The following is a 288358-nucleotide window of genomic DNA, read 5'->3' on the forward strand; positions in this document are numbered from 1 at the left end:
GCATCAACTGAAATATAGTGTCTAGGTCAAGCAAAGTAATAGTACGACTTTATTCTGCCTTGGTCAGACCACACCTGGAATACTGTGTCCTGTTCTGGGCACCACAGTTTAAGATGGATAATGACAAGCTGAAGTGTGTGCAGAGGAGGGTGACCAAGATGCTCAAGGGACAGGAAACCTAGACTTGTGAGGAGTGGTTGAAGGATCTGGGTAGCAGCATAGAAAAGAGGAGACTGACAGGACATATGATAACCACCTTCAAATATCAAATGTGCTGTCACATAGAGGATGGAGAAAGCTTGTTTTCTCCTCCTTCAGTGGGGAGGACCTAAACCAATGACTTCAAGTTACAAGAAAGGAGATTCCGACTACACACCAGGAAGTATTTTCTGACAGTAAGAGCTGTTAAAGACAGGGGGGCAGTCTCCCACGGAAGGTGATAGACTCTCCATCCTTGGAGGTTTTTAAGCTGAGGTTGGGTGACCATCTGTCATGGATGCTTTAGCTGAGATTCCTGCATTGCAGGGGGTTGGACTAAATGACCCTTGGGTCCCTTCCAACTCTACGACTCTATGATAAAGAAGCAAGAGATTTCTATTTCACAGACTCATGGTTTATTGTTTCACGTGAACAAGGCTAATTTATCTCTCTCTCTGAAAGTGATGGGGGAGAGCGTGTGTGTGTGTGTGTGTGTGTGTATATATATATATGCAGTCTCTTTGTATTCCTGCATTGCAGGGGGTTGGACTAGATTACATTTGGAGTCCCCTCCCTCGTTCTATGAAAAACGTAGTAGGGCGAGACTTTTTATCAGGCTGACCAGAATACCGAGCACGGCTTCTGAGTTTGCGGGGGGGGGCAGGTTGCGTAAACACCGTACATTTAAAGCACATTCCCACCCCGACCCCGTCAAGAATCCTGGGAGCTGCTGCTGCCCTGGGTTCAGGTGCGCCGGCCGCTCTCTGAGGGACTAAACTACAGTTCCCAGGATGCCTTGGGAGAAAGACCAGCCTCGAATGCATGGACGGCCTCGGCCATGCTGGCGCTTTACTGCAGGGGGAGCCGCGCGGCCTCCTTTGCCTGCTCCGCTCGCCTCTCTTGCCTCTTGCCGGAGGTGGCAGCTCCTCGCCGGCGAGTGGGAGGGCCCTTTCGCGGCTGCGGCGGCGGCGGCGGAGCTCCAGCCCGCCTGTCTTCGGCTGAAGGGGAAGCCGAGCGGCGCCTCGCCCCACCGCGCCCCTCCTCTTCCTGCACGCCGCCCCATTGCCGCCCGCTCCGCCACGGCGCCTGCCTTTCCCCGCAACCCGCCGCCGCCGCCAGCAGCATGCAGCTTTTCCAGTACCCCGAGGTGTACCGCGAAGAGACATCCGTGAGTAGCTCCCCGACCCCCATCTCCCGCCCCCCGGAGCCCCCCAACACGCCCCCCCCAGGAGTCCCGGGCAGCTCCCGGGACCCGGTGGCTTCCTGCCTCCTCGCTTCCTCCTCGGCCACCGGCGACCCGGTGTGGAAAGGCTTCCCGCATCTATCACACCCTGCGGGCTTTCCCCGTCAAGCCTGATGCGGAAATAGAGGTGTTTGAAGGGATGGGTGCAGGTGTGATGCAGGGCCGTGTCCTTTGCACACCCATCCACACACCAGTCTTTCCAACCTGGCCGGTTTGGTCTCCAACCACCGGTGTCATTTATCTCCTGCCTCTCTCCACTACTTGAGGGTGTGGGGATTGCTGGGGACGGCCGCCGGGGGTTATTTCGGCAGGTGTGGGCACGCCTGGAGAGGATCGGGGGCCACTTTTGCCACCCAACGACACAGCGTGAGCTGCAGAAGTTTAATGTTGGCACATATTTTTGTCTTGCACAATCTACGAGCCCCAAAAACAAGCACCTGTTGCTCAAGCAGGAAGACATAATTTCCTCAAATCAGATTGGCCAGTAACCAGATTGGCTTGCCTGTACAGTATATGCCCTGTAAATAGCTTTGTGCAGCACAGTGGGTCTCCACTGGGGGTGCACAATGGGCTGGGTTAGAATAATAAAATTATAGAACTTTAGATGGGAAGGGATGGTTGTGCAGCTGGGGCTGGTGTATGGATAGTGCTGCTTGGGAATTCTGAAAATCAAGTGGTATATAAATCTCTAAAAGAAACAGATGGTGTTTCCTTGCAGCAGAAGAGAAAGGACTTAACCCACACTTCCTCTTGTCCTGCTGCTCCCCCCCCCCCCAACTGGTGAAAACCACACTTCAGCGCTCAATCAAAGTAAATGGCAGTTCAGGTTTTTGATCAGGTTTTCCCTTGGAAAGGAGCAGGGCAAGGGGAAAACCAATCCGTGCATAGAAAGCATGGGGCAATCAGGAAACTCCTCAGACACATGCTTTCAAGGCATGGCACAAGCAGAAGTGTGGGTGAGCCCTGATTTAGAGCAGGTGTTGGAAGCTGTGACCCTCAAGATGAATATTTTGTTACAAGTCCTGTCATTCCTGACCATTTGCCTTGCTGGCTGGGACTGATGGGAGTTGGATCTTACAGACCAAAGATTCTCAGCCCTGGTCTAGAGAAACTACCTCTTAATTCTTTGTAGCACAAGTTCTATTAATTTGGGAGCTTCCGCTCCCAGCTTACCATGTTCTTGTAGTTTTGTGTTGGAAATCTTAACTGGAAGGTTGACAAACAATACCTGTTAACAGCTTTACTTTTCCATGATATGGAAAAAGTAGTGCATTTTATGAAGGAAAACAAAAATGATAAAATAACCAAAGAATTTGACCAGCCTTTAAATTATAGATTTAATTGTACTCCCCATTTCTTACAATCTGTGACTCTGTTCCAATTATAACATTCTCAGGCTAATAGGCTACAGAAAATAATACTTTTAATCAAATATTTCATTAGGCAGAGAAGGGTCAAGCTTGCTCTGCCCTGTGCTGGTAACAAACATTCCAAATGCCTTTTGTAAATAAAATTGCTGATCTTGTTCAGAAGTCCCTCCCAGAGTTTTACGTAGTAGAATTTCACTAGCAACAAAAGAACTTCCAGCCGTACTGCAGTCTTTTATAACCTGTTAGCAGAATGTTGCTCATTTCTTTAGGCTCTCTGTGTTTAAATTTACAGCTAGATATATCTTCCCTCACTGAAGTACTAGCTTTTAATATGATGGAAGTTGGGAGTCCAATCTGGAGAGCCACATGTATAGGCTTTGCATGAAGGACGTTCTCCCAAGTTCAGGTGCTGACATCTTCACCTAAAACATGAGTGGTTAACCACTTGCTCTCCAGATATTGCCCAACTACAACTCCCATGAGGATGATGGGAGTTTTGGTCCAGCAATATTTGGAGTCCCCATCCCTGCCTAATGTCCTTTCAGACTGCTATGACACCTGAATCCTTCTAGTGCTTGCTGTTTAGTGCTGTAGCACCAAACCAAGAGCACAAGCATTTTCCCTTGCAGATGCACCCAGATGTCCTGTTCCAGCAAGTGTGACTTATTTCTGGAATTCGAAATCCCTGACCATGTCTACTGTCTTGAGAGCACAATAGGCAACTAGTTAAGGAGTGAAAATACAGTACATCCAAAGAGACACCTGTGGCTTCAGTATAGCGATTGCAGAAGTCCTATCTTTGGTTTCTGTTCCAAACTGCTGTTGTGTTTTTAGAAGCCGTTAATAGTATTGATCTCCATTTCCCATCTTTTTTCCCATTCCAAGTTATAATCCATGGCTGAGAGTTCTCTCTTTATTAATAGAAACAGAAGGTCCACAAACTACATCGGCACATAAATTCTCTGGGTTAGTTATGCTCGATTAACTTAATTTGTTTGGAAGAGGCTATTATTCTGCTGTCAGGGCAGCTTGATGAAATTAGATGCCTGTTGCATACTCCAGCTTTCAGCAGTGTATTAAGCTGTAATAACTTATTTAATGGGACGCGGGTGGCGCTGTGGGTAAAAGCCTCAGCGCCTAGGGCTTGCCGATCGAAAGGTCGGCGGTTCGAATCCCCGCGGCGGGGTGCGCTCCCGTTGCTCGGTCCCAGCGCCTGCCAACCTAGCAGTTCGAAAGCACCCCCAGGTGCAAGTAGATAAATAGGGACCGCTTACTGGCGGGAAGGTAAACGGCGTTTCCGTGTGCTGCGCTGGCTCGCCAGATGCAGCTTTGTCACGCTGGCCACGTGACCCGGAAGTGTCTCCGGACAGCGCTGGCCCCTGGCCTCTTAAGTGAGATGGGCGCACAACCCCAGAGTCTGTCAAGACTGGCCCGTACAGGCAGGGGTACCTTTACCTTTACCTTTAACTTATTTAATGCCACTCATAAAGTGATTGTAAAGCATTCTTTTAGAAAACAAATTTCTCTGTATATTTTAAAATCAGGTGGACGACTATCATGGCTGTAAAATATGTGATCCATACAGCTGGCTTGAAGATCCTGATAGTGAGCAAACAAAGGTAAGCCTTTCTTATAATTCTGGACATCTTGGGGCAAATGCCTTTGCAGTGTAGAGGTGCAAAGTACCGTATTTTTCGCTCTATAAGATGCACCCGACCATAAGACACACCTAGTTTTTAGGGGAGGAAAACAAGAAATAGGAAGCCTCCTGAGCGAAGAGGTAGCACTCCTCAGGAGGGGCTATCCTCAGGAGGCTCTTGAGGGCTTTTCTGGGAGGTGGGGGAAGGAGCCGCATGCTCTGTCCCTTCCCCCACCTCCCGCAAAAGCCAGGGATAGCTGCACGAAGCCTCCACAGGGCAGTGGGATGAAGGCTCCCCGCTGCCCTGCTTAGGCTTCGTGCAGCTAAGCTAGAACAGCTAGAGGAAGCGCTGCGCAGCGCTCCCTCTCCCTGTTCTGGCTTCTGGGATAGCCCGCGAAGCCTGCATTCACTCCATAAGATGCACACACATTTCCCCTTACTTTTTAAAGGGGGGAAGTGTGTCTTACAGAGTGAAAAATACGGTACTGTTCAAATGTGATACTAGTCTCAGGTAAAACATTAGTTCAGGCAAAAACTAGTTTTCTGCTAATGATCATCTTACACCAGAAAGGTTTGTGTTTGTAGGAAGTCTTACTGGTCCACAGGCAATTGCTGTGATTGGAGTACTGTGGTACCTCGGGTTACAGATGCTTCAGGTTACAGATGCTTCAGGTTACAGACTCCACTAACCCAGAAATAGTACCTCGGGTTAAGAACTTTGCTTCAGGATGAGAACAGATATCGCGCAGTGGCAGTGCGGCGGCAGTGGGAGGCCCCCTTAGCTAAAGTGGTACTTCAGGTTAAGAACAGTTTCAGGTTAAGAACGGACCTCCAGAACGAATTAAGTTCTTAACCCGAGGTAGCACTGTAGTGTTTTTTGTTAGTTGTGCAGGGTAGAAATGTTTGAATGACCCAAGTCCCTGGTTCAGGACCCCTAGTATTTACAGTGGGGTAGCTTCCCTAGACTGTATGTCTCACAGCTCATGGTCAGAGCACAAGCTTTGGATGCAGTGGTCTCGGGTTTGGGGCCTTGGAGCTCTGGCTGAAAAGATGGGACGGGACTGAAAGTCTCAGTGATGGAGCACATGCTTTGCTTGCAGAAGGCACCAGGTTCTATTCACTACATCTCCATTTAAAAATACTAGGGGAGGATCGAATGTCATTGAGAGAGCAAAGGTCCTAGGTCCAATCCCTGGTATCTCCAGGTAGAACTGGAAAAGATTTATCTGAAACCCTGGAGAGCCACTCCCAGTCAGTGTAGGCAATACTGAACTAGACTCGGTGGAACAGTGGTATGACTCAATGGCCATATTCACATGTAGCGAGAGTGCTCAAGATACAGTTTGTTTCAGCCTTAATGTGCAAATGTTTCACGTTGGTACATGTATCACTGAGCTCTTGCACTTTGCTCCCCTCTGCAGGGAAACAAACCATGGAGCAATTGGTTTAGTGTTGTTTCTGAACCAGAGTTTGTAGCTTGTTTCTCTCTCTAAACAAGGGACAATCTGAAATCCAGGTTTCTTTGTGGGTGCTGTGGTTAAAACGAAGCATACTTTCTGGCTTGCTGTTACATCTAGTAACATCCATGTTACGTATTGATCTGTATAAGCTATGACACTGTTACATAGAATTGGGCTTGATGTTTCTTTTATGATCACTTGTGGGCATGGCTGAAGGGTGAGATTTTTGGCTTGGAAGATGCAGTGGCTTGAACTGAGCAGTTGTATGCCCCCTAGAGGCTTCTGCATGCGGTGACTTTACAAACATCTTAAAGAAAGGACCTTGCTCAGGATCCATATCGGTTTATGGAAGGTGGGAGCTGCCTGGGTCAAATGGGTCAAATTTTGTGCATGCGCTGGAAAACAGAGAGGAAGTTTACATGAGTAAGTGACAAAGTTGGCACGTGCATGATCTTCACAAGTAAATGATATTTAAAATATACTAAGGTATATTTTATATAAGTATAAGTATATAATATATAAGTACAAGCCATAGACAGGATACTTACAAAGCAGTGCAGATGTAGTAGTTTTAATCATTTAGCAACAGTTAAGATATTTGGGTATGAGCTTGTGGACATTACCCCCCACCTTACCATTGTCACCTCTCCAGTGCAAATTCTCTTTCCCTTTCTATACAGCCTTAGCTGTGATTTAGTATTGCATCTGCACCAGCATGAACCAATACTGTTCTCATAATCTGGGTTTGAACAGCATTTGCAAACCTTTAAGGAGAAAGCTTGTTAGGATTAACCATACAAACACAATACTAAACAATGGATAATGCTGGGAATGTCACACTGGACAGGGGAGAAGCCTAAGTCTTCATACCCACTTCATTAAGTGGTTGGCCCCATTATGTCTCAACCAGGCTCAAGTATGTTTTGATTAGTTTCAAGGATAGGTAGAGTGCATTTGCGAGAGGGGCTGTTAATCACCTTGAATCAAAATATTTCTGTGAACCTTGAACTCTTGGTGTGCAAAGTGCTTAAACTGAACCCTGATACACTCCATTGCTTGTATTAAAAGTATCAAACATTTGGCTGTTCATCATTTTCAGTTCACAGGTTCACATGCGTTTTGTGTCTCATTATTGCAGAAAATTGTTTGAAATTTACCTTTATGACTTTATTTGAGGCCTTGAACTGGAACAGTAATACTGTTCTCTCTGGTGAGCTGTTAAAATAAATTGATTTTCTTTAATGCTATGGAGTAGTTTGCAGAAAGTGCCCATTTGTTTTATCAGAGCTAATAGATTATGTCCCCTTCTGGTCCTTTTATTCTCTGTTTCTCTTTGCTAAATTTATAGCTAATTTTTTATTATTAAATTTCAATACAGTACAACCCTTCATCCGAGGATCATAGGATGGTTTACAATATAAAAACACAAAAATATGTAACATAATAGCAAACAAAACAATACCCACCTTGCCCCAGTTTAAAGACCATAGGTTGTTTAATTAGCCAAAGCCTGGGAGAAGAGGAGAATGTTTTCCGCTGACATCTAAAGATAATGTAATGAAGGTGCCAGGTGAATCTCCCTGGGGAGAGCATTCCGCAAACTAGAATCTGCTTGTATTGATGCAAACCAGCATTCACTCACTTGGGACTAAGCCTTATTACATTCAGCAGAACTTACTTCTGAGTAAATTTTTATTGGAATGGCCTTTCTATCCTGTTGGCATGCACGGGATCAGCCTGCACAAAAGCTATAGCCCAGCCTTGCTATAGAGATTCTTGCAACTTTTTCATCAACAGTTATGTTGGCTCATTTATTAAGCCATCCATTTATACCATTCAAGCAGCAGTAATCTGCCTTCGCGTTAATCTTGGAACTAAAGTGCTTCACTTTACTGTTCATATATCGCTTCAGTGGTGGTTGAACTGTTTGTCTTCATGGCATCTTGGCAATTTGGTTTAAACACCAAATGAGAGAGTTTGCATTTAGATCAAAGAGACCCATAAAGCTCATCAGGACTCATACCTGTGATGACCGGCTTTTTTGACTTGTTCAGCCAGGGTGTGGTGACCAAGTGGCAAAATAGTTACCTCTTTCTGTGTTTGAATGTATGATGTGGTTTCATCCGAAAGCTGCTTGAGAGAATCCTTTGATGACCTGCAAAGCAAGTTGGCAGACTGTAGACTTCTCTCTCAGGAAGAATCCATCTCAAAAGTCACCTTCCCCTTTTAATGCAGGATGCTGAAATTAAAAGTCAGTAATAGGTGGACTGGACAGATTGCTATCATGTTTTGAATATTAGAAAGCCACTTTAGTTATCATGTTATTATGTGCCATTGCCACTTAATGAAACGAGCAGCAGCATTCCTGCCTGAAATAATGTCTGTGGTATGCTCAGTTCTACTCGTAAGACTGTTATGAAGTTGCATCCAAATCATTGCACTCTCTAGACCGGGGGGGGGGGACGGGGACCTGTGACCCTCCAGATGTTGTACTCCCAACCTGTGATCATGGGCTATTCCGCCTCTGTCTGGTCAGGTAGTTGAGAGTCCAACAACATCTGCCAGTTCATCAGCTCCCCATCCCTGATCTAGGTCAATACAAACTGTTGCTTTATAAAGCCCTTGTTTTATTTCATTATGTTTTGTTTCTTCTCTTTCAGGCTTTTGTCGAGGCACAAAATAAGATAACAGTACCCTTTCTTGAGCAGTGTGCTGTCCGGGGACTATTTAAAGAGCAAATGACAGAACTCTATGACTACCCCAAGTATAGTTGTCATTTCAAGAAAGGGAAAAGGTATGTAAAGGACTGTGTGTGCCTTTGGATTATTGCAGGATGGTTTATAGCCAGACATTTTGTAGTGGGGGTATCATAAATTATGTGCTAAGCGTTCACACCAAGTGATTCTCAGGTCAAATACACACACACACACACACACACACACAGAGAGAGAGAGAGAGAGAGAGAGAGAGAGAGAGAGAAAGTTTCTACTAATTAAATCTTGAGCCAGGAAAATCAACAGCCAGCCCGCCCAAAAAAATAAATAAACTCATGACCAACTGCTGTAATAATTAAGGAAAATACAGAAATCCTACCTTTTGTTTTGTCAAGCAGTGAAAGAGGACATGTCTGTTTCTGTGACTTTTCAGCCCAAATCTTGCCTTTGCTTACATTTACTAGAATACTGGAAGTGAGAGAAGGTTTGCTAATACTTACTGAGCAATTGCTTACTGCTTCTCCATTTTCCTTAATATAGAGTCAGAAAAGGGTTTTTTTGTTTTGTTGTTGCTGTTGTGTGTGTGTGTGTTTTAATGAAAGCCGAAAAATTCAGGAAAAGGCCTAGAGGAGGCATGGTTCCCTTCAGATGATGATGGATTGTCCAAGCCTGCTTTCCCAGTTGTTGGTGATATTGAGAGTTGTAGTTCTTTATCATCAGAACAACACCTTGTTGGCTACTCCTGGCTTAGAAAATCCCTGGCAGTAATTAAAGGCCTGGCTTAGAATTAAAGGTCTGAAGCAGAAAAGGACAAAAAACCAGTACGCTAAAATATCTATTTAAGATTACTCAGTTCACTAGTCCTTCATCACATCAAAGTGGGGAGGTCATTTTCTCCCCTTCAGTACACAAGAAGAAGAAAAATCCATCTGGCAAGGATAGTTCATCTCCCAACTCCACAAAGTTGTCAAGCTCCTTTTCCTGGCAGATGTGGCTATCTTGTGATCATCTGCTTAGAGCCAGAATTGGAGCCCAACTAGGTCATGAGCTCTTAAAGGCTGCAATGTTGTCCATAGGCTCTTGCCCATTGTTTGTCTCTCACCATCTGTCCTACGGTGCTACACTACTTCAGAGAAACCTTTGGGCAGAACAAAGCACTAACTAGGGTTCAGATGACATGCCAAGGCAAACCATGGTTTAGCCCTGGGTAGCGTGGCAGCAGGAGGAATCGGGAAAGGAACACAGCAGTTGTGATATCCTCTCCAGAAACCCACACATTTGCTTGTTTACATTAATGCTAAGCCAGATAATGGCTTATGCTTAAACTGGTTCAGCAGCATTGAAGAATATTTCATAAAAGTTGTTTACAAGTGGCAGTTTGGAACCTTTTTTTTTTTAGTTGAACTTGAATGGTTGCCTGTGTATATGGCGATAATGCATTTGCCAGTCTGTATATATTTTGGGTTGTTATAGCTAAGCTAGCAAAATCTCTACAAAAGTGAGAAGTTTAGACTTACTACAGGGATTGGGAAACTTGTGGCCGCACTGCTTTTGTTGGACTAGAGCTTCTGTCATCACTGATGGTTGGCCACACCGCATGATGGGAATTGTAGTCCACCTGCTCCCCATTCCTGGTTTACTGGCATGATTAAACTTGGTTTACCATGTGGGTGACACTTCATACAAACAGTTTCCTATACAGAAAAGTATGCCTGTGGTTTGTCTTTGTGGCAACCATGTCATTGGTATTATGTGTTCAGGGCCTTAGACTTACAGTGGTGCCCCGCAAGACGAACGCCTCGCAAGATGGAAAACCCGCTAGACGAAAGGGTTTTCCATTTTGGAGGCGCTTCGCAAAACGAATTTCCCTATGGGCTTCCTTCGCAAGACGAAAGCCCATAGGGAAATCTCCGGGACAGCGGGGAAGCGCAGCGCGTCTTCCCCACTGTCCTCGGAACTCCTCCGTAGCCTGGCAGCGGGAGGAGGTCTCTCCGCCCCCCCGCCAGGCTTCGGAAGGCTGCTCCGAAGCCTGGGGGGGGAGGAGGTCTCTCCGCCCCCTCGCCAGGCTTCGGAAGGATGCTCTGAAGCCAGGCGGCGGGAGGAGGTCTCTCCGCCCCCCCGCCAGGCTTCGGAAGGCTGCTCCGAAGCCTGGCGGGGGGGGGCGGAGAGACCTCCTCCCACCGCCAGGCTTCGGAGCAGCCTTCCGAAGCCTGGCGGGGGGGCGAAGAGGTTTTTTAAAAACCCTGGGACAGCGGAGGACTTCTCCGCTGTCCGGGGCGATTTTAAAATGCTGGTGGGCCACAGCGAAGCCTTCGCTGCTGCCCACCAGCATTTTAAAAAACCCCGGGACAGCGGGGGACTTCTCCGCTGTCCGGGGCGATCTTAAAATGCTGGCGGGCGGGAGCAAAGCCTTCGCTGCCGCCCGCCAGCATTTTAAAAAACCCCGGGACAGCGGGGGACTTCTCCGCTGTCCGGGGCGATCTTAAAATGCTGACGGGCGGGAGCGAAGCCTTCGCTGCCGCCCGCCAGCATTTTTAAAAACCCCGGGACAGCGGGAGACTTCTCCGCTGTCCGGGGCGATCTTAAAATGCTGGCGGGCGGGAGCGAAGCCTTCGCTGCCGCCCGCCAGCATTTTAAAAAACCCCGGGACAGCGGGGGACTTCTCCGCTGTCCGGGGCGATCTTAAAATGCTGGCGGGCGGGAGCGAAGGTTTCGCTGCCGTCCGCCAGCATTTTAAGATCGCCCCGGACAGCGGAGAAGTCCCCCGCTATCCCGGGGTTTTTTAAAATGCTGGGGGTGGGAAGAAAAGCCCCCCCCCAGCCTTCAGAAGAGGTCGGGGGACAGACTGTCCCCGGACCTGGTCTGAAGGCGGTTTCCATAGGAATGCATTGATTGATTTTCAATGCATTCCTATGGAAAACCGTGCTTCGCAAGACGAAAAAATCGCAAGACGACAAAACTTGCGGAACGAATTAATTTCGTCTTGCGAGGCACCACTGTACTTCCTTAATGCCAAACTGCTGCAGTATGACATTCAGATGAAGAAGAGGATTTTTGTTCCATTTTTTTAAGTAAGTGCATGGCTGAGAAATCTTAATGATTTGTCTCGTTACATACTGCAGTAATGTCAAAAGCTCTAACTGTTATAATGAACTATTTAACGTAACTTGTGAGTTGCTAATTGAATCTGATGTTGACTTAATGCAACCTGATGGGTGAAATTGTGTGCTAAATTACTGAAATGAGGCATTTTTCCATCAGGAAGAAGCTGCTTTCCTCTGTTATATAAATCTGCCACTCCTCTTGAAAGTCTTAGCCTGCATAATTCTGTATTCAGTCTCATACTATAGTTGAAAATAAAACCCCCCAAATAATTATATCATTTATTCTAGGTATTTTCACTTTTATAATTCTGGACTTCAGAATCAACGAGTATTATATGTGCAAGATTCCTTGGATGCTGATGCCAAAGTATTTTTGGACCCAAATAAACTTTCTGATGATGGCACTGTGGCTCTGCGAGGTCAGTGTAGCAGATTTTTCGAAAATGCATCATTTTGGAAGCCAACATAAAATTTCTCTGTTTTGAGTTATACACATCTACGTGTGAAAATATTAAATTGTGGAAAACGTAAAACATGCTTTGAGCTGCTGCCTATATGGTGAAGGCAAGTGTTAGAAGCATAAACTATGAAAGTAAAGTTTGTAACTAACGTAAACTAATACACAGCGTGTTCTTAATCACCAGGTTATGCATTCAGCGAAGATGGCGAATATTTTGCATATGGCTTGAGTTCCAGTGGGTCAGATTGGGTAACAATTAAATTTATGAAAGTGGATGGTGCTGAAGAACTGGCAGACACACTGGAGATGGTAAAATTCAGTTGTATGGCTTGGACCCATGATGGCAAAGGCATGTTCTACAACTGCTACCCAAAGCAAGATGGGAAAAGTGATGGTGAGTGGCATACAATCACCCGTCTCATCCTCAGGCCTTTATAGCCTTTATTAACTTTAGAATCCTTTATCTCATTACTAGCTCTGCTTCCTTCTTGTGGGTATTTTGGGTCAGGGTTTCCCAAACTTGAGTCTCCAACTGTTTTTGCACTTAGATTCCCATAATCCCTCGTCACTGGTACTGCTAGCTAGGGGTGATGGGAGTTGTAGTCCAAAAGCAGCAGGAGACCCCAGTTTGCTAATGGTAATGGGACAGGTTGGTTAGAGCCAGTATCTCTCAGTTGCTTAGTTTCTTTGGCTCATGGGACTTCTTATTCTGCCTGTCCACAAAATGCTGTCAAGTTTCAAGCCAAAGTAACATCTCACTTCCTTGACAGGGAATATTACATATTGCTGGAAGCTAAGCATAACATTTTACACAGACCAAAAATAAAAATACAGTAACTTTAGCAACGTATCTCAAATTAGGTAAAGAACATATTATTCCAAATGTGTTATATTTATATAAAGAAAAATAATGCAAAGAAAAATGCATGGAATAATAGGAATAAAAATTATCGTTGTAGATATTATCTAGCTATATACTAGTCGTGAGGACTAGTATTTCCAGAAAACATATGAGTTATTAAATCTGGTTCTGCTACCTTGTCAAATAAGAAGCTTCTAATATGTTAAGGTTTTGAAACTTTCAGGTTGTTAGAACTAATAACAAGTCACAACTTACATACCTGTAATTAAATATGTTGATTGCCCCAGGCACTGAGACGTCGACAAACTTGCACCAGAAGTTGTACTATCATGTCCTGGGAACTGACCAATCAAAGGATGTTTTATGTGCTGAATTTCCTCATGAGCCAAAATGGATGGGTGGAGCTGAGGTATGGTGCATCTCACCTTCTTTGAAACTCAGTAGATAATAAAAGTGAAAAGTTGGTTATAGGCCCAATCCTTTTTTGTTAAATAAGGTTTCTTGCTGCCTCTTTTTACCTCTATTGCACTACCTAGGACCAATATATAACACATTATTTTAAATATGTGAAAATGGTGACTCGGTATATTGGTGAGAACTCTTTGACTTCTTCTACAATGAATTTTTGTGGTGATCAGTTTTCAGTAAGAGCCCTCCTACACACACCCCTTCCATTTTTCTCCAACTTAACAAAATAATTTCTGTTCTCAGCCATTGTTCCTTTGATGTGATGCTATTGTAATACCACTTTTTAAAAAAACTTGAAAGGGCAATGAAAACAATATTAAAAAGAAAACTATGTTTGCTATGCACTGGACACACACATTTTCAGCTTTAAAAATATGGTGGAATTAACATTTGTAGAATTTTAAAACATGTTTTTTAACTTCGTTACTGTCAGATAATGCTTATAAACTTATTACAGTGGAACCTCAGTTTTCGATCATCTCCGTTGACAAACATTTCAAAACTCGAAAGCCGTAAACCCAGAAGTAAAATGCTTCCGTTTTTGTGCACACCTTGGAAGTCGAACTTCCGAGGCAGCTTCTGTTTTGAGTTTTCCATATCAATTTTTCCGTTTTGAGGCTTTCTATTGAGTTTTTGAATGTTTCGTAACTCGAATGGTCTTTGGGAACGGATTACGTTCGAAAACAGATGTTCCACTGTATTTCTGTAAGTTGTACATACTTCCATATATTTGCTGTGGGAAACCTAGTGATAACTGTGATGTATACACCACAAACACATTTGCCACATCAAGGTCTCCTTAATCCAAGTCCACCTTCAATCCACCGTACCATAACAGGCCCTCTATGGCAGGGATGGGGAACCTATGGTCCTCCTAATGCAGTTAATTTCATGAGAGTGAAATCAACTTTTGTGCTTTTGGGTCTCTTGATTGGAACCGGCAATGTGTCCAGAATTTGGATTGTTTTTGATATGGGTGTTTCTTCTTCTTTTTCTTTCTAAAATAATATTTATTAAAGTTTCAAACAAAATTACAATAATAATAATAAAAAATACAAAAATGAAAAACAAAATACAAAAAAAACAAAAAATAAAGTAACAATTAAAAACAAATCAATCTTTCCATATCTTGTCTTTTGTTCACTTGTTTCTCTGACCTCCTCACACCTCCCTTTTTTGCATCCCAGTTCAGTTAATTAATTCAGCAAATCCTTTCCCTTTTTATTCTTATCTTAATCCTTTATCTTAGTATATTATTACTTCAAATTCCCATCTATTAACAATCCATTTTTACATAAACCTTAATAACATTGCTGCTAAAACCACTTAACTTCATTCCAACATCATTCTAACATTCATTATTGATATGGGTGTTTCTGTCCATGTGCTGCAGCAGTCCCTTCTGCATGCAGGTGAGTGGTTTGTGCAAAAACATATTTCTGCATGAATCCTCTCTGTTGGTTGGATTTCAAACAAGTATGCTTAGGTTCATGGCCTGACAATGTGATCCTGCATGTGCTTACTCATAAGTAAGTCTCACTGAATTCAGGAGATTGTAGTGTTAGTGTAGTATGATAGTGTTTTGACGTACAAAACACATTTCACCATCAAACTTAGGGAGTATGCCTCATTGTGCTATATAAAACAAGGTCATAAATCTTTAGTGACAGAAGCTCATAAACTTCTCAAGGTGCTTGTTTGTCTGAGGAAATTAATAACTTTTGATTACATATCTGCAGGAGGCTTCTTACACCCAGCATCTGTTGTTAATTAAAAGCATTTACCAGCTTTGCCTGCTGTTTACAATATTTTATTACTTTTCCCCCCCTTACTGCTGCCAGTTTCTGGCAAATGACCTTGTGAAAATAGTTTTTAAAAGCCCACAGGATGCACAAACCTATATGATTTTGCTACCTTTAAATATCTAATATATTCCTTTTATTGTAGTGGGGTCGAGTTTTATACCTTTAGAAACATTTAGCCCATCCAATCCTATGTAAATGTTGTTAAAAGTTGCTTCTTGGTTTCTTGTATTTATTTATCATTTTGAACAATATGCAGGTTGAGTAACAAACAATCTTGAGCCAACGTGAAAGGAGACAGTTTAGTCTTCCAAACGTTTAGAAATTAAGAGAGGTGGCTTAGGAAGGAGTTACCAAAAGAGTTAACAAAAGCCATCCCCTTGTTTCCTCATTAAAATTAGCATTTCTTCTCTTAAAGCTGATAATCCAACTAATTCATACTTGGAGTAGGCCGAGTGAAATCAATGGGCTGGATTCAACCATCCTATTTTGCTAGTGGAATCCAGAACAAGGACTCCTGCTAGTGCAACAGGACTTCCCTCCCCCCCCCCCCCCCATGTCACCCCATAGCTCCCACAGATATAGTTTGGAGAGTTGGGAGATCCCTGCTCCCAGAAGAGCATGCAGGGGACAAGCAGAAATACCTGTGCTGATCCTTAGTGCTACATTGAATTCCACCTAATGGAATTAAGTTACTTGGCAGTATCCAACATGCCTCATCAGCAGAAGGATTTTTACTTGTACAACAGGATTTTCCCCTGTGTACACCCTACAACCTCCCTAAATCTGCCCTGGAGGATGGGGGAATCCCTGGAACAGATTTAGGTTGAATGTGAAGGGAGGAATGGGGGGGGGGGAGAGATCCCATTGCACAAGTGGAAATATTTGCACTGGTACAGTGGTACCTTGGTAGTCGAACGGCTTGGTTCCGAACAAATCAACTCCTGAACGCCACAAACCCAGAAGTGAGTGTTCCAGTTTGCGAACATTTTTTGGAAGCCAGATGTCCAACACGGCTTCCGCGGCTTCCAATTCAGTGCAGGAAGCTCCTGCAGCCAATAGGAAGCCACGCCTTGCTTTTTGAATGGTTTCGGGAGTCGAACGGACTTCCGGAATGGATTAAGTTCGAGAACCAAGGTACCACCGTATGTGTTACTCACCACTACTTTGAATACACCCCTAATATCCATCAGTTTCAATGGGCCTACCAAGTATGACAAACCTTAGATGTCATGTCTAAGACAGGGTTGCCTAGTGTTTAGTCGGTCAGATTAGTGCTGGGGAGACACAAGGAGGAATTCAGTGTCGTGCCCTTCTGATTGTTCCTTCAGCACAAGCATGTCAGCTTGCCATGGGGAATGATCCCTGTCTCCTCTCCCTGTGTACTGTTCTGGGGGTTCTCCTGACAACCACAGAGCCAATTTTGGGGGGTGCGTGGAGGGGGGGGAAAGCCCTGTTGCACAAGCAGAAGTCCTGGTGCAGGGCTTCCACTGCCATGTCTCATTCAGTGAATCCTGTGTCAATGTTCACTTGGCTGTGACACTCACTGGATGACACTGGGCCAGTTGCTATATCTTATCCTTGTTGTGAGGGTGCAAGGGAGGGAGAGGAAAGAGAGCAGTGTACACCTCATTAAGCTCCTTGGATGAAAGGTAGGGTGTTATTGTGATAGGTAAATGAAATAAAGAAACCAGGCCAAACTCTCACACTTCTTCCTTCAGCATGGTGCTTCTACATTTCAGAGAAGGGACTAAATTTCATTCCATTGGCAGCCATCCAAGGCACCCCCCCCCAAGCCTCACCCTCCGTCCCTGTTCCAAAGCAAATGTTCTGTATTTGCATCAATTCTAACTAAAACCAGAAATGCCATGGCCCTGTTTCCCCCCTATACGCTATATCCAGAATTTAGAATGGAAGCAGAGGGAGCAAATTTGTGGCAGTTCCCAGAAGAGGGCACTATAGAATAATGATTTGAAGCCATGTGTGTGTTATCTGAGTTAAGTGGGGAAAGCAGTGATGATTTTAAATGGACCTGTGCTGCACACGTTGTTAGAACCAAGTTCCCATGCTTGGGGTAATAGAAGAAATGCCATCAAAAGTATCAAATTAGGAGATAGATAGATGATAGATAGATAGATGATAGATAGATAGATGATGATAGATAGATAGATAGATAGATAGATATTGCATTCCGCACTCCCTTCAAAAATAACCAGTGAACACAACAGCAGTATAGGTGGCGTGTTTTGCTTCAGAAGCATTTTAAAGGTTTCTGTTGCAAAACTGCTTTCACTTTCAGCTAGAGGCACTTACCTGCTGCACTACCTAGATGAGCTGACCTGAAGGATCACCTTTGTGCTTTTGCTCAAAACAAATCAGAACAAGAACTGCTGCAGTATCTCGATTGTAATGTTCTGTGGGATTTGCAGCAGTTGAAGTCTGGCACGAGCTGCTGTGAAGCACTGGAATCTTCACAAACATCCTGAGTCCTGGAGACTGAAAACAGGCTGGAGGAAGGGAGATTACCAAGGGCCCACTATTATTATTTAAATGTGTTTATTTGCAAGGGCCTTTTTATCTGTCTCGTGTTTGGAGGTATGTCTGACCTTTGGGGCAGGGATTATGAGAATCACTAGTTTTTATTCTCTGAAGATCATTTTGTATTTCATGGTGCCCGTGGCAGTTTTTTTAGATTTCTAACTGTGCCTGCCCCTGGGACCAAAAATTTAGGGGAATCCCTGTGATAATTACTGAGCAGGCAACCGTGCTCTGACATATTTTATGGTAGGAAACAGCTCGCAGGTTAAAGAGCATGACTTCTTGGTAGTTCTGAATCCCAGGATCTATCTTAGAAATGTGGCCACAGGGCTTCCTGCCTAGCATAATTGGAACGGCTATTTTATAAAGGAACGTGATCTTCCCAGATATGCTTTATGTAGAGTGTAGCACCCAATACTATACACCTGCTTCATTTGACTGCATTATGTGCTAATTACTGCTTTCCTCTTGGAAAACATGATAGCGTTTGAGTAGGAACCAGCATTGCTACTCAGTTTAATGCATGGTTGATGTGTTTGGTGCCCTCCATATGTTGTTGGACTCAGACTCCCATCATCCCCAGCTGACTAGCATGGCCAGTGGTCAGGAACGATGGGAGTTGTGGCCCATCAACATCTGGAGGGCCGTAGCTTCCCATTCCTGGTTTAATGGTTTTGATAAATTAAGATTATTACAAATACAGGAGTTTGGCAAGAGTGGTGGCGGTGGCTGTGTACACCTGCAAGGAAGTAATTAATAAGGTACAGTGGTTAGAAAGTGCACACAGGTTTTGGGCATATGGATTCAAGCAGTTCTGCATATAAGGAGCTACAGGCTCTTGCAAAAAAGAAAGGTTTTTAATTGATTGGTTTCTCTTTCTCAAGAGCACTGGTTAAAAAACAGACCAGAAGACAAGGGAGTGTTGTATTATATCAGGGAATTTCATTCCAAGAGACAGTGGTTATGAATTCTAAAAACAAAAGGGACCCCCCCCCCCAATACTAATTTTGTATTTCAGAAAAAAGACCCAGATTGGCACTAAAAAAATACTATAAAAACCAAAGGGATGGAGAAAACAGTATAATTTCAGTTCTTCCGCTGAAATTGATAGGATATTTAATTTAATCCTTCCCCTGAATCAAACTACATTTAATTTGGGACCTGAGTGACTCTGAAACCTGTGGACAGAATACTGCTTCAGCATAGCATGAAATGCAAATTGACAGGGGTGGCCATCCAGCCCCACAGAGACAAAAAAGCACATTGCTGGGCCAGCGGCTGGCAGGTGAAGCAGGAAAGAGGCTATTCTGTCTCACATTGCGCCCTCTCTCTCTCTCTCTCTCTCTCTCTCTCTCTCTCTCTCTCACACACACACACACACACACACATACATACAGACATATATTTGTCTTTATTTTTCTCCAGTAAAATATCTGATGGTGTAGTTTTTGAATGCAGCTGCCAATAATGTTTTGCTTTAATACTCTTGAATTCCTTTGAGTTTTGAAATGCATTGATGTAAAGACAGCTGTAGCAATGAAGACAGACTTAATTGGCACCCTACCCGTAATGTGTGTTGGGAAATTAGATTAAGAATGTGTTCTGGGAATCGCATTAAGCAAACTATTATCAACTATTCACCAGTCCAGCGGGGAATGTTGAGAAGCTCATTAGATATGCTCAAAATTGCTGCTGTCAGGGGCTCTTGTTTGCCATCATGCAAAATAAAGTTTCAAAGATTGCTTTTGCTTTGATGGAGTGAAGGCAGTAAAGATTCTCAAGTTTGTAGTATATTGACATTAACTCAAAATGTTGGGTACTAGACAGGGAAGGTGCAATGGTTGACCACTTCCTTGGCCTTCAAAAGGTTCCAGGCTTAATCCATGGCATCTTCAGGTAAGGATGGGAAAGAGCAGCTTTTAGTCAGTGCAGATGATACTAAGGTATATGGAGCAATGTGTGTCTTGATATAAAGCTTCTTTGAAAGATGGAACCCATGGAGGGAAGAGGTCTAAGGGTTTGAAAGAACTCTGTATTTTAATGCTGGAAATGGTTTTGTTTTATACGTGTAATTCCCCCCCCCCCCACAGCAATTATTTTTTTTATTTTTAAAAAAAGATATAAAGCTTCTTTGGGACAGGATTCGACTAACAAGCCCCACCAGCAATAGCCTGTGTAAGAACTTCTGGTGCAGTGGGACTTGGGCCCCATCTCCTCTCCCCTCGCACCCACCTCAAGTTGGTTCTGAGGGAGTCTGGAGAGGACAGACGGAGTTATCTGCCTAGCACCAAGTTGAATTCCACCCTGGATGCAATAATAATAATAATACCCCGCCCATCTGACTGGGTTTCCTCAGCCACTCTGGGCGGCTTTCAACATTTTCAACAGAACATTAAAAACAGAATAAAACTCCAAACATTAACAACTTCCCTAAACAGGGAAGGCTATCCCTGAGCCACTTTCCCCCCATGGCAGTTTGGGATGGTACCCCGCCAGCTGGGAACCCTAGCAGTCTGTGCTGGGTTCCTAGTAAGTTTGCTTCTGAAATTGTGCAGCGGGTTCTAGCCACTGGCTTTAATAGAATTGAAGTGTGTTTTTATTTATATGGTTTCTAAACTGCCGTTCATCAAGGAGATCCCATGGTGGTTCACACATCTCTACAGCTAAAAACTCAAAATAATGTAACAACACTAAAACATAAAATTAAGAAGCAAATAAAGGGTATTTGGTTGTTTTTTTAAAAAAAATCCAGTCAATTGAACAAAGCAAAGAAAGATGCCAGAAATTGTCCTTGGGACCTTCTGCATGCAGAGCATGTTTCGACTCTTGAGCTTCCCTCTACAAATATTTATGTGTTATACAAAACAGATATTCTTTGCTTTTGTATTTTAATTGTGTAAAAATCCAAGGTATCAAAGCCACACACGCAGCAATAACGACGAACACTACCAACAATGGCAGAGGGAGGGGAAGGGGAAGAATTAGGACATGGCTTTAAAATATTTGCACCTGCTGATCATCTAAAAATTTGTATTTAAGTGTTGATATAATTAATTTAGGATGCTTTCTGTAGAGTGAATATATTTAATAAAGATCTGCCAGTATAATTTTTGACACTGTCTGCTGTCACTTTGCATTTAGCACAACATCATCAGCTTGGCATGACTTTCCATAATATAAGGGCTTCATAGATGAGAGGGATTTAAAATTCGTTTGGCTTTAATTTCAGGCAGTTGTGCTTCTATCAAAATATACTGGGTTGCTGCTTTTCAGAATGCACTGTTGAGTCGAAACACTGAATTTGACATTTGCTTCATATTTTGTATGTGTCTGAGACATGGAACGGATTTGAAGGACTAGGCGAATTTGTGGCCCTCTAGATGTTGACAGACTTGAGTTCCCATCACCCCTTTACAATTGGCCATGTTAGTAGCGTCTGGAAGATCACAGGTTCCAACACATCTGTACAAAGCATATCAGTAGTCCTACATATGTTTGTAACTTGATAATTTGACACACCTGTTTTGCTTTTGGTTTGGTTTGTAAAATGCTTTTTGGGGGGAAACAAACCTTTCTGAGTATTGTTAGTAACTTTTTGTTTGGTGTATGTCAATATTTATGTTGCATTCATTGTAATACATTTTAGGTATCTGATGATGGGCAGTACGCTTTGCTGTCCATACGAGAAGGATGTGATCCAGTTAATAGGCTGTGGTACTGTAATCTACAGAAGGAATCAAATGGTATAACTGGTAAGCGGCTGCTTTCGTCATGTCAAAGTAAAATGACTTATTTCTGAATACATTGCAAGTTTACGTATAACAGTAAGTTACAAATGTTGTACGAAGAATAAAAACATGGGTATGTTCCTAGTGGCTGCTTGAGCTGCCCTGTTCTCCAGCCAGTATTTGTTAAACAGAGAAACCACACATTCTTTCCTTAGGCTGCATACGGGACTTGTCTTTAACAGTCACATTCTGGATTGCTACAGATTTTCCTTCTGTTGTTTTAGGATTATTCAAGCATACGAAGGGGTAGCTTGGTACATATTCCACCCTGTGTGACTCGGTCTGCACTGAAGGTTGGGCCCAAGTCAGGAAGCTGAGTTCTGGATGCACGTGTATTACACCTGTGCTGAGCAACTGATAGTCAGTACAGTTGGCCAGCAGACCATGCTCACGGTCTCAGCAATAGCATTTGCAGCCCTGAACAGCTTGGGACCAAGTTACTTGAAATACCTCCCCCCCTGTATAGACCTGTAAGACAGCATGGCCAATAGTCAGGGAGGACTGGAGCTGTAATCCAGCAACATTTGAATTCCCCACCCCTGCTACAGAATTTACCCCTTCTCTTAGAATGCTTGCATTCGAAGCAATAAACTGTTCTTGGGACTTGTAGATTTTTCTCTTTCCCCCCTTGCTTTCATCATATTATTTGCTTGCTGCAGAAGAAGCTTTCTGAATTTGTCTATGCATGTATTTTCAAAATTGCATTTATGGCTGCCACTGTAGACTACTTCCCTTCCCCACGATCTGAAGTTCCATCAACTTATCTGATTAAATAACTCCCTACTACAACCTGAGTCGTAGAATTGAAGAGTTGGAAGGGACCCCAACAGTCATCTAGTCCATATATTTCTCGCTCTCCTAAGGCAACAATCCCTTGCGATGTCATCTAGCGGGCTCAGGGGACAGCCCAGGGGACAGCCCATCATATATTATACAGATAGATAGAATCAGTGAGAAGACTTTAACCAGTGAACTTGATTCAGAGCATACTTTCACTGTAGGCTTGAAAACATAGATAACTTGTTCAGTGTAAGACCAAAACAAAAAACCATTGAGCCTCTACTGTATATTTGCATCTTTTTGTATCATAATTTGATTTCATCCTAAGAACATTTCTAACCTTAGATAGAACTGCATGAGAAAAAATACGTGGGAGAAGGATGTGGAATATTATCCAAGTCATTTCCTCAATCTGTCCCTTTTTTTCCAATGGGGATTTAAAACCCAATTCTAAAATAAGCTTTATTTCTGTCATGCTGTGCACATGATAGCTAATTAAAAAATCAGTACCTCTCATACGTTTAATTCATCACCTTTCCTCATCTTTTCTTTAGAGCAATCCCTTTATACATTTTCACAATTGCCAAAAAATTTTGTGTGTGTGTCTGAGCACAACTGTAAGCAATGAGTAACTTCAACTTTGCTTTCTTTTCTTTAATGACTGTTCAGGTTGATATCAAGGACCACAGTTGGCTTCTGAACTTAAGAGTGAGACTGACAAATCCATTCATTTTCATACTAAATTTAGATCCTGCCTTTTCTCCAAGGAGCTCAAGGCAGCTTCATAGTTCTCTTTCTGTCCCCCATTTACCTCACAGCAACCCTGTGAAGTGGGTTATACTGAGAGTCGCCCAAAATCATCCAGTGAGTTTCATGATGGAGTGGGAATTTGAACCCTGGTCTTCCAGGTCCTAGTCTGACACTCTGGTTCTGCATTTAAAATGTGGAAGACTGGTGTGAGTGCAACTTGTACTTCAGTTTCCTTTGTTTATCTGTAAAATTTGGAATAGCTCTAAAGGCAGCTGAGGTCTTCTGGATGATGTTGGACTCCCATCATCCTTAACCATTAGCCATAGGAGCTGGAAGCTGAAGCCCAACAACCTGCTGGGGGGTAAGGATAATAATAATAATAGTAATAAATACCTTTATTGTCAATGTACAACCTGTGTACAATGAAATTAACCAAGCCGCCCTCCCCGCCCAACAAACACTCAATCTCACTGCACTCTGTGTGCTTGTCGCACAACACACCAACCCCGAAAGTCAGTTGCACTATATTATTTTCTGTTCAGCAGCCTAACAGCCCACGGATAGAAACTGTTTTTTAGCCTGTTGGTACGACTGATTATACTTCTATATCTCCTGCCCGAGGGTAGAACATTAAAGAGGTGCTGGCCAGAGTGTGAATCGTCCCTGAGAATTTTTCTCACTCTCCTAAAGCAACGATCCCTTGCGATGTCATCTAGCGGGCTCAGGGGACAGCCCATGATATCATGTGCTGTGTTCACCACCCTCTGTAAAGACTTTGTCTGTGGCTGTCAAGCCATTGTACCACACTGTGATACAATATGAGAGGACATTTTCTATTGTGGACCAGTAGAAGGAGGTAAATCAATTGTTGTTTAACATTGTTCTTTCACAAGACCCTGAGAAAATGAAGTTTCTGTTGGGCCTTCCTAACCACTTGAGTTATATTGTTTTTCCAAGTGAGGTCTTCACTAAGGTAAACTCCCAGGAATTTAAAGGAAGAGACTGTCTCCACACAACCCCCCAATATACAACGGGGCTAATTCCCCTCTCTTCCTCCGATAACTTCTGTCTGCCCTAAAGTGCTTCAGACTGTTAGCTTTTAAGTTGACTTCCAGTCAAACGTTTCTGGCCTTTGATGTGGCAAGAAAAGATGAAGTCAGCACCACTAGACTTTGGGTGAGAGTCAAGATGAATGTTCAGCATCTATTCTACCATTCTCCTACTAAGCCACAAGGAAGAAGGTGCTGCATCCCAGAGAATGCTGGTGCTTAAACTGTACATTAAAGTGAAAACTTTACTAACTCTACCAAAACAATAGGCATAGCTGTTGCTTGTTAATTCAGACATACCAAGCCATGATTAGCCAAGCCATAGTTTGTAAACCCACATTACACTACAGTTCCTTGCCCCCTTTTCTTTTTCAGCTTATCACACACTGTGGTTTGTCAATTCGGGCATCACGCCAAACCAAAGTAAAGCATAATTAATCATGGATTGGCATGATGGCTGAATTAGCCCAACATGATCCTGACCCAACAGAAATGCCTGTTGTTTTCTTAGTGTCATGCATTGTAATATCGCTGAGCATTGGCAGTACCAAAAAAACCCCTAGAGTAGTAGCAAGTATTGGCAATAGCATTTCTGATTCACATTGAAATAAAGGGCAAAAGTAAAAAGATTCCTTGTAATTACTGTTAATTTCTTTGGGTTTTTTAATATTTTAGCCAATTTCGCCCATCTTTATAGAAAAGTCAATACTGCACAGTGTATATGTAACTTGAGTAATTTCACTGTTGTGAGTAGATCTTTCTGCATACTGATGATCTCAAATTCTAAAAAGCCCACAGTAATTATTTTTTCACACAAAGAACCAACAGAGATGTGATTTTCCCTTTGCTTAAACCATATAACTCTTATATTCCAGTGCTGGTTTTGTAACTGGATTTGTAATGGCTTTTAGTCAAATACAATAAATGATTGATTGATTGATTGATTGATTGATAGAAGTCTTATGTGAACTAGATTCAAATTAAAAGGAAGCAGATGTTGAAAAGTAGGAATATAGAGATGGGAATCTAATCAGTTTAATGTCTTGGTTACGATGCTTTCATTTGATAGCCTCTGAAACAATGCTGATCTTTTAAACATAGATCAATTAGCAAAGTGTTTGGGCATTCTCTAAACTGGATTAATAAGCATCTAAAATATACTCTGTGATTAGGTATTAGGTTTTTGTATATTTAACCATTGGAACATGCAAATATATCACCAGATGGTTACCACTGAGTGAGTTAATTATACCCATAGACCCTTGACTTAACAGCATTGTTGAGTCTCCATAGTCTTTATACTCTGCTGAAAACATCCTATATTCTGTGCAGCCCATTTCCCTTATGAAGATTTTTTAATATATAATTTATTGCTGTGAGTTAGGACGCTGCCTTATAGCAAGTCAGGCCTTTGGCCCATCTAAGTCAGTATTGTCTACACTTACTGGCAGCAGCTTTCAGACTGGGAGTTTTTGTGTCTGCCATGCCTTGCCTGCTTTGCAAAGCTGTCTTGGCTCTTTTGCCTTTTAAATTGTTGGAAGGGAAGGGAAGGGTGTCCACCATTAAAGGCTCCAGGCAAGTGTGACATTTTATTAGTTCTACTGTAGAGGAGGCAGCTGTGTCTTGTCTGTTCACTGATCCTTGATGTGCCTGGGATCTGCGAAGTTGACTCATTCTGTCTCTGGTAGAAAATGGATTTGACTCCTGAGATTAGGCTGTGCGCTATTACCTTTTAACTCAGTGTCTGCTAAAGCAGCGTGAAATTTAGTTGTAACCCCCCACCCCCAAACAGCCGTCGTATCCTGGATGTTAAAACGCCCAGCCAAAGGAGGAACAACCATCAGTCAAATTTCTTAACCCTGAATTGCAAGAGAGTGAAGTTTAACTCCGTGCCTTTCATGGGATGCCCTGGTCCTGAAACGAAAGTGAATCTCCACCACGATACTTCTGTAATGGCTGCTGCCATCTGGGTTGTTGTTGTTTTTTTGTCTGCTCCAGAAGGCTGCAGCTCAGTGTAGAGCAAAGCTGTTTCACAAGCACAGCAGCCCAGGTTCAGTCTCTGGGGTCATGGGCTAAGTGTGGTGTAGTGGTTAAGAGCGGTAGACTCGTAATCTGGGGAACCAGGTTCGCGTCTCTGCTCCTCCACATGCAGCTGCTGGGTGACCTTGGGCCAGTCACACTTCTTTGAAGTCTCTCAGCCCCACTCACCTCACAGAGTGTTTGTTGTGGGGGAGGAAGGGAAAGGAGAATGTTAGCCGCTTTGAGACTCCTTAAAGGGAGTGAAAGGCGGGATATCAAATCCAAACTCTTCTTCTTCTTCTTCTTCTTCTTCTTCTTCTTCTTCTTCTTCTTCGAAGAATCAAGTAACATCTGCCCTTGAAGAGCTGATGCCAAGCGAAGTGCCCTGTACCCTGTGTCTGACTCAGAATAAGGAAGGATCTTATGGTGCTGATCTTGTTTTTAACAGCATGTTCTCTTTCTTACTGGCCTGAGAAGAAGAGGTGTAAATCTTTCCTACTCTCCTCTCTGCAGTGTGCTCTGTTCAGCTTTCTTCATTCATCCTCTGTGTTATCTGCCTTTCATTGCAGGCTTCTGGCAGTAGCTCAGTGCCAGAGTACGGGCTGCTAGACAATCTGCAGCATCTTTTCAAACACCTTCTCACTCTGCATGATGTGTGACCCATCACACACACACACACACACACACACACACACACACACACACATTTGCATTCCTTCCAGTGAGAGATTCTGCTGGAGGAATTCTTTTCAACACAGCAGCCTCTTTGTTTTCTGTCTTCTGTAGGGAGATACAGTACCTTGGCAACTTTCTGTGTTAACAATTTCTGCTATCAGGCAAAGCAATCTGGTTAACTTTTCTGAGAAGCTGTGCCCCGTGTGCTCGCTCTCTCTCCTCACCCTCCAGCTTCCTGTTGCTCCTTTTGCTTAGCAGTGGCATGGCTGTGAAAGGCCTGCAGACGGAGAAAGCAAAGCTGTCCTGCATGGGGTACGTTGGGGCATCTGAAAATTCCTTATATAGCTTTTGATTTTGAAAACCTTTTCATCTGAGAACTATCTTAACAGTTGTGTGAGGCATGCGTGTGGACCGGTGATGGTGGGGGTGTACAGCTATTCAAAAAGTGCCGCCTCTGTTTCACAGGCCAATCCTTGGTTTACAAAAGTAGGGCAGCAACTTCGGCCAAGTTCTCTGATGAATAAAATATTTGGTCCCTGGAGGGGACTTAAACTGTACTGCCGATCCTTCAGTGAGCAGTGGTTGACTTAACTCTTTTCCAACCTCCTTTGAGTCTACAGCAGTGCACTTGATTTTGGTTTGGGAACCTGGCTTGCAGGCAAGTTAAGATCTGAGCCAACTATCGTCTGCTGTATTCAGAGGCAACAGCAGACAGTGGTTTGCCACTAAGTGGAAACAGAAGCTTCTAATCTCTCCCGTTTGGGGACAAGTAGGAGGTAGCACACAAGCCCAAGGCTAGTTGCTACTCGTGTCAACATGGTTTGACGGATTGTCTGAATGCGGCTCTCTCTGCACTCCAAGCAACATTAGGCAACGAAGCTCTTTGCTGTCATGCACAGTATGATAAGATTTCAGAAATGCTGATAGACAGAATAAGATTAATTATTACTTCAGCATATTTGCATGTGTCAGGACTAATTAGTATGTTCCTTTTTATTAAGTTGCAAAGGAGTTCAAGGAGATGTTGAGTTATACTTGACATTTCTGTGCCATACATGATTATGGACACATATGCTTCTGAAAAGGAACACAATTATTGTTTCTGGAGCAAAAGAGCATTAACATAATTAATTTCTATAACATAATTCTAATCCTTGTAAGGTTTTCCGTATTGTCCTGTTGCTGTCAAAATAACATTTTACTTTGTTACTTTTTCAATTACCCTGGACTCTTTTGTGAGGAAAGGTGGGGATAGATGATAACTGAGGATTTTGCCAGACATCAGGTCTGGATGTGTGATTGAATGTGTGGTTAAATATTAGAATGAACAGGACATCCATAATGCAAGTCCTCCTTTCTTTAGAGCCAACAAGCTATGATGCTTGCAGGAAAAAGAATCTTGGTGGGGTCAGAAGAACATTGAGTGGTAGTCAACCAAGTTACTCATGGTCATTAACTTAATGCCCTACTCTGAGTTAAAGTTAGTTGAATGCAGCCCATTGCTATTAAATATCCTCATCCCGTATACTTGGTTTTACAGTTGTAAGTGCTTTCCTTTTTCTCTTAATGTAGGTCTTCTGCACTGGGTGAAACTGATAGACAACTTCGATGCAGAATATGAATATGTCACCAATGAGGGAACTGTGTTCACCTTCAAGACAAACCGTCATGCTCCAAATTATCGACTAATTAACATTGATTTTAGTGACCCTGAGGAATCCAAGTGGAAAGTGCTGGTTCCTGAACACGGAAGAGACGTTCTGGGTAAGAATATTAAGTTACAAAGGAGAAAGAGGCCACATACTAAACTTTGTCATAACTGGGAAGGACTTTCACCTTGCACCAACAGTCTCTTGAGTTTAAGAAATGTTGTGAGGCGGAATTTCACGTTGTCTTTAGCAGCAGTTCTACAACCATGGCATATGAACCACAAACAAGTAGCGCACAGTGAAACAGAATACAGTGGTGCCTCGCAAGACGAAAATAATCCGTTCCGCGAGTCTCTTCGTCTAGCGGTTTTTTCGTCTTGCGAAGCAACCCTATTAGCGCTATTAGCGGTATAGCGGCTTAGCGGCTATTAAAGGCTTAGCGGCTAAAAGGCTATTAGCGGCTTAGCGGCTTAGAAAAGGGAGGGGGAAAGCGGAAAAAAATCGCAAGACTCGCAAGACGTTTTCGTCTTGCGAAGCAAGCCCATAGGGAAAATCGTCTTGCAAAGCAGCTCAAAAACGGAAAACCCTTTCGTCTAGCGGGTTTTTCGTCTTGCGAGGCATTTGTCTTGCGGGGCACCACTGTAGTTGTTTTAAGTTGTATCTGACTAAGTAATACTCAGGGTAGGCCCATGGAAATCAATGTGCTCAAAGTATGGCTTATCTGGATGGTGCAAAGATGGGGCAGTGGCGAGGCTGAAGTGATCTGGGTGCACCAAGAGAGCCAGTCCTGTGTGCCTTCATAATCCCAACTTCACCACTGCCCATCCAGGTAAGCAGCAGCAATGCTGGTGTTGGGAAGGTGTCCTTACAGCACCGCACCGCCAGCTAATTCTCTTTTAGGCACTGTGGGGAAAATCTTCTCCCACCCAATTGCTAGATTCCTGTATACCAGAACTGCAGAAATTATAATACTCAAGTTGTGTGAGAGCGCTTTATTCCTAAAGAGCAACTTGTCTTGATGCTAACAGGCCAAGCTGCCGTTGTGTCACATTGCTTTAGTCTCTTCCCTGATTTGCCTTGGAAAGAAATAATTATATCAGAAGGCAGTTAATAATTTATCACTCTGAAGGCTTTGCAGTCAAGTTAATTTTTGATTTTACCTGATAAAGATGACATATTAATGAAGTGCCTTCTGCAAAAACAAGATGTGTAAGAATTCAAAGGTTAAATGGTTACTTAGCATGAAGTGATTCATTGCCGTGGCTTAATCAGCACTTGACACCACTGCTCTCAAATTCTAGATAGCACAATGATTGTAAACATTCTTCTTTAGCCCTTTTCTATGTATATTTAAGCACACAAACTACGGCTTCTTTTTTCTCGTTTAGCACTTTTAGGAGACATCTGAAGGCAGCCCTGTTTAGGGAAGCTTTTAATGTTTAGTAGGTTATTGTATTTTAATATTCTGTTGGAAGCCGCCCAGAGTGGCTGGGGAAACCCAGCCAGATGGGCGGGATATAAATATTTTATTATTATTATTATTATTATTATTATTATTATTATTATTATTATTATTGAGAAACATGAAAACTACTCCTGTGCCACTATTTGGAAGTGCCTTGGGTGTTTTATATTGTGAAACCTTTCCCACATCTCAGGCAAAATAAATGCAAAGTAAATACGAATGGAAGGCCTGCCAATCTGCAATCCAATCCTAAACATGTGTACTCAGAAACAGAGCCAACTAATGGCAGACCTAGGCCCCTAACCAAGCCAAAGTTAGTAGTGGCCAAATCCCATTTAAAACAGTGGAACCGATGTCTTCCATTAGTACTTGTAGCTGTGTAGCTCAGACAAATCCACCGTATCCATTGTTGGGACTTACTCCTTAGTATGTTTAGGAATGAAGTTTTGGTCTTTGCTAAAAATGGGTTTTAAGACTGATTCACGCGAAGATGTTTTGCTCACTACTGGATCAGTCTTTGGTATGCTCATGTGGGCACACACTGCATGTGAACTGGAAAGTTGCAGCCACAGCCAGGAGCATCAGTTCATAAAAAGTCACTGTAAGCCAGGTCAGGCCACTTCTCCATCTGTCCCAGTATTGTCCACTCTGAAGGGCAGTTGTCTGTCCATGATTTCCAGGAGAGGTCTTTCCCATCTCCTGCTCCCTGATCATTTAAGCTAGGAGTGCCAGGAATCCATATAATGTTTGCCCTGTTCATGGAGGGAACTTCTCCAGCTCTTTTCATTGTGGGGAGTTCTGCTGACTACAGCAGTGATTGCCTGGCTGACACAAGATATTGTCCTCATACCTGAGGATTTGGGGAAGTGTTTGCATGTAAAGGATGCGCCATCTGTGAACCAGCCCTTGGTGAGAGTTTTCTATTAAGTGTACATTGCCATGTTTCAATGGGGCAGGTATACTGTCAGTCTTGTAGTGGTCTTGATTCCTTTCACTTGATAAATCTAGCTTTGCATCACCATCTCCTGTTTTCTGTAGGCTGGGCTGCCAGCAGCATCAACACAGAAGTATTACCTCCCCAATCCTCCTTTTCCCCCCAAATAGCGTTGCTTTGATAACAATACACTGTTGTTATGCTTTGCAGTAGCTACTGCTGCTGAACAGCATAATGTTTAGGCAAAAACTGCTCTCATTGATGAAAGTGTAGAAATGGCAAAAATATATGCCAGTTTTCTCTTTCAGCTGACGCATTGTTATTTTTTTCCTACCCCAAAGCACAAAACAAGAGTTGGGTTATAAGGAGAGGTTTCACACAGAGTTGAGATAAATTTAGAATGCAATTCTGTGAATTGAGAAGCGGGGGGAACCGTAGATTTTGAAAGGCAGCTCCAGGATATCTAAAATTCATGAAGGTCAGAATATTTGTTCCTTTTAGAGAGCTTTTTTTAAAAAAAGATGATTGGCATTATTTTCAGATATTTTTCAACCTTGCTTATTTATCTAAACACATTAATACCAACAGAAGCTGTTAGAGAAGGCTCTGCCTGCAATTCTCTGAATAGGCAGTGTTTTCTTGTTCTGCAGCATAATTTTTATTTGTGAGTTGCTTTTATCAATACAATTTGTGACTAGAGATTAAAGCACATATTTTTGGCAGGTGTATCTGTATCCTTCTACTTGCCATTCTGGATTTCCATGCCCATGAAACTGGAACTCTCTGAAAATGAGGAGCTCCTGAATTCAGACAACCCCTTGTTCTTGTACTGCATCCTGTGCCAAGCCAACTTACTTATTTGTCTGTCTCCCTGTGATAAATAAAATTGCCTTTAGGCAGGTTCTCCTGCTGTAAGTAAGGAGAGATATGGGCACAGCCGCTGCAGTGATGTCCTGTGTTTAGAGCTTATGGTACTATAAAAAGAAGCAATTATTTCCTTTCCTTTCCCCCATTTTGTCATTATAAAACAGCCTGTGTTTTTGTTTTGTAATTCTTTTTTCTTTTTCTTTTGGTTGGTCTGGTGGGCAAAAACGCTAGTTGAACTAAGCCAGAAATTACTGCAAAATGTTTTGTATGATAAGTTATTTAATGGAATTGGTTGAAAAGAAAATGGGATAACTTGCTTCAGCAGTAGCAGTCTTTAAGTAAATAAGATGTGGTTATGTTTTTCAGTGGTCTCTGTCTGTCTCCCTTCAATCTAACATTCTTAAATTAATAATCTGATTTAGCTGCCTACAGAGTCTTGATGTTGCGTGGATAGTATATAAATTTAAAAAGAATTAAAGTTTTTAAGGCTCACTGGAGAATTAATGCTACCAAATCCTGAAGGGATCAGATTTGGGCCATGACAGTGTGTGCTTCCTGTCTGAGAGATGTGGTGCCCTCACCATCCATAGCCATGGTTAGCCATGTGAAGTGCACTGACGTTAACATTGCTTAATGTCAATAAATCCTCTTTAAGAGTGAACCCTGGTTAGTGCAAATCCCTATTGATGTAAGAGGCCAGCTGTGGTTAAGGGTTGTGGGGGAAATATTTTGACTTACCTTTCACTCCTTCACTCTCTGCCATGAGTAAGGGGTGCACCAAGAGTGCTAGGTATGTGTTATGTAATCCCTCTGTGATATCAGTAATGCAGATCACAATGCATCTTTGCTTCAGTTGTTTTATGAGAGAACAGATGTAGGCTCTTTCTACATGCTGAGTATTCCCACAAGTTGTTAACTTTGCCGGACCCAGATGGGTTATCTGAAAGTTTCATTAATAACAATGTAGAATACATACAGACAGTCTGCCATATGCTTGCTTACAAGCCAACATTTCATGTTCTTGCTTACGGTACGTAAAACAACTACATTTACGGGTCTGGAAAGCTTTCAGAATCTAATTGAACTTGTGTTTTTGCTTAGGGCCAAGCTACATGCTACACTTAGTGCACAGTAGACAGCTTTCTCTTTTTCTTCTTAAATACAGGCATGCCCCCCCACCCCCACAATTATCAGGATCATGATGCCCAAGGAAGGGAAGCTTATTCCTTCCTTCCTCAGCTACAGCCCCTCCCCAGTGTAGCTACAAAGCTTTGGCACCTGCTGGAACCTTTGCTCTAAAGTCAGAGTCAGACCCTACATTAAAGCACATTTATACTACTACAACTATCATAGCTTGCCCCAGAAGAATTCTGGGAACTGTAGTTCACCCCTAACAGAGCTACAGTTCCCAGCACCCTTGACAACAATTCCCACCATCCCCAGGATTCTTTGGATGGAAGCATCAGAGTGTTTTAAATGTAAGGTGTGGGTGTGACCTAAGCATCAGAAATGTGCAGGGGTTTTTTTGTGGGGAGGCTGGGGAATCATGGCTTTGGCGGGGGGTTAAACCCCTCCCCCTGCATTGTAATGCTGTTCAGTTGGGTCCTCCATGCCTGTAATCAGATTAAAACAAATGATCTTGTGCATGAGGTTTAAAGTGTTTGGCCCTTGGATTTAAGAGCTAAGGAAACCTATATAACTGTTGTGCATTTTTAAACAAAGTGACTTTAGGTGTGTTCTGTTATGGTGACGTTTACTGCTTATTCTGAAATGGACTCTTTCCCTTTCTGTGGGCAGAATGGGCAGCTTGTGTCAGATCCAACTTCCTAGTCTTGTGTTACCTCCATGATGTGAAGAACGTCCTGCAGCTTCATGACCTTACAACTGGAGCTCATCTCAAGACACTCCCGCTGGACGTTGGCAGCATTGTGGGATATAGTGGCCAAAAGAAAGACAGTGAAATATTTTATCAGTTTACTTCCTTCTTATCACCTGGTAAGTCTGTTTTGCCTTTCCATTATGTTCTGGGCAGCTTCACACATGACACTTCCCGTACACAAATGTTAGTCTAGTCTAGGGAAATTCTTTTTGCAAGAACCTATTTCACAAGTCTCTTTATTTTGGAACAACTTGTTTCACATGCTTGGTGGAGCATGGCAGCAGGTTGTCACTGTGTACATGCAGCGTATGGAGTGTTTGCAATACCCAAAGATCTTGCAGAATTGAATCATGTCTGTGTGGCAAATAACCCTGCCTTTTACTGAATGATATATTGAGATATATATATTGAATGATATATTGAAAGGACCTGTACTTAAATGGTGCTCTCATTCAATCTATTGTTCAGATTAAATCAATTCTATATTAAACTGTAAGATTCTTATTCGACCATATGGAAATCTGGCTTTTGTAAAATAACAAGTTTGACAATAGAATGATGACAATGGAAACAGTTTGTGTGCCTCTTGAATGTTACATCAAGGATGACTGTCTATAAAGTCTAAACCACCAATGATTTATGCTCGGTGTTTATTGGGGACCAGTTACCATCTTCTTAAATAGTTTGCCAATTAGTGCCTTGTGCAATCTTTATTTTTCATAGCTTTCTGAAAAGCTTTATTCATGGTGATTTGTTAATGCTTCTTTTTAAACCCTGTAATTAGTTTTACCATATTAGTTTTCAATTTAGAGAAAAGCAAAAGGTAGTGAGGGAACTTAACCTATTCTAAAACCTGCTTATTTACATTTTTTGAAGAAGGAGGTAGTTTGATGTAAGGAAGTGATGTGGTCATTGGACAAAGTGGCATGGCTTGTTTATAAAGTCAGTCAAATAATAAGATGAAATTTTGATTTTTAGACAATACTGTTTCTTCCTGTGGGTGGGATATTCCAAGTTCAAATGGCTCCCCGACTAAAAATTACAAGCCTCTCTGCACATAGCATGCCATGGAGAAGGGTTCAATATTTCCTCCTGCTGTTATACTTTCTATATGCAGAGAGATCTTTGTGTGTGCACATAGAACAATTTAAACAAGCAGTTTCCCACCATTCAGACGAGCAGCTCGAAGGAGTACATTTCAGATAAGGTTGTATAACACCACACTGCTCACTATATAAATGGTTGTCCATTTGTAAAGAATTAAGTGGCTGTCTCCAAACAGCTCTGGGGGCAGTTATTGTGAAACTACTGCCTATACAAAAGATGCTACATAAATGGATAAAGGGGCTCTTTCTCCAGTATTCACTTCATAGGTAGCCATAATACCTTGCACTAGGCTTTTGTAAACAATCGTGGCAGTGGCCACATTAATAAGCTGGAAGATGTCGACATAAGAAAAGCCCCAGTAACCCATCTAGTCCAGCATGCAGTCTGTTCCCATGTGGCTTTATCAGCATAGATTTTAAAGGACCATGGCTTTTTAGCAAGAAAGCTTACTTTGTGTTTTCAAAGCCCAGTAGTAGGATCAGTGCATGGACTTTGTTCTTTTAACACTGTAATTTACAGATTAGTTCTTGTGCCAAGGGCATCTGAGCAGACAAGCTTGAAAATTGCATTCTTCTTCATTCTCCTGAATTGGTTGGACAACAAATTTGTTTCCTGTTGATAGCCTCAAGTTGTGGTTCCATTTCTGGTCCCCTTCAGATAGGGGGTGGGAAGGAAAAGAGAGGAAAGAAGTCAGGAAGCTGCTCTTAGCTGACTGCAGTTGTGCCAGCAACATTTAATAGCATCATCATCTTTCTTGCACTCAGTTTCTGCTTTGCACTTCTTGTAGCTGTGTGTTTCAACACTTCCAGAAGCGTTACGGTGTCTTCTGTTGTTTTATAGAATGATGGCTTGTGCTGCCAACGTTGTATTCTTGAACATTTTAATTTTACGTTAGTAAACTGCCTTGAATGTTTGTAGAGCCGGGACTCTGACATTCTGGTTCCAGCCTGGTGTCTTGCAAGATACTGACTACCAGCAGCTCTTGTTAACTGTGAAGAGCTCTTGTTCCTTATCACCCCTTGATACTCAGCCCTCCCTCCCCCACAGAAAGCCAGACAGAAGCTAGCAAAATGCTCAGAGTTAAGGAAGCATCGTAAAATCAAAATACATCAACACACAAATGAGGCTGTGTGAAAATCACTGCAGCCGTGAGAAATGTAACTGCAAGCAAAGAACTGTATTAGCAACAAGATATTAGTTGAAAGGCAGTTTTCCTTAATTATGGTCTTTTAGACAAAGGTGGGTGCCCATTTCAGGGTCTAGGGCCACATTCCCTTGGGAGAAAGTGGTTGGGGTCTACCCTGGGATCATGCCTTGCAGCACACCCTATAAAGAAAGTAAAAAGTATGTTATATTGTGATGTTAAAGGGAGAAAGGTGCAGGGGGAAGTGGACAGGTGATCTAGGACTCTAACAACACAACTGATTTCACATAATAATTCATTGTTGGCTGTCTATCCCTCCCAACTATCAGCACTCCCATTCTTTCCTCTCTAAGATGGAAACTGAAACAGCCATTGAGTATGCTGCACCTAGTAATGTCCTAAGTTAGTTGTTCTCTTGTTTCCCACTGTCTGTGACCCTTCCCTCCTCAACTGGGCAGATGACTAAATGCAAGCCCAGCATACAATAAAAAAGAGGACAAAAGCAGAGTGAGGCAACATGTTCTAAGCAGGAATGCCCATCTCTTGTGTCTGTGCCAAAAACCTCTGCTGTTGACCTCGGCTCTGCTAAGGGAAAATCAGTTGTATGAGAATGGAAGTATTTTTTAATGCCACCCACCCATCCATCCTGTTTCCAGGACAGTTTGCAAAGCTACAGACTGGAGAAGCTAGATGAAGTAGGTCTGGGGTGGTTGGCTTATTGCTTGTAGGGATGCCCTCCTCAGGCCCCTCAGGAAATGTGGGTTATGAATCTAAATTCATTTATTTATTTTTATTTACCACCTTTATATTCCAAGGATCTCAAGGTAGTGTACATGGTTCTCTTCCTCCCCATTTCATCCTCACAACAATCCTGTGAGGTAGCTTAGACTAAGAGATGGTGACTGGCCCAAAGCCACCCAGTGAGCTTCATGGCTGAGCGGGGATTCAAACCCTGGTCTCCCAAACTACAGTCCAACACTCTAACCGTTGTAAATGGTAGAACGCCCTTGTTGAAATGGTTAGTTTACTCTTCATTTGTTTGTGATTTAAGGAAGGGCCATTAATAAGGAAAGCAATTACAAAATTGGCCTTACTTTAAAAGAGTATTTTTTATCATTCTTTCTTCATGTAAAGTTCGCTTTATATAGACAAGTATTAAGTACATTCGACTGTGAGAGCCTTGTAAGCAAATGGAATTTATTCCAAGGAGAAATGTCCATGTACAGCAAGTTTAGTAATTACTAAAAAAGGAAGAATAGGAGCCCATGATTACATTTGCAGTGCATAATCCCTCCCCCCCCCCCCAAGTATGCAAAAATATAGCAAGGCATTTTTGATCCCTAACAATCTGTGTCTTTGCTGGATCCCTGTACATTGCTTTGAACTTACTGTTAAACTTTGGCAATTGAAAAGCCTGCTGAATCGGAGCTGAAAGACTGTGTGTCAGACCCTATTTTGATGAGCAGTTCTGTCATACTTGTAGCACAATGCACTCTGCCCAGTTTTGTGTTCAGAACAAAATAAAAATAAAAAGGCAGCTTATTCACTATGTGACATATCACTGTTCGGGCAATTAAACACAAAGAGTAGGTACCAGCTGTGTTCACAGGCCACATTAAACCATAGCTAATGCTTCACTATGTTGTAGGAAATAGGAAAAGGTTGACTTAGTTTGGAGGGCTGAGCAGGGAAAGCTCAGTCACCTGAGAATTCTACAGCAAGATGAAAGGTCACAACTGAGTGTGCATTTAATGGCATATCAGGAAATTTCAAAGGTATGCTCTACTCACTTTTTGCAGTGTATGTCATTAAAAACATAGCATCCCATTTCAAAGCCTTTCGTTATATGAGGCCAAGGAAGATTAAAGGTGATATTACTTGATGGTGAGGATACAAAGTGTTGATTCCTAAGTGCATCTTATGCAAAAGCCAGAACGCCTTGGGGCTTTCTAGAGGGGACACGAGTGTTTCAACTACCATTTAATTATAAAGAAAGAAAGGAAAATTTGAGCTACTTTTTGAAATGCAAGATTTCTAGCAGAATTCATCAACTAGGTCCACAGGGGAAGACTTTGCATCAGCTAAAAAGTTAAGCCTTGATAAATTATTATTCATTTGTATTTTCAAAGCTTCATGTGTGTGTGTGTGTGTGTGTGTGTGTGTGTGTGTGTGTGTGCATGTGTGCATGTGTGCGCATGCGCGCAAACACACACACGTGAGTATTGTAGGTGATGCTTGGTTGCTTATACAGCCTGTTCATTGGTATACCAATAATAGCTGCAGACTCTTGTGAATTCTGTTCATTGAAGAGGCACTGAATCAGTAAGTGACCAACTTGAATCACGTTTTCAGGTATTATCTACCACTGTGATCTGACCAAAGAAGAACTGGAGCCAAGAGTTTTCCGAGAGGTCACAGTGAAAGGATTTGATCCTTCAGCTTACCAAACAGTGCAGGTGAGTAAAGAGCAGTGATCCTTTCTTACAGATTCTAATCAACTGCTGTAAAAGGCTGACAAGAGTTGCTGTTGGTTACAATTGATTTGAATTTACCTTTTGGTCGATTTTGCATCCTTACAAGTATAGTTACAGGATGGAGCCCATTAACTGACAGGACATTTTGATCTCATGCTGATGGTGACAGTACCCTGTGAAAATGAATGTGCCACCTGGGCAGACACCCTAAAGTCCATACTTTGTGATCTGTGGTGTTAAGAACAGTAGCTGGTGTCATGCTTCACTATCCTAAGAGTTTAATCTCAAGTGTCCCTAGCCAATTATAGTGACTTAAAAGGGAATCTGGTGAGACTCCTTGAGAACAGGTACTGAATTTGAAGCATTTACTTGGAATTTCAACAGTGCCAGTGCCAGAGGGACCCTGAGTCTACTTTCCATTTCCACCTTCCCAGCAGCTTGGACTGCTCCTTCCTTCTGTTCCCTTTCTGACGCAGGGCAGTATCCAACTGAACAGTTAGGCTGCTGCAGCAGCTTTTAAGCTGTGCAGTGTAACTTCCTCACTCTTCCTGTGACACCCCTAAATCTGCTCTAGGAGCTTCCCCAACTCTCTGGAGTAGATGGGGCAGAGACATAAGGCCTGCAGGGAGAGAAGAAGGCCAGGAAGTTACATGGTGTAGCTGAAAAGTCATTGCGCTAACGTAACAGTATGGGTACCATCCCCTCTTTTTTCGGTTATTAACGTCCTTCTGTTGCCCTCCACCTGAAATTCTCACTACCCCCCTCCCCAATTGGAGTCAATTGCCCACCCAGGGAAATTAGGCTGCCCATCTTTCTCTGCGCCCCACAGTTCCTTCTTCAGCTCTTAGTAGAAGCCTTATTGGCTGAATCCTTGCATAGGTGAAATTATGTTAGAATGAGAATCCATAGCAACATTTTCTTGCAAGTTCCACTTGACAGTGGCTCTCAGCCATGATGGCTGAAAAGAACCTTCATGATGCCACACGCCATTGACTGCTCCTTGCTGGAGTGGGGAAAGGAGACAGTGAGGAGAGGGCCTTGCCTCCATGTCTATTTGTGAGCTTGTATGGAAGCACCTGGTTGGGTACCGTGAGAATGGGGTGCTGGACTAGGTCAGGGACGGAGAGACTGCAGCCACCCATCTTATGATTCCACTGCAGACAGATGGGCAAGAGAGATTATCAAAGGTGCCACCATTGTTCCTTAATGCAAGCATACTGTGTACATGCACTTTTGTGACCCATCTTGTGTTTTTGTAAAAAGGACATGGGTGTGTAACCTTAATAAGTATACAGTGTTCCTACATTCAGTGAGATGACAGTAATTGAATTCAAATACCCGTGTAATTAAAGTGTTTCAGTGGGAGGAAAAGCTAATGGGAATTTTAGGTGGAAAATGTTTGTAGAATCTAAAATCATTTCTGTACTTGCCTCAAGTTCCAGTGTTAAAACCACGCAAACATTTGAAGAATTCAACATCAGTTCTTTGAGATTTGTTTTTAAAAAGGAACCAATAGTTCTGTCTTTTTGACTGAAGCTTTAAAGTCATCACTGATGTGCAATGTCAACATTTTTATGGCTAGGCTGTTTTCAGTACATTAAACTAGGTATCTCTAATAGGACTAACAATATACTCATGTTGCTAGAACACACAGTATTATTGATAAGCATAGTATTTCTGATAAGCACAATTAAGCCCATCATTGCTAGCATGGCATATATTAGTGAAGATTAAAAGATGTACTGTGATTCTGTTTTATGTTGATGTCTGTTATTTGAACGCTCAGAAAATCTTTGAATATGTGTATGAGTGTACAGAACTGGCATCACTGTTCCATAAAGCACTGAGAGTAGACTAAACACAAATGTACAATTTGAACAAATTATTCTCAAATACGATTGGATTTTGTGGCTGGGTGGTGGTGGTTGGTTTGTTGTTGATGTTTTTGTGCTTTCATCTGGGTAGAAGAAAGCAACTGAGACAACTGTTTGGCTTTACCTGCTGTGGCAGGGATGGTGAGCTCGATATAAACAGTGGAGCATCCCCAATAAACCAGATTCGACTGTTGGGTGTGTCCGTCCACCGGTCAATCGCTTTATGTCACAAATCCAACCAACATTCAAAGCACCGACAATGAACTGATATTTGGGTCTTGAAATGCCCAAAATCACTTTGCAAGATCCAAGTTAGCTGACGGTTTGGCCTCGCTTTGCAAGGGGCTATTCTGATCATTGGGTCCTGCAAAGTGTTTTGCAGAAGATTTTGCATGCATTGCCAGTTGTGGGGGGGACGGGGGACAGTTTGAGTTCAGCTGTAATGCTAAGCCAAACCATGTTCTCCTTTTAACTACTGTTAAGCTTAAATGTGGCTTAAAGAGACAAGCCAGCCAGGCCTTTGAATACTAGTCCCCTACTCCCCATTATTAACACTGTTTTCCTCCTTAAGTTTATTTAGGGACAGAGACAAGTTCGCACAGTTCTGTTTAATTGAGCTTTCTTGTTTGGTATTGTAAATCATTCATATGTTTCTTTAGGTAAAAGCTATGCATTTTCAGCCCTTGTGATGAGCCCTGTGCTCCTCATATTTATACCCTAGAGTGATATTTCATCATAGATTACACCTCCAGCTGTTCCAGTTCAGAATTCAGTACATTTATTTTGGCAGGCCAAGATTACAGGTGCTGAAACGGTGTGGTTGAGACCAGTTCAATTGCTCTTAATGCCAGTTAAACAGATACAAAATGATAGGCTCCAGGAATTGTCTGGGCAGTTGTGAACTTCTATTTAAAGGAAAGTTGCATGACAGTGTATTCTAAGGAATAGCATAGATTAAGGGCCATATTGTGAAAATATAAGAATATCAGAGACCTGCTAGATCAGACCAAAGGCCCATCTGATCTAGCATTCTGTTCTCACAGTGGTAAGCCAGATGTCTGTGGAAAACCCTCTGAAAGGTCTGGGTTGTATAGTGAACTTAGTATAGCTTCTTTCTTACTACATTTAATAATGTAGACTGGAATATTTGTTTATTCAGGAGTAGAAACGAGAGTAAAATAATCTTTGCCCCTTACACAGAATTGTATCAGGTACAGATGTGGTAATCTTGACAAGATTGAGGATGACTCAGAACTGAATTTAATTGGCAGTTTGTAAGAGAAATTTCTTCACAATTATCTTCCCACACCATTCTTGGATCATGCTATCCTTACTGGTGTGACACTTTGTGAGTATTAAATGTGCAAACTTTTTTTAAATGAAAATCTTTTTTCCATTAAAAAAAATGTACTAACCAAGTTCCTGATTGCCCTTATGGGGGAAAATAAGAGATTCAGATCACAATTTTCAAGGGAGAATATATTGAGGGTTCTTTTTCCTAGTATCTTTCCAAATAAATGGTCTACTGGGATTCAAAATTGGCATGTTCAGTGGTTCTGCAGTCTTGCTAATGAGCATCACCCTTAAGATGACTGAAAATATTCGTATTTCAGAAGAGCTGTGCCTTGCTCTGTTCTTTAGGAAGTTAATATTCTGTTGGGAGCTGCCCAGAGTGGCTGGGGCATGAATACGAATAATAAAAGTATTATTATTATTATTATTATTATTATTATTATTATTATTATTATTATTACTATTATTCTTAAATTGTTTTCTGTTGGTGTTTCAACTGTACCTTTTAGAGTGAAATGGTTACCTATAGCCTTAAGTAATAGGCATCTGCTAATTTATTTTTAGCCAACTTATAATTATTGGTTGCCCCCCTCAAACAAGTGGTCTGGTTTTACAAAGGAAGCTGCCTTATACTGGTGTATGTCTCCTACGTTGTCTACATTGACTGCAAGTGGCTCACAAAGATTTCAGACGTGGTTCTTCCCCTGTCCTACCTGGAGAATGCTAGTGTTTGAACCTTCTTCACCTTCTGCATGCAAAGCAGTTGCTCTACCTTTGAGATATGGCTCAAATTCTAGTAATAGTTATTATGAATGCAGGTTTAGGATGCTGCCCTGTATGCTCAGGCTTGCTCTTTGGAGTTCTGCCAAATATGGTAGTTTTCAAGTAGAAATTAATTGTTATAGTGAGAAACGTTTTTCTCTGCCAAAATTCACCTCTTTCCCCCCTCTCAATCCTGCTCGGCCTATCATATCTCCAGTTCAGCTACTTCTTCAGAGAATTTTTTCCCAAGCTGTTACTGCTGCTCCAATCAGCCTTAATTAGTCCTATGGATGATCCTATCCATTGGAGATTATGCACTCTAATAATGCTGTGCGGCCAATTAGATTTAGCCATCACTGAGGGGGGCAAGTGAAACTGAGGGCAATCTAAAATAATGCAAGTCACTAGAGGAAGGCAATGCTGAAAATGTGTGCAAAAAAAGAAAAAAGATTGTGAGTACTTTCAGCGTAGTGCTACTTCCATCCATTTGGGAACAGTTGGGATGTTATCTTCTCTTGTTGGCCTTGGTGAAAAATACAGAAGGCTTTGCCTCTTAGTGTGTGCTGAGTGTTTTGCTAGCACAGGAACAAGAAATAAGTTTTCTCTAGAAGAAAATTTATTGGTTGGTGGTTTTTTTTCTTTCTCTTCTTCCCCAATTCCGGCATCTAAGTGCTTCTTAGCCTACTCTTTTCTTGCTGTTGCCTGTTCCTTTTTCTGGTGAAGACCTGTGATCATAGACAAGACCTGTGAACGTAGTTTTCCTATTCATATTTCTTCAAGCAGTGCTACGACTTCCAAGTCTGTGCCAGTGAACTGGTTCACACATAACAATAAGCCATAAACGATGGTAAGTCATAAATGGATGGTTTACTCTAAGCATGCAGTTTACTGATACATGCTGTTCCTTGGTGCCCACCCCTCTCCTCGCTGCGCCAACTGCCAGGCCAGTAGGAAAGGAACCAGACTGCTGGTTTGGCAAATGGCATTTGCGGTTTGTTTCCTTCAAACCACAAGCAATAAAGCAAACAATACGCTTTGGCTTCCATTCGTGGTTTGTTTGGAGAATAGCAAATTATAAACACTCGTCTGCACATAATGCAAAAGAAGATGACTGGTTTGCTTCTTCCCAGTGCAGCACAGGGAGGAGAGAGGGATGCAGTTGAGCAGCAATCCGTGGGTTTGTTTTGGACCATTCCTTGCCCTTATGTACAAATAAGACCATTGTTTTAAAACAAATACCAGTAAAAACGCCTGGAGGCTTGCAGCCCAAATTAAAAGTAAGGAAGGACTGGTCTCTTCATGAATTGTTGTTGAACGTGGTTTTCTTTTCAAACATCTTGAGGCCTGGGGTGCCCAGATAAAATGGAAGATACAGATAATATCAGCATGTGCAGCTTCTCTTATTGTTGCATAAGGAGTTGTACCCACCAAACGTCACTCTTCTGTGCTGCTTTAAAAGTATGAATCTGCTTATCCTGCATTGCAGATGAGATGTCAGAGCACTTTTGTGAACAGGTAATGTTGGGCTGCATACCTGCATGCAATATGTTGTGATAGTTTGGGTAGTATTTCCAATTTCCCACTTGTTTCCAGTGAGTAGTGGAGATCTTGACTGATGGATGAGGACGTTGCAATCTGAGGCTTCATTCCAAACCTTCAGATGCCGCTTGTTAAAAGACCGTCCTGAATGGAAGGAGATCTGCTTCAATCCATACCCATTGATCCTATTGCTCTACAAATTGCTTACTACGCAGGAAAAGCCTTTTAATGGCAATTTAAATGAAAGCTTTTCCAGTCTTTAAAGTACTCTGAATAAAGATGTATTTTGAGTTTTACTGTAAGTAATTGAGTTCATCTTTACTCATGGGAAGGATAAAGTCTATTTGTCCTTTCTTCCCCCTCCAGTATCATTTCTGAAATGGAGCATGGGTAAAACTTTCATCCTTTTTAATTGTAGTTTTGCAGCTAACACAAACATTGATCTAGGAATACAGATTGATCTTGCCTTTGTGAGTTAACAATCAACACATTATTTCACATATTCCCAAGATAGAGAAGAATTACTTCCTCTTACATTAGCAAGTGGATCTCAATTTATTTTGTTTGACAGTTCAAAATGTTTCATAAAAGTGGCAGAACAAAACACTTGCTGATGGGCATCTGGGTAATTAGGAATATTGCTCTAGGCATAGGATAACTCATGTGGTGCTCTCCATATATTTTGGTCTACAACTCCCGTAATCCCTGACAATTGACTATGCCAGCTGAGGCTAATGGGAGTTGTGATACCCTCCAGATGTTTTGGAGTATATTGCCAATTCCTGCCCTATGATGTCTTTTTATATAAACTGGAATGAAAGCCTTGTTACTTACTCTGAGGATCCGCTCTGAGGGTGTATACACCTCAGTTCAGAATTAGACTCCCTTCCTCCTCCACTTCCCCTGCAAGCCAGATCCAAAGGATTAACTGCATCCTAAGCACAAGAAGCCTTCAAAGGAACCCTGGAAATTGTATGTGAGGCTCCCAGGTACCTGGGATTCTGACATGACAACATTCAGGAATGAGATGGGTAGAGTGAGATGCTCACCAGCATGGATTAAAATCTGAGCCAGAAAAGAGCTCTTGAAAAAACGATGCTAGAATTATAATGCCATTGAGTATTATGAACATGATTAGTAGTTTGTACTTGGAATTAGAATTAGAATTCAGTAGTTGAGCGCATCATTGTGAGTTATTCCATGTGAATTGAAGGAGTGTGAATCCAGACTGTTCTGAAACCAGTGCCAAAAACATATCGGTGTAAATGTAGCTAGAATATCATCTTGTTTCTCAACTTTAGAGGGAAAAGTTTCACCTCGACAGTATGGTGTGTCTGAGTGATATGCTGTAGGGGTTTCTTTTGAATTGGTTTTCACAATTTGGATACCACATTTAAAGTAACACACATTATCAAAATCCATCCAAAAGTAGTTTTAGGAAATGTGGAGCCAGGGAAAGATAACCTTCTTCCCTAGTTTGAGGGACAGAAAGAGCCATCTTGGGACAGCTACACATCTGAGCAGCGCAGAAATGGGCTCCTCAATTATAATTTGGTCAACAGAAAGGTCTTTGTCTTGGTTGGGGTTAAGGTGTGTGGCTCCATTCTGGATGGGAGAAGTAATGTATTACGTTGCAAATCCCATTAGAGATCTTTCTTTAAGAGAAGATAAATTATAGATTGGCTTCTCTGAACTGAGTTCAGTAGTGTTATGCCAGTCCAACAAATAGTATTAAATTAGCGTTAGAATCTAGCGTAACAGTACCTCTTTAATAAAGAAAGGTGATATGCTCAGAAGGGTTAATTATGCCTGTTAAAGTAAATTAAAAGCTTTTTGGGTTTTGAAATTAGATCTTAATTGGAAAGTAACAGTCTTTGTTTAGCAGAGCAACTCAAGTTCCAATCATTTGTCCCAGCTGCTTACAAAGTGTTTATAGATGTCAGTTCCCTGCATAGTTAATATAATCCTGCACTTGAAAGAGTTCTATTTATGCTTATATCGTACTGTGCATAAACAGTTTATTGAATGTCTTAAGAATGCCTTCAATTTATGGGTAGGCATCTATAGACAACTATGTTCTCTACATGGTTCACAAAAAATGTAAAACAATAATGACGCCATGTTGTAATTAAGGAATCTTGAGTACCACCTGCCTTCTCTCTTAGGCTGATGGGAATTGTAGTCCAAAACCTCAGGTTGGGGAAGGCTGTGTTTAGTGCTTTCTGGAACTAAGCAGGGCACTTCCTCCATCTTGTCAGGATTCAGCTTAAGTTTATTGGCTCATCCAGCCTCTAACCAAATCCAGGCATTGATTCAGCAAAAACCACAGCTTTGCCTGACGCTGATGACAAGGAGAAATAAGAGCTGGATGTCATCTGCATACTGATGACCTCGCTTCAGATCCCAGAATGACATAACCCAGTGACTTCATATAGATGGTAGAATGCATAGCGTATAAAATAAAACCTTACAGGACTCAAAGGTTATTTCTTTGCAAAAACACCTCTTACATGTAACTGCGATGATCTCCCATTCAGTTGTAGCTACATGTTTAAAATGTGTAGAGATTTCATGGTGTCGCCAGTGGTTTGTATCCTGTGAAATCGTCCTGTTCCTACAAGGATTTCCATTTACACAGTGGAACTTCCTCCCCCCACAGTTGTTCTGGGCTTCCCCCACAACCATCCAGAGCATATTTGGTGATAAATGGAGAGAAGGAGGGGAGGTTCTGTGGCACCAGCAGAAGTACTTTTGTAAATGGGACAGCTTTTTTTGATACCATCCAGTGTTTCTACTCTCAGCATGAAAAATTAAATGAAATGGGGTGAGTTTTGTAACTTTGCTGTAGAATTAGCTTTGATCTAGGGTGGAAGTTGTCATTTTTATTGTTGTCCTGTCATTTCTTACAGCCTGACGTTGTTTTTAGTATAAAGCACTGGGCAATTTTATTACAGGGATGTTTGCTTTCAGTTTCACCTGGGGAATTTACTAACTTGAGCTGTGAGAAATGTGCCTATGAGTTATTCAAAGTCAGTCACCTTTCTCAGGCTAATTGTTACTCCTTTGTCCTTGAAGCATCTCTCATGAAACTTACAAAGTAGGGTGACTGCAGAAAAAAGTCGTTATTAATCTCAACACAACTCCTATTTCCCTTTCCCACTTTCCCTTTCCCTAAGATTAATGATCATAAGCCATAGGTGGCCTCCATTGTCATAGACTGATGTTCTTCTTGGCAGCAGCTACTATACCATCTAATAAATAGGCTGACAACAAAATCACTTTTTCAAGAAAAAGATTGTGATGGTTCTTGAAACAAAGAGTGATTTAAAGAGACTTTTTTTTTTAAGCATAACTAATTAAAGGAGAAGATCCTGGAGAGCCGAAACCACAACTGGATGTGCTTGATCTGGAAGTTTCTGTTAGTACACAATGCTGCAGCATGATTGTTAACAGGAGTGAAACCCTGTCAGCATTTAACACCCCTGATCAGATACCTGCATTGGTTGCCAGTCTGCTACTGGGCCAAGTTCAAGGTGTTACTACTGGTATATAAAGCCCTTAACACCTTGGGACCAGTTTGCTTGTGATCACATCTTTGCCCCATGCATGCCCACTCGACCACTTTGACCTGAGGAACTGGCACTGCTGCAGATGCCCCATACTAACTTGCTCTGTTATGTATGAAATACAGTGGTACCTCAGGTTACAGATGCTTCAGGTTACAGACTCCGCTAACCCAGAAATAGTACCTCGGGTTAAGAACTTTGCTTCAGGATGAGAACAGAAATCACGAAGTGGTGGCAGCAGGAGGCCCCATTAGCTAAAGTGGTGCTTCAGGTTAAGTACTATTTCAGGTTAAGAACGGCCCTCCAGAACAAATTAAGAGGTACCGCTGTAGATCTTTTAGTGTGACAGCACCCTTGGAAACCCCCTGCCTATTGACAGCTGGCTTGCACCTTCACTGTATCCTTTTTGGCAAGTTGACTTGCTTATATCTGATCCCCAGCTAGGAATGGAAACTATACAGTATAAGGTAAAATGTTTCGGGCAGGAGGGGTAGGAATTATCTCTGCATAAGAGGCTTTGGAGTGTCACTGGCAGCCAAGGTTGACACTACTGGGCTGGTTGGTCTCTTGTGATACAGAGAAGATGCTAAAAGGTATTAGCACATTCATTCAATTGTTGTAGCTTCCAACTGGGAAACTGTTAAGAGCACTCAGTGTCAGAGGTGAGAAGATACTGGGGTGGGGAGGAAGAAGGGGATCAAGATTCCAAGCCACAGTTTAAACGACATCCATTATTTATATTGCAAAGACTTCTGTGTGTGTCAGTTATATCGTTCTCCTTTGACACTTTCCCCTTTGCTATCGACTGTTGTTTCAATAATTGCCTGCATCACGTTGTGTTCTGGCATTAAGGGCTACTTTAATGAAAGGGATCTGACTTTAATTTCTCAGGTTTCCTAGTAATGCATTCAATGAGACACCTTTTCAAAAAGTATAAGGAATGCTCACTGATCTTCAGTGTGCTCTGCAAAAACTCAAAAAGAATAGAAGTGCAATAAAAGGACTGCCTTCAAAAGCTTTTGATTAACCCACTTTGCATCAAACCTTTTTGACATTTGATATTTGTGTGGAGGGAATTAAACTATTTTCCTTACTTGGTTAAGCAACAATAGAAAAAAAACTTTATTCTATGCCTTCGCTGCAGGATTTCTGTCAGATTTTTTATTTTTTTTAAATTATATTTTCTTCCGCACCTCTTTTTCCCCTCTCTCCTGCCACCTGGGGAGTTCCTGTGCAGCAACCATTTGCTACTCAACTGCAAGGCTCACTAACAAGGGCTTAAAAAGAAAAAGAAAAGACTCCTGGCACTTTTCTTTTACCAGCATGACACTGCTGCTTCATGTCCCTATGGGTGGCTGGTGAAAGAAACTTACCTGAAGTCTTCCTTGATTATTTATAATTCTTCTGCTATTTTCTGTAACAGCTTTTCTGACCATATCTAGGTATATGCCTCCCTTGACAGAAGCCTTTATTTACCTGCAGGTTTGGCACCAAGGCTGGCAACATTAGGTCAGCTGTTCTTTCATTGGTTTAAAGCAGTAAAACAGTCCTTGGGGGTCCGTCGTGATCAGTTGGTCAAATGGGTATCCAATATACCTGAGTTCTACAGGACAGGTATAAAGCATTGACTTGAACTGAATTCACACCCCTTTTTCCCTGGTGCTATCATATTCAGATCAGTGCAAGGAAACTAATATTATTCCATATTGAATGGAGACAAGATGCATCCTTAATAGGGGACAGATCTGCTATTTTTTGCCATGGAAGGTGGTTTAAAGAATCTAAGAAGAGCCTGCTGGATCGGGTCAATGGCCCATCTAGTCCAGCATCCTGTTCTCACAGTGGCCAGCCAGGTGCCTGTAGAAAACCCACAAGCAGGATTTAAGCACCAGAGCAGTCTCCCCTCCTGAGGCTTCCAGCAACTGGTCCTCTGAAGCATCACTGTCTCTTGACTGTGGAGGCAGTTGATGGTTATCATGGCTAGTAGCCTTCTCCTCCGTAATTTTGCCCAATCCCATTTCAGAGCCAGCCAAGTTGTACTGTGTGAAGAATTAAATGATTGTGAAAAAAATGCTTTGCTTAGAGGCTACCAGTTGATTTATTCCTCCTCTTTCTCCATGTCCACTTTCTGGTACTGCAGCCAACACTGGCTCAGTTTTATTCAATAGCTCCTATCACAGGCATGCATGGAGGCTGTTATTCTGTGCAAGCCTTTGATGCTGATTTATGGAAGTGTTTATTCTTGTGAAAGACATGTTAAAGCAGGCTGCTTTCAGGGCTGGAAGTGTTTGTCGTCACCTGTTGCATGCAGTGTCACTAAATAATAGATGCTTTGGAAACCTTGTTCCATTTCCCGCCGTCCCCCCCTTTGCATTCTCCGCCCCCACTCCAATCTTTTGAAAGCACACACACACCCCCCCCGGTGTAGCTGTGATTGAGCAGGAGCTAATTTAAGACACTGTAGTGGTGTTTGATTTTACCAACCGTGGGCACAGTGATAAATATACTCACTAAATATCATGTGGGAGAGAGGGATCGTATTCCTCTTGAAGTTGTCTGCTAGCTACAAAAATAGCTCTCCCCTAGTTTTCTGCGTGGCTTATTTCAGCAAAGCTGTCTGTGTGTATCTTTATAAAGCATTAAAAAAAGAAGAAGAATATTGCATTCTGTTCCTTAATTGCTGGGAAATTTTAGTTAGCAATTCAAGGTGCTGGTTTTAAAGCCCTAAATAGCCTGGATCTTGCCTGCTTTAGGAAGTACTTCTTCCTATGTGTGATCCTATTGCTCATTAATATAAGCAGGGAAGCCTCTAGTCTAGGTATCAGTTCCCTGTAAAGCAGGGGAGCGGAATCTGTGCCCGCCCCCCAAATGTCATTGGACTCCAACTCCTATCACTTCCAACCAGCACAACCAATGGTATAGAATGATGGAAGTTGCTATCCAATAATATCTGGTTATAGGTTCCCCACCCCTGCTATAAACTAATACTATCATAAACTAGGAACAGGGTCTTTACAGTGGGAGCCTCAGTTCTCTAGTGAAGCCCGCCCCCCTTGTTCTCATTTGTTTTGGATTTCAGAGAAACACTTGTTCAAGCAAGCTTTTGGAATATAATCTGAAAACTATCAACCCCCACTCTGCTCCATTCATTCATTTAATTGATTTATATCCACTTTTTTTGAACAGTGTCCAAAGTGGCTTACAGCAGTGTTTTTCCCCAATGGGTGACTTAAAAATTGCTGAGGGCATCTGGTTGGACAGAATACTTGACTCAGTAGTCTGATTTAGCAGTGCTTGTCTTGTGTTATAATTCTTGCGTCCTTCCTAACAATAAAAATGTTATTTATTTCTTTTTCCTTTATAAATTAGAATGATTGCCTGTGGCTAAGATCCATCCAAGCAGACTGACTGTACCAATGATACACATATGTTTTTTTTCTCTGTCCCAGGTTTTCTACCCCAGCAAAGATGGTACTAAGATTCCAATGTTTGTTGTCCACAAAAAAGGAATCAAATTAGATGGGTCTCATCCTGCTTTCCTTTATGGTTATGGTGGCTTCAACATATCAATCACACCAAGCTACAGGTAAGCAGAGATGGGGTGCTTATGAATATTTGTCAGAATAGTAATAGTGCCAGTAATTTTATATTAAGAAGTTGTGCAGTGTGTTATATAGCCTGAATTTGCAGCTAATGGATACTGATACTGAAACTTAAACCCAGTGGAAATACCCAGGTCAAGGGAGTTCCCAAAACATGAGTGATCATTTGCTAATTAAGCAACCTGCTTTGTCACCTCTTACTGGCTCTTTTCTGCTTTCAGATTTTTGTTGACCACCTTTTGTTGTCTCCTTTAACATGCCTATAGTTCTTATTTTTCGTCTGGCAGAGTTTCTGTGCTAGCTTGAAAGTCATGACCAAACTACAAGTCACACTCCTTTTCTTACATAGATGATCTCTGTGTGTTTAGGAGAGAGAATCTGACAAACGCAGAGGGTGCCAACCCTGCTGTGCCCTAAGTAGTACCTCTACACTGCCCTGAGAACTGCTTTGAGCCATAGATCAAGTATACATTTCGAAAATAAAAAAATAAATGGGGAAAAGCTTCACTTAAATTTCCAGGAGGCTAGCAGAACAGTGCTGTAAATGTCACAAATAGGTTCTTATACATCTCCCATGGGGGTGACATTAAGTTGAAATTATTGAATCCTTCCATGCCTTAAGATCCATGCTCTCAGTCAATGATGTTTAGCAAAGACAATCTCTTGCTCTGCTGACTTGGATTAAGAGCCATTGTTACGTCTATGCACAACTACTACTTGCCAGTTATTCTTACCCTTCTCTTCCCTTTATTTCACTTCCATTTACTCCTAAAGCTTTGCTGTTTTCAGCGTTTGTACACAATTCTGATTCTTTCTTTTTTTAAAGCCTTATTATAGTTAACTTGTTTTATTCTAAGTTCAGATATGAAGTTCCCTTTGTAAAGAATTTGGACAGTTTTTTAATGCAAAAGTTCAAGTTTTCAGGCCTTGAGTGTTCCCCCACCAGATCCTTGTGTTCACTTAGCAGCTAGAAAAAGAGGTCAGCCTTTGAAGAAGGGGCTGTTTTCTAGCAGATGGCTCATAGGTACTCAATACCATGGAAGAGAACACTTGAAATAAAAACACACTCTTTGCAAGATTCCAAGAACAGGTGACCAGGGGAAAACTATCCTCTCAACATCCCAAGGGCTTTCTCCATATTTTGCTGTCATGTCTTTTATTCAGCAGCCAGTCACTCAGCTATGTACCTTGCAGATGTGACCTGACAATAAAGCCCAAATGAATGAGTCATAAGTCCAGAAGCAGAGAACCAAAAATGCCTGCTTAAATGGACTTTAAAAAAAACACAAAACACTTCCATAATATATAAGCTTCAAACCTTTCCCATTTTATCACTGAGCTCAGCTTTAGAATCAAAAATCATCTCGGTGCACACAGTGATCTTAGTACACATAACAAGCAGTGTGTGCGGCATGTGTGTAAGTGTCTCTCGTGTAGCATCGCTGTGTCGCAGACTATTTGTTTTTTTTGTTTTTTTTATAATAAATTTTTATTAGTTTTCCATAAATAAAGAAGAAACAATAACAAAAACGTAGACATAAACAAACAGAAACACGACTTCCCCATACCACCCCTTTTCTGCATTCTTGTTTCAAGATTTTTCAGCAACCCTCTGAACATGTCGCAGACTATTTGCGGCCACGTTTGTAAAGTCAAAGATCATAGTCACTTTGGGCACATGAAGCATTAACTAGCAGCTCACCTGTACCTTTCAGTCTTAGTGCTACCAGGTTGGCTCAGTGTAGATGTAGAATGCTGGCAAATGGAGGTGGTGTGTTTGACCAGAATGCAGTCTGGGATAGGAAGCTTGGCCTTTGACCATGCTCACTTGGAGCTGATGGGAGTTGTATCTCAGCAACATCTGGACGAACAAACGTTCCCCGTAACTGGTCTAAGGGCTGGAAGCCAGTGTGGAAGTAGAGCTGCTGGCCAATGGAAAACAAGAACATCAAAAAGGCACCCTAGCCTTTGTTTTGAGGGCCATACATATACATAAAGGTAAAGGGTAAAGGGACCCCTGACCATTAGGTCCAGTCGTGACCGACTCTGGGGTTGCAGCGCTCATCTCGCTTTATTGGCCGAGGGAGCTGGCGTACAGCTTCATGTGGCCAGCATGACTAAGCCGCTTCTGGCAAACCAGAGCAGCACACGGAAATGCCGTTTACCTTCCCACCAGAGCGGTACCTATTTATCTGCTTGCACTTTGACGTGCTTTCGAACTGCTAGGTGGGCAGGAATACATATACATACATACCGTATTTTTCGGACTATTGGACGCACCGGTCCATAGGACGCACCTAGATTTGGGGGGGGAAATAAAGGCAAAAAAATTTATTCCCCCCCCCCGCCAGGCGCGGGGCTGGGGCGGGGAAGCCCGAGCTTCCCCCTCCCCCAGAACGGGACCCAGAGCCATGCCGAAGCTGCGCGCAGCTTTGGCATCGCTCTGGGAGCTTGCGGGGCTGGGGGAGGAGGAAGCCTTCCGCCAGCCTCCAAACCATGTCGGGAGACAGCGGGATGGCGCGCTGCGCCTCTCCCGCTGTCCCCCGAGTTTGCGGGGCTGGGCCAGCCTTCTAACCAAGTCGGGGGACAGCGGGAAGGGCGCGCTGCGCCCCTGCCGCTGTCTCCCGAGTTTGCGGGGCTGGCGACGGGGAGGAGCAGGCTTCTCCCCCCGCCAGCCTTCTAGACAAGTCGGGGGACAGCGGGAAAGGCGCGCTGCGCCTCTCCCGCTGTCCCCCAAGTTTGCAGGGCTGGCAACGGGGAGGAGCAGGCTTCTCCCCCCGCCAGCCTTCTAGCCAAGTCGGGGGACAGCGGGAAGGGCGCGCTGCGCCTCTCCCGCTGTCCCCCGAGCTTGTGGGGCTGGCGGTGGGGCTCTCCTGAAGCCTGGAGGTTGTGGGGCTGGTGGGGGGGAGAAGCAGGCTTGCTTCTCCCACCCCCAGCCTCCAGATCAGGTCGGGGAATAGCGGGATGGCGGAGCGCCGCCATCCCGCTATTCCCCAACCTGATCTGGAGGTTGTGGGGCTGGGGGGGGGGAGAAGCAGGCTTGCTCCTCCCACCCCCAGCCTCCAGATCAGGTCGGGGAATAGCGGGATGGCGGAGCGCCGCCATCCCGCTATTCCCCGACCTGATCTGGAGGTTGTGGGGCTTGGGGGGGGGGAGAAGCAGGCTTGCTCCTCCCACCCCCAGCCTCCAGATCAGGTCGGGGAATAGCGGGATGGCGGAGCGCCGCCATCCCGCTATTCCCCGACCTGATCTGGAAGTTGTGGGGCTGGGGGGGGGGAAGCAGGCTTGCTCCTCCCACCCCCAGCCTCCAGATCAGGTCGGGGAATAGCGGGATGGCGGAGCGCCGCCATCCCGCTATTCCACGACCTGATCTGGAGGTTGTGGGGCTGGGGGGGGGGAGAAGCAGGCTTGCTTCTCCCACCCCCAGCCTCCAGATCAGGTCGGGGAATAGCGGGATGGCGGAGTGCCGCCATCCCGCTATTCCCCGACCTGATCTGGAAGTTGTGGGGCTGGGGGGGGGGAGAAGCAGGCTTGCTCCTCCCACCCCCAGCCTCCAGATCAGGTCGGGGAATAGCGGGATGGCGGAGCGCCGCCATCCCGCTATTCCCCGACCTGATCTGGAAGTTGTGGGGCTGGGGGGGGGAAGCAGGCTTGCTCCTCCCACCCCCAGCCTCCAGATCAGGTCGGGGAATAGCGGGATGGCGGCGCTTCGCCATCCCCCTATCCCCCGAGCTTGTGGGGCTGGGGGGGAGAAGCAGGCTTGCTTCTCCCCCCGCCAGCCTCCAGATCAGGTCGGGGAATAGCGGGGTGGCGGCTCTGCGCCTCCCCGCTGTCCCCAGCTTTTGGGTGCAGGCTGCTGCCCGCAAGCCTTGCGAGCCCGCGGGACATCCCGCCGGGCTTGCAAGACTTGGGATAGCTTCCTGAAGCCTGGAGAGCGAGAGGGGTCGGTGCGCACGGACCCCTCTCGCTCTCCAGGCTTCAGCAAAAGCCTGCATTCGCACCATAGGACGCACACACATTTCCTCTTCATTTTTGGAGGGGAAAAAGTGCGTCCTATAGTGCGAAAAATACGGTATACAGTAATATGCACAATTTAAAAAAAAAAAAAAAGACTCTGGACCAGATTCATCTAACCAGCTACATCAGCAGAAGCTTTTGCAAGGACTTCTGCTAGTGTCACAGGGCTTCCTCCCACCCTCTACCGCTGCCCCCAATTGGCTTGTATGGTGTTCATAACCACCAAAAAGAAACACATCTTGTGCTGCCAAGCTTCCTGTTGGACTGACTGTGCCCAAGTTGCAGGAAACTATCCAAACATTAGTTGGGTGAAAATGAAGAAACTGAGATCAGTTTCCTAGAGTCGAGCTAGAACATCTAAATACCTCCTGCCAAAAAGGGATCATTAACTGGCAGGCAGTATCCTGAGTATTAAAATGGCATTAGAGGTTCTGTTCCTTAATATCACTCATCTTTTGGCTTTTTTAATTAACCTGGCGTGTCTTTTTTGGAAAACTAGCCGGACTGAATAGCATTTAAGACTGCATTCCTGTGATCCCTTGGATAGTGTCCAAGGGCCCATGGGAGATATTGTGTCTTCCTTCCTCACAACTGCAAAAATCTCTGGCACCCTGGGCCATACATCAGAGCCACTGACGTCATAGAATATGCTGTAGGAAGACCAGGAAGTGGCTTGGTTCTAATCCAGCTGCTTGTCTAAATGGAGGCATTGCTGCTCAATGGCAGATCACCTGCCTTTGCATGCAGGAAGTCCCAGGTTCAATCCCCAGCATCTCCAAGGTAGGATTTAGGAGAGAACCTGGTCTAAAATGCTGGAGAGCTGTTGCCAGTCACTGTGGACAATTTTGAGCTAGATGGACCTGTAGAATAAGGCAGCTTCCTATGTTCCTACATCTCTCATGTTTCTTTCCTTCCATGAGAGATGGTGGGCTCTCCTTCCCTGGAGGTTCTTAAACAGAGGTTGGATGGCCATCTACCATGCATGATCTTGTTGAGATTCCTGCATCGCAGGTAGCTGATCTAGTTGACTCCCCGAGTCCCTTCCATTTCTTTGATTCTATGAATGGAAACATATTCCTCCTCCAGCTACATTTTGAGCATCATAGACCAAGCACTGAAAATATTTACCAATTAATTGTCTTTGCAGTGTATCAAGACTCATTTTTGTAAGACACCTGGGTGGCATTCTAGCTGTGGCTAATATCAGAGGAGGTGGTGAATATGGAGAGACCTGGCACAAAGGTAAGAGTTCCTTGGTGCAAGAACATACGTAAAGTGCTTTATTCAGTAACAGTCTGCAATCCTGGACACGTACAACTCTCAGCAGAACTCGCTTCTGAGTGTAGTCATGTAAAGGGTTGCACTGTGATTGTGTTTCCACAAGTCAAATGTTTGCATGTCTCCATGCTAAACCATTGCAGAGGTCTGGTTTTGTTTTCGTTTTATTACCTTAATTTGACTCCGGAACACCATCACAGATTTATTTGAAAATGTCCATATTTCTTAATTTACAAAATAATTTTCTCCATTACTGCATCAGTTTTGTTCCTCATTATTATTTTAATTACTTCTGTAGTCTGGAGTGTTTCCCAGTAATTGGGGTTTTCAGAAAGAGAAAACACTGTATTACTGCCCCAAAACAAAGTGCCCTTCAATAACAGGAAATTAGCTGTAGACCTTTAACGAGTTCTTAATTAAGTTAACCTTTATGTGGGAGGGCTCTGGTTTTTCTGTTTCTTTTGCACACAAGACTGTGTGTTGGCATTAGGTTGAAGTCTGCTGTTTCTTAAGTGTCATGGGCAGCTATTACTGATATTCATGGGGCTTGGCACTGTGGCCTGAGCTTCACCTGGAATGTCCAGGAAACTCCAGACGTATGGCAACCCCTGTCCGAATTTCCTTTTAAAAAAAACAAACCTTTGTGTCCAGATTTTCACTTTTTGAAATATGGCAACCCTGACTTATATTAACCACTATAAATTGTAGAAATTTTCCTTGATCGAGCCACAGTAATTGTTTTTGTGGCTATGATCCAGAAAATTTACTGACTATGTTAGGATATTATAATAAATTACCATTATGAGAACTTTCCTCAGGCTTATGTACTCTTTTTTATTATTATTAACTTGAAAAAAAACCCTATCTACTGAATGAAAAGGAGGGAATAAAATGTTTGCCAGATTTGGAACAAGGAAAGGCAGGAGGGTAGGCAAGAAAACAAATCTTGCTGCACGGCAAAAAAAAGCACACTAGCTCTTAAACACCTCTTCATTCCTATACAATTGTGTCTGTCATAGTGCTGTGCTTTTCTTTGCTTTGGTACCTTTAGCTGTGCACCTCAAGTTCTGTGTTGATCTGCGGTAGGATAAATGCTAGATCTCAAAAGGAAGATATATTTCTCTAGCCCTGATCACCACATGAATGAAAGATTTGTTGTTTTTAAGAAAAGCGCTCATTTACCTTTTTTTTTGGAACTATTAATTTTATAAGCCTATAAGCTTAAAATACCATAAATGAGCTGGATGCTGTCGATTTCCCATTAAGACAAACCTCAGTCAGAAATGCACGTGACCGTTTTGTCTGCAATCTACAGCGATCAGTTATTAGGAACATTACCTGGTCTGTGCTTTCCTTCCTTCCTCCCCCCCCCCCAAGTCTTTATCATAGGTATGTATTATTCAAGCCTTCTGAAAGCATTAAAGGTACTGGCAAGACCATTTTCTGAAGTCTCTGTTGCACGTGATTTTCATTATGTTTTTTGTGTTCCTCAACTGCATACATTATTAAAATACTTGTGGAACTGAAAAATTCAATCCAAGCAGTTCTTCTTGTGTGTACATACACCCTAGAGTACATGTTCTGAATCGGCAATATCAAAAGTGTGCGTATCTGTGTGTTTTCAAAGGGTTAACTAGCTTGTTTTCTTTGTTTCCATTTAGGTGGTATCCTGGCCAATAAGCAAAACTGCTTTGATGACTTTCAGTGTGCAGCTGAGTATCTTATCAAAGAGGGGTATACTTCTCCAAAGAAACTGACTATCAATGGAGGTTCAAATGGGGGTCTCTTAGTGGGTAAGAAGAGGCTGTCTGCTTCCTTTTCCTTTTTTTTTAAATGACAAAGCTAAGTGAATTTAATGTCAAGTAAATGGAGGACTCAGAGGATAAGCTCTGGAAGGACGTTTCCCTCCCCACACAAGTTGGACATTGCACCATTTGTTAACAAACTGGAGTAATTAGTGCAATACCCAAATATTGTCTAAGCCTGCAGAATACCAATTGGCCATTTAAGAAAACATCTGCCTTTATGAGCTGCACACATAATTACTGCACTGAGGCATCTGTCTTTTTCTTCCTGTAGGGTAGAACTGGCTTCATACAAAACACTTATTTTAGTTAGGGAAGGAAAGAGCAAATTCATATCAAAAAATAGCTAGTAAGAGCTGATTTTTGCATCACTGGTTGCCACTAACTCTGTTTCAGCCCACACTCTCCTATTTTGAAGTATTTTGTCCTTATGTTTATCCAGGACCAAAGCCTTGATACGGCAATGGTAGATTATATCACCTGTTCCCCTTTTCATGCACAGTGGAACACTGTGTTCTTGAAAAAACACCACCACAGCAACAAGTGGACCTTTGCTAGAGCAGCACATACACAACAGGCACTAATTGGGTTTAAGCGTTGCAGTTTTGAGTTCCATTCTCAGTTTTTCTTTATTTCTTATGGGTCTAACTGCATAGTCATGGAATTACATTTGAAATGTGACTGTAGCATATACCCCAAATCCACACCACCTCACCATTTTTAAGCCTACGGCAGAATTTTTAGGGCTTCATTTAGAAAACAGTTCCAAAATTAGTGTGAAAAATCTCTTAATACAAGAGCCTTATCTCAAAACAGTCATCTTCTGCCAAGTCCGTCTCCTTCCCAAAACCATGTTGATGGTACCAAGAAGTCTGTTCCCCTTCCACCTGAGACATTCATACTGTTAAAGTGTATAATATTCTTTGTGATATAAGGCACGAATGCTTCCCTGGAGCTGTGTATAACTAGGGACTGATTCATAAGAAGATCCTGCTGGATCGGGTCAATGGCCCATCTAGTCCAGCATCTTGTTTTCACAGTGGCCACCCAGGTGCCCATAGGAAACCCACTGCTCACACAAGTGTGTTTTTCTTCCTGACCACCCCTGCATTCCATCCCATTTTGAGAAAATTAACCAATCTGGGACTGTCTCAGGTTTTTGTTTTAATTTCAGTAAAACAGAGTCTGTGTACTGGCATGTTTACTTCATGAATTCTTGGCCTGCAAAATGGCTTGTGGGTATTTAGATCTGCTCTGACACTCTCCAATATTTGGGCATATCAGTTCCCCAGAACCTGAGCATACGGTTCCAGTTAATTTACCAGCCATTGAAAATGTCTGAAATCTTGGAAGGCCCATAACCCCTCTCTTCTCACTAGACTTGCTGCTCTAAAAATGCTGCGTTTCCTTAATCTTTTGTTTCTGTTTCAAGTTCCTCCTCTTCAAGTCCCTGGGAAACACAAGGACAAACTCTATTTAATAATAGGCTTTTCAAATGGCTGTTCAGTGTCGATGCTTCACTTGTTGAGCTCAGCACACAAAAGGCAGCACTGATTATCGGCACTGCTTTGGACTGACTCCACAGAACTTTGCCACTAAAGTTAATAGGGTAACAACTGGATGTCCAAACACATGAAGTTTGACAACATCTGGAAGGCCACAGGGTCCCCATCCTTGGAACAGATGGAGGAAGAGTTTGCACCATCCCCGTTGCTCCTTGTCTGCATGAAATTGCCCTTCCTTCCTTTAAGTTCAGCAATGGCCCCCTTCTAAAACATGCAGATTTGTTTTTGTCATAAAGCCAGCTTCATGGATTCCACTTCCCCACAGAATGGAAGCAGGTGTTCCTGCATCTCATCCTCTTTCCCCCCTAATAAACTTCTGCCTTAGTGCTAAATCAACAAACTGATCTGTTCCTATGCAGCTTTGCCCGTACGTGTTTCAAATGTTGACATCCTCTGATTGCCATCTTTATAACTGCTACTTGTAGATATTAGCACTGCTAGCTGCTTTAAACATTAGATTCAATTTGGGTTGGGTGTGTTTTCCTCCACTCTCCAGCTGCTTGTGCCAATCAGCGTCCTGATCTATTTGGCTGTGTTATTGCTCAAGTAGGAGTGATGGACATGTTAAAATTCCACAAATTCACCATTGGTCATGCTTGGACAACAGACTTTGGCTGCTCTGATTATAAAGAACAGTTTGCCTGGCTATACAAGTAAGTAAAGTTTTGTTTTCTTTTTCCTAGTTTATATTCACCACTGCCTTCTTGAATAATAATATAGAAGCTGCTTGTTTCCCACCCGCCCCTTATATTCTCTCAATAATTGAAAATCACATCGTTAAGTGACATTATAAATCCAGGATGCATTCATTTATACGTTATCTCTTGAGTTCAGTAAATTTCTCACATGTAGACAGCTTAGCTTGCAATTCTGAGTACATTGACCTGGAGATAAACTCTGTATGATCAGCAGAAATTACTTCAAAATAAATATGAATGGTATTCCCAATATGTTAGAAATGCAGCTAACATTTTAACTCCACTTAGTTTTACCATGGGGGTGTGTTTTACGGCTACAACCTTTAATCAGCTATGAAAGCCAACAAAGTGTTCTGAACAGCTGGTGATCATAAGCAGTTTCCCCTTTTGAGATGTGGTGATCAGAACGGAACAGAGTTTTTGAAATGTGGTCTTGCCATAGGGCCCTACAATAATGGCAGTTTTTATTTCCAGTGTCATTTCCTAGCAATCCCTGGAATAAAATTTGCCACTTTAACCCCCAAGTTAACTGCCCTGTGTACTCTTACATCCTCCTCTTGTTCTCAGCCATATACACACACAAAAGGGAGGAGGCGGAAGCTACCATAAAATTTAAGGAGCCCCTTTCCTTTCAGCCTTTCCTGCCAACTCTTGGATTGGAATGAGTATATGTCAGTAGGCCACATGTACCTTCCTTTTCTAGATCCAGACATCCCATTCCTCAACAAGAACTAATTCTCAGAGCACCAGCACATAACTTGGGTGCTTAAACGTTTGCACTAGCTGCCCATGTGTCACCAAGGCCAGGTTCAATGTTCTTGCATTAATTTACAAGGAGCCTAACAAAATGGCTCCAGGATATCTTAAGGGCTGCCTTAGCCATTATATCTTGGCCAAATCACTGAGATCTTTGGGGAAATCTCTGTTGGTGGTCCCCCATGGCTCAGATGCACAGCTCAATATAGAAGTCGTTCATACAGTGTGATGGGCCCAGGCCAGTGGAAAACCTCCCCAGCTGAGATTAGTCACCATCCTCCTTGCTCAACTTTATGCAGGTGATTAAGACTTACCGTATTTTTTGCTCCATCAGACACATTTTTTGCCTCCTAAAAAGTAAGGGGAAATGTCTGTGCGTCTTATGGAGTGAATGCCTACAGACGACGATGGTGGGATCCCGCTGCAGTCGCGAGCAGAGGATCCATGGCTCCCCTTCCTTCCCTCCTCATTTTAAGATAGCATTCAGTTTTGTGATAATTGTCCTATTGTCTCATTTTTTGGTGGTTTGTTTTTATGTTTGACACCACTTACAAATGCAAATAATTGGACGGTATAGAAATGTCTTGAATGAGTCCATCATGTTCCCAGCCCCTAGGATTCCTTATTCTTTTCCCACTTTCCTGTCAACTGGCAGAATTTTATCAAGTCTCCAACAAATGTGTGTCCCTCCAACAGGTATTCTCCACTCCACAATATCAAAATTCCAGAAGGAGAAGGAGTTCAGTATCCTGCCACCTTACTTCTAACAGCTGATCATGATGACCGTGTGGTGCCTCTTCACTCCCTGAAGTTCATTGCTACTCTACAATATGTCGTAGGCCGAAGCCCCAAGCAGACCAACCCACTACTAATTCACGTGGACACCAAGGCTGGTCACGGGGCTGGGAAGCCCACAGCCAAAGTTATAGAGGAAGCATCTGACATGTTTGCCTTTATAGCAAGATGCCTAAATCTTGAATGGATAGAATAGGCCGTTACTGTCTCAGTTAAATCAAGGGCTTGAACAACCTTTTAAAACTATACAGGAGCACTTGGTGTAGTACTTACATTTAAGAACTGCCACGCCCAGCTTCCCATGAACTCTGTCTCTCTTCTGCTTCTGTTCAGTGTTTACTCTTGGCTCTTCATTTTAGTTCCAGTCATACCTTTTAAATAGCATGTTTGGATAATTAGGCAGATTGCAGATGACGCTGTTAACGTGAATTCTTAAAAGTCAAAGGTGTTGGTGGTGAAAAGGTTTTAATGTGGTTTTTCTCCTTGTAAACATATCCAACGCTCTCGTAATTAAATGTAAGTACTGTTCCAGTATAGACTGTCAACTCGTATTTTCTTTACAGCCACGACGAGTGTTGGGATTATTGCCAATGCCTCTCCAATAAAATAACTATATTACAAATGCGGAGTAATTTCAGGTTGTGTGTCAGTTCTTTTAAAGGTCTGGCTTTTATGCAGCACTGCTTTGAATCAGTACGCAGTTGCGTTGTTTCGCACAGTGCAATACACTCACACCTCTTTCCTTTTAACATCTATTTTTAACCAGTCTTGTTAGCTATAATCTCTGGGCTGTTACAATTAAAAGGAAGTGCTGCAAATTGAATAGCAATGCAACTGGAAGAGCCTCTGCTTCCCTTGGCTGAGTTGGTACTTCAGGCCTTTTCTCAGAAGATAAGAATTTGCCCTAGTTGCCTCAGACCATTGATCCATCTAGTACAGTATCGTTGGCACACTATTGTCAACAGCAGTCCTCCAGAGGGTTTTTCCAGTCCTTCCCGAAGATGGCAGGGGTTGAACCCAAGACCTGTGTGCAAAATAGATGCTCTGCCATTAAGACATGGTCTTTTCTCAAGATATGCCTAAGTTATACAAACTTAAATGCTAAATGAGAAGATCAGGCTTTCCCTTTAATATAATGAAATATTTTTTCAATGTCTGATATACTCTTGATTGACAAATAGTAAATGCTTTTCTCTACAGTAAAATCTTGATTTGGAAATGTCACCTGTCCAAGGCAGGGCACTGTTTTTCCTTTCCTTTTGTTTGAAATACCAAGGATGTAAATAATCTTTGGAGGAAGAGAAGGGCAAAAAGAAAGGAGGATTGATTAGCGCCTGTCATTTCTTCTGCTTTCTATTGTTCTTTAGAGAATATGCTTACAATAATGACACATTATGACCCCATAACTTTAGGTATGCCAGAACTAACCCCCACCATGGTCACATCAGATATGTCGTAACTGCACTGACACACTAATGCACTGCCATACCAGGTCCGCTGTGCTGTCACTTTCCACTAGCCAAAATGAGTGGAGATGGTGGGGCATGGAAGGAGCAGAGTTAAGCAAAATTCTGTGCACCCTGAACAATACTGGCAAAACTTTCCACCAGCTACAGAGCTAATGTAAAGGAAATGTTCGCCATTCAACTCAATGGAAAGGAGAAAGAAGGGGGGGAATCCCCTCTCCCCTGCCTCTTGTTCCACCCGTGTCATATGCTGTTGAATCAGTCGACACCCGATTTCAGTAGAGAGACACCATAACTCCAGATAATGAGGTAAAGGTAAACGGACCCCTGACCATTAGGTCCAGTTGTGGCCGACTCGGGTTGCAGCACTCATCTCGCTTTATTGGCCGAGGGAGTCGGCGTACAGCTTCTGGGTCATGTGGCCAGCATGACTAAGCCGCTTCTGGCGAACCAGAGCAGCACACTGAAACGCCGTTTACCTTCCCACCGGAGCAGTACCTATTTATCTATTTGCACTTTGATATGCTTTCGAACTGCTAGGTTGGCAGGAGCAGGGACCGAGCAACGGGAGCTCACTCCGTCACGGGGATTCGAACCACCGACCTTCTGATCAGCAAGTCCTAGGCTCTGTGGTTGAACCCACAGTGCCACCCGTGTCCCTTAGATAGTGAGATGCATTGACCTATATTTATCCAGCCTCAGATCATGCACACTTAGAGCACACAAGGGTGATGGGACACAGCACTTGCCAGGTAACCAAGTGAATTTGAAAGTTTTATCTCCTGCAACCATCTGCTCCTCCTCATAGCTGTATGCGAATGCTGTGTCTTGTCCAAGCTATGGCTATAGCCGCCAACAGCTGGGAGAAGTGTCTCTCTTCAAAGCGTATGTACTTGCCATGCTATGCAGGTAAGTTCCCAGGGAAGACCAGGCAGTCTAACCATTACCACTGCCAGCCAAACACTCAATGAGCAACTTTTCCTTGCAGGTCTGTAGCCTGGACACAGAACAAGCTATCCCCTCTCCCCCCCCCCCACCAAAGATCCAGTGCAACCCCCCCCCCAAGGGGTAAGGGAGAAATATGCTGACAGTTACTGTGGTTTCCTCCTCCAAAACTGCACCACGTTTATCTCCACAACTTGAGACATCATCCCCATGACATCACCACACTGGATGTTATTGGTGGGCACTGGCGGTGTTGCCATGGACACAGGGTGGAAGCTGTTACCACTCTGCTTTTCAGAGCACTGTGACTTCCCCCACCTGTTCTGGGATGGATGTGTGTAGGATAAGGCAGCCATATTGATAGGATATCTCTCCCCTTGATGTATTGGGGTATTGGAGGGCGCGCCTGTTGCCCACCAGCTAAAAATAAGACTTCCTCCTTTTGTGAGGAATGATTATGCATTGACTGCCAGAATAGATACAATAACGCTGCGAAACAATCGACCTTAGAGCACCATTTGATCTAAAGCTGACAACAATACAACTGTGTTTTACAAGCAACTTCATTTTTATATACTGACATGATCCTTTTCTCTGCAAAATCACAGATGCTTATCTCCATGGAAAATCTAGACCTTTCATATTTTCTCTCAAAAGAAATGGATTGTTAGATCTTAGTATCATACTCCAAAAATTTGAATATTTATTTGTCTCTGAGGCATCCAGGCCACTGACTAAACCTCGCTAAGAAAACCAAAAAGTCACGAAATATGTCAGTGATCCAAGATACGCTACCACAAAGCACATATACAACTCTTTAACACCCAGTCCACCATCACTTATCTTGCCTTGTGACACGGTAAGGTTCTCTTTACCATTTGGTAAATGTTTTTTTTTACCATTTGGCATGATTTTTAAAAAGCCTCTAGTGGGGTCAAGGAGTTTGCTCTGGGACCAAAGGTGGGCAAACTACCCCAGAAGGAACATGGTCTGCCCCCCACCAGAGCCACTGCCCCTCCCCTAGCACCTTCATACACCTCAAACAATCATATCATAAAAACAACACCAGAAGCAGGAAACCAGCTAGGGAGGCAGTTGGATAACAAAAGAGTGAAAAGTGTGCTAAAAGAAGAAAGGAAATTGCCAAAATGGCTACATTCATTGCTGTGTCGGTTTTGTCCTCTGGCGCTGCCCGCACCAGCACATGTCCCTCAGAAGGGAATGTGGTCACTGGGCTGAATGATGTTCCCCCACCCCTGACTCACAAAGTAGTCGTTCCGTGCCTGCTGCTCTTAAGTTACCATTTGACAAATGGTGATCTCTAGCACGTCCAGGCCGGCCAGCTGTGAAGAGCATTAGCCATTTGTCTTGCTACTTTACCACAAACTGAGGGAGCTTTTCAGAATGTCAGCTGGCAACACTTAAATGAAGAACAGCGCTTTCTACTTCATTACCCTTTTTACATTACTTCCTAGCATGAGGCAACTTGTCATATCGGTAGCAAATAACAAATGCTGTTTTAATGGGGTGGTGAAGATGTGTCCTTTTCTCTCCCTCCACCCCAGTATTTTCTCCCTAAAGCCTGATATTGACGGAGTTACACTCCCTCTGAAGGAGCAGGTTCATAGCTTGGAGGGGGCGGCTTCTGGATCCTTTGCTGTCAGGTGGCCTCAGTGGAACGGAGTGCCTTCCATCAGCTTTGGTTGGTGGCCCAGTTGTGCCCCTATCTGGACAGGGACCTATAAAGCCTTAAACGGTTCTTCTTAACCTAAAGAGTCCTAAATGTGCATTGGGAAGATGGAAATGTTTGTTGTTGTTGTTTAATAATAATAATAATTTATTTTAATTAGAGAGTTTTAAATATTATTCAGAAATGCTTTTAAGTGGTATACAAAAATACAACATAAAAACCAGTAAAGGCATATTATAAAAACAGAAATGCAAGTGACAATCTTACATGTCAGAGAAATAGGTGGTGATTAGTAATAAACAACATAGTATAATTGTGTAACTGCTATTTAACTTTCAAAACACCTTTCTTATGTGGAGGCAGCTTGGTGTGCATGAAAAACACCTGGAAATTGTGAGAACTCAGTTTATTTCTTTGCTTTTACATTTACATTCCACCTTTCCATGTGGAAAATGAGCTAACATATATGTGCTCCCATGATATTCAGGGACCAAGGCACCATGGTGCCAGGGCAGCTCCCTTCTTGCAGCACCATGGAGAGCTCCTTGTGGACCATGTGCTCCAAAAATGGTTTGACATGAAATAAGGCAGTTTGAGCCTCTGGCTCCCATTCACCTCTCCAATGCCCCACCTCCTTTTGGAAAACTTATTAAAGGATCAACTGTCTGACATGTAGACAATCATTGTGTTACCTGGCCACCCACCTGGTGCATCCACTGTGCCATTGGAATGATGAGGTAGTATGGAGGCCCTCAGTTCCTTAGACCCAGGGAAAGGTGCTCTTGGTCTTTGTTCTGGTCCTACATGACTCAATGCTGCAGAATTTAGAAAAAGATTTTGCAATGTCACCAGAGGCAGGAGGTTTACAAAGGCGCCCCATAAAGGGACCGCATAGGCCATAGTTGCAACCACTTTTGCACTATAAACTTTTAAGGCGGATGGAACATACTGCAGAATTTAGTTCAATAGGTTACTGCTTGCTGGCTTCATGTTTGGTGTCCTCTTCTCACCAAGACTGGGCTCAGAACAAGAAACCCAGTCTGACCTGTGACGACAGATGCAAGTTCAGTATCCTGATCACTGCTGGACCAGCAGTGTCCAAAAGAATAAACAGTATGAGAATAATTTTTGGCACTGCAGCCCACGTGGGAAAACTGTTTATTTTATTTTATTATGTGTTGAGTTTATATACTACCCTATACCCTGAGGTCTCAGGGCGGTTCACAAAATAAAATCAAAATATAAAACCACAAATGCATAATCAAAATAAAAAAACAACCCAATAGCCTCCCCCCAAAAAAACACATTTTAAAAGGGCATAGGATGTCAATCAAATCAACCAAAGGCCTGATTAAAAAGGAACGTTTTTGCCTGGTGTCTAAAGGTGTATAATGAACGTGCCAGGCGAACTTCCCTGGGGAGAGCATTCCACAGATGGGGAGCCATGGCAGAGAAGGCCCATTCTTGTATTGCCACCTCCGGACCTCTCGAGGGGGCACAGTAAGTAGGCCCTCAGAAGATGATCTCAGAGTCCAGGTAGGTTCGTATGGAGAGAGGCAGCTTGTTGCTGGCAGATCCATTCACACAATGCTTCTGTTGTCCGGTTAACAGGATATCCAAGAGTTAATAGGAACAGGCGAGTTCTAAGCCAGTCAATAAACTGCTTCTCAGATTATGGAATGTATGGAGACCAAGAGAGTTCCCCCTGTTTCTCTTCAACAGAAAGCCTGCCCACGATCCAATCCTCAGAGCAATTTCTTTTAAGCGAATGTTTGATGGCTGACAGTAGTAGTATGCCAATGTGCATGCCTGAGAGACGCCAGGGGGTATGATTGTCTTTTCAAGTTGGCTGCTCTGATAAGCTGTTCTCTCTCCGCTTCCTCCTTACAAAAAATAATACACCATAAGGTTCAGAGAAAGAAATACGCTCCAAGGAAAAGCTGACAACTCTTGTGTTCACTCTGAATCATATTCCCATTCACGCACAAGCCTTTTGTGTATTCATGATTGACTCTGAGTGGGAAGCCGGTTTCTCTGATGCAGACATTTTAAAACAAGTCAGTCCAAGCTGCCAGCAAAAACATAGGAAGCTGCTTTAAATGAGGTGATGCTCTTTCTTCTTCTAGCCTGGTACTGTTTTATTTGATGGGTGGTGGGTCTCAGGCAGAGAGTTCTTTCCTTCTACTGGACATGCTAAAAACGGAACCTGGAACATGTATTCACAGCATGTGCTCTGTCTCCAAGCTATCTACCTCTTCATGGTTTTATATAGCTCTCCAAAACAATATGACACAGAGGTTTTTTTGCTGATTGGGGATCAGTGTAGTACACACAAGATGCACTGAATGTTCAACATGAGGCTTGAATTTGGAAGGCACTGAGTCACCAGGCTGGCTAGCTAGAAGGGGGAATGCCAGCTTGTTTAAGATAGGATGGACCAGAGCACTCCTGGACCTTAAATTGTTTGAACTGGGATAGCCATGGCTCTCTCACGTATCTAGTTTGTCCTTGAATGGTGTTGGAGGAAAGAGCAATGTTTCTCTGACACATGCAGTGCTGCCATTCAGGGTCACGTAATGAACTGGAGAGCCAGGGTTGCATAGGAGTTAGTATTAAACTAGGGTTGGAGAGACCCAAGATCAAATCCTTACTCAGCCATGAACCTCACCTTGGGACAGCCACTATCTCAGCCTAATAAGTCCCCCAGGGATGTTGTGAGGATAAAAAAAAGGGGGGGGGTCAGGAGCACTACCTAGAGTTTCCTGGAGGAAAGGCAATATAGAAATGTAATAAATAACATTGGATTGCCAGCAGCCAAAAGAATATATTCTTCACAGATTGCATAATTAACTGCATATGTAGTGGTGATGTCTATTAGCTCAGAAAGCCATTAGTAGAGCTATGGTGCCTAAGTTTAAAAAAGGTAAAGGACCCTGACAGTTAAGTCCAGTCACAAACGATTCTGGGGTTGTGGCTCTCGCTTTACTGGCTGAGGGAGCCGACGTTTGTCCACAGACAGTTTTTCCAGGTCATGTGGCCAGCATGACTAAGCTGCTTCTGGCGAAACTAGAGCAGTGCATGGAAACGCTGTTTACCTTCCTGCCAGAGCGGTACCTCTACTTGCACTTTGACGTGCTTTCGAACTGCTAGGTTGGCAGAAGCAGGGACCGAGCAACGGGAGCTCACCCCATCGTGGGGATTCAAACCGCTGACCTTCTGATCAGCAAACCCAAGGCTCAGTGGTTTAACCCAGAGCGCCACCCACGTCTCGGTGCCTAAGTTAATCTACCCTGTTTTAAATTCTGCCTAAATTTGTCTATTCCATGGTGGTTAGGTAGAACTTCTATGTAAAATTGCAGCATACCTCTTAATACCAGGTAGTGAGGGCAGGTTCTGTTGTAGGCAGAGCTTGAAGTCATCTGGTTGGCCAAGATTGTACACCAAATGCTGGACAAGATAACACTTGGTTCAAATCCAGAAGAGATAGATTTTTCTCTTCCCACCCCCTTCCCCTGCAGCACCTCATGCCACTTTCCACCTTGTTCTGGAGAATCCTCTAACACACTGGAACACATTTCTGGGAATGATGGGAGCTGGAATAGAAAGCCTTTCTGTGAGTGCGAGGGTACCAGCTGGATTCCACAATGTTGTTTTTAATGTTAACATTTAAATTAGTCGCTGCATGAGCTTCGCATTACCGCACTTTCCACATTGCTGCCCAAGGCATTGCTCAAAGAATCAATTGTTCTAAAGAATTCTTCTCATTTTCAAATCTCATTAATGACCAAAGGTTTGTTTGGGGTTATCACACAATATATCTCTTAATTAACATCTCAAGAGATCTCATCTCTCTCTCTGCAGGGAGATATTCCTGTAAGCACTTCACTATCCTGCTTTTTTCAAGTCATGCATATTCCCCAGTGTTATTTAACTTCATGTCTCACATTCTATCATTAGCCTTACCTGATTGTTTGAATCGACCTGTAGAAAAACAGGCAGTAAGTGTGCTGTTGTAAGCTATTTTGAGCTCAACAAATTGCCCTCCTTCACTTTCTCTCTCATTTGTTTTTACAACATTATCTGCTCTAATTTGTCATGCTAGTCTTCTAGCTGTTTTCACCTTGTATACACCTTGAATTATTGAGATAATTAGCACCCTGAATTTTAGAGTAGTAACTTCTTCACAGATTAACCTTCTTTCACAATACATTTCTCTGTTTCGTCTTCCTTCTTCCTCATATTAGTAATTCACATATTACAATGGCAACTTCATTAACCCCAAGGCAATGTATCTATCCAGCTGTAGTAGTCAACGAAGCTGATATTTTTTGATATATCAGGATTTATCAATGCTTTTTAATACACTTTCTTTTTCTCCTACTTTCAGTCATTTCTATGTCTTAGGGTACATTCAGATGTGGGGAATATTCTGTTAGTTTTCCTGCTTATACTGCTAGTGCTTCTCTCCAGTGCTATTTTTCCAGAAAAGAAGGTGCCGGAACTCACCATGAACGCCTCCCTTGTTGTCTTAGAATGGCAATGGTGCCCACCTGACAAGTGCTGGAAAAAACATTGATTCTCTCCCATTTTCTGATGTTCCTTTCAAACTGCAGTACCTGTTGAGTTATGAATGCTGACACTTTGACCAATATCCTAGCATGTCAAATTTCATTCACACCCTATTATTTCTGAAATTCTTGAAAACAAAACCACCCTTGTTTTTTGTTTTATCAGTCTTCATAATGCTGCTTTGCTGGGGGAGGGAAGTTAAAATACTTGTTTATTGTTCTATATTATTTTTGTACCCTGCATAGGGATTAAGCATGGGGCGCTCAAGTCCTTTCTCTCTGGCCCTTGAAATTCTCCCATAGGCCATGCCCCCTCACTGACCCTGCTACTGACCATGCCTTCTCCAAGTGCTTTTCCCATATGGAATGTAGCCAACTGTACCAAAAGCCACAGCTATTACTCCACCCATTTTTTGCCTCTGCCCAGTGGCGTAGCGTGGGGGGTGCAGGGGGGGCCGGACGCACCGGGCGCAACATCTGGGGTTAGGGCAAATTCACGGGTTAGGGGGCGCAAATCCACAGGTTAGGGGGCGCAAATCCACAGGTTAGGGGGCGCAAATTACTTGCCTTGCCCCGGGTGCTGACAACCCACGCTACGCCGCTGCCTCTGCCCTCCACTGGCGTGTGGCCTATGCAAGATCACTCAGGAGAGAATGCAACCCTCAGGCTGGAAAAGGTTTGCCACCTTTGATTTAAAAGAAATGACAATCAGCTAACATGTTTAATAACACCTAAGTGATCTTCCCTGCAGATGTTTGGCTGGACTTGCAGGATTGTAAAACCATACAAGATTTGCCATCTGCTACTTGGAACCTCCTGGCTTGTTTAATTCCTCTTGGCTCCTTGAGTTGGAACTAATAGTGATTTAGCTTCCTTGGCTGTCTTTTGTCATTATAATTACTTTGGCCATGGAGGCCGCTAATCTACTATGTAAACTCCTTCATTACTGCATTATCTGCAGGGACAAACAGCATTGTTTTCTATTACTTCACTTTTCCTCCCCAGACAAATGAACAAAGTTTGGATCCAGCATTGATTTGGTCTCCACAACTTCTAATTATCGTCATTTTTTGCTTCAGATGTGTGAAACCACCAAAATAGCCTATTGTGGATTTCTCCATTATGCATAACTCTCTGTAGTCCTCATTATCACCTCCTTTCCAGCTGCAAAATAGAATAAATTGGCCTGATTTCTCTTTCTTAGCATCTCCCCGCCCCCAACAGTGGATGAATTTTTAGTCAAAGAAATATTGAATATACACTATACCAGCTTTGGTGGTACAAAACGAGTACAAAACTTTGGCATCAGTTTGGAAGGGATTCCAAATTTCAGGGTTCCTATTTAATAAAGCTCACTATACTATCAACTAACCACTAAGAGCTAACAATCACAGTGTTTCTCTTACAGTAAAAGAAATAAATGCTATAGCAGCTGTGGTTTAGCAAAGGGTAATTACAGGTGACATAAGGACACAGTCAGACATCAAGGGGCTTCCAGATGGAGACTTTGCCAAGTGACAGGCATGCTGAATCAACAGAACTGATACTGTCACTGCTTCAGTGAGCAGTGCTGAACATCACTACCCCAAAGAGATGGATGGGAGCAGACTAGATGACACAGCATCTGAGAGAGAAAAATAGCAGCTGTAGCATCTTACCCATGGACTAGTTGGCACCTGCTCTGGAAAGTGTTTCTCTTTTGGAGGGGAGCAACACACTAAAAACGCTCTTTATGCAACACCTGCAAGATCAGGAGCAGATAGTAAATGTATCGCAGAGTTCTCTCTGGATGTGACTGCTCTGGCATAAAAACCACTGGACATCTTATCCTGAAATTGAGAGAGTTTTAACGTATTTCATACTGAACTCAACTGTAACAAAACAAAAGCACAGTATTTCTCTTCTTCTGTTACTATTTAATAAAGGTCTTTGATTTTCGTTGTTGGCATCTGCCTATCTCAAGAGACCATGTAATGTGCCTTCAGGGGTGAAGTCAAACTGCTGTGTTACCAGCACCAAAGTGACTTCACCAGGACAGTGTGTATGGAGGTGCTGAGCTGTCCAGACAACAACACTGCTCCATTTGATGTGGTCCAAAGGACAGAAGATAAATACGTTTGGCACCAGCTTGGCTGCAGGAGTTGCTGGAAGGAGGCATACAAGGCACCATCCATCTTAGCGACTCCACTCCGGATTTGTGTGGGGTTTACTCCTTAGACTTTTCTTCTCCCAAAAAACATCCCACAAGCCAGTGAAGTTTTAGGATCAAAGTTTTCCTTCTCCTAGATGGGCTACCTTCCCAGGGTGATGAGACCCATCTGCCCCTCACTTCCCTCTACAGCATGTGCAGAGACTGCCTTCTTGACTGTTGGACCCACTATTGGTCTCATCTGCTCAATCCCCTGGAGCCTATCTTCACAGGGGAAGTCCCTAACTCACCAAGGGTTTGAGACCCATTGGCTAACCTCAACTGATTTAGCCAACCAGTCAAAGCCATTACCGGGGTGTCACCGCTGTCACATGCTGACAGTTTCTAGGAGCCTCAGGTGAGAGCTGAGTGCATGGTGGGGACCAAAGGTGGGCAAGCCATCTCAGGAGGAGCATTATGGATCCTCTATCACAGAGGTACTACCCCTCCCCATACATCCCATATACCTCTTCTTTGAATAAACTGTTTTTGGCTTGGGCATGATGATCATAGACAACCAGGGACTCAATTGATTAATGCAACATCCTTCTGCCAACCTGGACCATTCACATACCTGCACAAGCATGTGCACGCAAGTAATCACAACACACATCCGAACAGGAGCATGCTCACTACAGAATATCCACAAATGATGCAAGCAACTACACCCAATCTACAAGATATGAGGCAGATAGAAAAATGGAAGTCTCACCCCTATCTTACCTAACAAGCAGACAAATGAATGGAAGTTGAGACTATGAATGGCTACTAGTCAGGATGGCTATATGGTATCTCCAGGGTCAGAAGTTGCATGCCTCTGAATTCTACTTGTTGGGAAACAATTGTGGACGAGAGCTGTTGCCCTCATGCCCAGCTTGTACTTTGCTTCTATGAGAAACAAGATGCTGGATTGAAATGCACCTTTGTTCTAATTGAACAGAACTGCCCTTATGTTTATATTTGTCCCAAACCCAGGCCTACCTGGCAGCAAGTCAGTATGTCAAATCCCCACTCAAGGGTCAATGCACATGTCCAAAGTCCAAACCAAAGCACAGTCCCACAAACATCCTGGAGATGTCAAGCTGAGGTCTTCCAACGTGGGCAGCTGAGCAGACCTAGCCCCTCAGCTCTGTTTCCCTTTTATACTTTGCATGCTGATTGCAGCATTGGGGCTTGATGAGGCATATGACCCACACCTGTTCTGAACCTACTCCAGCTGAGGAATCACACCTTCTCCCAGAGCTAGAGAGCTGGACTGTGGGCCAGCTTTCTGGAGTACCCCACTCGCTGCTCCCTATGCCTCATAGTCTGCTGTGTTCATGGAGACAAGGGCCTCTCTGGCTCTGGTGATGGGTGCTACTGCTCTGGTTCCTGTTCACTGAACTCCATCCCCTCATCATCCTCCATCACCACGAGAGTACTGCCTACACCAAACTCTCCTTCCCCACCCCCAGCTTGCCCCGGTGTGACCTAGTCCTAGCTACACCCCTCACTGGGATTCTCTTCCTCCCCATTGTCCTGCCAGTTCATGACAATATTATTTAATCTGCCTGCCCTATCCATTGGCCATGCTGGCTGAGATTGACGGGACTTGAAACCTAAGAACATCTGGAGGGCTATAGGTTCCCACCTCTGCCCTAGATTTCGGATTTGAAGTATTTTGATAGCCCTGAATAGGTTTTGTTATGGAAATTGTTCCTGTATTCTCAGCCTATGATTTATTCCCATCATAATACTGCTAGAATCATAATATTGCCAGAGTTATATAAGCTTATGCCTGAATTACCGCATGCTTAATCAATGTCACTTAGAAGACTCTTACCAGAACCTTTGCACTCAAGATTGAAGATGCTCTCCTAAACTTCATACATAATAAATGGAAGTGCATTGACAAGGGAAGGTGGGGTGACAGTTTTAGAGGGGCCAGAGATTTCTCCAATGCTTTGCTTAGCTTGAATTCATCTGCCATCCTATATTATGAGGATATCTAAGTGCCAGAACAGGAATACTTTCGAGCCCCAAGTTTATGGAATCGTAAATTTGCAAAGGCTCTTGATGAACTGTTCTATTACCTCTTGCACTGATTCAGCAAGGGTGATCCATGTACACACATGCTCCCATTCCCTCCTTGATCTCCATGTTCAAAAGAATAATTCCCGGTATGCCTTCTTGCTGGATTCCTGCATGCAGTACTCACAGATGCATGGATAGTTGTCATGGGTGGTGTGAGACTGTGCATAGTTTTAACACCCTCTTTGATGTGTGTGGTCGAGTTGATCCTTGCATGCAAAAGCTGTCGATTCAGAATCTATGGGTAGAAGCAAAAAGTTAGCTGAATTTTGTTCCCATTGAAATTAATGAGTCTTAACTTAAACCCTGACTTACTTGTCAAATTCATTTGAGTGAGACCTAAGTTCAGCTGATTAAGTTTGGATTTCCCTTGGCTTCTTCCTTGGAACTGCAAATTCTCTGGTGATTCTTGTTTTTTTATATTTGTATGTAAGCTGAAGACCAAAAATAGTTTTTAAAGAGTTCTGAACATAGTGTGAGAGAATAATTACTTTACAAAAGGTACGCAGGTTTTTTTTTTTTGTTCCACTGACAAGTGTCTCCGTTTCAAAAACCTGCAAAATCAATTTACCAATTTCCAAACCTTCAAAATTCTGTTTTTTTAAATTTATAACATGAATCTTATGCTTATAAAAATCTGGCTCTCTTTTTGCAGGTGTATTGCTATCATAAAACTGACCATCAAGCACTGCCCTGTTTGTAAGCAATAAATATTTAATAGAGTGGAGAAATTCCATTTCAGATTGTTCCATACATATTATACTTTCTATTGAGCTTTGCTTGCCTCCCAACCCTAGTTCTGAAAATGGTTATGTACTTCATAATATGCCACAGTTGGAAGAAAAACTGCCCTACATAATTCTAGTCGAGTTTTCAATATACTGCTAGGAGAAGGTCATTGCCTGTTATGCTTACAAATGAATTTTCCACCTTAAAAGCTTGCAGTAGCTCCATCAAATGAGAGGACAGCTGTCTTCCTGAAAATCATAAATTATTCCCAACTGGATATTTCAAATCCACTTACAAGTCAGTGTATATACATTGTATTTCTTTATGCTTTCAAATGTGCATGCCTGCAAAGAGTTATGAGCTTTAATGGATAATTGTATTGGTTTAAAAATAGTTACAATTTCTTCTCACATTTATGTTTTTAAGCATTAGAATGAGACCGGGTTTACCTGGGATTTAAATGCACATGACATTTCACCAAATAATGGATTGCATGCTTAATTTATCAACCCAACCATCATCATTTGACCAGAAATTATTATGCAATCAGTGTGTGAGTTCAGTGGGTTTATTCTTTATATGATATCTTATCTAAATATATTGTTATAGGTGATCCAGTTATCTGATGGGGCAGAAGGTCCAGGGATGCAACACTTATCTGGTTTTTGGTAAGTGTCGAGATCACTGGAGACCAAGGACAGATTCACAACTTGGATATTAAGGAACATCAAACATACATTGAAAGCCCATGACTTCCCCCAAAGAATCCTTGGAACTGTAATTTCCCCCTAAAAGAGCTATAATTCCCAATACCCTTAACAAACTACAGTTCCCAGGAATCTTTGGGGCCATGTGCATTGGATATGCTTTAAATGTATAGTGTGGATCTGTCCTTACAAAATAATCCTACCCCCTAAGTGGGAGAGATCTGCAGTGATGTGGCAGAGCTTTTATGCTTTCTTCCTTGACATTTTTTAAATTTTAAATCTCTCCCATTGAAGCATCCAATGGGGGAAGAATCCAGTTTCTGCTCCTGCAGAGAAGGAATTCCACAGTACCCTGAGAGCTAAGGTTTGCTCCGTTATGGTGTGTTGGAATATTTGAGTTTGTTTACAAATAAAAAGGCTGTGCACAGGTGGAGGCAGAATGCTCAAATGCTCCCGCAGTCAAATCCACTGGCCAACGTCCCAGGCAAGCCCTGAGGATCAGATGGCCTCCCTCTCCCCATTCCAAGTACAGAAACTGAAACACTTCTCAAATTACCAGTCATCCTGTGTCAGCAAGTGAAGTGCACCCAAGTGTGAACTAACATTCAATAACTCAAAGCTGAAAGTACCACAGATTCTATTGAAAAATGATGCGTCGGAAGTGCTCTGAAAGTTTCATCAGTGGTAGGCAGGGACCCACAGATTTTGGGTACAGGATGCAGTTTGTCTTCTGTGAATTTTCCATGGCGTTAATATTGCAAACTTAATAAAAACAAGGTCTATAATTTAAAATAATTGATAGGATTTAAGTGGCATTATTATGATGTTAAAATATGCATGAATTGGTAGTTGTACTTTTTGTGGGATTTTTATTGATGGCAACATTTAATTCCTTGCAGAAGGTTGCCTTTTCTTGCCTCACACCGTCACAGAGTGATGGTGAAAGTGAGGATGTGCACTGTCTCAATTTGCTGGGACTTTCTGTCAGCTGATGAGAGTGCTTCCGAATCATCTTGTGGACCAGGATGCAATCTGACCAGATATTTTGGATTGAAGTACATGCATAGTTGCTGTCTGAACCTAGGGCTGCCGCCTCTTATCCCAGAGATCAGGTAACTCTAGCAGATGCAGGAGAAAAGGCTATTGCAGTTTATTCCATTCTTTACCTTCACCGTCCTATAATCTGTCACCTGCATCAGTTGCAGTGTGGCCCACCTGGAATCCACAGGTGAGGAAAGAAATGGATGGCAGGACTATAGAGGGGAAGGGTGGGAAGAATAAAAATTATCTCCAGTTAGAAATGTAAATGACAATGTGGAGGTTAAAGGTGGCAACCCAATTCACACCTGAGTTAACTTCAGGTAGTTCAACACAGGCTCTGGCTGTCAAGAGTGGTGTTCCCAGGATACCTACCATACTGTTCAATCATCTTATCTAATAGATACACATCTTTTCATATGCCTAGATACTGCACCACTTAGCTGTAGGACTACATAGTGAAAGTACAGGGCTATTTCACACAACAGACAGCAGCAAATCCTGATTTTACACCAAGTGCATTGTTAGATGTATACCTAAAGAAAATTCATCTGTGAAGAAGAACAGAAGACTTAACAGCTGCCACACAGTTTCTCAGATTCAGAATACAATTACAGAACCTCAGCCAATATTATATTAGCAGCAACCAGTTCCTGTCCTGATCTGCATATTGTACTTTTACTCTGAGGTTTTCCTCACAGCTGTGCTGATGGGCTATTTGCCTGCTCAATCTGCATGGGAGTAAACTGGGGGCTTTAGATTTTGGTTCCCTTCCAAACAATTAAACAGGAAAATAGATCCTTTATGAAGCGAACAGCTCACATCGGTGATATAGCTATGCAAGTGACAGATGTGTGTAGCATTATTGCCATGTTTTTGCACTATGTAAGTATTACAAGGAAGGCCTTTTTGGATTCAATAATTTATTAAAAAATAAAGTACCATATTTTTCGCTCTATAAGATGCACCAGACCACAAGACGCACCTAAGTTTTTGGAGGAGGAAAACAAGGGGGGGGGGGAATCTGAATCTCAGAAGCCAGAACAGCAAGAGGGATTGCTGCGCAGTGAAAGCAGCAATCCCTCTTGCTGTTCTGGCTTCTGGGATAGCTGCGCAGCCTGCATTCGCTCCATAAGACGCACACACATTTCCCCTTACTTTTTAGGAGGGGAAAAGTGAGTCTTATAGAGCAAAAAATATGGTAAATCCGGTCTTTAAAGCAAAGCATCTGGGCTCCAGGAATACAAAGTAATGCCTCTTTCTGCGTCTGCCTACCTGGGTCCTTAGATTTAGAGCGAGGTCTTCTCACTGAACCATCACTAGGGGACTTTCATCAGGTGGTGACATGGAACAGGGCCTTCAAGGTGGTGACACTCCTTTTATAGACACGCCTTCCTCTGAGAGTATGACTGGTGCAGTTAAGCTCCATCCCAATGGCAACCTGAGCTCTGGTTAACCCTTTCATGAACATATTAACTATATATTACAACAATATCAAGGACTGAACGCATGGAGACTATTTTGAACTATATGGTTTCATGAATGTTAGAGAAAATATGTTGACTAGACTTCCTATTCTCCTAAGCCTTAACTCTGCTATGCCTGGTATCTTTTTCTTTTGTAGCTAACCTGCTTGCTGGAACTAAGATGTTTACTATTGTTTTCAACTACCACAATATGTGTCTAGAAACAGCTGTGAATGGAAGAAAATGCATCACTGTACCCGCTACATACAGCTCATGAGGCACCTTGTTTGGGAGTTCTCAAAAAATCACAAATCATCTTTATCATTATTTAGCTTTTTTAAAAAGCGTTATTGAAATTGAAAGGGAAAGTTTCTCAGCAGATGAATTCATAGACATGAAAAATTCTGCTTGTTTTAAGAAGACGTCCCTTTTGCTTTCTACTGATGCTTTTAAAAGATAAACTAAAAAAGATTTGTAAACTTCAAGCAAGATGCCTTATCGGCTCTATTAGCTATATATACTTGGCACTCTGGGATATTTCCTTATATCCACAACTGCTTTTTTCTGCAACCATCTGTCCCACAAGTATCAACATGCCAAGATATTTATTCTCCATACATTTTGCAGCACCAATATTGTCATCATGAATATAAATTAAAATGCTCTCATGCTTGCTGCTCTTCACCTTCTTCCTTATGCTTCCAGATGCTCACACATAGATAATGATTATGCAGCTTGATACAGTTTACGGCAAAATGTAATTACATCAGCTTCCACTTTCCTGCATAAACAAATACCTGCAAGAATAGTTGGGGGGGGGAGTATGATACACTTCTGCAAAGAGAATTTATATATTTAGAATGTAACTTACCTATGTAGCACAGATTGTAGAGAACACTAAATACCTTGTAAAAAATAATTGTGATGTTTGCTGCTTGATTGCTGCGAGTGTGTTTCTAACTGTGGTTTTCCCTAAAGTGATGCCTGATTGCGCTCAGGGATTCAACAAAAGAATGTTAATGTTCTCAAGGCATATAGCTAGTTCCTTGAACTTGCAATTCACATACAGAAGCGGGATCTCAGACTGGTGCTCTAGAGCAGGCTTCCTCAACCTCGGCCCTCCAGATGTTTTTGGCCTACAACTCCCATGATCCCTAGCTAGCAGGACCAGTGGTCAGGGATGATGGGGACTGTAGTCTCAAAACATCTGGAGAGCTGAGGCTGAGGAAGCCTGCTCTAGAGAGTATGGGCAGGGTGTGTGTGTGAAAGAGAAGGGGGTTCTGAAGTTTTGAAATAGAGACAGATGGGCTAAGAAACATGACAATGTATAGCTATATCTCCAGTCAACTCCCCCTTAAGAGAAACAGAAAGGGGAAAATTCAGTGGGGGAAAGTGAGAGGAAGCAAAAGCATGGTGCTCCATGTATTAGACTCCAACTTCCCTAGTCCTGTCAGCATGGCAGGGATGATGGGAGTTGTAGTCCAATATTATCTTGGAGGGCCACAGGTTGCACCAACCCCTGCCCTACCCTGAGGCCCTGGTCCAGTCCTCTCCCCGTCATGCCCTCACACTGCTGCTAATAGCTGCTACAGCAGCACAGTGATTTTTCAATGAGCAATCAGTACAGGGACAAAAGGTGAAATCTCCCCTCCCACTGCACCACAACCCTGATTCAGAATTGTTCTGCTGGCTGCCGACAATGTAAAAATAACTTAACACACACAGTGTCTCCGTTATAACATCTAGTTTAACCTTGAGAGATTAGAGCAGAGGCAGTGGCAGACCTTGGGGTCTCAAATTTCAGCGCCCCCTGCCTCTTGCGCTCCATCCTAAAGAATAGTTGTGACCCCCTGAGGCTCTGCACCCAGTGAGATCGAACCAGTCATGCTTCCCTCAATCCACCTCTGGCAGAGGTGGGAAACCTTTGTCCCTCCAGGTGTTGTGAACGACAGCTCGCATCAGCCCCAGCAAGCATGGCCAATTGTAGTTCAGCAACATCTGGAGGTCTAAATGTCCCCCACTCTGGAATAAGGTTTCTAGCTAGAGATAGAAAGATGCCATGCGCATACAGCCTTGCCCTGAGGTGGGGGCTGTACAAATCGTTATTTGGAAATATGGTGCAGGCTGTGCTGCTTATAGCAGTGTATTTCCCTTCACTTGTCTCTGCTTTTATATCTGAAAACAAAGCATTTATTACAGTGTGACAATGTGTGTCCAGTGCTTTCGCATTGGAAGGAATCTAAACCCTAAACTTTGGACTATAGCCCCTGGAATTTCTCACTGATATCAGGATGACAACAGTCTGCCTATCCTTGATTTTAGCATACCAAGGATGTTGCATATTTGGTTGCTTCTATCTAATTTCTGGGATGCGGGTGGCGCTGTGGGTTAAACCACAGGGCCTAGGGCTTGCCAATCAGAAGGTCGGCGGTTCAAATCCCAGCGATGGGGTGAGCTCCCGTTGCTCGGTCCCTGCTCCTGCAGTTCAAAAGCACCTCAAAGTGCAAGCAGATAAATAGGTACCGCTCCGGCTGGAAGGTAAACGGCGTTTTCATGTGCTGCTCTGGTTCGCTAAAAGTGGCTTAGTCATGCTGGCCACATGACCTGGAAGCTGTACGCCGGCTCCCTCAGTTAATAAAGCGAGATGAGCGCTGCAACCCCAGAGTCGGCCACGACTGGACCTAACGCTCAGGGGTCCCTTTACCCTTTACCTTTATCTAATTTCTATATCTAACCATCTACACCAGTGCATTACCATATTGTGGAGCTGAGGTTTGAGGTTTTTTACACTCAGGTGGTGCTTTTTTTGTCCAGATGATTACAATGAATGACCAAGAAAAGAAAAGCCCACTAGATTGTGTAGGAGAAATATAGAATATAGAAAACAATTATGTCTGGATTTCTAGAGGGGCAGCCATATAATCTGTTGCAATTTGTTGCAACCAAAATAGGAAAGAGTTTTGGACCTTAAAATTTATCATCAGTTTTGTGGACCACAGTCCATTTTATCATAAGCAGGAACTTCATATGCAGGAAGTGTAACCATAAATTAATTGACAAGTGTGTGTAAACATGATTGGCATGTGTTTGTGTGCATGTTGTAGAGTGAGGTGAAACACAAAATGGACAGGCAGTGATAATTACGGTACATAAAAGCAATATTACTACAGTGGCCAATTTAAAAGGGAGTGTTGGTGATCCTGGCATCGCTAAGAAAATCAACACATATAGTATGATGACAATCTGTAAACTCAACTCAAGTCACAGGTGACAAAACTGTCTACGAAAAGTTATAATAATTATCCCACCATCGTGCAGGATATCACATCAGTCTAAGGCTGGCAGAACATGAAGAGAGAAAACCAACCATATTCCAGAACATATGTCTGATCCTATAAGATTTGGTACTGAGGCAGCGGCTCAAAGGCTCAAGTCTGCAGGATCCAGCACTTAGCAGAGGAAGAAAACTCTCCCCTCCCCTCTAGCATAGGGCTCCACCAGATCAGATACAGCAATAGACACTGATGCTTCTTGTGAGATCTTTATCAAGGCAAGAAAGGGTAGAACTTAGAAGTCAGGAGGGTCAGGGATGACTTATAACATGGAATCCTACTATATACAATCACCTCAATTCAATGCTTCATGCCCAACTAATTTCCATGTAGCTCATTTCAAAATAAGCTGAGCTGTCATCTGTGGAATTAAACTTTCGAATAAATGCCTGTATAGTGGTACCTCGGGTTAAGTACTTAATTCATTCCGGAGGTCTGTTCTTAACCTGAAATTGTTCTTAACCTGAAGCACCACTTTAGCTAATGGGGCCTCCTGCTGCCGCCATGCCGCCGGAGCACAATTTCTGTTCTCATTCTGAAGCAAAGTTCTTAACCTGAAGCACTATTTCTGGGTTAGCGGAGTCTGTAACCTGAAGCGTATGTAACCTGAAGCGTATTTAACCCGAGGTATAGGATTTGGGCAGGGCAGGGGGATGATATGATAGCATATATTTGCTGTCACAACCTCAGAATTATAAACAAGGATGGAGATTCTGAGAAAGGATGTGGAATACAACTGCTTTTTATAAGGTCAAATGCAGCTTTGGACTGCGCTCACAAACGAATCATATCAAAATCAATAAGATATTGGCCATGATACTGTTCCAATGAAGGGGAGAGTTAGGGTTATATAGTTACAAATTGATTAATGCACCACTTAATGCTATTAAAATAAGATTTAAAATAAAAAATGCACAATTAAAATATAATAAAATACAAGCTATAATAAATATAATAAAATATACAACAAACATTCCCATTAACAGAAATTTCCAGGTTCAATATCTGGCATCTCCAGTTAAAAATAATCTAACTTGTCCTGCAGAGCCACTGCCAGAGTATATGGTAGAAGGCTGTTCATGTTCCTTCAGTGTTTCCAGAGAAACATGAGTCATGGCATCTCTTCAAGAAACAGTATTGTGCAACTCTGACTGGGGAATATTAAGGACCTTACTCTTCCTAGGGGTTGTAAATAAGTGCATGCGTTTGGAGAGGATTGACTTCAACAGCATGAACTAGATTGCTAGGGGTTTGCACTCATATCTATAGATCAAATATGTATACAGCTGAATTTGTAGCGCATGCAGTGAAAAGGATTCACAGTGTACAGATTGTGATTTCTATCAATGACCCTCGTTAGAAGAAGAGTTTGGATTTGATATCCCGCTTTATCACTACCCAAAGGAGTCTCAAAGTGGCTAACATTCTCTTTTCCCTTCCTCCCCCACAACAAACACTCTGTGAAGTGAGTGAGGCTGAGAGACTTCAAAGAAGTGTGACTAGCCCAAGGTCACCCAGCAGCTGCATGTGGAGGAGCGGAGACGCGAACCCGGTTCACCAGATTACAAGTCTACCGCTCTTAACTGCTACACCACTACTTTTATTCAGGGATGATGGGAATGCATAGCCCACAGCATCTGGACATCACTGCATGGGCTAACTGTTCTCTACAAAGAGTATTTTCCATCACCTCATACCTGATCATTTTTACCTAAGGATCAAATGTCAGACCTTCTGCATTCAAAAGATGTGCTCTTCATCTGAAGTATGGTCCCTCTCCCTTCTTCATAATCCCCAATGTGCGGTGGAATCAGTCATTCTTACTCTGGGACACTATCACCTCTTCTTCATATGTTCTATGGCTGAGTTCTGAGGCTGAAATCAAACACCAGGACTGAGCTCCACCACAGTTTAACTTTTGGAGTTGCACCAACAAGCCTAATGCACATCAGCAGGTGCAGTTATAACCTCCCTTCCCCCAGTTTTTGAGACATGCAATAGTTTTGTACGAGACTGCTATGGGGCACACGGCTGTTTCCAGAGGAGTAGCCCCAAACAACAGTAGCCCCAAACAACAGAGCACTATTGTACTGGCACAGAAAACCTCAGTCAATCTGCAGTGCAACACGATATTATGTCACTTTGCCAGCGCAGTAATATGGTATACCATCCTCCAAATTCATCTCACAGGATTAAGATGTTTAAATCTTCGGCACCGTCAGTGTTTTCCGAAACTGTAACACAAACTACTCCATCAGACAATAGCTTAAAGAAAAAAAGACTATAAAATGGATCTGATGCTTGAATGTTCCTCTAACAAAAGTGTTTTTATTTTGCGTCTCAGAACAGAAGCAAAGCAGAAAATTAATCAGTAACATAGCAAGCACATTGTCTAAGAGTGATTCATTATAAAGCAGTCTCAAAGCTGTTCATTGTCTCAAAGTTAATAAATTTTATTGTTCATTAGCAGCATAATAAACCTGGTGGGCTCTTAAATGGGCTGTGTTCCTGTTTTCAGACCATTAAATTAAACACAACAATGCCATTGCTACCTGTGGATTTGTTTCCAAACTAATCTTGGGTGTTAGCTGACATTTCTGAATGCCAAAGCAATGGTGGTGTATGCACTTACTGCAAACAGCAGTCATATGTTCCAAACTAGTGAGAGTAATGCACCATGTGGAAAAAATTGAAGACCAAGCACACACATGGATCCTGCACTCATAGCTTCCAACAGTGGGTCTCTGGGTCAAGCACTCGTTACTCTTTGTGCATTGTTGTGCAGATGGAGAGGTTTTAATTCCATGCCATGGAGATATTGCAGGAGAAAAACTGTGTGAATACAGAAAATGGCACATGCTACAGTAAGAAAGAAGATTAACTCACATGTAATACACAGCAGTCCATAGAAACAAGGTCCACACAAACAGTCCTGGACAGTAAAGTTCAATTCCTTTACAATCACACTTGGAATATTGTGCACAGTTTGGGTTTCTGCACTTCAAAAAGGCTATTGTAGAAGGAACAGAATTGATTAATAGAATTCACTGCGATGAGATAGCTCAGTTGGTAAAGCATGAGACACAGTCATGGGCTTGAGCTCCACATTGGGCAAAACATTCCTGCATTGCAGGGCGTTGGACTAGATGACTCTTGTGGTCCCTTCCAACTCTAGGATTCTGTAATGTTGTGAAGCTTAGTTGAAATTAAGAGGGTATTCGACAAACTCATGAAGTATGTATACACCTATCAACAGCTAGTAGTCACAGTGGCTATATGGAAACTCCAGGTTTCAGGCTCAGTGTGCCTCTGAATACCCATTATTTGGGAATAACTGTAAGGAAGGGGAATTTCCACCTGTTGTGCATTGCCAAGTGCATTGTGGGAAATAGGATACTTCTGTTCTGTTCCAGCAGGGCTCCTCTTATGTTCAGAACATTTACAAGAATCCTCTGAATAGTCAACTTTTGTTGAGGCTTCAGCATGATTTAGAAATGAATTATTGTGGAAATCCTCCCTTTAGAAAGAGCTGATAACACTTCCTTACAAACTGGAGCTTCATTTTAATTCCTGTCTGAAAAGGTTGAAAGGATCTGAAGAAGCCTGCAAGTCAAGGACATGTGCCTGTTTCATACATTGTAGGATCAAAATATCATTACAAAAAAAAGGGGGGTGTAGAAGCTATCTACCTCTCCACAAGTCTTCCAAGGAAATGTTTAATTTCGGAAGAAAAGAAAACGCCATCAGTTTGAGCAAGTGTGACAGCTGCTGTCGAAAAGCAGATTAGGTGTGCTAGGTTCGTAATCTAAAAGATGTGAGTCAATAACAAGTGGGAACTTGGGGGACTTTGAAGAGACATAAAAGAAATAAAATGAAAATAATCATATGTTTCAAATATAGCATTAAGGAAATGAAAATGAAAAAAATGAACATCTAAATAATAAAAATAGAGTAGGGATGTCAACTTTTTAGCTGTGCTATAACAATATAGTTTCATCAGCTGTTGATTTGTTGCTTTAAATAGTTGTTTGGATTTTATCCTTTGTCAGGACACTTTCAGCAAGCAGCCTAGGAAATCCTTTAATGAAACCTTATTCCAGTCTCCATCTGTAATGGGATTTGAGATACAGTACATATATGTGTGTGTGTGTGTGTGTGTGTATAATTGTTAATTGCTTCAGAATAGTGATTGGACTACTGCAACATGCTTTACGTGAGGATACCTTTGAAGGTGACCTGGAAACTACAGCTAATCCAGAATGTGGCTGCTATACTGGTGACTGGGAGCGGCCACAGACACCACATAACACTAAATTGGCTCCCAGTACATTTCCGAGCACAATTCAAAGTGCTGGTGCTGACCTTTAGAGCCCTAGGCCTAAACAGCCGCGGTCCTGTATACCTGAAGGAGCATCTCCACCCCCATTGTTCTGCCCGGACACTGAGGTCCAGCGCTGAGGGCCTTCTGGTGGTTCCCTCGCTGCGAGAAGCCAAGTTACAGGGAACCAGGCAGAGGGCCTTCTCGGTAGTGGCTCCCGTCCTGTGGAATGCCCTCCCAGCAGATGTCAAAGAGAAAAACAACTACCAGACTTTTAGAAGACATCTGAAGACAGCCATGTTTAGGGAAGCTTTTAATGTTTAATAGACTATTGTATTGTAATATTTTGTTGGAAGCCGCCCAACGTGGCTGGGGAAACCATTCTGTATAAATATTATTATTATTATTATTATTATTATTATTATTATTATTATTATTATTATTATTATTATTATTCCTTAATAAATAAAATATTGTGGAATTCCTGTATTCCAGCTGCATGTGTGTGTGGCGGGCAAAAAAGGTATTACAGAGGGGGAAATGCATTCTGCATATGGTCCTGGGTACTCCCGTGTCCTTTCCCACTTGCCATCAACCCCACAACAGGCTTCCCGCGTCAGGCAGCCCCCCCAGTGAGTCCACACCCGTGGGCTCCGCGGGGGAGGCAGTCCTCCATAGGCAGCTGCTGGGCCTTCTAGCCAATCCCCGCTCCGCGTGCACCGACGGCGCCGTCCCAGTGGCGGCAGAAGGAGCCGCCACATGCCCGGGCAGGGGCCGCCGAAGAAGTCGTCCGGCGGCGGCGGCGGCAGCTGAAGCTGAAGTTGTGTCAGGAAGCCTGCGCGCTGGGGGTCGCTCTTCTCCTCAGGCGCCGCCCGCAGCCCTTCTCGTGGCGGTTCCCTCGCTGCCTATTTTAGTCAAAGCCTCGGCTTGCCTCTTTCAGCGGCGGCGGCGCTGCCAGGCGCGCGGCGGGACGGGGCTGAGGAAGGGACGGGGCTGAGGAAGGGACGGGGGCGCGTCGCCGGCGTTGGCGGGCAAACTTGGTGGCAAGGTAAGGGGACGAGAGAGGGGGGAAAGGACGCGCGGAGGGATTTTCCAGACGAGGGAAGGAAAGGCGAGGCGGCTCTCTCTGCGTGTGTGTCTTCGGGGTTCACTGGCGCGGCTGCCGAGGGCGCTTCTCGGGAGAGGCGCGCTGCTTCTCCGGTCCCCTCGGCGGATGGGTCTCGCTTGCCAGCCCAGAGCTGTACTGGGAAAGGCTGCCGAGGCGCGAGGCTCCCGGGAAGCCCCACCCTCTGAACTTGGCTCGCCCGAGTTCGCGCGCTGCTCTGGGACCGAGCCCCCTGGGAGGGTTTGCGGTCGCCGCCTTGAGCGCCTCAGGCGCCGGCTCCCCTTGAACTCCGGGAGGCGTCGAGCTCCTGCGGGCGGGCGGGCGCACTTTGAGGACGCCGGCACAGCTGCCCGCTCGGCCTTTTGCCCCGGAGCGGGAAGAGGCACCGATCGGCCCCTTCCGTCTGCCGCGGGGAGATAAGAGAGCCAGGCAGTCCTGGAGCGAAGGGAAAGGAAGTGTAAGCACGGAGGGACGGTTTTGCCCAGCTTGGGGCAGGGGATAGCACGGAGCAGGCGTTACTTTGTATGTCATGCTATTTAAGAATACAGTGGTACCTCGGGTTAAGTATTTAATTCGTTCCGGAGGTCCGTTCTTAACCTGAAACTCTTCTTAACCTGAAGCACCACTTTAGCTAATGGGGTCTCCCACTGCCACCGCGTGATTTCTGTTCTCATCCTGAAGCAAAATTCTTAACCTGAAGCACTATTTCTGGGTTAGCAGAGTGTGTAACCTGAAGCGTATGTAACCTGAAGCATATGTAACCGGAGGTACCACTGTATTTTGAAGGGGGAACAATTAAGATTCATGGGTGCCACTTCTGAGTTGACCCGGCATCTTAAATGGTCCCAGTCCCTATTGCAGGGTTTAATTTCTAAAATGAGGAGTGCTGGACCACAGGCCTTCCTTGAAATGATAATTTGTGCCTGCTCAACAAGGCTGAAATGGGGAGTTGGACTATCAGGGTTTCCCAAACTTGGGTCTCCAGCAGTTTTTGGACTACAACTCCCATGCTCCCTAGCTAGCAGCACCAATGGGTCAGGGATGGTGGGAACCGTGGTCCAAAAACTGCTGGCAACCCAAGTTTGGGAAACCCTGGACTAGATGATCTCGGAGATCCCTTCCAAGTCTAGAACTATGGTTCTGTCACACTAATCTGACAATTACAAATTAGCGCATACCAAAAATAGTCTTTGGGCATTCCCAAATCATAACACTAAAATTTATGTGTACTAGTCCAAGATCGAAACTTCAGCCTTTTTGTACACACTTTTATTCACTAAGACGTTTTCTTGCCTCAGTTTAGAGAGGGCTTGCTGTGTTAATTTGTTGCAGCAGGAACCACAGCCTTGCAGCACTTTTCAAAACTAACATAAGCTTCAGTGGACTAGATTCAACAAAGGTCTAGTGCAGTAATAAATTTGTTAGTTTTTTTAAGTGCTACAAGACTTTTTGTGGATTTTATTCTTTTCTTGGCCTTCTTTGACAAAGCCAAGGAGGCTCACATTAAAACAAACAGATTGTGTTGTGTTTTTGTTGAGCCATGGCCTAGATAAGACTCACTTGCATCCATGTGCCTAGTCAGGATTTATGTTAGGCGGGTCAGAACTGAGCCATCTGCAACGTGATTGGTCAATTATTTAAGTATTTTTATTTATTTACTTGATTTGGATGGCAGCTGTCCCCTGTTCCCCTCCTTGGCTACACTCATGCTTGCAGCCCAATCTTATGCCACTCTGAAGTACCATAAGTCCCACAGAGTCCAATAGGGACTTAGAAGGAAGGGCATGGTCTGAAGGCATATGGCATACAATCAGCTGCCTGCAGCAGAGTTCCTCAGTGTGAGATCACCTGGGAAACTCATGCACACACTTGCTTGAGCTCTATGATGGAAGAAAGTCAGAATATAAATGCAGCAAATAAATAATAAGAAGCATAGCCATGTTTTCATTTTGTAGGTTGGAAGCCAACCATGAGGTAGAAATACTTACTTAGTTACTGCATTCATATCCCATCCTTTTCTCAGAGGAGCACAAGATAGAATACATGGTTCACCCCCTTCCTTAATCCCCACAGCAACCCTGTGAGGTAAGTTAGTGACTGACCCAAAATCACCCACTGAGCTTCATGGCTGAGTAGAGATCTGAACCCTAGTCTCCTGGCCTTCACCACTACACAACAGTGGCTATAATTATTTGCTCCATTGATATAAGAAAGGACTTGGGATTTTCAATTCAACTCTATGTAGATCCAGTTCAGTTTTGTACATGGTGTATTTACAGTGGGGATAGATAATTTGACCATTCAGAATTTTGTTGGGCTGCAACTCCCATCATGGTCATGCTGGTTGGGGCTGATGGGAGTTAACCACAGATTCACCACTTCCTTCAGCAAGTGGGAACAGGTTTTAACAAGAGACAGAATAGCATTAAATGTTGCAGGGACACTGAAAGCACTTGCCCATTTTCCAGGGTATGAGGAGGAGTCTGGTTGTGGTCTGATGAGAGAAATGTATTCTTACATAAGACCAGAGGCATTCTTTGCATCATGAATGGGTGTTGGCAATGCAAAAGGTTCTTAAGTGTCAGTGAACATGGAAAGCCCTTAGGTAGGATGCTAGCACATAATAATAATAATAATAATAATAATAATAATAATAATAATAATAATTGTATACCAACCTGCATAGAGGGATAAAACAGGTATTTGTTTTTCTCCAAAATGTATGAACAGCCCTGAAGATATGTAACATTGTAAAACTTGGCAGGAAAATGATACATTTGATGCACCAGTGCTTTTTACTTGTTTATTTTTTCACTTGCCACAGTTTGCTTGCTCGTAGGTTAGAAAACAAAACAAAGCACACATTCAACAGGGGAGCCTTTATAATACTGAATTCAGATCCACTTGGTAATGCTGTAAAGATGTCTGTCACTAGAGAAACCTGGGGTGCCAGCATTCTTGCAATAATGTTGATGGGATGGCAGTTGACTTGCATATGGATTCCGGGAGAGGTGTATGATTTATTTGGTTTAATAGCAGAGGGGAAGCCAGCTCCTTGCAGACGTTATCTGAAATGGCCAAAACAAAATCATAAAGTTTGGGTTATTGCTTTATGATGTGACAGTGGTGCATATAACATCTCCAGTCCAGCTGGATTCTTTTCAGAAAAAAATGCTTTGTGAATGGGTGTCACTATCACATCGAACTGAGAGAGCACAGGGCAGGGCAAGTACTTGCTGTTTGGCTCTGCATTTCACTTGCTCCTTCACTTGCTCCTTCTTGGGAAGCTGGAGCAGCCAAAGATTTGAACTCATCGTTCCACATTACTGTACTATCCATCCTACATTGTATCCTTTCAGTTGTAGGGAATATGTAAATAGCTACATTTCCAGTGGTACATATATTTGCATTGCAAGCCACCCCTTAAGCCAAGATCTAAGTCATGGGTAGGCAAACTAAGGCACGGGGGCCGGATCCGGCCCAATCACCTTCTAAATCCAGCCCATGGACGGTCCAGGAATCAACGTGTTTTTACATGAGTAGAATGTGTGCTTTTATTTAAAATGCATCTCGGGGGTAATTTGTGGGGCATAGGAATTCATTCATTTCCCCCCCTTCAAAATATAGTCTTGCCCCCCACAAGGTCTGAGGGACAGTGGACTGGCCCCCTGCTGAAAAAGTTTGCTGACCCCTGATCTAAGATATAATACTTCTTAGAACCATGTTGAGTTTCTGTGCCGAATTTCACTAATCCTACACTCCAACACATTCTCTCTTATCCAGACACAGTGGCAGTGCAATCCTATGCACGTTTATCCAGAAGTAAACCCTACTGAGTGGGACTTACTCTCAGATAATTGTTAAAACCTCAGAAGAAAAATCATGCAGTTTCCCTTGCTATCACATGTTCACAGATTAAATCGGATGTTTGTGTTTCAATTTTTTCTGGTTAGGTTTTTTTCTTTTTGGTCAGGTTTAATGCAGCATAGCAAAACTGCAAACAAAAAACATTCAGGCTGTATTATGACTGTCTCATATTATTACAGTGTTCGTTTGCTTCTTTAAAAAGCCTTTATCTCACATGGTGAAATCTAGTTATGGTGTTCTACTTGCAAACAGGACCTACCCTTCCTCTCCTCCACCCTGCGGCCCCCATGCACCTCCGAAACCTGTTCCTGAGGTGGCGGAACCCTCTGAAGCAGATTGAGGCATGAGGGCCGCAACGGAAGGGGGAGAAGGCAAGTCCCATCACATCCATTGATGATATTTATTTAAAAATAATATAAGAATGCCTTTACAAAACTGATAAAAGGAAAATCTCAAGTGACTTTGCATCACATACTTTTCTTTCAAAAAACAACACCCCACTATTCTTCAATAACTCAAAAGTACTTGCTTTAGAATGAATGCAATATTTTCAACGCAAACTGGGTGATTCATCACCACCACCTTTATGGATCTTCCGAGGTCACAACTGTAAGCTTCTGAGACATTTCACTTTGTTAGATCCAAGGCTGTGTGGCAGTTGCTTAAGTTACTGTACTTTGTTTGGAAGCATGAAGGCTTTAAGAACAGGGCTCTGGGAGACTAATGAACACTTTTTGGAAATACTTGCTTTTTGGCAAACCTACAAGTTACACGTGGGAGTAGAGAGAGCAGCTAGGCAGCCAGTCAGGTGGTGCTCATGTGCAAACCATAGAATCGTAGAATTGTAGAGTTGGAAGGGAACCCAAGGGTCATCTAGCCCAACCCCCTGCAATGCAGGAATCTCAACAAAAGCATCCATGACAGATGGCCATTCAACCTCTGCTAAAAACATTAAAAACCTCCAAGAAAGGAGAATCCTCTTGTGGGAGTCCATTCCACTTCTAAACAGTTCTTACTGTCAGAATTTTCTTCATTATATTTAGTTGGAATCTCCTTCCTTGTAACTTGAATCCATTGGTTCAGGTCCTAGCCTCTGAAGCAGGAAGAAAACCAAGCTTGCTCCATCCTCCTTGTGACAGCCCTTCAGGTATTTGAAGATGGTTATCATATCTCCTCTGAGTTTCCTCTTTACCACGCTAAACATACCAGCTCTCTCAAGGCTTGGTTTACAGACCCTTAATCATCTTGGTCCCCTTCTCTGCATGCCAAAGCACCATCAGTTCACAAAACCAACAACCTATTCTTTCTAGTCAGCAACAAAACTCGCTGGAAGGTATTCAACATTATCTCTCCCAATGAGGAACCCAATGAAGTTAATAGACATGACTAACTTTTGTTCATTTCTTCACTTCAGTGGGTTTACTCTGAGTAGGACTTAGCTGCATTCAACCTTGAGCAGTCACTGATAGCCACCAAACACAAATGTCATTAAGTAAGCCCTTTAAACTAACAGCTGTATAGAAGACTTGAGGAAACATCATTTTGCATATCTAGAGGATGATTGTAAGAGTATCTGACTCATTCTACCAAATGATTCTGAAGACGTCCTGATCAGTTTTCAAAAGTGGACTATTTCTGGGGTTCCTACCTCCTGTTTCACAGTATTTTTAAAATCTCTTTAAAAACTACCAGCTTTTTCTGTGTGTTTCACATGAATATTAAACCTATTAGTTATAACTAGCATGTATTTGACAGAACACAGAACACTTTTCTGTTATTTAACTTCTACTTTTCCCTGTTTTGATTAAGGCTGCAGTACTATACAAACTTACCAAAGAGCAACTGTCATTGAACTCAATGTATCTTATATCTGAATAGGCATGTGTAGGATTGAACTGTAAAACATTGGGTAATAGCCAACAAACTCATACTCTACAAAGTAAACCCATCACCCACAAATTAGAATAAGAAAAGCTCCTCATCTCTAGTTTGGAAACAGAAAAGCTTCCTGAACTTAATTTGTTGGTAAGCAAATTGCCTGGAGGAACATCATGTGGTTATGCAACATACCAGCAAAGTTATACTGTATTGAATTTACAGGGTTCAATCACAGTTCATTAACACAGCTGACAAGCAGCTTTTAATCTTTTAATGTGTGCCTTCATGTTAAAAAAAACTAAACATTACATTTGAGACATAGAGTAGTTCCTGGCAAGTTGGGGGTTGGTTTTCTTTAAAATGTAATTAAATATATCTTTGCACCCATACCATTTGAGCCAGTTAAATAAACATGATTACCTATTCCAAAAGCGATTAAATTTAATAAAGGGCTAGATAAAGGTGTAGAAAATACCTTGCCATAATAGAAATGGGGTTTTTTTTGTTTGTTTTTAAAAATAAACCTAGCTATCCAAGTTTCCAAGGAAAGTTCAAATCATGTAATAGGACAAAGTACAGAAACAAGAAGTGGTAGAAAAAAATATAAGATTGGGAATAGGAAACAGAGGTTGTGAATAGGAAGCAGGTCTCTATTCTGTTAATGCTATTTATTCTATGATAAATGAAATAATGTGTGTACAATTGAATTAGAAAACACATAATGGAAAAAGGTAATGTGTAAGTGCACTTTCTCATAATTCACTGCCATAATATGACTATATGAACCTAATGGTGGTATCCAATGGTGTCTGTCCACTGATGGAAGGAGTCCAGCAACGGAAATGGTAACAGGGAGACAATTTTCTGCAATTCCCTATCTATCTCTGTAGCAGGCAAACAATTCATGGACAAACTGGATGTGTCTGCTACAATTCTAGATTTGCACTATTAAAATAATTTGGAATGGATTGCAATGCTAAAATAAATTGCAAATGTTTAAGGGTTTAATCCTAAACTTGTATATGCCTGGCCCATGAAAAAGATTGCTAGCATGTTGCTATTAATTAATTCATCCTGTAAGTTTAAGAAATGCTGATCCAATAGACACAGAACATTTTTCATCTTACTGTTTAATATGAAAGTATATTATTGTGACCTTACTACAGATATACAGAAATGGGTTTTTGTTCTAGTAATGTTAATTTGTGCTTGATGTAGAGTACCGGTATATATGCATGCAACTTGCACTGGTATTCAACATCTATTTAATCTTGTGAATTGCCCTGTGATCTTCGGATGAAGGGCAGTATATAAATTTAATTAATAAATAAGTAATTTGTGCTTGGTAGACTAGAGCAGCATCACAACTTATCAAATATCAGAATATCCGTGTTGAGTTTGAGCAGTGCTTTCAATAAATCTCATGGAAATCAATTGTGGGGGGTTTTCTGGAGCAAGCACCTTGAGATCTGTTCTTCATCTGACTTCACTGTTTGATTTAAGTAAAGGAAAATGGCACAAGAATTATATAACCATTTTTTTTATTACATTTCAGAAGTCTTTTATTAAAAAAAACTGTGTCAGGCGGGCAATTAACACTAGGAAAACATCATAGCTGAAATGTTCCATTGAGGTATACAGAAGAGCTCTATATATGAAAAGGAACTTGTGTTAAAAGTTGCCATGCTTTCTGGGTTTTGTGAGCTGTGCAGGCAGAAACATTTTTCTGTGTTTATAAAAATACTCCTGGTACAATTAATGTGTTGTTGTGCCAGAAAATTGTAATAATTGGATAAAGATTCTAGGAAGAAATGGCTGAAACATTTATGTTATCTCTTGTTGGACAAAAGTGATTCTAATTCAGTACTGGAGGAGACAGCTGTACAGCTGTAAATTGTTAAACTCTACTGTTAGATGTAAACCATTTAAATTAGATTGCAGCAAATTACTGAATTGGGATTTGCTTGTACAAGTGATAGTGCAAGCAGTTCAGCAGAACACTTCTCTGTCTTTCCCCCCCTATGCTGTCTATTGATTAAAAAACTCTTCAAAGCATGCAAGCCCCATCCGGAGAAGTTAATCTTTCTTCAATCCTTTTAAAAGTCAGTTGGAACTAGCATGTCTTGTGAATTTCAACCTGGTCTGAGTGCAACTCAATTTCTCTGGACGAGGACAATGCTATTTACCATCAGCAGTATGTTGATTTCTGTACTGTGCCACATTTGATTTCCCAGAGCATACTCTACTGATGCTGACAGGAGTTGTGTTTAGATTTTTTGTTCTGAATGAAGCAATAATAAATTCTTAGCTTGCAAATTCAACTCCCAAGAACTGGGCTCCCCTTTGTGTACATTATGTCAATTATGCAGTTGGCACATGCCTCAAAATAACAAATAGTCAACACAGACAAGACCACTAAATCAATATTTCTCACAAGCTCTGAATAATTTGGCATTCTCTCTCTATATTATGGGCTTCTGTTGATTAACTGCTAGATTATTTTGTACTCTGGGAAACTGCTTACTGTGTCCTGTTACATTAAAACAGGATTTCATGAGTAACTTGAGAATCTTGGGTATTTCCTCAAAATAATGCAAGAGCATTCAAGGTTTTGCTAATCAGAATATGCATTCATGGGGATGAAAACATGTTTCATACAGCTGCTTCTCAGAAAAATGAATATAAATATATAAAAACAAAAAATACAGTACAGAGAAAAACTATGGTAAGGTAATTTATATGAGCTATGAAGCTCATCAGTGTTATGATCTGCAGTGATGCCCACCACTAGGGAGGAGTGATGCCCCCCCCAAAAGGGAAGGTCAGTAGTTCCTGGTTGCCCAGGCAGGCAGGATGGCAAAGTCTGTCTCTTGGAGGAAGAAAGAAGATGCGGTTCAGGACCACAAATAATGCTCCTGTAGCTGAGGCAAAACATTGAACTTGTTCTGGAGCAGCTAGTTGAGTTTTATAGTAATATCAGGTAGCAGACCCCAGCTCTGAGTGCTGCACCCTGGTGAGTTAAATGGCTGGTGTATTCTGCAGACATAGGTTCCTTTGCGGTCCTGAGGTACCTGGGTGTGGGGGATCTCTCCTCAGGGCTCTCTTGATCCCCTGAGGAGTCTGTGGACTAGCTATCAGAGTCTGATGGCAGATGTGGCTCATCAGGATCCAAGTTGTGCCTGTGGATGCGCATGGGAAAGCCCGTGGTGTGGATTCATCTCCTTCTCAGAGCTGCAGTTACCAGAGGTCTCCACCTCTGAAGGGTCCTGGTCTGTGGCCACTCGCTGTCTCTCAGTCTAGCCAACATGACAGGATCACTGTGACATTAAAATGAAGGTGCAGAGTGAGAATAATTTGCACCGCCTTCAGCTCCTCAGAAGAAAGGGAGGATCTAAATGTAATAAACAAAATAATGGATAAATCACATAGAAGGAAGCATCTAAGCAGGTGTAATGAATGGAAGCTAGACTCTACCTACTTTTGCTTCTGGTCCCTCACCATTGGAATGTGGCCCTTGGAATGTGGCCCAGAAATGAATGTGATACTCATGGTGAAAATTTTGCTTCATAATACCTGTTGCTGGAAACCACAGGAGGGGAGAGTGTTATTGTGCTCAAGTCCTGTTTGAGGGCTACCATAGTGAGAACAAGATGCTGCAGGCACTTACATTCCTAAAAAAAATGTTCCCTGCTCCTGGTCTAGTTTGGCCTTCAAAATGCAGCTAAGTTTTAACCATTCTAACCTTTTGTGTAACGTGCATTGGATTAAGAGCATCAGGCAACACTTGTGCAATGTTTTTCCACTTTGAATTCTGCTAGTGGTTTAGGTTCCCACCTTAACTATCATTCTTTGATTAGTACTTGACTGTTTTGTGATTGGACCTCTGAGATGAATACACTGAATCTGCAAAAACTGTAATAAGGAGCCTGTAAAGTATGATGAAGGATGCAATTAAAACAGACTGTTCTGGAGGCATTAACCATTTATAATGCTCTTAAAAGCTCCTCTAAGGTTTGGTCCAGTTTCTTAAAATACCTTGGTGGTCAAAAGGGCTATTTGCTGATGCAGTAAGGACAGGTTTAGGTCATCCCTCTTGAAATGCGCAAAATGGTGGTGGTGGTGGTGGAATCTGATCTCATAAGATTCTATTTTCATTAAACTGAGGCTCCATGATTTAGAGGCTGGGACTCCCATCAGCCACAGCCAGCATGGTCAACATCTGGAGTATCTCAGGTTACCCACCCCTCTTCTAAAGGATGGCTAGGTACACTTTAGGTATCCTTTGTAACATATATTGACTGGTCCGAACAATTCTTTATCTCTTGAATTGTTGTATTCTTCCTGTGGTGTTTCCTTTTCCATAATTATTTTGTGCATTGTATTTTGAAGCAGTTTATATTTTACTCCACATTATCAAGATGCCTCCGTGCCTTTATTCTTCTGCTCTACATCCAAACTATTTGCAACACAAGCTGAGGCAGAACTGAGCTCTTTGTTACACAGAGACTCTGCTTGTGTGAACATAAACCTAGCAACAGCTTGTTCAGATAGTGCTATGAATGGTCTCTTGAGAAGCCCATAAAAGAATTAAAACATATCACCTGAGAAATGTGATATTGATAATTTTCCATGCCCTGCTTGAGCTTCTGTTTGCATTCACCACAGCAATGGCACTTCTGAAGTGCTGAATCCTCTCAGCATTCAGAGAGCAAAGTGATTGAGTGGCTGAGGAAAAATAAGCTCCATTGATTCCCCATGGAAGATAATGATTGGATGATTGGTTTCTTTAACACAGAAAAGCACTGACATTTAAAACTGCTCTATTTTCAGGGGGTTTGATGGTAATTATTTCAAAGGCAAATTGTAATTTTTGCTTTCCTGCTGTGCCTGCAGCTTGATGTCATTTTGCACAGGTGAATTTTACTCTTAGAACTGAGACACAAAGTCAAAGCCAGTGGGGCTTTACACTTTCAACAGAACAAGAAGAAAAACCTCAGACATTCAGCAGCTGCTCCTGAAAACTATATTTTAAAAGTATAAGAAGACTGTTGAGGTTCATGTAAATTTACAACACTGTTTATATAAAAGTGAACTCTTAAAATTTAATTAATTTACTATACCATCCTGATGTTCTTCCAAAGCAGGCAGAGAGTCTTAGATATTGTTTTCAACTTCCATCCTGGCAGACAATAGGGCCAGAAACCTGCTTGACTTCAACAGCTGACTTGTTTTCATAGAACCATAGAATTGTGGAGTTGGAAGGGACCACAAGGGCCATCAGGTCCAACCCCCCTGGGTTTCACCCAATGTGCTTTGCACGCCTTCAGACTTTTGGGGAGGGAATCCCTTTGGAAAACTCCACTCACTTTTTTTCACATGCCCTGTATATTAGAACTGCCATTATTTATTGGGTTGGATCCAGTCCTTGCTTCTGCTGATAGAGCAGGGTGGGGCAGAGGGAAGGCAACTTTTGCAATTCTCCCCCTCCTTAAAAAACAAAAAAGGTCATTGGGGGCTGCAGGGGGAGGTGGATATCTGCAAAAGGCACATCTACTCTTATTTGCTTATTTGCTTATTCACTTCCATGGGCAGAAAGAGCCCCTTGGTCCAAGGAAGATAAAGTCTGGATTCAAGCCATTGTGCTTCTTTTTAATATTTACTTAACCACCTCATCGCGGGTGGCACTGTGAGTTAAACCACAGAGCTTAGGACTTGCCGATCAGAAGGTCGGCGGTTCGAATCCCCATGACGGGGTGAGCTCCCGTTGCTCGGTCCCTGCTCCTGCCCACCTAGCAGTTCGAAAGCATGTCAAAGTGCAAGTAGATAAATAGGTACCACTCCGGCAGGAAGCTAAACGGCATTTACGTGTGCTGCTCTGGTTTGCCAGAAGCGGCTTAGTCATGCTGGCCACATGACCCGGAAGCTGTATGCCGGCTCCCTCGGCCAATAAAGCGAGATGAGCACCGCAACCCCAGAGTCGGTCACAACTGAACCTAATGGTCAGGGGTCCCTTGACCTTTAAACCACCTCAGGCTGGGACAAATAAGAACAATTAAAGAATAGTATTGAAGGTTGTGTACAACACTGGGACCAAGTTATTGTTGTTACCATTAACTTAAGGATGACCTGTAAATGCTGCCCACTTTGGCAGTTTTTAGCTTGCTTTAAAAAATAAATAAATAAAATACTGCTACTTATTTTGTCAAATAAGAGAGAACCAGAGTGGAGCAGTGTTAGAATGTCATACCAGGACCTGGAAGACCAGGGTTCAGAACCCTACCCATCCATGAAGATTGCTTGGTGACCCTGGGCCAGTCACTGCTTCCCAGCTTAACCTACCCCACAAGGTGATTGTAAGGATTAACTAAGAAGGGGGAGAACCATGTTTGCCACCTTCAGTCAGCTTCCTATACTTTGGATTCTTCTGTTACTTGGGAACAAGCCTCATTGAACCTGCTGATCCTTTCTTCTCTGAGTAATCATGCACAGGATTCAACAGTGAAAATACTATACAAATGAATAATAATATTGTATTGAATAAAGGCCTGTACTGAGCCTTGGAAATACATAGTTTGAGCTAAGCAAACTTTTTTTGTGGCTTAATATCAAAACAGTTGTAGAAATGCTCCTTTCTATGTTTATACTTTCCCTTCCTCTTTATTCTTTCTCTTGGACAGATCAGTCACATCATGAACCAAGCACACGAGGAAGTCTCAGGACACAACTTGGAACAGTATGGATGTCTAAGAAGACTGTTTCCCTAGCTGAGTAACTTTGCATCTCTTTAAGCTATAAAATGCATGGACATTATGGTGACCAGCTAACGAAGGCAAAGTTGGAGAAATGATGGTCTGTTATTCTGTCAGAACCTTATTTTTTTAACAGAGTTTTTGAAATCGCAGAGACAGACAATGACAATCAATACCGATCAATTGGATGTTCCAGCCATGGAAGACAACTCAAGTTTTTGGGACAGTTTGATATATGCACACCCAATCTGTGTCAACTGGAAGTCGGAAGCAGAAGGATCAATCTATCATTTGGCCAGCATCTTGTTTGTTGTTGGCTACATGGGTGGAAGTGGCATTTTCGGCCTGCTCTATGTCTTCTTTTTGCTTGGACTAGGTTTTCTCTGCTCGTCCGTCTGGTCATGGCTGGATGTCTGTGCAGCTGACATTTTCTCTTGGAATTTTATACTGTTTGTGATATGCTTTGTACAGTTCATTTATGTGGCCTACCAAGTCCGGAGTGTTGCCTTTGACAAAGAATTCCAGGAGCTTTACCTTGCTATGTTCCGGCCCCTGGGGATTTCAATGACAATTTTTAGAAAGATCATCCTGTGCTGTGATGAAGAAGTAGTTACACTGGAGAAGGAGCACTGTTATGCCATGCAAGGCAAAACACCAATTGATAAGCTCTCCTTGCTTCTGTCAGGAAGGTTTGTATCATTCTTACACCCTGCTTGTAAATTTAGAAATATAATAATAATCAAGAATGCTGTATTTTATTTTTTCCCCTTTTGTTCCTGTTTAAACTGAATGCAGTAGGCTCAGCATTTCTGACACTTTAAACTTGAGTGCAAAAACATTTCTACTACCAAAGATGCCACAGCTTAAGGAGGGGAAGAAGGGTGTGTTTTAATTCTCACTTGTAGTCTACAAATCTATGCAAGTGCCAAAAAACATTAACTCTGCAGCTTCTGGTAAGACTTAGCTTCCCTGGAAGAATAGCTTTCATAATTATTCTTTCTTTTTTTCCCCTATAAAAAGCATCTATATAAATAAAAATTGTAAAGAGAAATGACTGCTTGGAAGTGTGAATTGAGTTTTAGAAAATAGGATTACCAGGCAGTGTGTGTTTCTCTTTCCCCTCTTCATAGCAGATTCCCTTTTTACATTGCTCTGCCTCCCTCCTTGCCCTCAGCCATGCTTTCTGCTATGTAATGTGAAGTCTAAAAATTAACTTGGATATTTCTGAACACTAAATTCAGTAACCTTGTTCACCACTATGTATTCTCTAAAACCATTCTGCTTTATGAGTGTGCAAGGTAATGGAGGAGAACACTGCTGCCTATGTGACCAGTTTCATCTCTTTGAAGATCTGGGAATTGAGACATCTTTTTTTAAAAATAATAATCCTTAAATTGGTGTGTGAGTTGTGCCTAATGTGCCACCAATCTAGGGGAAGCTCCATCTGTCACATTGTAGATAGAAAATATGGCACATTTTCTGGTCCCTGTGTGTCAGCAGGGATCTGCTGCCTGTACGTGGTAGCCCTTCTGAAACTGGCAAATGCCAATCAAGGCCACCATTTTGTTTCCAGCAGTGGTCAGCCAAGTACCTTTGGAAATTCATAAGCAGTGCTTGAAGGCGAGTCCTCTCCTGTTTGCTCATAGGCATTCTGACTCTGAATACTGGTTTCATTTATATGTTGGCCAATAGCAATGGATTGACCTACCTTCCATAATGTTGAATAATCCTTTTAAAAAAGGTTTTCTAAGCAAGCATGGTGCCACCACATCTTGATGGTGACAACATCCATCAGTTAACACCCAATGCATGAAATATATGTCCCCTCCTTGCTGCCTCCATATATAGTCAGTATCCATGCTCAGATACATATTTGGATGTGCATTCGGTTCCTGATCCAGTAACTGATCTGTGAACACATCTCTTAGTTGGATCAGAGTGCGCAAACACATAATGGTTCACTTTTGTGCAGTTTTGGAAAACTTCACCAAAGGAAGGAGGATCTCAGTTATAAAACGATAAATGATAAAATGATAAAAAGGCTGGGTTAGTCCTGAAGACACATTATTCCACAATGCAGCTCCCTTATCCCTCTGGCGCTGTAGCTTATGAGTCAGGCTTATCTTTTGGGATGGATGACTCTGTTTTATACATTTTTGTGTTCTGAAAAACTCAGTGCAAAGGAGATTCAGGAACTCTTTAAGAAGACATGAATTGGAATTATTTTTTGTTCCTTGCATGTGCAAATGGTATTATTAATGTATTGTCACTTGCTGCTTATAACATTTGAAAGATGAACATTTTATGTATGAAATTTATTATGCAACTTCCCAACATAATTTGGCATAAAAATGGAAAACTTTGAACTGTGTGAGATAACGTTTAATATCTGCTCTCTTTGATATCCTGCAGTATGTCTAGTATGCACCCAAAATGAAAATGAAGCTCTTTTGATTGTTATGAAATCTGTGGAAACTAAGTTTTATCCATACCCAGCCGTTGCTTTTTTAAAAGAACTAATCTAATTCCTTTTCTCTGTGCTAACAATATTAACACACTGCTCTGTTTTGTTAGGATCAGAGTGACAGTGGATGGGGAATTTCTGCATTATATTTTCCCCCTCCAGTTTCTGGATTCGCCTGAATGGGATTCACTAAGACCCACAGAAGAAGGCATTTTTCAGGTAGGGGGATTTTGCAGATATGATGGATAATCTAACATACTCTCTTTTGCAGAATCCAAGATGCAGAGACTCCAGCAACTGCTCAGCCAAAATTAAAGCTTGCTTGGGGACAAAGGTCCTTTCTAATGATGTAGAGCATTCAAACTGGAGTAAACATTTGAGGATGCTATGGATTTAGATCTTTTTTATTTCCTTCTTCCATCCAGCAGCAGTGAAATCACAGGTGCTTACAGGCAGAAACACTCAACATGAGAATTTGTGTAAATACTCGTATCTGGGATAGCTTGCAATGCCAGCCAGTGAGGTTTCCCTGATATTGAGGCTCGCTCTACACAGGTGCTACAAATTCAAAGAGCCAAGCATTCTGTTACTAACACAGTGAGGCCTTTAAAAAAAATGATGATGGAAGTAAAAAGATTTCCAGATCCAGAGAGAACATTTTGAAAGCTTTCCTCTTGCTCCTCATTCCACTGTATAAGCCCATTTCTTAAGCTGATATAAATGGAAACAGATCTATTGATTTGCCATTTGTACAGAACACATGCTCCTCTCCTCCTCCTGTCTGCACATGCACAGCATTCTTTAAACCAATGGTTTTCAACCAGTGTGCCGTGGCACCCTGTGGTGCCTTGGATGATGGTCAGGGGTGCTGCGGGCAACACTGTCCCTCTTTCTTTCCCTCCCTCCTCTGATGCCCCTCTTGCATCTCTGCCTCCCAGAGACTTGTACAGCTGTTTGTTGCAGCAGCCCTGGCTACAAGCTCCCCAGGTGAATGGTGCCTCTGGGGCTGGCCAGGAGGTACTTTCCAGGCCCCTGTGGGGCAGTGGGAGGAGGCACCTCTCTTTGGGGCAAGGGGGAAAGCTCAGAGACCAGCGGTGGCAGCTGCCTAGAGGACTCCCAAGGAGAGGAGGCTGAGGGAACACTCCACAAGGGAGGGGGTTCGTAAAAGGGTGAGAGGCGGCTAGCTCTGCAAGCAAGGGGTGACTTAATTGGGTTCCTGAGCCCCACAGGGGTGCCACAGAAAGAATTTAGTCAAGGGAGCAGTGGACTCAAAAGGTTGAAAACCTCTGTTTTAAACTGTAATAATGGATCCTCCCCGGAGAATAAAAGGTTACAGAGTAGGGTGGAGAGTGTATGCCCTCAATTGGTCTCGCAAAAGATGTCCCCACTTGCTGCCCCCATATATAGTATCCATGCTCAGATACATATTTGGATGTGCATTCAATTCCTGATCCAATAACTGATCTGGGAACACATCTCTTCGTTGCATCAGAATGAGGAAACACATAATGGTCCACTTTCCTTCACCAAAGGAAGGAGGATCTCAGTTATAAAGGCATCAGTGCATGGATATAATTTTAACTTTCTGTGTTCTCTCTCTCTCCCCTTCCCTCTCCCTCTCCCAATGTTTCTTTCAGGTAACCCTCACAGCAGAAACAGACTGTCGCTATGTGGCCTGGAGGAGGAAAAAAATGTATTTACTCTTTGCTAAACACCGATTCATCTCACGGATATTTTCGATTCTGATTGGGAATGACATTGCCGATAAGCTCTATGCTCTGAATGACAGAGTGAACCTGGGGAAAGGATTCCGATGTGACATCCGCTTACCAAACGTCTATCATGTGTCCATTCCAGAGGCACCCAAAATGCAACCTGTAAACCAGATTCAGCACAGCTCAAGACAACATTAACCAATACTGTAAAATGTGACTGTGTTTCAGCATGATGCATTTTGCCTTCATTGCACCTGGAATGATCTGTGGCAGTTTCATAAAAAAACAAATGGAAGATTCTCATTAAGGCAACTTTAAAATAAAAAGCGATTTTTTTTTCCAGCAGCAAGGAAGAGAAAAAACTAGCTCAGCTCCTTTCACCGTGTCTAAGCTAGCAGGATGCCATCTTGACTGATCGTGCGTTATGATTAGTTTCTGTTTACTCCTTCTGCTCATCTTACTATGTTGCGGGGGATGGGGGCGCAGATATAAATTATTATGGGATAAAGCTTTGTTGTAATTGTGGTGCCTCGGATATTGTGGTCTCAAAAATGACATTTGCACAGAGCTCTTCATGTTTATTGAGGCCTCCTTGTCATCATGAATTATGCAAGCAGTTTTATCTTGGAGAACAGCAACATGCAGACCATCTCTAAAAAGTAATCTTGACTCACTTGTTACTTGGTAATTACAATGCATAAATTTGGTCTCATTGTGCAGTGCCTTTCAGAAGATGGCACATGAAACAGGAAACTGCACAGCCTGTAAAACCTGAAAGAAGGCTAACAATAATTTCTTTCTTGTATACATTCATGAAGTGATGACTTGAGATTTCTCTCAGGGTATTGCAGAGAGGCTATACATGAAAACAAAAGGCACTAATGTAATTACTTTGAGTACAAAGCATGTGCCAGTCACTTTAATTGCTGCAACATATGTAGCAGGGAAAGAATATTCAGGTATTTTGATTGAAAGTAGAGCAGCAGGTACCCTAGCTGTGGAGAGAGCAGTTTTCTAAGAATGGTAGTAGTATGATAAATGCAACATTCCCCATGGTATATACATTCATTTCTGTTGACCCACTATTGCCTCTAGACAAATAGGTTTTGCAGGTTTTTAAGCACTGCAAAAACCTGCTGAACCTGTGAACTGAAATAGCAACATTGCTTTGTGGGCAATTACTACCATGCTACAACAAGCTCTTAGAGAGAGAAAAATACCATCAGCTTCCATGTCTATAAAGAAGATACAAAAGCAAGCCATCAGATCATACAGTAGATTTGTGAATGTTCATATAAAACATGTGATGCAGGGATATATGGTTTAAATTATAACTCCTCATCCCTGCAACAGCTTTGTTATTTCCATTTGACTATCAGATTGTGATTTTTCCCAAGGTTTGAATCCAGATCCAAGCACTGCTAATGTCATTATCATATGGTACATTATAAATACTGAATGTTACCATATCAAGGTTAACTACCCCAGTTCCATGGCTATGTCATCAGGTGTGGCCACTTTGGTTAAATGGTGATAGTAAGATGGCTTGAATGCCTGTTGCCCATAAGTAATGCTTTATACATCAGAGTGTTGAATGAAACAGCAAAACACTTCTGCTTGTATGCCAGAAGAGAGCCCTGCTCACCTATCTTTATGCAAGAAATCAGTGACCTAATATGGATAGTTATACCAACGCGGCAAGTGAGATTTCTGATACAGCTGCTGGTGGTGGTTTTAGTGCCTACTAATGGAAAAATTTGGTGGAGATGGGCATACTTTTCAAGGGACAGAAGGTGCACTTAACTAGCTAAGCCCAAATGGAAAGGGATATGATGAGCTCTTTTGAGTGCACCTAAAAGATTTGGGAGTCTAGTGGAATGTTTTACTTTGAACAGCAAGCCTTCTTCCCATGCAATTTTAATTGTTTATGAAATGGTCCTCAGTTCCAAAACTTGGTGGTTGGCATGGGGCATGGGGCTACTGCTTGAGAAACTGAAGTCCCAAGCCCACTTTGTCATGCCAAACTAGTTTGCTGCTTGTTCATTAGAACCTGGTTTACATTTATTTTTTTATAAAGATGCCAGATTTTATTTTTACCATTTTATATAAAAGATCAAGGAGGAAGACAACTCCACAATATTTTATACTATAAACTTTATAGTAATGAAAAGAGAAACAATCACATAAACATTAAGTATGTGTGAAATGACTTGATCTTATTAATGTTATGGAGCTGGATGATCTATTGCATATGTTACTGCTCAGTTCATCCTGTAGTTACTTTTCTTTTAAGGAGGAAAAGGTGTAAAGGCTTTTCTACTTACATGTCTGATACACCAAAAAGAATGACTAGTTTTTATGGAGCAATATTGAAGAGTCTATAATGAGAAATGCCATAATTTCTTTAACCCTGTCAGAAAGCTGGAGACTGTTTGATGAAGATCTGCCCCTATAAACATTTTGAGCCAAGACTCTTTGGAAATGAAACAATTGCACCATCCTGGATCTGCCTGGCACCTGGCTGTTATATGCACTTTAAATTGTTTAGTTCATTCATGATTATTGGTTGTATCCAGTGTTAATCCCACTGAGAGATTGGTTGTATCCAGTGTTATTCCCACTAAGCGTCTACCCATTGAAATTAGTGTACATGGCTGACTTAGGTTCATTAATTTCAGTGCATCTACTATGACTATATCTTAGTAGGATACAACACTCTTTATACATTCCAGCCTGTACCTTCAAGCCATATTTTTGAAAGCACTGCTGTGCCAGATCTGGATTGTCTTATTTTGTCCACACTCTTGCTTCTTGTTAGGAATTGAATTTTCTAGACTTATTAATTCAAATCAAACCCAATATACTGGACTAGGAGTAATCCAAATGGAATCACTTCCAGTAGTATAATATACAAGGTGAGATCCAGATCCAGATTTACATGGTGAGATCCGTGTAATATACATGGTGAGATCCAGATTTGTACTCAGCACAGTCCCACTTGTGCCAGAGGAAGGAGATAGAGGAGTTATTTTATGGGAGAGTTGAAGTGTTGAGGATGGTACCTCTGGTGGGAAACATTTGCCACGTCTCAGAGTCTTCTGTGACTGTCTTCAGATTCCTTGACAGATGGGACAATCTTTGGTTTGTAGTATTACAGATTTTGTTGCATTTTTTTGTTCATACTCAGGGGAAGTCAGAAATAGGCAAAGGTAATTTTATATATGTTATCAGCTTTAAATAAAATGTTCCTGTGTTTGACTTTTCTGTACTGAACTTGTTTGACCAAGGTTGTAAAAATACATATTTTACAGATGTTGGGATATAATGTTCAGTAAGAATACTTTATTTTCTTAACAGTCCAGAATAGTTTTACATCATGTACTTGATATAATATGTGGAAAGTTTCAGAAGTAGTTTCGCAGTAACTTTATATTTCAGACCTTTATATAAGGCAGGTCTGTTCTGCACCTATGCTATTACCCGCACAAAATAAGCCAGATTATTTAGAACATCACTTTGAAATTTTAAGATAATAGCCATCATGGTTGTGGTAGAGCATTTAAATCTGAAGACTAGCTATTGATTAAACTTGGTGTTTTCATTTGAACTTAGTGTGAGGACTTTGTTGGCTGGGCAGTTGGGTGGTCAACAAAATAAATGTCTGGCCCACGTATGCAGAAGCATCTTTCCTACATGAACTGTGTGGACAGACGATTCTTCTGTATTTCCTAATGCACAGGAACATAGGAAGCTGCCTTATTCCAAGTCAGACCATTGGTCCATCTAGTTCAGTATTGTCTACACTGACTGGCAGCAGCTCTCCAGGATTTCTGGTACGTGACATTTCCAACCCTACTACCTAGAACTTTTAGGGATTGAAGCTGGGAACTTCTGCATATGTTTTGCCACTTCCCTGTGGCCCTTCCCAACATGCTGCAGCAGCTGGGTTTGTCAGTATTGGGTTTGTCAAGAGACATTTGTAAATTTGTCAAGAGACAAGAGTAAATTTATCTGCAACCACTTCCATGAGGAAGTAGAAGATTCTCTCTTATACATTCACTATTATATATGATGTGAAATAATGTCTTCTACCAAAAGATGAAAATACGAGATGAACAGCAAGATGCTCAGAAACGTTAGAAGAAAAATGAGCAATTGATATAAATATTTTAATAGCTATGAAGACATAATACTTTCAAATGGTTGTTCCTTGGCTTTGAATTAATGAGATACATTGATCCTTTCTCTAGATGTATTTTTGATGCATAGCATGAATAACAATTTATTGTACACTGCTTTCCTTGGTGTAGATTTACAATTTTAATAGTTTCATGCCTGCCATTGCCTTTGCAGACACTCCCGATTATTTAGAGAGTAGGGGAAAATGAAAACACCTCCCACATTTATGGGAATTACATTCTAAAACATGCATACCCATTTTCCTTCTTCCAAAGCATTTAAAACAATTATTATTTTATTAGCATGTATTTAGATAGATGAGAATCGATTGAAAGTGAGAAGAGGCAATCGAGTACATACATTGTAAGAAATGGGAAGCAGAGTAAGAGAAAACCTAGATACAATTATAGAGGGAATGAGAGAGAGGGAAGGGGGAAGAGAAAGACAGAAGGCTAGACACATGTGGATCGGAAAGGAAAGGCCCTTGCAAACATCACTGGGGAGAGGGCAAAACTCTGCAAGGTTGTCTGGAACACCCCCTCTTCTTGCTCAAACTGGGCAAGAGGGAGTTGGTCTGGAGAGCTTCAGTGTTGGCTGCCCTCCACTGCAAGCAGTGGGGGAGACACCAGCACCAAAGCACAGCTGCTCTGGTGATGTCTGAAGTGGTGGGGAAGACAGGATGGTGCCTCTTGCATTTCTGCCGCCTGAAGCGGCTGCTTCACCCCGTCTCACCTGCAGGCCAGCTCTGCTGCCTAACCACTTCATCATATTACACAGGGACATAGTAAACCATGTCAGACCAATGGCTCATCCATGGGCATAGCCAGGGGGGTGCGGTGGGGGCAGCTGCTCCCCCAGTCAAGTAAATAAATAGAAATACTTAACTGACCAATTGTGTGGCAGATAACTTGGTTCTGCCCTCCCCTAATAAATCCTGGCTACTCCCAGGGGCCCATCTACCTCAGTGTGGCCTGCACTGACTCTCCTTGGTTTCAGGACAGGTGTGTCTCCTAGCCTTACCTGCAGGTATCAGGGATGGAATCTGGGGCCTTTTGAAGCTACAGCCTTTCCACTTTCCTCATTGCGTCCAAATCCTGCTCCCTTAACTGGGAATTGGGAGTAGGGCATCTAGTCGGAGAATACGGATTCCTGGTAAATGTGGGACTCGCCTCGTTCTTTAATTCGTAGCTCCGCCCTCACCTGAGAAATTAGCAGGCTATTTCACACCTGTCGGGCTACTCGGGTGGCCATCGGTTCCTGAACCAAAGCACAGCAGCCCAATACCCTCTGCAACAGAAGCATTAATTAAACCTTGTTTTATGCGTTTGATTGGTCTTTTGGGGAGGAGGAGGAGGAGCTGGGACCTAACAGATTCTCTGCTACTCAGTGCTGAAAAGAAACACTCGGCCCATGTTCAGAGGCACTCCGAATCTCGTTTCAAACGCCTCCCGACGGCGGGAGCCACAGAGCAGTTTGCATCTGCCTAAGTCCCCGCCGTCCAACAGCCGGCGAAGGGAAGGAAGGGCCCGCCTGCCCGGGGCTGCGCCTTCGCTTTCCCGGCGCTTGCGCGCTGCGTCCGCCGCCGCCGCGGCTCTCGAGAGGTCGCAGCAGGCGGCGTGCGAAGGGAGAGCTGGCGCCGCCCGCAACTTGGTGGCGGCTGCTGCCCGCTGCCTATTTTAGTCAAAACCTCCGCCCCGGGGGCTCGCGCGTGCTTCGCCTCGACTCCTTCGGCGAGAGAGGGCGCCCTCGGAGGAGCTGCCGCTGGAGGAGACCCACGGTGGGACGGAGGCGCCTCAGAAGCGAGCGGCAGGTAAGGCTGCAGCCCCGACGGGAGAAGTTGGGCGAGGCGGCGGCAAGCGCGCGAAACGGGAGGCGGGACGCTGCAGGGGCCGCTCTGGCGGCGGAGTTACCAGCTGCGGATGCGGGAGAGGCTCCCGCGAGGGGTTTTTTCGGCAGCCTGGTGGCCCTTCGGGCTCGCCTCCCCTTGCTCAGGAGAAAGTTTCCCCGGGAGCCGGGCGGCCCTCTCGCGCGCAGGGAAAACCCCTTCGAAGAACGGCAGGAATTCCAGGCCGTCTTTCTGGAGGGGCGGCAGAAATTCACTTTGCGCCTGCTCAGAGACGCAGCTCTAAGACTGAGTCCGTTTCGCGCGCTTCCTCAGTAGAGCGCAAGGCAGCTGCGCATAGTAGTCGCTTCTTTCCCAGACCTGGGTGAGCTTAGCAAGGTCACCTACCTGCCTAGTCTGTGCCATAGAGACATAGTAACTTAATGGAATTGGAGTGTTGGAAGGGACCCCAAGAGTCATCTAGTCCAACCCCCTGCAATGCAGGAATCTTTTGTCCAATGTGGGGCTGGAACCCACAACCCATAGATTTTAAATGTCTCATGCTCTACCGACTGAGCTATCCCAGGGTCAATTTCATACGCTGCCAGAGGTGAGCTCAAAGTGTGACAAGTGCAAAATAATATTTTGGTTCCCTCAATACGTACTCAGTCATCCCTTTCTCTCTCTCTCTCTCTCTCTCTCTCTCTCTCTCTCTCTCTCTCACACACACACACACACACACGCACACACACACACACACACACACACTGCTGCAGTTTAAGAGTTGGAGTGTAGAGCCCCTTGCTTCCTTTCCTTGAGAGAGGCAGTCTTCACATGCTGAATTGTTCCTGCTCATTACTCCTGCAGCACCTTCTTGAATGAGTCCTGATGCTTGAAATTCAGGGGAAGCCCTAAGCTTTTCTGAGGCCTGGCTCCATTTAAGCTGAGCACCTGTTGTTGTCCCCAGCCAGGGCCTTCCTGCTTTCTGGTGCGCTTGTGTGCAAAGCTCTGTCACAGCCTGGAATGTCAAGGAACATTTCAGCAGAGACACCCCCAAGTGGTGGTCTGCTTATCTCTTTACAGCGGTCCTTTGTGAGGAGAGCCTGCAGTAATTTGGCAGTCGGGCTTTATGGGCTTATCTGCCACCCCTGTTTCCTTGGATGCCTTCAGTCGCTTACTGAGGGGACGACTCCTGCTGTTGCTCCTTGCTTTGCTCCTTTTCATTTCAAATATATTCTTTAATAAGTATCCGCTCACAGGTATATGAAAGGCGGTGCACTTTATATTTGAAGTCCAGCAAATATAGGATGCAAAATAAATGCAAACTGAATTAATTTATACAAATAGATGCAGTCACGATCTGCTTGAAATAACCCCGCCAAATGTTTATTGTTATGATTTACAAGAGCATACTGCAAAACTGCATTAACAATAAAATGTGTTTTCATTTTGAGTGAAGAGTTTGGCTACTGACATTTTTATTTTTTTTAAGGCTGAGTGGAATTAATGCATTACTTTGTCTGTTTACAGGTCACCAGCTATTTATAAGTACACTTGTTCTGAAGCAGCACAAAGCCAGGTGATTCAGAAAACAGAGGTATCCCATGGGGAATTTTCCCAACGGTTTGTTTATCTGTGATGCTGTGCAGGGATCAGTACTGCACGATACCAAAAGTTCAGAGTTTATCTCTTTCCCACTCCTCCCCACTTCACACAGTTGCCCTCCATGAGTTGGAGGGCAAAGCAGAGAGTGGAGCTTGTGTGTAGGCTTTTAACACTTGCAGTGTGCCCGGATAGAGCTTAGGATTTTTGTGTGTGTGTGTGGTGTGTTATATATAGCTTGCCTCTTCTCAGTGACTTGTGCTAGTGTGCAAAAATACCCTACTACTTGCAGCCCAAGCCTAGGCATGAAATTCAGTGGGATTGATTCTCTAGTAAGCACTGCAACCTTAAAGGTGTATTTCATCCTGTACTGACCAATTTGTGTCATGTGTAAATATTTATAGGCATAAATAAATAATCCCAATAAATTAATAACAAAATAATAATAATAATAAAATATTAGTGCAGGATAAAATGCAGGTGATAATAAGATTTTACATTCTAGCCCATGCCAGGTATTACAGTAACATTGAAGGTAAAGAAGTTTGGATTCTGATACACTTATAATGTTGAAAGCTTTTTCAATGTCTTGTTGAACGCCTGTGCTTTTAAAATTCAAAATCTAATGTGCGCCTGACTTTTGACAAATTAATTTTGACGTGCTTTCTTGCATAGTTAACCGCCACCCCACCTTTGTGCTTGCATGGTAATTGTATATATAGTTCTTGCAACTTAAAATGTTAGAATATGCAGAACTTTCAGGTTTAACCCCCAGAATAAGAGTGCAAGAAGAATGTATATTTAAAGAAGAGTGAAGAATATTTATTGAATATATGGAAAATAATTGTACACCGCTGAAAACACTGGCAGCATTAAGATAAATTCAACAGAGTAAACAATATTTGATTAATGTTTTCAACAGAGTAAACAATATTTGATTAATGTGAAAGTGGAAAATTGATTTGAATGGTTATTGTAAAATATGCAGGAAAGTATGATATGAACCATGGAAGGAGAAGAAGGGAAGTCATTGGATATTTTAAAGTTTGTAAAATGTTTAATTTGAAATGTAGGAAATTATTCAAATTATTTAAAAAAGGAAATATGACTTAAGGTAAAAAATATTCCACCCTGTAAGTTGTTACATTTGTGTTCTTTTCCTTCACTGTCTTGTATATGTTGGTGGTATTTTGACATTATTATTACCAGGCAATAACAAGTACTTGGCTCAAGTTGAAAAGCATGAATACAAACCAGAAAAAATAATTAAAACTGGATAGGAACTGCCAAGAAAGCCACTGTTAAAACTAAACAGTGCAGAGAAGCAAACAGTTATGCCCCTGTTAAGAAGTTTTCAACTTCAATACTAGGGCTGGTTGTGTATCTAATTAAGAAGTGCCCCTTGCTGATGCCCATGCATGGACCGTTCTGCTCCGTGGTCAGATGCATTATCTGCCCTTCTGTCGTGTTTGGAGATAAAGTAAACCTGTTTCTGCTGCACTTAAAATTGGCTGTCAGAAAAATTGTGCAGCCTTTTGCCTCTCAAGCGTTGTAAAGTGCTATATTTAGTAGAACTATTTAATGTCGCTGCCACATGACAGTTTGATAGGTGTGGGATAGATAAGGGAGACTCACTTTATTTTTAAGCATCCCATGCCAATACTGATCTAAAGCATAGAAGCCACCTTTGGCATACACTTCATGCATGCAGAAAGCTGATACTTTGCCGTGGATAGCAAAACAGTTTGGAGCAGCTTGGATACATATGTTGTCTTTTGTTCTTATTTAAAAATAAGAGTGATAGTGACACACACACACGCAAAAACTTTTCAGAATGTTAAATATAAGAGTTTTTAACATCTGTGAATATGGTCTCCAGTACTTTTGTATCTGTTGAAAAAGACATTGATTCAAGCTGCAAGTGTGAAACTATGTTTTGTATTTTCCAATTCTTATTTTAATGTTTTTTTTTGTTTTTTTTAAAAACAATTAACAGGCAACTTCAAGATGAATCCTACAGAAGCAAATTCAATCATGGTGACCCCTTTGAGTTTCAACCCAGATGTCAACAATCCCATCTCTATGCCTTTGAATGAAACTCTTTGTGAAAACTGGAGAGAGATTCATCATCTCGTGTTTCATTTGGCCAATATTTGTTTTGCTGTTGGATTGGTTATTCCAACCACTTTCCATCTTCATATGATTGTCCTACGAGCCATGGTAATAATAGGTAGGACAAACAAATATTTAGGAATACGCAAAAGCTTTTATATGCCAAATAGATTTTCTTCTTATTGCATACTAGTACCCGCTCCCCTTCTTCCATACCACAACACAAACTGTTTTTGAAATACAAAAGTAATTTGTGGTTCAGAACAGGATTCTACAGTTTAGTATGGCATGGAAGAGTTAAAGCCAGAAGAGATAACTCTGGCTCATACGCGACTGCTCTGTTGTCATAGTGAGGGAGCATTGATTTAGCGTGTATCTGATCTGTTGGGTGTCCCCACTAGTAAGGTTACACTGGGCCTCATCAGTGGTGGCACCCAGCTTGTAGAATGCTCTCTGACAGGTTCAGGAAACACTAACACTATTGTCATTTTACATAGCTTTTAGTAATTATGTGTTTTGTGTATATGACTTAATTGAATTCCTAATACTGCTATACTGATTGCATTAATGCATCTTTTTTTTCAATTCTCTGTCTTAAATTAATGTTTTTAGTTGTCTCCGATATTGTAGTATTTTTTGTAAACTACTTTAGATATTATTTTAATAGAAAGGTGGCCTGTACATACAAACAGCTGTATGGTTCCAGTACACCTCCAGTGTACTTAGTGACACACATACATGTAAACGGCATGCACAGCTGTTTACCTTCTGCCAGCCATTATGTTTTCTGGGATTTTTTTTTAGTGTGAAGAGCTTTGCTTATTGTCCACACATGCTTATGACTGTGGCACACATTATATTGTAGTTGCAGTGGAATGTATTTGCATTCATTGCCTACGAAGGGCCAGTGTATGACTTGCAGCTTAATTGCCCTAAGGAGGAGCATAATTATTATTAATAATAATATTTGGAAGTAAGCTAAACAGAATATTTTTATTCTTGGAATACGTAACTGAGGAGGCTGGGAAAAACCAGTTGCAGTATTCTGTTGGAATCATTGTTCTTTGGACATGTGTGTGTGTATACATAGTCATTTGACACACTTTGTTTTTGGCAGGGTGTACACTATTCATCATCTGGGCAACGCTATTCCGTTGTGCTGTGGATATAATGATCTGGAATACAACATTCCTTGTTATCAACCTTTTGCATTTTATATACTTGCTATATAAGAGAAGACCGGTATGTACATCAACACTAAACTATTGATAAAATGTCTAAGGTGCTACTTTAAAAGGACCATTCTCTTCCATCTTGATTCTAACAAGTCTATACTGGGCTTGTTGACTAACTTGAATACATGAATTATCATTTCTATAACTCTCAAGAGCTTTGCTTTCAAGTATTTGTTTTAAACATAAAAATCCTTCGTACAGAGGCCTTTAATTCTTTATGAATTCCTATTTTTTTAATTTATTTTTTAGTATACAGCCACCAAATTTCCATTTGTGCAACCTGCCATCTTGGTTCAACTTGAATCCAATGTGTCCATTATGGTGGTGGTGGTTGTTTTTCAGTTTTCAGGACACTTGATTCTTTATGATGTAGGGCATCTGGCTCATTATGACTAGGGACAAGTCTTTGAGTATTTCCTCCACTCATCAGTTACCCCGGCAGGAAAAATAGATTGGTTTAAACCAAAGTTTGTGCTGGTGACCAGTAATCACTGAATTGTATGACCTTTTTGTTGTATCAAATATTAAAAATTTTTCTGTGTCATACTGTAACCAGTTTTACAAGATACGATTGAAAGGCATCAATTAAGCAATAAGCAGGAAAATTCCTTGTACATGATTAAGGCTATGAACATTTCTTTGAGAGTAAGCCCTGTTGGAAGATACAATGCTGCAAGTCATTCAAAGTTATCTTGAGCCATCAACAAATAATTTCTTTCTTTATAGTACAGTGCAAAATTTCAGTTACTATAGATCAGTGACTTACAGTTAATTCTATAAAAGGGGATGGGTGTGCCTTGTTTCCTCAGCTATTTTGTTTTGGAGGGCAACTCTGCATCTTTCAGTGCCTAGCAATATAACCTATCAGCCCCTACTGAAGCTGTTCTCCAGCCTCTTAAGATTTTTTAAATTGATTCTGTGTTATTCAGTATTGACTTTTCCTTTAAGTGTTGCACCTGCGCTGATGTTTTGCTGCTTTGTCATGTGTGAAACTAAAAAGCTGGTTTGGCCCTCTCTTGCTATCTATGCCACATGTAAAAATGAATGCCTAATGCAGGCTTTACATTTTTCATACAGCTCCTTTTAACTGTAGCCTGATTTCTTTCTTAAGAACATGCTGGTTCAGAGCTCCCCCACCCCCGACTAAAAATCTGAGACATTTTAGCCTTTTGTCATAGGGAAAGTGCTCCAGCCCCCTGCCTCCTTTGGCACCATATGTTACAGTAATACATGTGTGGTTTTCTTTTCTGGGATTGTCTGAACAAAAGCAGATTGCTGGCTGGGGAGGGGCGTGCACGCTGCAGATTACTGTCCCATTCCAAATTGTTCTTGTAAACCTGCTTGTGCTCCACCCGTTGGATCCTAAACACATGTTTGATTGAGCAGCCCACATCTGGAACATGAGGTGGGTGAAGGAACTATCTTGAATGATTTGGACTGGGAAAGTTTAAGTCCTTCCTCTCTCTGTCATGTTGTGCACTGGTGAAGTTGCTTTAAAAAAATAATAATGGAATAGGAGTTTGCTTTTGGGGAGGGCAGAGGGAGGAAGAAAGGTTATCCCATGTTTTCATGGAATGAAATTTTATAGGGTTTTGTTCCATGTTGCATTTACTGTGATTGTCTGAATTGGTATATTTGGAGCATAGAATCATGGAATTGTAGAGTTGGAAGGGATCCCGAGGGTCTAACCCGCTGCAATACAGAAATCTCAACTAAAGCATCCCTGACAGACAGCCATCCAACCTCTGCTTAAAAGAAACCTCCAAGGAAGGAGAGCCCACCACCTTTTTAGGGAATCCTTTCCACTGTCAAACAACTCTTACCCTCACAAAGTTCTTCCTAGTGTTTAGTCGGAATCTCCTTCCTTATAACTTGAGTCCATTTGTTTGGGTCCTACCCTCTGGAGCAGGAGAAAGCAAGCTTGCTCCATCCTCCATGTGACAGCCCTTTAGCTATTTGAAGGTAGCTATCATATCTCCTATCAGTGTTCTCTTATCCAGGCTAAACATAGCCAATTTCCTCAACTGTTCCTGGTCATCTTGGTCACCCTCCTCTGCACACATTCCAGCATATCAATATCCTTCTTAAATTGTGGCACTCAGAACTGGACTCAGTACTCCAGATGCGGTCTGACAAATGCACAATAGAGTGAGACTATTACTTCTCTTGGTTAGGGTACTGTACTTCTGTTGATGCAGCCTAGAATAGCATTATTTTTTTTGCTGCTGCATCACACTGTTGACTCATGTTAAGTTTGTGGTCTACTAAGACCCTAGAACCTTTTCACATGTACTACTGCCTAATTCAGGTGTTCCCCTATCTGGTTATTCCTGCCTATATATCCTTAATGAAATTCATTTTGTTAGTTTGGGCCCAGTTCTCCAAACTGTTAAGGTCACCTTGAATCCCAGTTTTGTCTTCTATAGCATCAGCTACCCCTCTCAGTTTGGTGTCATCTGCATATTTGATGAGCATCTCCTCAAGTCTGTTATCCAAGTGGTTTATAAAGGCATAGAACAACAATGAGCCCAGGATAGAATCCGGCAGCACCCCACGTGTAACTTTTTTTCAGAATGATGAAGAACTATTAGTTCCTTTAGGGACTCTTTGGGTTCAGTCAGCCAGCTACAAATCCATCTAACAGTTCCTTTATCTACAAGAATATCTTACTGAAATCAAGATACACTATGTCCACATCTTCCCCCTGATCCACCAAGCTTGTAACGAGAGAGAGAGAGAGAGAGAGAGAGAGAGAGAGAGAGAGAGAGAGAGAGATTCATCTGGCATGACTTGTTTTTGAGAAACCCATGCTCGGTCTTAGTAATCACAGCATCCTTTCCCAAGGGCTTACAGACAGACCATTTAATCACCTGTTCTAGGACCTTTCCTGGTATTAGTGTCAAGTTGACTGGTTGGTAGTTACCTGGGTCGTCTTTCCCCCCATTTTGAAGATAGGGAACAACATTTGCCTGCCTGCAGTCTGCAGACCTCACCTGTTCTCCAAGAATTCTCAAAGATTATAGACAGAGGCTCTGACACTACATCTGCAAGCTTGGGTACAGCTCACCAGGCCCTGGAGATTTGAATTCATTTAAAATAGCTAGGTGTTCCTTTACCACCTCTTTTCCTATCTTGGGCTGCAGTTCCCTCCTTGAAATGTTGGCATGAAATATTAAAGCCACTTCTCAAAAGACTGAAGTGACTGTGATTGCTTGCCTGTTTTAGACAGTGGATTTGCTTTCTGGCTATCAATATTCTTCCTGTCTGTCTTGCTGTGTGTGTGTGTGTGTGTGTGTGTGTGTGTGTGTATAACTCAATAGCTCATCTGCTTTCCAACATCCTTCACAGTTTGGTTATTCATGATGAATATAAAACCCACATCAAAATTGAAATATTAAGAGTGTTTCATTTAATCCAGTTAGATTTGATTTAATATATAAATAAAAAATGAAAGCAGCACAGCAAGCTAGATGACTCATTCTTACAGTCATTGCACAAAAACTTAAAATGTTTCAGGCTATTCTCTTCCCTCCTAAGCTGAATATGTCATCAGAAGAACACCAATGCAACTGAAAGCTTTGGCATGGGAAAACAGGAACTTGATGTGCAGTTTATTAGAAGCCTTTAAAAGGCAGCCTTTAATGTTGAGTAGGGATGGTCAAATCTGTCGCTTTTGTTTCTCATTTTCCTAATACTCAGTTCTCAACATTTCCTTGCCAGTATGCATTTTTTTAAAAAAATTCACCAGCATTTTAGTGTTAATTTTTCCTAATACACACATTTATATGCTATTTTGCACAATTTTTGCAGTGCTATCTCTCCATATATATGCACACTTAGCTTTAATTTATGCATTTTTACTTGGCTGAAGCATTGCATGGCAAAATTAAGAGAAATTCAAATTTCAAAGCATGGTTGTGTTTTGATTCAGATATTGTTTGAAAAGTGCAAGTTACATAGGTTTTGTTTCCTGCTAATAAAGTCATTCTAGTTCTGCGATCCATTGCATATGGGCACAGTTTATATGGAGATCCACATGATATTTGCTGCTTTACTGCTGAATAATTTTCATCTAGAGTAGTTCTCTCACACTGCACTTTCTACAGCTGTTCTGTAGCATCTGTTCACTGTGGCATGAGTGAACAGTATGAAAATGAAGCATGAAATAACACTTTGACCTAAATGAACTGAAAGGATAAGGGAGAAAATCCAGTATGTGGATTGAGAACGGAGGACAGCTTGCAAGACTCCTAGCATCTTTATGACAAATGAATACTCACATTTCTCTTTAAACCCAAGGGCAAAGCTCTTTTCCCCTCAGAGCACACACCTCTTTTTCCTTTCTTATTTATTAGCAAGAAATAATCTAAACTACAGACAAACTCTCTTTCCTTGAATTATGCCTCTGTTATGCCTTTGATACTTATTTGTCTAGTGCTGAAGCCTTTCCTGTTTTTGCTCTTCATGACACCCACTTTCTCCTCTCTTTGCAAACCAATTTGGTCTCTGCTCAATCTGCTAATGTTTTTAGATACGGTAGGACACTGTGTCCTGGGTAGTAACTCTATTGATTCAGGAGCACAGCTAGATATGAGCCAGTTTTTTCCTCACCCTGTTTCCTGTTTTGGTGCATAAATGAGTGTAGAATGTTAGACACTGTTTTCTCTTTCCTACAGCATCTTATAATGGAGTGGCTTTTGCAAGCCTTTAGAGTTGTTTTCATGGCTCTCTGGCCATCTTCCGCTTCTTAGCAAAGAATCAAAAGAATTATATTAGTACTTTGCTTTTGAGCATTACCTGTAGAGTGCTCAAAGTGCTTCACATAACTTGCTTTTCTCACTCTAGCCCTGTGACATTTTTTTACCCCCCTTATTGCAGTTGGGAGTGTGTGGTGATATAATGAGACATGCTGAAGGTCACCTAGCTATTTCACAGCCAAATTGAGATTTGACCTGAATGCATCCTGATTTGTAGGTCAGTCTCTTCAGCTATAAACATCTAGATAGAAGCAAGTTTCATTGAACTCAGATGCAGGTCCCATTGAGTAAATGTTTAGAGGACTGTACTCTTAGTCACTCTGCTTCACCAGCTCTATGCTACAACAGGTAGAGAAATAACTGGGAAAATAAGGAAAGATCTGATTACCTATTTTATTAGAATATAATTATGTTGCCATTTATATCTGTATTACTGCATTGGTTACATCTGCTTGTAGCCATGAGTGTGATATCACTTTCTGGGTCATGTGGCCAGCAGGACTAAACCGCATCTGGTGCAACATAGCACTGTGATGAAAGCCTGAGCACACGGAAATGCCATTTACCTTCCTGCCACAGTGGTACCTATTTATCTACTTGCATTGGTGGGCTTTTGAACTACTCTGTTGGCAGAAGCTGGGACAGAGCAATGGGAGCTCACGCCATCACATGGATTCAAACTGCTGACCTTCCAATCAGCAAGCCCAAGAGCCTCAGTGGTTTAGACTAAAGCGCCACCCGTGCCCTTTGAATCATTTTAAACTGTACAGGCACTTCCCAGCTTAAATGTAGGCTGGAAGAAACTGGTATTTCCACACACAGAAAAATACAATGCAACTTCTAACTCTGATATAATTATTTAAATTTCTATGGTAAAAGCACATCTGCTAATATATAACTATAGTGTTAGATGTATCCCATTTGTCAGTTTCTTTGATGCTACATTGGAATAAAGTTGTCACTGGTTTGTATGTTTAGGTGTTTTGGGTAAAAAGTATATTTTAGAGTCAATGCTGAGAAATACTTACTTTTTGTGTTATAGATAAAGATAGATAAGGAGCTCAACAGTCTGTATAAGAGAATGTTTGAACCACTCCATGTGCCTCCAGAGTTGTTCCAAAGACTGACAGGACAATTCTGCAACATTCAGACACTAAAAACAGGTCAAGCGTATGCTGCAGAGGACAAAACATCAGTGGACGATCGATTAAGCATCCTGTTAAAAGGAAAGTACGTGCTTGAAAAAGTTTGAACAGGAGTAGTCCTTTTCATGGCATAATTGAAGTGTGGAAAAGTGGAAATGGAAATTGAAAGGGACTGCAATATACAATAACTTGTGTCCTCTTTTATACATAACATTAGTTTTGAATAATTTGAATGTATGCAGTAGCAATTCAATGCTGCTTTCCTCCATTGCTTTAAGATACTGCTTTGAGGTAGCAGTAACCTTTACTGATTTCTGCAATGCTTGAGCCAATTGCTTCTTGGCGTCTCCCTTACTTTTTTGGTGTCAGTGAGCTGTAGCACTCTCTCATGCCACCATGATTCCTAAGTTGTTGATTCACTTTGTTTAACTTTACCTTAGTGTTAAATCAGAGTTCTACCCACACCACACATTTAAAGCAATATTATACCACTTTAACAATCATGGAGAATCATGGGGAATGTTATTTGTTAAGGTGTTGCTCTGTGACCTTTAATGAAATAGAGTTCCCATAATTTTCCATGTCTAGTTCGTTTCCCCCCCACTCCCGCACTTCATGATATGCAAGTTTATCTTCTGAAGTGGGAAGCCTGCTATATTCAAAAACATATCTGTTTTTGAATCCCAACTTTCCAGGGTTCTAAACACAGTCAATTATTTTATTCCGGTATGAATTGAATTGTTGTTCCTCTGGTATTTTCATATGTTTTTCATATTTTTATCATCAGAATGAAGGTCTCCTATCGAGGGCATTTTCTGCATAATATTTACCCCTGTGCCTTTATAGATTCTCCTGAATTTCGATCAACTCAGATGCATCGAGGTGAGAAGTTCCAGGTATGGAACTGTTCTGTTGGGTGTGATTGTAATTCTTGATGAAAAAATATGAGGTGCTATAGAGTTTTATGGCAGCATTGAATTAATCTTCTTAACTTTTTCATATAGCCTTTTCAGATGTTAATGTTGGAGAATATAATCGTTATCATTCTAGATGCAAAAGTGGCAGTGTTGTGTTGCTTGTTGAGAGCTGTAAAATTATATAGTTTCTTTCTTTGGATTCTAAAGGTTTAATGCAAGTACCATAATAAATATTGGATAAAATAATCATATGAATCTGTTGTGGGACTAAGGAAACATAGAACTGTAGTGTTTGAAGGGACCCTGTAGGAATGCACAGCTGTCCCATATGGGGATTGAACCTGCAACCTTGGTGTTATGAGTACCACACTCTTGCCAAGTGAGCTATCCAGGCTTATGCCTAATGTTAATCTGAACACTAATCTACTTCAAAAGAAGCATTGAAGATAAATAAGGGCAGCAATAGTACTCTCTCCTCCATATTCTAAAATGATTTTGAACCCCAAGGCCCCCGTTTTTAAATAAAAAGCTGACAATTGTAAATATAAATTTCACCACCACCCCTCCTCCTTCCTTTTCTTCCTGACCTTAAACTGTACTCCACACTAATGTCTCATAACAAATGTAACTGATCTGTAGAAAAGACTGTATAATTGTCCATCTCCTGAGTAAAAGGGGAGGCCAGAGGAATAGTAGCTGCTCAAGGGGAAAGGAAGCAGAGTAGGTATTGGCTTGAGAAGTAGGGACTTGATTTGATGGTAAGTAGATGCAGTAAAGATAGGAAACAAGGGAGAGGAGTTGAGTTTCAGAAAAAACCTTCCCACCCGTGGGTGTTGTATACTGTTGGTACGAAGGCAGTCTCTCAGAATGTGATATTTGGAGGCAAAGTCACTGTACATCTGGAAGTTAAGTTGTGAAGATACCTCAATTTCCCCAGAGGTGGCTGTTGTGAAGTGGGCAAGCTGAATTTCACACATAAAATTGTACCAAGCACCCAGTTTTGGGGCTGCAGATCTTTAGTGAGTTCTCGTTTTTAACTATGACTATACAGTATCTACTTGATTGTAAAGCCAGGACAGAGGGTTGATACAGTGTCTAAAACTGGTAATTGATGTAATATGTTCCAGTCAAGAACTGGGCATAAAGCCAAAGCGACGTAGCTGTCAAGATATATTCATCTCTGCACTGGAAGGAAGTTATGGGATACTTAACACTATTCCTAATAGATTATTTTTGGTCATTGATTTGTTCTGAGCTGAGAGGAAACCGCCTAATTTTAAAGGAGTAGTTCTTTGTATCTCTTTTATTTAGATCAGGGTTTGGATTATTTTTTTTTACACATAATGAAAAATGTTCATTTTATGACTGATGGGTACACATTTCCAAATTTCTTTTTCTAAATATATGCAGGGATGGAAATTGTATTGTTGTAGCCCACCTGAAGATGCTTTCTTGGCGGGTGGTATATGAATAGCTTAACTAAATATGTTGTTGTTGTTTAGTCGTTTAGTCGTGTCCGACTCTTCGTGACCCCACGGACCAAAGCACGCCAGGCACTCCTGTCTTCCACCGCCTCCCGCAGTTTGGTCAGGCTCATGTTTGTAGCTTCAATAACACTATCCAACCATCTCGTCCTCTGTTGTCCCCTTCTCCTTGTGCCCTCCATCTTTCCCAACATCAGGGTCTTTTCCAGGGAGTCTTCTCATGAGGTGGCCAAAGTATTGGAGCCTCAACTTCACGATCTGTCCTTCCAGTGAGCACTCAGGTCTGATTTCCTTAAGAATGGATGCGTTTGATCTTCTTGCAGTCCATGGGACTCTCAAGAGTCTCCTCCAGCACCATAATTCAAAAGCATCAATTCTTCGGCGATCAGCCTTCTTTATGGTCCAGCTCTCACTTCCATACATCACTAAACTAAATATGTACACCAAATTAAAAACTGGTTCATGGCATCTCCTGGCATGCTTTTATATTGGGTGTAGATCATTTTGCTTTAACATATTTTGGGAGACAGCACATTCATAATTCACTTCCCTGTCAGGATCACTGATCATTTCTTCCCTATGAGTCTGGGGTGGGCTTTGGCTTCTGGTCTTCCTTTCTTTCTTAGTACACTGGTGCCATCTGCTGGACGCATGTCAACCTTCACAAAGTAGCTACCTTTTGCTTTTACTGGTTGGTGTATGTGTGAATCAGCCCTTAGAACTGAGCTGCAATCCTACACACATGCATCTCAATCTCATCAGTAGGGTTCCATCAGACTTCTGCATTCATACTGGTCCAGTTGTATCATTTGTCGCACTATTGATAAACTGATGTTGTTCGTTCGTTTTTAAATTTGTCGGTGCTGTCTTTCTCTAAGCCATAAAGATGGTGTGCAACAGATCAAGACAATTAAACATTGTAATGTTTTAATATTTTATTGTCGATTTCAAACAGCAGCACTAGTTAAAAAAGGGCCAAAAAAGGGTGACATTAATGTATTAGTTCATTTAATTTTTAAATTTTAATGTTTTCTCCTTTTTAACATTTTGTATATAATCATTATTGTTGGTGGTATATATTGAGAGTAAAAATAATAATTGGTTGCTATTTTTAAATATTGCATTAGTGCATATATTTTTGTTGTTGTTATGACAACGATGGTAGAAGCAGCAAGACCACATACAACAGCAAAGCTTTGGGCCTGCATATATGTTCCTTTATTCAAATTTGGCCTGTTTAATCCCAGACATTGGTGTCCATCTTTTTCATTCCTTTTATGCAATAGATTTGCTCAAAGGGTGCTTTTAACTAAATGGATTTGGAAGGCAGGTTTCCAAAACATCAGAAGAATTTTCCTTGCATATTTCTGTGAAATTTTGGGAACCTATTGGCCATGACCTATCTATTAAGCACATTCTGTGTCAGACTGTGGATGTAGTGTTTGAAGGAGAAACCACTATTGATACATTTGTGTTAAGTCTCTTTCTGCTGAACACCCAAACTAAAATGCCTTGTGGTCAGTGGCACATATTAAAGCAGTGCTAATTCTATGAATATACTTTCTTTGCAGGTCTCCATTACTGCTGATGATAACTGCAAATTTTTGTGCTGGTCCAGAGAGAGACTTACCTTTTTTCTGGAATCTGAACCATTCCTCTTTGAAATATTTAAGTACCTTATTGGAAAAGATATTACAAACAAGTTGTACTCATTAAATGATCCAACACTAAATGATAAGGTAAGGGTTTCATCTCTCCTGTTGGAAACTGTGTAGCTGTTGTCCTCAATTCTTAAAAACGCATCTTCCCTTTCTATGCTACCTCTTTTTTTATATATTTGTTACATTTTGAATAATAGTATCATAGAATTGTGGAGTTGTAGAGTTGGAAAGGCGCCCAACCCCTTCAGTGCAGTAATCTCAACTAGATCATTCACAACTATCCTGAACTCTAGGCCCAAAGGAGGGCTTGTGGGAATGGTTGGGTGGAGTTTTGCTGAAGGAGGATGCCAAAAACTTCAGAATGGCCAGTTCTAGTGCTTTATTTAAAAAAGTATAAACTTTCGGCAAAGCAGCTTGCCAGTTTCGGTTTATGGTTCAGAACAATGATGCTCGTCCAACCCCTACTTAAAAACCTCCAATGAAGGAGAGCCTACCACCTTTCAAAGGAGTGAATCTTCCCTGTGACAGCCTTTGAAATATTTGAAGATGGCTATCATCTGCTCTGTCTTCTCTTATCCAGGCTAAATGTGCCCAACTCCCTCAACTTAAGACTTGGTTTCCAGACCTTTGATCATCCTGATCATAGTCCTCTACATACATTCCAGCCTGTTAATATCCTCCTTAAATTGTGGTGCCCAAAGCTGGAAACAGCATTCAAGGTGTGGTCTGACCAAGACAGAATAAAGCGAAACTATTACTTCCCTTGATTTAGAAACTATAATTCTGTTGATGCAGCCTAGAGTAGTATTAGGTCTCTTTTTTTGCTGTTGCATCACACTGTTGACTCTTGTTAAGTGTGCAGTTTACTAAGAGCACAGTGATGGCTGTCGTACCATTTTCAAGTGTCCAGGAAAACGGCATTTAGCATACACATGTGCAAAGTACGAATTCCACAAATAATTATCTCTAAAGGCCTCTTACTAACAGAGCATCTCAAAAAATCATCTATCCAAATCTTCCAATTCCTGCCCTCAGAGAGAGAGTGTACACACACACACACACACACACACACACACACACACACACACACAATATACACTATAAAGCCAGCCCGGGGGGGGGGTCTACTTAAATGAGCCCTGCTAGTAGCTGATCCTAGTTCCTTGGAAAAGGTATGTATGCCCTATCACATATACGGCAAGCTCCAGTGATGTAGCAGAGTGTCAGACTTGGATCAGGAGGAAGCAATTTCAAATCCTCACAGAGCTATGAAGCTCATCAGGTGATCCTGGGACCATTCTCCAGTTCTTAGCCTAGCCCAGCTAATGGCACCAGGTGAAAATATTCCTCTTTAACCAGGCCTTTGGTTGATTGACATCTGATGCCCTTTTAAAATGTGTTGTGGAAGGGGGGATTATTGTGTTGTCTTTGTGTATTTTCTGTTTTTTATATTGTGAACCACCTTGAGATCTATGGGTGTAGGGTGGCATACAAACAATAATCACTTTTGTAAGCAAAAAAATGGTGAGGATGGAAGAAATGTCTGCCATTCTGAGCTCCTTGGAGGAAGCAAGATTGGTACTGAAATGCAAATAAATAAATATATGTTCAGGTTTAGTAATGATGAACTATTTGGTATAACTTGGTTCTCTACAGACATCCCAGAAAATAGATCGACAGCCCAGTTTGTGCTCACAACTTTCTGTGATGCAAATGAGAAACAGCATGGCTAGTTCAAGTGATGGCGAAGATGGCTTGCAACATTTTCTCCGTGGGACTTCCACTGCCTCAACCCTTCGTGAGTCATTAACCAACATTTCCAGCTAGTCAATCACAAGTGTCATGAGGATGTGTTGTGGGGAAAATACTTTAGCACAAGGGGATATACCATTACACTCAGACATTAGTCTGTAGGTTCAGGCCATGATTTTTTTTAAAAAAAATTATGTTCTCACATTCATGCTCCTTGTGCAGTGACTGCAATCAAACAATGATTTTCATGTGTGAAAGGGACATTGCAGTTCAGACTTCACAGGCTCATCATTCATATCTTGTATCTCATCTTTCTCAATGTGCCACAGTTTCTACATTAAGTCACAAATTATCAAATGCTATGCAGGTTTTACTTTATTTATTAAACTTCTATACCACCCTTTATCTGAGGATCACAGGGTGGTTTACAATATGGAAACACAAAAATACATAACATACTAACAAATGAAAACAGTACTCCCCAATGTAGTTTAAAGGGCCACAGCTTTGATGCTGTGCCCCGTTGTGATCTGAGCAAGAACTACTGATGGTTAGAGAGTACAGATTTTTTTATAATTGAATGAATGAGGTAACACTAGCTGCTATGGATTTCATAATTCTGCTTTTTTTCATTCAAAAAAATGAAAAACATTTCAAACTGAACTGATATAATGCTTTGTTTTTGTATGCTTGCAGCCTTTTAAGATATCCCCCCCAAGAAATGTTCCTATTACATGCATTTTAGATTCCAAAAGACTGAGAAAGTGCTCACATCCTTAATAGTACTGCTCATTATGGGGAGCAATACTGAAAATGAACCATAGGTGGCACTAAGTAATTCTGTTTTTTATTGTTTGCCTGGCTGGCACCAGTATTCCCTCTAAACCAGCATGTTCAGATTTAAACTGAAACACTCCATTTCCTTCTTACTTAGAATATGGGTGGTAGTGGTGGGAGAAGGTGCTGATTTTTGTTTCCTTTTTGAAGTGTAATAATTTACTTTTAAGTTATTTCCTTTTTTCACGGTTGACAGGTCAGCCATCTCCTTGTCTAAGAACATCAGCAAAAATGAAACCAATTGAAGAAAGTGTGGAAGATGATGTCTTTCATCCCCCATCAGTCAAATCAACTAAAGTTTAGTAGTGATCTTGCTGAGCGGAATTTCAGTGAGCTACTACAAGTGTGGCAGACACAGAAAACTTGCCAAACCACATAAGGTTAATTTTTGATTTTTTAAAATACATATGTACATTTGGCCACACACACATATGCCAGAAAAAAAGACTGTGAGTGAACTCCTTAACCATATTACCTGAAAAATAAATAATGCTGGTTTTAGTGGGACTTGAAGCCCCATTCTGGACTGGAGGAGAAGAATGCCCCGTTTGAAGCAATAGTGTAGAAAGGTCTTTGCTTGTAATGGAACCGTCTGCACAGGAATGGCTTCTCTTTTGAAGTGAATGGGAAAGTCCTCACAGCTTCGGTGGATTCTTGGACTGGAGCAAATGTGCCTGGAAATGGCGTTTTAAACAAGGTGTCAAACTTTGGTTTTCAGTTTATGTTCCAACACCTGAGCCTTCTTTTACCTCAGATTTGTGGGACTTGGAAGCGCAGGAATCAGCTGTTGCTGCTGCACTTGCAAAGGTACAGGCTCCTTCCCCCACCTAGGCCACCTGTTGGGTCAGTAGGGGGGAAGCAGTCATCTGGGCTGAGGCAACTCCCATCTTCGCCAGCCCTGCCTAATAATATTAAGACTGAGCACAGTCAAAGCTGAAATATGTAATCAATCTATTGTGTTGTGTGTCACAATCACACTGTATGTCTATTTGTAGGAAGGATACAGGAGTTGCTCCCATTTTGTGCTGATGTGCAGGTTTGGCACTCGGACATTTTGGGTCCTGAACGCTGCAAACCCGGAAGTGAGTGTTCTGGTTTGCGAACGCTCTTTGGAATCCAAAACTCAGACAGGGCTTCCACAGCTTCCAGTTGGGTGCAGGAGCTTTCTGCAGCAAATCAGAAGCCACGCTTTGGAAGTCAAATGGACTTCTGGAACAGATTCTGTTTGACTTCCAAAGTATGACTGTATTCTTAGTCATGGCACACTCTTTGTGAACTGGTACAAATAATATTGCAGTCATCAAGATAACTTCATTGTAACCACATTTTTCCCTTTCAGCCATGTGTAATGTTTATGAATGGTTCTATAATGTGATGTCTATTATAACTGGACACAAGACCTAAAGTATTAGCAATTCAAAATACTATTGCAACGAAATTGATTTGCGGTGTACTTTTGGGTAAATGCACCAGCATTTCATGTGGTAGGGCAGAGTCACAGTGCTTTAATTAGTCTCACATCATTAAAATGAGTGGGTGTTTGCCATTGACCTCAGTGGGATGTTGGCCAGTGGTGGGGAATCTGTTCCCCTGCAGATTGTTGTTGAACAACAATTCCCCATTATATAACACATTCACCCACACTAAGGCAAATTGGTTCTCCAATATCTGGAGGCCCACAAAGTTTTCTATCACTCCTGTAGGTTGTACTTCATTATGTGCATCAATGTTTGATATGTGCTTACATTACACTCCTTTTCTAAGAATAGAATACATCCAATCCTGCTTTTTCATTGGGCTTTCCATAAACATAGAATTATTGGCAGTCATGGTAAATTGTAATCTGTGGCATAAACGCTGATGGAGAGAATAACACAGTGCCTTTTTTAAAATTTCGATTCCAGCTGCATCGGATATATATTTATGGTAATAGAGAGATTTCTTCATCCCAAATTAAACACTTCCATAGATTAAAACTGGAAAATTTAAGGATTTGCTTAACTACCAATGAAATAATGGAAGTATATAATTTTAGCTCATTTGTTGAATGTCATCTCTGTGGTTTTTCTAAGTTGGCTGTTGCAAACATTTGTTAATTGCAAGCATCATAATGAAAAGGCTACAAGAGTGGGGTGTCATTAGCAGAAGTCGCTGGAAAGAGAACCTTGTTTAAATAGCAAAGAACTCTTACATGGGAGGGGAGAAGTAGTTGTCATGGTGGGCAAACCACAGTCCTGCTGGACTTCTGCCAGCAGGAAAAGAGGGAGTCCTCTCCCCCCCCCCTCTTTGCTGGCATGTTGTTTTTTAAAAATCCATACCCATTAGTCCCAGTAGGAAGAAAATAACCATACTAGCCCTAGGCAGGGCTGGCAAACTTTCAGCTCTATTTCAGAAATGGATCCAGAAAACAGCAGCGTTTTGCATCCAGCAGATCCCAAACTACCTCCAATCCTCCCTCATAACTTTTTTGTTTTTTGTTTTTTGCCTTTAGCTATTGGAACACAGGCAATGATTGAATAAGATTCCTTGGTCCCAGGGACCACCCACCCAGGGACTATAGGACTGCACCATACAGATATTTACTAGACTATATATACCTTATGTAACTGAAGATTTTGAGGGCTAGGAAGTGCAGCATTGAGATCTCTTCCCCAGTTTTTCAAATAACCCCATGGTTACCAGGAGCTGGCTTAAGGATCTGGCTTATTCACATTTGTAGGTGTTTCCCTTTATGTAAAGTAGTTAGAATTGCACCTTTGCTGGATTGATCCTTCAGAGAAATACTGCTTTCCAGTATGGTTGCTATTGATGTTTTAAAAAATGAATGTGACTGGACTAGACTATACATGTTTATAGTGTGATGCAGCTATAATTCACTGCTATATTGACTCTGCACATAAGGCACAATGTTACTAACTGGAATAAAGCTTTTTGAAAAGTGTATATATGAGAGAGATTTAATTTTTCTGTACAATAAAACAATAAATACATATTACATACCTGCATTTCTTTAGACCTCTTCTTTATCCGCCAGCTAATATGAAACACTAGCAGCATAGGGAATTTGTTCTGTCCTGTTGTAATGCACAACCACATTCTTAAGCATCCTCAACAGTATCCTTGACTTAATCTGCTGTAGGACTTGTACCACCCATGTTGAGGTGCTCTGAGGGAATCTTTTTGGACTATAACTCTGCAGCCCCAACCAGCATAGCCAATTTCTCTGGGAGTTGTCACCCGTCTGAACAGCAACATATTCCACCCCCTCTCCTGAAAAAGTTAATAGGGGAAATAAAACAATTTCAGCTTTCTGACAGAAGAATTATTACAGATGTCAAATTGGAAAATAATTGGGGGGGGCAGAGACTACCCTACATTTAAACATTTTAATAGCTTTCTTTCAGAATAGGAAAAGTTACAAAGAGTCATACTAGTTCAAGTATTCAGTAAATATACTATTTTATATAAAAGGTAATAAATTTAGCTGTATTTATTATGGTTAAAATACCTATTCTTATGCCTGAAATGCCTAACTTTGCAAATTATCAGATTACTTTTATGTCATCTGGCATACAAAATTCTTGCCCACCTATCTGCATATGGCATTCTTTTTTTACACTGGAATAGAAAGCTGTCAGAACATGCACTGGAAATGGAAATATTAATCCTACAACAACAATGAATTTTCCTAAGCAGAAGGTAAGCCTCCTTCAAAAGCTTCAAGGCTACTAAGGATACAGAGACGGAAGCATAAGGATTTCTTCCATTGTAATAATTGTGCAATAAAAGTGCACTCGGGAAAATCTTGTATGTACTAGAACCTCCCCCACAAACAAGCTTATAAGCAAAGTATTCTGCTAAATACCATCTGGTTCTAGTAACTGAGCACTTATGCTTCTCCTTAATTTCCTCCTTGGAGATTAATAAAATATTAAGACCACATCCTGCTTTCCTGTACAAACTACTCTTGGGACATGAATTCCCCTTCATCCTCTGTAGTAAAAGGTGATGCAGAAACGAAATTTCAGCTACTGATTGACTTAAGCTAAAACAATCAGCCCAGCCACCTATGACACAAAAAGCATGCAAAGCAGAGGTTGCTCTGTTCACAGACATTGCTACACTTAAAAAAAAAAGTAGATAAAATATATAGACAATATTCTTCTTGAAACGCTCTAGTCACCAGCCCAGACCTGGCAACTGAGCAAGGAGCCTGTACATTATGCCTGAACAATATACAGAGCCACCAACATTAAATCAAAGTGTTAATGCATCTGTATGTGTAAAGCAAATGCAGTAATCCCACTGAGTACATGCATTAATATCTGAGATATGGGATTTCATTACTCCCTGTAATTAAACTAGAATAAGGCCGTTGGTCTGCTGCAGCCCACTTACTTGAAACTAAAGGCATAGAAGTTGATCACTAATCCAGTATCTGCTTGCTATTGCCGCTGAACTGTGTCTTCTGTTTGCAGAGCAGACTTGGAGACTATGCACCCCTGAACAGACAAGCCACTAAAAGGTGCTTTCAGAGAGTGGAGAACTGGACCATTACTACCCATCTGAAAAATTGAGTAAAAGACAATATTTGGGCAGAGTTTTCTCTGATCACTGCAGCATGGTGATGTCTTTGATTTCTATGCAATTCTTCAAAATTACAGATATTACTTAAGAGTTTGGAGGTGGCAGCGCTACTTCCAAATGACACCACATGCATATATATTTTTAGTGTCTAATTCAGGGCCAGGTGACCTGAAGACCTCTGGCTCTTGCTCTCCAGGCAACCATGTGGAGAAAACTTCCTCTTCCATAGTGTGTGTGACAGAGTGAAGGAAAGAGAAGACATGGTTGCTACACGATGAAACCATTAAAAAGGGGGGCTGGCTCACCCACTTTTGGCTGCTCCTCCATCCACAGCAAGCATGCAACTGCCAACAGATTCCCTCTGAAAGAATGCAGCCCTTGATGGGGTGGGGGTAGAACGGTTCTTGATCCACATTCCTGGTCTAAAACATTCTGAATGCTGAAGATCTGAGAGCAGAAAAATCACAGGAAGTTAATTCCACGTATTACATGCACAGCGAATTGTGGGATTATTTTTTTTTGGGGGGGGGGTTGATTACAGTTTCAATGAGTTTTATGGGATTTGTTCCTATGCATAAGATTGGAGTGTTACTTCTGAGTGCATAGGATCAGACGGTAATTCCCATTGAGTTCAATGATGTTCATTCTCTTTATCCTGCCTTTTGACAAAGGAGCTGTGTGTTTGTGTTAAAAAACCAAGGCAGAAGGAGTGGGGATACTTTTTGAGTTCAAACAGTAAAAATCATTCAATGTATTCTTTGTAAATGTAGTGTTTTGCATCAGTACTCAGAATAAACCACTGAATCAAAGACCAAGCTAGCATGCTGTTAACTGCTGTGCTTGCCTGCATCTATTGGGGATCAAACAGTAATAGAGTATCACAAGCAAGGCTCAACATGAAGCCCTCTTACAACTCTTTTCTGGTCAGGAAGATACAATGGCCACGTTGTGTGGGCAGAGTTGGTCTAGGCTAGGGTCTGAAGATCCTTTTCTGAGAAGCTGCCACCTACAGCTCCATGACTCACCACAAGGGGGAACTCAACAAATTTCAGCGGCCTCTCAAACCCCATTCTACAGCATTGTTGTGGCACCCCCCTGTAGCTGAACAGGTCATGGTACCCTAAAACCATATCTGGTGTGGTCAATAGACAAGTCATCTGGAAGCACCTTTAGCCTAGGCAATAAGAAGCTGGGTAGAACAGCAACATAGAATTAACATGAATCATTTATTTATTATTATTATTATTATTATTATTATTATTATTATTATTATTATTATACCGCCCTATACCCAGGGGTCTCGGGGCAGTTCACAGAATAAAATCAAGATATAAAACCACAATCAAATGTAGTGTAAAACTCTGAAGCTCAGTGTATTATACACTAGGCGGGTGGAAAATTGTCCATCTCATAATTGCTACACACCCAGTCTAACTTAAGAATCATCCCACCATCCCAGGGCACCATTTCTGCTTGGAGAGACTAAATGAATCCCCAGCACCTTCAACTAAGCAGTGCTTTTGCACTGAAGTTATTGCCACTGTCTGCCAACACTAAACTGCAAACCTATTGGGCAGGGCTGTCCTTGTAGGTACTGTGAACTGGGCTTAGTTTCTTAGGCACTTTGCAAATGAAATATATAGGGCGAGATTCAGTTGTGGCAGCTTGCTTGCACGATAGGAGGTTTACTTGTGGAATGGGACTTTCAGAGTCCCTTCTCTCCTCCACCTTTGCACTGCCTGAAAATCTGCCCTGCAAGGTCCCTCAACCACTGGGGTATATTGGGGGGGCTGTATGGTGGTGGCGGCAGGGCTGCTACAGGAAGAAGAAACATAAGACAGCTGCTATGCTTATAACCACAACACAAAATTATTAGTACTTTTAAAAGACTAGAATCAGAGTGAGCCATGTGATTGGTGGGGTGTATGACAGTCAACAGATTTGGACAACTGACTGAATGGTCATACTACATTTTTGCTCTTATTTAATAAAGCTATTGTTGTTGCTGAATTGTCACGCTACATTTTTGCTCTTATGAAGTTACTTTGTGTTATGAATGGTTTATGCTACATCCCTGCATTGAAGTCACAACTACTCTGTTAAGATAACAATAAATTTCTTTTATGGATGCCAGAACAATTAGATTGGCAGAAACACAAGCATAAATTTGTCGTGTAGAGATAAGCGCATAGGAAAGCAGCTCCCATCCAGAACAGATCACTAACTGTGCCTTAGAATCGGGTGAGGATTCCAGAGAGTCACACACGCCCTGGATCAGAGTAGCCATTATAGCTGAAGATATATGAACTACCCCTTTTTTGTAGTGTGACTCGACATGCGGATAAACTGATTATTTCTCTGCCTCACCCCCATTATTTCAGATCTCCGTTTTAAAGCCATTTGCAGTGATGTGAAGAAGCCATTTATCAATTTGATTAGCCCTGCACATGAATGACTCTCCAGGTGGCAATATTCATCCCAGGGACTGCTTTATGTGGTTCCTCTGTGCACACAAACAGCAGCACTGTAGACCTCTTTATGGCTTTTAAGCAGAGAACAAGCATTATTGCTTAACCAATGAGAATTGATAAGGTAAGAGGAAACCTGCTTATGAAATTCACCTCACTGGAAGAACTCTTTATTTTTTTCTGCTGAAACAGATAATCTTTATTTCTTAGCATTTAAAAGACTTGTCATTCTTATCTCCTTTTGCAACTACTGGAATTGCAATTTAGGAAACTCACCCTATTTTTAATAAATGTTTTGTTTTGTTTTGTTGTTGTTGGCATCTGTCGGTCTTCAGAGACAATGGAGTGCACCTCTGGAGGTGAAGTCAAACAGCTGTGTTTGCAGCAGTGAAGTGACATCCCCAGATCACAAGCCTTAGCAGTGTGTCAGGAGGTCCTGGGCTGGCTGGACAATAAGACTCAGCCTCACTAATGTGGCCCGAAGGAAAGCAGAGCAATACATTTGGTGCAATTCTGTTAAGGATGAGAAAAATATTGTGGCACATTATCCTTGAAATTCACATTCAAATGACTGACAAAATCCAATGGTCTCTGAATTGGTTTGGTGATCTTTCCTCTTTTATTTTTTTGAGCCAATATGACTTTGATATGAGAGAAGATATCAGAACAGATTAAGGAGGAGTTTGTTTGTAAGCCTCTTGATAACAAGGCCAGCATTTGAAAACTTTAGCATGGGTCTGTCAGAAATAAATCCTGCCAGACTAATCTTTATCTCTTTTGTTTGGGTTACTAGCTTATTGGATTGTGGAAAAGCCACAGACAAAAATTATCATGATTTCAGCAAATATTGGCTAAAAGTTCCCCATGATATTTTGGTTTGCAAATCTGTTAAGTGAGTGAAAATGATAGTAACATCAGGTGGATTCACAGCTGACTGGAACACAGTACTCAGAGTGCTCATCAAGGTTGTTCTCGTCAACTGGAGGGAGATTTTCAGTGGGATGCCACCTGTGGCAGATATTTTTCAATATTTTAATCAATGACTAAGATAGGGATGGCTCACCTTCTTTTGTTTGGGGGGGATCTTGTGTTGCAAACATTTTGGGATCACAGCACAGGACTTGGTCAGTAAGACAAAAAGTATTTTATTTAAAAACCAGACACTGGAGAGAATCTATCAAATTTGCAGAGAACACAAAACACAAATAGACAACCAACATTTCAGAAGACAGTAATATAATTCAAATTGACCTTGATAGACAGGAAAACTGGGCTGAGAACAAGAATATATATTTTTTAGGAAAGACAATTGCAAAGTCTTGCACTTATGTGCACGTACACACACACACAAAACACACACACACACACACACACACACACACACAGTATAGGATAAGGGATACCTGGTTTGGCAGCAGTATATGTGGAAATGATATTGAGACTGCAGATGATCACAAGTCTAATCTGCAGGATAATGAATGCAACTGCCCAAAAATGTTAATGCAGTTGTAGGCTACATTTCGAATATTATTTAAATTGTATACTCAATTTATTAAGCAATCATAATGTATGCATATGCTTAATAATAATAATAATAACGCCACCCATCTGACTGGGTTGCCCCAGTCACTCTGGGCAGCTCCCAACAAAAAGAGTAAAACATAATACAATACAATATTGCAATACAGTATTGTGCTCACCTCTTCACTGTTGCTTCTTCTCCAAGCCTTTGGCAGCCAGAGACACCCAAGCAGCTCCCAGCTCATACCAGCCTCACCACTAGCTTTTCCTCCCCACTGCAGCCTCTGGAGTCCAGGAGAGGAAAAACTGGAACAAGACTTCTGGCACTTGTGTGGGTCCAAAAGCACTGTGCTGGGCCCCACACCTTGTTGGGGTATGTGCAGAGTGCCCAATGGAACAGAAAAACTTCAGACAGTTCTAGGTAAGGTCAGTCCCTTTACTGACAGTCTAGAGCAGTTTCACAGATTGTAGGTTACCTACAGCTGTAATATAGCGTCCTTCCACAGCAGCAGCATACAGTCTCCTTGCATTGTTCCAACACAGACTAGGCTAAGGGCAGGGGCCAAGTGCAAGCTTGCTTCAAACACAGGTGTAGTTATACTTGAGATTGTGCTGAGTCACTCTCACATGCTTAACTAGCTGCAGGTGCAGGAAAAACATACCCAAAATGAACCAGCAGTGCCCATCTAACTTAACCCTTTCATGTCCCCTTTCCTCTGCATGCATAAACCTTTGTCCATTAAGAGTGATCAGTTTTGGAATGGGACATGGGAGGCAAGACAGCATTCAAATCCCCACTGAGCCATGAACCGGGCAACCTTAGGTCAGTCACTGCCCTTCAGCCTAACCTATCTCACAGGGTGGAGAGACAAAACCATGTACACCACCTGGAGTTCCACGAAGGAAAAGATGGGACATAAATGTAATAATAAAGAAAATAAGAAGCCACAGTGGTTCATCCAAGTACTCATTTTTTCTTTTTCTCTTAACATCCCTTGGTTACTATTTCCTTACCATTCTCAAAACCAAAGCATTCAGTTAGTATTTCTAAAGTGTTAACAATCTCAAAACTTGGTTTGTCTTTCCTCTAGTTAATTGAGTGTTAAGGAGGATGAATTCACATCAAGAAAATCTTTAGAAAACACAGGAAATTTAAGCCAATGCAAATGGTTGTGTTTGTTTTTTAAAAAAAGATAAACACACTCTTTCTTTCCCATCCTTCATGCATGTCATAACAAAATTTCAGAAACCATTGGTAAATGCCAACGTTATATGTTTTATTTTTCATCATGTAATCTTTTTAAACCTCAGTCACAAATCGATGATTGATAGAAATAATAACAGTAGGCAATAGGCATTAAACAAAAATATATAAAATACAGGATATGTAGAAAGGCAATCAGTGCTTCAGTCCAATGAGACAGAGACAGTAAACATGTGAAAAATGGCCTTTAAAAAATCAACAACTCCCTGTCTTTTCTTTTAAAAGACTCAAGCGATTCAAGTGATTTTTTTTTTTTAAAAATTATACCTTGTAAACAAAATATGAATCAAAATGGACCATAAGGTAATCTATATACTACAGAGGATAGTTTTAAAAACACTAGATAAAAAGACAATATTCAAGACGCATAGATATCTGTGTTCACTTTGGTCTCTGGCTATGGGTTTACCATTAGCAACATACAGATTCAAGCTACTCTGGTAATACTTGTGAAACCAGTTTGTTAGTTAAAAAGTAGTAAAATGCAAGAGGTAGTCAGAACCATCACCATGTTCTTCCTTAGTTAGTCTGCCCATTTTAGGTTAGCAACAATTGTAGCAAGTGTCCAAATACTTTCTAATATGCAGTTTACTGTAGTGGCTCTATCCTCAAAATGAACGTCATAAAAGCCTAGTTGGCAACTAGTTTTATTGGAGGGGCACCAAGTGGATTAGGGCACCCTCAGAATCTTCAGTTGTTAGGCCCTGATGCTACTGAATCTGCTCCTCCGCACCCCAGGTTTGTGTCTGGGCTTGGCAGTTGGGGGGGCGGCAGAGACAGATCCTACTACCTCCAGGTGGCTGAATCTGGCCAAGGGGTTGCAAATTGTTTCCCCCAACAAATACTGCTTAACAGAGCCACTGAACTACACACAGCTCCATGATCACAATAAAGTTTCCAGTGCCAACATCTTGTTACTAACCAGTCATGATGACAGAAGTAACACAACCAGGCTGTTCATATAAAACAGAAAAAAGACACATTTAACAAGTCTTCAAAAGCGAGCAAAGACAAAATAATCAAATCTCATTAAAGACATCTAGTAAAATTAAATTCAGTGCATCTGCACACACTTACACCTTTTCCCAAATTACTTTTATAACCATAACGCATGGGGAAGAAAAACACACACACATATATTTTTATGATAAACATTTCTTAGAGATAAATTAATTTAAATTAGCTTTAAGACTTAATGAGATCTTCCCATGTTCTTTATCATTTTTCTTACAAAGAAGGTCACAAGGTCTATAAACACTTTCATAGGTCTCCATCCACAAAACTACATACTAGAAGTAACTTTGGGATAGCACTAGCACAAATGAAAGAAAGTTTTAAAAAATTGAGTAGCCTTTATTTGGCAAAATATCACATTTTTAGAGCCAATTTTAGTGCCCAAAGAGCACATAAGTGATCATCCTGTTGTCTTTTCCCTTCCAGAATGGTCTTTCCAAGAGATGCTATGCAAGTGTGCACATAGTATTTCGGGTCAATTCAGTGGCACAACCCCTGCCGAGTTCAATATTGTGTCTGGAGAGGCTCTCCGGGTCTATCTATCACTTTATCGAAGATCAATTATGATATGTTTGTAGAGGGGAGGAGGGGCTCCATTCCTGGGGTCAGGGGAGACATGTGCTAGTTGGGAGCCCCACTTCATCTAATTTGACAAGCTTGTTGCTTGAAATATTGGCCCAGGGGTGCTGTTCAAAGTTCATGCAGTTTAACGAAGTGGAATTTAAACAGAAGCTCAGGATACCATCCAGAATGAGAGTACAATAGATTCCTTAACATGATACTCAAATGGAAAACTGACCATTTGAATTTTGCACACAAATATTTCAGGATGTTGACACCAATCTTAAGATCATTATTTTGGCTTGATTCAGATGCAACAATCATGGTCCAAGAACAAGCCTTGCCCCTTCCCACCACGAGACCAGTTTCAAAGAAGATATTAGCCCTGTTTGTCAGTGCATTTGGGAATAATGCTCAAGCACATGAGAGGGAGAGCAGGTCATTGCCTGCTGGCCACGCTCCTGTGCTGCCATCCAGAGAGGTGAGGTCTGAAGAAGGACGTGCACTCTATATATGCAAGCTTCCCTTCAGGATTTAAAATCCAGATTGCACAGGATTCTCAGTCAAAAGGGGAACCAACAGATGTAGAACCCACATATGGAAGCTACATACATACATAGAACCAGTGCTTTCCCTCCCTCAAAAATTGTTTAGGGATGTTCTCATTTTCCTACTCATATTGAAATACTGTTCCTTAATGAGGCCAAACTTGTTTAGGGTCACAAAATGTTTAGGGGTATGTGTACCCCAGAAAATAAGGACTGCATAGAACCTACACAGGGTTGGCAGTGACTACAACCAATGTTGGAAATTAGCCAGGGGCCAGGCATGTTTTGCGACTGGTGTGGGTCCAATTGTGACCACGTGGAGATCTCTGGATGCCAGGCTGGTAACTGGGGAAAGCAAACGATCACTTAGAGAAGGATCTAGATTTTTTTCCTTGAAGCTTGATTTTGTTTTATTCTGGATTGTTTTATTTGATGTTTTAATGTTTTGTAAACCACTTTGAGATATTGGTCTAGATATTAAATTATTATTAATAATAATGATAATGATAATAAACTCCATTACAAAAACAGGGAGAAAGGCACCTAGACATTCCATTGTGTTGACTGTAACATAAGTTTATGGTGCCAATTGGTGATTAGATTATATATCTGAGTTTCTAACACTGGCTACAACAGGAGCTGTGGCTACAGCCTTGCTCTTCCACTCTATGCAACCATAACTGCATGAAACAGAATGTCTGAATGGGGCTAATGTGGTTTCTTAAACCAGTCTCCTAGTTAAAGCACTGCTTATAAACAAAGATCTGATCCTGGTTTGATCTTTAAACAAGTTTCCAACAAATCATCGTATCTTCTTCAAAGCTGAGCATAACAGTGGAAGAGGGAAGGGAGAGTACAGGGACAAGGCTCATTCTCAAGTCTGACAAAACATGGCCTATTTGTCTGAAATTGTTATGTTTAAAGCTGGTTATTCAGATCTGGACCAGATACTGATTGCTTACTTGGGCTTGCCCATAGTCAAAATACTAAAAGCCAGGAGTGCATATTTTCAAGAGCTGCTTCAAAGCAACTAGAATTTTTGGTGTGGCACAGCTGGGTGGCAAATTACTTCACCAACTGAAGTGGGGTATGAGTGGAAATGTAATATTCCTTACATTTAGGAGTACGCCCAAGTTGTGTGTGTGTGTGTGTGTGTGTGTGTGTGTGTGTATGCATGCTGCTTATATTTATTTAAAGCAGATAATTTGAGTAATTGTTGGCCCACACCAACAACAACATGTTTGTAATTTAACTGTAATCCAGGGATACTCAATTAATTGCCACATGCTGTTTCTTCCCCAGAAAATGGGTTACCTTCACATGTGGCGTTTGTGTGTGAAACAGCACCCATTTCCCTTTGAGGCAGAAAAGCAAATCTAAACTTTAAAGAGACTCTCACATCATTTCAAATGGACACATCGTGTTTAAATCACATACATATTTGCCCTAACATTTTGCAGTGAAAGCTGTATTAATTGCAGAATAATTTCAAAAACAACAACTGGTATGTACCATAGGATCAACAGCCACCTTTAAGTCTTAAACAGCATAAAGGTGTTGCTTCTGTGGCAAGTATGAGGTAGTTGTTTGCTTGTAAACAGAATAACTTTACTATCCCCTATGCAAACAATGTGGCTTGGAATTTCAGAAATGGTGAGGAGGTGCTCTGCTCACAATTCTGAAAGTCAGCTGCACTTGTCAATGTCAAGTCGCAAACGTTCACTTAAAAACAGGAATACCACTGTACTTCTGTTTTAATGGGAAAGCATAATGCAAAAGGTTGATATTTTGAGTTATCAGAAACTCCTTTATATGTAAACAGAGGTAGCTACTATCATCAGCACATAACATGTATATATTATAAAAGGTCTCTTTTTGGTTTGTTTTGAGCAAGTAAGTAAAAGCAAGTGATCTGTAAAACAAAAATAAAAGAAGATTAACATGGCATTTTCCCTGAGCAAGGTCCTTTGTCCTGAGAAGGCTATTTTGTAATAATGACCATCCTCCGATATATAAAAATAAAATGTAAACTTTTTAATAATAAGATAGGTTTGATAGGCTCTTAGCAATTCAGTCTGTGGCTGCTAGAATTTATTCATTTCATAATAATTTCTGGTCTGGAATTTTAAAGTATGTAAACAGAGGAATGGCCAGTTTTCAAATCCACCATTTCCATCTTACTATATGTAATGGTCAAGGAACTTTGGTTTACATTTTCAAAGTGACCTAAGTTTAGCATTGTTGCTGTTTAACCCAGTTATCATACCTGCTAAAAGGTTATGCAATGCCACTTTGATTTGTCTACATAACTTAAATAAGTTTACAATCCTTACATAAGGCAAGGAAGTACTCCTCTATACATATAATCACATTCAGTATCGTCAAAAAAACAAACAAAAAACTTTTCATTGTAGCACACCAATAACTTCAGTATAAACCACTGAGATTCCCCCCCCCCCAAACACTGCCATGGAATTCAAGCAAAGGGACATAGGTTTTGTGCCTGTTACTGAGGTCGCTGAAACAAATACATTTTCTGCGGTGAGGTGGGGGGCGGGGAGAGAGGTGGCGGCGGCAGCAGCAGGAGGAATAATTCAGGGTTTGGGTCCTCCAGCAAGCAACAAATGTCTTCTCTGTGTAACTCCGATGCAGCGAATGGAGTTACATCAGACTTGACTGGAGGCCTATCAAAACAAGTCATATTGCTGTCAGTGAAACAACAGATAAAATGGTGCTTGGAAGATTCTGGTCAAAGCATTTCACAGTGCAATGCTACACAGGTCTAATCACAAGGAAGTCCCACTGAGTTTGCATGGGCTTACTCTCAGGTAGGTGAGCAATTGGGTTGAGGGGAAATGTTCCGGCAAGATTTTCATGGGAATTATTTTACACACAACCAAGGTTTCATTGGGTTGTATCTACAGCAGCTGCCACTGTCTAGGAGGCAAATAACTTAAAAAGAAAAAACAACAACATGCTTGCATCTTTCAGAATGGCAAATAATGCAGCAAAAGCCTCAAAGAAAATTCTGGCAATGCACATGGTACCTTTATGCATAATGATGTGTGACAATTTAGTAATGTGGCTTTATAGAAACCAAACTCCAGCTAGCTGCAAGCATTGGCCACAGGTCCAAGGTCATTAACCGTGAGTAGTCTTAATGAATATTCCAGAGCCTATATGTCTATTAATATTAACACAGGGGATTGGTTGCAAAGTATTTAAAAAGAACACTTTATGTTCAATAGGATAAAGAAATATTCTAATGATCAACAGTAGAAGAAACATATCTCTGATGGACACAGGATTATTTTGGGGTTAATAATTAAATAATAGGCAGTCAATTGATTGATTGGCTTTCTAATCTCACTATAAATTGGAGTTTTCAACATCAAATCAGTTTGGCAACTCCTTAAGAAACGGTTAATAATCTAGTGTGCATGAAGATTACAATTTTATTATTGTTAAATTTTGAATTTTTAAAAAGGCTGCATTTGCTACGCCCAATTTCCATGGGAGTAGGCCCCACTGAACTCAATGCAACTTACTTCTAAATAAACCTGCTTCAAAAATCCAATTGCACTGTAAATATTAAAGCTTGACATTTGTAACATTAAAAGGCCAAGTGGTCTGAGTCCAGTCTCTCAAAATAGAATCAAGACACAAAAAGGAAATCTTACCTGTGTTCACTTTTCAAAAGATGTAAAAATCTATTCACTTATATAGCATGTAATCAGTAAAAACGGAGTCAGAAGAAAATGCTAATTGCTACTGCTGCCTTCATAACGCCTCAAGATTTGCACAAAATAAAGCTTCAAGGTGGTATCTCAATACAACTCTAAACAATCATATCAATGTATACATTCTGCCTCAAAGTCGCCTCACCTGCATTTAAACCATATTAATTTAATACAAAATTTGAGATACCAGCACAGAAAACTACACATTCATAGTCTTTGGGGGAGGGGAAAGAGAGGGGAATACCTTTATTCTTTAAACATTTGTAGCAATTCTGAGGGTTATTTAAACCAAGACATTACCCTCCCAAGGTGAGAAGTTTATAAAAAGCAACGCTATCCTGGATAATGGGAGCAAGAAATTATTATTTTTTCAAAAGCCTTACCCTGAACCCTACAGGGATGTCTTAATATCTTCAGTACCATGACCATGGCAATGGCAATTTTAAGTAGCAAAAAATTCTTTGGGCTTCCATGAAATAACAGTTGTGATCTCTTCCCCACCCTTTCTTTTTCTTCCATAATAGCAATGATACATTAAAGAAAAAATCCAGGAATGCCTGTTCAAAAATTACTCAGACTATTGCTTCCCAATGGGTATCCAAGGAAACAGAGTGTTGCATGTATACATTCAAGACATGCACAGAGTCAGAGATGGTTTATGAGGACAGAAATGAGCTGCAGGTTGCCTGCTTCTCCCACCCCCACCTCCCCTTCTGGCAAGGCTGCAATTCTAATGTTTGATTAACTGCAGGTTCAGCTGTATGTCCTGTGGTTTAAACTTGTACTATTTATAATCTTTTGTTCTGCTTGTAAGCAGCTTTGAATGGGCATTCGCCCATAAATGCAGTCGAAAAACATTTTAAATTACAAATAAAAATAAACAAATGGCGGTTAATCTTAACTATGGTTTACTGAAATTAGCAGCTCATAACCCTCACTCTGAATTTGTTTCATTTCAAACAAGCCAGTTAAGATTAACCCCAGTTTGTCGGTGTGGACAAAACACCAAGCTGCAAATAATCAAGAAGAAAACCAGAAGCTTCCCAGCTCCTTGCAGCTGTGCTGGACAGGGAGGGAGGTCGCAGGGAATTGTGGGAAGTGTGTGATCCTAAGGCTTGCTGCAGCTTATCCTCATCACAGTAAGTCATGGTTTCTTGTGACGTCTGAAGCAGCTGAATAATATAGAGGAAACTCAGTTCAAATGCTTTGCTTGGAGTGACTGGTCTGGTTGTTTTCAGAATGACCACAGTTTTCTCAGCAGTAGTGAAAAGTTGAAGTTGGTTGCATGATATGTGGAATTATTCTCCTTGTGCTTGAATGAGGTAGACGTCCCAAGAGGGTAAAGGAGATGAAAGACAAAAGCTCTAAGTCTTTTTCCTTTTTTGAACAGAAGGCCCCTTCCGGCTCTGTTCTTCGGGCGATGGAGATAATTTAGTCGATGCTCCAGCTTCTTGCGGTGACCTGCCTGAGCGTTCTAAGACATCTGCTCTTCCCTCCTGAGAATAGGATGGAGATGTGTAGCCATAAGCCCCGGAGGGCTGGGGATCTGCTTCGTATCTTCCCTGATAACTAGTGGGCTGCTGCAGAACAGTTTTATGTGGGCAGTTCGCCACCATGTGCATGATACTCTGACAGTAATGGCACTTCTTTGGCTGTGGAGGTAGTGTACATTCCTTAGCATGATGATCGAGGCCACCACAATTGTAGCATCTGCAAAAGATAAATATTTTCTTAAACTATAAGAGGCTTAACAGGTGCATTTTTTTGCTCTATGCATCAAAAAATGGGGGGGGGGTGTGCCTTATCTGCAATTGTTCGGGTGACCTAAGATGTTTAAGACTTATTTTAAAAAGGAAATGGTTTCTTCATTATTCAAAGGTGTCTGCAAATGGGAAAAAAAGGATTTATGGGTCATTGTACATGCTTGTACAATTTGGGAGTAGAACGAGAACGACCAGCGCAGGGCCTGTGCTTCATGCCACCAAAGAGATTTCGACAACTCTCATACATCTGTGCTTCTTCTAATTACTCATAATCTGGTAAGAAGTGTGCCACTTTCCTGCTCCTTTCCAATACAAACAAAGTGTATTGGACCTGCACAGCTAGGCAGATGTCCATTACAGTTGCAGGTGAACAGCCAGGCATTTACATATCCAGAGACTGTCTGCTGAGTGTGTTTGAGGCTGACATGTGTGAGCATACATTTGGTGCATGTTTGCTTGTATATCTACACAAGAATTTATGAATAGTCCTACTGGATCAAACCAAAGTCCCATCTATTCCAGCATCCTTTCCTCACAGTGGCCTATGCGAGGACTGAAAGCAGGACATGAACAGGACCAGCAACTGGTATTCAAAGACATGCCATCTCCAATCTACCAGAGCAATGTCTGTCATTGGAGATTTGCCAATTCTCTTAGTGTTTACCTTAGTCCACCAGAAACAAGGCACTGACACAATGAATTAAATGAAGAACTGGCAGTAACTAACTCTTTACGAAGTCCCAATTCAAAAATACTGTCAAGAAAACTACCTCACGGTCTACAAATAATATAAAATTCAGAATATACAATGAATCATGGAATGGATGGTGGTCAGCAAAGAACCATAGGCAATGAAGTTTATCTTTCCTACATGTTATTTTACAGACCAATATGGGTAGGGGAAGAAGTGTAGAAGATTCAAGCTAAATTTTAACTGAGCTAGGCAGGGAAAGACAAATGACAGAGGAGCAAGGAAGGGATCAGTGAAGATAAGATGTGGGGGAGGGAAGGAGAGGGAAAGATAACAAGGGTTCATGGGAGCAAATGATACTACAAGTATTGAGTCTTTCAATTGTTTATTTCTTTACACTATCTGTAAGCATCACCAGGAAGGAGAACATCAATGTACCAGCAGGAATGCTGGATTGGCTCCACTGGTGTGTTTGCACTGCACTGACCTGCCCGCTGTTTCACCTCTCCCTCTCCCCCTTCCCCTCTCCATCCTGGTATTCAGCAGCAACCCAAGTGACTGGAGGTCAGATGAGCACTGCTGCCTCTCTGTGCTGCCATCTGTATGCAACCCGACAACCTCATACTCTGGATAGCTTCCAAGAGTGAAACATTAAAACAGCACAAAAGTCAGCAATTGTCAAAAGCAGCAAAGATTTCAGCAGCAGCAAATTAAAACAGTATCACCTAAAGCACAAAGATGATATAAAATGCAATGGATTAAAAGTATCTTGTGGACTGCCCTTAAAACTGTGGGTATAAGGGAGGCATATAAATTTAATTAAATAAAAATAATAGATGTATCTAAAAAGCATGAGGATATAAAAAGGTCTTCGCTTGGTGTGGAGGAAAAATAACGTTTCTAGAGAGCCTGCTTAGAGAGGGTGATAACCCAGGTAGGTGCCACCACAGAAAAGCCTCTTTTTCCTGTGATCAGTTGTTACACTTCACTTGGCTGGGGCACCCAGAGGAGATCTTCCTAAAATAAAGGGATAGGAACATGTGAGAGAGGGACGTGGGTGGCACTGTAGGTTAAACCACAGAGCTTAGGACTTGCCAATCAGAAGGTCGGCGGTTTAAATCCCCACGACGGGGCGAGCTCCCGTTGCTGGGTCCCTGCTCCTGCCAACCTAGCAGTTTGAAAGCAAGTCAAAGTGCAAGTAGATAAATAGGTACCGCTCCAGCGGGAAGGTAAACAGCGTTTCTGTGCGCTGCTCTGGTTCGCCAGAAGCGGCTTAGTCATGCTGGCCACGTCACCCGGAAGCTGTAAGCCGGCTCCCTTGGCCAATAAAGCGAGATGAGCGCCACAACCCCAGAGTCGGACACGACTGGACCTAATGGTCAGGGGTCCCTTTACCTTTACCTTTGGGAGAAGACTATCCTTCCAGTTCCCTGGTCCCAATCCATTCAAACTTTTAAGGTCAAAATTGGAACTATGAATTGAGCTTGGAAACGGGCAAAGGACTAGTACAGATGATAAACCAATAGCATATGTTTAGATTATCCGGTCCCCAATTATAAAATTGCTATAATAATACTGTTTGGGACCACTTGAAATTTATGTGCAATCCCATGTATACAGCAGCACAATATTCCAAACAGGTTAACAGAAGTTACTGCCACTGAGGAATCGCCATAGTTGGCAATTGGACAATCAGTTAATAAAAGGTGATTTGAGTTACTAAGATGATTTGTGCCTCTAATGGCAATGGAGGATCAATTAGCATCTATTAGTACCAATGAGCATTCCCAAACCATGTACCTGATCCTGTTCTCAAAGCGTCAGTGGCAACAGGAAATTTCTGTGACTTTCCTTAAGCTAATTTATCTTATGATCCAAGCAAGCCCATGTCTTTAACAAAGCATCCAAAATACTGCAATAATTTTGAAACAAACTATACCAAAGGAACTTTGCATGAACAGCACTAAGTTATAGGATAACAATAATGCCAGTATAAACTCTCACAGAAACGTATTAAACAATGTTACACATTGTATTGCATTATACATTAATTTTGAGTGTGAATAGGCCTCCACTGAACAAGAGAAAGTGTACCAGGGGGTCAGTAATAAAAGAAACAAAGGAAATCTTTGGCCAGGAGTTACTGAGATAAAGGCACTTTATGTGTTTAATCTTTTTGAATGTTTACACATACTCCACTAGAGGGCAGCAAGAATCTAAACAATTGCCTCTCACTTGCAGTTTTAAAATCATCATTATAGTATTGGTACACGTTGGAGCGTTCGGATTAATTTTATCTATTCTTATGCTTGTTCAGTGATTTAAAAGATGCCTAGGCCACTCTGCTAGAGCGCAAGTGGTGGGAATATCACACCAAAGCTTTTCAAACATTGGTTGGAGCACATGTAATTGTTCCCAGCACCTACAGTGAAGGCATCGTTTGTTGCCTGTGTTGCATCTGCTGCCAGCAGTCCAGCGGAGTTCTTCAGCGTGGTTTGGAGGTTACTGGCCCCTGAGGGAGTAAAGTTTTTGGAAGCATTCTAGGGTAAAATTGCTGGGCGCTGTGATACCATAGCTAGTGCAAAACCACATGAGATGCCAACCCACATTTAACCAAGTTTTATGGGAACAATCTCTTGGTAGCTCGGTCGGCAGAGAATGAGACTCTTAATCGCAGGGTCATAGGCAGGGGGCCTCGAGCCCCATGTTGGACAAAAGATTCCTGCAGTGCTGGGGTTGGACTAGATGACCCTTGTGGTCCCTTCCAACTCTACAATTATGTGATTCTATGACAAGCTGCTTGTGGCTATGCATCTGACCACATGCCTGCATGATCCCTGTTCCTTATGGTTGATATAAACTAGCAGGCAGAGCATGACTAGATGGGTCCAGAGTGTTAATTGATCATTATACGATGGGGTGGTGCCTTCTGCTTTGAATCCACTAGTATGTGATAGTTGGGTTTTCACTGGTTACTAATATGCATTTTCTTGGGAAGGAGATTGAGGGCGTTGGAGCAGCTGCAATCCTTCCTAGTTGAAACTGATTATCCAGACCCATTTCAGTGGCTTGAATTGCCTTTGTTGCCATGGGTGTAGCCAAGGTGGCCAGAGGGGCAGCTCCCCCCCCCCCAATCAAGTAAATTAATAAAAATACTTAACAGAGGTTCTGCCTCCCCAACACAAAGTCTGCCCCCCTAACATAACCCCTGGCTATGCCCAAGTTTGTTGCCTTTGTATTTCCTTCATTGGGAGAGGGACGAGGGGAGTGAGACCTTGCTTCTATTCAATCTCTCCATGTTTTGATACCATATCCTCTTGAACTAGCTCTACAGGGTGGGCGTCCAGGGTACTGTTTTTATATTGATTCCAGTCTTACATGGTGAGTCTGTTCCAGAGAACAGCACTGAGGAAATGATCTTTGGCTCCCTGGCATCTGTGTTATGGGTTGCGTCAGGACACTATTTTGTCTCTGATGCTATTTAATATCTATATGAAGCCACTGATCATTAAAGGATTTAGAGCAAAGTGTCACTTGTATGCGGATGATGCACCACTCTCTTTCTCTGTAAGCACCACCCCACTGTGTAATGATAAATTCATCCTAGTTCTGCAGCAATAAAACTGCTAGCACATTTGCAAAGGTAAGCATGGTCTGGCATGGTTTCAAACTGGATGGGGGATTGCATACTGAGGGGGGGGGTTGGGCTGGATGACTCTGCTTAGCTTTGAAAATGTGCTATCAGTTTTACTGCTCTACCACCTGCTTAACAACACTACTCCTCTGACAGGGTTCGTACTACAAGCCAGGCTTTTAGTGTTGCAGCTCCAGCCCCCTGGAATCAGTTGCCAGCTGAAATCAGACAGACAATTAACATCCTGATGTTTAGACAGCTGCTGAAAATATTTGTTTATAGTCTTTCCCTGAACTGTGAAACACTTAATAGGTTTATAAAATAAACTGAAAAGATAGAAGGACAAGAAGAGCAACCGTCCCACTCATTTTGATTAGCATAGTGGTGTTATAGTGACATCATGTGATTGACAAGTGAGTTGATCCACCCACCTGCCAAAGTTGGCCCATGGGATGGGGCCAAGCCAAAAAAGTTCCCCGCCCCTGGACTATAACATGGTTAGGAGCCCTCTTTAATTGGATTTAGTAACTGTCCCCTACTAAGTATGCTGAGTCCTACTGATCCATTAGAAAACCAGAACTGAAGATTAGCTTGTCTACCTTCTCTGATAGATGTTTCCCTTCAATTTCAGTATATTTGTTAAGCTTCCTTCACCTTTTAATGAACATATGCAGAGAGATTACATTTCTGCTCAGAGTCCAGCGAAGGAACCCAAGATCTCTCTGCAATTAGAAGTAGTTTTGGAGTTGTTTCTCAAGGCTTGCTTTTTGTACTGACCACATTGCCCTACTGGGGACCTTAGCAGCTGGCGGGGGCATTTCCTTTCCACGGAAGGAACAACCCTTATCATAACACTTAGACAACTGTTGCAACCTTCATATGATGCAGAGTTGCATGGTCCACTTTGCTAACTTCATACGGTTTTATACAACCTTGAGGGAAACTGAATTTGTAAAGGGGGGGGGAATGGACAACTAGTCCAATCCAATTAAACTTTTTATTGCACTAGCCATATGCCATGGCATCATTCAGAAGGAGAACAACAACAACAAAAAACAACCATAACCATAAAAATCATCGGGCACCACACATACAATAAAACCAGGGTCACGGCTACTAAAATTATTTGTTGCATTAAATAGAATAGAGTAGCAGAAGATTCTCAGGTAAGATGTGGACAACTAGTCCTTATTTTAAATGGGGGGGATTTATATCAGATATTTTGGAAGGACTACTCTGAAGAATTATTATTTTTTGAGGAATCATGCAACACAAATATATGCTTGTATACATGTCTGGGTGGGTGGAGATTGAGCTTGGGGAAGATGAGAGATGGAGAATCAAAATACTGACACTTTCCACATGGCAAGTAGCACTCTCTACATGACAAGTGGGGCATTAACTATCCGTTATGCTGCCTGTTGGCCTTTGTTATGTAACAGAACAAGGACTTTGGTGATGTGGTGAGCCACCCACTACCCTCCCTCCCTTTTTCAGACTTCCAAAGGTTTTTGGGAACATATGGATGCTTGGCTCACTGTGTAGCAGGAGACCATGTACCTTCTATGCAGCCCCACGACTCTCTGTGTAGTGAGGAATTTTAGGATCAGAGTTGCATCTCCAAACAGGAGGGAATTTAGTCAGTTGCCATATTGTAGTAGACTCCCTGGTGGCTATACTACTTTCTGAAAGCCTTGTCGATAAAACTGTCCTCAGTCCTGCTCCCCAAACCACCAAGATTTTACAATGCACAACAAACTTGAAGCAATGCTGTGGAACAACATCTTATAGACTAGTGTGAACCAAATTGCATATTTGCCTGCCTAGAAGCTCATGAGCTAAGGCAATAAATCTACTTTATATGACATAGCAGAAAAAAATTGATGTGATACAGGAACTGAATTTGGCAGACCATGGTCCTTTTGCTTAATAAAATAAAATAAAATAAAACCACATTCACCTGTGCATATTCAGAGTAATCCATATTCTGTGTTACTGCTTCCCAACTAACATTTGCTCAAGATCTTTGTTTTCCAAATACTAGAAACCAAATAAATAACTGCTCTTTGAGTTTGGAGTGGAACCCAAAATAGGCAAAATTCATTTCTAGACTATATCATTTTTAATTTGCTCATATGTTATATCTTTACTCCATGCAGCATTAATATCTAAGTAAATATATTTGCAAGATTTTCCTCAGTAATTTCATTTGTTTATCTAAATAGTGATTCATGCCTGCCCTCCCTGCTTTCTCAACTAAACATTCTGCTATTACTTTGGCTTCTGTGTCCATTTGGTTACAGCGAGACAACTTAAAACCATCCCCTTCACCACAGCAAACAGACCCATTTCTTAAGGGTTGTTAAGGAAGGAAATATAAATGCCTAGGTTGAAATGTATGAGGAAATAATTAGTTCAGTCAATATCACTACCCTCATTTTTCTTCCTGTGCTAGAGAAGATGGGACTCAACGTATTACCTTTACTAGGGAAGCAAATTCATTCTGAAAAATCTATAAACTCCAGTTAAATGACAAAATAAAGTTAACATTTTTATGGGAACACATATTTAGGTCAGCTGCTTTTGTTTAGGTTCATATACACCCAGAAACACAGTACAGCCCCCACTCTTTTCTTTGAGAGTTCTAAAGTAGGCTAAAGTGTTCCAGCAGCAGAAAAGAGGTAGGCAGCAGCCATGGACAAATCAATTTAATCAGTCACTATGGTATGTACCGCCGTTATCCAATTCACTGAACCATTTCACCTTCCCAATTGGCCAGCTGTCAGGGCTCTTGATTCTACTCAAGGGGGCCTCATCAACCTTTGCAGATCACATGGGTTTACCCTTGACAGATAAATAAAAATAAAGAAAGTTTGAGGTGTAGGGGTTTGTTTGTCATTTGCAAATAAATGCAGCTTGAATTTTAGACTCTCCACTTCCCTTCTAAATAAAACACTTTGTAATTAAGATTCAGTACTTCTTGTTTGTCACATAGCAAACAGACTTTGTGGTTGAAAGACTGCATTGTGTCGCACATTCACCAATTTAAACACGTTAGGATTTAATTCCTATCAGTTCACAGCCATTTCCTGAAATATCTCCATTCTCTAGGAATTTAACCAAAATGAAAATGGGTTACTGCTTTGAATGCACAAATGATGCATCATAGCATCACCTGTGAATTAATAAAATTGGGCAGGAGTGGGAATAAAGGTTCAAAACAAATGAACTCTTTTTAGACAGTGTTCCTTAACTATATATACTGCAGCTTCAGAAAATTAGTTACAACACATCAAATACTCAGTTTAACTTTTCATGTGTTATATAAAAGGTTATACTGAGCATTTTATGCACCATAACGGGACTGACATGTGTAGAAACATCAGAGTAAACCCTGCTCTTAAAAATAGCAATTTAATGGTTTATGTAGCAGAGAAACTCAAAGTCATTTGACTTGTATTTTACACTAAATGTTTCTAAAATAAAAAGGGGGAAATTATTTCTCTTATTGTTTCACTGGGGGGGAAAACTCCAGCTAAGAGATGCAGCCCTTTTCCCCAAAACATTCAAAAGATAAAGTATACAAAGAGATGGCAGGTATCTTAAAAAGCATTTAAAAACTGGTTCATCAGACCTAAAGCCATGACCCTAATTCAAGGTTGCCTTTCATATCCAAAGAAAATACTGCAGAAAATGAACAGAACCACTCATAGATTTACATTGTTGCTGATTTGCCCCAGATCTCTAAATATATCCCTTCAAAATGTACCTATTAGTGTATACAAACAAGTGAATACAGTACTAGTTTGCTTTCTTTGACACAAAAATTAACATGTTGGCTGATTCTGAAAGCTACAATGAGGCATCTTCATTATTTGTATAAATAATTGCAAGTAAATGTAAAACATATCCATATTTCAAAGTGGAAAGGAACAGGTTGTATTTTCTTTCTTTTATTATTATTTTATTATTTAGTTATTATTTTCAATTATAACAAAAAAAGAAAACATTTCACAAGTCATTCAACACTAATTCTAACATTTTGAACCTCGACTTCCTTCACCCTCTTTCTGCGGTTCCTTAAAATTGTTTTCATCTTTCCCTGCATAAGAACAGTTGAATTTTCTGTCCTCAGTACATGACAGTGAGCTACTGAGTGCAAACATTTAAGGAATTCTTACACACAACAATAAAAAAGTTCTCAATAATTTTCATATCACAGAACTCGTCATATCTCCAGTTCCTGGAGATAATAGAATTGATACACATTTTGAAACTATTTTAAAACCATTTTGAAACTTGTCAACCACTGGACCAAAGTAGTTGCTTGTCTATCAAGTCAGGTAAGAAAAACGAATTCATTCATGAAATGTGATTAAGTTTTATGCTCTTGAGCTGGGAAGATGCTTCTACTTCCTACCCTGATCTGCTGGCAACTGGGCAGTAGAAATTTTAAGAGAAAGCAAAGTCAATATAAATTATTACGAAAAAGCTGAACTTGAAGCCGAAAGTGGATTGCACATAGCTAACATTTGTTTCCAGCATAAAGATGACATTTATTTTGTCTTTTACATCACCTCTGGCCTATATTTTCCAGTGCAAAGGGACTTGTAAATAGTTGGCTTTAATTACTGCTCAGCTGATTTAAGCAAGAAGGAAAGCAAGCACTATAGTCTTTTTCAAGCTGATCTATAATACGATTTGGACCATTAATCCAATATACATGGCAAACAGCCTTATCATTTGTGTGGTTTTACAATACTATTTGTTGCCAGATTTATTTATTTTTGCCAGACTTATCCACTAGTGACAGTATGCAGACAACTTTGAATTACTCACTTAATAGTGTTCTCCAACAAAAACTCTTTTTTCCTCTTTAAATGCTAGCAGATCACAAAATGGAATCTGGGGGAACTGATCTGTAAAAAGTTTCTGCTGTTAAGAGTTTTTAAAGCTTTGTCAAAATGTGTATAAGGAGTACAAATTAGATGTTCAGAAAATGTGTCATGTGTTCTAAAAAGCTGGGGGAAATTAAGAAGTTGAATAAATTAAAAACTAAAAAAAAAAAGTTACTATCCTATGCACACTTATTCAGGAGTAACTAATGGAAATCAATGAATATCCGGCAGCACAGCTTATAAAAATAAAGATATGTGTTAAGCCACCAACTCCACAATGTCATCTGAAGGAAATTTAGTGTTTGAGAAAGCAAAACACAGGAACATTTATATAATTATCCTCTTCTGGTTCCAGACATACATTACTAAAGATGGAATGACAAAATAGATTATAATATTAAAAACAACAACAACAACAGCCATTAGTGTGTTCAGTGTTGCTTAGAAGTAAAAATTTAGTTAAGCCAATTTCATAAATAACAGTATATCTCTGTCGAATGAATTCAGTTAGCACCAAAACAGCTTTGTTTTTCATTTTTTTTAAAGAGATGCTACTGTGCAAATATCACTAATATGACATTTGATAATATTAAGATGATTACAGCTTAGTTAATGGGGTTCTCAATAAAAAAACCACTGGAAAATAACACTCACACAGTATGATCTTTTAAATCAGGAAATCTGACATGCAATTTCCTGGACCTGCACCTTAACACATTATACAAAAACAAAACTCTTGTTATAATGAGAAGGCAAGTTTTTCCTTTAAATAAATTGATCGTTTTAATTGCTTATATTAGGAAATAACTTTTAGTATTATGGCCCATGCCTCTTAATCTAAAAGACACAAAGTACACATAACAGAGCCTTAAAAAAAATTGTTCTGCATATTTACATAATTGTTTTAATTGTAAATCCCATTTGCATTTAGAGCAAGTGCAATGGGGATTAATATTAATAGTTCAAACACCACAAACACTGAAAAAGAAAATCGTCTGAAAGCCAGTTTTACAACAAGCAAAAAACAGACAAATGCTGCTACTTAAGCACAAATACTTTTTGTCGGTTCCCCCCACCCCCAAGTAAACAAAACAAGTTTTATGTGAACAATTGAGAAGCCTCAGAAGAGACACGCATGATGGAACCTTACAATGAGATGGGGGGAGGGGGAAGAAAAGAGAGGAATTCATGTTGGCTCCAGATTCTGTATGACATTCAGTTTGGCTTCTTTATCTTCCTCCTTTTCCATAAAGACATTTAGAATACTATAAAGGTAAGTGTTGTTGTTGTTGTTTAAAAACGCCCTTTAAGAAAGTGTAATGCATTACACAAGAAACAATTGTATAAAATAATGCCTTCACCTGTATTTAAAAAGAACACAGGGATTTTGAAAAATAGAAATTCAAGAGACATGAAGCTTGTTCGCAGTTAATCAGGATTATTCCCATGTTTTCTTAAACAGAAAACTGAATTGTTTTAACCATTATACTAGTTGAATATATAATTGATGCAACAAATAAAAGAACTGAAGTGAACACTAATCATATTTGTTTTATTGATTTACCTCCAGGCAAAAACACTTGAGTGAAGAATGTTCAGATATTTTAGCATCTTAATTTGTTGTTAACATGCAGATTACCTCTGCTAAAGTTTGTCATGAATTTCTATATTGCTTTGGTTGTCAACTGCACATGACAAGTTCAAATAAAATCTTGCATGTGCCTACAAGCCTTTTGCCCTTCATTCACAAGGTACATGGAAGTTTCTGGATGTGGAATTGCAAACTAGAGGCTTTCAATTATCCCGCCCCCTTTAAAGTAAATATAAGGGACTTCATTTCATACATACTTCCTCAGACATTTTGACCATACACACATCTTATAATCCTTCTTTGCATTTTAATAATATTGGATGGCATTAAATCATATCATAATAGTGCCAAATTCCATTTTAATTAATTCAATTAAAATTATGCATGTGCTAAGTGTTTTTTTTTTATAATAGCCATTCACTGGAACACATGCATTGGCTGAAGATATAGCCATCTTTATGTTCTTCTGGGAAATAGCTTCTTGGTGATATACTCATGGCGTCTACATGGAAACATGCTGGTAAATAAAGTTTTAAACTTATGCAAAGAAGAAGAGAGATTCAGCACCTGAGCCAATGATTGAATTTATGAAGCATCTGTATGGCAGTTGGAAAGAAATACATTTGCAGGAAGAAAAAGCAAGTGAAAGAAGATGGCTTCTCTACTATTAAAGGAGTTGGGGCAAAAAATAAAAATCTGCATGTTTAGCTCCTAAACAGTTTTAGTATTACTTTTCCGTCACTATGCAGAAACAACTACTCATGTTCTGTTAGAATACATTGTTACAATAGCAGCATTAAATGTCTGTTTTCTAGTTTTAAAAGTTTTCTACATGTAGGTTTTTAAAAAAATAGTAAGCAGTATTCTTAAACTGCTTACTATTACAAATAAATTCCAAAGCAGATTACAGAGAAAAATATATTATAATCATTTCAATAAAGAAATGAAGACAGTTCTAGCTGTATTAAATAATGAGAGATAGGACCTTATAAAGACAGAATAAAGAACCTATTTTATTTGCTGATAAACAGTTTGTGAATAACACCCAATGATATTTTGTCATCTTCTGTAATCTTTTATGAGAAAGGAGACACACACGTGAAAAAATTTTGTTTTCCTGGTGAGAATTTGAAAAATAAGCATTATACATGTAAAGATGTGATAACCCTTTGAAACAGGTGGTGGAAAAGAGTAACTCTAGTATTTTATAGTAAAAGGGGGATAGCTTTTAGGGCAACACATTTTATAAAGATTTGTTTGATAATATAGATACGTTAATTCATATAAATTATTATTATGTATTTTTGTGTGGGAGTAATGTGAGAAAGAGCAACAAGCCTGACTTAGCGCACCTGATAGCCCAGACTTATTTTGAACCTTTGGGAATTCCCTCCTTTTCATGTGAATTGGTGCAGCTCTCTTGTTTTCTGGTATTCAGAAAACAACAACACTTGGCATCACAGAATTGTAGCACTGGAAGGGACCATAAGGATCATCTAGTCCAGCCCCCTACAATACAGGAATCTTTTACCCAATGTGGGGCTTGAATCCATGAACCTGAGATTACGAGTCTCACGACGAGCTTTACCAGCACTTCCCATTTGCCAACACTGCCAGGGGCTCAAAGCCCCCCACATGCATTCTTTAGTTTTAATGCTTGTATACAACCATGCAAATTTGTATAATCAGTCATTACTTCCCCCCACATTGCAGATGGGAAAGTCAGAGAGGGTGGCTTGCCTAAGGCCATCCAGTGATCCTGTTCCTGTGACAACACCAAGCCAAGCCATGACTTGGCATGAATGAATGTATAGGTTCCTGGACAGAAAACTGTTACTCCTCCATCAGTCCAGCTACTGTGAGCCAGGGCTACCTAGTCAGTTCATAGCAGAGGTGAGATTTAAACCTGCAACTTCCTGATTTGTAACCTGGCCTCTAAGCCACAAGCGCTCATAAAACAAAAAGGTTGAAGGGGTCATTTCATATACATCTTTGTACAAATCTTTGAACTATACACAACTTTTTGAAGCTTGAAAATTAAATCGCATTGTTTTTGAAAGGGATGGTTAAGAAACCATAATAAACGCAGATAACAAAAGCACCCGTGTTTATATCTCTTCAAATTCTAACAACAAAACGTAGTATTTTCCTATAGTCCTTAGTTCTTAAATGGCTCTTAATGGAACTGAGATGAAGGCTGTGAAGTAGCCACAGAAAATGAAGTTACAATTTGGAATGTAAGTTTGGATTTTATGTAAAGTATAAGATGAAAAAGGCAATTACTTTAAATCAGGCATGGCCAAACTTGGCCCTCCAGATGTTTTTGGGACTACAACTCCCATCATGCCCAGTTAACAGGACCAGTGGTCAGGGATGATGGGAATTGTAGTCCCAAACATCTGGAGGGCTGAGTTTGACCATGCCTGCTTTAAATCAATGACTGTATGAAAAGGTGCTTTCATACAAGCGGAAAGCATTCCTGTAAGGCAGGTTTCCCAATTTCACTCTCTATCTATTGAACTCCCTGCACGACCTCCCAGAATTACAGAGAATCCTACAAATCTTAAGAGCAGTTGAAGGCTTCTAGTGTGTAGGAGAGGGTTGATGAACAAATGCTAGACTTCCATGAACAGAAGGTATCTTTCAATTCAACCTAGCATTCAGCTAATATTCAGTTTAAAATTTGTAGGAATGACTACACATTAGTCAGTTTAATGCTAATAATGATTACTGACCACTGGAAAAGAAATGATGATTGTTTTGAACAGTTGTAAAGTGTTTGCAACATTTTGGACTGTCTGAACTGGCAAATTACAATTGCTAGTATTTAAGGTATGGCATTATTCTTCCATTAGGATCTAATTTTCAGTTCAGCTGTACTGAAACAACTGCATCAAGAAAAATGATACATGAATAAGGGCGGGTGTTGACTTAATTTCTATATATTTGGGCTTGGATCCAGAGTTCCTATGTGCAGAATCCCACTTGTGCAATAGTGGGGGGGGGGGGAGTGGAACAGTGTGAGAGGTGGTATGGAGAGGAGAAGTGAATGAAAATTGCCTCTCATGATCACAGTTCCTTCTGCAAATGAAAGAAGCCCTTCCATTCACAGAAGGAACATTCTGAATTTTATATAAAATGTCATCATGACAGCAGGCCACACGAATAACTGTCAGTACTTCACAGGCCACCAAGAAGAGTTTGAAGCACTTTCCAATATTAAAATTAAAGCCACAGGACATCAACATTAGTTCAAAATACAACAACACCACCATAAATAAATAAATAAATAAATAAATTAATAAGCAAGCAAGCATGCGTCCCACAACAGATCTACTGCTCTTGGATATTAATATAATCTAATCCAGCATGAAAATGATGCGAATTTGATTCACAATTACCTGATACAACCCTAAGCATGTGCAACTAGCTATATATAATGGCAGCTTCATATGCATCAAAGCAGCACAACTGGACTCATGTGAGCACTGCAGTGCAGGTGAACATGCATTTAAGATACACACCCATGTGCCTTTTGCACACAGAATTCTGCTTCTCCTGGTTGCCTCACATAATGGGTTCGGGGAGATAATGTTAAATACATGAAACAACAACATAAGTTTAAGTAGGCCACGCTTGGGTAGCTATCTTGCCAAGTTAAAAGGTCTACTGTTCTCCTCATTTTTATCAATGACTATCAAATGTCACCACTGAAGCAAGAAACTGAAAGTTCATGTGATGCCAAAACTTTATTCCAGCCTTGCAATAAGGCAGTTGCCTGCCTGGTCACCTGCTCAGTCTTGCACCTGCTGCTTCTCAGTTACCTCAATTTATCCTGGGATTAGAGCAATACAAGTAAGGATAGGGCAGCCGCAGCTGCCACGCCATACATGCATGTATATTCAGGCAAACGTGAAATGAAGTATTCGTGTAAATCAATGACGCCTCCTAATCTTTTCATGCATCCTTGCCACCATTGCGTAAGTGCATTCACACAGGTGGAACAGCCACAGCAATAAGAGCTAGCAGCCAGAGAAAGTAGCAGGCAGGTAACCCCATCTCAATCCTTATCTGCAGGCTGCTTTATTCAATGACCATAGAAATAAACACATCTTTCTAGCCTATGTGCCCAGAACTGTGGTAGATTCAGCTACCGTTGCATTCAAGCCATAAATATGTGCAAAACTTCTAAACAGTTTTTTTTTAAAACAAAGTGACAACCAGGTAGCTGCTTTTAAACTGAAACAGTATCTCAATCAGTTTTATTTTACTGAAACATTTACTGAATAAAAGCATAAGGAGAAGACAAGCTTTAGAAATTCTGAAAATTATTCCTTTGTTTCTAATTTCAAGAATCAATGCAACTGGTTTCGATTAAACTTTTGCTACATTTTTTTATGTCTGAGAGATTAAAATGGACTTGGAACCAGTTGCAACAAAAAAATTAAGGCTGCAAAAATGTAGGATAGGTCAGTTGTGTCTTAGCTATAATCGCTGCCAGCACCCCTCTTCTTACAGCTCCCAGATTGGAGGTGATTTGGTATAAGGAATACTGGACTTAGCCATTGGCTCCATGGTGCCCTCCCTCTTTGCACAGGGCTGGTTAGAGGACTCTGCTAGAGTTTAGCGTTACTGAACTCTGAATCATCATTACATTCAACCCAGGGGTCCTGGTTTTAAAAAAACTCAACACAGTGGGTTAATTTAATAAGCTAGTTTCATAATAGCACATGTTATCTCCTTGTTATGAAACTTAAGAGAGTTTGCTATATAAACCAGGGTCCCTGGGAACACAAAAGTGAAACTAAACTCTGAAACAGTACTCCTCCCAGCCTTGCAGGAGAATGAGAGGAATGAAATCCTTGAAATTTAAGTGTGTTAACTGGCTTGTTCTTCCTTATCACAGAATTGGAAGGGACCCTACAGATCTCATCTAGTCCAACCTCCTGCAATGCAGGAATATGCAGCTGTCCCTTACAGGGACTGAACCTGCAACCTTGGCGTTATCAGCACCATGCTGTAACCAACTGAGCTAAACGGATGTCACTTCGATAATCAAACTAGTAAGAAAATATTGAATTTGGGAGCGTCTGGCCTTGATCTAAATATTAGAGTAGGAAACAATGTGTGTGTGTGTGTGTGTGTGTGTGTGTGTGTAATCTTGTGAAAATAAATTAGCTAAATGAAATAAAAACTTAATAGTAAGGATTTTGGCGTAGCCAGCCAGCACCAGAAAAGTTCTAAACCACTCTAGGTACCATATCCCCCAAAACAGCTAAACATGCACCAAACTAATTTGCATCTCTCTCTCTCTCTCTCTCTCTCTCTCTCTCTCTCTCACACACACACACACACACACACACACACACACAGATGCAGCATGCAAGCCTCTGCTATCTAAACAGGTTGTACAAATGCTGCCCTTGCTAAAAGGTTGGGCAATCCCTTTCCTCATGAATGTTTTTCTCCAATTTTTTTTCCCTACCCACAAACTAGTGGATGTTCATAAATGAACTGATCTTGTGGTAACCACATAATGAAGGCAGGCTGACTTGAAGCTAGTGGGTTTTAAAACCTGTCTATAAACCAGAATATTCCTAAGAGAAAATGGCTTTATTACTTTGACTGTAGTAAAACTTGGAAGAAAGAGAGAAAAGGGTTTGGGAACAGACTTGGAATCAAAAGGCTGGCCAAAAGGTAGGAACTGCAGCCCTGACTGTGGTGCAGAGCATTATCTGAGGCACCTCGAGGGGACCAAAATGTGAAAGACAGATGCTGGCCTGCTCAAGCTGATTCTGGAGGATTAGTTTCTGGGTGTTTTAAGTGGAAGCAGCTGGGATCCTCTGCAGGAGACTCCCTTGAACGGAAAATGCAGTTTGCAGAATGACAAGTCGATCTTGAATGTTGGCGAGACAGAGAGGCCAATGCCAATAAATTGGAGAGAATAAGCAGCGCGAAAAGGTGGGGGGCAGGGTGGAAATGCTGTTTGCCACAGGTTTCCTGAACACATAATGAATAGCCAGCATCTATAAATGGCAGGGCAAGGAATCCTGAAACAACGGTGAACAGAGGAGTGCAGCTATCCTATAGGCAACACAACCAACAGAAGGCTTGGTGGGCTCCCATCAGGAAACAGAGTACAAGATTTCAGGGACCCAAGAAGAATTCCATCTTCCATATTTAAAGACAGACACAAGAGTAAATTTAAAAACCATTTGACTGCTTTCTCCATTATCTCCCTTCTTCCAGAAACATTTATGTACTATCTGGAAAGTGACCAATGGGTTGTCTAAGAATAGTGTGTTTTAATTCTATTCTGCCAATTTGACAATACAAGGGTGGCAATAACACTGAAGATGATACAACTGTCTGCAAAGCAATTACGCATGCCAAGTTCTATAATCCTCAAAGACCGCCTCTCCCCATAGGAACCAACCTGGAGCCTGCACAATCATCATCTGAGGTCCTTCTTCGTGAGCTTTCTCCGTGAGAGGTCCCGAGGGTGACAACATGAGAACAGGCCTTTTCGGCGATGATTCTCCAAATGTGGGATGCTCACCCCAAATAAGGCTTGCTGGCTTTTGCAAGTCAAAATGCATCACCGACAGCTTTCTATATATTTAAGTAATATATACTTTAAAATAATGTTTGTTTCTGTAATATAAAATAACTTCTGATCTTAACAAATCTTGATGTAGGCATAGGAATAATGTCAGGAAGGGATAAGTTCTATCCACCTGATTGGTTTGGGGATTGTTTATTTATTGGTTACCTGTCATTCAGTGTCATGCTTTTCAAACTAGTTTCCATAAACATGCTGGTTTGAAGCTGTTTTTAAAAGTTCAAAAATAAGAACAATAAGTTTCTGGTTACCAGTGACAATTTGTAGTAGGACAGAGAGATGCTAGTGCCAACCAGCCATCTATGCATACTACAACTAGCCAGAGTTTCTCTTTTGCAACCACAAGACACCTATATATGTACCAAACACATACACAATGCTATGGTTCTTGAAGGAGCTATTATTATAGGATAGTGCACAACAGTTTTAATGGGACAATGATTTCATGAAATAACATGAAAATGTATTATTAACATCAACAAAATAGTATGGTTCTTTTAAAGAGCAAGCAATAGATGGATAGCTAAACTTACAAAATTGAGTGAATTTAAGTAAAATGCTCTCCAGTTCTCTCAAGAATTCAAGTTATTCATCCTCTCAAGCATCCCAGCATCCCTATACATCAAATAAAATCTATGTTGTTGAAAGCAATGTTTTGGTTTCACATAGCAGTTGCTAAAAAGGACTCATATTTATTATTTTAATTATATGCCACCTTTCTCCCAAAGGAGCCCAGGACAGCAAACATATAAGTGATAAAACAAAACACCTAAAATGTTTCTGAAATTGATGTGGGTGGGAACACCAGATTAAGAAAATTTCCTTTTTCATATATTCTACTAAGCATTCGGCAAATCTTGGTTTCCCTATATTTACTAACTTGTTTTCAGTAAGTGCCGTTACCATTACATCCAAAGAAAACATCTGAATAATCTCTCTCAGGGTACTAGTGGTGAGTCAGATTGAACCACCAAGAGTCACTCATTGTTCAAGCTTTGAATTTTTCCATAATGTTGGTCCTTAGGGCATCATGAATTCTCATCCCTTGAATATATTGTTTGTCTGAAAAGGATCAAGCTCTGTTCTCTGACAAACTGGCTTTTTATCTTTCTTTAATGGTTGTAAGCAGCAATATTTTTCCTCACCTGCATCTGATGAGAACAACCTTTTACAGCATCTTGTCCATCACATAGTAAGTCAAATACTTTTGTACCATCACCTTTGTATAAAAAAGAAACCACACTGTTCAAATGATGTTCTTTTCCTCTTCCCTCTAGTCCTGTAAGAACTCAGGGCTTGCAACTAAAAACTACTCTAGAATTACTGCTTAGGACAGTGGTTCCCAGTCTTTTAGGTATAGCAACCTACAAGTCCAGGTTCACTAGGTTTAATGTCCCATCCATTTATTGTCACATGAGCTTTGGACCTTCCAAACTGCTGACTTCCCTCAACAGCCATCGGCTTCATGCCTTTTAATTGCAACATTGACTGTTTTATAACCTATACTTGAGGCATCCCAGCAAAAAAAGGACATATCACCCCTATTAATGTGCAATTTGTTGAAACATTTAGAGTACTTCTAAATATTTAAGAGTTATTCACAGTTTTGTTACAGGAATGTTAAGAACACCAATCATCTGATTGCAGGATATTGCTTCATAAGGTATAAAAAAATTATTCTACAAAGCATCCAGTTACTCAAGGAGCATTAGATACTCCCCCACCCCAAATTCTAATCACTCCTGGTCACACGGTTCACGAACACTAGCAGCAGATCCAGTGGTGGTTCACTGCAGGTGTTTGTACAAGGAGTTGGTTTTAGTGACTGTTGCAGCTTGTCTCTGATGCTCAGGTGCTGAAGGTCGTGCATCAGAGGCAAGCTGTGGGGGACACTCCGGGGGAGGTCCCTGTGCAAGCACCTCGTGGTGCAACAGTGATCGGAACCATCACTCGCTGCCAGAGAGTGGTTCTCAAGTATCAAAATGTAAGACTTTTCTAGTGTTTAGTTGCAAGGGCCAAAACATGCCAACATATCAAAAAAGTTGTAAGAGGTATTCATCATACCAGTTAAAGACTGTAAGCAATCATTATTTCAGGTTTACATATGAAGCCCATGGGCCACAGGTTGAGAAACAGTGCTTTAGGGACCACCTCCCAGTGTGTTTTCTTAGTTTACAACTGCTGTCAGAGGCAATTAATTTATGTGCATTTAAATAGCTAAGCATATACAAAAGCAAGAACCACTGGTGCCCTTTCTCCAGATGCACAGGCTAGAGGAAAAAGCCAACCAATTTGCAAAGGCAGAATTAAGAAATTAGGGGTTTTTTTGTGTGTGTGTTTTTTTAGACTTCTATAATAGAATAATTCGTTATTAGAACACCCTCCATTTAGGAAACAAGTCACACATATTCTCCTTTTTTATGTGCACATCCAAACCCTATTCAGTCACTGGTAGTTAAGGGCATTATTCCAAAATGTTCGCCATGTTAGTCTGTTGAAACAAAACACAATATAGCACCTTAGATGGATCTACAAAAGGGCTGCAAAAACAAGCAAGTTCTTCAATTTACAGAAGCTCTTGTGAAAAACTATGCACAAACTTATTCTCAAACATTTTATGGGCCAACAGAATTTATACATTATAACCTATATTTTCCTAATTCACAGCTCCTTATAAACTACCCTTTGTATGTGAAGAGGCACTGAGCGCGCGCGGGGGGGGGGCGCTTTGGGTGCTGCTTGGCCCTGCCTGGGAGACACGCAATCTCCCAACATCCGCACCATGTATAGCTGTCTCAGGAGAAAGGAGGATTCTACCAAACATGAGTTATTTATACAGAAACGTTTTCTCCTGCAGCTGCCCATGCCTTGTTTGAGGCAGGTGAAGCCACGTGATTACAGGGACAGTGGCAAAACCTCTTTATATATACATTTCCCAACAGTAGTTTAAGCTATTTAAATTTGAAATCTTTTTTGGTGGCAGAGTAACAATCAGAAAACCACCGAAGTCTATAAAGATATCAATCAGATTCTGAATGATAGAAGAAACAGCACTTTTCCATAAAAATTGCTTATACATTGAGCATAGTCTCCTCCTTTTTCCATGAAAGAACAAAGCGTATTTTCTGCCCATGTGAGATTTATATTTTAAAAACAGCAACGGCAAGGAAACTACTAGCAGCCTGCATTTTGTTCATAAAAAAAGACTGCTTCTACAACTGATATTGGAGTCTATGTACATGTGCATATACAAACTCATGCACATAATGCATGTGCCTTAAACACACTTATGCAGATGGAGGACCAATATTTCATGTAATGGCACATACATTGTTACCAATGTCTTGGTTGGGGTTGATTTCTTTATGTAATGGACAATACCACTACACAGAGAACATTTGCATTTGTAAAGAAACGGCACAAGAGGCACTGGTTTAATAATTAAACTTTAATTAGGAAACATACTAGCAATTTCAGCACACGATCTCAGGAGTCACTGGGTACACAATCGTGGTTAGATCCTTACACAGGAAATTTGTGTTACTGGTGTCAGTGTTGCAGTTAATGAGAATGAGAAGTAATTGGGCAAAGAAGTTGCAAGACCAGATTCCAAGTTATATTGCAAACTGCTAAAGACTCTTTACGGTACGTGTAACACAATATGCTTGCTATATTTAATGCAAAACAAAAATTCTTCCATGATGGTCCTCTTAATTCCAGACATATATTTGCCAAGCACAGTATAATTAATTAACTTGTTACTCTTAAACTACATTGAAAAATAAGTAAATGGTTTGGAGACTTTGATGTTTTGCAACCAAAATAGGCTGGCTAATTTTTCCATTCCAGTTCCCATTCCAGTCTTTAAACTATCTTAATCTCCTGCCCTCAGATGTTGACCTTGTAGGAACAAGGGTCATAGGTTAGAAGAGACAGACCGCAAAAGATCTGGACTATCAATTCATGCCTGAAAGATTTCTCTCCTACAAAAGAAACCACTAAAAAGCAAATTCCAAAATCTGACAAAACAAGTCTTAGAAAGCACAAGCCCACTACAACATTTATTGAAACTTGCTGAAATTCTCCTATTTTAAAAATGCCTAAAATGGCTAGCACGAATTTCAACATATTCGTTATAAAATATTACCAAAATCTGCCTTTATACCAGGGGTGGGAGAGGGGGAACTGCAATTGTGCTTTAATAATTCTGAAATCTAATTAAGGTCACTTAATGGGTTTACATGTTTTATTTTCTTCTATTCTGTTTACTGAGGTTTTCAGTTGTCAATGATGTGTCTTTAGAGCTATTTATTTCTAAACAATGGATTCCTTTAAAATGTTGGGGCATTGGGTCAGTCTGCTTATCAGTGACAATGCAACCAGTTTCATTTTAGCTGCATTTTAACAATTATGCAGCTTCTCTTTGGATTGCTTGCAGAAAAACAAAGTGTCTCTCTCTTCAAAACATTTCACCATACTTTAGTTGCACAAATTAAGCACTCCTTCAAAAGAGGCTTAATAAATCATTATAATGCTTATGTTTAAAAATGTAAGACTAGAAATCAATCCTGCTTGGCTCAAGCTAACCCAGCAATCAACTTTCTGGTTTCCAAATTATGAAGAGTTAATTCTGCATCTTGCCTGTCTACTATGGAGCTCAAAGTAGTGTTTTGGCATTTTTTGACGTAGGTCAGGCTGATCGATAGGAGCAAGCTAGCCAGGCCATCTAGTGAATGGGGACTGGAATACAGGCTTTCCAGCATTCTATTTTTCTAATTAAAAATAAAAAAGCAAAAATCAACTCCACCCACACTTTAACCCTTCCACAGCAATTTTGCAAGTCCTCAACACTACGCTTACTCAGTTCACGGATATAACAGACTAGCATGTTAGAGAACAGGGTTCACATAACCAGCCCCATCAACAGAAGCCCACTTGTGTGATGGGACTTTCCAACCTCTCTTGTCCCCCAATATCAGCTCTCAGAGGGTCAGGGGAACCCTCAGAACAGTGGGGCAAAAGAGGGGAATTGTTCCATCTAGCAAGGTAAAATGCTGGAAGAGGGAATGATTGGAAGAGTGAGACATTTAATTCTTCCCAGAGTTGGGTCCTCACTACTACCATGTGCTAAAATTATGAGGCAAAGGCAACCAAATCCACACAAGTAGTTGAATTCCTGAGAGCTACTCCCAATTCTAGCAAAGCAACCTCTTTTCATAGCCTTCTTAAGGAGCCAATTCCCATCTGTTGCTTTTAAGTGAGGTATAAGGAACTGGTGGCCCACCAGATGTTACTAGGCTACAACTCCTATCATCCCTTTTTAAAGTCCCCCGCCTCTAAATATCAACATGGCATTGAATTCTAAAGCCAAAACAGAAAGTGTTTGTGGACATGGATGATTCTAAATTTATATGCAACGAGCCTGCAACAAGTTCCCCAGAAAGCCTCATTTTCTCGCAATGATCTCAGGTGTTTGGTTATTTTTTTCCTATTAGTTCATTTTGTTGTAGCCAAGCTTCCAAGCAGACATTGTCTAAAGCTTTCCGTTTACGAGTTATAACAAGTCTTACTATAACCAGGATCAGAGTTATAGCGTTATTTATACTTCAGCTCTTTTAATCTTCCCTCAAGCAGAGTTAACAGCGCTAACTGAGGGACACGTGGGACCGTCTATCCTGTGATTATTACACTAATCTTCCAGGATACCGTGACCCAAGACCACAGTAATTGATATGTCGCATGACCACCACATATGTTAAAAGGTGCCCAAATTTGATCATATTCCCTCCGACATTAGGACTCGCCCAGTAACTCCCATTATCCTCAATCACAGACCATGCTATTTGGGTCTGATGGGGAGTCCAACAACATCCAGAGGACCACAAGGTATTCATCCTGTCTCAAGAATTGTTTCTTCCCTTTTATTCATGGTGCATGTGGAGAGAAGAGGCTCTCCGCTTTAATTTAGGACTGTTTGTCTAAGTCTTAATCGGCACTGTGTGATGTGTTTTGACCTTCGTATTACAATGTACACTGTCATGCATCTGAAGTGAGAAGTTTTCTGTCTAGTGCGGTTAGGGTCCAGTTTAACTGTCAGTGTGGGACCTGCCAGCAGTGAGTTAAGCTGCAGAAGCTTAAGGGGCATGGAGACAAAAAAATGGGCAATTTGGCTAGAGGGTTTGAATATACAGTAGTACAGTAGTATACAGTAGTACCTTGGAAGTCGAAGGGAATCCATTCTGGAAGTCCATTCGACTTCCAAAATGTTCAGAAACCAAAGCACGGCTTCTGGTTGGCTGCAGAATGCTCCTGCAGCCAATCGGATGTTCAGCTTCCAAAAACAGTTCACAAACCCGAACAGTTTGCGGCATTCGGGAGCCAAAACATTCAGGATCCAAGGTATGACTGTAGTAGGTAACTGCTCCTTTAAAGCCATGCCATTTTAGTAGACATTAATAGCTGAATATACGTTGTGTGAAGCGACAGTGTGAAGTCATTGAAGTGTAAAAAAAACACTGTACTGTTAACCAGATCAGCTTGCGTACCTAATAATCTTGTGATAAATAAATGTAAATGGCTGAATAGTGGCAAGAAGGTTTAGTAGAGCCAATGGGAATGGTAGTTTAGTTTTGTTAGTATAGAATAAATAAATATCTGCTTTCACTCCACAAGGAGTATTAGCTGAATAGGACTTTTGCCACAGGCACAGGGATGTGGATTGTGGCTACTCTCTCCAACATAAATGCTGGCAGATGCAGCTCTATCAATTTGTGATAATTCTAAATAGGATTATTTTTTTAAAATCATCTTTCAACATGCAAGCCATTTAAAGTGCATGTATCAGACATATCAATATGACAGACGAAATCAAAGTAGCCCAGTTAACTTTGATGTAAAGGGTACTGCAGCATTAATGGCAGGCAATGAAACGAGAGCAGTCTGTGGTTTGCTATTGTTTCCCAACCTGTCTGAACTCCATTACATTGATCAGCATTTAAACTGTCCAAAACCTAAAGGGTGGAAAGCAATTCTACCCACCTCTAAAGCCACCGAAGACTATTCTTTGAAAAACAATGTAATTTTAATCATTTCTCATACCCTTCTCTGAATGCACTTCTTGACAAAGGCTCCACGCTATGAGAACAAATACTAAATACTATAAATAAATGTGAATCAAAGAGAAGAATTTGCTTAACGCAGGGGTCCTTAAACTACGGTCCGCAGGCCAGATCTGTCCCACCGGGGTCCTAAATCTGGTCCGCCCGGCCATTGCAGAACCCGCTGCTAAGCCGGTTAGGACTAATGGACTATCTGGGGTGGAAGAAGATAACTAGGTGGACGAATGGATGATGCAGACAGACGCAGACAAAAGACTGGGAGTAAATGGGCACTGTGGGTAGTGTCTGCATCAACATGCACATAGGAAAGGAGGAAATGCCTACATTTATGAGCAAACATACGTAAAATTATCCTTTGCAATAGTATGACTCTGTTTAAACCAGAAATAGGGAACATGTGGTCTTCCAGATACTGTTGGCTAGTTGTCAGGGATTTATAGTCAGCTGAAGTCTACAAACAATGGGAAGCCCACAGTGTAGACACTCTGTTCTGGAAAACAGGTTTATTTATGTATTATAGGTCAGAGCTATAGCTTCTTATGATGGGAAACAAGAGACATCTAGAAAGACTAAGTGCATCTCTGCACCTGTCAAAGCCCCTGTCAGGCGAGGCCAGGTTTTCTTGTGCTAGTGATGGGTCCTTTCATTTTCTTCCACATAATTTCATAGGGTGACTTGGTTTTGTATGTTTTATGCATTTGTATTTTATGCATTGTGATTTTCTATTATTTTTATTGATTATGGATTAGTAATTCTTTATTGTAATTGTTAACTGTTTAATTATTATTTGCTGTTGTTTAATTTTACTGTTTACTATTAGATTCTAACAGGTTATTGAATATTGCTTTATTTGATATAAATTGTTTAATTTAAAGTTCTTGTGACTTTTTATATTGGATATCAGGTTGTTACTATTCACGTTTGATGTTTTATTATTATTTTTATTTGTGTTGGAAGCCACCCAGAGTGGCTGGGGCAACCCAGAGAGATGGGTGGGGTATAAATAAAAAAATTATAATATATATATATTATTATAATTTTAACTTAAAATGGATAAAACACACTACATTAAAGTTTAGTGAAACCAACCATAAACCAACCTAGATCTCTATATTTTCTGTTTTGGCTTTTCCAGAAGCACATTTTCAGATTTCAACACACACAAACGCTCTGCCCATAACACCGCAACAGCTGACATTATCTGAATAATTATTACAGAAATCTACACAGTAGTCTTCTCAATGGGTTCCATTCTCAGCTGAGCATTCTTTCACCACACCTGCCTCTGGTAGGAGCTCTTTCTCTCTCTGCCTTGCCCCCTTCTATCTCTATTCTTAGCCCGCCTGAAGTCCTGAAATACTTAGGACCTGTCATTATTCTGTTGCATAATACGAAAGAAATTTTTTAACCAATATGAGCTAGCAGAACATGCTGACCTCTGCATGTAACACTAAAATTACTTTATGAGCCAAAGACATGTGGCAGGACATATATACAGCGCAGTACATGTATGTGAGGAAAACTAGAATCCATTTCCAGTGCCAGAACCTAATGTGAAATGCAACCAATCATCATGGCAAGAGCGCTCTTACACATATGGAAAGTCCCACAAAGCAAACCCATGCTGTACATCTGGGACAGATTGATCCAACTTGATAATTATTATCAACACTGCCTGGAACTGGCTCTCCCAGGTTTCAGATCAGGCCTCACCCAGTCCTACCCAGAGAGGCCAATGATTGAGCTCAAAACCTTCTGCATGTAAACCACCAAGCTACAGCTCTTCCTCATGGAAGGAATCAGAATATGCCATTTCCAGAATCACAAGTTAAACCATTCACATCCATATCAGCTGCATCTGAGTCTACAGAGAAGCACCGCAAATAAAAGTTTTCCAAAAGAAGTAAAAATAGGGGGGGGGGGGAATATTTACCTATCTCCCTTTGGTTTTCTTTTCTGTACTGTTTTTCCTTTGGGTCGTCTCTCACTTCCTAAACAGGGAATCCCACCTGGACCTGTTACCCGTATTGATTCAAGTCCTTTGGAAGATTTCTTAAAAGTAAATTCCACTGGTTCTCCTTCTTTTAGGCTTCTAAATCCTTCCATGTAAAGCTTGCTCTGTGAACAGGAAACATATTCTTAGTTACCATAAACTTAAGAGAAAATAGAACAATACTGAAGTGTGCCAAAAAACAAAACAAAACCTGACAACATAATTATATTTCTGAAATATAAAAACTGACTCCTTTTATGAACACACTTAGGCACATTTAATTATCTTTTTTGCTTAATTCATTGAAATGAACTTCTAGCAGAACAAAGGGTACCTAGGACACTACACTGCAATTTCATTGTGTTTGCAGATTATATGTGGATTTCAGCAGGGCTTCATGGTGGATGTAACTAAGAATTATTATGGATTTTTTTTTTTTTATGAACAACTGGGTACCTGCTGGTGAAAAACTGGTTCATAAGCTCTAAATATATACACAGAGAAACTCTTGAAAAACACTGGCTAGCTAAAGTGTATTTTAAAGTGTTGCCAAAAAAAAAAGTTCTGGTTCATATTATCATATTATTTATTTAGATAAACAAACAGAAGTGAAAAGACTTCCTTAAATGGAATGTCAACAGTAGAAAAGGTTCACTTTTGAATCTTTCTTATTTAGACATTGAACAGCACTTTCAGAACAAAGGCAAAGGGGTGGAAATATCAATTTTTCAAACCAACGCAACTTCCATACACATCCATAACAGAAGTGGGAAAACCTCTCATGAAAATGGCAAATGAAATCACATTACAATTAATCACCAGTAAATCTATTATGCTACCATGAGTTCAGTATAGATTTTTTTCTTTTTGCTTGATCCATAAAAGCATACATTTTAAACTTATTACTGTTAAGGTTATGAAGCGGAACAGCAATTTCAATGACTTTCTAGGATTTACTTTCATTAGGAACCCTGTCAGTTTCCTAAGAATACAAAACTTAACGGCAACTTCTAAATGAAAAGAATAAATAGCTGGAATGCCATTTACAAACTAAAAAGAATGAATCCTTTAAGCACTGTGCCCCAGTTCTCACACAACACTAAACCATACCTTAGCATTGCAGGAAGACTCAAATACCATATTTTTCGCTCTATAAGACGTACCAGACCATAAGACGCACCTAGTTTTTGGAGTAGGAAAACAAGAAAAAAAATATTCTGAATCTCAGAAGCCAGAACAACAAGAGGGATCGCTGTGCAGTGAAAGCAGCGATCCCTCTTGCTGTTCTGGCTTCTGGGATAGCTGCGCAGCCTGCATTCGCTCCATAAGACACACACACATTTCCCCTTACTTTTAGGAGGGAAAAGGTGAGTCTTATAGAGCAAAAAATACGGTACTTCCCCTTCTCCTCTCTCCAGCATGGTCAGGGAAAGGACTTTGCCAGAATTTAGTTTCACTTTCCCTGAATGCTAGCCAACTTCTCCCCTCACCTAGGCCAGGGATCATGGCTTAAAAACAAACTCTGGTTAAGTTTAACAAGACAGCATCAGAAACCAATGTTTGAAGTTCACGGTTTTTTTGTTTTGTTCTGATCAGAGTTTTGTTTTTAACCCATAATCCCTGGATAATTCAAGGAAAGCATTTCTCCTGGATACGTGAGAGAAGGAGAGGGAAGTGGGCAGCATATGAGCACAAGGTTTCAAGGCAGCTCTTTCCTGTTTGTGCAAGTAGCGCTATAAACCAGGGTTTAATGGCCATATGAAGTGGTGGGTGGGCACTTGGGGGGGGGGGGATGTCTGCCAGTGCTGTGGCCTTGACACATGTGTACCCTTTGCAAGCAGGAATAATGCTTGTGATCGCACAATCTTTGCTTTCAAAGTCTTTTCCTGCCGGGGTAATGTCTCTCCATGCACCACAAAAGAGAGAAGTGTTTGGTGACTGAGGAGCACAGTTTACATGGGGATAAATATAACGTAGTATTTTTTTAAAGGATATATAGGATTTATTTGCAGTTACCTTATTTAACAGCACTTTGAGAACTGCTTCAATAGGTAACAGTTACTTTTAATCTGTTGCATTCACTTAAAAAGATGTTATTGTTGCCTTCAAACTGATAATTCTTGCTTCCAGAGAGGTGGCTACATACCATACCTGCCCTAGTTCTCACGCCTTATGCAAAACTAGGAACCCAATTCTCAGTTTCTCTTCCCTCAGTTACCTAGGTGAGTGAAGGCCTCTCTCTGATCAGGGCTCACTGAAAGTTTACAAGGTAGGACAGTCCCTTAGCTGTCACTCACTGGACTCCGCCACTTGAGGTTGCTACTTTCTCCCTGACAGGCTTGCTTCTGCTTTCCTCTGAAGTCCCTCTTCAGGTCAGGTGCTGGAAAATCAGCCACACAGATGTCACAGTTGTGTCTCTGAAGTCTTTCCTGCTTCCTGTGATCAACTGACATGACAGCTGCTGTCATTCTGGCCAGGAGCTCTCCTAGGCAACTGCTTTGGAATCTCCTGCCTGGCTTCCCTCAGCAATTCTCTGCTCCCATCTGCCTCTTCCTGTACTCTTCAGCCTCTGACCAAATGACTGACTACAAACTCCCCACTACTCACCCTGTGCCTGCCTTTATATCCACTCTACTCAGAACCCTCTAGCCAATCATCTGGCTCTTCCTGGAATTCCAAATCCTTTTTGGCCTATAACCAAACCAATGATTTCAAATGGAACGTCTGCTAAAGGACCTAGCAGAATTCAACTCCTTTTCAATTGCCATATACAATGGTACCTCGAGTTACAAATGCCTCAGGTTACAAATGCCTCAGGTTACAAATGCTTCAGGTTACAAACTCCGCTAACCTGGAAGAGTTACCTCGAGTTGAGAACTTTGCCCCAGGATGAGAACGGAAACTGTGCGCCAGCGGCACAGCAGCAGCAAGAGGCCCCATTAGCTAAAGTGGTACCTCAGGTTAAGAACAGTTTCAGGTTAAAACAGACCTCCAGAACAAATTAAGTTCATAACTACAGGTACCACTATAATACTCATATAAAAGCTAGTATATTAGATTAACTGCCATAACTGAAATACAAATATGTGAGCAAAACATATCTTTTGAAACTGCAACAACCTATCTGTTTCTTGGCAGACTGCCAGCAGAACCACATATATTGCATCTGTTCTGGCTTTATAGTCAGGGGTAAACAACCACACAGCCATTTTTTAAATGTCAAAAAGCTTTCATATCCTAACAACATTCTTGTCTTTGCATTTACCTCATAAAAATACAGTTTTGTCACAACTTTTGTCACAAAAATCGCTGGCCTTTTAGCAATGCACCTCAAGCCTGGCTTTTCAGGTATGAATTTGGACTGATTTACAGTGGCCTGAGGGATTTTTGGCTGCTGTGACTATTTTTGCTTAAGTGTTACCCAAGCTCTGACTCAGGACATTACACTGAGCCATTGTTAGCTCTAATATCCCAACTGACAAACCATGGTTTGCAGAGGATCTGTAAACCATGCTTTGTGTGCTGTAGCTCAATGCAATGTCTGAACTGAGATAGCATTGGTAGTGGATGATATAGTGCAGTCAGGTGCACTGTTGCTACTTCCTGGGATGGAGAGGGAAGAGAGGCCAGGTGGCAGTAAGGTCAGCGCAGCGCAAACATGCTGGCAGAAGAAATCCAACCAGTGCACTGGCACCACCTCCTCCTCTACCTCCTTGTAAGCAGCAGTAAGATCAGTAGACATCAGGACCACAATCAAATATGAGTTTATTGCATTAGTTTAACTGATCTATAATCATATAACATGGAAATGCCACTAAAAATTTTACAGCTAGGAAAATGGCAGGAAAACTGAAGCTGCCCAGAGTGACTACTGGGGCAACCCAGCCAGATGTGCTGAGTATAAATAATAACATTATTATTATTATTATTAGCCATTCACCTGGACCACATTCACATGTCAATATCCTGCAATACTGTCTGCTACTGCATACCATCTAGCAGGGATGTGGGAGCTGTGGCTCTCCGGATTCTGATGAACTACAACCCCCATTATTCCTGCTGCCAGGGGCAAATGGGAGATGGAGCTCATATAAAATCAATCAAAAACATAACCGGCCAGTAAAATTTCACAATAAAGAAATAAATATACAACCCTGCACAGAACCTCAAAACAAACGACACAATAAAATAAACAATAAAAATCACATAGGCTAAAAACAACTAGCAAATACAAGAGCTGAAGCCCCCAGCTATACACCACAGCAACTAAAACAACTTACATTACATTTAAACCAATGGAAAACAACAAAAGGACAATAATAAAGGGTATCTGTGACCTCCCAAAACTTGCCTGCTAGGGTAGAACTGAAAACTAGGTTTCTACAGGTCTGCCGTTCAACAGATTTAGCTTCAGAGCTATAAGTTATTACAGGATTTAGCTCCTGTGCCCTTATTAGTTTAAGCTGATGCTTTAATTAACTAAATAATTAGATAAATGGGTGTTACTTACCCTCTGGTCGATTGGCTGCTTAAGCTTAACTCACCAGTTAGCTACTGTAGCAATAATTGCTAATTGAGCAAGAAACAATGCCTGATAAAATTATCCCTTAGTGTTTTGTTTTGTTTTGTTTTTAAAAAGTGTTGCCTTACATATTCTACCAGGAGCATCCTCTGCACAAATTCCATCCTTCTGAGAGTCCCATTAATTTCAGTGGTCTTGTACAGAAGACGTTTCTGATGCATTGTGCCCAGTGTCAGTGGGTGCTTCAGAATCTGACTTAAATTCACAAAAGGAAGGAAACTCCAAGTTGGGGCTCTTTATGGCTATCTATTCTCCTCTTTATATGCCTGTGTTAGTCCTATTAGCATACAAGCATGGGAGGGAGAAAGGGCTCCCATAATGAGCCTTAATTCAGAATTTCCTCTCTTTTGTGGGCTTCCAGTCAGGGTCCGAACACCTGCTGATGCACCATGCAAAGCTCTGGAGAAAACACACACACACATTTCGCTTATAGAAATTCACCTTGCACTCAATATTTTCCTTGCATTTTACTTCAGTGGTTTGAGAAGCACAACCTTATACCATTAAATTAGCATATTTGATGACTTCACAGCCAGCCTTAAACATAAATTTTAATTATAAAAATAAGCAAATAGTGCCTAAATCTTTCTTCATAGTTTATACTGGCCATTTTTTGTGTGCATGGGAGATTTCTCTCCATATCTGTCTACATCCACACAGGCAATATAACATATGCAGAGGAGGGATTCATGGCGTGGTATTTTTCTGCAGATCTCAAAAACGTATTTCATTGGCACTGGGAGGCTACAGAGCTTGTTACTGCCAAGATATCTGAATTTCCTAATCACATGCTACGCTGCTTTTGTGTGGAAGTGGATCACAGTGCCTGCCTGCCCCCCTGCTTACCATACGCACCTTCTGAAAAAGACACCTTCTGAAAAAGACAGTAGCAAACTGCAGCTGGCAGCATACTAAGACTTATGAATCCACATAGCTTAACTATTAACATGTTTTTTTCTGGCCAGTACTGAAGGATCTTCTGAATGCAAGGGTAATGAATCAGCAAACTATTTGCATCAAAAGAAGTACATTTATGGCTCAGGCTCCTGGAAAAACATATTTATTTACAGCACACATACAAAGACACATTCTGTTGTTGTTTTGGGTTTTACTACTGCTAATGATGATGCTAATGATTCGGTTTCCAAACTAGTCTACCCAGACATCCAACCTAAACTAGAGCTCTACGTGTGCTTGTGGAAAAAGAACGAACTTGCAAATATTATGCAACAAGGAAGCCAAACACTCCTTGTGCCGTGAACTGTGCTTTTGCTTCTTCTACAGCACAAGCCTTTTCAGAGGCTTCACAAGAGAAATTACTTGTACATTATGGCCGCATCTGTCAGTGCACATGAAACAGCTGGGATTCTGCTCCTCTTTAAAGCCCACTTGATAGAAATTCTAGTCTATTAAAGCCCAGGTCTGCACAAAACCAATAAATTACGTGAGAAATGAAAGAGTTAGCAAATTATATTAGGTTACTATATTTATTATTTTTAAAAGAAAGAAAGAAAAGAAAGAAATTCCATGTTTTAAAATAGTATATTCTCACTGAAAATAATTCTCAATTATCATGGAAGAATTTTTTAAAAACATCTTGGATAAATAGTCTCTGGGAATTTTGTGTAGTGCAGCTAGCAATATTTTGAGACCAAATTTGTTTTCCTGAAATATTAAATATGGCAGTAAAATTCTAAACATGAAACAGATGCATGTTGTTTATGTTACAGTAATAATTGTTTTTTAAAAACACAAGCTGAATACCCATTAATTTTATATCCCAGCTTACAGTTTATCAACATTATCAAATGTAGAAAAATTTGTGACTGAAAGTACATATGAAGCACAGGAGATAGATAAATGATAGATAGATAGATAGATAGATAGATAGATAGATAGATAGATAGATAGATTCACTGCTTTCTATAGCATTATTAGTGATGTTTCTGGCCAAAGCAATTTTTACTAATTATGTATTTAGTTCAGAGATAATGGTTTTACAGAAACGGCAGATAATTCATTCTTTCAGAAGTTTAACTAAATTAGTAGTAGAAATATATTACATTTTTAGAAACAATGTAATATATACTTTAGCCTGAGCCAACTGCCTGATAGAAATGGCATATCACTTAAAATATTTAACAGGTATCTGAACACAGGGAGCTTATAATAGTGACTAACCATCTCTGGAAATGTGTTGCAGTACAGGAATTAATTTACAAGTAATTCAAACTCATAAACAGAAGTCTAAGATGTAATGCCAAATTTTGCATAAGAACTGTAGACAAGTAAAAAGAAATCCTACCTACCTACCTATTACTAAGGCTGTAATGTTCTGCACAGTTGTGCAACTTACACTCCATCACTGGACATGATATTTCTGCCTATGCTCATGTATATCAACATTTTTCAAGTAATGATTAACTTTTTCCTCATTTGAAGCTGTTGCCGAATAAGTATATAGTGTATTAGGCTTGCTGGTTAATGCCAAGCCAAGTTGATAATTTGCATAATATTTTCATTTATGATAATAGTTTGCAACCAATGTGTTTTTTATAAAGCCAGTTCTGAGAAAGTTGCCTGCACTATTCTTCCATTCTAACTGAGAATATTGTATTGCCTGGAATGAAATAATTACATTGCATGAATAGAAGATCACTGCTTACAGCTTAGACTGTGAATGAAAATGGTCATAAGGGACCTTTAGAGCAGAGTTCGTCGCTGTTGGCATTTACTACCGGGATTAAAAAATGACAGTTGCTATAGATAATAATAAAAATGTATCCAACAGATGGATACAAAGAAAGACCCTATGAGGTTATATTCCAACAGCAAAGATATAGACTTCCCACCTAATGATCACATATGCAATGATGCATCAGATTTGGACCAATCCTGAAGGAAACCCAAGATGACACAGAGGGATTTTTGGTTTGCAAAAGGCAACATGGGGATGTGGACAATGTGGCCTAAGGTAAAGCCAGGTCCCCTGAAGCACTTTGTGACACCTTGGTAACCCAGACACTAAGATGCTGCAGACAAGCAACCGCTGAAAGAGAAAGTAATCTCTCTAAGCTTGTCATAACACCAAGGTATGTATCATAACAGAGGGAGAGCAACACCAAAGTGGGGAAAGAGCAGAGGAAGAACTCCATTGAGCCCAATAGGGCACACTTGTAATCGGTGTGCTTACTTTTATCTGGGAAGCAAATCCCTTGCAGTTCTTTCCATCTCAAAATTAAATATGCCTAGCAAAAAAGCACCTGGATCAATATGTCTGCAATCTGCCATTTTTCTTCTGCAGGAGCATTTATCTCACATCTGTAATTTTCAGGCCAACCGTCCACATAAAACTAAGGGAGATTAAGTGATATTTTTTTTAACCAACCGAAAGCTAGCAGCTGCCATTGCAGGAAAATCATTGTACCTATCCTAGAATTAGGGAAGAATTATGTTCTCAGAAGGGGTAACATTTCTTTTTGTATTTCTTTATAAAATAAGATGTTAAATGCTGTCTAGAATAAAAGTTCCTGGACCTATGTCACAGGCTTTATCCATTTTGGAAAGGTTAGGATGCTTGCAAATTTCATTCATTTTCTGTCAAACAGGAAAAATGGGGGAAACAACTGAGCAGATCTGAATGGGTCCCAAGCCAAATACAGTGGTACCTCGGTTTAAGAACAGCCCAGTTTACGATCTATTCAGTATAAGAACGCCACAAAACCGGAAGTAGTGTTCCAGTTAGTGAACTTTACCTCGGTCTATGAATGGAATCCGAATGGTGGAAGGGCACTGGTGGCAGGAGACCTCATTAGGGAAAGTGCGCCTCGGTTTAAGAATGGCTTTGGTTTAAGAACGGACTTCCAGAATGGATTAAGTTCATAAACCAAGGTACCACTGTATGTGAACTGCAAAGTGCCTCAGACTGAGGCAGGCTGCTTTCCAAAGCAACAAATCAGGATCCAGACTAAGACTTGCTGTCAGTGTACACCCCTGCCAAGAAGCCCCAATACATTCTCTTCACACAAACAGTTCACACATCGCTTAAACTATAGTTTACATGTTATAAACTATAGTTGACATGTTATTCAAAAAAAAGAGCATTCAAGCTCATCCACCACTCCTATGTGTTCTCAACCAGGGGTAAACAAACCAGAGACTGGCTTCATGGAGCATGCTAATCTGCACTCACTCACCAAACAAACCATGAGCTATCTGCAGTGAGGAAGCAAGCTTGGCTTACACTTCTTGTGGTTTGGTTGGGGAAAAGACACCAAGATTTCTGGTTCCCATAGAACCTGAAGTCAGTCTCTGCTTTGTTTCCTCCATGAAGCTCTGAAGGAAGTAACAGGGTAAAAGGAAAGCACATTATTTTGAGTAGCTATGATTTAAAATTATATGGGACATTGGTAACTTTACTGTGATGTGTGGGTGGTGGATTTAAATTCTGTTATCATAGAGGATTACCATTAAAAAAACAAATCAGATAAAACCATAAATATAATTGAGGCATCAACAAACCTAAACATAATTTCCCCATGAATTCTAGGCCCTTCATACTAGTTTAGCAGCATAGTCTCCAAATTCTGCATGTGTGCAAACAGTGTTATAAATATGCTAATTTCTTCTTATCGAGAATGACTCTACAGTATTTGAGTAGCCACATGGTTTAAATGATTTCTTTTTAATCCTGATGCTTCTCTTCTTTTTCCATTGAGTTTCTCATATTCAGTTCCAAGTCTGGCTTACATTTTACTATAGTTACATAGTTACAATTCAGTTCAGTAACCTAAAGCTTCAAGGGTTCCATAAACTCAAAAAGTATTTAAAAGCAAAGCTCTCTCCTTTCTGCCACTGACAACCATACAGCTCCAAGGCAAGGCTTGACCTGACCACAACATAGGATACCATATCCACATTGCATAAATAACACATCCACTACAAGCGTAACCAGCTGCACTTTACCAGCATTTTGGAGCTTGGGCATACATGGGAGAGCCATTGGCATATGCTTAACTGAATGACTTTTGTGAAACTGTTTCCACTTAAAACAGTTAAAGATGCTGTGTCAAGGCAATGATGACTGAAAAAGCATTCCCTTCTTGCTGCCATCAATGCCACAGCAGACTGTGAAGACTGTACTTGGGTTTGACTTGGTCATCTGCTTCTCTTCTAGCCATCTTCCCAGCTGCTTCTGTGCTCCAAGCTCCCTCATATAACCAAGGAGCTGACTGGCTTCAATTCCCCAGGAGAGGGCACTTAGGAGCAATAATATATACCCGGCATGTCCAACTCCCAAGAGACTGTGATCTACTCCCAGTATAAAAAAAACTGCCCGTGATCTACCCATTGTCATTGGAGGTAGGAGGAGCGTGGGTGGGGTGGGTGGATTGCCCAGAGTTGTTGAGCTTTTTTGGGGAGGATTGCACCAAGTTTTAAATCTTTTTTCCTGTAACATTTATACACGATAAGGGTCCCGTGATCTACCAGGATCAGCCAGGGATCTACCAGTGGATTGCGATCTACTGGTTGGACATCCCTGATATATACCACCAGTGTCATCTCTGCATTCCACAGCTAACAGGAACATCAGCCATACCAACTGCAAACTTCCTCTGCCTGAATCCATGGATCGCCAAGACAGACCAACCCAACTTGCCCCATTTGCTCTTTACAAAATGTCAAGGCCACTGAGTCTAAAAATCACCAGGAAGTGATCTATTTATGGCAACTCGATTATTGAAAATCCTTCGAAGTATAGATCATCAAACTGCCTTGTGAAGAGCATTTAGTCCAGCGTATGTCTTGCTATGTATAGTAAGTCAATGTTAATTTTTAATTTTTATTAAATTTCTATACTGCCCTTCATCCAAGGATCACAGGGTGGTTTACAATATAAAAATATAAAAAATACATACTACAGAAACAAAAAAAACAAAAAACACACACAGAGAGAGATTGCCAAAGAGGAACATGTTTGCCTGGCACCTAAAGATATGTAACTAAGGCACCAGACAAGCCTTTCTAGCAAAAGCATTCCAGAAACAGGGAGCCACCACAGAAAAGGCCCACTTTTGTGTTTCCACCTCCTCTCATGGAGGAGGCATATGAAGGGCCTCATATGATAATCACAGTTTATATAGGGATAGGTGGTCATTGAGGCACTGCGGTCCTGATTTTGATCAATATTTATTGCTTTTATTATTGAGTAGTTTGTTAGAAAGGTAGGATTCAAATGCTGTAAATTGCTTCGAGATGATAGACCAGCCCAGTGAATGATAGTCATATGGTAGCCCTGAAATGCTGAACCATTCCTTTTCCAATTCTCTGTTCCTCCACTTTCACTATTTATGTCCCCCTGCCACAAATTAAACAACCAATTAAACCACACACCTCACCCCAGTCTTTGCCAAATCTGATTTGGCACATTATAACAGTAAGCAAGATCTAATATTTTAAAACATTAGAGGAGTTTGAGTTGTCTAAACAACAATAGGGCAACTATTGTGGCACACCTATTCAATATGGAGATTGCCCAGAAACCCATTCACAATCACCAGCAATCCCCAAGACTCTCTCAAGTAGCACTCTAGCAAGACAAGTTGCTGACCAGCTATTATTTTTTCTCCTAATTCTTTGACTTTAGCCATTGTTCTGAATATTTCAAGTCTCCATCTTCTGCATATTTTAGATCAAGCACAGTTGTCTGTTCTTTGCTAGACTTTTCACTCTCTGTACTATTCCTTGTATTTCTGAAATTCTACAACATCTTGTCTGTCTTTTCTTGATGATTAGTTACTAGCTGGCCTGTTCCAGTCAGTTTTCTATGCCTGCCACTCCACTAAATAAATCTGCTTTGACTCATCACTAGTAATATTTTACTGGTGATAATTTCAGAGTCCTTTAGAATTATCTGATTTTTACACAAATGATCTTACCATTTTATTGTCTATTTTATCTTCCATTAGTTTTTCAAGTAACATTTATATGGGTTGCTTTTGTATGCAATCTGGTTGCTCTTTACTCATTTCCCCCCCTTTTATTTCTGGCTCATATTCTTTATTTCCTCCCTTCTCCTGCTGTCCTTCCAAGGGTCAGTCCTAGGACTTTTGCTTATTTGTGTTTATTTTTTTATCCTTTTGGCTACTACTATACATTCATGTGGGATTATTAATTTTTCCACAGATGAACTGCAAGTCGTTTTTTGGCCCATATCCTTCTGCTTTGTTGTTTAATCTTGTGTTATGTCTTGTTGCTGTTTAATCTTGTCTTCCTCACATTTTTCTTAGATTAAGCACATCTAAAAATGAACTTCTCAACTGTCTTCCTGATTTTCTGGCAGCAGTTCCTTCTCTTATTTTATTTATTGGTTCTGCTATCATCTATCCTTTTACTCAGGTGTACAGTCTTGATCCTCACCCCTGAAACCTTTAGCCTACTGCAATACAGTATTATTGCACTCTAAAACATTTCTAGATTTCATCCTTTGCCAAGACATTACTATATGATTCTCTCTCAACTTGACTACTGCAATTCGCTTTTTTCATCTTCCAGTTTTCTCACTTCCATCCAGTTATATCTCCATCATGCTACTCACGTTATTCTTTTTTTTTTTTACACTGACCATGCATTTCCTTTATTGTATAACCTTTGTCTTCCCTTTTCCCAGTTTGCATGTCATACTAAGCCACACTATGGCTTAGCATGAATGTGCAGCTTCCTAGAGAGCAGACTGTGGCTGTTTTGCTCCTCCTGCTGCCCACTAAGCCATGCTTAGGCTTAATGCGTTGTCCGTTCCAGACAGGCAATGAGCTGTAAACAAAGGAAAAGCTATGGCTTGGCTTAGAATTGTATGTTGACTGACCTGGTGCCTTCAATTTAAACTCCCTTTTCTTTAAAAGTGATCACATTCCTTTTACACTCACCATCCTTTCCTTGATTCTCTGTGACTTTTCTCAGTTCTTTCCTTTCAGTGCCAAGTTTCTATTTTCTCAGCCAAGGATCTCTTTCTTTTTCACCTGCCTACAACTTTTATCTCAATCTTCCTTTCTGAAACTCCCACTCATGCATCTCCCTTTCCCACCTTTTTATCATCAACCCCTGAAATGTCTCTTTTCATATCTGCTTTATTTTTGCACAACACCGGGGTGCTAAGCGCTACAAAAATAATACACATTATTATTCATCTAACGAGGGAACATTGCTATACACTGTCTCCAGTAAAGGAGAAATATTTATAGCTCAACAACGCACGTTCCCTAATGAAACATTAGCCAAGTAAAACTATATGCTGGGGTGGAGAACCTTTCACCCTTTAGAGGCTGGGACTCCATGCCCCATCAGCCCCAGAGTGCATGCCCAGGGTCAGGGCTGGTAGAAGTTGGCTAGAGTCCAGCTCCATCTGGAGGGCCACAGGTACCATGTGCAGGAAAGCAGGAAAAGGTATGGAGAAAGTGGATAGAGAAAAGCTTTTCTGCCTCTCTCATGACACTAAACTCAGGGACATCCAATGAAGCTGAATGTTGTAAGGGTCAAGAGAGAGAGAAGAAAGTACTTCCTCATGCAGTGCAAAGTTAAAACTAGGGCACTCACTTCCATAGGAGGCAGTGATGGCCCCCAATATAGATGGCTTTAAAACACTGGACATGTTCCTGGAGAAGACTATCAATGGCTATTGGCCATGAGATAACTATGCTCTGCCTCAGCCTTGCTTCTGAATGCCAGTTGCTGGAAACCACAACAGGGTGGGGAGTGCTCTTGTAATATAATCCTGCTTGTGAGGTTTCTCACAGGCATCTGTGTTGTCACTGTGAGAACAGGATGCTGGACTAGATGGGCCATTGGCCTGATCCAGCAGGTTCATTTTATGTCCTTTTCTAAGCTATTGGGCGGGGGACACACCCATGCCTTCATGTGCAAACAATTCCAGCTTTGCCTTACTGTAAACAAATGCTATGTGCAGCATTCCATATGGCTGTACACTAATTTAACCATATGGAACAAAACAGTCAGCCACTCTAGCACCAATGAGATGGTTAAATAAGTTAACCTAAAAAAAATAATAATCAGTTGGTGCATATTCAATAAAAACAGAGCTTTCTATGCAACTAAGTTTATAAAATGCTATTCCCATGTGAGGTGTGTGTGTGTGTGTGTGTGTGTGTGTGTGTGTGTGTGTGTTAGAGAGGGGTGGGGGACTGAGGGCTACAGGAGCTGAATCTGATTTTCTGTAAGATTCAGAAAAGTGAAGATGCACAGTTAACATTTAATGTACCCAGTATTCCATCAGTTTGGCAAAGTTGTAGAATTTTCAGATGTAACAAAAATCAAGGATTTCAAATCTGAAGATGCACATATAAATACACAATCTATGCACTTAAAAAAAAAAAAAGGTTGCCGCTGAAATTTTTAAAATCCAGGGTTTTATTCCACAGGAAAAGTTGAAAGAATGAAAAACACATGTACACTTAACATCTCCTGACATAAACCAGATTTGAACCATTGACCTTCAAATCTCCTTTGCAAAGGCCTAACAGGAGCAACAGTTGGTTGAATTCTAAGCAAGTCACTGGCAAAGGACTTCACAGATTGCAGAGTCAATTAAGCAGCTATTTGTTAGTTTGCTGCACCAGAGGGAACAATGTGGCAACAACTAGGATCTGGGGCTGCCATTTTAAAACTCTGCATTCTATTTTATTATGATCTTGTCTTTTCATTGTAATAGTGTAACAATTCTGGAAACAGGAAACTATTCAGATCTACTTATATTTACAAGGTTATCATGTGTGAATGACAGGCGGGGGCGGGGGGGGAGAGGGAGATTTAAAGATTCAAATTTCGCTCCTTGTATTATTTCTCAAAGCTAACAACAATCTCTTACTTTGACTTAGGTGTAACTAAGATGTTGCCATTGCCAGACTGTGTAAACAACAAGGGAAATATATTATTTTCTAAAATCTAAATACTTAGTTGGTACAAAATGTCTCTCACTGATTAGTTGGGTTGTGTTTTTTTATGATTCCTATTTCATAAAGAAAATCCGAACCACACAGAAAAACCTTTAAGAGTCAAATCAACAAACCTCCTAGATCTATATCTTGTTTACAACAGTCATCTGGGCAGGATGCTTAAAGATAATATAGAATGGCAGATAGGTGCTCAAACCCCAGCAGTTTCTTTCACCCTTGGCAAAAGGATGTATGTGCTAATACAGATATTCTTGTCTTTATGAAGCTCATTTGAGAACCGATTTATATTGCCTCACACCCCAACAGTAAATTTCATTGCTTTTTTAAAAAACAACACACACAACTGTAACCTGGTCTGGGGGAGGAAATCTTAATATGTTGAAATCCTGTAGAACATTTCTTCAGGTGTTCTCTGAGACACAGAGTCGCCCCCCCCCCCGAGTTTCATTTTCAAAAAGAAAAAGAGCAAACTTTAAAAACTAAAATAAAACTCAGAGATGTTCAGTGCTGGTATCCACTGAATACCTCTGTCAACTGGGGTGTGCATTAGTTTTGAATGGGGGCAGAATAACAAGATAAATTGGGATGATTTGGGGTCTCTCCCCAAGGTTAAATCATGGTGTCAATACCTCCCCAAGTCAGGGCCTGCAGAATGTCTCATGTTGCTTTTTTGTTGTTTTGTTCTATGTTTCCTTATATCTCTTGTGTTTCTCTAGGTCCATGGGCTTTTTCAAGACTGTCTTGAATGTGGCCTGCAAATACTGAAGAGTTCTGTATTTATTTTTATTACTGAACAGCCACTAAGGATTTTTTGAAAGGTAAAAGCTTCATTTAAAAACAAAAACAAAAACCTTACATTGCTCTGCTTTAATAAACAATCCCTCAGCTGCTGCTGCTGCTGCTGCCCCAGAGCTCTTCAGAATTTCAAAGGGAGCATTCCAGATAGAACTCCAGGCTTACAACATGAGGCTATCTTGAAGGAACCAAGAAGCATTAGAAAGTTTTAAAAAATATACAAGCAAGAATATACACCACACAACCACATCTTATCTTGAGAAAAGCAAACTGTTGCAATTCCATTGAAAATATAAATTTAGGAATTTTGGTCAGTCTAATAAAGATATTGCCCTAATATGAATTATGGAAGGAACACTTTCCCCAAATCCCAGACACTTTGGAAGGGATTCCTGTGGTTATAAACATCATCCATTTCTGCCAAAAGGGGGAAAAGTTGGAGCTGTTTTTTTGATTCCCCATTACAATGATTGGGAGAATACAAACTGTCTTGAAAGCCAAAATTGACATGGAAATGGAGAATGTACAGAGCATCTTAGAAATAAATCAGCATTTTAAAAATAAACAGATGCAAGGTGAGTCTTGAGGCCCATGCACACACCTAACTTTACTTATATAGTAGGAATTATACATGAGTGACAAAATACCCTCAAAGTGGTTTACAAAAAAGATAAAACAACAAAATAGATAAAAATTTACAACCATACTTTAAAACATACAAATGTTAAAATACTGGAACATATTATTGAATAAATTAATAAACAATCAATTTTGATTGGTGAAACATAAAATCCTCCCTTTTATTATTAATTTGTTGTTATTGCTATTGCTATTTAAAACAAGCAAACTGGACAGCATGCTCATTTTTTTCTGCCTCATTTTAAATGTGATTGAACCATGTGACTTAGATGGATTTGTTTAAAGGCGATATAGACAAATACGTGGAGAATATTCTTATCAATGGCTATCAGCCATTATAGATACACAGAACCTTCAAATTTAGAGGAAGCATGTCCCTGAATACCATTTGCTGGGGAAGTGCTGTTGCCTTCATAGTCTGTCCTTGGAGTTCCCAAAGACATCAGGTTAGCAAGTAAAAAAAAAAAGCACCATGTCTTATATTCTTATGTTTATTATTCTATGTTTTTAAATAAAATACATATGGGAAGATAAAGAGTTAAACAAAATACTGATCATCATGTAACTCCAGGGCTCACTTGAATCTCTACAGTTTTCAGAAAAATTGAACAGAGTAATACACAGGTGTAGTCAAGCCCTTAAACTTCATCAAAACACCCTTCACACACACACTGCTTTTCAAAACACCCTTCACACACACACTGCTTCAGATTTCTGCAGATTTATCTTTGCTGCCATCTCCTTCAGTCTTCCCACTGATACATTATCCCAATGGCTCTCTTTACCACAGTTAGCCTTGTCATGTTTGCAACACTATTATTCCTCAAAGCTACACTGGTTCCAGTTCAACATGCAAAAAATCCCAAACTGACACTGGAACTTGTGACCCTGTTCATATATAATTATAAGTTTTCGTTAAGCATTAAGAGGATGCGCCTCAGGTACATGCATTCCTTCTCCAGAACTGCTATAAGCAACGACAGCTTAGCCTTGTTTCTGAACTCTAAACCATGGTTAACCTTAACTATGGTTAGTAAAAACAGGTGAGCTTCACAAATACTGGCCTGAAGTTGGCTTGTCTCCATCAACTCCTGTTAAAATTATCTGCTTTGTCTGGGTTTAGATGACACAGCAAGCTGTAGTTAACTGAAAATACAAAAATGAACCTAGGCTTTGCTATGACGCTAAACTTTAGTGTTACACTTGAACCATCCATCTGTGTTTGAAAAACATGAGTGAAAAAGAATCCTCACAGAACCCTGATTATAAAATCAATCTAGAAGGATTCATGAATGAAAATTTTAAAAACACAAAATAAAGAAGTTCTGTATTACAGGAAAGAGAATCCCCCCCCCCAAAAAAAAACTAATTCCTTTCCAACTTGCACCCAACAAACTCACATACGTAAGGAGTATAGGGGAGAATAATAAATTCAGCTTTCTCAAACATTTCAAATATTAATATTCCTAAATAAGTTAGGAAGTTCAGTGTTACCATGAATAGAGAAAAATACTTTAAGACTTAAAGTATTTTTCTCTATTCATGGTAACACTGAACTTCCTTAGACTTAATTCACACTTTAGAATAAATACATACATAAGATCATGCCCATCTTCATCATACATTTTAGAATTTTTATATACTATACATTGTACTTTAAAATAGGAATGATTTGCTAAAACTGTCGTCACTAAAAGCTTTATCCAGCTTCTCCTTAAAAGCCTCTAGCAAATGAGGTAAAGATTTTCCATTGTGCACCTGCTCTGAGTGTTTAACCTAAAACTACCTTTTCACAGCTCAAATCTATTGCTTCCGTTCTCTGTCTTTGCAATATGGACACCAGATACCAGTTATGTCCCTAACAGAGCATTATTTGATGACATTAGAATATTCCACTTCCTTTCACCTTTTGTGTTTGCCATCTTGGGATTCATTTTGAGAGAAAAGACAGGGTTATACATGCCATGAAATTAATTGGCAATTTCATTCTCAGTGAAGCAGGATATTGGAGAAGACATGGGAAAATTCACAGACCAGATCTACCAACACACTATATAGCAAAACATGAACTTCACTATCCATCTTCTTACTAAAGATGGACACCGGTAGCATCACAGTTTCAAAGTTACCATAGAAATGTTTACTCCTAACAATCAACAAAAGAGTCAATATCATCTTGTGGTCAAAAACACAAAACTAAGAAGGAGTTTTCAGGCCCTTATATCTCGGTTGTTTCTCTAATAAACAAAAGCTTGATGTTTCTAACTCTGTCAATCTCATGAAGCCTTAATTAAAGGAGTTGTCATATTGACTTCACTGGATTTATGTGAGAAAAGATTAGTCAGGAGCTGCCATGATTTCACCTTTGACTTCAATATACAGTAAATGTTGCCTTGTCCGGTATCATGGTGGTGCTGACATGTACCCATTATGGATTTGGCTATAATGCCTGAAAAGCTTTAGATCTGACAACACCACTATCTCAGTAGGACTAACTTCCAAGATCAAAGGAGAAATGGGATAGTTTTGCCAGTTTGCAAAAAAACAAACAAAAACCACCACAAACTATAATGTGGTTCAAAGTAGTATTACAAGACATAAACTACATCCCAAATGCAGGCTTGATAAGTTTCCCTATCTAACACTCGATTTTAAAACAGGCATCAATCAGATGTTGTGGAACTGGGCATTGAAGACTTAGGCCATGGAAAAAATCCTTACTCAATAAAGTTCCCTTTGAGACTTTGGCAAGTCAGGGTCTTGCCTAACATTCAAAGTTGTTGAAAGGATGAACACGATGGGGAAAACCATCGATGCTGCTCTTAGAATGCAAGAGGGAGAATGGAATATACTGAAATGGAGAGATAGATAGCAAACTCTGTCTGTCTCTTTCTCCCCTCTCTACTACTCTGAAAATTTCCTGACTTTGCCTTTGTTCTAATCAGCTTCCCCCTCATTCTGGGTTGCTAAGCAATATAAAAGTAAAGTGTTCTGAGGGCTAATCAGATAGTGCTAAAATGAAGGAGGCCAAAGTTAAAACACACACAGCTGAACTTTTCTGCAAGCTATACAGCTTGTTTACTCATTAAGATCTGCTTACAATGTTGCACTTGAATTAAGCATTCTGGCTGCCCAGGTTTAGCAAAGTATAACCATTAATTCTGGAAGGCACCCTCCATTCAAGACATGTTTGTGTGATTAGACTGACTCACACAGTAAATTTAGTATAAACATTATGCATTACCACATGAAGAATTTTTGGAGACCTACATCCAAAAGAAGTAATTACCACTCCCCACCATACTAAAATATACAGTTATTTTTAACTTAGTCACAAACATTACTGTCATTAAAACTGGTACAAGTCTTATTTACTTTTTATATTTCACCCAGAAAGCATTAGCTATTAGGCAGCTAAGAAATATATCTTTATAAAGAACAACAAAACACAGAATTAAAATCCTAAGCAGCTGCATTAAACAATCAATATAAAACAGAGAAAGAACAAAAACCATACCAGTAGCGTTGTTCCACTTAAAAACATCCCAGGAAAGAAAATAGGGGTAAAAAGATCACATTTTTAAAACCAAAGTGATCTTCATGGAACAGTTTTTCCTTTGTTTTCTAATTCATTCATGAACTCTTAATGAGGAACAAATTATTTGAACTCTTTTTTAAAAAGAGCTTTCTTTAAACACAGGCACACCCCACAGACTCAGTTTCTTTCAAGTGCTAGTTTCCACAAATCCATGCCTGCAATCTGAAAACAAGTTAGCAAATATTTATTGTCTACTCCCCTCCCCCTCCACCATGTCATTGGTGTTGACAGTTATGACAGGGCTTAATCACCTGCTGCAAAATGGGATGCTGCAAAACTATATTCAGTTCCACCCTGCTCCAAGATTATCAGAGTTGACAGTGCCTACCAACTGCTTTGGAGTATATACAGAAGTCTAGAAGGGTAATTTGAGCATAGAAATACATGAACCCCCCCCCCCCCCGAAAAAAAATCAGGTACATAATTAAATCTTTGCTGAATTTCAGCAAAAATATTTATGGGAAAAGATTCAAAGGTGATTTAGATCTAAAATAATTCTGTACCATAACACAGTCGCTTATTGACTTGACTTATACTTAGCTAGGGACAAACATTTAAACAATCAGCCTGTCTCATCATCAATCAATCCGATTAGCTTTATCATACAAGATAAGACCTTCAAAACCAAGACAAACAAAACTAAACACACAAACCAAGAAAAAATGAATGGAGGGTTCCGGCAGAGATCTTTCAATGTTTTGATGTTGAAATATGACCAACTGCTCTTTTATTAAAAAAGCAAGACAGAAAACACCCAATCACAAACTAGCCACCCCTCAAAATGAGCCTTTAACTAGGATTCTAACCTACAACAGCGCCATGATTTTAGATGACAGAAGTACTTAATTAGACTAGGAAATAACATTTCCTTTAAAAGGAAAAAACCAACAACAGCTAACCAAACCCAATTATCAATAATGAGCAAAACAACAAGATCTAGAGGCTGCAATGCTGTCGGTCAAACATTTTTAGTCTTCAGATTTCAGTCTGACATAAAATCCACCACCAGCTAGGTGGGTGGGTTGCTGCCCCTCCCCCACTTCAGCATCCATGCACATTCTAAGAAAATATGGTATCATTCAGTAACCTCAAGTTATCCAGAAACAGGAAACATTTCTCCTTCTCCCTCCATGCGCCACCCCCACATACATGTGTATACTTGAAAGAATTCAGTTTCTCCCTCCCCGCCTCCCTTTGAACTCTTATTGAGTTCTACAGCTTAAGCCTTATTAAAATAAAAAAGTAGTAGATTTATATTTCTCTCTCCCTTAAAAATAATATGTTGGCATTTCAGGATAAGCATCAATAAAGGTACGTGTGTGTGTGTGTGTGTGTCTATTAGTCTGTTGTTATGAATTCAATTACAAGCCTTTTCGGCCCAAATTTGTTATAAATGTCAAAATAGGATTTCTGATCTCTGAATCATTCTCTGATTCACCTTCAACCCCTAGCCATGACTCACAGGGTGGTGGGGGGGGGGGAGAGAGAAGGGAAGTCACATGACCAAAGGCACTGAAAGGGAAAGAGCTGTTTTCTTTCCTTTCTGGGGGAGGGGATATTTATAAAACACCCTTCCAGCAAAAGAAACAAAGGCATGGTATTAGCAGCACAGGGCTATTCAAGGGTGGGGCCTGCATGCCAAGGAGCTATAATGGAGCAGAGTTAATCTTATCGGGAGGCCCCACTTTAACCTTTTGAATGCACCCAATTTTTTAAAAAAACAAAACAAAAAAGTGAACCGGCATCTTCCCCAGGCCCACTGCAAGAGCAATTATTCAGGCATTTTATCTAAAGCCAGAGCTACAATCAAAAGACTTTGGTTGGGACATCAATTCATCATTTCCAAACAAAACAACCTCTTTACTTCTGGAGAGTCACCTCAACTTGTTCTGCCATTTAAAAGATAAAAATGCTTTAAAAAAAAAAAAAAGCTCTTCCCCGTTCCAACCCCATGTGTTTGCTTCAAAGGCTTCTTGAATAAATAAGAGTATCCGATAACTAGGCAGACCTGTGGTCCAAAAAGTTTTGCACCATAGCTGTGTTTGGGATGCAGAGATAAGAACAAAACATTGGACATTTGTTTCAATCTGGGTTCGGTTTACAGTATTTGCGACTTTAATACCAAATCATGTAAACAACCCTTTATTGGGAAGTGCCAGGACAAATATTAAGTAGAGAGGGGGCAGGTATATTAATCAGCTGAACAGCCTTTTCCTCAATATAGCAATTTTCTTAAAGCAGAGGGCACAATTTAGCAAGTGTTAATCATGCTGAGCAGCACTGATTTCAATGGTAGAGTTAGGAACATGCTTAAAATGCCTCCTAATAATTTTATTTATTCATTAAATTGAAACCAAATAAATTTTCACATTTTTAACTTTTGCAACATTGTGTCTAGTGTTATCAATCTAGTAATACTACCAATTTAAAAAGCCTATGGTTGTCTTATGCTATTATTTACACTACAGAGAGATTTTAATTATCCTCACAATAGCCCTGTGGAGAGGAATATTGATACGCATTCAGCTTCACCATCCTTGTGAAAGGCTTCTAACAACTCTATAAAATTCAGTTCCTTGGTGGGTCAATGCTCCCATCTTAAACATAGGGAATGTCTACATTCATACTCAGAAGTCTCACTGATAGCTATGGGGTATAAGTAAGTGTGTATAGGATTGCGGTCAAAGTTTGATTTGATTTAATATAGACATACCTCTTTTCCAAAGCTGTGCTCAAAATGGCTCAGCCAAAATGAAACATTAAAGATCATGCTCATCCATACAATACTGAGTCATATCCAAGGCAAAATGCCATATAGCCACAGCAAAGGCAGGTTTTGAACCTAGATTTCCTAAATCAGGGTGGCTACTCAGTGGCCCTACATATATTACTGGACTACAGTCCCTGTCACTTCTGACCACTGGCTGTGATGGCTGGGGGTTGGTGGGAGCTGGGAATCCAACAACACATAGATTAGCCATCTCTGTCTCAGTTCCTGTTCCAACTTCCTGTCTATTATATCCTATTGGAAATAGTGTGCAATAATAATTTACTTTGATCCAAAAGATACACCATGCTTATATTTATGTACACAGCTTTAATGCAACTTACTTTTTTGGGGGGAAAAAATGAAGTCATGTATTTTAGATGCATTTGCAGTGACATGAAAAGCATTTTGATATTAAGAATTGCTGCATTTTTTTTTACACACAATGCACATCATAATAGGCTAACAAAAATGGAATTCTAAAATATCCTGTAGACCAATAGCAAAGAAATGTTCTGACAACGTGCAGAGCAATGGAATGCCTGTGGAAATAATAGGCAATGAATAGCTGTGACCTCTCCGCTTCCCTGGTTTTACCAAGAGGATCTGCAACCTGAGTCAAGAGGGTGCAAATTCCTCACCATTTCTAAATCTTGAGTAGAGTGGGGGAGGGAACCCGTAAGGCAGGCTGCAGCTTTCAACTCAGCACTTACAAATTTACACCCACCGCAATTTAGCCACAAGGTTGTTTGTTTTGTTTTCAAATGCAAGTATTTCAATTTGTTAAATAGGAAATGGTTTTATATGGCCTTTCCAGATTTTTTTTTATAACTTTAAAAAAACAACACCAAACCCTGACATTATGCTTAGTACTACAATACTGCCTAAACAGAGATATCCTATCTCCACAAAATGGAGGAGGGGAAAGCCTTGCTGAATAGGGGATGGCCATGCCACTCATTGCAACAAGGAGGGGAGGGGGTGGGAGAGGGGAGAGAGAAAGAAAGAAAGAAAAGCCTGACTGGATGAGAAAGACCAGTGCTGACTTTGCACAAATGGTGAAGCACTTGGTCAGCAAAGAAACTTTTAAATTAAAGCAGGATAGCAAGGAGAGTTGGGTAGACTTGCTTACTTGCTAGCATGTGTTAAGAAAGCTGTATACAACAAAAGGGGAGGAGCACCCAAAACAGTAAACAGCAACAAGGCACCAATATCATCATTATATGAATATGAAGTCATTTATTTTTCTGAATAAAATCATTCCTCTTAGAACATCTGTGGATCATTAGGCTTTAGCACTGCATTACGGAACAGTGAGGGCTGGTTTGCAATTATAAGGGTTGGCATTTTATAAATGAACTTCAGAGGCCTCTTATGCCCTCCCTCATTTTTTTCAGGAAAAATAATGGTTTGTCCTTTTGTCTGATCGGGGAAACTGTTTCTACTTGCCCTGAAAATCAGGAGTAGACACCACAGTGCGCTCCCAATTTCTAACCCTGTTTTGCATAGTAAGCAGAAATCACATTCAACAGCAAACTATGGTGCACAAAACACAATGAGGATGGAAGAGAGGGAATCCCAGCACAATTTGAGCAGGGGAGAGACCATCAGGAATAAAAAGCTCATTCACATAGTGCTGAAGTGTGGTTTAGCATGTTGTCTGGTATAGGTATATGTAGGTACAATTGCTATAAAACAGTCAATACAGATTTATTTGCAACATTTTAGTTAGTGATTCAATGAAGCTATATCAGAGCTGTTTGTGTGCTGATGTTTCAGAGGGTTTTTTAAGAAATTGTCAGAGACTGTCACCCTAAGCATGGATACATGGAATAGAGTTTCATTTAAACTAACATAACATGCCTCCAAGTGAATTTGATCAGAGCACAATTCTAGGCACCATCTACAAACAAGTTCAAGTATCACCAATGTGGCTTGTATTGTGAGTACAACTCAGAAAGAATGCTGGAATTCATTGTGGATAAGAGAGCAACTCAGAATTTTGATCCTAAATGCTTTCACCTGGAAGTAGATCCCAGCAATTGTAATGCACTACAAGGATTGTCCAAGCAATATGGGAGTGCAAAAAGCTCTACTAAAATTAATGGGCCCAACTCTCAAGTAAAATATTAGGATTACAGAACCACCAGCTATTTGTTCTGGTAATCAGAAATACTGCAGGGCTGAAAATAATATCCTAGCTATTCGTGCTGTTTGAGAGTATTCAGTTCTTTATATAGGTCAGATAATTTCTATTAGAGAAGTCCAGGGAGCCTGAAGAAATAAAAGATTGAGCATACATGGAAGAGTCTTTAATGAACAGCACACCCCTGACGCAGCACACAATTTGCTTCCAGATAAAGTTGACCAACTTTAATGTAACTAACTGCCTAGTAAGGTTGCAACCCTAAGCATATTTGCTTTTAAGGAAGACAAAGTACCTATCACCTAAAGCTGTAGGCACATACTACTTAGAATCTAAGCCCTACTTCGGGAAGAATGTGGGGGATTAATGACAGGAACCTAGACAATAGCAAGGCGTACAGAGATATATGCTATACTCCTAAAAGGTGACTATATCAACCTCTAACAACTTACTTTTGAGGCAGGCCTATATTTGCAGTGTGGCTATACCAATGAAAAGTTTGAGGATTCCTCCCTGAATGCTTTGAGGGCTGCAGTATTAAAGTAACGATGCCTCCACTTGATGCCAATATGAATAAAGATGATCTCAACTAAAGTTTTATGGATCTATAATGCAAGATGGAAGCAAACAGGAAAAAACCAGTAATGGTGTTTTTTCAGGCTTCTGTTACAGTTAGGTAGGTAAGAATAGACAATTGTTTAATAATTGTTTTTCATTGTTGATCTTATTAAATGTCTCTAAAATCAACCTGGTTTAAAATGAAATTTGTGATAATTATTATTGGAACTTGATAGTCGCTTGTTATACTTCCCCCCTGCCAACGAACAAAAGGTATCCCATTGACATACAACATTTTAAAGAGCACACACAAATATAAACACACACAATTCATAAAAATCCCCAAGCAATGCCCAGGAACAGCTACAGAAACTTTAGCAGCACAGCTAACAGCAAATAATATCATTGTATTCCACCAAAAGCCTGGAAAAGGATGTAAAATTTTACCTGCAGCCCAAAAACATCTCAGTGAAGGCACCAGGCAGATCTCACTGGGGAGAATGTTCCAAAAACTGAGAATAGCCTCTCCCTTATAATCCAACAAACCTCTCTCAGAGGACAGACCCTTAGATTGAAGGATATTGTGGTCCTGAGCCATAAATAGCTTTATAGGTCAAAACCAGCACTCTGAATTGGGTTCAGAAGTGTACAAGCAACCAGTGCAGATGTGACAGAGTTTGTATTATATTACCTGTCCTGATAGGTTTGTAACACGGCCATCAGCCTAAGCTTGTGGAAGGCACTCTGCACCACCATCAGTCACCTGTGCCTCAAAGGAAAGCAAGGAATCCAGGAAAATTCCCAAATTATGAACCTGTTTAGAAGCAATGTGATCCCATCTAGAGCTTCATACCACTCAAGTCAGACAGAAGAACCACTCACTAACAGCATCTCAGTCTTGTTTGGATTGAGAGTCAGATTAGTTGCCCTCATGATGTCTATTATTGCCATCAAGCATCAATTCAGCTCATGCACTGCCTCACCTGCAGAAGATGAAAAAGAGAAACAGAGTGGTGTGTCATCAGCATACTGATGACAAAGCACTCCAAAATTCCATACAACCCCACCGGGTGGTTTCATGTAGATGCTGAAACAAAATGGCGGCCGGAATGAACCCCCATTGGGTCCCCCCAATTATCTGATGAATACCCATCAGAAGTCTTCCAATCCTCAAGAGATCTGCATCCTTACTGCAGCTAAGAAGAGTGCCACCAACTTTCTATGTGAAAGTGGTTACCCAGTATTGACAATAAAACTGAAAATGTGCATTTTGGAAACAAATGACAACTCAAGGACATTACCCAAAGAGGTGCATCAATGCTGCCCTGGCAACATTCCCCTGCAACAATTGGACAATAAATTCCTATGTATGTACTGCAATTTCACAGGTGTTCAGAGACTCCTTGATAGAAGGTGAAATTGATTTAAATGGGTTGCTTTCTCCATTTTCCTTCCCTTTCCCCATTACTTATTTCTATACCCATGTCTGCCTCCCACATGATTTTGATGTGTGCTATATTGACTTCATGGGATAGCTTTAAGCAAATGTTCATCCCTCCCTCTGAAATTGATGAAATGAAGAGCTTTAGTGTTGGCTGGAATATGTCCTATGCATCTAAACAGTAGACAAATGACAACTTTATACTTTATAGTCTTAAGTTTAAATGCTACAAATATTTTGTTTCATATCCACAAAACAAGAAAAGGATGCATTTTTTAAATTCATGCTATTTTCAAAATGGAGTTGAGGTGAAGGAACAAGAAATCCAAAAAGTCTTACCACATCATGCCAATAAGGTATAAGCTGGGAGTGGCTGCATCTTTCTGTCTCCGCCCCTTCTGTTTCATCCACATTCCCCACCCTCTCCCATTGGTCCCTTCAGTGGGCGGGGAAGCATATTAGTGTTGACATGTATGAAATTCCTATACCAACATGTTTTTACACCTTTTCACTTGACCCAGCATAGGCAACCTATGCACAGCTGATATTTCTAAATCAGACCTACACATGGAAAACCTGTTTAATGCATATTACAGACGTGCACATCCCTTTCTAGAGCAGGTAACTCAGTAGCTCCCAACACAGATAATTTCCAGACATAACTTAGTAGGATACATTTCTTAAGGCTTATCTACCTCTTTTCTCAACCTGCATCATATTTTATCCCAACATATAATGACTTAATGGAATAATACATCATGTAACTGGGGCTCTACCAATGAGAAATTATGAGCCAATGAAATCAAGCAAACTCACTGTGCATTGTAGAACAATCAAAATATTAAAGCACATCATGTTAGATCAAAAGTCATAGCAGTCTCCTTTCTGAACTTCTACCTTCTAAATCAGAATCACATTGCATTGTTGAATTTTAAACTTAACAGCACATACATTTACATCCAACAGGAATGCAGACCAAGATTCAAAAAGAGAATGGGGCAATTACATTAAAAGTCCTACTTCACAGGATTAAATCCCCACAGACCTTTGCATAAAGGCTGAAAGCGGATTTCATTAAGCATTCACAAATAATTTAAAATTTACATACAGAATGGCTGTGCTTGCATGTAACACGAAGTCACAAAGTACAGTTTAGTCAGCCTTAAGGTGTGCATGCTGCATGTTGGTGCAAAAAGCTCTGGTGCCCTCCAGACATTGTAGATCTACCATCATCCTTGACCATTGCCTAGTCTCAAAATGTCTGTGTTCCCATTGCTATATGCAACACAAATTAACAATGAATAAAGATTCAGGTAGGCAGCTGTGTTGGTTTGACACAGGCGAAATAAATTTAAAAATTTAAAAATTGTCCAGTAGCACCTTAAAGACCAACTAAGTTTGTTCTGGGTATAAGCTTTTGCGTGCATGCACCTTCTTTTTTCGTATCTGAAGAAGTGTGCATGCACACGAAAGCTTATACCCAGAATAAACTTAGTTGGTCTCTAAGGTGCTACTGGACAAATTAATTTTTTTATTTATTTTAACAATGAATAGACTAGAGTTTGGAGGGCCCAGCATACAGGAGGGTCCAGTCAATAGAAAGCACCTTAAGAGTTCTGTTAATTCTCATTTGTAAAACAAATAAAAATTAAATTGCATCTTTTAAGCAGCTGTTATTTAACCCCTAAAAGCAAAAAATGCTTATGATTTTCTGACAATGCTTGAGAATGATCACACTTAAGGAATTTAATGATATTATGCATACAGTTGTGTGATGCTGTCCCTATACTTAAAGGGGGGGGGACAGCTTATAAACATGGAAAAATGAACAAAAACGACATCATCACTTTTCTTACTTGCCTCCCCAAGCCGGTATTTTTTCTAATTAAAAAAATATGTAATGGGCTCCTTTACAAATATTAGCACATGCATATTCTGAATCAGACAATAGTCATAATATACAACCTTATTACATTACAAATGGCAAAACCTTGGAATGCTTTGTTATTCAACCATTAGAATGTAGGCTTATGCTTGTTTGCACCTGTGAAAAATCTATTTTCAAATATCACTCTTGTTGGTCAACCAAAAAGGCAATGGACCAAATCCAGATTGGCCATCCAGTGACCAAGGCACAAGATACAGCAAAAGCTTTGGTGCTGACTAGGGCAAGAAGTCATATTTGCCAATCCTTCCTCCCCTGTGCCTCCTCTCCTGAGGCTCTGGAAGACCCTGCAGTGTTTTGAAACAAAATTTTAGGAGGGGCAAGGAGCTACAGGAGGTATTGGCAAAGACTGCACCCATTGTGAGTGGAACACTTCACTGAATACTACTGTGGATCCAGCCCACAACCATTAGACTGTCACTTGGGGAAACTGAGAGGCAAGCATTCCATCAGCAGAATCATTTCAGCTCGCCAGCTGGAAGGTTTCCTTGCTCTCATCCCACATGCTTGCTCTAGTAGTTCTCTGCCTACCTCCAAGCCAATTAGGTAAATGAAGAAAGGTTGCATTAGTGGAAGTTCTTGCACAGGTTTCCATTAGTGGATCTCATTACCTGAATCTCACCCACTGAAAACCAAATCCAAGCTCAACACTGAATTCAAGCTCACACACTTTGTCTGGATAGCTACTTTTCTCACCGACAGGAGGTTTTAAACATACATCCACCTTACTTTTGTTACTCTTGTAAAACTAAGGAAAATATTCATTAGTGAATGAATCTATTTACGATTTTGTTTTGGAAATGTATTGAAGAGCTATGCCAATATTGTAGTTTTTGCAATCCTTTTCTTTTCATGCTTTGCATATTTGAAAAATATTTTAATTGGGTACTTTGTATAGAAACACTACGGAAATGTGAATATTTTTCCAGCTCTGAAAGAAAGCCATATTCCCTTCCCCCCACACCATCTTGGAGAGGCCTCTCTAATGTGAAATCTGTGTTGCATTAGAGAGAGAGAGAGAGAGAGAGAGAGAGAGAGAACTGAGGATGTGTTTTGTACTGAGCTTTTAGCCTGATGCAGTGTTTAGTGTTGAAAGGGCAGCAAGTTCTGAACTGTTCACACATGTGTAGTGCTAAGGAAGTGCTAAAAGCATACTAACCAGTACTGGAAGAGCCCAGTTAGCAACCACTCTTACTCAATGTGTCTTGCTGATTTCAGAGGACTGGTTCCTCTCCCTCACCCAACTAGGAAGCTGCTGAACGGCCAGTATGTATTGCAAATAATTATTCAGAGAGAAAATATCTCACACTTTGTGCTAATCTGTTTTGTGGCCCATGCCATTCACCCTATGCAGGAGAGATAAAGCCAGCCCTTAGATTGGCCTTCTTTGCTATGTGAAAACTGAGCACAGGGCTGGTTTCCCCTTTCTGATCCCAGGTTCCAGAAATTTGAAGGAAAAGAACCCTGTGCCTATGCAGCCTCCATAATCTACAGATCTGTGCTGCCAGGGCCTGATTCCCACCACTTTTTGAACTTTAAAAAGGCTAGAAGGTTGCTAGGCAATTAGGAAGGGGTAGGCAAGGAAGTGTGATCCACTGGAAGTAATTTTATTCACCATAAGTCATCAATATTGATTGGCTGTAAGGTTTGTAACTGAAAGTAATTTGACAGAATACAAAATCCCTGAGTGCAGAATCTGATACTGAGTGCAGAATTTAGCTTTCTGAGAAACACAGTTCTAGAGAAAGATGTGGTGTTGCAGCTTGAAAGTGCAGCCAATGTCATTTTAAATCAAAGAAGGGAAACGTGACTGAACATAATAACAATGCTCTCTCCTCATGCTTGTCAAAACCAAAATAAACCATGCAAAGTTACAAATAGAGTACAGAATTCATGCAGGACACAAAACCCACTTTTTCTTGGTTTAATTTTTTCCCAGTACACAACACGCTGGTCATTAGTCATGATGGCTTAGAACAGAATCTTTCTTTATATTCATAGGGGTAGTATTCCTCTGGTTACCAAAACAGGATGTAGCTACCTCCAGCTTCAATTTCAGCTCTGACTTCTTCCTGTCCACCACCACCTCCCCAGCTATTCTGCTTAACCTTCATTGTTGTTCCTGGAAGGCTTTGCTCAGACCAATCACAAGTGTGTCACAAGTGTGACCAGGGGTAGTGAGGCTTTTTCAGCCAACGGACCTTCCCTTCCAGGAGCACCATGTGAGCAGAGCCAGAGGCAAAAGTGCACAAGGCAACAAATGCACCTCTCTATCCTATATTATCAAAGTTCAAGGACACATTTCATCCAAGGAGGGTGAAAGTAAGGGATGGGATGGGATGTGGGGAGAATTCTGAGGACCAGACAGAGAAGACTGGAGGGCTGCCCCAAGATTCCCCATCTCTGATCTAGAGCCTGCCCCTCAAAAAGAGCCATAGAGGTCAATGGTCTAATGACTGATAGGAGGGAGAGTGTCCTGCATGCTCTCTTTCCCATCCATCTTTGTGGTTAATGAAGGTATGGAAGGGCAAAGCAAGGGTCAAGTTCTGGAATCTCTCTCCCGTCTTTGTCCTAAGCCACCAAAGTAGCACTCACTTTTAAGCCTATGTAAACTTTCCCCCTATCTATTTCGGGGGTGGAGTGGGGAACTAAAAATATAATTTTGTACCAGTTTATACACATAGTATTACATTGCAAAGCAGGCAGCACAGGAATGAAAAATGTTAGGACTTCATTATGGTCTTGATAAGTAGCCTATTAAAAATCAATAAACAGACTCCTCCACTGTAAATCTTTAAGCATTTGTGTAGTCACACTTTTAAGTGTACAAGTAAGCATTCTTGATAAATTGCTGTGCAGTAAATACTTTACAAGGGCAGCATATCAGCCAATAGGTTAATATTGATGAAATTAGCCAATAAAATCTCAAGAGACCTTTGAGTTAAGAACTTGCCAAATGATGTCGTAAAAATGAAATAACAGTTACTGCTTGGGTGTGCAAAGCCAATGCAATTCAGGGTAGTTTGATTTTGTTGGTTTTCAAGAAGGACTCCTCTACTATACACAACCAAGTTATTTTAGTTTTTAGAAAATCAGAGTACAGTACAATACCAAAGAACTGTCTAGCTGGATATCTGGGAATAATTAAGAAATCCACAGTTCTCTTATTGGGATGAAATAAGAGGCTTTAAGAGAAACCCTTTGCCCTTCCTATCTGAAACATTAATGATAAAGTACACATTGATCAGCAACATTCCTGCTGCGGTACCAAGTGCTGTCAAATTAAAGCTTTACAAATTCCTGGAAGTTGACAGGGTTCCTGTTTCATTCCTTAGTTAACTCGTTTTTCTCTGCGTCTTCAGCAACCCATCAACCATTATAGCAACTGATGTGTAAGCATCTAATGTACTCCAGGCAGCATAAACGGCAATACATACAATTTTAAACTGCATTAAAATTAGGAAACTCTATTAAAACAAATAGTGCAGGGTAAACAGAAACATTATTTTTTTTAAAGCCACTTAAGAAAGCAAATGTCTTTTTTAAAGGAAACTGCATCTGATTGTTAGTAAAATAGAAAACGTGGGTTCTGTGCAATGCTGTTTCAATACATGCAAGGCAACTTTTGCACTCCAAAATGTCTACCCAAAATATACTCCAGAGGGAAACCTTCTGGAGCAGCTTTTGAGCACACACGGAGGGCTGCAGTGGTGGGTGGGGGTGGAGAGAGATGAAGGTGCATAACTGAAAATTGGCTGGTGTCCCATCGGATTCTGCTCCTTCTCTTTTAAATGATACGTGAATTAAAATTTAGGAAGTTTTGGGATAAATCTAAATATAGTTGGTTGCAAACAGCAATGGATGGATCCAAGATAAAATTTTCAAAACTCTAATATCTGATCATATTGCTTCACCGCAAGCATGATTAAATAGATTTTAATGACTACGCCTACTGCAATGGGACGCGGGTGGCGCTGTGGTCTAAACCACAGAGCCTAGGGCTTGCCAATCAGAAGGTCAGTGGTTCGAATCCCAACGATGGGGTAAGCTCCCGTTGCTCAGTCCCTGCTCCTACCAACCTAGCAGTTTGAAAGCACGTCAAAGTGCAAGTAGATAAATAGGTACCACTCCGACGGGAAGGTAAATGGCGTTTCCATGCGCTGCTCTGGTTCACTAGAAGTGGCTTAGTCATGCTGGCCACATGACCCAGAAGCTGTACACCGGCTCCCTTGGCCAGTAAAGTGAGATGAACACCACAACCCCAGAATCGTCCGCAACTGGACCTAACAGTCAGGGGTCCCTTTACCTTTTACTGCACAAAATAAAGCATTGCATATGCATTGCCCTAGCACAGGATACAGTCTCCCCCCCCCATAGGCAACAGCTTGTAAATAACCCCACTTCCCACAATAAAAATAACACCATGTGTAACATCTTTCTGCAGGTGGATTGATAATGCAGAAACAGATTAATCCATTGGCAATCCAACTACTTTCAGTGCAAGGCACTTACAAAAGAAAAGTTTAGAATTTCAGCCCACTTTTTTATCTCTTGATTGCCTAAGCCAGGGGTCAGCAAACTTCTTCAGCATGGGGCCCTCAGACCTTGGGGGGGGGGACGACGACTATATTTTGAAAAAAAATAATGAACAAATTGCTATGCCCCACAAATAACCCAGAGATGCATTTAAAATAAAAGCACACAATCTACTCATGTAAAAACACGCTGATTCCCGGACCGTCCACAGGCCGGATTTAGAAGGCAATTGGGCCAGATCTGCCCCCCGGGCCTTAGTTTGCCTACCCATGGCCTAAGCTTTATTACGCCTATTGAGCATAATCTAACAACTAGTATAAAGTACCTAAAAAGATACTAGCACATACTAACTAGCAACATGGAAGATAGAAAGCAGTAATTTCACAACGCAAATGTCTTAATAAAGAAAAGTGCCGTTGCCACAGGAACAACTACTTCTAATCAGGCTGAATGCCATTGAGATCATTGTTTAAACTGAGCCCAGGACAAGAGATGCTGTGGGCTGACAGTTCTCAGATCAGGAAATCAGGCAGATGGCCTGTTCTGGATGATCATGCAGTGCCCTTGAAAGAACAGGTCTATAGTGTGAGGGGACTCCTGAATTCAGTTTTGTTATGGAAAGCCCAAACAACTTCCATAGAAATAAGTGTCTATTACCAGCTTCAACCCAAGCTTTGATAACCTGAGCGGATTACTGCAGTGCACACATGGTTAATGCATAGCGACAGCAAACTGAAATATGAAAAAACAAAGTCAATATCAAAAGCTAAATTTCAATTTATATTGTGACTTAGTAGAACAAGCTGCAAGTTTCTAACTATATAACTTGAGGTATTAAGTTACATAGAGATGATACTAAATATCTGTGGTTATTATGCAACCGTGTGTCTAAAGGCACTAGCAAATTTGGCTGAGGAATCTGCTCTCATGTTTCAAGGAGACAGTTAACAATCAGATGTACAAGTAGGCTTTACTGCATTGTGAGTTAATGAGCTTCTCTTGCTTAAATCAGAGTTCTCCACCTAAGTGAGCTGTGGACTGGGTCATCCACTGCCAGAATTTTTGAAAAGTAGATGAGACATAAAATTGTTTTGTTTCACTGATCTTTGCTTCATGCTTTTGGACCACCAATTTACATATGTACATTTCCACTTTGCTGTCATTTTCAATAGATTTTCCTTTTACATTTTTTATGTTCAAATCATTTAAATACATTTGCAAACTGTTTAAAAATAATTTTCTATTTGCAGTTCAGCAACTTTTAAGCAGATCAAGAACACAGACCAGTGCTAAATTAAGTAAAGAGAGATGGTCATGCACGCCCGATTTGGAAATTACTTGTTCTTATATCAATGCACATAAAGTGGATCTCTTAGTGGTACAGAAGCAATGATGCCAAACTTTGTGTGTGTGTGTGTGTATGAGACACCAGAAGCTCAACAAAGGGCCCACAACATGGAAGATATTAAATTTCCATATTCAATTATGTCAACTTGCATAGTTCTTAAAATACATTGTTCAAATAATCCTCTGTTTTAAGAGCACTTGTTTTCAGATGTACGGTTTTCAGAAAGCAGTTTTGCACTCAGCATTGCTTCTGCACCTCCAGGAAGAAAGAGACAGACAAAAAGAATGCATATGGGAGGTCCCAACAGCTACCGTAATTCTTCTCTGACTTCAACCATACATTCTGATAGTATGGTGAGCCCCATAATGTCATACATGCTAATTAAGAAAATTCTAACAAAATCAGCAGTAGCCGTATATCCTTAATAGTCAGGATCATTCCACCAACTGGCTTGCTTTATTTTTTCAAATAAATATTTCAGGTACCAGGGATGCTCACTTATTACCAACTGGATTCATGGTGGACCAACAACTCTATTCAAAGAGCTGACTATGAGTTTTCAAAATTCAGCTGTTATAATATGCTCTTGAAGCTGGAATCACCATGGCTACTAGCACCAGAGTTGCTAGCAAATCTCCAATGAATCCTTGCTAAATAGTGTAATGTTTTCTCTTTCCAGTAATAGGACCTTGAAAAAATTCTGTATTATTTTCCACCTTGGGAAGGAAGATAATATGCACAAGTGCTTCCTTCTTTGGATGTCCTAGGCATTTTCCAAGATTCTTATTGAAAACCAAGCTCAGATTCCCAATTCCCAAATGTAAACACAGGTTAATATGTATTGAGAAGTCATGGTTTAACGGTGGTGGTAGAGGAGGAGGAGAGATAATATGGTGTTTGCTTAAGTAAATAACCAGCAGATACTTGTAATATACCAACATGAAAATGGAGGTGACATAGCTGGATGGGAAGAAAGTGCACAATTATTAGAGAAACACCATTGTTACATGCGCTAATTTATCATTATTGACTATTTCAGTCAATAATTTAGGGATGGGGGGACTCTTTTCGGCCCTTATTATCCCAGTTATCCAAACCAAGGTCAATCCTGGAACCAGCTGTCATGCACTACAACAGCTCCTCAGAAGGAATCTTCAATACAGAGCTATATGGTTGGGGTTTGGGTGAGATTATGAGGTATGAAGATTGTCCTGGAAGAATACCAAGGCTGGTTAGGATGTTCATCTGTAGAGCAGGAGGGCCTGGGTTCTAGTGGACCAGATCCAATATTGTGGCTGAACTATAAAATATTTTCAAATGAAGTGAAAACTGTGGCTGAGTCTCCTCTTCTGCAAAAAGAGGGAGAGAGGGAAAGGCAGCACATAATAAACCCAAATTATAATTTGTGGTTATGTTTGGGTGAAGCGAGTTTAGTACACGGAATTATCTGCTTGAAATCTAGGAGACTTGAATAGTTATTCTCTTGACTTGAGCAAACCACCACTGGCAAAGCGAATCTGGTCCATCAAGGTGAAATAAGTGAAACTTTTCCTTTTAATGGGAAATAAGTGATTTTGGTGTGTTTTTTTAAGCCCTTATCCCAATGTGGATCTTCCAAGTGAAGTGCTCCTGAGTACATTTATCTGGCCATGGGTGTGATTTAGTCCCATTATAAATGAGAGAGAAAGAGAAAAGAAGTTGACATCTCTCACTTCTAGCCTATTTAAAAAGGAACTTTGTGGTAAAGCTCATGAGTTGTGGGTGTTGAAACGGTTTGCACATTTCCCCCCATGAAAACTTCTGTTCAATAGTTACCTCAAAAAAGATGTTAAGAAATTAGTCTGATGTTTCTTGTCACCTCTTTAGACTATCTGGTCATTCTAAATTACAGACAAAACATGTTCCAAATCTGGGTATAAATTATGTAGGCAAAAAAAATTACAGCCATGTCTCAACTGCAATGTTAGCAAATATTCCAATATTTCAGAATACTTCATACCAACATTTGTGCAGCTTATAATATGAAAAAAGCCAAACCTACAAGGTTTAATCAACCTATTGTGCAAAACTATACATGTCCATTAAGACGCAGTGTAATTGAATTCAATGAGGTGCAATTCCAGGTAAATGCAATTTAGAACTGCAGTCTAAATTGGTGCAATTATTAAGGGTTGCGTTCAATAGCATTGTTTTGTTCATCAACAGCTTCTGGATGAAGGTGGCAACGAGTAAGGTTGTTTGTCCTTGAGCTCCACTGTCTGTTTTTGTTTTTATTTTATTTTTAATAGTTTCAATAGTTTTATTTTGAATTGTCAGTTGACTCAGATGCTAATGTTAATTGCAGTGCACAGACAAGAATTAAATCTGTTTTACTTTTACATGGAAAGTTGTTTGATGCAGGAATGGCTTCCAGAGATAGGAGAAAGATGATTTGTACAAATTCATCTCTCTTTCTCTCTCTCTCTCTCTTCCTTAAAGCACCTTCCATGCTATTCCAGTGGATCACCCAACCGTCAAGAGCAAATTGGGAGAGGTGCAAAGTGAAGGAAGAATAAATGAAAATAATAATAATAATAATAATAATAATAATAATAATAATAATAATAATTTATTATTTATACCCCACCCATCAGGCTGAGTTTCCTCAGCCACTCTGGGCGGCTTCCAACAAAATATTAAAATACAATAGTCTGTTAAACATTAAACATAAAAATCATCTCCCTTTCCTTTCCATTCATGGAAGCCACTGCTGGATCAAAGAGCTTTCAGTGAACAGAATGACACAATAGGCTGCAACCATAAATCTTTAATTGTAGATAAAGCCCAATTCAACATAACTATTAACAAGCAAAGAAGAAGAAGCTCTAAGACATTTAAGACTTCCTCTTCTCTGTCTCAGGATTCATCAATGGCAAAAGATACATTGCTCTTCCATCCATTTATCAAAGAGAGCATATTGTTCTCATATTGTACTTCTCACAATAGGAGCTACAAATAAGCTAAGCTGCAATCTGCAGTCACAAGTATACATACTAGATGTAACCAACACACCTTGATGCAGCTAAGCTTACATTCAAAGAATTCCATTCCTCCTTCTGCTAACAGATTTTGCACTCTCCCACCCCCACAGCAGCCCTAAACAATTTGCTCTGAATAATTGGAGGGAAGAGTGTGGAAAAGATTGCAGGGGGAGAGGGAATGAGAGGGTCACTTCCACTCATCAATTGATTGGAACTTCTACCAACCTTAAAAGCCCAGTAGAAGGACTCATTTGGTCAATGGCACAGGCTCTTGGGATCCAACTTGATTCTCAATAAGCACACTTAGGATTGTATTATAAAGATGGATGTCTTCCTCAAGCATCAATACTTTAAAAAATCTGGATTGGTCATAATATTTTGGGGCCTCAAATGATTTTTTTAAAAAAAATTAAACATGCCACATTCCTAAAATTTAGGAATACTGAAGATAGTAAAAATACTCCTAGAAGGAAGTGCAGTTTTAACAGTATCATCTTATGCAGGTCTACTCAAAACTCAAATCATATTGTATTGAATAGGACCTACATTAATGCAAGTATATATAGGAAATATGATTGTGTCAATCTGTAGGATAACTTCAGGTACATGTGAAAAGCAAGCATAGAAGCCATTCTATTTTTTTAAAAGAAATCACAATGTCTATCCATTAAATTTTTTAATCCACTGCACAGAATTGAATTCAGCTAGCATCAATAGGATTTACCACCAAGTAATAAATTTGGAATAAGTAGGATAAGCAGGAAAAAACCCAACAATCTCATTGCTCCAATCCTTCAAGATTAACCACTTGATGCTACAATAAATGAAGACATGCACAATGTTTAGTTCAAGTATGGGTTATTTGGAACTATAGTGGATAAATTATACCATTCCAAGCATCCCATTTAGAAAGAAGCATCATATAATTCGTTCCAATTTTACTGAAATTAAGATTATATCTTAAATAATATAGTCCTCTTTTATTTTCTCAGGTCAAAGAAATGTGGGATTAAGGTGGGGAGGTTCCACAATGTCCACACATGCAAACAATGTTGCATGCATTCATCATGAATATCTGAATTAGCATGTTCACCCAGACATACTTAGAATCCTCTTTCAGACCTTGACATTGAATGTAGGAAGGTCTGAAGTGGAGATGATGTAGGCATGGATAAATGGGAGTATGGGCTGCATGCATGCCTCATTCCCCCACCACTTTAAAATCACTTCTGTTTGCTCCAAAACGTATGAATTAGGGTTCATGTGTACAAATTGTCTCATTCCCTCCTCCAAAATTATCCTCCTTTTGACCAATTCAGCATGTTCACTTCAATACCTCAGTACTGTTTTTGTCCCAGTTATGCTGGCAAAACATACTTTCTGTTAAACCATGGCAATGCAGGAACATTATTTCCAACTATTGCCATTATTTCCGAACATTTTCCCACAAGCTCCAAATGCCAAATAAACCTACACAATTATAAGCAGTTAATTTCTTAAATACTTCCAGACATGCTGCTAAACACAACTGAAAACAACTTTTCCATCTATTCAATATTTTCTCAAAACAATCCCTTGGTAGCACAGAACTGCTACATGTATCATGAAGACAGTCCATTATGAACATTCACAATACACATACAGTGGTACCTCGGGTTAAGAACTTAATTCGTTCTGGAGGTCCGTTCTTAACCTGAAACTGTCCTTAACCTGAAGCACCACTTTAGCTAATGGGGCCTCCTGCTGCCGCCGCCTCGTGATTTCTGTTCTTATCCTGAAGCAAAGTTCTTTACCTGAGGTACTATTTCTGGGTTAGCGGAGTCTGTAACCTGAAGCGTCTGTAGCCCGAGGTACCAGTGTACAGTATTCAAGAGATGCTATTGTTGACTTAGATTACAATACTAGTTACATTTATATTTATCTCTTGACTTTGGCTTTGCTTTGCTTACTGCATACTATAAATGTTTGCAACAAATAGATAAATAAATATCTTTTCTAGGAGGTTTATTTACTTACCATCTTCCTTATAGCCACCATGGTTTAGTGCATGGAGAAGGGATCATTGAAGAAGAAGAGGGAGTTTGGACTTGATATCCTACCTTTCACTCCCCTTAAGGAGTCTCAAAGCGGCTAACAATCTCCTTTCCCTTCCTCCCCCACAACAAACACTCTGTTAGGTGAGTGAGGCTGAGAGACTTCAGAGAAGGTCACCCAGCAGCTGCATGTGGAGGAGCGGGGATGCGAACCAGGTTCACCAGATTACGAGTCCACTGCTCTTAACCACTATACCACACTGGCTCCATATATGGATTCATATACTCCACTTACTACAAAATTATTGGGTGTCAGGTCACATATGCACCTACACCATTTGAAAATTTATCTGACAAGCAGTAGTGTGTGTGTTTCTGTGAACTTTCAGTGGAGATTGTAGTTAAAGTGATAGAAAATCTCACACTGTGGAATTGATTCTATGATTGCTCTTTCACATACAATTGTGATTGTTGCATCTATCATGTGATGACTGAGTGAGACAGAGAGAGAGTGAACACAGGGTATTTATCTCAGTTCCATTTTTATATAGTGGGTTTAAATATGACTTACATCACTATCTGCAATAGAACAGATGACATAAAAAAATATTTGCCTTCAGTGTTAGTGATAAGCTGGGATATCAAATGCACTCTTCTAAAAAAAAAAAAAAAATCCTTTTTTTACCAAAGTCTGTTTTAAAATGTATAGTATCAGCCAGTAGTATATTCTACCTCCAAACATAATGCATTGTTCAGAATCCAAAAAAAACGCTGGAAGAGGGCTCTGTGTGACACCAGTCTTGCCACTGCAGTTCTCAAAGCCAAATGCATGGTCCACCACAAACAGATATTATTCCAGCAGTAGAATAGTAGCACTGAAGTCAGAAAGCACTGATCCAGCTGCATGATCAGCTCAATGAGTGATCTTATCAAACGCATTTATGCTGTAAAGATTTCTGATTCTCATACTGAAGAGCAAAGAAAATAATACTGCTTATGATCAGAAAAACATCCCTTCATATATACCATGATAAGCATGTAGGATTGTAAACCTCAATACAGTGACCTAAAGAAAGGTCAAGGTGGCAGGGGAGAACAGGAGCAAAGCCCAGAAGCTGCTAGCAATCAACACTGAGAACAGCTTCAGCACTTATATTTCAGAAAAGGAGCAGCTTTCATGTGCTAATGTCAAACTGAAAGTTTAAAATTATACGGAAGTAACACTTCTAGATTACAAAACAGATATCCAATCTCAGGAGATCATTATCCAATTTTATTGTTAGAAATAGAAAATATAAAGTCACTAATTCCAGAGCAGTTTCACTGAATATTGCAACAGTAAGTGGTTTTAAAACTGAGGTCACGTGACCTTATTTTTCAGTTACCTTAAAGTCTGCTCTATTATTATAAATAAGACCCACAAAATAGATGAGGCGGACTCCCAAACTGTGCAGTGCTTGGACCAAACTAGTGTTTCAGGAACGATATATATACACACAGAATAAAGGCAAGCACAAAAATGTGTCAGTTTGCTAGAAAAGGACTACCACCATTACAAAACTTAAGGCTGTTTTTAGCAGTTCTCATGTGGTCACAACTCAAACATTATCCATGTTCTGAAAACAAACTATAAGCAGTAGTAAGCACATATGGGGTTAATGACTTCCATTTAAATCAATTTGAAGTTTAGCAAAATATATTTAGGCTTAAGGGTATTTCATTCTATGAGTAACCCAATAATTTACCCTTTTGAGATTACTGCAATAAAAAGAACACTACAATTCAGATTTGAACTACTGCTTTTCTGGGCTCAGAAAATCAAAGGGTAAAGAAGACAGTTCTAAGAACACACACATGCCACAAGTTTTTTGTTTTGTTACATTCCCGCTATTATTGTAATGATTTTATAGTAAATATCAACATTAGCTTGGTCTTGCTTTTATATACACATATATGAGGACAATAGCCACCTCTTGTACATTGGCTTTTGAGCCCTCTGCCCTTAAGGAGACAAGGGCCTTATACATGTCAGGAAAATGTTTTCCAGTCAGAAGACCTTCACACACACAAAAACACAAAACACCAGGGATCCTTTGATGTATCATAGTCCACTATACGAACTCTTTCAATATCCACACTACACTGCAGCAAAACAAATACAAGTTGTGCACTACTGTTTGATCTGAACATAAGCATCATAAAAACAAACTACAACACTATCTAGCTTTTTAAGAGAAAGAAAGAGCCCACAACACTTAAAAGGATCTTAATTTTCACCGTGGGGAAAGTTATCAGCACCATCCTGTGCATGTTTACTGAAACATTAAGTCCCACTGTTAACTCTGATAAGTATGCACAGAGCTGCAGCCTGGGAGTCATTTAGGTGACTTGCTTTTTTCCCCTACTATCATTTTAGCAGAGAAGAATCTCTTCCATCACGAAAAACAACTAAAACGCAATCCACCCACAAACAAAGCAAGAGAACGCTAAACAAAAGCAAGACTTTCTACTAAAAAAAACAACAAAAAACCTGTTGAGATGGTAGACTTTTCTTTCTGAAGGACCAACAAGCCATGGATACTGATCTCATTTGTGGGGGGAGGGCGGTTGGATGGCAAACAGAAACTGCTCTCTGAAGCTGGGTTTAAACAGAGCTCACAAACATCTACGGAAGCATTTAGAGAAGGGGTTTTTAGACCACATAAAACGAAGGCATGGGTTAGAGGGAAATGGCTGGGATGGGGTGGGGTGGGGGGGGCTGAGATTCGACTAAAACAACAAAACGGGCTTACTTGGTGTACAAAGACATCAACCGGAGTCTCCAAGGGGCTTCCCTCGCGGTTGAGCATGGAAATAAATCCGAACCCCATTCGCACATTAAACCACTTGCAATGGCCTGTTCCGTGCAAAACCTGGGATTCTTCTTCCTCCTCCTCCTCCTCTTCTTCTTCTTGTTCCGGCAATTTCCCGGGCTCATCTCCACCTTTACGCGCCCCCGCTGATTTGAAGAGGAGATTGCGGGAGAACAAGGACGTACGTACACACACACAAAAAGGGAAAGAATTAAATTCTAGTAACATCTCCTTGGCGCTTGTACAAGAACGATTGCTACAGATGACACACAAAAACACACGCACGCACGAACAAACATTACGAAACCAACCTTTGTTTTTCCCCTACCCACAAAAACATTAAGTACACCAAAGTCACAGAGGAAGTAGTAAAAAAATAAATTAAACACACACACACACACCAATAACCTCCAAAGCTTCAGGGCACTGTCGAAGGAAAGGCAGCATCTGCTGTGACTCACTCCGCTTCTATTTCTCACACTCCCCCCACACGCAGCAGCCCAGCCCACGTTTGCTCTGTACATACGTGCGATCCTGCCCTTTAACTCCATCTTTCAGCCACATAAACCACCCCAGAAAGCGATACTTTACTTGGGTACTGCTGGTTGAGCACCGATCCCATCCCTCCCCAGAGGAATTCGCAGGCGAATGAGCCCTGCCTGGCCAGGCGAGGTGGGAGGAGGAGGAGGAGGGGAGGGAGGGGAGGGGGCCGAGCCGAGAGAGAGAGAGAGGAGGCGATTGCGCAAGCACTTGGAGCGGCCCATCCAGCAGCGAGCGGCGTGTTTCTCCTTCTTCGCCAAGCGCGCTCCGCGCCTTTCCCTAGCCTTCCTCCGCCGAATCCCCCCTCCCACTCCGGAATCACTTTAATCTGGACTCAAGGAGGGGGGCAGGTGTACAAAAGTTTCCTCGTTGCCCCCCCCTTCTTTCCCCCCTCCAGGCCACTGCTTGCTCAATCGCACAGGAACAATTCGAACAGAAGCCCCCTCGGAAAGCTTTTCAAGTTGGGTGAATCGAAGGGGGCGGGGCAGAGCACTGGGGAAAGCTCGCCCACAATAGGTTCTCCCACCCACAACCACAGAAGTCCCCCCCCCTCCACGTCCTTGATTTTATTTTATTTTAAAAAAAACACCAGCGATCATTTATTTTTATTTTTCAGTAGTACATTCCTTCTCTTGTATGCATATTTAAGAAAACGGTGGAAAGTAAAACCTAGCACAACAAAAAGCCTAGGCAAAACAAGAGGTGGCCTGGCCGGGGATTGGGGGGGGGGGAATAACCTTCGGCCATGTTGCCCCACCGGCCCTCTGCTCCCGAAAAGCTCCCCCTGGCCGGCTCGCGGGAGTCTTTTGACTCAGCTTAACATCTTGATTTCGTGCGCTCGCCCGCTCCGCTCTCCTGCGCTTCGCCCTCTCGTGATCCCCCGCCCCCGGCCGCGCTCTCGCTCCGTTTCTGGGCCCCTGCGCGCACGTGACTCCGTCAATTACATGCCTGCTTGCTACTAATTTCACCTCGGCCGCTCGGAGGGGGTTCGGCGAGGAGGAGGAGGAGGAGGAGGAGGAGCAGCCAATCGGCACCTCGAGCGGGCTTGACACTCCGCAATAATTTATGAATGAACGGCGGAATTTCAAAACACCCTCGCCTGGCCGCGGCTGGGCACGTTTCGCTACGTAGATCCGGGCGCCGGTTGGAGGAGCGGGGCGTGTCTCTTCGAGAGAGAGATTCTCGGGCACTAAAGCTGCGGCGCTGCCAATATAGTTGCGGATCTTTCGCTGCCCACGTGCAAATGCCAATAATGGCCCTCGGCTTGGGGCACTTGCGCGGCGGGCGCGCGCCTCGTTGGCCGGCAAGCGCGCCTGAAGATCGCATATTTGAAGGCTGATCCGCAAAGTAGTCGATAAAATTACCTAGCCTGAAACCGGGGAAAGGGGCAATCCTAAACGCGCTATTTGTTTCATCCATTTACAGCGCAATCCTAGCCATTATCTCTGCTCGGAAGTAAGTCCTACTCAATTCACTGGGGCTTACTCCCAGGTAAGTGGGTTGAGGACTGCAGCCTTAGGGTCTTGGCGTAAGGATGCAAACTATATCCCGTTGAAAGGAACTCGGTGGATTATGGGATGTATGAGGCCGGGATTTAATCCTATGCACATTTACCTGACGAATGCTAATAAAATAGAAACCTCACTGAACACAGTGGGACTTACTTTAGCAGGTCCATGCATTTATTTATTTCGAAGCATAGGATCGGCAACTTAATAGGTTGACAGCGTAATCCTATATGTTTTCTCAAAAGTGAGCCCCACCGAGTTTAATAGAGCGTCCCGCCCCATAAGGGTGCGCGGGAGCATTACAAATTAAAAGTTGCCTGTTGGTGGGAAAGCAAAGATATTCCACCCCCCACCACTGTCGATATTGGTACACAAAATCCGCTAATGGGTTGAGGGCATATATCATACATAGAAGAAAAAACCACGTCAAACTGACACAGCATCGGATAGAGTAGGCGGTAGGCTCTCTTTCCTTGGAGGTTTCTAAGCAGAGGTTTGATATCTGCTCTAGTCGAGATTCCTACATTGCAATGGGGGTTGGACTAGATGACCCTCGGGTTCCCTTCCAATTCTACGGTCCATATCCGCCCCATTAAGATCACACATACTGCTGAAAAGACACATACCACGTGAGCTAAAGGGAGGGGGGGGAGGAAAGCGACTGCTTTTAAGCAGCTTTGAACTGACATACAAATTATAGGCGCTAAACATAAATGGTATATGAAGCATACTGTATTCCTATGGCATGTAGGCATAGTGTATAGGCATGATCCACGGTGAAAGCCGCCTCCTCCCCCTCCCCAGCTTATTACCTATTCAATTCTGAAACGCCCACCGGAAACGCGAGAGCACCTCCGTTCGCCTTTCGCGTTCCGAAGCCTTGAAGGGCGGCCATCAGGGGGCGGGGAGGCGCCCGGGGGTTGCGCTGCGCAGGTTCCTCGGCCATCGCGTTCCGGGGGAAGGGGATGTGATTAATGACTTCCTAAATAAGAGGCCAGCTTGCAAGCCGAGCGGTGCAGGGAGCAGAGCCTCCATCAGCAACGATTGTTCTCCAGGAGGTTGGGGTGGGGGGAGACCCTAGAAAAGCGCAGACGGGGGGGGGGTGAATTTGCCAGAAATGAGGAAGCAAAGCGCGGGGGTGGGTGGGGAAATCCCGAGGAAACGAGCGAGCGAGGAGTGAGAAAACAAAGGGAAGAAGAATAAGTTGGCCCTGCGAGCGGCGCTTGCACGCACACCCCTGTTTCTTGGCGTTAAGGAGCCCGTGTGACACTACTCGTAGCACTTTCCCTGTGCGGCCCCAAATTTATCTCTTTTCCAAAATAAAAGACCGAACCACCATTAACAGAAATTACGCGCGCTCGGTCTCCATTCTAATACTCATTTCACCACTTGGAACAAGTAAGTGGTAAAAATTGATATATTGATCGATATATTTCAGAAAAATTAATGGAAGTGTTGTTCCAGAGTCCCCCCCTCCCGCTCCACTGTGAGTCCCCCCCCCAATTTTTAAGCACATGGATCTAGAGCCTCCCCCCCCCCCCCCCGCAATTTATTTCCTTGGCGTTTCTACCCGAATAAAGTGCTCTCAGGCCCCCCGGTCTCACCACTCAAGCCAAGTAAGAAAACAAAAGTTTTCTCGTGCTCTACCAGCCTAAAGTTTGGACGGTTGCGGCTTGACAGGTTGCAAGATAGATTTTCTCCTTCCTCTTCTGCCCACGCTCCCTCCCTCCGCCCAGTTTGCTGATCTCCCCTGAATATGCTTTTATGCGTTTGCAAAGTTGCCCGCCGTTGTTTTAGAACTGGCGACAGGCAGTCTGAACAAACACAGAAGGCCTCCGGACTGGCTAAAAGAGCCTATTTACTCTTCCCTCTGCCGTTTTTGGTTGTTTTGCGGGGCAGGGGCATTCTTTCCGCGATTTTATTTTTTGGCACCGAGGTGATCCCCTCTTAACATTCGTGCCACGAGGGCGGTTTTCTGCTTGAATGAAAGAAATGCACGCGTCGCGGGCTTCAGTGGAGCAGGCGCCCGAGATCAGGACATTCCTTCGCCGTCTTCAGCTGTAAATTTTCTCTTGGTTATTTCAAGAGTGGCGCTCGACCGGCCTCCCTCCGCCCAGCGGTGTCGGCTTCGACTGCCGCCCCTCCCCCGGCCCCTCCTCCTCGCCCTGCGTCGCCGGAGTGGTGCCCTGCGCTGAATCCACGGAGCTTGCCCTTTCCAGGTACAGAATCGGTCTGCGCGCTTCATTGACATCCATGGCCTCTGCAGCCCGGCCTTGCGCGTGTAAGTGGACAGATAGGTGCATTCTCCATTTTCAGGAAGGGGGACAGTCAGATCTTCGTTTTATGTAAAGTGCTATATGCTTGATATGGGCGGGGCGGAGATGCGCGTTGCTGGAGGATGGTTTGTTGGGGGACAGAGGGGAGCAAATACTGTAGTTATTTCCTACACGCTTCTAGCAACAGCGGGATAAGACAAATGGATCTGTCTGCCTTCTCTTCCGGATGCTGTTTTGCGAAATTCGAACGACAGGCTTTCACGTCCCTCAAAGTTTAGTGTCACTGAACCTTCGTCACTGAAGACTTGCACATTTATAGCATGAGGTTTCCTAGAGACATCAAGTCCACGAACGAATGTCTCATAATAAACAAGACTGGTTTTTGCCTTTAGGAAAGTGATGAATATACTTATGTTTCAGAGTACCTTTAGACGGGTCAAACGATTTCCATAAAGTTGTGTAGCAACACTCTTGCTTTCTCACTTTATGCAGTTCTGTTGCCTACAACGGCAACAGCCCGGCTTCCATTGACTCAGAAGCCAATGCAATGTGTGCTTCCTTTGGCTAGGGGATGGTAAGGAAAAAAACGTAATTGTCGGGTAATATTTTGCAAACTCAGTTCAAAATATTCCTCAGCATTCTCTCTCTCTCTCTCTCTCTCTCTCTCTCTCTCTGCGTGCGTGTGTGTGAAATGACAACCTGTGCAATGAGTGGCGCCTTTAACTGCAATCCTAACCGCACTTTCAGGACAGTAAGTCCCACTGAATACAGTGCAACTTACTTAAGAGTAAACATGCAGGAACTCTAGGAATTCTCTCAAAATGAAACTCCAAGACATGGAGAGAGAGAGAGAGAGAGAGAGAGAGAGAGAGAGAGAGAGAGAGAGAGAAGTTTGAACTGTGGACATTTAGCGTCTGATTCAGCAACGATGACTAATTTCTGAAGAGTAGCTTTCCCTTTTAACTCAGGAAATAATTACAAAGTCTGCAACAGTAAGACGTAGGAAACCATAAGGAGCAGTATCTGAAAAGCAGAGGCGGCGCTATTCGACGAAAGGCGCGCTTGCCCAAATTTGGAGGCCTCCAGTCTTAGCGGAATTAAGGCTGGGGGTCAGCGGACTGGTCACTGGTGTCAGATGTTATCGGCTCATTCATTTCCTGCCACGGACCTCGGCCTTTTAAGTTCCGTGGAAGGTAGAGAGCCGGAACCAGCTGGGAACTCTCCCAAACTTCCTAAATCGAAACGCGGAGGGGAAGGGAGAGAGCAGAGAAATCAAGCGGAGAAAGAGTGCGCAGAAACAGCAAAAATTCGGAAGAGTGTGTGTGTAGAAACCCAGGAAGATTTTACGTTACTTCCACCAGACTGACCCGCCTGGCCTGGACAAGAGCTTTCCAAAGCGCAGGGGCGCCTCTGTCTGCAAGGGATCGGGTTGGGTTGCCCAGCGGCGTCCACTGGGTTCCTTCTTTCGTTTCCAGTCTCCACCGCCCCCCCGTCCTTCCTAAGCGAGGCTTCCCTGGGAATGCACGTGCTCAGATCAAAGAGAGAAAATTTCGACGCCCGCCTTTCGGGCCAGCATCTCGCTGCATCCTCGGGTGGCGGCGCAGCATGAACCGGTTTGGAGGGGGGGTCGAAGCAAAGCGGGGATAAGCCTGTAACTAAAGCGCCCCCGACCCCTGATGCCGTCGCAGAGGTCCTCAGAGAGGAAACCGAGCATCCCGAGTTTTTATTATTTATTATTATTTTGCCCCTGGTTTCTATTAAAAGCAGACCCGGAGCGGCAGAATCTCGGGGAGAGGGCGCTTCTCTCTTGCCCGCAGGCTTCCTACAAACCGGAACTGTTCCACAGCTGACCTCTGAGACTTGCCGGCGCCCAGCAAAGCCACCCTTCCCTGGAAAAGGCTTCCCTCTCCCACCCCTCCTCTGCGCTCCTCCAGAAAACATTACTGCAAGGAAAGTGTCCATCCAAGTTAGGTTAATTGAAAGCAATCGGCACATGTTCAGAGGCACTCTTGTTTTGCACACACTGATTTTCAGTTTCCCCTCTTCAGTTCCCTTTGCTGCTGGCTGTTCCGCATTCACCGCTCTCCTTTAGTGACCTGAAAGCACGAACCGCTCTCTTTCTCTGCACCCCAGACCCCACTATATATTATCCAAGTCTACGTCGATGAATTTTCACAACGCATAGAACCTCTGCAGCATATTTAAAAGACATTTTCCTTTGAATAAATTATTATTAATAATAATTACACTGTCCGACTATCACCATATTTAACACCTGGTAGAATCTCTCCTAAAGTAGCCTTGGGATACCAAGTTCCGTCGCCCGCTTCTTCGTCCGCTTTTGTATGCGCCTCTAATTACAGATAAATTTGTCCGTGTCCATAGTTTGGACTTTCCAAGGGGGCGGGGGGGGGGGGAGGCTGAAGCTGTACGAGGAAACGGCTTCTCCCTCCAATGACAGTTGACAGAGGAGGGCAGTTTAAATACCACAGGGAAGACTAATTTGTGCCTGTACGTTACGCTGACGCCCAAGGCAAGTTTCAAAAAGAAGAAGAAAAGAGGCCACACGAAATTGGCTTCCGCTCCACCCCGCTCACACCAAACGCGCAAGCAAAAGCGCCCTCGACCTACGCACAGTTGTTTCCTGAAGTTACCAGTCCCTCTCTCTCTCAAAATTTAAGTCTTAATGTGCCGTGCGAAGGAAGGCATAGGAACCACCCCCAGTCTTCATTAGCCTTTGCTGAATTATGGCCATCATCGGCTCAATTTTTTGGGTGTGTGGGAGTGCGCGTCCTATTCTCCTCCTTTCCTGGTTTATATTTGACTGCCACCCCCCAAACAACAACAGCAAAGTCTCGACGTTTCTGAAATGATCCGATTCCTGGAACCACCCATTGCGAGAGCCGCTTCTTTACTGTGTTACGCACGGTAAGATAGCTTTAAGGGGGCTGCGTCTTCATATTGCCAAAGACGTTCAGAAAACAAGGAACGGATCTTTCATCTGCGCAAAGTCCGCGGAAATGCACAAGAGGCGCGAAAGACACGTGCTTTCGTACGCGGCTCCGATTCCCTACGAGAGAAGTGTGGCGACACAGCCACCCCACGTCGGACAAAGCAAAAACTTCAAAGCAACGAGTACCCTGAAGAATGTTGGGAGAATTCTCATTTTCCTTATATTTTAGCTTGGCAACAAGACAACCTTCCTTATCTGGAGCGTAAGAAAAGCAAAGGGGGGAAACCAATTACCCCCTTTCCGCAATTTCTACTTTCCCTCGACTCCCACCAAACACACACAAAACAGGTGCGTATATATTAGGGTAAATCCGTTAAGCAACAAGGAACCATTCGATTCAGAAGCTATCGGAGATGTAGGCACGTTGTCTCACAGCGAGACCCAAGAGTCCTTCTGCAGCGCCTTTAAATCTAACAAAACCTTTGGTCTATTTAGCAAAGCTGCGCTGAAAACTTTAATCACGTTGACTTAGGAGTAAGATAATGGGATCCTAAGTAAACATGCCTGAGTTTGCAGGCTGATTTTCTCGAGAAATCGATGCCATACTAATAAGCACCACGACCACCGCCGTTTCTAATTTAACCTCACGAGCTGTGGTTACTCCGGTTGACGTGGCACCTTTCGAAAGATAATTTAGTCCCCAAGCCCAAAGTGAGGGGAAGAGAGACAGTTTCGGGGCTCCTATTGCCCGCCCACCCCGCGAAGTGTCATATTTCAAATACATCAGAGTTCAGGGAGCCGCGTGGCTCCAGCCAAAGGCGACAACTGAGCACATGGGGATATGCATTCAGAGATCAGTAAATGAATATTCGCAAAGTTTACTTCCTTAGCTATGGCTAAGGAACAAAAAAGGAAAAAGCAGCATTGCTACATCACGGCATCAATCCTATGCATGGGCATACAACTGAAGGACGCTTACTCCTGAGTAGTTTATGTATAATCTTAGTTGCAACACTACACATACGTGTGAGGGCGGAGGAACCAACGATGTCACCCTCTCTAGAACTACCACCATCCTTGACAGTAACCATTGGTCACACCGGCTAGAGCTGACGAGAGTTGGCGTTCAAGAGCCACTGGAAGGAAGGCAGTATGTTGGCAAGCCTCGTTAACTCAATGGCATTTGCTTCGGATTGAACATGCCCCAGACTGCACTGTTCACATGGTAGAGAGGGCGGGAGAGCCGGGGAAATGCGATGCTGGAAAAATGCCGTGCGAGAAGGGAGCATTCGTGTTCATCCAGCGATGACAAGCAGGTGAGGGAAAGCAACAAACCGCAACACCACAATGCATTCATCGCCTGTCCCACTGCGTTGTGCGGCGGAGCCTGTTCACACGTTCAAGCTGCATTCGTAGCTTTCACCTCCGAAGCCGAAGCGATCGATGCGGTCACCCTGTTTCAATAGGTAAGTCCGGGGCAGTGGAGACGACGGCGCTAGGGCGCTTTGACTACTCGGAGCTCCACCAGGGTGGCTCCGCGTCCGTCGGCAGCCTTTACTTTTGCCTTTTCAACGCAGGGGAGCAGCGGGGGCATCTTGCAGGAGGTCCTTTTAGGAGGCTCACCGTCGAGGCATGGAAGATGAATTTCGCTAAGAGCAACTGGGAAGAGTGATCGGCGCTAAGAGGCGGCTGCAGAAAGTTCAGGATTCACAGGGCAAGCCAGGGCACTGTCTACTCGGAAGTAAACGCCACTCTGGCGGAGGGAGGCTTGCTCCCAGGTAAGCGCGCGCAGAGTTCCACCCACCCGTCGACCAGAAAGTTAGCTGGCCGGCCGGCCGGGAGATTCTTCCGTGCTTTATGGGCCAATAAATTCAGAAAACAGATGAGCGAGAATGAGTTTGACCCTGTAAACTAGTTTCGGGAAGAACGCAATAAAGGAACCACCACTTGGCCTGCTGCGACATGGAAGATAGCTAGCTTAAAAAAAGGGCGGGGGGAGTCGTGTTGATGCCTTCCGGCTGGCAAGCACTAGGAACAGGGTCAAAACAAAAAAAATTCCTTCCAGTAGCACCTTAAAGACCAACTAAGTTAGTTCTTGGTATGAGCTTTCGTGTGCATGCACACTTCTTCAGATACACTTCTTCAGAAGTGTGCATGCACACGAAAGCTCATACCAAGAACTAACTTAGTTGGTCTTTAAGGTGCTACTGGAAGGAATTTTTTTTGTTTTGACTATGGCAGACCAACACGGCTACCTATCTGTAACTGGAACTAGGAACAGGGGTTGGAGATGGAAAGAGGCCGAGTCAAGAGGCGGATCAGGGGAAAGGTAGGCTAGCACTGGCTGGGAGGGGTGGTCCCCCAACCCGTCCTGGTCTGTGATTAATCCGCCCAAAGCGGGGCTACTAAGCGTAGATCAGAGATTCTCTGGAAATAAGATGGTGTGGGCTCTATACAGTTAAAACCTCTAAGGTTTTGTTTTAACTTAATCTACTTGATTTTGCAAGCACCTAATACAATCTGCAAGACAGCAGCAGAATTAACTCCAGCAGCCCCATGGCCAGCAAATGAAAAAGCAAACTCTTGGAACTACGGTAATCTACACCCCCCCCCACCCCAGTTTCCTTTTCCTTCACTAGTTGAAGGAAATGGAGTGGAGTTCGTGTCTATGGTTGATATCAATCTCAACAGGCTATGTTGCATCAGAATTCCTAAAGAGAGAGTATGCAGAACACTGGGGGCGGGAATACAGAATAAAATTGGGGTGGGAAGCCTGTTAGGCTGCAGTTCTACAAACATACACTTGGGTGTAAGTCCCACTGGGCATCAACTTACTTCTGCATAAGCATGCGTGGGCCAAGGGGGGCAGGAAGGGGCAGCTGCCCCCCCAACCAATACAAATCAATAAAAATACATAGCTAACTGAGGTTCTGCCTACTTAACAAAAGGCCTGCCCCCCCCAACAAAAATCCTGGCTATGCCCATGTAAGCATGTACAAGTCTGTAATATTCGGATGGCACTTTTGAACCCAACAGCAGGATCTGAAAGGCTGTGCCAGAAATAGTATATCATCTGCACGTAATTCTTCTATATAAGATAAAAGGTTTTCTGAAATAGGACATCCTCAGCAAGCCACTATTGACACTTTTTATGTTGTATTTTATTAGTACTAATGTTAGGCTGGCAACAAATTATTCTCGTGAAGATCACCGAACCATAGAACTGTGGAGCTGGAAGGGACCGCAAAGGTCATCTAGTCCAACCCCCTGCAACGGAGAAATCTTTTTGCCCAATGTGGGGCTTGAACTCACCACCTTGAGACTCTCATGCTCTACTGACAGAGCTATCCCAGTTTTTCAATAAGCATACACTACATTAGACTTATGGGTAAGGCTGCAAACCTCAATACACCTACAAGAGATTAAGCCTATTGACCAGTGGGGTTTTAAAGGATGATGAGAAGGGGATTGTGATGGCTTCTCAAGTTTGGCTCTGCCTCTTCTTCTTCCGAGGGGGAGTGGTTCTGTGCGTCTTTAAATACTACCTGGGAAGTAATTATTGGTAAAACAAAGAAGCGTGAGTTAAACTAGGCTACAGAAATTACTGGCTATTATGACTAACTTTTATTTGGATTCAGCTGGCACCTAATTTAGGTAACTGGCTGCCAAGCCTTGGAAAAATCAGGGTACATTTTAATGATGCGTTTCCTCAGGGAAACTAGGCTCAGTCAGTTTAGGAAAGATGTTCTCAATTCCAGTCACCCATGGGCAAACTAGCACAGTCACAAAACGGGGTGGCGAGAGGAATAAAGAGGACTAACCTGGACTTGAAGAGGCTTCCCAGAATGATTTCATAGTCTTCTGAGGCACCTGGAAATCAGAGAGCTGCAGTCACTACTATGTTAATTCTACCAGAGCACTGTATTTAATTATCTGTTCTCCAGTTTAATGGCTCATTAGAAGGCCATAAAATGTCTGTTCTTGACTCTATGAAGTGACCTGTAAACTTTTAACAGGTTGCGATTTACCTAGCTCATCACAACCACAATGGGATAACCAGGTGGTGTTCTAATCAGTCTAATGTACTGAGGGGAGAAAGACACCCACATTTTTATGAAAAGTGTTCTTTAACTGATCTCTTCCACAAGCAAGATACCTAATGGTAACTGGATAACACAATGCGTTGTTCAATTAATAATGGCAGAAGCAGCTCAAAGTCTATGGCTTGCTGGATGTAGCATTCAGGCAGCACATGTTATATGCAATATAAAATTAATGTCATTGTTTAGCCACAGTCGTGATGAACATATATAAAATAACCCAGACAAATGCAAATAAACCTTAGTAGTAACAAACTTAAAGGCATGTCACATTTCTCTGTTACAAATGAAAATCCTATCAGCCATTTTTCTTCAGAGCTTGTTCCTACAGACGTTAAGCAAAAACTTTGCTTCGATAAATGGAAGGTGTCACATATTGTTTTTAAACTGTTTAGTGCTTGCATGTTTGGTGTCTAAAAAGGGTGAATTTATTACCTGGGTTATGCATGGAGATTAGGTTACATTCCAACAATCCATTTCTGAGTTTTTTGGACTGTCCAGAAGCTAGCTATGTAATGACTACTCCAATAACTGTGTCTCCCTTACAATTGATAGTTTAACATATGCCGAAAGCACTTCACCACTTCCTTTTGTTTTATTACAGCTTTCTTATCAGCACCTCCCCACCCCACTCCCAGCAAAATTCCAGAGTCACTCCACATTTGAAAGATAAGTCATGCAAAATACTGCAAGCTACAAGAACTCATGTAGTAATTAAGATTTAATTTTGTATAAGCTTGTTGAATTATTAAGGTTGAAAATTTTCTAATCCATCAGGCTTATGAAGTCAATTAGGAATACATTTTTTCCATTACAGCTATCTGCTTTCTGATTTTTAATTATTTTATATTGTTTTCACTGTATGTTCTAATGCATAATTGTTATAAACCGCTCTGATGTTTTTATGAATAGCAACATATATAGTTATTGAAATATATACATTTATAATTAATTTACACTGCAATACTATATTGAGATAAAGTACCGCACCATATAAATGATTCTTTGTACAATTTAAACTGCAACACTGGAACACCTTTAAAATTCACATGATACAAATAAAATACCTTTTGTTTCTTTAACAGACGACAGCCATCTTGGACTGGAGCATATTTCAGTGATATAATAGTTACTCATGAGTGGAGAGCATTTCCCTGCCCCCTCTTACTCTTACAAGATTGACACTGTACAGCACATTTCTTTGGTGTCTTGTGATTTTCTTTAAGCCACCATTTTTATTATTCTTAGAACCAAAAGGACTGATTCTTCTTCACTATATAACATTTACAAGGCAAACATACAGTACTTGCTTTTACCTCGACGAATTCAATGCAAGTTCCCATTTCTCATGAAAAATACCTCGGTTTCATGTAGCAGGTAGGAAGTCCATTTTTCCATAATTAAAAGGGAATCAAAACATCAAGAAACAGAAAATTTGCTAAATAATAATGGATACTTACAGAATTTGGGGGCTGCTGGATTTCTTTTAATTGGGAGCTAACCCTCCCAGTGTAATTTACCTGAGGGAAAATACAATTCCTGAGGTAATGATTTTACCAAGTTCCACCCAAAGCTTCTGGTCCAGGCAAATTCCATCTGCCCTCTTGCACCCCCTGCATTATCCTTTGCATGCAGCAGTATGCTTTGGTATTGCATGATATTATGTAGATCAATAGGCTAGCATAATCCCCAGCACTAGCACAGGAGTTTCAGAGAGCAAGTCAATAAGGTGGGGGTGGCACAAAAGAGATGTGTGTTGGCAAATGCAGATTCCTTGGTCTCAGCAAGTGCTGCACCACAATGGGATGGATCTACTGCAATTTCATATTGTTTCTCCAACTGTTTAGTGAGAATTAGTTTCTCACAGAAACTAATAACCTAGAAAGGATAATGAACAAAGATCTTCATTGTATTATTGGGCAATGCAGAACTAGGCAACCTATTCAGACAAGCACATCCGCAGCTTTCCTGAAAAATCCAAGCTATATTCTGTTTTGTAGTATAGTAATAAGTATGTTTGGGGACACAGTCAATTTCAAGATATTGATGATATTATACATTTTGCTTAAGACAACCCAGAGCTTTTTCAGCAAAATGTTTCCCTGACACTTGGACAAGAGATGGTAAAGTGTGACATCAAATCGTGTCATATGTTTAGATGCTTTGCCATTTCAATTATACATATTTGAAACTTCATTTTTATGTCATTTTAATCTGATATTTTTGAAACTTGTCTACTAAGCACCTGTATTAGGCACTTTTCCTCTGCCACCAAAGGCAATTGAAAAATAGAAAGTTATGGTTTTTAATAGATGCTCTGTCCTAAAATTTAATTCAACATGAGACAACATGAACAATGTAATATTATATATGAGTTCTTAAAAGCTATTCTTTAATTTTCCTAAAAATATGCGCTAAAGCAAAAGTTTAATTTTTCACATTTTAAAAATTGAGATGGGTAAGAATAAAATGAGACAAATAAAACAGTTATGAAAAGTGAGGGAAAAAATGTGCATTTATTTAAATACATCATAATACACACACCCCGGTCCATGTTTCAGACCTTGTTTTAGTTAGTTATGGTCATGTTATATTGTATTTGTCTTGGTGCTCATTTCCCCCCACTTCTACTCCTAGATGGAAATTCTTCAGTTAAGCTATCTAAAATGTACATAAACACTTATTATTTCTATTATTTGTATGAATGTAATTCTTCTTGTAAAGGCTAAAATGAAAGCTGGAAGGTTTCCTTTTAAAAAATACATTTCATTGAAAATGAATTTTAGTGCTTGAATAAATTCTGCTAAGAGGAATTTGAACTACCTGAAAATATTTGTTTAGGCCTTTAGATTAAAACTGAAAATAAGCTTCAGTTGTAAAATGTTTAGAATAACATGCAATAAAGCCACCCCAAACCTGAAACTATTTGTTATGTTTGTTTTCTAAAGCATTTTTAAAAAAAGAAAAGAAAAAGAAAACTGTCTTCTAATGAACAATAGTAATGGACGTGGTTTTATTATATGCAGTACAATCCTATATATGTTGACTCAAACATATGCCCCACTAAACTAAACGAAAGTTACTCATAGGGAAGTATGTACTGTATAGAACTGAAGCCTTAATGATCCGCATAACTAAGCAAATATGCATTTTACCAACTGCATTTTAAAGCAGCTTTCCACAAATCATATAACTAAAAAAGAAGTTATGGGATTATTTTACCCTTTAATTATATTACAGTCCTATGAAAAGAAATTAAAGCCTATTCAAAACTGACAAAATAGGTGGAAAATATATAAAATTTTTTGCTTATTTTTTTCACTAAACATTGAGAAATCATCATAGGCCAGTTTATGATTAAGGCAAACATGTGGTTTCAACAGCAGAGATAGTTATGCTAATGCTTAAATATTCCTTTTTCAATTATAATAGAATTTAAACATACTTCATTTAAACTGGATTGTACTGTAACCTTTGTTCAGATCAGAATCCATGGGATTTCTTTTACCAAATTTAATCAGGGTAAGATTTTAGGGTTTATCTTTTTTGTGTTAAATCTTGAGTTTGATTTTTTTGTCACCTCTCTTTCTTGTTAAGGTATTAAAATTATTTAGATAGATTAAGACAAGTGAAACTACAGTTTGAAATTAGCATAGTTAAGAGAACCAATCCATTTATAAAGTTCATTAATTTCAATATATATGCAGTCAAATACAATCTGTTTTATTGATATTGAGAGATCCATATCTCAGAAATATATGCACTAGCATCAATGAGACTATTTATACCACCAGAGCCAAAAGGGTGACTTAATTTATTTATCAAATCAACATTTGTTAGCATTACATAGTTTAGTCCATTTATAGTGCTCCATTCCAATTTACTTAATGAGAGGCTAAAACTAGATTCAGTTATATTAGTGTAGCTGCATAGTCACAAACACAGATTGCTATTTTAAAGTAGAATTCAATGAGCAACAACTTACCCCTCTCTTTATCTCTTTTCCAATGTCTATTCAAAACATACACCTAAATTTATTGGATACCTTAATGAAAAGAAATCAAGGGCCTTCCACTTTTTAATGATTTTCTAAACAGCCTTTAAATTAACATTTAACAATTAGTCAATCAAATACATAACTGCATTAAGTTTCCATCTGATTTTACAAGAACTGAACCAATTTTATTTAAGCCCATGGCATAGTCTCAAGAGAAGACACATTTAAGAAGAGTTGCTTCTGGTAATTTAATATTAGTAAATGGTCATATTTATATTGACGTGGTATGCATGTGCAGTAAACCCCAACATATGAATAATAGTATTGATTTCTTGTCTAATCAGCTAGGCATGATAATTATAAGACCTGGCTTATCTTGTAATTACAGTATATTCAAATATTATTACCCATGATTAGAAAATGAGCCTATTATTATCTTGATAACTGTATATTTTTGTACTCTTGTGAACCTTTGTCTATGTGGCCTGCCACAAATATTGTTAACACATTTATTTGAGAAGTTAAACATCAAGCTAATTTTTTTTTTAAAGTTATCCTAGCACTTGATGACTGTTCCAGGTATTAATGGAAACAAAGAAACAAACTCAACAAAAACATGCTGATTTTTATGTATATTCATTAACCAAGTGGCAACATTTTAATAAGGTTAGGTAATATTGTATAAATGCAGGATTAAGATGTCTCCATTAAATTTACACATTTTCAGTTGTCAGGAACAAAAATGAAGCCACTGAAAAGAAAAATTAGTAACTTACATTCACATAGCATAAGTTTAATGCAGATCTTGCAAACAACTGAAGTTCATATTTAAAAATTCTTTTTAATGCAAACTATTATAAATAAAAACACATCCTGCCCCCCGCTCCAGTTTAGTGATAGGTGGTTGGTGTGTTTTACAAAGCACATACTCCCATTATTCTGTACAGATTTCTAATTTGTTTAATGATACTGTATTTAGAATCTGACAATAAAAGGTGAGCAATGAGAAACTAAGTTTCAAGTCGCAGTGGATGGCTTATTGTAACATTCAGTAATAATGGGAATCTTTTATTTGACTGAAGGAAAACAGCAAATTTGAGAGGTGTACCAGTGTTTTAGCAGGTTCACAAAGTCTGTGGCACTCAAAGACTAACAGATTGATTGAGGCCCAAGCTTTTGTGGACAAAGACCTATTTTAATCCTGAAGCTACCAATTAGCGGTAAAACATAACAATGTTAAATTCATTCAACAAAACATTATTTTTTTTAGTACTCATGTACTAAAAGTTTAAGATCTTAGTTCAGCTTGTTTAAATTGTGACAAGACATGTGCTGTAATGATGAAATCAGTAAAGACATGGTTGCATTAACATTTAGAGATTGTATCTATTTAGAGGTAATTTCCCATTAAAATAGCAATACTAAAGCTCACACGCTGCTATGCAAGATATGAACAAGTTCATTACACTTAGCCTGGAGTTGTAAATGCCTATTACTTCAAAACCTGTAAAACAACCTGCATTTCTCATTTAAGGGTGACATGATACATTTCTTTTCTGTATAGTTAAGTTTTTGTTCTAGCATGAGGCAAAGTTAAATCTGATTGCTTGAAAATGAGCTGTGTGACCTTTGTCTTGGTTTGTCACCTTTGGCCTTTAATTTGAGGACCCTGAATATCAATTCATTCTATTTTTAGAAACATGATTTCAAGCAGTCATGTGTTAAATATTAATATTTTAAAATGGAAAGAACACAAACTGTAGTGAACTGTATGGAGTGTTTTTCATGGAAAAAATGAAACACCCCATTTATTCAGTTATTCTGCTTGTTTCTCTAAGAGCTTCACCAAAATACATTATGCTCTGCTTCACAATATTTAAACTAATAATAATAATAATAATACACGTAATTCTGCTGAAACTTTTACGTAGACCTCACCCAACGGGTTTGTTAAGGATCAGACCTGCAATCTAAGCTTTCATGATAGACTAAGTTTTGAGAGTTTGAAAGGCTATTACCCTCCCTAAAATCTATTGCTGCTTTAGTTTGCTAGATTAAAACAATTCTAAGGTGGCCGTTCTTATGATAAGTTATTATCAATATAGAAGGGTCACAGTATTCAACACCCAAGTATAAAGCACAATACACCAGGCAGACATACCTGCTTTTTGCAAAACCAGCCTTATACAATTTGTTAAATATATAATAAGGGAATAAAATGAAAGATACAGTGACTTACTCTAATAATGCTATCATTTCAGAACTTGAGGATGTTTGCAATTGGATTTCATAATGATCAAGATGGCTGTCTTGCTTCAGCACTCCGGTCAGCGACATCATACAGCGTCACAGGAGGGGCTATTGTGTAAATGCATATCCTCCAATATTTTTGCAAACCATAACTAGCTTTACAAATTTGGTGAAGTAACATAGAAGTCAAACAATAACTATATTGGGGAAACTGTCATGATGTTTCTGCTTAATTCATTGGGAGCAATTGTGTACTAGGACAGCTTTAAAATCTTTAAAATGGCTCCAGAAACTGCCATCTAGTAACAAATACTGGTTACAGTGAGATCCTCTGGTATGTATCAAAGCGATCAGGCAAAATGATGACTTTGCCACATTTCCCTAAACCATACAATTTAAAACTAAACCAAAGAATTATGTGCAATGCTTAGCTCTTTATACCTCATTTTTCCACTCAAGAGATGTGCTCTGAGGATACTGTTTACATGGGAGCACTTCATTCTGTCAGTAGCAATAGTGAAGGATTTTAATCCTGACACAAGCCTTTTTTATTTTAATACATCACATTTTTATTCCAGCCTTTTAGATCATTAAAAAATAAATCCTTTTTAAATATGCACTACGCAAGCATGTTAAGATGCTCATTTCTGCAGATTTGGTTTTCACACCTTGTAGTATGGCTGCAAGGGGGTAATATTAAGCAGCAAAATATAAAAAAGCCTTTCTATTAAGTCAGTTGTTTCACAGTAAATTACGAGAGCCAAAAATATAAGATCACAACAGTGTTTTTAATGTACATTTTTGGTCAATATGGCTACTCTTGTAGAGACAATGTATTTAACTAACATTGGCTCCAGATTCAATATAACTATAAATTAGTCATTTCCCAAATTGTGTCAGGTGTCCCTGCTTCATTAAATAATAATAGAATGGCCCAACCACCTGATTTCTATGTACTGTAGTGCTAACTACTTGACATTTTATCAGTAGCTTATTCTCAGTGGCCAATGGCTTTGCTTGGTTAAAATTAATTTGTTTGATTGACATTTCTGAAATTAAGCAGAACTGTTCCTGAAGACTATTTAGACAATGCAAATTTAGGGTGCTCCTAATTTTAATAATACTCCTTTTAGGCTTATTTTTAATGGGCAATATAGCTCTTCTGAAAGGGGAAGATGTTTTTATAAAAGGATATGTACGGTATATTAGGCTGTATCTAGTTTTCAAAAGAAAAGAGTAAAGCATATGTAAAACTCTACTATACACCATCAATCATTCAGCTTATATTTTTTAATAATCTAGATAAATATATATTATTGCTGCTGCAAGTGTCTTGAAATGTATTAGCTAAAACACCTTAAGAAGGTAGTTCAAATTCAGTTTTGACTTGATTTTGTTGTTTTTCAGGTTTACTAGAACTTACCTTTACACAACTTTAATGGCCAGGGAACTTTTAATTAGAGTCTCTCAGGAGCCTGAACCACTGAGAGAGAAGACAGCCTACTTAAATACTTCAAATGTATTGTGGGATATATTAAGTTACCTTTTGTTTCCAAATGGGAAAGCAAACCTTTTCCTGACTAGAGGAATACAGAAATCCAGCGCACCCTACCCCTAGTACAAAGCACTCCCGTTTATGCCCACCAGACCAATTTAACTAGATTCCTTTTTTCAGTATGAGAAAAGCAGGCAACAGAGCTTATATAATTTTAGGTTCTTTATTTTCCCTTTCATTACATGCCATCAATACATCCAGTTTCACAAGGAGTTTAGAATCATTGCTACATAGCACTGCAACAACTTAACAGAAGAAGAAATAGCAACACTGGGAGCAATGGGGGCAGGCGCGGGGGGGGGGAGAGGAAGGAAAGAATTAGGGGGGGGGGGAAGCAACAAAGAAACAACGTAAGACCAAGGATTTCATTTTCTACTGCATGAAACAGTTCAAAATGGCGGCCTATTACTTACATTTTACAATCCTAGTGAGGACCCCGATTTACACAAATGATCAAGCATCGACCTGCCTTTCACCCTCACTTCCCCTATAAAAACCACAAAGGGTAGGCTAGTTACGAAGGTGCATTTGTTTTGCTTTTTTTCCTAAAAAAAGAACCAAAACCAACAAGACTCTTTGGGCACAAAGTCGATGCAAAGGCCAGTCCCATCCTCTCTGCTCTCGCAGACAGTTTTGAAAAGGCTCACGCCCTGCGGTGCTTAGCAAAACAATATAAGCTGCTGCCCATCTCGCTTCTCTTCCTCCGCTTGCATCCCCACCACCTTCGCAGCCTAAGGCTCTCTCCTCCGAAGGGCTGGGCTGCGGTTCTTCCCTTAGCATCCCACCCCCTCCCACCCCGATTAGATTATTTCCTTAGTGGCTTTTTGGAGATACAAAGAAGATCTACTTGCAACAAGGGGGAGAGGGGAGTGGCGAGCCAAAGGGACGGCGGGGTTGGAAGGGGGGGGGGGGGGGAGAAGAGAGAAAGGAGGAGAAGACGCGGCGCCCCCTGGCGTTCACTTGCGGCACCATTACCTGGCTTCCAAAGAGAAAGAAGAGAACCTTGGCGCAAGCGAGTTAATGCATTCAAATGCACGTTGGCGATGCAGGCTTTGGCTTCGTGGCTGCAGACCACACATATATATAATGTGTGTGTGTATATATAGTGTGTGTGTGTGTGTGTGTGTGTGTGTGTGTGTCTGTGCGTGTAAACAGTGCCGGCTTTACGTATAAGCTAAACAAGCTATAGCTTAGGGCCTCACTCTCTTGCCCCCCCCCAAAAAAAAATTAAAGGGAAAAAAAACCTGGATGTACATTTCCAAAATATAAGATAAAAAATAAAATGAAAACTACATACAGCAAGTGTTTTGTGTTGTGTAGGCTCCTATTTCTTATGTGCAAATGGTTTTAGATACCTATTAGGTCCATAAATTACCATATATTCAATACACAAAAAACAGCGACAATTTGTTGTTGGCAAAGGACAGCTGGACCTATAAAGGGCCCCATTACCTTCAGCAGCTTAGGGCCTCATCAAACCTAAATCCGGCCCTGGTGTGGATGGGTGTAATTCTTATTTATATATGGTTCATATATATTCTCTCTGCTTGGTCTTTACACACACACACACACACACACACACACACACACACACACACGAGTCTTTAAAGACCAAGCGGGACTCCACGCCTGACTTCAGGGCGTTTGAGGGCTGACAGGAGAAGTCCTAGGATAAATCATCTAATATAGGTGTGAACCCGGAAGTGCACCCACCTCTCCAGCATCCCAGTGGCCACCCAGGAACACAAGGCTCGCTCCTGCCAACAACTTGTCTTTCCAAGGGGGTGGAGGTGGCACACACCGTCTCGCGCGCACCCTCCTTCCCTCCCTCCCCTCCTTGTCCCCGCCCCCTTGCCGTGTGAGGGGCGCCGGGGAGGCGAAGGGCTTGCTTACCTCCCGCGCGCCATGGTTGCTCGGCCGAGTAGGGTTGGGCTTCTGCTGCTTCGCCGCGAAAGATGGAAGAGAGGAGGAGGAGGAGGAGCAGTGAGGGGAGGGGGGGAGGAGGAGGAGGCCGAGAGGAAAGAGCGGCGCTCGCTGGCTGCAGCCGAGCGGGAGCGACGACGCTGAGGCGGCGCAGCTGCAGCAGCCGCTGATTTGCCGCCGCCGCGGGCGCACACCTGCTGAAGCCCTCCCGCGCGCGCGCGCCCCCCGGCCTCGCCGACGAGAGCGGAGGCGCCCCTGCTCTACCTCTGCGCACCACGCCTCCCCCCACCCCCCAAAGGCAGCTTGCCCTCTAGTTCGCCCGTGGCCCGGGGCAAGGGGGTTATTTTAGACCCCAGGTTTAGGGAATTGTTTAATGCTGTATTGTGTTTTTAATATTTGGTTGGGAGCCGCCCAGAGTGGCTGGGGAAACCCAGCCAGATGGGCCGGGTATAAATAATAAATTATTATTGTTATTGTTATTGTTCTTATTACACTCCTCCTCCATCTTAAGGTGGTCCTCATGAATTACTTCGGAATGGGGTGAGGCAACCCCTCTGAGAAGGTTCTGGATTTGTACCTGAGACATGGGCATAGCCAGGATTTATGCTGGAGGAGCAGGCTTTATGTTGGGGGGAGGAGTGTAACAATAACAATAACAATAACAATTTATTATTTATACTCAGCCCATCTGGCTGTGTTTCCCCAGCCACTCTGGGCGGCTCCCAACCAAATATTAAAAACACAATACACAACCTCAGTTAAGTATCTTGTATTGCTTTACTTGATTTTTTTTTGGGGGGGGGCAGCTTGGCTATACCCATGGTAGCTACTTGAGCACCGCTTCCCATTTAAGTAGAAATTAGCCTTGGGGAAGTGCTATACTTTAGAAAGATGTATATGCCACTTAAAATAGATAGATGTTTTTATCTAGAGCAGCTTTTCCCAACCTGGTGCCCTCCAGATGTTTAGTAGTACTCCTCTGATCAGCCTCCTCCAGTGCTGGCTGGGGTTGATGGAAGATGTAGTACAAAACACCTGGAGGGCACCAGGTTGGTAAAAGGTGATTCAGAGATATGTGGGTGGCGCTGTGGTGTAAACCACAGAGCCTAGGGCTTGCTGATCAGAAGGTCGGCTGTTCGAATCCCCGCAACAGAGTGAGCTCCCATTGCTTGGTCCTTGCTCCTGCCAACCTAGCAGTTCGAAAGCACGTCAAAGTGCAAGTAGATAAATACTTGCGGGAAGGTAAACGGTGTTTCCGTGCACTGCTCTGGTTCACCAGAAGCGGCTTAGTCATGCTGGCCACATGACCCGGAAGCTGTACGCCGGCTCCCTCGGCCAATAAAGCGAGATGAGCGCCGCAACCCCAGAGTCAATCACAACTGGACCTAATGGTCAGGCATCCCCTTTACCCTTTAGCTTTGCATGTGTAATATCACCAAGTTCAATTTGAGTTGTGTGACTCAAATTGGGTCTACTAAACCCAAAATGTTAAGCAATGTGGACTCAGGTTGCTTCTGGGCTCCTCTGAGATTAGGGGCCTTGAATATTAAGCTTCAGTAGTTTCATAGTAGATCCACCCCTCTCTCCAGGGACAACATTTAGAGAAGGCAATAAAGGATTACCTTTGATTATTTATCAGGATTTTATTATTTCATAGGGTTGGAACCAGATTGTCTCATCTATGCACAGAAGGGCTTTTTGTGTTCACAGAACTAAAATTAATCAAAGGCAAAAGGGAGAGGAGTCCATTTCCATGGATTCCCCTTGCAGCAAGCACCACTTCCCACACTGCTCTGGGCAAACTACTAGCCCTCTGGAAAAACTGCAGATGAAAAGAGGCATCAACAAAAATCACCTCTGCACTTTTTAAAGGTGCATCCATCTCATGGTCTTTTATTAAGTGACCACATCAAATGTTCTTGATGTACACTTGAGTTTGTATTTAAATCAGGAGCAGGGCCTTGAACAACTAGCTTGAGAATCTTGCCCTCTGCCCTATTGAAATTACTGTGCCAATTCTCTACGGTGATCTGAAATCCTACATATCTGAGCTGATCCCCCCCCCCCGCAACTCTTCACAATTAACTTTCCGTGAAGTCATAAAACACAGGCTTGATGATGCCCCATACCACTTCAGTCAAGGGATTCTAGATATCAGAGTCTGAAAGAGATCAGAATAACCTCCACTGCTAGTTTCTGAACTTAACTTCCCATGGCTTGTGCTGGTACAAAGCTGGTTACATATAGACTCATAGTTTCAGCCATAATAGCAATCACTTGTAACTAGTGATGCCTTGGGGGGAAAGGCAGGGCAATGGAGAAGACAACTTGCTTTGACACAAATGTGTCATGAAGGATTTGGCTTTCACTGATCCAGAATGTGATGGATGGAAGGTCATATCCACACAATACATTATGATGGGTACTGGAGATTGCAGCTCTGTGACAAACAGACTACATTCTCTGGGATTCTTTGGGGGAAGCCATGACTTTAGAGGCACCCACTGGAGCAAAACATTTTTACTGATCTCCTTTGCAGCCTCAAGCGTCATGTATCCCACTGTTCTGGAAGGTAACTCACTATCCCTGAGATCATATTCTCAAGGCATAAGGGGTTGCAGATGGGAAAAGGAATAATGGAAAATGTCTTTCTTCTCCTTCTCCCTGTTAAAGGTGGAATCTGCACCCGTTAAAAACATTGTGAAAATGCTTTTTTTAAAAATCGTTTTGAAAAATGCATTGAATTTGCTATAGCTCACAGTTGCTATCTAGTGTCACAATTGTATATTGCACTTTGCAACACATTCAAAACGTTTTATTTGCAGCTGTATAGCTGAGTCCAGAGTGGACTTCCTGTTCAGGTAGGTATGGATCTAACCTATGGCTAGGCAAACTAAGGTCCGGGGGCCGGATCCAGCCCAATTGCCTTCTAAATCCGGTCCATGGACAGTCCAGGAATCAGCGTGTTTTTACATGAGTAGAATGTGTCCTTTTATTTAAAATGCAACTCTGGGTTATTTATTGGGCATAGGAATTTGTTCTTTTTTCTTTTCTTTTTTCAAAATATAGTCCAGCCTCCCACAAGGTCTGAGGGACAGTGGACCGGACCCCTGCTGAAAAAGTTTGCTGACCCCTAGATTCTAACCCAATGAAGATATCTAAAATTCTGTGTATAGTTCTTTAAAACTCGCTGATATACAGAGTAGGCAAGCTTTGGTTATACTTAGTAGCCATGTGAAAATGTTAGCTTACTAAAACTAATTAATTTAATGTTCTATAATTTATATTTTTAAATCATTTTGTTATATAAGAATAATAAAACTGTTTCATGTAGACCGCTTTACAGCCAGATTCAAGCAGTACAAGTGACTTGCCTTGGGGAACTTCCTGCTCAAAAATGGCTACATTGTTAGTTGGCAAGGAAAATGCATTTCAGAGCACTCAGTAATTAAGATGGGAAGTGATTATTGGGGGGTTGGGGAGAGACAGAAGGTGCCTTCTTAAGTGTCTGTGGGTGGTACACCATTGCTGGTCAATAGAATTGGCTTTGCTTTTTGTCTGAGTCATCTGCAACAGTCATTTTCATCACTCCAAAATTATTGCAGCCATTTAAGTCAGCATTTCTCTTCTATCTAGAGGAGTTTCCAAGGAAGATGGATGAGATGTAACAACCTTTCTTATGTCTAACTTAGCTGAAATATCACAATTCACAGCCTGCACACAAAAAGGATGGTGCCAATTAAACAGAACAAATAAGTTTAGTTAGGCGCTCATAAATTCAAGGCATTGATAAACAAAACATCGTAGAATAAACTTATTTTGGTCAGTTTTGAGGACTAATAGCCGGGGCTCACAATAATGTAAAGGCTGTATTTTTTCTGGGGGGGGGGGGATATCAAAGAAATTGTGGCCTAACTGCTGCACAATTTCCATAAAAACCTTGAGTGCTGCTTGATCATGTGCATGCTACTTTGCACCTTTAAACAGGGTAAATATTTTTCTAGTATGGAATATCATTGTGGGGGAAGCTGCTGACATCCAGTCAGACATCTTATTACATCTGTGTGCCCCCTGATTTATTTTTAGACCCCATAGATCTGCACAGCAACTTGTAATATTCTGAGTGCTGATTTCTTTTTGTTAAAAATGATTGTTTTATGAACTATAATGTTAATTTGGATGAACTTGAACTGAACTAGTTCAGAATGGTTCCTTTTGATAGAGGATTAAAAAAAAAAACTAGTTCCTTTTAAAAAACGAACTTTCCTGAATTACAAAGTAAAATGCTATTTTGGATGTTAACGACAAGTTATAGTTTGTCATTGTGAGAACAATCCTATTGAAACCTCAGGCTCAATCTGATTGTCTTCTTCCTTATTTGAAAGTTTTCACTTCTGGATTAGCCAGTGTCAGGGAACCATGGTTTGTTCAGCATGTGGTTAGTTAACAAAACAGGAACTCAAACCATGATTTGGTCCTGGTTTGTTTTCTAACCATATTTATAATAAACCACAGTTTCCCAAGTTTAGATATAACAATAATCTGTGCTTATCTCAAAAGTTAATACAGAATCTTTTGATCTCCTATCGCTCAGGTTGAAGGAAGAATAGATAGTGTGAGACTATTGCAGGTTCTCTGAACTGAGCCATATAACTATAATTAACACTACAGTGTGCTAAATACATATAATATTATTGGGCTTTGTGCGATATATATATCACAGAGTACTTTATATAGAGTGAGTACCTTTATATTTAAATGATAGGTAAAGGTAAAGGTACCCCTGCCCATACAGGCCAGTCGTGTCCGACTCTAGGGTTGTGCGCCCATCTCACTTAAGAGGCACTTATGCGTATATCTGAATCAATGTTGACTTTAATCAACCAATATACATGCATATTTTCTACACAACGCACTGGTATGCTGTTCTATACAACAAGCAAAATGATTTGTATGTGTCTGTCTGTCTATGCCATAATGCAACATAGATGTGAAGTGTTCTTAAATCATAAATATGTTTAGACATTGGATTATAGATGGCTATTGTTTAAAAGCCTGGGTAAGTAAGTATGCTTTGCATTTTTAAAAAATCATGTATTATTATTATTTGTCTTATCCTAGCTTTAACTTTTTAAAAAGAATTTTGTATACATAACTGAATCAAAAGGATCACATCATTTATTAAACATTGGATAATGATTAGAGGTTCAAGAAAAGAGATTGTGAGAAATTGTAGAGCATAAATAAATTTAAGTTGTTGGGGGCAAGTTAAAGATAGTGATAATGAGATGAATTACAGTGCTCCTTGTTTTTACATATCATTTTACACTATATATCTATATCTATAATTACTAACTTATTACTTTTTTAAAAAAGCAAGAGAGACATAGGAAGGGTGGAATGTTACTAATAAGCCAAAGTTCTCTGGCCTTGAGCAAAGTATAACCCTAAAATGAAGGGTACTATAATCTAGCTTTAATTGTTTTAATAAAACTACATTCCTGGTTCATTTCAGTCATTTTCATATTCGATATTGGCAGTGTCAGTTATGACCCTCATTTAAGCTAATACTAGCAGGTCACCCTGTATTAATGGAAGAGTGATCATTTCCTGTGGCCCACTTTTATGAATGCATTATCCTCATTTGAACATGGATTTATTCAATGATAACAATAACATCCCTTGGCTGTCTAATGGAATCAGACTCAATTATCATGACCTCTAACTCCTAAAGAGTTTGCTTCTATGGTTAATTATAATTAATTGTAGTAAGTTTAAAGGAGAATAGTTTGATTATTCATAATATAAGAAACCTCCGACTCATTGTCGGATTGGTGTAGAAGTGAACTTGCAGCCTTGGGAATGGTGTAAACAAAACAAAAACATTAACAAAAGGGACTGAATTTGTGTGAAATTAAAAATATTTTAGAGCTACCGACTGATGTACACCCGTGAAGATTAACGAAAGAGTAATCAACAGTGAGGGTAAGAAACTGCTTATCATTAAGTCAGATACACAATTATCAGCATTATCTGTTTGTCTTCTCCCCCAAAAGTTAAATATTGAGGATGGAATGTATGTAGTTAAGGGTCACAACAGTGCAAAGTCACAAACTATTCTACTAATCTGGTGTTGCAGATAGATAAACCAATGTAAATGTTGCAGCACAAGTGAGTGAATTCAATAAAGCACCATACAATTTGTCAAGATGCTTTAGTTTGTAAGCTGGCTTGCTTTCACATCAGAGAACATCCACCCAGCTGATAATGGGGATCCAGCTACATTAACCGGGAACATTAGGAAGCTGCCTTATAGTTAGGCAGACCATCTCAGTACTGTCTAAACTGCAAAGGTTCTCTATGAATTCAGACCAGAGTCTTTCCCAGCCCTACAGGGAGATGCCTAGGACTGAATCTGAGAATATTTGCTTGCAAAGCACATGCTGACCTACAGTCCTTCTCCTAAGCCTAATGCTACAAGGAAATACTTCATCTTGATGTTAATGTTTTGCTAATAAAATTTGACAGCCCTTGAAAAATTGAGTTTTATGAAGCTACTGAAACTCTTGTTAGCACTTGCTGGTAAATATTTTCCTGATTTGACTTGGAAGCAACTATATAAGTGTCAGAATATTATTATTACTATTACTATCAGTGCTATTTTTCTAGAAAAAGATGTTGTGGAACTTACCATGAATGCCTCCCTTGTTCTTTTATAATGGCAATGGCGCCCATCTGAGAGGTGACAAAACTGAGTTTTGTCTGAAAAAAAGCCCTGATTACGATTATTTATTAAATTAGGTATACCAATTCATTTTGCATCAGACAGACTGTTTTCCACACTTTATAATCCTAGTCATAGTTACCTGATATGGGAGATTGCAGTCAAATACAGCATAGGGCTAGTTAATGCATGAGGGGGTAAAGGACCACAGTGTTGTATTCCTAGATAGACTCAGTAAGGTCATGCCTCCTCTTCCCCCAGAGAGAGAATAAGAGAAAACTCCTCTCCCTTCAGAGAGGCAGGAACTTCCTCTGTCTCTCTCTGCATCATGTAAACAGAGAAGAAAGATGTGTATGAACTTGCATAGCACAGGTTTGGAATTATATTCTGTACTTCCTACCCAAGAGTATTCCTGCCTGTGTTTCTCCTTGCAGCTGCATGGAACAACATATGTATCAGATATATGAATCTGTAAGTAAAGATTTAAAGCTTACTTAGCAGTGTGTGATCTGGTCCTTGCAAAGCAGGTAGGAAGAGGGGAACATTGTAAATGGGAAAAGAAAGGTCTAACAATCTATCTTCCTAACATTACTGCTCAACTTTTATGAGTTTAATACTTCGGTACTGAAGCTCTCTGTGCATGTAAGCCCTGCATTTTTAATCCAAGCCCCCAGCCAATTATTTAGCTGTTCACCCACACACGTGGGTCCACAGGGATTCATATATTAAATTCTTCCGGCACCTGGAAGTAAGCACCACTGAAAACAGGCTTACTTCAGAAAAAAATTGATGCATAGGATTTCACTGCTGATTACAATTATCTTGTCTATGCAAAGTATGGCTCCATGATAGTGGTAGGGGGTTTAGGATTGCCTTAATATGGATTGCTTGGAGGTTTATTAAATGCCTTTTAAATCCAGCACAAAGAAGAAGGACTGATCTGCATCAATCTGACAGCATGTGATACAAGCAGTACACAACGTCTCAGAGCAATGAAATGGGGGACAGATGCTTATATACTCCCCCACCTCAGTCTTGAATAAATAGCATTACACTCCTGAAAATCTTTCAGTGCTTTACATTTCTAACACCATTTATTCATACATACAATTCATATCATGCTTACCATTTTTTTTAAAAAATAAATATCCAAGTGGTTTGGAAGAAAAAAATACAAGTGTAAGAATAGAAGCTAAATTCTGAGAGATATGTAAAAATGCTAAATCAGAACACTGAGTGCAATCTGAAAAACTTTTTATTTAGAATCCCTCTTGTTATTCAACCATGAACTGATATAAGGACAGGCTTCTCAAATAATGATGATGCTCTCATCCCATTGCTGTAATAAGCAATACTAAAGGACATCCCAAGTGGCAGTTATACAGACACAGCTGTCAGTCTATAGAGAAGAGGCCCCTCTCTCCCCCCCCCCTCATTGTGTAAGTAGTCATTAAAGCATGAGGTAGGAAATGGTGAACATAAGCAGATAAAGGATTAACTATCACTTTAATTATCTGTGGGATCAAAAGGAATCTTTTCTGAAGAGATGTGAATCCCATTTGAGGCTTGATTGTAAAAGGGCTGCAGTGATGTGTCTTTCAAGTAAATATGCTCATAGCCTAGTCTTGCTTATCTAGAAGGCTAGGATTAAAATAATGAGAATTGTTGATTAGGCATCTATTTCCCTTCTTCAGTAAAACTCTTGTAGAATCCTCTTGCAGGGAAAAGACTCCTACAGAGAGGCTAACGTACGACCTCCCTGAACATATTATTAAGGGGAATGGGTTAATATGTATAAATACAAAAAGAGTCGCAGCTTGGCTCCCAGTGGCATGCAGTGATATTTTATTTATTTTTTGTTGGGGAACAGTTAGGTCCAGATGTGCCAGCTTGTGAAGGCAATATGGGGGCAACGCTGCACATGTGATGTTGTGGTGTCCTGACATTGTGCGCTTGAACATTGTGCCTCGCTCCCTATGCTGAGCAGAAGCTTCCTGGGCTTTGGGAAGGAAGTGCCACAGTATCATTTAGGGGACTAGCCTAGTCTCCTAGTTGGCTCCTAGCATAGGTGCAAACAAACCTTCCCCTTGATCTGCTCAGTATTACTAATTTTTCCATCAGTGTCCAGAACTGGGCCATTAACTGTAGCATGACCTGCAGTAAGTAACATGTCAAAACACTTATCTCCATGCTGTTAAAAGCTTCACCAGCTTATTCCTGCATATCAAATTGATGAAAAATATTCCCTAGGTCGAGATTGGGCTTAGTGTGGAGTGTGAATCAGTTAACAGAGTTCACCTTTGTCAGAATACTCCAGGCTTCTGCCGCAACAGAGCAGACTAACACACTTACCCATCTGGAAGTGTCAGCTTTGCTCAGGTATAAACAGAGTTGGTAGGGATCTGTCCCCCCCCCCCCCCACAAAATAAGCTAAATTCTTCTTAATCCCTTGTCTTTTTGCCCTCAGTTTCTAGCAGCACTTTCCTGCCAGCTCAGCTCTGAGATCAGAAATGAGCTGGTGTGGACAGAAAAATGCTTGAAGCAAAAGTAGCATGGGTGTAGCCAAGACTGTGGGAGCTTCCCCCCTAAATCAAGCAAATTAATAAAAACGTTTAACTAACTGAGATGCTGCTCCCCCAACAGGAAACCTGCCCCCCTAACATAAATCCTGGCTATGCCCATGGTGGGTTAAACCACAGAGCCTAGGATTTGCCAATCAGAAGGTCAGTGGTTCGAATCCCCGCGACGGGGTGAGCTCCCATTGCTCGGTCCCTGCTCCTGCCAACCTAGCAGTTCGAAAGCACGTCAAAGTGCAAGTAGATAAATAGGTACCACTCTGGCTGGAAGGTAAACGGCGTTTTCATGCGCTGCTCTGGTTCGCCAGAAGTGGCTTAGTCATGCTGGCCACATGACCCGTACGCCGGCTCCCTCAGCCAATAAAGCGAGATGAGCACCGCAACCCCAGAGTCGGCCATGACTGGACCTAATGATCAGGGGTCCCTTTACCTTTTACCTTTATGCCCATGGTATGCAGAAAGATTACAAGATGAGTGATAAGAAAAATATTAGCTCCCCTTTAAACATTTACAGTAACCACACTGTTTCACATATTACAACAACCACCCTGTGTTTCATATATATAACAGTTGCCTGAATAGCTCTAGATCAGATGACCTCTTTATTCAAATATGTCTGTTTTCATGTACAGATGGTTCTTTTAAAATGGGGAAAAGACACAAATAGGCAACACCACCAGAAAAAGCTTAGCCCATAATAGCAATAAATATATAAACTGGCACCTAATTGTGTAAAATATTGCATCTTTTAAAGTTATCCATTGCCTACACATTAGGTACACCTTTAATAAATGAACTAGCCTGGGATTACTATTATTGCTTCACATAAAAGGTACAAAGACCTAGTTGTTATTTATTTCACTTCTGTTGTAAACATAATCCCGTTTCTCCAAGGCAAAACTCTCACCTTAAACAGCCGCACAAGCTATTATTGGATATTCAGTGCTAATCCAACCCTCAGCTACTGTAGCTCTTTTATATCTCCTTAGTAATGAGCACTGAAGCTGTTCACAGAGGCTTCTGCATTGGAGTATGAGCTAGTTATCTATACTGTAGCTGTGCAAACCACAAACAAGGAGCAGAACAGGAAGACATGATTCACACATAAGTAGAAAGTAACTTGCAACAGCATGCTATAAGCAGTCACAAAGACCTAGTTTTTTATTGAGGTGATAAACCTGTTCCTAGGCTGTGCAATTTCAGAATTAATGTGGCCGTTCATATGTTTATTTCTTCATGCAAAAAATGTACTCCAGGTAGAAAACTTGTTATAAATTGTTCTTGTGTTGCCTACATGCCTCAGTGGGGTTGTTTATCTAAGAGAAGCATTTAGTCATGCAAGTCCTTTCACAGGATCAGAATTGTTAAGCTGGAATGGACCATGAGGGTCGCCTAGCCCAACCCCCTGCAATGCCAGAATCTTTTTGCCCAATGTGGGGCTCAAACCCAAGACCCCGAGATTAAGAATCTCATGCTCTACCAACTGAGCTACTTTGAAGTGATGCAGAAGCTCAGACTCAGGTTTACTGCTCATGTGAGAACTAGGCTAGAGTTTTATAAACATAAGAGGTCTATAGTTTTCCTGTTTTCTCATGTATGATTTCAGATGTTTCATAAGACAGAACATAATAAACAATATCCTATGTCCAGTTTACTGAGTTCAATGAGGCACGTAAGAATCCAATCCATGGCTCCAGTCACTGTTGCCTCTGGCCCATCAATGGACATGTTGCCTCTGGAATGTCACCTATGAATGAATGAATGTAGCCCTCAGGCTAAAAACGTTCCTCACCCCTAGATGATCCCAGCAAGATGTTATCATTCCCTTGTTCATAAGGGGAAAACACACCTTGTATTATATGTTGGTATTGCTGTTAGTAAAATTGCTGTAGGAACAAAACCCATATTAATAAGGTTCTGCATCCTGAGAAATCCCATTGAGCATGAGAAGCAGAATGGTCAGCAATGGATGGAGATATGTACACCTTGCACAAATCTATGGCATAATGTGATGATTCAGAAAACTATGCAGAAATGTGAAGCATAGCTCCTTCTAATTTTAGTATATGTGCTGCTGAAGCGAGCACAAGCATAGCTCCTTCTGAATGTATCCAATGCATAGCACCTGACTTTGAAGCTGGCTGCCTTACCTGCTTATTAATTACAAGGAATAAATATTTGTGTTCTTCTCACCAAGAATCTGTAGAATATAATATTTAGCGCTCTCTCTCTCTCTCTCTCTCTCTCTCTCTCTCTCTCTCTCTCTCTCTCTTCCTCTGTGTATGTTTGAATCAACAATTTGAAGCCCAGTACTTCATTAACACTGACATCTAGTGGCAGATTTCTGAATAAAGCTTCCATAATTATTCCTCTTTTCCTTATGAATCAAAGACCGAACTTAATTTCTGGCGCAAGTAGCAAATGTTTACTTTAGTAATGGGATATGTGGGGAAATATTTGTGTTAGTGGACTTTATTTTTTATTTTTTTGTTAGTGGACTTTAGATTATTTGTTTTATTAGCATTTAAAGACAAAAAATCACATGGGTGCAATGTACAAAAATCATTAATTTATCTATCAGGGTCAATGACATTCTAGGCAATCAGTTTATGGCAGACAATTTATGTCCATGTAATCTCCACGTAGCTTTGTTTTGCTCAGTGGAAAAGGCGAGAGGGAAATGAAAGCATCAACCAACAAAGACCATCGCAACACTGACAGCCACGCCCCTTGTGACCATGGCAACAGTGCTGAAAAGCATCAGTCATGGAGAAGCGTGCCGAACCCTTGCCAGCCAGCAGCCAGCAGGCAGGCCTGGATGAACCATGGTGATCAGGATACAAGCCATGAGATTATACTTCCCAATCAAACACACATGGCTAAATCTCACAGCCAGACTATGGACACTGTGGCACCAGGGGGCATAGCAGCATCTGTGGTTACTGACAAATAGAGGGCACAACAACTTGCTCTTGTGGCTTTGAATTGCGTGCCACACTGCAGAGCAGTTCCAATTTACTTATTTAAAGTTACTTACATAATCTGCACGAGAGCAAGGGGGGTTCCCATCTGTAGCACAAACTGAGTAACAAACCTCAAATGTTAAGAGTCTAAACATGTAGATCTTACAATGTTTCCAAAAGTTGTTCAAGCCTGGACTTTAGTGGGAAGGTCTCCTTTAATTTAAGGGAGTGGTCACTGCAGTGGGTAGCGTGGGGGGTGCAGGGGGGGTGCGGCCACACCGGGCGCAACATCTGAGGGGGGGGGCGCTAATCTAGTGGAAGAGACTCGAGTGCTAAAATCCACGGGTTAGGGGACACAAATTACTGGCCTTGCCCCGGGTGCTGACAACCCACGCTACGCCACTGGGTCGCTGAGAGCTCTTCAAGTCTTTAGTGATTGTACCACATACAGAGTTCTGAAGAGAAAGTTCTCAGTAGATCTTGGATATTTGAATGGGTCACAAGAGAGAAGCTGCTTGATCTCTAAGGTATGTTGAGTACATATACAGTGTATTTTGAAAATAAAATAAAATAACAGCCACCTTGGCTAGTAGTTTACTATGACTGCTGACACTATGAAAAGAACATGTCACAGTACTGTAATTCTAAAGGCCTGAGGTGGACTACTCAACCCAGAGACTTTTAGAACAGCCCCTATGGCTTAAGGGTGGCTTTTCACGAATTTAAGGTTCGATGACTGAGGCCTTGCAATGCATCAGATCAAATTGCAATTAGCAGTATCCATTGACACAAACATAGTCCATATGAATTGTTAATTGTGTAGAAAGGTCCCATTGACATCGGAGTGAAATTGCATTGATTGTATTTCAGGCCAATCGATTTCTAGGTGGGCTAAACAAAAAGAAAAAAGAGCTGAACTTGCATTTTTCAGATTGTCAATACTATTGACAGCAAGATTAAAGGCAGATTTCGAAGGAAACCCATCTGGAAGAACAAAGAATTGCATAACAATTCTTTTTATCTAGTTTATATAAAAAGACCACTAACTTATATATGTCTATGAAGAAGCTTTAGAAGATAGCAACAGAAGTACCCAAACATAGTACGTATATTGATATAATTCTTCCTAATATCAAGTGATCACCAGATTTTACATGCCCCTCCCTTTGAAAAGGGTTTTCATAAAAATGCTGGACCACCCCCCCCCCCACAGGGCGATAGATAATCCATGAATTGAAGGGGTGGAATATTCTTCCAAAACATTGCTTATGGAAGAATAGCTCACCATAAAATCAGTTTACAGATACTTAGCAAGATATCCTCTCAGTGACTTGGATAATTATATATTTTTTAAAAGCTTCCACTGTCTTATTATTTTCCAGTGCTTGAATTTGAGTCCCTGATATGAATCTGTAATTTGAGAGAGACTGTAGACTTTTCAGTCTGACAAGATTGTGTGGGTTGTGTAGATTGGTGATGCCCACAGGCAGTAAACAAAAATCAGGCTATATATAGCCATTCTAACTCCATACCAGTCCTATTGCCTAGGCCAGACGTGGTCTTCTCTCTGAAGAATTGCTATATTAAAGGGGTAGCTCTGTAGCCTGGAGTTCTGCTCCTTGTTATTAGAATGGCAGTTCCTCATGGGGTTCAGGCAGTATTCAGTGAGAACTGGGTTTCCGCTATTGGGACCTGGTGTGGTATCAACCAAGGGGCTCTTCTATATTTGGATCATATGGACAAGAGAGTCCTGTCAGATCAGATCAAAGGCCCAGATGGTTCAGGATCTTGTTTCCCACACTGGTCAACCAGTTGCCTATGGCAAACACACAACTGCACATAAGTTCAATGACTCTCCCCTGTTGTTTTTCTCCCAGCAACTATTATTCAGAGGCATAGTAAGGTAGTATAGAGCCATCATGACTCATAGCCACTGATAACTTTATTCTTAGTGGATGTGTGTAAAATAAGTCATGATCATCTAAGTTTGTGGCCATTGTTGCACTGACACATTGTCGTGTCCATGAATTCCATGGTTTAATCAGCCATTGAAAGAATTTAGGGGAGGAAACTCATTCATTTAAAAGAACCAATTTCTGGTAATTTCATTGTTCCTTTTCTACTGGAAAGTCAAACTAAAATAAAATGAAATACGTCTCCTTCAACTGGCTTAATATAGGATTTTATTTTTTAAAAAAACTGAAACAGTGACTTTTTATAGATGTGAAGTCATCATGGGGAAAATGTGTGTTTCAGCTGTAAGTTTTGATGCAAATATTGCAGAAACAGATTCACTTTGTCTTGGTTCACCCATCCCACAACAATATTGAATAATTCACTTCCAGTGACTCTCAGTCTCATATACATTCAAAAGCCTGCCAAGTCAGGCTGCATCCACTTACCTAGGATTAAGTCTCATTGAATTAATTCTTACTTCTGAGAAGACATATATAAGATTGAGCTGTTAGTTTTGTCTTTGGTATTAAATTGATAGATTGGGATCTTCTGGTAGATTTCTGTGTGATCTGAAGTACGTCAGCAAGTATTTCCAGTTGTTTTGTGTTATACTGCTGAAGTGAAGAAAGCTGGAGCACGGTAACTAGGAGACAGTTTCTGTATGGCAGGACTGTGACCTCAGTTCATTTTTGATATTTAGTATTCTTACTTTGTCTGTTGCACAGGGCTATAGTTGGTGGATCTTGGATTCTAGTAACAAATTAGATACCACAGATTTTCCCTCCCTGATCTTAATTCAGATGCTCAAAGAGAGTGAAGAAGAACTCTGTTTCTTTTTTCTTTTTTTTTTGCAAATATTCAAAATTTCACAGCTATGTGTATGTTTTTAATACAGTATTCCCCAACAACAATTTCTTTTTATAAAGCAAGGGTGATCCATTACAGTGCATTTCTGCAGCTGTTAAGTCCGAATAAGGGACATACCACGAGCAAATTCCAGAGGGGTATTCATGGTCTGTTGTAGTAAAGACACAAGTCTTGTACCATCTTAAAGACTAACAAGTTTATTGTGGCATGAGATATCATGGACTAAGCAAACTTCATTTTCTTATGTCAAAATAAATCATAAATATTTATGATGGCATAAAGTTTTGTTTTTTACATTTTAAACATATTAGCAGACGGCAAGCACCTTCAAAATCTTAATAATTAGATTTTGGATCAGGATGTGACTGAGAATTTGCATTAGAATGGCAATGGCTTATCTACTTGTGTTATTCAAAGAGTTTTAGGTCCATTAGCAGAACTGAATTATGAAACTTATCTGCAAGGCAATATAATGTATTGACATTACATTGTTCATTCCTTTTGAGCAGACTGTACAGGTTAGGATTTGCTATTTAATTCTCAATAGTACTGGATGCTTTATTGAAAGGTCAATGAATTACTTGCATGAACATGCAGTGCAATCTTTTATATATTTCAAAATTCAATAAACAAATGTGGATGAAGGCACGTAGATTACAGTGTATAAGCATGATGATGTTTGAAATAATCAAAATAGTCCTAAAAAGGAAACCTCAACCCAAATGTTAAATGTCATGTGGGTTGGATAATAGAAATCACAGCATGAAATGGATGAAAGGGTGTGTGAAATCTACCACGGCATCATCTCTATGTTTGATTATCCTATGTGCAAGCAGAGAACTACATTGTTCTTTTGTGACCAGTAAGTTACTTTGGGATGAAGCAGCTATAATATAAAATCCCTCAGTGATACAGTGGACCCTGGCTTTCTCCTGGTTTTGCAAGTGAAATAGCAGACATGCATACCAACAAATTGAAAATTGGCAACCAATCATGCCTTTCCCCATTGGCTTTTGTAGTTTTAAAATAACCGCATGACTGCCGGTATGGTTGTCCATTTATCATTGTCTGCTAATACATAAAGAAAAGGAAAAGCTTTTTTAAATGGACAAAACTGTACCAAGAATAAGGAGTGTGGACAGGTATTCGAAAAAAGGGAAACGTTGACAGCTATGACCTGGAAACCGGTATATAGAGGTTAAAATAAGGAAGAAGTGCCTTCAGCATGGCGCAATTGCGAGGCCGGGCAGCGGTGGCAAGCGGGAGTGTGTTGAGGCAGCGCAATAAAAATCAAACTCAGAAAGTATTGGCAAGCGAAGGGCAGAAGCTTCCGCCGAGCGTCGTCTCCCCTCTGAGCATGCGCGCTTCCCGCGGCGCTTCATGTCCGTTTCCCCCTTCGCTCTGTGGCCTGCTTCGGGAGACTGGCGCATGCGTGCTGAAGAGGAAGCGATTCATCCCCACGGTTCCAGGAGCGGGACCCGGACCGGGTGCGGCCCCGCCGCTGGGGCGATGGGCTGAGCCTGAGCTGGGGAAGTCCGCAGTTGCCGGCGGGCAGCGGGCGGCCAGGCAGCGACGGCGTCTCCTCCTGCTCCTCGTCCTCTTGTCCGAGGATGGAGAGAGCCATGGAGCAGCTCAACCGCCTCACCAGGTCCCTGCGCCGCGCCCGCACCGTCGAGCTGCCCGAAGGTGAGCGGAGGGGGGCGGCAGTGGAGGGGGGCTTGGCGGAGGCCGGGGAGCGCGGAGCAAGCCGAGGGCGGGCGCTGGGTGGGAGGCGGCGAGCGGGGACCTCGATGAGGGCTGGCAGCTTGGATAGGAGGAAGCATCCCCTGGGGAGAAGAGAAAGGACATGAGGGACACTTCCACAGTCCAGGAGCCTCGAGGCTTTACGGGGCAAAAGTTGTGGCCTCCAGCCTCGGAGCCCTTTCCTCCCAATCCCGGGTGTGTAGGGAGCCCACTCTCGCCGGCGTTGCTTCTTTAGGAGGGGGATGCACGCTGTGCAATCTCAGAGGCGCTCTGGCGACTGTTCCCGGGTTCCAACCGGTGGTGATTTCTTGAGAGCGAGCCCAGAGCAAAGCTGGAAGCATGTGTGTGTGCGCGCGCGTGAGATGGATCTGTTCCCAGATGGTTTCTCTTCGAGAGCCGCGGAGTGTCGCTCCCAGAATCAGGGTTTCAACAGGGGATGTGTTTCTGGTGCCAGGTTTCAGCGCTGGGATGTGTGAAGTAGGGCTAGTGGCACATGTGTGATATATACAATAAGGTTTTGGGGTCCAGTCCTTGCAGTTTTTTTTCCAGACGAGGGTGGACAGACTTCAGGCATCACAGATCTGCTTGGTTTGTTTTTGTACTAAAAACCCAGGACCTACCAAACAGAGTTAGGCGCAGGAGACAAGCAGTTCTACATAAACAACAGAGTGCCTCTGAGCATATTCTGAACCTAGGAATTTTCCTTCCGTATCAGAATGTGACTGAGGACATAAATTCCAGCCCTAGTTTGTTTTCTTCATTTCAGTAGCCTAGTGAAAAGGTGTTTTATTAATGCTGCTGGGAAACAGTGTTGTTAAAGGGCTTCCTAATCTGCCTACAAAGTATAAGCATCAGCCTAGCAACTGTGAGCAACTGTTTTCCAGGGCATGCAGGGAATAGGAGTATGTAAGGATGCAGTCTGGGTTTCTTCTAGTAATCAATACAGTATTTAATAGTATAGTTATTGACAAAAATGTGTGTGCAAATTTTGCTGATGTGTTCTATGAGTTACAAGCTTGAGTAATGGTCAGGTGGTGGTGTGGAATGTGAAAGGTGGAATTAAGAGTAGAATATTTTGCTAAGTTTGTGCCTCCATATGTGACATAATTATAATTTAATTTCTACACAGATAACGAAACTGCTGTTTACACTTTAATGCCAATGGTAATGGCTGACCAACATAGGTGAGTCTTCATATCTAAACAGTGGATCTACAGTAGCACCATTTTTTTTATAGTGTGGTATATATATACACATTTTTTTTCATTTTGAAATCAGGTCAGGTTTATTTTGCCCTAATAGTACCAGGCCTGAAGCTTATTGTTTTTCATGAGCAAGCATAAACAAGCTGGATGAAAGGCTTTTTGGCTAAGCTGAGTTCGGAAGAAACACACATGTTAAATCAACTGTGTTTCTCTAGTGATATTTCTCCCAAAACAGAGCAATTCTTTCTTAGTAACTACACACACAGGGTCAGGGTATAGCCCTTGCCCAATTCCCTAGTACAGGATACAGTTTACACAAGGATGATTCGAATTCACTTCCAAATAGTAAGTACCTATTTGATTTGAGGGAGAAGAAAGAAATTGAAAAAGAAAGAGGAAATTAAATTAGAAATATTAATTTTCTACTGAATACTTATGTTGTACAAATTGACTCACCTTTTTTAGGATTGATGTTTAAACTTCAGAGGCTTAACAGGTAATGCATTCAATAGTGACATGAAAATAGATTGTTTTCTTTTTAGGAAGTCAATTTACCTAATTTCTATGTGCAGCTATGGGAGCATAAATTCTCTTGAAGTATTTCTACTGAAGCTATTAAATTTGGCTGGGTACCTGTGTTTATATTGTGTAGTAGGTTGGAGTTTCTGTTTTCTTCTTCTGTGATGTGGCACACACAGCAGACAGCTGCCCGTTATTACGAGTAGCTGAAAACACAGATATTTTGCTAAATAAAATGAACTTTTTGCTTTAGATCTGTTTCAGAGTTGCTTTCAAATTCGAAGTTTGATGTCAATTATGCATTTGGACGTGTGAAGAGGAGCTTGCTTCATATTGCAGCTAAGTAAGCCAACTTTCCAAAGCCCGGCGAATGTTACAGTGTAAAAGGCAGATTTACATTAGTTTTCTAGATTGCTGTTTCTTGCTTTAAGTTTATTACTATTTTTGTCTGTCATGTTGAATGTGCTTGGCTGTAATGGTTCATATAAAACATTTGTTGTCATAACAAATGCTTATTTAGTACAGCACTTTGTGATCCCAGCAGCTGGTATTCAGGACTAATCCAGCTATCATTCCTAGTAGCTATAGATGGTGTTACCGTCCATGGATTTGTCTAATCCCTAAAACCACAGAGCCTAGGGCTTGCCAATCAGAAGGTCAGCGGTTCGAATTCCCGCGATGGGGTGAGCTCCCGTTGCTCAGTCCCTGCTCCTGCCAACCTAGCAGTTCGAAAGCACACAGTGCAAGTAGATAAATAGGTACAGCTCCGGCGGGAAGGTAAACGGCGTTTCCGTGCGCTGCTCTGGTTTGACAAAAGCGGCTTAGTCATGCTGGCCACATGACCCGGAAGCTGTACGCCGGCTCCCTCGGCCAGTAAAGCAAGATGAGTGCCGCAACCCCAGAGTCGGCCGCGACTGGACCTAACAGCCAGGGGTCCCTTCACCTTTAAGTTGGAGGCTGCAGTGTGTGGTTCATCTTTTCCACTATATAGATTAGTTTCCCCCAACTTGGTGCTCTCGAGACAGTTTTGGACTACGGTCATTGATTAGAGATTATGGGAGTTGGGCTATAATTCCCATCATCCCTCACCATTGACCATGATGACTGGGGTAGATGGGAATTGTAGTTCAACCTTGGCAGGGCCACAGGTTAACATTGATTCTGCTTTACATAATGCTGTTTGTAATGGAAGTTATCTTTTTCTAGCCAAGCTGCTTTAACCTTTTGTTAAAACCTTTCTAACCTCTTTCCACAGCTGTGGATCAGTTGAATGCCTAGTTCTACTGTTAAAGAAAGGTGCAAACCCTAACTATCAAGACATTTCAGGGTGCACGTCACTTCATTTGGCTGCTAGAAATGGGTAAGAGATGCAGCTTTTTACATTTAGCTTTTTATTCCTAAATTGAATAGTCTTTCAATAATAGTAGTTCTTCTGTCCTACAGAAGCTCTGTAGCCAAGCAGAAGCCACATTTGTTTCATTGCTCCACAGACTGAATTGGGAGTCACAAGTGGCTTTTGTGGCTACGAGTGCTTATGCCCAGCTATGGTTGGCTGTTTGGACCAGGAGAGCCTGGTCTTAGTTGTTTATGCCATGTTATCTTTTGCCCTGATATACATTTAATAAACAACATAAGTTCAGTTTGTGTAATTTTAAAAAAAATGAAAATAATAATGAAAGTCAGGTATCCAGGTACACAGACCACCCTACGGAATGCCTAGCTTGCAGAATATGTAATTTGCTTTTTACGGGGACACTTTCTAATCATGCCATGTGCAATAAATTTCCAGCCCTAAGAAACAAGGGAGGAAGCTGAGGAAGTCTTGTTTTATTGGGCTTGTGGCCAATACGTAATTTGTTTTCCACACAGCCAGAAGAAATGTATGAGCAAGCTGCTAGAGTACAGCGCTGATGTCAACATTTGTAATAATGAGGGCCTGACAGCAGTAAGTCGTGCAATTTTGTTCCTATTACCCTTCACTTAAATATTGCCATTCTATGATCATCCCTAAACTTGCTTATTTCACTGCTTGACCTTCTTCCGATAATCAAGAAATGTAATGAGCTGTACTTACAGTCCTTGGTAGTTAATGGAAATAATACGTCTTGTGTTCTGAAAATTGTATTTCTGGCTGGTGATGCTGAATTGCTGTTTAATCTGTAAAATATGTTCATGTGCGCCGGGTTGTGCTATTTAAAAATGCAGCCTTCTGCAGTGACTTCTTACTGTAAAGATTTGACTTGGCATGTGATGTGAAACTAATGTCATAATCTACAATGATGCATGGACTGGTGCAGCAATTTCCCCCCATCCATTATGCTCAAAATTTTGTGCTGTTTTGTTTTTTAGATCACCACCACCAAATCCTTAGTCTTTTACCTTATTTGAAGTAAAATACAACTATGAGAGGTTAATAATGGTTTTGCCATGAACACTTCAGCTGGGAATCAGAGTGCCTGTTGTTTGCAGGTGCTCTGAGTGCCTTAAGACAGTGGCACCCAAACAAGCCACTGGCCACCAGAGGGAAGTGCCTGTGAGGAGGGGAGTGCCAGCTTAACTGCTACCGGGCAAAGGCTCTTGAATGGGCTTTGCCCAATGATGCTTGGGCAAGAAGTTTCTCTGTGTGACTTCTCTATTACACTGCCCCCTCATCTTCAGCAGCAATCTCACTTGCCAGAATTCAGGAGAGAGTGAGTGGCGGAGAGGATGTGGGGAGCAGTGGATTGGCAGGATCTTCTGGTCCCAATAAGCAGTAACACCACTGTAAGCAACAGTGCAGTGCTCAACCTCATGCATTGTGACATGCATTGTACAAGCGAGCCTCTCCCACTGTCCCTTTCTGGCCTGGAGCTGGGAAGGTTGATAGATGGGCCTTTTCCTGGTTTGGCTGCCAAGCTCCATCCTTCCTCCCAGTCTCGGAACTGCGGAGGTGGCGGGGATAACTGTTGGAATGATTTCCATCTATCTCTGCAGCTTTAAAGTTGGGTAAAGTTTGCTCATCATGCTCACTCGCCTTGCTATTAGCACTGCTAAGGAATAGAATGGTGACAGCAGTCATGAAATTAAAAGATGCCTGCTTCTTGGGAGAAAAGCAATGACAAACCTAGACAGCATCTTAAAAAGCAGAGACATCACATTGCCGACAAAGGTATGTATTGTTAAAGCTAAAGCTTTCCCAGTAGTGATGTGTGGAAGTGAGAGCTGGACCATAAAGAAGGCTGATCGCCGAAGAATTGATGCTTCTGAATTATGGTGCTGGTGGAGACTCCTGAGAGTCCCATGGACTGCAGGAAGATCAATCCTATCCATTCTGAAGGAAATCAGCCCTGAGTGCTTACTGGAAGGACAGATCCTGAAACTGAGGCTCCAGTACTTTGGCCACCTCATGAGAAGACTCCCTGGAAAAGACCCTGATGTTGGGAAAGATGGAGGGCACAAGGAGAAGGGGACAACAGAGGACAAGATGGATGGACAGTGTTCTCGAAGCTACCAACATGAGTTTAACCAAACTGCAGGAGGCAGTGGAAGACAGGAGTGCCGGGTGTGCTCTGGTCCATGGGGTCACGAAGAGTCGGACATGACTAAACGACTAAACAACAACAACAAAGGAATAGAATAGGCATGCTGTTGAATATTAGTTTCCTTGGGTGGGGTGGCAAGCATTGTTTGAACAGCTGGGCTAGGTAGATGTTGAGCTTTACCTGGCAAGGACTCTGTATAAAGACAGACAAGGGCAAATGCAGAAGTTGGATGTCATTAAACTCTTGCCGTTTGTTCTAGATGAAACGAGTTTGCAATGTGAGTATGGGAGTTCAAAGAGCCAGTGTGGCATACTGGTTAGAGTGTTGGACTTGGGAGAAGCTCACTTGAAGCTCACTAGGCCAGTGATCTTAGGCTAGTCACTGTGCCAGTCTAACTTAACTCATGTTACTGTTGTGTTCATGAAATATTGTGCTTGTGTAGAGAATACCATGTACAGCAGGTTTGGAGAAAGGTGGGATATAAGTTTAAGGTAATTGAAAAAAAGCCCCCGTGGTGTTCCTGGAGCATCCCCTTTTTCATAGGGTATGTCTTAGATTGCAACCCTCTGCATGCATGTTGGAATCTGGATGTCCTGTGTTTCTGGTGTGTTTGTTTTCCTAAAGGAAGAGGAAAATGTATTCCTTGCCTGGTGCAGGTTTCTGTGAGTCCCTCTTTCATGCACTGTTGGAAATTTCAAGAGTGCTTGTTTATTCAATACTGATGAATATTAAGCCATTGATTGGCACCTAAATCCCTTTTATAGGATTGCAAATAACATTAATACTAATATTTCCCTTTCCCTCAAATTTCATTATTTAGATTTATTGAATTTACTTGCTGAATGTATTTCTCTCCCTGGTCGACGTTTTTGTTTTTCGTATCCAGATCCACTGGCTTGCTGTGAATGGGCGGACAGAATTGCTTCACGATCTTGTACAGCATGTTACCAATGTAGATGTTGAAGATGCGATGGGGCAGACAGCACTTCACGTGGCTTGCCAAAATGGCCACAAGACGGTAGGCTGATGAGCAAAACTTACAATTTTAAGGGCTTGCAATGTAAGTATTTTGTGGCAAAGAGGCCCATTAACAGGAAACATCAAGTGTTTGGACTCTCAGCTGATGGTACTCCTAAGGAATTGCTTGTTCTTGTAGTTCTTTCGCTTCTGCTTAGAAACGGCTTTATAGTGCAGCTGGTTCCGTAGTAGGCTAATGAGTTACTTAGGAGATGACATATTTTTCTGCATCGTTGTTTCAGAATGCTTTTTACAAAAGTTAATTAATTGGGACCAGTCTAATAATTAGGAATACATAGTTGATTTTAATAGGCTTCAGTTGGAAACTAGATTTATACACATACTTAATGACGTATTCTACAAGGGCCCAAATTCAGTTGGGTGAAATTCAGTTGTTAATTCAGAATTGGTCCCCTTGAAATTAGTGAATAATAAATCTGTGCTGTTAAACTTGAAAATGTAGGTGGTAGAGAAATTACTGTATTTTTCGCCCCATAGGACGTACCTAGATTTTTTGAGGGGGAAATAAAAAAAAAAAAATTATTTCTCCCCCAGGCTCCGCAGCGCGCCCTGTGCTTCGGGCTGCAGGCTGCCACCCGCAAGCCTTGTAGGCCCGGTGGGACCTCCCGCCGGGCGCGCGAGGCTTGCGGATAGCTTCCTGAAGCCTGGAGAGTGAGATGGGTCGGTGCGCACCTACGTCTCTCGCTCTCCAGGCTTCAGCGAAAGCTTGCATTCGCCCCATAAGACGCACACACATTTCCCCATCATTTTTGGAGGGGAAAAAGTGCGTCCTATGGGGCAAAAAAGTACGGTAAATCTGTAAGCTTAACTAGTTTTTTAAAAAATACGCCACTGTAAATTATATATTTTCTGCTTTTTTTTGGGGGGGGGGTAACTTAAAGAAGTAACAGTACAATCCTAGATGTGTATACTTGGAAGTAAGTTGTAGTGAATTCCCCTAATCCTAAATAAATGGGATAGGAATGCAGTTCAATTGTTTTTTTTTTCCTTCCCAAAAGACAGTTCAATGTCTTCTGGATAGTGGTGCAGATATCAACAGGCCCAACGTTTCGGGAGCAACTCCACTCTACTTTGCTTGCAGGTATGGTTTGTTTGTTTTAAAATTACTTTATTAAATGTTGGAAGTTCATAATATCTGAGGAAATCAGGGGAGTGTTGCTTTAGGTTTGCAAAATCTGTTTTTCACCACGAGGATCACTGAATAACCTTGTATTAATCACTCTCTTGGCTTTCTTGAACCTGTTAATTTTGCATGGTACTGAATCAGGCTCGTGGCACACACAGCTTGGTAGTGGATGCTCTGACTGACGCAGAGGTCTTTCCTGGCCTTGCTAAAAGAGGTTCTTTCAAATGGAGATGCCAGGGTTTGCTGCTGGGACCTTGTGCATGCCAACCAGGTGCTCTGCCACTGAGTTAACTGAACTATGTTTCTTCTTGGCTGGAGCTTAATTTTTTATTTAATGCCATAATCAAAGTGTGATGTAGACCATGGGTAGGCAAACTAAGGTCTGCGGGTCGGATCAGGCCCAATTGCCTTCTGGATCCGGCCCATGGACGGTCCAGGGATCACCAGCGCACACATTCTTTCCCTCTCCCTCCCTCTCCTTCACACGCCAGTGCCTCCTCCCTCCCTCCTCCTGGCTTCTCTCCGCCCTGCCTAGAGGAGGAAGGGGGCTGGGCTTTGTTGGTGCCAGCAGCAGCAGCGCTTGAGCAACTGCCATTTTAAGCAGCCCCTCTCCAGAGCCCTTTCGTGAGCCGCTCATTATCCCGCCACTGCCACCAGCCCCTGCCGCTCGCAAGATACAGGTACGCAGCCACCGGGGCTCATGATGCTCTCGCATCATTTCTCCCCAAAAAAACATAGTCTGCCCCCCACAAGGTTTGAGGGACAGTGGACCAGCCCCCTGCTGAAAAAGTTTGCTGACCCCTGATGTAGACCATTACACTGTACTGAGGATTTATAAATATTATAAACATTGAATCAGCACACACTCAGTGTTTTTCATTGTATTCTCTTCAAATGCATTAAACTTCATAGGGGGTGCAGGGTGGAATATGGGATCTTCTTTCCCTAAGTCCAAGGTTTAAACATCCCAAGAAAATCATATCTAGGATGTCTTGAAGCCTTATGTTTTCTTCTTTTGAAAATGTTTATTTCCCCCTCCTTTTGGTTGTAAGTACCATTTATATTTGAAAGCTAGACAGAATTTATAAACACCTTGCTTCTATTTGCTGATCCAAACAATTCCCTTGCTGCTTCTGATTTATATTTAGAAAATCTTGAATACCCTTCAGTCAAGTGCCCTTAATACTTCTTTCATTTTTGAAATATTGCGTGGATTCAGGAAGGAAGGCTGATAGAACATGCACTGCATGGATCTTATAACTTCCCTATGATTTATTTAGCCACGGCCAAAGAGACACTGCACAGATCCTTTTGATGAGAGGAGCCAAATATTTGCCAGACAAAAATGGGGTCACACCACTTGATCTCTGTGTACAGGTACAAATTTGCTTTAAGTTTACATATCGTGCTTAAAACTACTGTTGAGTGCCATTGTAACCTTTTCCTGTTAGTTGGAGGGTGTTGTTGTAGGTGGCTGTTGTTTCCTGTTTCTGTGCAACAATAAAAATTATGTCTCTTCTCTGCTTTCCCCTTTGCCCAAGCAGAATGTGTAGGTTTCTGATAGAAGAGGAGTGTATTCATTGTAACACATGACTTGCCCTCCATGTATTAGTTTGGGCCTGGAAACATGGAAAGAGGATTCATGAGTCACTTGTGCATCGTGTGTCAGTTCCACATCCTAATATACAAAGCCCTAATTAGATTATATGCCTCCAGTTAGAGGCTTCTGTGTTCTGTGCAGCGCCTGTGATATTACTGAATCTAAGCAGATGTTAAATTCTTATGAAGTAACTCTTAGAACTCAAATCTGAATGCCGGGAGTAATTGTGTGCAGAGTTCTGCCTTGAATGATATTTCATCTAATCCTAGTCAATGAAATAAATGATTACATGGAAATCAGGTCCCCCCCCACCAATGCTAAATTCAGCCATTAATGTATTCATTAAAAAATGCCACACTGGAGTTTTAAGTCCAACATTTTATATTAATTAAGCTTTTTATTATTTTAAGGCATTTATACTACCTTACGTATACACAATATCCAAAGTGGTGTACAGTCGTACCTCGGAAGTCGGAACAGAATCCGTTCCGGAAGTCCGTTCGACTTCCAAAACATTCGGAAATCAAAGCATGGCCTGCAAAATTAGTTCACAAACCGGAACAGTCACTTCTGGGTTTGTGGCATTCGGGAGCCAAAACGTTCTAGAACTAAGCTGTTTGAAAACCAAGGTACGACTTTATAGCACAATTAAGAAGTAGCATAATCAATAAAATCATGTAAAATCTTAGGACAATCGCAATAGTAATCACAATAAAACAAAATCTTCAGTATCCTCTAGTTGGCAAATGCCTGGATCAACAAGCATGTTTTTAGCATGTGTAGAAAACATAGACATCACCTGCCGTATCTCCTTAGGAAGGCTGCTCCACATTTTCTTGGTGTTCTGGAGATGAATTTCTAAGGGTTATGGTATCACCAAGAGGTTATCTCAGTGCACAGGCAGGTCTATAAGTAAGGTGTGTTTTCTTTAGGGAGCCATGTTGTTTAGCTTTCACAATAGAAAGTTCTATAAGGTAGAGGTAGAAGTTATTTATGTGGTAGGAAACAAGCAAAAATTGTGCTAATGGGTCCCTGCCTCCTCTTCCCACCCTAAAATACATTATTCGATCTGAGCCTCTATATTCTCTCACACCAAATGGACTTCCCTAACTTAAGAGTTGAAAAGGGAAGCTTCAGTATTGAGATATGAGTTAGAACACTTGCTCTTATTTTTCACTGCTATTGGTTGTTTTAGTTGATCTTGCTCCCTAGTAGCATACCCCTTTAAAATTGTATTTATGTTTGCATTTCATTTAATAATATATTTCAGTTATGACATTTTCTGAAGGATATGATTTAAATTATTGCTTAAATAAAAACCCTCTTTTTTTCAGGGTGGATATGGAGAGACTTGCGAAATCCTGATACAGCATCATCCTAGACTTTTCCAAACTATTATTCAAATGACACAAAATGAAGAACTTAGAGAAAACATGGTGAATTCAGTTATCTTCTGATGCTTAGTCTCCAACCCAATGTGTTAATCAGCTAGGTTTTGCAAATTACAGCAGTTTTTTTTAATTAAAAAAAGTTTTATTGGTTTTTAAACAAATACAAAAATAAGAACCATTAACCACTTATCCAGCATTCTATCTAATGGTGTTTGCTGTATCCATTGGCTTTAGACATAAGCTTACAGATTCAGTGTTCAAACATATTACTTATTGTAACCTCTCCACCAGGAGGATTGAGCAGTTGGTATAATAGGTCTTGATTTTGGTCGTTAACATAGTTAAAGAAAGAGGTCCACATTTCTTGGAAGGTGTCTCTTTTAGTTATGCATTTAATTGCCCTCGTGTGTCTGGTGAGATGCTCAAACATTGCTGCATCCCATATAATACTTTAAAAACTATAGCGGTTTGGTGTTAGCCCTACTTGTGTTAGAAATTATTGGTTGACATTGGTTGGTAGGTTTAACATTTTAAATTACTGTCTGGTGTGACCAAAAATTTTGTGACTGTTCCCCCTCCCTCCTGTATCTAGTTACGGCAAGTCCTAGAACACTTGTCTCAGCAGAATGAAAACCAGTACCTTAAAATTTTGACTAGTCTTGCTGAGGTGGCTACAACAAATGGTCACAAACTACTCAGGTAAGTTGGGCCCTCACCACAAATAATTTATTTGCTTAGGTTTCCTGTGTGTGTGTGTGTGTGTGTGTGTGTGGTTTTTCTCCTGCGATGGAATATTTTAACTCCCACCAAAGCACATTTACTTAAACATAGGTTGAAAGGTGCTGACTAACTTGCTTAACCTTCTTAAGTCTTTGCTGCTGTCAGCCAGAAGAAACAAAGGCCGGCCAAATGTGCAACTACATTGGTGGCATTTGTGTACATGGATACGTAAGATGTACCGTTTCTTCCTGTGTCACTCCCCCTGCCCCATGGTCATTTGGAAAGGGAAAATAGTATGGCAATTGATTGGGTGGCCTGCTCCCATGACCTAAATTCCCTGTTTATAAAATGCGGAGTTGAGGGAACAAAACAAGACGTCTAAACAATTGATAGGCTGAAGAGCAGAGTTGCGGTGCTATGCCAGTGGAGAATTGACAGGTCTGTGGCTGTAGCTATTTTGAAGATTTTGATTTGGGTCATAAGGAAGTCTCTCCGTTATATTGAAGCATTTCGTGGCTTGTGCTTTCCAGCTTGTCAAGTAATTACGAAGCTCAAATGAAGAGCCTGCTGAGAATCGTGAGGATATTTTGTCATGTCTTTCGACTTGGGCCATCCACTCCCAATAATGGAAATGACATGGGGTACAATGGAAATAAAACTCCAAGAAGCCAAGTGTTCAAGGTCAGAAAAGTAGTTGACGTTATTAGGAAGATAGACCTTAAAGAGATGAATTTCACAAAGCATGCATTCATTAATCAGGCATCTCATGAGGAGGACGTAAGTTTATTGATACCCATTTTAAGTTGGGACCACTTGCTTTTTCTTTATAATCAATGCTTAACTTAACTGATTGCCATAGATTTCAAAATGTTTCTCATTTTGTTTCCCTCGAGATCATCCTGTGTAGCATGAAACAGAGTGTCCTAGAAATTGCATATCCCAATCCTAATTGTATAAATATCATTGCTTCTGCTGAAGTGTGATCGATATGATAGCCATAGCTGTCAACTTACAGATTTGAAAATAAGGGACCAGCGGCCTTGAAAATAAGGGATCAGCAGCCAAAATAAGGGATTTTGCTTACCCGGCTCCTCACGGTGCACCCCTGAGGGGGAAAAGGGAGAGACAGACACGCGGCAGCTCGTGCGCGCTCTTTCTCTCGCAGCAGAGGACCCCAAGCTGCTGCTTCCCTCCCGAGCTGGGCGAGCTTGAAACCCGGGGAAATTAAGGGACATCATGAATAAGGGACAGCAGCGGGACACGGCGCTGGGATAAGGGAGTTTCCCGCCAAATAAGGGACGGTTGACAGCTATGATGATAGCCTTACTTTAGGAAACACTTGGAATTTTGTGTGCTTGGTTTTTCTGAAAACCCCTCATGTTGTGTTTATAGAGAGACTGAACAAGTGGGTCTACTGAGGTCGAGACCTTGTTGCTAAACTGTAGACCTTTTTAGTTATGGATCTCTTTTTCCTCTTTTCATAAAATCTAAGGTCATTTTCTTGCACATGTATGAGTGGAAGGAGAGCTGCTTTTCTTTGCTGCCTCTGAGAAATGTGTGGGTACCACAACCACATGGACAATCTTTATCACAAGAGTTTTCTTACTCAATAGGCTTCAAATACTGCCCCCATATTTGCTATGGTGGAAGTCAATCCTCTTTTTGCCCTTTCCCCTGTTATATTTAGTGACACATAAGATACAAGTATGGCAACTGCAATATTTCTTCATACAACCGTTAATATGGATATAATTATAGGCCTCCAAAACCTGTTGCCAAATTTGTCTTTTGGGACTACACAGTTTTTGAGCACACTCAAAACATATGAACTGCTATGTTAGTTAGTACTTCATAGGAATAAGCTTATCATTGGGTCAGATTATCTTGTCTGCGAGTTTAAAATCTTAGGGGGGAAAAGAGAAAAGACCAGCAAGGGAGGGAGAAAGTAAATGTAAAAAGTTACACCATGCAAAACTATAGGAAAACAAGAGGAATAGGCAAAAATAACTTTCTCCTAGAAACACAAATGGATAGGAATTTGATAAAAAATCCTCTTTTTACATAAAAAATTAGAATTTTGTTTAGGAGTGAATACCTAAGAAATCTGAAGTATAAAATAAGGCATGCTTATTGGAAGCTTACATTTCCCTCTAAATCTTTAAAGTAACGTTTTCTGATTTTTGCTCTGGCATTCTTTCTGCAAAACCTCAAGCCTATTCACAGAAAAAGGGAAATATTTAAAGTGGTAGGAGTTTGTCTTGGTCACTTCTTACCTTGTGCTAACTTTAAGTTCTGGTCTGTGGTCTATTCAAGGCTATGACTGAATTCTGGTTGTCATTTGGTGCAGGGTGTGGTGTTCATAAAACCAGCATAACCCATAATGAAGGCTTGATTTATACCTTTGGGGATCTCTGTAGCCCTTCTATCTGCTTAGCAATAGTCTGCGTACTAACTATTAGCAACAATATGAAATGATTTTTTTTGGCAAAACCATAATGTCAGCATGGCTTTTAATCAAATTGACTATTTTCCTTTGCAGATGCTCCATAGAGATTGAGGATATGGGAGAAAACTTGTTTCATTTTTAAAAAATATAGCTTTACTAGAATCCTAATAGCTTCCCTATAGTAATCTGCAAATACATCTATTGGTCTGCTTTAAATTCAGTTTCTCTTGTGCTTTGCAGCCTCTGGAATTACTCTGGCACTCATTAGATGAATGGTTAGCTCTAATATCTGCAGAGCTGATGAAAAACAAAAGAGACTCTGCCAATATCACTTCTATTTTACTGAAGCAAAAGGGACCAGATCAACAAGATGGTGCTCCTACACATATATTTGATGTTGCCACATCAGAGAAGAGCACAGCATTACCTATGGACATGGGGGACCCTAAAATGTATGAAGTCGGCAGTACGCAAGAAGCTTATGCAGATTGCCAGGATGTTATTTCCGTGACAGCAAACCGGCTGAGTGCTGTCATTCAAGCATTTTATATGTGTTGCTCCTGTCAGATGCCTCAAGGGTAAGAAGCCTCAGACATGCACACCTTTTCTTTGACACATTCCAGATCCATAATGCTTTCTTTCTTTTTTTAAAAAAGGCTGAAATGTCGGCTGTAAACCTGAGGTTAGAAAAGGGATGGGAAGCCATGTTCTAGTTTTTGTTGGACTCCAGTCCTGGCCAGCAAGGCTGGTGTTCAGGGATTATTGTATTTATAGTCCAACAACCTCTGGAAGGTCACAGCTTTCTCTTTCCTGGGGTACAATAGTTCTTCATGAAGCTTTCAGCAATCATGGTGTAGCAATAAGTCATTTTGTGCAGGTTCTAGTAGCTTCCTGCGGCTTCCTACTTTTTTGGACCAGCCATTGCTAACAATTCCTACCATCCATCACAACTTTCCAGATTCTAATTCTCCCCAAATTGGCTGAACCTCATTAAAGTTTTTCATTATACTGGTTGTTGCTTCATGGACTATAGCTTTTCCAGAACAGGCACGAGACAGGACCTTTACAGAAAGTGTTGTTTAAGCGGAAACATTTGTTCCGGCTTTTTATTTGAGAAGAGAAAAAGGCACCCTCAATAAAAAGCTGGCAGTCTAGCAAGTAACAGCCCTCTTTTATGGACAGCAGGTATCTTTGACAAAAGGAGTCATTGGATAACTTACATTATAAATTGGCTTGTGTAAACTTTTACTGTTACTACAAAGAAAATGCTGGTTACATAAATTAGCCTTTCTCATGTAGGACCGATCTAGACCAATTATGAGGCTAAGGATTTGCAGGCCTGACTGCATAGGAATGTGTTAGTGATTTTTCACTTCTGCAGTGCCTCAGCCAAAAGTATGTATCTTCCCATCTTTTCATGTATTGTGGAAAGCTGAGCAGGTGGCCTTTATGTTATCTATATCACTGGAATGCAAGGTCAGAAAAACATACTCTGCATATCTGCTTTATAAATATTAGGATTCCTGTACTTCCAGGACCCAAATTAGAACCATCCATGTATGTTCAGTCGAATGTGATGCCAGCGGAATTCTAGAATATTGTTGGAAATAAAAACTAGCGCTCAAGGCTTTTTTGTTTCATTTTTTAAACACCTTTCAGGGTTCAAACAATTGGCTGGGGTGGATGGGAAGCATTTTTAAATTTTAGTGGTTTAGTGAAGGAGAGTCAATTTCTGGTCCAAATGTCTGAAGCCATACTAACTGGAGGCTATAGGAAACATTTGCACATTCTTTTCTCTCCAAAGAACTCAGTGTGATTTATGTGGTGTTGGTTCCGATTGCATGCTCACTATAATCCTGTGTTATTGTATTAAAGTTTGAGACTCTGTCTTGTTCAGGGTCTGATGCTTGTTAAAATCATATCTTTTGTTAGATTGCTGCAGGCGGTTGATGCCTCCCCACTATAAAAACAGCTTCTCTAATCTGAAATGAGTGATTTTAAGAAAACTGCTCCAGACTAAATTGTTTGGATTGCCTCCTGGAAAAGATAATGCTGTGATGGGTTGTTGTCTTTAGATTTGGATACTTTGTTAATCTGATTTTTTTAATTGCAGAATGACATCTCCTCGCTTCATAGAGTTTGTCTGCAAACACGACAATGTTCTTAAATGCTTTGTAAACCGGTATGTCACTAGAAATTAACATTTTCATGAATATTTCCCATGAGATTAAAAACTTCAGTCTAATGGACTGAGCTTGTGGAACTTGGTGTGTTGTATAAAACACCATGCTTCATATTCCAGTACTACTCCATACATTCGTCTGCTGTTCTGAAGCACTGAATGTGACAGTTATCATTTTCGTAATATGTTCACTACCATTAGATCTCTTATCATATTTGTTTTATATTCAGGACGAAACGGAAGTCAACCACTTCCGTCTATTTCTGTGCTATTATTTCATTTGTGAGGTCTTACTCTTTTGGAATCACAGGAGTGATATTTGCACACCCTCCGTAATGTGTGCATGTTTAAGAGGAATAATAATTTCTTCAAAACTGGGCATGTTTCTTAATCTTAATATTTTTTTCCAGAAATCCCAAAATTATTTTTGATCACTTCCACTTTCTTCTTGAGTGTCCTGAACTCATGTCCAGATTCATGCACATCATAAAAGCACAAGTGAGTGTTGAAAACATATTTAATGAGTAATACAATCTGTGGCTTAATTTCTAAAACATATATATTAAAGGTACATATTTCAGTTTGCAAAAAACCATGTGGGTTAGAAGCCAGAAATGAAGCTAAATTTATAAATATGCTATTCACCTTCATTTAGGTTTATTGGTACATCTAATCCACTGATTGCAAAAATGATGACTGATACAATAGTTTAATTTTATTATTTACATCTTAGAGAGAGAGAGAGAGAGAGAGAGAGAGAGAGAGACTATTCCCATTTCACACCTCTGGGAGACTGAGCCATATTGACTTGCTGAAAAGCTAGCCATATCTATATTCTGAAGTAAATTTAATTTTTAAACCATATATACTTCAATTCAAATGAACAAAGTTCTTTACGGTCCTGTCTTTCATTATAATGTTGTGTGAAAGAAAGCTTTGTAAGTTACATGTTTTTCCCAGATGAGGAACCTTGGTTGAGAGAGGAAGACTTGTTATTCAGTGAGTTATCCTGACCTGAGATTTTAATTGAATTGGATTCAGTGTACTGCATGCCTACGGAGCTTTGAGCATCAGCCTGCTATACCACCAGGAAAATACCTTTGTAAACTGAGGAAGTTTTCAAAAGTATCTTTGGCCTATTGCTATCCCAAGTTGTTAAGAGAATCAGTCAAAAATTCCACTGGACTAACACAAAGGAAGGCTCTTCTGGATCCTGGCCTATTACTCGGTTTAACCCTTTAATTCCTTCCTGTTTCATGATACATCTGACACACTTGATCTTGTGTGTGTGTTTTTCATCCACTTAGCCCTTTAAAGATCGCTGTGAATGGTTTTATGAGCACTTGCATTCAGGGCAGCCAGACTCGGACATGGTTCATAGGCCAGTGAATGAAAATGATATTCTGCTGGTCCACAGAGGTAAGGAATTTCACTCGAGCCATCCTCTCTATTCAAAACCCTTCTGTGCAGACAAAAGTAAAGGAATTAATTGGTTTTCATATTTAGATTCTATTTTTAGGAGCAGCTGCGAAGTTGTATCTAAAGCAAATTGTGCAAAGCTGAAACAGGGAATTGCTGTCCGCTTCCATGGCGAAGAAGGCATGGTGAGTGTAATTGTATATAATGTGTAAAAGCATCGTTTTTATGAGATGCATTTTAAAATAGGATAGCAGTTCTGAAACTCTCATAGCAAGTCTAAGCTAAGTAGGGGGGGAAACCTACCTGGGCCTGTTTGCTCACTGATGGATATGCCAGGCTCTGATGTAGACAGATCAAGACAGGAAAATGTCTGAAAGCAAAGACCTTGCAGAGTAAATGTTTATCAGAAGAATAGTGTATCACTTTTAGGGCTTTTGCTGTTGGTTGTGAACAGCACAATTGTTCATGATAGTAGTTTGCAGACCCTTGCGAGTATTGATTCACCATTTTCTATACCAGGCACCCCCAAACTCGGCCCTCCAGATGTTTTGGGACTACAATTCCCATCATCCCTGACCACTGGTCCTGTTAGCTAGGGATGATGGGAATTGTAGTCCCAAAACAGCTGGAGGGCCGAGTTTGGGGATGCCTGTCCTATACCAAGACATACAGAAATGTGCTGGGCAGGATAACACAGTGTAAAAATTTGAGCCATGTTTCTTAAGAAGGATCACAAGACCTGATGGGCTTTTTTTTCTCTTAAAAAAATACATTATATGAATTGATATTTTTAACAGAAAAATATAGGACAGAAAAATGAATATAGGATAGAAAAAATAGGACAGAAAAACAAATATACAAAACCCTATCTGAAGTATTTCACCTTGTGTTTTGCACCCAGGGTCAAGGCGTGGTACGTGAGTGGTTTGATATCTTATCCAATGAGATAGTTAACCCAGATTATGGCCTTTTTACTCAATCAGCTGATGGTAGGTTGGAATCTCCTTTCTCTTACAATAGCTCGAAGCTAATCATGAACAGCAAACCAAGACTGTGCCAGAAATAATCTAAAACTCTCAGAATTTTACATTTGGCTCTCAAAAAGTGTAAGTATGAGCCTTTTAAAAGAGTTCACTTCCTAATGTATAAAGGAGAGGGTTTTGAGATTAAACATTCATCCGTGCTAGATTTATATTTTTAAATTTTTACATGTATTCAATTATATTCCTTACTTTTTTTCTTTAAACCGCAGCCCACCACCACGGTTTCCCAAAAATTGCTGCTTTAACACCCTACAGTTTCAAGGTCAAATTGCCAACCTTCAGCCAAAAGCTCCATTTGGCTTATTGATCAATTTCCTGGACTATGTGTTCTCGGTCTGAAGGTGGAACAGATAGTTTTGTGTAATACCTAATAAAATAATTCTGACACTAGGATCGTTTTTGTGAAAATGGAGATGTAGGAGAAGGAATAATACGTTGGCAACAAGCAAACATTGGGTGATGTCCAACAAAGTTGTTCCATTAATGTGAGGGCTTCTGGTTAAGCAATGAAATGTCCTCTTCCTATATTTCTCCACAGTCTGTTCTGGGGTTCCCAAAATCCTCCAGTGCTAATTTGCAGAGCACATGTTGGGAGCAGATAGGGAAGAAAAGTTCTGTTGCACAAATGAAAATCATTGTACTAACATTGGATACTGCCGATTGTTTTTAATAAAAGGTATCTTCAGAGTGAAATTAAATTTACAGTAGTACCTTGGAAGTCGAACGGAATCCGTTCTGGAAGTGTTTGAAAACCAAAGCGTGGCTTCTGATTGGCTGCAGGAAGCTCCTGCGGCCAATCGGAAGCCACGGAAGCCCCAGCGGACGTTCGGCTTCCAAAAGAATGTCCGGAAACTGGAAAACTTACTTCTGGGTTTTGATTGCTTGCGAGCCAAAATATTCGAGAACTAGGCTGTTTGAAAACCAAGGTATGACTGTATAATAGAAATTAAGGTTATATTTCTCAAATTTATTTTATTTAATTTTTAACTGCATTTTTTTTAAAAAAGTGGAATTTTGCAGGCCACATTTTCTTTTGTACTGATGCTGAATTACAGAAAACAAATCAAATGTTAGTGTTTTAGACAGTCTGAAAGCCTGTAAGTGAAACCTAATACCTACATTTTTTTGACAATAGGAACCACTTTCCAGCCAAATAGCAACTCTTCTGTAAATCCTGATCACTTGAACTACTTCAGATTTGCTGGACAGATCTTGGGCTTAGCACTGAATCACAGACAGCTGGTCAACATTTACTTCACAAGGTCATTCTACAAGCATATTCTTGGTATGGTTCCAGCAGTCTTGAATTTTCTTGTGATGCACAGTGTATCATGCAGTCTGGCTAAAGAGATGTCTTGCACTATTTAAATATCATTCTTACCCTGTTCCTGAGCTCAGCAAGAGTTAGGTTGTTATAAAGACCCTCCTGTACTAATAGGGATGCTGTGGACCTGAGCAGCAATTTGCAACGGAACTTTTTTTTTTTTATTAAATGAAAACATGCTTCATGTCTGCCCCCGTCCTCCTTTTAGATTTGTTTTGGCTTTTTAATTTAACTTGCTAAACTATTGGGTCAAATTCACACCTGTTGGAATGAATGGGAAAATCAGAGCAGCTGCTAAATTAACAGTTTACTAGAAAACATTTGTTTGTGGATTATATGGCTGTTATATATCTGCTATCCCTGCTGTCTTGCACTGTTTCAGTGTGTCTGTAGATGGCAGTGCTTTACCACAAACAAAACAGAACACAGCAAAAACCATTCCTGAACTAGCAGGCATGAAGGGATTTTTCTTTGCGTTTTCCCAAGGCATTCCTGTAAACTACCAAGACGTGGCATCTATTGATCCAGAGTATGGCAAGAACTTGCAGTGGATTCTAGATAATGACATCAGTGACTTGGGGCTGGAGCTGACCTTTTCTGTTGAGACGGATGTGTTTGGAGCAATGGAGGAAGTGCCTTTGAAACCAGGGGGTGCAAGTCTAATTGTCACACAAGAAAACAAAGTGAGTCGTTTTGGGTTATATTTGCATTTGACGCCTCTTGACCCTTTCTAGCTGAGACCTGTGGGGGCCGGCTGGTTTTCCATGAAGTATAATGTGCCCTGAGCAAAACAGGACCTATTACCGATATTGTGCTTCTGTTTTATTTTGATCTCTCCAGAAGACTGAAGCAAAGCAACATTTGAGGCACAGGTACACAGTATGATCTGAATTTCTTGCAGCAAGCCTTCTGGATGAGCCTGTAGCAGCTTGTTCAGAAACATTTCTATACCACTTCATTAAAATCGTCATCTGAAACTCACATGCCACAGATATAATCAGAAAATATAGGACAACTGAAGGGAATCATTGGGGGAAGTCTGAGTAAAGAGAGATGTTTTTAACAAATATCAGAAGCACCCTAGCAGATTCTAGAATAGCTGCCAATGTAGAGGGCTTAACTTCATCTGGGCCTTGCTGTGGTTTAGTTAGGGACTCTTCATGTCCTTAATGTGAATTAAGAACCTCTGAGCATGCACAGAGTATCTCTGCTTCACTACTGAGTAACTATACCCAATGCACACAACCGCTCAGAAGCAAGTCCTATTGAGTTCATGGGACTTACTCCCAGGCAAAAGGGCACCATGTTTTCTGCCTAAATATCCTGCTCAGGAAGATCTCTGTGCGTGGATATCCATTTTGGTTTTACACTTCCATGCTGAATCTTTTTAGACTACCCACCTGCCATGTTAGCCAACGGCCACTTGGTGTCACTTGGTTGTGTTTTTGGCGCTTTGGATGCTTTCATAATGCAGGACGCTAATTTCTGTTGAAACAAAAGAGAGTTTTGTGCAGGTAATACCTGTTTGTGCTATCCTGTGTCTTGATCTTTTTAACCTTTTATGGTAGCCAAGTAGACTACTATTCCCCACATTGTGCATGAAGATGAACATTTTGGTCGTTGAAGAGTTACGTTGTAGAGTGCCTGTAAAAAAAGGCAAATATTGTCCTTGCTTCCAGTAATTATAAGACTGCATGTTTGTGAGGAAGGGTGAATGTGATGCATCAAACTACCACTACTAGCCGCTGCCCGTGATGTCTATGCTCTACCTCCTGTCAGAAGTCGTCTGCTTCTGAATATCGGTTGCTGAGCATCATAGGTGGGTAGAGGGCTGTCGCGCTCAGGTCTTGCTTGCTCACTTCCCAAAGGCATCTGGTTGGCCTCTGTGAGAACAGGATGCTGGACGAGAGGGGCTATTGGCCTGGCTTCTGTTCTTAACAACTGGAATTCAATGTTGCCCTTAAATTCTAAGGGTGGAATCAGGGGCGGAGGAAGGGGTGTGTGCGGTCCACCCTGGGTGTCACCACTGAGGGGGTGACAAAATGCCGGGTGGCACTCAACCCAGGGCCTGCAGTGCGCCTGAGCCACGCGTCTCTCCTAGGAGAGACGCGGTGGCTTGGGCGTACGCAGGCTCCGCGCTTTTTTGCCCACTGCCTCCCCCCCCCCCCAGCTGTAGGGCGGCTGAGTGAGAGGAGGCAGGCAGACACGGGAGGCCCAGCTATTGAACCAAACTACTGGGGGTTGTAGCTATGTCACTGCCTGATAAAGACATCAGTAGTTACATTCACAATACTTGAGAAAGCTTAAATTGCAATGACTTGTAACACTGCAACACGAGGAAGAAAGGTGTTACGTGCATTATGCAGCAGTAGCAGAATAGATGAGGAATACTCGTCTCTGTTTCAGTATTTGCTTTCCTCTGAAGAACCGGCCTCATATATAGGTCAGATGCAGCAAAAACGCAGCATTAAGTTCGGCATGGACCCCCATAGCTTTTAGTTCAGCACTTTTGGCTCTGTCTTTATCCTGCCTCGTGATTCTTTTCCTTTGGAACTTATTTTGGGCATGGTAGAAAGGAGTAAAATATTTTAAAAGTATAAGCCAGAATTGTACGACTTCAGGGATTTTCATATCTTTTCAAATTAGGTCCTGCATACCTTCAAATAGCTTGCCTCAGCACCTGTTAAGCTGTTCAAATATTTTTTCAGAAGTGTTCGCATTTTTAACAGGTTTGAAATACAGGTGTTCTTAAAATGTGAACATCCTGTTGATTATAGAACTGGGCCTCTGGGGATCTCCACAAATGTTCAGAACATGGTATGCTTTTATGACAAAACGGATAGTGGTTGAGTCTTACAAAAATGCAAAATATGTGAGCTTGAATGTACAGTACATGCACCTTTGAGCTGCCAATGCATTTATCTGGGTCTATGGATAAATGTTACATCTTACTAGAATTTTGTATGCCTTTCCTGCTGTTTGTGATTAATTGGTTTGTTTGGGGATAGGGGGGTTGGAAGATAATTTGGGTCATTTGAAGAATAGGGTAGAAAATATGCTGCTCTGAAAAAGGAGAGAGTAATATTTGGGGTTCCATGCAGGTGTTTGTGCGGATAAATCCTTTCATGAGTTGATGGGGGAAAGGGTGAACCAATTATATGAGCGCATCTTGCCTAAATTCACATTCAGAGGGTGGGCACAGAACCCTGAGACTGGTGCCTGGCCTCCAGGACCATATAACACTGTTCCTTAAGGATGTTCACTGGTTCCCAGTACGTTTCCGAGCACAATTAAAAGTGTTGGTGCTGACCTTTAAAGCCCTAAATGGCCTCGGCCCAGAATACCTGAAGAATGTCTCCACGCCCCTCACTCAGCCCGGACCCTGTGAGGGTCTTCTGGCAGTTCCCTCACTGCGAGAAGTGTAGTTACACGCAGTGTTTTTTTCCCTAAAAAAAATGTCTAGAGGTACTCTCATTTTGACTCAAGAAAATCACCATTTTATACTGTAGTTCAAATCGGGAAAAATAAAGTAAATGGACAAAAGTACAGAGATTCACAAAATGTTTAGGGGCGTGCGTACCCCTGCCCCCCGAAAAAAGCACTGGTTACAGGGATCCAGGCAGAAGGCCTTCTCGGCAGTGGCACCCGCCTTGTAGAACACCCTCCCATCAGATGTCAAGGAGATAAAGAACTACACAACTTTTAGAAGACATCTGAAGGCAGCCCTGTATTGGGAAGTTTTTAATGTTTGACGTTTTATTATGTTTCATATGTGCTGTAAGCTGCTCAGTGGCTTGGGAAACTCAGCCAGACGGGCAGGGTATAGATACTAAAATTAATAATAATAATAATAATAATAATAATAATAATAATAATAATAATTCTATACTACCTGTACAATTGAATTATTTCTGAAAATACCAGCTTACACATCTCTCTCCGTTATGCTTCGGTTTCCTATTCCTTCCATCTCCTCTGTTGGAGCTTGGGCAGTGAGCTCTTTTAATTCAGCTGCCTTTTAAAGCTTACGCTACTTTGTAAGCTCCCCATACATTGCTGTTATTATTACAGTGCCGTCAGAGTTACTGTGCTTTGTTTGTGACAAGCGTAAATGTTCATGAGGGCACAGTAAACCTCCTCAAATTGATATAGTTCTGCTTGCTTCAAATCAAGCGCTTTCCAGGTTTATTAACAACAGAGACCCTTATAGAAGAAAGGGAAGAACCGTCGGTTCATTAGGCACTGGGGGCCAATCTGCCCACATCAAGCTAGGCTTGAGTGCTGGATTTCTGACTGGCCACTGAGAAACTTTCTTCTCTAAGACCCATCAAGCAGTGGTGAGAGGTTTGGGCAGAAGGGAAGAGAGAATTGGGAAGTGTACAAACAGAACTTGGTAGATAACAGTGCGAAAAACTATTTACTGGCATCTGTGCAACTGAAGCTCTACACATGTGCAGAGAGAGAAGTATAATAGAACCATAAGTATGCTAACAATCATAGCCTTCCCTTCAGTATTCTGATAATTGTATCATAACTGCTATGTACAGTGGTACCTTGGTTTAAGAACAGCTTAGTTTATGAATAACTTGGATTAAGAATGCTGCCAACCTGGTAGTAGGTGTTTTGGTTTGTGAACTTTGCCCTGGAAGCAGAATATGTTCCACTTCCTGTTGAGTGTAAATTGAGTCCCCTGCTGCTATGGGAAAGCACGCCTTGGTTTAATAAAGCTTTGGTTTTAGAACAGACTTCCGGAACGGATTAAGTTTGTAAACCAAGGTACCACTGTAGTTCATTGTAATTGTTTCTAAATAAAATTCTAAGCAATATATATATAACTATATAAAGTTATCAATTATGTACACAGATGAAATCAGCAAAATATAAAAGCAAAAAAACTAAATTGCATCTTGAAAGTCTTCAAGTAAAAAAGGTTTTAGCAGTCATCTAAAACAGTATAATAAATATTACTGTCTAAATAGTTGCTAACCTTGTTAAATAAGATAATGTTTTAATTCCAAAAAAGTCTGTAAATACATGTCAAATAAATGGGCTTCACAAGACTTTGTCCCCCAGTATTTAGCTGCCTTCCTTGTACCAAACACATTCTTAAATTTTCCCTCTAACTTTTATGCCTTTCTAGATTACAGATTGACCAGAACTGGTTTCAGATGAGTGAATAAAGCACTGAAACTCTGGTCAAATTGGATTTGATTTGTATGTGTCACATAACTATATACCTTTTCAGGCAGAATACGTTCAACTTGTTACTGAACTTCGAATGACAAGAGCCATTCAGCCTCAAATAAATGCATTTCTCCAAGGCTTCCATATGTTCATTCCACCTTCTCTGATACAGTTATTTGATGAATATGAACTGGTAAGTAAAATGGTCCATCTAAGTCATGTCAGATAGCATTCAGTGTGATAGAACAGCCATAATGTCTGTAATTGGATGGTATTGAAGCTATCTGGTTTCAGGATTGCATCCAGCCGTGTCGCTCAGCTGGTAGCAAGGCTTCTGTTAGCAGAATGGGAAGAGAGCAGTTTTAATCTATTTCCCTCTGCTCGTGCACTGCAAGGTCCCCAACCCCCTCACCTGATAATGCAGGGGTTGATCAGCTGACTGACCATTGAAGAAAAACATGGCTCAGCATTTCACTTAATTTTGTTGGAGATGGGTACAGTGTTTTATGCAGCTTGGTTTTTCTTTAAACCCTCAAGATCTGGTTTAGTTCACGTGACTCTGAACTTCTGTATCCATTAATGGAAACATTTATTTGTTTGTAGTGCCCCCTATAGTAGTGCCCCCAATAGTAACAATATTTGAAATAGTTTTGGAGCTTCCTCTTTAAAAAACAAAACCTCACCCAGCTTAAAATTGTATCAGGTTAACACCAGTTGTTTTCAAATTAAAATTGCCTGACAAATTCACAATTTTGGTTTGGTTATTTTCTTTTTTTGAAGGAACTGCTGCTTTCAGGCATGCCGGAAATTGATGTCAGTGACTGGATCAAAAATACAGAATATACAAGTGGTTATGAAAGAGATGACACTGTTATCCAGGTAAGATCTCCAAGAACTGGATACGGGCAGTTAGATAACAATTGTGTATTTCAGAGACTAACTTCTGGGTTAAAATAGTATTGTGAGAATGATGCATAACCAAGTTATTTGAATCAAGCAGTTATTAATTTCCATAACTTAAAACATCAGATGTATAAGCATGTCCATCTTTTGGCTAGTGTACAGTTGAAAAAGAAACCAGCTTAGATTTTTTAATATGTTTTCTTCATCTAGTGGTTTTGGGAAGTTGTAGAAGAACTGAGTCAGGAAGAGCGAGTATTGTTGTTGCAGTTCGTCACTGGGAGGTGAGTACCCTTTTGTAACATTTATTGGTAACATTTCAGATAGTCATTCATTGAAGATCTTTTATAATATACAGAGTTGTGTCACATAATTCATTTAGTCATATCCACTCAATGGCATATTGATTGTCAGCTCTGAAATGTCCACCATCTTACTTACATGCCAACATCATGGCTGATTAATCCTTGGTCATCATATGGAGATGCATCCTGCATCATATGCATACTTAACAGCTTTTCTCTTTTTTGGAGGTATTACCAATCCTGTTTCAACATAACCAGGTTCTTGTTTTAGTATTCTGGCAACTGAATAAATGTGCTTTGGGGCCTCTTCCTTGAGGAACAACCAAATATTTGGTGGATAACATGCTTTTCACATAGCACTGAAATCCTCACCGTGTCTGCTCAGACATAAATCCTATTTACTTTAATGAGGCTTATGCCCAGGTAAGTAATATTAGCATTGCAGTCTGTGTTACCTGCTCTTGTAGCAGTAAGAAAGGCCTTAAGAAACTTGTGAAATTTATTCTAGACTTTGTGGCTGAAGTTGTTTCACTGCTGTTAATGGGAAAACTGTTCTTTCAGTCTTTCCTCTTCTTGGTTTCTCTCCAACCCATAAAGCTCCATTTTTATTAATTCATATAACTCCTCTTCCTTTGGTTCAGTGATCCACTTGCTAGCATGAAATCAAGGTTTACATTGTTGTTGTTATTACACAAGCTTATTCACATTTGATGGAAAAGACTACAACTGACTAAAGAGGCCAACCAGGTTTTAGCAGAGTGAGAAATCGCTGGACCTTGGAACTGCTGAATGTGAAATAACTACAGTGGTACCTCGGGTTACATATGCTTCAGGTTACATACGCTTCAGGTTACAGACTCCGCTAAGCCAGAAATAGTGCTTCAGGATGAGAACAGAAATCGTGCTCTGGCGGCGCGGCAGCAGCAGGAGGCCCCATTAGTTAAAGTGGTGCTTCAGGTTAAGAACAGTTTCAGGTTAAGAATGGACCTCCGGAACGAATTAAGTACGTAACCAGAGGTACCAGTGTATTAGGGTTGCTAGGTGATATTGAAATGCATTCTTACATTTCCCGTTTCTGGTCTCCTCCTTTCCTGTTGCTTTATTAAGGAGCAACTATGAGAGGGCCCATTTAAGATCTCTTAATGCAACTTCCTTTCTGTGGAATATAGCAGCAGGGGGCTGGAATTTTGTAGTTTGTTGTTGTTTGCAGTTTTGTTGAGTGAGGGAAAAGAGTTAACCTCCCTTGCTTGCGATAGCCCTGGTTCTTATATACTTACACCCACCCCATGTATTGGTGAAATCATGTATTTCACATATTGTCTTCTTGGGTCCTTGGTCTATTTTAAAAACATGTTCTTTTGTTATGCATTTGGTATCTGAAATGTGTTAGGCATCTGTTTTCATTTAAGACAACAGGACCAAGAGATCAAAAAGGGGATTGTCATATTTCATGTTTCAAACATGAAATCTGATTAATGTTGAGCAAGCTTTCTGTGAGGTCATTACATTGACTGTTTATAAAGCATATTTATGAATCTACTTATGAACAGTGAGTTATGACTTCATTATCGATGAGGAATGAACGTACACCTCCTATCCTAAAAATATTCTAAGCTTCCACTACGTTGAATTTGTCTGTGAAGGGGTTTGGCTTATTTTCAGTATGAGCAAAATCCCATTTGTAAATCCTGTGTGTTGTGTGTGACAAGTCTTTCTTGATGTTTGTCAAGCCTGTCTTTCTGTAACCCATTTAAATTGCTTTCTAAAAGCTGTCTATGTGCGTGTTTAACTATGAATTGTGTCCAGATCTGCTATTAGCTGCTTGGCTCTCTCTGTTCAGCATCTGGATCGTAAGTTTATCCTAAAACCTGAGTAAACGTTTAGTGCCACTTGAGAGAGCAATCAAATTTCCTTTTGCAGCCAGAAACCATCAAATTAATTTTATTGATCTAAGATAATAACAATCATAGGTATTATTTTGCAGAAGTGTCCTAAGCATATCTTGTGCTTCTCTTTCTTTTAATTTTTGTTACGTCACATGTAATAAGAGTGTAATTCCACTGTGGATATAATAGTAGCATGGGGATGCATTTGACTTTAGAGTTTTAGAAAGCTGCTCTGTTTCATATGCATTCTGGCATAAGTTTGCTTCCTCCCTATAAATGTCAGCAGAAGATATCCAGTAGCCTTTGGTTATTTAATGCTCTTTGGGATTTTATTAGTACCAACTAATTGCCTAGTTGCAATGGTATTGTGGGGTTTTTCTTCAATATGGTGCTACAAACTCAAGTTTCCTTTTGCATAGCTACGTGTTAACAGTTGGTGCATTTAGCTATGAAGTGGAATTTTACAAAAAAAAACCCACACCTTGATCAGTGACAGGTGAAAGAAACTGTTGTCTGTGTACCTGGCCAGATGATTTGGCTTATGGTTTCATTCTCTCAGGCCCTCTGCCTGTTGCAACCCATCTATTAAACAACAGAAAAATCAAAACATAAGCTAATCTATATATATAGTTGCAAATTTAGACTGTCTTTCAGAGGGGGGAAAACCTTCTCTTGGGTTTACTCTGAGCTATGCTGAGTCATCGGGATTGTCTGGGCCCAGTAAACTGTGTGTGGATTGGCCCCTCAAACCGACCAGTGATGTGTTGAAAAGAATGGCAGCTTATGTACAATTTAAAACTAAAACAAGTGTCTCTGGATGAATTAGAATTGCAGATGGTTGCCTTACCAGCACTGTGGTTTGTAGCATGCCTAATTACCCTGGTTGGTTTTTTTAAAGAAATAGTTTTACAGTGGGGAAGGGTTAGGGTTGGAGATGTGGGACATGGAACAAAAGACCCATGGCTTAGTTTCCTTAGACCATCCTCTAACAATGCCCTGCTGTTTGTACATGACTTCTAATGTATGAAATAGGACCCTGGTAGACCATTGAAGTGGAGTTTGACCAAACTGCGGGAGGTAGTGGAGGACAGAGGTGCCTGGCGTGCTCTGGTCCATGGGGTCACGAAGAGTCGGACACGACTAAACGACTAAACAACAACAACAGACCATTGAACTTCTACTACTAGGTCACAATGCAATCCAGTGTGGGATGCTGCTGCTGCACCACCACCATGCAAATATGTGGTAAAAAAATTAAGAAAAGGGCACCCAAATGCTTGTTTGCATTAAAAGTGAAATGCTTAAGGATTATTATAATAGACCATTGCCTAATAATGCCCCCACCCAAGTGTTGGGACTCTTTCAGCATCTGTGTAGCCAGCAGAGAAAAAAAAGGAAGAATAGCTTTTGGAAGGTAACTGCTTCTAGACAAAAATGGCATTAAAGTTTGAAATAAGCAAGGCTTGTAGAACTGGGAAGGAGGAATCTTTGTCATAGCGGGAAGATTTTATTGGGTTATGCTGTAGAACAGGAACGGGAAAACTTTTCCCCTTCCATGTCAGGGCCCATATTCTCTCGAGGGTATTCTGTCAAGGGCTGAAATTGGCAGTGGGATGTCTTCTACCTCTTTCTTTCATTGCTCTATCCCTGTATTTCACTTCAGGTTTCCCCTATTTGCTTGAAAACTTTCATGAGTACCACAGCTTCCCTGGGCCTGTCTTGGAAAGTGTAAGGAGGTGTTTTAGAAAAGAAGCAAAACTCTCTCTCTCTCTCTCTCTCTCTCTCTCTCTCTCTCTCTCTCTCTCTCTCTCTCACACACACACACACACACACACACACACCTACCTTCAGCTCCTTATCAGATTTCAGCATCATTCAGAACAGATAAACTTGCGGAATACATTTTTGCTGGCACTTCTCAAGAGAAGGAATGCTTGAATATGTTACTGTTTTAGAATGAATATATTGTGTGGTGAATTGGAGCCGTTTATTGGGAAAGGCTGTGGAGGTTATTTAAAGTGCCTGAAATAAAGGTTCAGAGAAGAGAGACTTTTATCCCAATTAGGAATGCACACACACATCCATATCCATAAAGGGATGCCAGAATGACGATGAAGCTGTAAAACCTTTTTCAAAGTGAACATCTTCCAAATGGGGATTAAACACGGCACATATGGCAACCAACTCTTTCTCAGATGCAACGTAAGCCAGGAAGGAATTGAAAAAGCAAATTCATGTGGATCATCTTTTTTAAAAACCTCATGATTGGAAGCAAGAAACCAGACAGATAGGAAATAAAAGCTTTTTATGACAACAGGTATAAAAGGGAGTACCGAAGGAAAATGAGGAGATTGTAGGAAAGCACAGATGATTCTTGGCTTCATTCTTTACTAAAAAAAGATACTTGTAGTGTATCCACAACTGAATTGTTGCTTTCTGGCAGTATAACTAAAAGGGTAATAAAACAGACAAAACAGGAAGTTTTGGGACTAAATCATGTTCAGTTTGGAACTAAACTAAACCTTGCTGTATTGTTTTATTTCAGGTTTTATGTGAGTGTTTTCAAACATTTCATTTTGCTACTGTGTTGGATTGTATGTGTGTTGCCCTGGGCTCCCTTTGGGAGAATGGAAGGACCACAAACATAACAAATAAATGCTGGTTGTGCTGTGGGTTCTGATCCTGTCATTCTGTGCATATGGGACAGTGATGAAAAATAATCCTATGTTTTATCTGTGAGCCAACATTTGAAAAAGTGGCACAGACATGTTTTTAAATAAATACAAAACCCTTTGTGATGTGTCAGTTAAGGTAACATCTCTAGGAGCCCTGGGCTCCTAGAATGAATGATGTAAAGATACCGTAATTAAAAGCATCTATGAGATACATCTGTAAAACTAAATATAGGAAAGGAATACCAGCTGCTGAAATTCCAACTCTTGAAGAGTTTAGATATGAAACTGTTGCTGAACTTAACTAAAATAAGTCATAGGAGGAGAAAACTGCAGGATACCTAATGCAACATTTTTCTTAAAAGAAGACTTTGTTGATGATTAAGGGTGAAATATTTCTAAGTATTTCTTGTGAGGAAAACAAATACCCAGTTTTTATGTTTAATTCTGTATGTCCCTAAATGCATCTATGAAGTGAAAATGAAACCCACTTTCAGTCCTGCCTTGTGAACTCTCTTGCAAAGTCTATTGCTTTGCTGATATGGATGCGTTTTTTAAAAGCAAGCTCATGTTAAAATTTAGTTTTGAAACCTGGAAATCTTGCATTCCAGTTTCTATTTCATGTGAAACCTTTGCATTGGATACTGGTTAGTACTTCACTTTGGGGGTATTTCAATGTCTTATTTGTTTGTTTGCAGTGATATAACAGGATGCTTAGCTAACTTTCATAGTTCCGCTGGAAGCTAAAATGCGAATTTTAGCTCTGTACAAAACCCGAGGCCTTTGCATAGGAAATTATTAGGAATCTGTTGACTGGTTTTAGTATAATGAGGGAATGATAATAGGTTGACCTGCATATGATAAGGAACACAGGGTTGCCAGCAAAAAATAGCAATCTCTGTAAGGTTCCCTCTCCTGGGACATTATGTTCCCCACCCCCACATTCCTGAAGGCTACTGAGAAATACAGCTACGCATTAGTTTGACATCAGGTTGCTATTTTTGCCTCAACTAAAGATGTACTCAGGCATTTGCTCTAATTTATTGGGGATCCTAATTTCACAGAGGACTCTACTCATGTTCAAGCGCTTTGCACATCTCCTTTTTTTAAAAAGGGGAAAGTTAGGAACTGAGTTAAGGCAGTGGGGGCCCAATGAATGTAGGACATATGGGGCAGGGTTTCTGCATATGACCTTGCCTCCATCCTAACTTTGAGCACCCTTCTGCGCACCTTTCTGTCTAGTTCTCCTCTTAGCGGCCTTGATCCAGGCTAGCCTTCCCCAGTTTGGTGCCCTGCCGATGCTACAACTCTCTGTCTCCAGCCATTTTTTTTTGGGGGGGGGGGCAGCAGTTTGGGAAGGCCGACCCACACACTGTAACTTGTATTGCAGAAACAGGATGCAATTGGCAGAATTTTAATACATACTGATAGTATATCTAACATGCATACTCATAACTGCAGTAAATAAATTTTTAACATGAATTTTAATGCCTTATTTGTGTTTCTAGTTCCAGGGTGCCCCATGGTGGCTTCGCCCACATAATGGGTGGTAGTGGATTGCAAAATTTCACAATTGCTGCTGTGCCATATACCCCAAATCTTCTACCAACATCAAGCACATGGTAGGTTAAATAGCCTCATTTAAATGCATTGAGAACATCCCTTTGTTTTTCATTTGTTTTCCTTTTGTTGAGAGGGGCAAGAATTCTTCAAGATCAGAATTATATCTTCGTATAAGCTCATCAGAGAAATGCCTCTGGTCAGTATCATTAGCCAAAGCAGATCTGGTTGTTCTAGTCATAAGCTATAGGTGTTTCAATTATTTCTTCCACACTGTTGAAGAAAGAAATCAAACTTGTTGTATAGTTTTAATGGGCAGCAGTACAATCTCACTAAAGGATACTTCATGTTAAATTGCTATATTGCTTTTCTTTTTATTTTAAGCTAAGAGAAATGTCTTTTCCCCCCACCTGGAGAACATCTGAATACTAAGGGGGACTGCAATGCAGCAGCGTGTTTTCTCCCTGTAAACTTCATTTTCAAGGCTTTGGGATCTGAATGCAGATTTGAGAGTGCGGTGTTTAGCGTTGATTATCTTGTGCAAGACAAATGTTTCCCTCCAGATTGCATATTCTTAAAGGGATGCTTTCCTCTTTCGTTTTAGTATCAACATGCTGAAGTTGCCCGAGTACCCCAAAAAAGAGATCCTTAAGGACAGGCTTCTTGTGGCATTACACTGCGGAAGCTACGGTTATACGATGGCATAATGAAGTCAGACAACCCCTCTGATTACCAATGTGGAATTCAGAGTGGCAGAAGTTAATCGAACAACCTGTCAATAAGAAGATGATGTTGGTTGGAAAACAACTTGATTTCGCAGTCCGTGAGCGGGATTGACTTCCATTGCAATTCATCCAGTTTTCCCTCTTCCTGTATCTCATCCTGATCTTGAGATAGCTGTTTCATGGTATACCGAGTACATTCTCGCTTCAGTTTTTAAATGGGAGTTCTGTATTAAGCATGTCATACTTTTCCCTTTCATCTCTCAAATATGAGGTTTCCCCCATTATGATTCTGCCTGCTCTTTATCGGAGCTTTCAACTTGGTGCTTTCCCTCCTACTCAAAGGCCAATTACTCATGAGGGCTGCAATCTGGTATACACTTGGTGGGTCAGGATTTCTCAGACGTGGCCACCAGGAACTTTCAATGCTGCCACTCAGTCACTAGTTTGCGCCATAGATTTGTATTGGATATGCACTTCCTGTGGCCTTGTCTATGGGTCACAGTTAAAGGGCAGTTTGAGAGCCAATGCATTAAGCCCAATCTATTTCATTGAAATAAAAATAATAAGCACGGGGGGAACTGGTGCAAAATCTCAGCCGCTGCCTTTGACCATGCATTATCTTGCATGGAAAAAAAAATGCCATTTATTTATTTTTCTCTAGGGAGCATTGTACAGAAAGTTCAAAAAACTTTGATGCAAAATACCAAATCTGATGTATTTTTTGTTCTGTTTACCTTAATGAAACTGTCACAAAAAAAGTTTTTTAGCTTTATAGTATTTTAATACCGATCTAAACATTTTTAAAAGTCTGTTCTGTTGTCAGCAAAGAAGTTTAACTTCGGGGGGGGGGGGAATATAATTTATATTCTACACTTCAGATGTACAACACTATTCAAGCACCACTGAAGCGTCAGTGACTTCATGCCCCTCCAGAGTTTGTATATATTTTAAAGGAATGAATCCTTTTATTTGGACGATACATTTCTCAGGCCTGAGCTGTGTGAAAAGTATGCATTAAAGTTAAATATTTTATTGTAACTTACTACTGATTGGTCATGTTTGTGAGTCTGTCCATGCTTATTTAGATGCTCTTCAAAGTTTCATATCTGCTTATTTAAATAGACAGGTTTTGAGAAGTTTCTATAGCAGAGCACAAAATAAATAAAGGCCTAGGACCTAACAAGTGTTTGACACCTTTCTCCTGACCAGGAAGCACATTCCCTTTGTGTCAGTGGAATTTACTTTCCAATAAATGACTTGGGGTATAAATGGTGCTGTTAAGTCAGGACTTTGGGGCAGGTGACCAAGACTGCACTTGGAAGAATGAGTAGGATGGTTCCCAAGTACAGTCGTACCTCCGTTTATGTAACCCTCTGGTTATGTAAACTTTGGGATGTGCGTGCGGAAAACCCAGAAGTATTTTACCGGGTTTCGCCCTGCACGCATGTGCAGAAGCAGTCTGCGCATGCGCAGAAGCGGTCCTCAGGTTGCGGAAACCTCGGGATCTGAGCGGACGGAGAACGGATCCCATCTGCAACCGGAGATACCACTGTAAGAGGACTTTAAGATGGTTGGATGGCATCTTGTATGCCTTCTTCCTTCAACTCCTGCCACCAAGCTGGTGCCAAATGTCGTGCTCTGCTTTCCCTTGGACCACATCTGTGAGGCCTCCATACACACTGCCTAGGATTGCACCCTGGGAAGGTCACTTCGGTGCTGCTTACACAGCGGTTTGACTTCACCCCCCTCTCCCGAAGTCCACTGCATTGACTCTTGAGACAGATAGATGCCAGCAACAATTTGTATCTTTTTCAATTGCTGCATCTTTCTCTAAACCAGCTTTCCCTAACCTGCGTGTTCTGCAGCCTACTGAGGTTCCACTGAAATGAGCTGCTATGGAAGAAAGGTTTACACGTCAGTTGTTGGACTCGGGTACCTAGACTTCTGGACTTTTCATTGCATGTTAACCACTGGTTTCTAATGGGCTCTCTAGTGCTGTGCAGTTACAAACTGGTGGTGGTGAAACTGTTGCAGGTAGGGAAGCCTGTAACTTGTTCCTTTTCAAGAAGAATGCAGAATCTTGTCCTGTGGGAAGCCTGAGGGATGGATGACATCCACCAAGAGACCCTATTTCCAGCTCTTTGCCTGCACAGTGAATGAACTTGTTTAAGGTATTTCAGGTGAGTGGTTTTTCTTAAAAGTCATAAGATGTCATTGGTATTTTATTTGTATCACAAAAAGCTTATCTAAGTACTCACTGGGGAATAGAGATACAATTAGGCAACCTAGATTTCTAATGACTTTAGAATTTCAAAGCAATATGCGTTTTCAAAGTGACTTTTGGTTATGTAATAGCCATGCATAAAGTGGACTGTATCTAGTATATTGACACATGATTAATATAGGATTTAATTGTATTGAAAAGGGTATTTTAGAACACCTGCGTCCTTTTAACAACTGAGGACAAGCTTGTTGAGAAACTATAACTTAACTATATAAGCTTATAGTTTAGAATGTTTGATAGGTTGCTATCCCCCCCACATATATTCTTTGCTATGTGTCTTACCTAAAAAAAGAGTCTTGTCAGACCATAGATTGTATTTACTCATGAACTTCTATTGAAATGTTATCAAGACTCTTTTTAGATCTGAAAGCTTTGCATCTCATTTGCAAAAGTGCTAAAGACTTAATGACTCATGTTCTACATGCCATATCGAGAATCAAGGCTTGGATAGAGGGACAATAAACTTTGGCGGGTGTTTCTTTTACAACATATCAGTTGCATTGTTACTACAGTGGTACCTCGGGTTACATACGCTTCAGGTTACATACGCTTCAGGTTACAGCCTCTGCTAACCCAGAAATATTACCTCGGGTTAAGAATTTTGCTTCAGGATGAGAACAGAAATCGCACACCAGTGGCGCAGCGGCAGCAGGAGGCCCCATTAGCTAAAGTGGTGCTTCAGGTTAAGAACAGCTTCAGGTTAAGAACAGACCTCCAGAACGAATTAAGTTCTTAACCCGAGGTACCACTGTACTGTTGACACGTTAGTCAGAAAAATCTAGTATATATATAAAAAAGAGCAAGTGTGAGAGAGAAATACCCAGTAAAGCCCTCTGGAAAGAGTTCTGAAACTGGGAGTCATTCCAGATTATGGCTCAAGTCAATGTGACTTGGATATCATGCAGTGCATATTCCCAAAGGAGGCAATTCCCACACACAGATCACACCCATTTTTAGGCAATACATTCAAATTCCAGTAAGGTCTCCATTGCACGTTATCTTCTGAGCACAGAAGCCACCCCTGCAGCATGGCTCCTTCCTTTGCTGTGAAGGTTAAATCTGACAGCCTGGCCAGCATGAAAAAGATCTCACACTGGGTTTCCTCCCCATACGAACACACTCTGTCTTCAGGTTAAGTGATGCTGACATGGGGAAGAGCTCCAGGATAAATGATGCTGGCTTGGGTGTGCTACTCCAATGTGGCCCACAGCTTCTTGCGCAGTGTAGGAAAAAGCTGTTCTACATACGGCAGCTCACATCTGTGGTGTCAAATGCAAAAATCTACGTCTTTACACCCCCAGCCTGCAAAATATATTGCTCCAGCTGGAACCCCCCAAATTCTTGTTTGAA

The 288358-nt window shown here is 41.1% G+C and overlaps 5 protein-coding genes and 2 long non-coding RNA genes across 17 annotated transcripts; 5 read left to right on the forward strand and 2 right to left on the reverse strand.

Moving 5' to 3' along the window:
- Positions 1-1143: 1143 nt before the first annotated feature.
- PREP (prolyl endopeptidase) lies at positions 1144-62620 on the forward strand. The gene is made up of 15 exons (XM_028723064.2): positions 1144-1366; positions 4356-4430; positions 8571-8704; positions 12017-12147; positions 12373-12582; positions 13338-13459; positions 21505-21610; positions 28492-28683; positions 33632-33829; positions 38317-38420; positions 50922-51058; positions 56239-56333; positions 58031-58162; positions 60236-60392; positions 61890-62620. Exons 1-15 carry the CDS (start codon positions 1322-1324, stop codon positions 62182-62184), a joined length of 2133 nt encoding a protein of 710 aa, XP_028578897.2. The 5' UTR covers positions 1144-1321; the 3' UTR covers positions 62185-62620.
- A 24869-nt stretch (positions 62621-87489) lies between these two features.
- On the forward strand, positions 87490-107890 carry POPDC3 (popeye domain cAMP effector 3). Its single transcript, XM_028723062.2, has 4 exons — positions 87490-87553; positions 100033-100793; positions 102679-102787; positions 104206-107890. The coding sequence occupies exons 2-4, from the start codon at positions 100267-100269 to the stop codon at positions 104479-104481; spliced, it is 912 nt and encodes a 303-aa protein (XP_028578895.2). The 5' UTR covers positions 87490-87553; positions 100033-100266; the 3' UTR covers positions 104482-107890.
- Positions 107891-110017: 2127 nt separating this feature from the next.
- On the forward strand, positions 110018-130785 carry POPDC1 (popeye domain cAMP effector 1). Of its 3 annotated transcripts, none has more exons than XM_077926136.1 (9): positions 110020-110272; positions 111815-111863; positions 113883-114116; positions 115116-115240; positions 121033-121220; positions 121923-122031; positions 125108-125275; positions 126854-126995; positions 127983-130785. In XM_077926136.1, the coding sequence occupies exons 3-9, from the start codon at positions 113894-113896 to the stop codon at positions 128087-128089; spliced, it is 1062 nt and encodes a 353-aa protein (XP_077782262.1). In that variant the 5' UTR covers positions 110020-110272; positions 111815-111863; positions 113883-113893; the 3' UTR covers positions 128090-130785. The 3 variants fall into 3 exon arrangements, with proteins under 3 accessions (XP_077782263.1, XP_077782262.1, XP_077782261.1); XM_077926135.1 differs by having other exon boundaries at positions 110021-110272; positions 111815-111881; XM_077926137.1 differs by lacking the exon at positions 111815-111863 and having other exon boundaries at positions 110018-110272.
- Positions 127314-135111, reverse strand: LOC144327283 (uncharacterized). The gene is made up of 3 exons (XR_013392287.1): positions 132679-135111; positions 130787-131056; positions 127314-128460 (listed from the first exon to the last, which is right to left on the reverse strand). It is a non-coding gene; the product is annotated as an uncharacterized LOC144327283 (long non-coding RNA).
- Positions 135112-137618: 2507 nt separating this feature from the next.
- On the reverse strand, positions 137619-235318 carry LIN28B (lin-28 RNA binding posttranscriptional regulator B). Of its 6 annotated transcripts, none has more exons than XM_028723054.2 (5): positions 235100-235318; positions 225126-225174; positions 213968-214173; positions 171740-171924; positions 137619-145199 (listed from the first exon to the last, which is right to left on the reverse strand). In XM_028723054.2, exons 2-5 carry the CDS (start codon positions 225157-225159, stop codon positions 144854-144856), a joined length of 771 nt encoding a protein of 256 aa, XP_028578887.1. In that variant the 5' UTR covers positions 225160-225174; positions 235100-235318; the 3' UTR covers positions 137619-144853. The 6 variants fall into 6 exon arrangements, with proteins under 6 accessions (XP_028578887.1, XP_028578888.1, XP_028578893.1 ...); XM_028723055.2 differs by lacking the exon at positions 235100-235318 and adding an exon at positions 233620-233994; XM_028723060.2 differs by lacking the exons at positions 225126-225174; positions 235100-235318 and adding an exon at positions 215305-215438.
- LOC114593995 (uncharacterized) lies at positions 220054-229944 on the forward strand. 2 transcript variants are annotated; one of them, XR_003705846.2, is made up of 3 exons: positions 220054-222770; positions 222882-223082; positions 226009-229944. It is a non-coding gene; the product is annotated as an uncharacterized LOC114593995 (long non-coding RNA). The 2 variants fall into 2 exon arrangements; XR_013392288.1 differs by having other exon boundaries at positions 220054-223082.
- Positions 235319-251637: 16319 nt separating the features above from the next.
- Positions 251638-285762, forward strand: HACE1 (HECT domain and ankyrin repeat containing E3 ubiquitin protein ligase 1). 3 transcript variants are annotated; one of them, XM_077926138.1, is made up of 24 exons: positions 251638-251901; positions 253088-253142; positions 253936-254025; positions 254938-255042; positions 255552-255627; positions 258090-258221; positions 259240-259322; positions 260648-260744; positions 262302-262403; positions 262951-263057; positions 263609-263855; positions 265765-266102; positions 267638-267706; positions 268117-268204; positions 269014-269125; positions 269213-269310; positions 270027-270114; positions 271304-271453; positions 271979-272175; positions 276738-276869; positions 277457-277555; positions 277790-277860; positions 283948-284061; positions 284604-285762. In XM_077926138.1, exons 1-24 carry the CDS (start codon positions 251826-251828, stop codon positions 284704-284706), a joined length of 2829 nt encoding a protein of 942 aa, XP_077782264.1. In that variant the 5' UTR covers positions 251638-251825; the 3' UTR covers positions 284707-285762. The 3 variants fall into 3 exon arrangements, with proteins under 3 accessions (XP_077782264.1, XP_077782265.1, XP_077782266.1); XM_077926139.1 differs by having other exon boundaries at positions 263609-263759; XM_077926140.1 differs by lacking the exons at positions 251638-251901; positions 253088-253142; positions 253936-254025; positions 254938-255042; positions 255552-255627 and adding an exon at positions 256683-256830.
- The last annotated feature ends 2596 nt before the right edge of the window (positions 285763-288358 follow it).

Source organism: Podarcis muralis, chromosome 3, assembly GCF_964188315.1.
Source record: "Podarcis muralis chromosome 3, rPodMur119.hap1.1, whole genome shotgun sequence".
In the NCBI taxonomy this organism is placed as follows: domain Eukaryota; kingdom Metazoa; phylum Chordata; class Lepidosauria; order Squamata; family Lacertidae; genus Podarcis; species Podarcis muralis.

Bases quoted from the DNA above. Each gene is read 5' to 3' on its own strand.
- PREP (XM_028723064.2), top strand. From the start codon at position 1,322: ATGCAGCTTTTCCAGTACCCCGAGGTGTACCGCGAAGAGACATCC. The intron at 1,367-4,355 runs GTGAGTAGCTCC...TTTTAAAATCAG, and splicing joins TGTACCGCGAAGAGACATCC to GTGGACGACTATCATGGCTG. The intron at 56,334-58,030 runs GTAAGAGTTCCT...GTTTCCATTTAG, and splicing joins TGGAGAGACCTGGCACAAAG to GTGGTATCCTGGCCAATAAG.
- POPDC3 (XM_028723062.2), top strand. From the start codon at position 100,267: ATGACAATCAATACCGATCAATTGGATGTTCCAGCCATGGAAGACAAC. The intron at 100,794-102,678 runs GTTTGTATCATT...CTGTTTTGTTAG, and splicing joins TCCTTGCTTCTGTCAGGAAG to GATCAGAGTGACAGTGGATG. The intron at 102,788-104,205 runs GTAGGGGGATTT...TGTTTCTTTCAG, and splicing joins CAGAAGAAGGCATTTTTCAG to GTAACCCTCACAGCAGAAAC.
- POPDC1 (XM_077926137.1), top strand. From the start codon at position 113,894: ATGAATCCTACAGAAGCAAATTCAATCATGGTGACCCCTTTGAGTTTC. The intron at 121,221-121,922 runs GTACGTGCTTGA...TTTTATCATCAG, and splicing joins AGCATCCTGTTAAAAGGAAA to AATGAAGGTCTCCTATCGAG. The intron at 122,032-125,107 runs GTATGGAACTGT...CTTTCTTTGCAG, and splicing joins ATCGAGGTGAGAAGTTCCAG to GTCTCCATTACTGCTGATGA.
- LIN28B (XM_028723053.2), bottom strand. From the start codon at position 214,474: ATGCTGCCTTTCCTTCGACAGTGCCCTGAAGCTTTGGAGGTTATTG. The intron at 171,925-213,967 runs GTAAGCCCGTTT...TCCTGTTCACAG, and splicing joins TTGATGTCTTTGTACACCAA to AGCAAGCTTTACATGGAAGG. The intron at 145,200-171,739 runs GTAAATATTCCC...TATCTTTTGCAG, and splicing joins AGAAAACCAAAGGGAGATAG to ATGCTACAATTGTGGTGGCC.
- HACE1 (XM_077926138.1), top strand. From the start codon at position 251,826: ATGGAGAGAGCCATGGAGCAGCTCAACCGCCTCACCAGGTCCCTGCGC. The intron at 253,143-253,935 runs GTGAGTCTTCAT...TTTTTGCTTTAG, and splicing joins GTAATGGCTGACCAACATAG to ATCTGTTTCAGAGTTGCTTT. The intron at 271,454-271,978 runs GTATGGTTCCAG...CGTTTTCCCAAG, and splicing joins ATTCTACAAGCATATTCTTG to GCATTCCTGTAAACTACCAA.